The 245,409-nt window shown below is 38.3% G+C and overlaps 13 protein-coding genes across 25 annotated transcripts; 5 read left to right on the top strand and 8 right to left on the bottom strand.

Annotated features, from left to right (window-relative positions):
- The first annotated feature begins 183 nt into the window (after positions 1 to 183).
- LOC308679692 (uncharacterized protein) lies at positions 184 to 11,080 on the top strand. 2 transcript variants are annotated; one of them, XM_081347309.1, is made up of 18 exons: positions 184 to 2,690; positions 3,050 to 3,167; positions 3,439 to 3,531; positions 3,663 to 3,873; positions 4,208 to 4,377; positions 4,473 to 4,571; positions 4,943 to 5,175; positions 5,263 to 5,441; positions 5,529 to 5,622; positions 5,768 to 6,112; positions 6,326 to 6,443; positions 6,519 to 6,610; positions 6,713 to 6,830; positions 7,108 to 7,224; positions 7,837 to 8,028; positions 8,254 to 8,406; positions 9,087 to 9,283; positions 9,432 to 11,080. In XM_081347309.1, the coding sequence occupies exons 1-17, from the start codon at positions 2,589 to 2,591 to the stop codon at positions 9,281 to 9,283; spliced, it is 2,631 nt and encodes an 876-aa protein (XP_081203435.1). In that variant the 5' UTR covers positions 184 to 2,588; the 3' UTR covers positions 9,432 to 11,080. The 2 variants fall into 2 exon arrangements, with proteins under 2 accessions (XP_081203435.1, XP_081203434.1); XM_081347308.1 differs by having other exon boundaries at positions 9,081 to 9,283.
- A 4,245-nt stretch (positions 11,081 to 15,325) lies between these two features.
- Positions 15,326 to 23,924, bottom strand: LOC308707594 (uncharacterized protein). Of its 2 annotated transcripts, XM_081394188.1 has the most exons (9): positions 23,240 to 23,924; positions 22,233 to 22,712; positions 21,155 to 21,320; positions 19,915 to 20,397; positions 18,992 to 19,036; positions 17,065 to 17,106; positions 16,092 to 16,159; positions 15,770 to 15,813; positions 15,326 to 15,514 (listed from the first exon to the last, which is right to left on the bottom strand). In XM_081394188.1, the coding sequence occupies exons 2-9, from the start codon at positions 22,443 to 22,445 to the stop codon at positions 15,451 to 15,453; spliced, it is 1,125 nt and encodes a 374-aa protein (XP_081250314.1). In that variant the 5' UTR covers positions 22,446 to 22,712; positions 23,240 to 23,924; the 3' UTR covers positions 15,326 to 15,450. The 2 variants fall into 2 exon arrangements, with proteins under 2 accessions (XP_081250314.1, XP_081250315.1); XM_081394189.1 differs by lacking the exon at positions 16,092 to 16,159 and having other exon boundaries at positions 15,432 to 15,514.
- Positions 23,925 to 27,737: 3,813 nt separating this feature from the next.
- On the bottom strand, positions 27,738 to 30,022 carry hmx2 (H6 family homeobox 2). Its single transcript, XM_081394254.1, has 2 exons — positions 29,403 to 30,022; positions 27,738 to 28,659 (listed from the first exon to the last, which is right to left on the bottom strand). The coding sequence occupies exons 1-2, from the start codon at positions 29,662 to 29,664 to the stop codon at positions 28,112 to 28,114; spliced, it is 810 nt and encodes a 269-aa protein (XP_081250380.1). The 5' UTR covers positions 29,665 to 30,022; the 3' UTR covers positions 27,738 to 28,111.
- A 5,668-nt stretch (positions 30,023 to 35,690) lies between these two features.
- hmx3a (H6 family homeobox 3a) lies at positions 35,691 to 55,125 on the bottom strand (the record flags this gene model as incomplete). Of its 6 annotated transcripts, XM_081394247.1 has the most annotated exons (9): positions 35,697 to 37,088; positions 37,535 to 37,667; positions 41,728 to 41,764; positions 42,028 to 42,198; positions 42,305 to 42,361; positions 42,481 to 42,625; positions 53,357 to 53,412; positions 54,714 to 54,774; positions 55,033 to 55,061. In XM_081394247.1, 4 exons carry the CDS (start codon positions 42,150 to 42,152, stop codon positions 36,481 to 36,483), a joined length of 903 nt encoding a protein of 300 aa, XP_081250373.1. In that variant the 3' UTR covers positions 35,697 to 36,480. The 6 variants fall into 6 exon arrangements, with proteins under 6 accessions (XP_081250378.1, XP_081250373.1, XP_081250377.1 ...); XM_081394252.1 differs by lacking the exons at positions 41,728 to 41,764; positions 42,028 to 42,198; positions 42,305 to 42,361; positions 42,481 to 42,625 and having other exon boundaries at positions 35,691 to 37,085; positions 53,357 to 53,437; positions 55,046 to 55,125; XM_081394251.1 differs by lacking the exons at positions 41,728 to 41,764; positions 42,028 to 42,198; positions 42,305 to 42,361; positions 42,481 to 42,625 and having other exon boundaries at positions 53,357 to 53,437; positions 55,046 to 55,125.
- On the top strand, positions 55,082 to 60,287 carry ikzf5 (IKAROS family zinc finger 5). Of its 4 annotated transcripts, none has more exons than XM_081394244.1 (5): positions 55,082 to 55,281; positions 55,432 to 55,498; positions 55,872 to 56,054; positions 58,086 to 58,259; positions 58,363 to 60,287. In XM_081394244.1, exons 3-5 carry the CDS (start codon positions 55,922 to 55,924, stop codon positions 59,310 to 59,312), a joined length of 1,257 nt encoding a protein of 418 aa, XP_081250370.1. In that variant the 5' UTR covers positions 55,082 to 55,281; positions 55,432 to 55,498; positions 55,872 to 55,921; the 3' UTR covers positions 59,313 to 60,287. The 4 variants fall into 4 exon arrangements, with proteins under 4 accessions (XP_081250370.1, XP_081250369.1, XP_081250371.1 ...); XM_081394245.1 differs by having other exon boundaries at positions 55,155 to 55,281; positions 55,886 to 56,054; XM_081394243.1 differs by having other exon boundaries at positions 55,084 to 55,498.
- A 29,505-nt stretch (positions 60,288 to 89,792) lies between these two features.
- On the bottom strand, positions 89,793 to 97,518 carry LOC308707439 (CUB and zona pellucida-like domain-containing protein 1). Its single transcript, XM_081393952.1, has 8 exons — positions 97,374 to 97,518; positions 97,030 to 97,214; positions 93,971 to 94,121; positions 93,405 to 93,616; positions 93,076 to 93,251; positions 90,445 to 90,836; positions 90,038 to 90,286; positions 89,793 to 89,948 (listed from the first exon to the last, which is right to left on the bottom strand). Exons 1-8 carry the CDS (start codon positions 97,487 to 97,489, stop codon positions 89,939 to 89,941), a joined length of 1,491 nt encoding a protein of 496 aa, XP_081250078.1. The 5' UTR covers positions 97,490 to 97,518; the 3' UTR covers positions 89,793 to 89,938.
- Positions 97,519 to 123,723: 26,205 nt separating this feature from the next.
- Positions 123,724 to 145,001, top strand: plekha1a (pleckstrin homology domain containing, family A (phosphoinositide binding specific) member 1a). Of its 3 annotated transcripts, XM_081393871.1 has the most exons (13): positions 123,724 to 123,836; positions 130,581 to 130,773; positions 130,857 to 130,913; positions 131,000 to 131,045; positions 134,009 to 134,106; positions 135,717 to 135,839; positions 136,446 to 136,589; positions 137,125 to 137,193; positions 137,786 to 137,850; positions 139,858 to 139,921; positions 140,167 to 140,256; positions 141,193 to 141,263; positions 143,662 to 145,001. In XM_081393871.1, exons 2-13 carry the CDS (start codon positions 130,633 to 130,635, stop codon positions 143,864 to 143,866), a joined length of 1,173 nt encoding a protein of 390 aa, XP_081249997.1. In that variant the 5' UTR covers positions 123,724 to 123,836; positions 130,581 to 130,632; the 3' UTR covers positions 143,867 to 145,001. The 3 variants fall into 3 exon arrangements, with proteins under 3 accessions (XP_081249997.1, XP_081249996.1, XP_081249995.1); XM_081393870.1 differs by lacking the exon at positions 141,193 to 141,263 and having other exon boundaries at positions 136,449 to 136,589; XM_081393869.1 differs by lacking the exon at positions 141,193 to 141,263.
- Positions 145,002 to 148,101: 3,100 nt separating this feature from the next.
- htra1a (HtrA serine peptidase 1a) lies at positions 148,102 to 185,759 on the top strand. Its single transcript, XM_081347255.1, has 9 exons — positions 148,102 to 148,708; positions 169,492 to 169,594; positions 169,721 to 169,925; positions 181,875 to 182,069; positions 182,274 to 182,306; positions 183,214 to 183,328; positions 183,409 to 183,466; positions 183,688 to 183,783; positions 185,140 to 185,759. Exons 1-9 carry the CDS (start codon positions 148,243 to 148,245, stop codon positions 185,306 to 185,308), a joined length of 1,440 nt encoding a protein of 479 aa, XP_081203381.1. The 5' UTR covers positions 148,102 to 148,242; the 3' UTR covers positions 185,309 to 185,759.
- A 4,009-nt stretch (positions 185,760 to 189,768) lies between these two features.
- Positions 189,769 to 207,270, top strand: crip3 (cysteine-rich protein 3). The gene is made up of 7 exons (XM_081394463.1): positions 189,769 to 190,079; positions 194,111 to 194,205; positions 197,805 to 197,862; positions 202,887 to 203,027; positions 205,132 to 205,206; positions 206,003 to 206,097; positions 206,369 to 207,270. The coding sequence occupies exons 1-7, from the start codon at positions 190,037 to 190,039 to the stop codon at positions 206,501 to 206,503; spliced, it is 642 nt and encodes a 213-aa protein (XP_081250589.1). The 5' UTR covers positions 189,769 to 190,036; the 3' UTR covers positions 206,504 to 207,270.
- On the bottom strand, positions 207,074 to 214,359 carry slc22a7b.3 (solute carrier family 22 member 7b, tandem duplicate 3; the record flags this gene model as incomplete). The annotated part of the gene is made up of 10 exons (XM_081347814.1): positions 207,074 to 207,152; positions 207,418 to 207,624; positions 208,419 to 208,527; positions 209,037 to 209,251; positions 211,003 to 211,109; positions 211,222 to 211,345; positions 211,852 to 212,020; positions 212,116 to 212,270; positions 212,385 to 212,488; positions 213,979 to 214,359. 10 exons carry the CDS (start codon positions 214,357 to 214,359, stop codon positions 207,074 to 207,076), a joined length of 1,650 nt encoding a protein of 549 aa, XP_081203940.1.
- Positions 214,360 to 221,737: 7,378 nt separating this feature from the next.
- Positions 221,738 to 227,276, bottom strand: LOC308679937 (solute carrier family 22 member 7; the record flags this gene model as incomplete). The annotated part of the gene is made up of 11 exons (XM_081347813.1): positions 221,738 to 221,815; positions 222,571 to 222,631; positions 222,721 to 222,927; positions 223,026 to 223,134; positions 223,238 to 223,452; positions 223,553 to 223,662; positions 225,559 to 225,682; positions 225,829 to 225,997; positions 226,139 to 226,293; positions 226,708 to 226,811; positions 226,896 to 227,276. 11 exons carry the CDS (start codon positions 227,274 to 227,276, stop codon positions 221,738 to 221,740), a joined length of 1,713 nt encoding a protein of 570 aa, XP_081203939.1.
- Positions 227,277 to 228,531: 1,255 nt separating this feature from the next.
- Positions 228,532 to 236,835, bottom strand: slc22a7b.1 (solute carrier family 22 member 7b, tandem duplicate 1; the record flags this gene model as incomplete). Its single annotated transcript, XM_081394030.1, has 10 exons — positions 228,532 to 228,598; positions 228,772 to 228,978; positions 231,043 to 231,151; positions 232,058 to 232,272; positions 232,398 to 232,510; positions 232,591 to 232,714; positions 232,781 to 232,949; positions 233,726 to 233,880; positions 235,935 to 236,038; positions 236,455 to 236,835. 10 exons carry the CDS (start codon positions 236,833 to 236,835, stop codon positions 228,532 to 228,534), a joined length of 1,644 nt encoding a protein of 547 aa, XP_081250156.1.
- Positions 236,836 to 239,677: 2,842 nt separating this feature from the next.
- Positions 239,678 to 243,624, bottom strand: slc22a7b.4 (solute carrier family 22 member 7b, tandem duplicate 4; the record flags this gene model as incomplete). Its single annotated transcript, XM_081394029.1, has 10 exons — positions 239,678 to 239,759; positions 239,854 to 240,060; positions 240,146 to 240,254; positions 241,076 to 241,290; positions 241,405 to 241,514; positions 241,614 to 241,737; positions 242,113 to 242,284; positions 242,712 to 242,866; positions 243,013 to 243,116; positions 243,214 to 243,624. The coding sequence occupies 10 exons, from the start codon at positions 243,622 to 243,624 to the stop codon at positions 239,678 to 239,680; spliced, it is 1,689 nt and encodes a 562-aa protein (XP_081250155.1).
- Between the last annotated feature and the right edge of the window lie 1,785 nt (positions 243,625 to 245,409).

Below are 245,409 nucleotides of genomic sequence, written 5' to 3'. Positions count from 1 at the left end.
GCAGACTTTAAGGGCTACATTACACAACATTTAATCAGGTGGTTTTAATCATCTCTGTATTGTATTCGGTAGGTTACTCAAAAACAAATTGATTCGTGTCTATGGGCACGAATTTCCTTCTTTTTTTCGTGTCACTCAGCACGACTTTCAATCTAATGTATTTCAATGGGGCGTATGCACCACGTCTTTCTTTCGAGAGCACACTATTGTTTTTTTCTCAAATGTTTGGCTATTCCTTTTGCAAACTTTAAGGGCTACATTACTCAACATTTAATCAGGAGATTTTAATCCTCGTTGTATTGTATTCGGTACGCTACTCAGCACAAATTGATTCGTGTCCATAGGCACGAATTTCCTTCCTTTTTTCGTGTCACTCAGCACGACTTTCAATCTAATGTATTTCAATGGGACATATTTTTCGTGCTTGCACCACGTTTTTCTTTCGAGAGCACAGTAGGCTATAGTTTTTTCTCAATTGTTATTAATTTTGCAGACTTTAAGGGCTACATTACACAACATTTAATCAGGTGATTTTAATTCTCGTTTTTATTACTTTATATTCGGTATAGGCTACTCAACATGAATCTATTGATTCGTGTCCCTAGGCACGAATTTCCTTCTTTTTTTCGTGTCACTCAGCACGACTTTCAATCTAATGTATTTCAAAGGGACGTATTTTTCGTGCCTGCACCACGTCTTTCTTTGCAACATGGTCTCACCCCTATTCGTCACATAGGCTCAGCATAGGCTATGCCGTTTGGTCATTTCCCCCTCACGTCCAAAGCCGACGTTGAGGGTACCCCCTATTCGTCACTTGACAACGGAGAGGGTCGTCCGATAGATTTGAGTGCAAATCACTCATCTTTGAATTTTGAACTTTTATTATTTTCCTAAACCTAACTCTTTTTCCTCTCTTTTTATATAATTTTGGGCTACATTAAAATTACATAATTACAAGACGGTATATTTTCTATTTGCTTAAAACATTCCTTCATTTAGGTGGGATATTTTATAATTTTCGATCACATATTGTGGTAATTTCCCCCTCACGTCCATAAGCCGACGTTGAGGGTAGCTAGCTGAAACCCTTTTCTAAATCGGTAATATCACGATTTTTCCTCTTTTTTATATTATTGTGGACTACATTAAAACGACATAATTGCAGGACTGCATATTTGCTGTAGGCTTAAAACATGCCTTAATTTATTGTGGGATATTTTATAATTGTCGATGTTATTTCAAATTGCAATGGCTTATAGTGAGCCTACTTTTCTTTTTTTTCTGCGCCCCAAAAAAGAAAAAAGAAAAAAAGAATAGCCTACTTTTATAGAACTTTCATCTCAATACTGTTTATGCAGTTGTAATAAATTAATTATATAGCCTACTGCAGAAATGTTTATATTACTTTATATGGACATATCCTTTCGCAAAGAGATGGATGTATTCTGGGAAGTGATATGTGTTTAAATGTAATGGCTACATACTCGTTTTTCCTTCACTTGGACATTTATGCTGACCCCTTTAAAATTGAGCACGGATATAAAATATTAAGACTGTACTTTTAATTATGATTGATATTTTGGCGCAATTTTGTGCAACACGTCACTGTGTGCGACCATCGCAGAAACCATTGCCCAGCGCGATTCCACCACGGTAAGTCGCTTACAACAGTCTAATAAGCAAGATGAATTCATAAGCATTATTTACACGTCCAAAATGAAGAAAATTACGAGTTAAAAAAAAAAAAAACATGTTCTAAGCCTAGATATATAGCTGTAGATGTATATATACAAAATAAAATTATGAGTAACGTTAGCCTATTTCCACATAAAAAAAACATGTTGTGATATATATATCATGTCCACATGATGTAGTCCACATATATTTTGGACGTGTAACTGCTTATTGAGAATTTATTGGGGGAATAGTAATTGGGGACATTTAGATGATGTGATTTTCTCTCGATCATCGTGGTTCACACTCAACGTCACTGTAATGTGTTAGTAATAACAATATTATCACTTGGTCTAACGTTATACTGCACATAACGCTGCCTTTATGGCGAACCCCAGGCACATGTTACGCGCCTTTAAAAAAAAATGTTAACTTACGCGACTTTTAACAGTAGCACAGGAAATAGAAACAACGTGAATCTGTATTTATTTATCCTAAGCATTTACAAGAAAATGGGAATCACTCACTATTAGGGTACACTTTTTAAATCTTATATCAACAACACTACATAATTAACATTTTCTGTTGTTCTCCATGCAGATCCTGTCAAACATATCACCTGTCGAACCTATCCGAACCTGATTTTCAAAACCCAAAGGCACTTTTAAGAGCCAACCTCTATCTCTTCATTATTTTCTATATCTTACATCCTCTCTTTCATCCTCAATCTTTATCTATCTCACAGTCTTTATCTATTGCTCTTTCTTTCCTCCCTGTCTGTCTTTGTCTAGCACTACTTGTCTGTCTTACCCATCTTTGTCAGTCTGTCTGTTTGTATCTGACTGTCTGTCTGTCTGTCTGTATCTGACTGTCTGTCTGTATCTGACTGTCTGTCTGTATCTGACTGCATTGCAATGGCCACCAAGCATAAACTTGATTCAAAGGATCCCCACTACCAAGAGGGGAGACGCATGGCTCTGGAGCTGAAACATGAACACATTCTAGCTGAAGCCAAGGTTAGAGTTTTTGTACACCTCAATCATTTTATAAAAACAAACATAAATTAAAGTAAAACGTGATGAGGAATATGTAAGAATGATGAGTGCAGAAGATTTTATACAGGTATATTGCATGATGCATCCTGCCATGTTCTGTGACGTGTTAATAAGGGAATATAATAATAATAATAGTAGTATATGCAGTTCCATCCCTCTGAGTTACAGAGACTTGGAGAATCTATTCCAAGGCTCATTTAAGCTGTTCAACACCTTACTAACACACTATGTTGTGTTTTCCTTTCACAAGTTACCTGCCTTTTGGTTACCGTACTTTTATCAACATCAGTCTTACAAGAAATATTCACTCCAATACACAGAGAGCAGCTGATGAGAGGAAACGTGTACGAGACCCTCCACACACCTCTAAAAGGGACTCTGTAGGACGTGGTAAGCCGAGGGGGAGGCGAGGAGGGCGACGCCATGCCTCCGCTACAGGTTATATCTGAATTATTTGACATTTGTAGGAGGAATTTACAATGATAATGTTGGACCAACTCAAATTAGAACACTGTAATTGTTTATTGAGAGTTTAAGATATTCAAATAACTAAAAAAACATTAGTGACACTATTGTAGAAGACACTACCAAGTACTTAACAAAAATATGTCTGATTTCATAAATTGTTTAGTATATAGTTTGAAAAGAAGAACAAGAATAGAGTGTGATAGCCTAACTTGTTCTTATTCTTCTATGTGCTGTTTTACAGCCACATACCCCACGGTTGAGGGCTCCCTGTCATCCAGTGTGGAGGTTCCACTTACTGCAATCTCAACAAAACTAAATCCTCAAGGGGAATTTGGTAATTCACAGTGATTAATTTAAGCTTGCACAGTATAAAAAAAGTGTTCATTCTAATACTGATCAGTTGACTTTTAATTGTTCCTTATCTAAATTATCCCTTACCGCTTTATTTTTGGATTTTCTTTACAGAAAAAAATATGGAGAGGCTCTCTGATATTTTGGCGTCATGTCCTTCTGCTGCTCAGCCTCAAAGTAGCTCTGCATCATCATGGTCTTTTCGGCAGCAGAAAGCCTCTGAGCGCTGGAAAGAAGCAAGACCATACCACCTAAAATGCCTTATTTCAATAGAGGCTGTTGGTCATCCCCTGTGTTGCCTTTGCAACGAGCCTGCTGTTATTAGGTTGGTTTTCATTAATATCAAACTTCAATTACCCAGGGTAGGTTTGCAGAGTGCCCTGCTTTATAGGCTAAGATGCATGTCTTTTGGGATGGGAGAAGACTTAGATACCCAGATGAAAAACACATTAATGAGAAAAGTACATCTAGGACCTTCTTGCTGTGAGGTGACAGTGCTAAACACTGAGGCACTATGCAATCCTATACAATAAAATCAAACCTAGTAAAAGGTAAATAGCTTAAATAGAGTGTACAGTACTTTATATGAGTTATTCATATAACATATAATAATGTATTATATTATAATATTAATTTTATATATATAATTTTCTCCTTAGGTGCAGGGAGTGTCTTCCTGAGGAGTGGTTCTGTGGGGACTGTGATGTATTGCATCACAAAAAACATCCACTCCACAACAGGGAATGCATGATTCGTGGTTTTTTTGAAGCCATTCCTCCGACCACATGCATCATTAAAGGGGAGGATGGATATTGCACCCATGAGCAAGGTACGTTCTCACGAAAGCTTTAATTTTGCTGTTCAATGTGTGTCTGCAGACAGTTACAGATAATCTAAATGATTGGTTTTCCTTCTTTTTGCCAGCTTGCATTTTGCCAACTGTGAAGGTGCCAGACTGCTCCTGTGGAGGCACAAACTTCACTGTGTTACCAGGCAAACCAGTGATTTTAATTACCATCAATGGTAAAAAAAATAAAATAAAAATATATATATATATATATATTGTAGATGTGATGTTTTTCACACTATTGTGCTGTGGCATTGTGCTTACAATTGCAGAAGTGACAGAAATATGGAATAGCACATGGTAATGTTATTAACTGAAACAAAGACAGATGTTTTTTTTTTTTTTTTTGTCCTAGCATCTTTCCAGCATGATGTCCAATCAACACAGCAGTGTGGAATTTAGTGAATTTGAAAATATAAATGTGGGATTATAGGAACTTGCGCAATGTCTCTTAACCATTCACAATGTGCATAATGAACTAAGTGTTGTAAAATTAAGTATGTGGTAAATGTGTATTATATTTTTAATTATTTTTTTTTGTTCCAAGGGCGTTTTGACTTGCATCAGCCATTGTATGAATGTCAAACATGCCAGCAGCAGTGGACCCCTGACTTTAAAGACCTCCTAAGAAGTGGATATTGGCCAGCCTCCGTCACCAATTCCACACTTTATACACTGGACCTCTTGAGCTCCTTTCAGGAACTCAAGATCATCTCTCCGGGATTCTCCAGACAAGCCTTCGCAAAGCTGCTGGAACATCGCACTAAGTGTGGAGGAAGAGTAAGTGTAAATGTTATTACCATTTTATAAAAAAAATTCCATAAGCAGACAATATCAAAATACTATTTCATTCTATATATTTTCCAGTCTGGATCTATCAACGGCGATGCACTGCAGCGTAGCTTCTTAGAGCTTTCGTATGCATCATTTGAGGAAGACCAGCTCTGCTGTAGTGCTCCTTTCACCTGCCCAGCCTGCACACCAGAAATGTTGGCTGTTTCAGCAGATGGAAACAGAAAGCTATATCGCTTTCGCCGAAACGGAAGGTGATCTTTCTTCCAGTCTTTTTATTGATTTATTTTCTTACTTCATATATTTCATGAATGGATTTTCTATTTTTCTTTCTTCCTCAGCTCTGATGATCCTGGCTTTTTTGAGGGGCTCTTTGTGGCTGAAGACAGCGCGGTGTCTAGATTTGTCGACACCATACAGAAAGCAGTGAAAAATGCAAGTTGACAAAATAGTTGTTACAATAATAAACGTAACCCCCACTTCAATTACTCCTGCATATCAATTACAAAATCAAAATGCCATATATTGAATGACACCATTGCTTTTATTTGATTTGTCGTGTTTGTTTTGTGTTTCATAGACACAGGGAAGAGGCACATGTGGGGACTCCCAGTGGACAGCAGCGAGGGAAACTTCAAGGAGGGCTTCAAAATTGGATGAAGAGGGGATGGAGGTTGCTGTGTGTCGCCATGGGTTCCTTTTGAAAGCCCTTAATATGTACAGGGGGGAGATATTTGCCTACCCTCTGTACCTTCAGAAGGAGCTCATGCCAGCCAAGGCACAATTCTTCGCAATGGACGTGGCATGCAAATACTGGCCATACCTGGAGAAAGTTGCTAGTGTCCTTCCTGCTCTTCAGGAACTGACCACTATGAAACCCTTTCTCAGTGTAATGCATGCTCGAGCCCATGCTACTAAGTGTGAGGTGTGTATAATATTTTGGCATCTTATGTACATTTGTAATATTTACAAGCACATTAATAATATTAAATATAAGTTAAGCTACACTATGTTATCTTGTGTTTTTGCATAACCATTTCTTGCATGGAATGTAATGCCCTTTGATGCAAATTGTGGTTTGTGATATTGGGCTATATAAATAAAATTAAATTGAATTTCTTCCACCCTTTACTAACAGATTAATTGGAGTGGCAGGAACCAGGAAGGAGCAGGGACTACCGCTGGTGAGGAGGTGGAGCAAGTGAACAGCTACCTCTCACGTTGTGCCCTGACGACCAAATATATGTCCAAAGCAGGTGACCGGAGTTTGCAATATTCTTGTAAAAAATTTTTAGATTGATCATCATAACCTCATTATTTGCTTTCAACAGCACGGGTGGACATGCTTACGTTGCATGCAATGGGGTGGAACGAGAAAAAAAATATCTCTTTACATCAGGCACTTTCCACAAGATATGTGAAGGTAAGTCTCATATTAATTGTTTTGTGTGTCCTTTTGTTGTGTTTACTTGGCCTGTTGTTAATCAAGTTTTAATCCTTATTATTGTATAACACTGTTCATCAGACTTGTCAGAGACTCCATGATGAGACTGCAAGGCTAGCTGACCTAAAAACAGAGCTAGATTGCACAGATGAAGTGGTGTCACAGTGGCTATCTGATGTAAAGGAATGGGCAGCTGGTGGTAAGCATGACCAGATAAAAGAAACAACAAACATCCCTTTCTACAATCTAAATTTTATGTTTGATATTAAAGAGCAGCAAAAAATAGTAGGTTGATCATCATCTAATGTGATGCCACATTTATGATGTCAGGTTTATTAGTATATTCCAGTTTCCTGCAGGAAGTGCACATACAAAGTTTAAATAAGTTTGATTAAAAGGTTTTACATGAAATTCAAGCAGAGAAACGGTTCTGTGTTGTTTTAACAGTGAATTTGCTTTCGTTATATCTTCTACAGAGACACCTGATACATCTCGTGCCAGTCAAGGCACCACACACAGAGGACTTCAGCAGTCAATTGAGGGGCTCTACCTTAGTGTGAGGCACCGGAAGCGAACCCTCTACCGTCAGAATGGTATAACTATATAATATAATATAATAGGTTGATAAGTTCAGGCTACTGTATGCATCCTACTCCACCAACATGGAATTAGCAAATAAGTGTAGTAGCACAGTTCAGCTCAATCGTTGAATTCTGTTCTTTAAATGACCAGTCTGTAGGATTTAGTGGTAGGAATTAGTGGCATCTATCAGTGAGGTTTGACGATTGCAACCAGCTTCCCTCACCTCTATCTTTCCAAGCTACGGTAGCCGACGAGAAAATGTGAGAGGTACTATCTAGTGTTTGTTTGTCCGTTGTGGGCTACTGTAGGAACATGGAGGTGCAACATAGAGGCCTCCGTGGAAGGGGAACGTATTTAGATAAAAAACTGCCAATTCTAAATTAATTAATGCACAATTATTATTTTCAGGCAATCATGAAAATCATGCAAATAGATTCCCCCCTAAATGTTACACCTTGGACAATTTGTTTCCCATGTCAGTCTACATTATAATTTTCACATACTGTATTTCATTATGTTTTCAATAACTGCAGCTTTGCTTTTCAATTTTTTGGTGCTATAATTTTTTTATTGTTGAAGAGTTCTGTCAAAAACCTCTGCCTCTGTACTTCATGTCTTTCTAGACAGCAGCAAGTTTCGCCATCGCCTTCGAAGGAAGCTGGCAGAAGACAAAAAACTCCTTCTTCAGGAGATACAGAAATACAATGATCTTGTACTAGAATCGGCAACAAACATTGACGTAGCTGTGGTGGAGCATTCCCTAACTGGAGAGAGTACTGTGTCTCAAATATGGCCGTGGGAGGTTCATGGCAGTGGTATGTCTGTTTGTAGATGCTTCACAGGAATTTATTTACAGTTCTGCTTTATAGAGTATACTGAACTAAGGCATGCATGTTACATATTGAGTGTTGTAATATTAATTTAGTTTAATGGTGTATTTTCAGTTTTCTTATGTATCGATTTGATTAAAAAAAAGTCAATGTTTGCAGTGATTATGCAAGATTGTCTCATGGATACATGTAACTGTTATTGATTCTTAGCAAATATTTCGATCAAGAAACGAGTGCACGACCAAGTGATGTTAACAAGGCGACTGCATGAGGAAACAAGCGTTTTGGTGTTGGAGATGGCACAACACTGCACGTGGTTGCAGAGCCTGGCAATGGTTCTCAAGAACAAGTTGGCTGAGGAGGGTAAGTTTAATTAAAACCCTGTCCATCTAATGTGTTTAAAAAAAACATACAAAAAAACACATCAGTCACAGAACTTGGATGGAGTAGAACGGTTATGGCTCTCTTTGCCGTGGTCCTTTGGGATATACATAAAATGGGGATTACAATTGTTACTGTAGCTATGGTAACAAGTCAGTAAGGTTGTAAAGATTGATGCTTGAAAGATGTGCAGATATGTTGTATTATGGCTGTTACTTGAAAGCGTAAATGAACAAAAGAATTTTGACCATTGTAATTTGTGTCCTGATATGTTACATGGGGTTAGCATAACATCAAGATTAATCTTATTATTATTTCCTCCAGTCAACATAGAAAACCTTGATGGTCAGGAACTAACACAATGTGTTACTTCAGCATAACTGTAGTGAAGAAGAAAACTGTTAACTTAAAACAGCTATCAGACATGGGCACAAAACGCTTATATGCTGCTTTGGGCCTCCCTCCATAAAGTCATCTCAGTGAGCCGTCATGTTGCCTCAAGTCGTTTTATACAGAAGCTAGCCTGGTCCCATGTCAGCGATACACATAAAAATGGCAACCATCCTGCTATGTAGATTTTAATAGGTTAGTTCTTTGGCCTTATTGAATAATCTTAACATAGTTTGTCTTTAATGTAATCTCTTTTGTATTTTGAGACGTAGACAAGGGAAATGAGGGACTTTGCTGTCTCTTAAGAAGAAGACTGTCAGAGGTGTCAGAAAGGTTCCAAGTGGTCCTCCAACAGTATAAGACTGCCTTAGGTCCTGAGGCCTCTGTCCTTCTACATGTTGAAGAGGAAGATCAAAGTGGCCTCAGTAGTCCAGACACCAGTGAGGATGAAGAGGAAAACACAATTTAGGTCATTTATTTATTTATTAATATGTATGTTTGTTAGTTTTTGGAATAACCCCCTAATACTGTTATTCTTAGTAATTTATTTGTGTATTTTATTTATGCTAAAACAGCTGAAATTCAGCCTCTTATTATTGTTTTCTGTATTTCCCCAGATGGAAGCTGAACGAAGGACTGTGTTGAAGGAAATGGACTTGCCCTATATCTGTGTATTATTAGTATGCTGATTTACCTCATCAAAATCTGTGTGCATTATATCTTGTTGAAAATTCAAACTGTAGGTGCGTCCCAATTCGCATACTATCCATCCTAAATAGCATTCGAAAATAGAATTAGTACGTCCCAAATCGTTGAAATGAGTGTTCCAAATATACCCGGATGGTCTACTATTTCCGGTCAGAATCCGAAGTGCAGATCGATGCACACTATAACGGCTAATATTGCCCACAACCCATCGCGCGTTGGACGAGGATTCGGTTAGAACTACAAACACGAGTGAAAAGTGTTAAAAAACTACAGACATGGAGGACGCGTGAATCCAGCGGTTATGTAGAGAGGTTTAGATAAAGGGGTTAGAGTGATTAATTATCAGTATCTAACCTGACGAAAATGTATTTATTCAGTGTTGTCTACATTATATTGCATCTGCAGATGCATTGTGGACTTTTGTAAAGATACGTTTTAGCCATTAACTTTTACATCATTATATTCAAATTGCAAACACATGAGGAGAGTCTCCGCATGAAAGACCCACGACTGGCAGATCAACGTGCAACTACATTTCTCTCCGAAACGGTAGAAAATAAAATTAGATTGAATGGAGAATTTTAACAAGATGATTGACAGGGCAGTTAACGGTGACATGATGCACGCGACAGATCTGTCCATTAAGATGACAAAGTAGTATGTCCCAAAGCTAGTATGTCCTAAATTTAGTAAGCACATTGCACAGTTCAATGAAGATGCACAAACCTACCAGTATAGGTGCACCAATCTTAGCCAAAAATGTCAACTTAGCATGTATGATATTACCAGATGTAATTACTGGGCTCACATGATATTTGGGTAGTGTATTCATACTCTTTTAAGAGAGACTCCCCTTGATTGTGGTGACCCTGTGACCTTTCCTTTTGCACCAACATCAGGCCAAACTTTTGACTTGCATACAACAAATGTTATGAACCAATTTTTGTATTTTGCTGAGCAATGAATCATGTCATTTTTGTTGACCTCATGACATTCCCTGTAGCACAACCATTAGACCAGAATGTAAAATTTGACATTGTATTTGATATTGTCTAATTGTGCAGATTGCCATGAAATCTTGTAAGCACATGATGACTTTGGTGACCTCATGACCATTCCTTTATCATCACATTTAGGCCATGATGTAAAAACTCATTCTTGATTACTTGCATTTCTCCACATTTACTTATTCTGCGGTGCAGCAGCAGTGTCTGTGTCTGTCTATGTCATTTTTTTTTTCAGAGGCTGCCTATGGATCGCTATTTGATTGAGTGTATTATACTGTAGGATATAACTGTTGTGTAATTTTATATTACTGCACAGATGCATTATAGTATGTAACAGAAAAATACACTGTTTTTTTGTTATGATTATTCTTTATTGTATATTATTACAGATGACTTGATTCTCTTTTCTGCTGGAGCTTTTCAAGTGAACTTAACCTCACAGTCCAGTGTTTTTTAAATACAGCCTTATGGCTTGTTTGACAAATATGCATTTGGTGTATTTTCAGTAGTATTGTTGTAAAAGACAAGAAATAAAGTATTTCCAAAGATGAGCATTTTATGTTTTTTTCTTTTTCATCCATTATTATTGAAAAATAAGATTTTATATTTTTATGGTTGATAAAAGTCAATAGCTGGAGAAAAAAAACATCACGTATTTATATGTGGAATTTTTTTTAATTTAACATCACACTGCATTATTAATTCATTACTTTAATGCATGTCTTTTTACTTATTTTCAAACCAACCTGGCTTGTAATTAAACAAGATCGATCTAGTATAATAAGTAATGTGTATCTAAGGTGTGTTAAGGCATGTTACAGTTTTACTCGATTGCTGAAACACTAACCCTAACCCTAAAATTTCAAAACCATAACACCATTCATCAAAAAGCACACCCTTTTCCCCAAACTATAAACACTATTCCCCAGTTTTGACACATGAGTAAGATTTCTTGAACTTTCACTGCAAAACTTTACACACATATCCCTTCATTTATCATTGCCGTACACAATGTTGTAATTTAGAAAGCACTAGCATTCAGCACAGCTTCAGCTCAATTAGCACACAATCACCCAGGAGGAAACACAAAGAGTCAAAACTGGTCACACAGCAATCGAGAACCTTCAATATATCGATGAAAGGGATAAGATGAGAGGGGGAGGAGAAGGGGGAGGGCAAAAAGACAAGCAGTCTCAGATGAGATTTGTGCCTTTTTAGTTGACCATGTTCTTGTCCATGGTAGGCTATGACTAAGGAGGCTGGGCGACGAGTACAGCCAAACTTGAGAGTCACTTCACCGTCGCTTCCATTACAGTTTTTCTCAATTGTTTACACACAAATACTGGTACTTGAGACACAATGAGCACAACATGTAACGCATTCACGAACCCCCTGAACCAATTCTGCGAAACTACAAGGACAATTCCTGCTTTACACTCAAATTGCAGTTCTAAAACCATTTTCAAAACACTACACACAATTCTCTGCTTATGGCACAATTTTCATGCAGAAAATCTCTTGTTTTCACAAGGAACACACTGCCATTCAAATATGCACACTGACTCTTCATATGGGCAAACACCCGTCACACAGTTTTACAATTAACAATCAGAGCTTTAGCATAAAAGAGCAACAGGTCAGCTCTTCAATGGGGCAATGGATGCCAACATTTTTTACTGTAAATGTACACAGGCAATTCTTCTGTTGTTTTGTATGTAGACAACTCTATGTACAACTTTTTAATTGGTTGGGATGTACACTGTGTACATTGTTTTTGTGGGAACAATAAAATGTATTTGTTACCGTGTATTTGTGTGTTCTGAGTATAAAAACAATATTCTCAGATATTTTACAACATTTATGTATGTACTGTCTGTAGTAAGTGTAACACTGAACAAGAAAATACCTAAGTCATTATGATGGATGGAGAAGAAGTGTTTTCCATTCATCATAGTGTTTTACACTGAACACATCAGTGTTCAACTGGTTCTTATAAATGTCTATTCATATGATGGTTTGTGTGTGTCATTTGAAAACAAAATACCATTTTGAGAAGAAATAACATTGTTTTGAATGTAAAGTTTCATTTTGCAGGAGAATTGAGGGGTTTTGCCCATTGTGTGTGTGTTTTTTGATTTGTGTGTAGAGTTCTGAGAATATGAGGCATGCTTTCAGAAAATGTGTGTAAACAATCAAGAAAAACTGTATCAGAAACTTCAGGGAGGAAAAAAGGTACAGTAGGGGTCAGACTGCTCTCTACTGTAACTTTTGAGTGCTGTACTCTGTGCTGTGACTACACATACTGTACATGTATGGTGGCTGTTGCACTATACTACTTTAATGAAAAGAAATGCATCAAATTGCCTCACATACAGATATATGCTTCCATTTTATAAAAAGGATGCATTATCAGTGCTTCTAATTTTGTAGGACACGATGGATTGGAAGAAGTCTGCCTGCACATTTCATTTCATGCGTCCCAGGGGATTTTACCCCCAATGACTGGTTAGGACCAAAGATGGGATGCTGGAGCAGAATCATCTTTATTGGTGTTATTTGGTGTATTGTTTTGTATTAAGGAATGAAAAAAAAAAAATTTTTGTTGTGTTTGAATTTTTGAATTTTTGAATTTTTGTTGTGTTCATCATGTGAAAACGTTTTTGAAGGAGAGAACCACAACCAACATCGCTTGCGTATTACCGCATTAGTTTTTGTAGTATTGGTTTGCATGTAGCCTATCTCACCAGTGTGTATTGTAGAGTGTGTTTGTTTTTGAGATTCTACATGGCTCCTAAAAAAACTACAGTTTGTGTATATAGTGATAGTAATGATCAAAATAAAAAAAAATCGCTAGGATCTCAGGTCATTAAGTATATTTAACTGATATTGTAGTTGTAGGACAACCATCAGGGCCATCTCCAATGTACGCTATTTATAAACTACAATTCCCACAAGAGACGCGCCATAGAACTTCTTACAAAGTGTACAAATCAGCCACCATACTTGTAGTTCTTCTGGTTTCCCGACCAGGGTTATAAAAATGTGTCTTTACTATTATATATATCAAGAAACATACATTATACAGCCAAAACATACATTATGCTGCATTTAGATGATCAGGGTGAAACAAAATCGCCAGGATTTAACATCTGTGGTTTTAGCTGGTAGGCTATAGGCTGTAGCCTACAGTAGAAATGAATTCGAGTTTGTCGGCGGGAGTTTAGTCCTTCAAAGAGCGACCTTTAATTTTTTATTATTATTATTTAATTATGGCCTCCACGTGTTTGTTTTGCCCCCTGCCCTGATGAATGTAATAAACTGCTGTGTATAAATATGTCAGCATTAGGAGACAAAATGTGCGATATACTGTCCAGATCAAGACCTTCACAATAAATCAATATTTGTCTTTTAACTAGTGACAAAAACTGTTCTATTCTAGAAGCTAAAATCATGGTGATCCATGTATCTTTATAATTAAATCAGTGTGTGTGTGTGTGTGTGAGAGAGAGAGAGAGAGAGAGAGAGAGAGAGAGAGAGAGAGAGAGAGAGAGAGAGAGAGAGAGAGATCACGTGTGTGAGAGAGATCAAAGTGTGACAGATGGAACTGGTACTTCAGCCAACAAGCGGCTCCGCACAGTTCTATGCTTTATCTTTTGAAATATATAAAACCATTTATTTTATTTGGATTAAATATGCATGTTTTTTTCATCAGATTTACCAATTGTTATAATTTGTTTGTGCTGGTCAATTATGAACAATAGATAAAACTGAACTGCAAGCAAAAACTTGGGGCCGAGGGGTCACTGTTTCAAATATTTGAGGGGCTCCTCCCCAAACAAATGTAACCTCACTCCAATTTTTTTATAAAACTTGAAGGCCCTGATTAAATTATATATAGGCTACATTTTCATTTAAAAAGAATCCACTTGTAAAGTTAAACAAATTCCACATATAAATATACTCAATGAAGGTTGTTTCTTTTGTCTCAACCACATCATCATATTGTTTTGAATTTGATGTATGGAAAAGTAAAAACAAAAATTATCATCTTTTGCAAGTGTTATCATAGTGTATTTGTGGTCTTTCACAAAAATATAAGTGAAAATACACCAAATGCTTATGTATTGCTTTATTACTCACAAGAGGCTTAAAGGGTGATCAAACAAATTTATTGACAAGGTGCATGACAAGTAGAAACTATATAGTCTTTGGCAATTGGAACACATCGAAACATCGTTCTTTTAAAGGTGTACTGTAGAGAAATGCATGATATGAAGAGGGATATCCCCTACATGGAGCCGACACTGGTGGTGGTGAAGGGGTGAGTAGCAATGCTGAGATCTGGATGAATGTGGAGCTCTTCTCCTGATGAGCACAGCGGAGGGACCTATGACACGATTGGCTCAAGAGGGTTGAGAAGAAAATACATTTGGTTTAAGACGTAAAACGCCCAGTCAGCTGATGAGTTTGGAGTAGAAGAGAGTGAGAGAGAATGTAAAAGATATAAAGTAATGAGTGAGTATAAAGAAGGTCAGTCTTATTTGTTGAACTTCATATTTAAGCTTCATGTCAAACAAGCCATAAGGCTGTATTTCTTAACAGTGCACAGTGAGGTTAAGTGAACTTTGAAAAGCACAGACAACAGAACATGAAATCAAGTTACGCGTCAACTGTAATAAAATAAAAGTGCAATGTATAATCATGAAATATGAAAACATGCTTTTGAATAACATCTGAAGAAGAAAATTCAGTTGGATTAAGTACATTTCTAGTACAGCCCTCTCGAGATTAAACTCCAGGTCACATTCTTGGAGATTTTCACCTTTTCATTACTACAGAAAGATGAGATACGACTTCAAATGCAAAACAGAAACAATTGAATAAATACGCTGAAACCAAAATGGAGTTCAAAACATACATTTTATTTATTTTCATTATTTCGGAGAGAATCCTTTGGCTGCCAGGACTGGGCCCACTGCTCACCACTAAAAACAGAAGGGAATTTTTAGGGAATAACAGTTTAATTTTCCATCTATGAAGGACCACCACCTTCATGCATGCATTAATGGTGGTGGTCCTTCATAGATGGAAAATGAAACTGTTATAGTTCTGTAATGATGTGTGCTTTACACTTGTTATAATGCTTGTTTAATCTGAAACAGAACGGATTAATAGAAAAAGTATTGTAGCCAACCCCCCTATCTCTAATTCATAAAGCAGAAGAACAGAGAAATACTTACCATACTGGACAGGGCTCCCAGTCAACCAACATTTCTGCTTTGCCCTATCAAGAAAAATAAATAAATAATTCCATTCTTAGCATAAGGCTATTATGTCTGGTTATAGGCACTGAGTTTCATTGATACAATGGGTCATTATTTTCAGTAGACACTCCTTTCTAAACTGTAATTCAAAAAAGACCAAACACATAAAAAGCATCTACCTAACAATTATGGTATGTATACTGTAATATGTATTTGCCAACTCACAAGGAAGTTTCTAAATCCTATATTGCACTCTGCATACTGCCTACACTCTGCAGTTCCTTTATGACTGTCTAACCTTTCTCACTCTTTCTCTTACTACACTCCTGATGGGGAAAGCCTCTAGGCGAGTGTGGTAGGAGCAATCTGTGAACAAAAACACGTTTCAAATACTTATTAGTTAGTTTAGGAACAAAATAAACACAACTATGAAGACTTACAACTATGAATCACTTTGTGATTTTCTAGGCTGATATGGCTAGGAACTATACTCTCATTCCTGCGTAATAATCAAGAAACTTTGCTGCCGTACCATGAGTCCAGCAGACGTAATGATATGACGCAGCGCCTGAAAATAGTCCCCAGCTCGGTAGACTAGGGTCGACCATTTTCAGGCGCTGCTACATATTACTGTATTTTGACTGTACAACTATGGGGGAGTTGTAAAATGAGCCTATTTCCAAAAAAAGTGGAGTATCCCTTTAAGTAGGGAGCAGACTTGCAAGGATGACAACAAGTGATGTTTATCACTAATCAAAACATGTACCATGGAACCAAATCACTAATTTCCAATGTGGTATGCTTGCTTGAATAACCATACTACTGCTAAGCCACAGCTCACAACTGAGAATACTCCACTGCTGCTGCTTCTACTACTACAATGCATTTTGGTCAAATTAGACTAATTAAGCCTGTTGGATTTTATAGGTTGTCAATTGTACTAATCTCACTATTACTATTATGTACTACTATTATTATTATTATTATTATTATTACTATTCTATATCTATTATGAATAATCATGGTTATGTGTGCTACGCTGGACTAGCTGGACTGGTCAAGACATTTACATATTGTTGCCCTGTTGCGGGTCGCTAAGTCGCTTTGGATAAAAGCTTTTGCTAAATGATTAAATAAATAAATAAAATTTTGACTAATTGTCTGTTTTAAGTAGTTAAAAAAAAGCAATGGAACTATAGCAAATAAACCGGGGTAAAAGTTGCAATGTATAGCAAAGTATCAATCATTGCATTTACATGCAATGCACTTACTCTTTTGTGACCTTTTCCTTTCCGGCATATGCCTTGGTCCCCCTGTGAGAAAAAACAAAAAACAAAAAAACACATTTACATTAATTAGACAAAATGCACTTTGTAATGTCTTTTCAACATAAATATGTGTCCCTGACTCCCTGGTGTGTCTAGAGAGTAGAGACCCCTGAAATATGGAAAAAGACCATCCTCTATTTCAGTTAATGTGTCTGCAAACACGCTGTTTATATTTGGCTCCACATTTTACATGACATGCAGGCTGAGGCTCATTAGAATAGTAATCATAGTAGGCTTATAGAATACTCCATCTAAAACGACTCGTTTCAGACAGGGTCTGCATAAAGGACCAGTTCAAGATAAATAAGGATTTTTTTTTAAGGATAATGCAAAGCTACTCTAGTGGACTATCAGAACAAAAATATAGAACTGGAAATTAGCATAATAGGTCCCCTTTAAATTCTATTTGCGTAATTCATTTATTTACTTAAAGGGTTAGTTCACCCAAATATGAAAATTCTGTCAGTAATTACTCACCCTCATGTTGTTCTTCCAACCCCGTAAGACCTTCGTTCATCTTCGGATCACAAATTAAGATATTTTTGATTAAATCTGAGAGCTGGATCACATTTCCATAGGCTACTAAGGGATTGAAACTTGCTGGCCCAGAAAATGTATTAAAGAGATTGTTAATATAGTCCAAGTGACTCCAGTTGCTCAATCTTAAAGGAGTCATAACCTGTAATTTTCACTTTTCCACGAGAATCAATGTATGTTATGATTGCCTAACGATTATACACTGGCCGGGAAGCCGATATTTAAAAGTGAAGCGTTTGTTTACCCCAGGATTCATCAACCAGCAAGCGTGCACGCGCACTCAAATACGAGATTTTAATTTCAGCCCCGACTTGACGTCATGACGGGGCAGGATATACCATATATGGACACCGCAGACCTATGCCGCGGGAAGCCTGCCCTGCCCCTTACCCCCTCATATTCAATTCAGTCGCGAAAGATGCAGAAACGTAGTGCACACGTGAGTTGCTCTGTTGTTGACTGCCAGAATCAACATGTAAATGTGTTTTCTCTACCAAGAACGGACCTAGCTATCAGGGACCAGTGGATTAAATTCATTTTTAATGACGCGGTTCCTACAACCCTTCCCACTGGCTTAACGTTTGGTGTCTGTGCTAACTAAACATTTTACGCCGGAATCCTTCACAAATTTGGGGCAATATCAGGCGAAGTTGGCATCGAAGCTCGGGAAAAAGGGGCCATTTTCAACAATCAGAGACTTGCCTGCAATTGAAACGGTAAAGGCCCGTTCACACCAAGCACGATAACTATAAAGATAACGATAAAGATAACTATATATGTGTCCACACCAGCGACCGATAACGGACTTTTTATTCTAAGCACGCGCGCGCCCGGATGATCCAGATCCATTTTAAATGCGCGAGACCTTTAAATTAGAATGGATTCTGATTGGCTGTCAGTGTTTTATCGTTCGACAGCTGGAAAAAAATCGTTCTGAAAGTGATCCCTATGATATCGTTCCTCATATCTTTATCGTTATAGTTGTGGTGTGAACTCTGTTATTCTTTAATATGGAGAACGATTTTTAGAATTATATCTTTATCGTTATCTTTATAGTTATCATCCTTGGTGTGAACGGGCCTTAAGACTGTGTTTTTATTGCTCTACTGTGTGTAACAAACAGCAGCTAACTGCTAATGTGGCTATTGTATGCTAGCGGGAGTATTAGCTTCGAGGTAAACATGAATGTTGGAACAACATGAGGGAGAGTAATTACTGACAGAATTTTCATTTTTGGGTGAACTAACCCTTTAAGAGAATCTGCTTGACTAATGAGCTATGGTAACAGTTATCAGAACCACCAATAATTACCCAACAAACATTATTTACATACCTGACTTTTTCTTTTTGCGACTTGCAACTGTGCCCCTGGCTGACCCTGTGAAGACAGCAATGGGTTTGGAGAAAGAAAATTACTCATATACCAAATAAATCTTTAACTTATTATTTAAAATACTGAAAGACCACAACGTCGCACAAGTGTGGCAGTACATGTATTAATAGGTGTAAAGTACATGTAGTCTTATTGCGATTGAATTAAGGTTGCTCCATTTACTCCACGTGTTTCACTTTCTCGCTTATGTCCATCCTGTTTGTGATAATCCTAATTTGTTTCAACAAGAGCTGATCCTTCGCTGACTTGATCAAGGAACGCAAGGGGTGGGAAAATGGTGGTGTGGTTGTGAGCATGAAATGTGCTCATCAAATTTCATAGCAATCTGATAAATTGAGATATGTTGCCTTCAAGTTTAGTGTGCATGGGACACTGACATTCCCAATTATTTTGAATATTCAAATTATCCTAATATCTTTAATCTTTAATTTTGGCCAAGTAATTTCAGCATTCGATTAGTAGCATTTTTTTTTACTTTTAGATTTATAATAGACTCACAAAATTCCTTCCAAAAGCCCTAGTACAGAATCGGATAGACCATCTAATTATGTAATATCAGATCAACTTTTCTAGCAGATTATCCATGGAAAATGAGAACCTTGTGAGTTTTAATTTATCAACCAGCAAAAAAGTTATAGCATGGTGTGTTTGAGTTCATTTCCCCTACTTGACATCATGCATCCTGCATTGTGACTATTTCACATGCACACATTGCAATGTCGATGCTGAAAAGAGCCCTAACCTGCATCAAGCTCTATGGGGGAAATAAACTGGAAGTCAAGTAAATTCAAGGTAACCCATTGGTCAAACACTTTAGGCCTTTACAAATATAAACTGTAACTCTTTAAATTTGTTCTAATTACCTTGCCCCTCCATTGGGCTCGTCTGCTCCACCTGCCCCTCCACAGGGCTCGTCTGCTCCACCTGCCCCTCCACAGGGCTCGTCTGCTCCACCTGCCCCTCCACAGGGCTCGTCTGCTCCACCTGCCCCTCCACAGGGCTCGTCTGCTCCACCTGCCCCTCCACGGGGCTCGTCTGCTCCACCTGCCCCTCCACGGGGCTCGCCTGCTCCACCTGCCCCTCCACGGGGCTCGCCTGCTCCACCTGCCCCTCCACGGGGCTCGCCTGCTCCACCTGCCCCTCCACGGGGCTCGCCTGCTCCACCTGCCCCTCCACGGGGCTCGCCTGCTCCACCTGCCCCTCCACGGGGCTCGCCTGATCCACCTGCCCCTCCACGGGGCTCGCCTGCTCACCTTCTTCCGGTTGCTTGTTCTCCAATGGGTCACAGGGTGTGAGATGCAGCGTAATCAGCTGATCATCATTGCCACTGGAATCCTGGGTCCAACCTGTGCAAGTTAAACAAGTGTTGTGTTTTGCTTATTTAAAACATAGAGGTTAACCATAAGCTTGATCTGTACCTGTTTTAAGTTTTAATCTGTTTGAATCATATAGGCCTAGTCCAAATTTTGCCCAACCAGATTTGAAGGCACTTTTGATTGCAGGAGAACTATTGAGTGTCAACTGGATGTATTAGATATCTGCAATATATTTGATTGATTTCCAATGACTATAACCAATACAATATATCTTTAAGTCGGGAAAATAAAACCCAAACTGCTCATAATATCTATTCAAAAAATGACAAGTATAATGTTTGTTTACAGTCTGGGTTATGCCTCAAAGTTAGTAGCAGTGTAAGTTTTTGGTGTATCCAGCCAACATTTGATTGTTTTCTTTTTCTTTGTGTTATTTCTGGTAATGCTCTACATTTTAGCGCCGTCCTTGATATTGTTTTATTGAATATATATATATATATATATATATATATATATATATATATATATATATATATATATATATATATATATATATATATATATATATATATATATATATATATATATATATATTATCATTTAATTCATTGACCCAGTAACCAAAACGTGTCTTTGCGAATTTCATGTGTTCAATTAGTATGTCCAGATTTTTGTGATTTACAAAAAATTAAGCTCAATGTTAAATCTCCTTTAAGATAATAAAATCTTTTGCGCTCTCAACACAAATTGTGAACTGTGACTTTAAGATACAGTGCATGCATCTCACCTTCACAAAGGTATTCATAAAATGAACCTATCTTCTGAAGGTAGTCCTGGGCATAGGCGGAGAGGGTGCAGCGAGGGGTTAATATTTCACACTTCATTTCTTTTTTTTTGGTCTCCTTTCCAAGAAGCAGAACTGGCTTGTATCCAATGGCATGGAGTTTCTCAAGCTGCAATGACAACATTGTGTATTTTTGCTGTTTAATGAAATAGAAAAACAACATAAAAAATAACTAGGAATATTAATTATTAAGAAAATATAACATTATTAATGACAGCATCCAGGTTACTGCCATTCAGGATTTTTAACCTAATAGTGAGTTTTGCTTTTGTAAAACCAAGTATGTGCAAACAGGAAGGCTCATACAGTAGAAGCAAAAAAAACAAATATATATAGAAAATAAGGTTAAAATATAACTTTTTGTAATATTAGGAGCTTGGGTTTTGCACCTACGTTGATAAGATTATGTAGCCATTGTGCAACTGGACAATGACAATCTAAAGATTTATTTTAAAAAGGCAGAACCTTAGTGATAACATGACCAAATGGGTGAATGCTGCACATATTTACAGTAGACACGTGCACATTGTTGTTTTGAGTAGTACAGTATGAATGCAGTTCATTTGTTATTTCTCATCCACTCGATAAGAAAGTTTGATTATTATATTGCAATTCTGTCACAATACATGCCTGTATTTGTTATGAACTCAAGAATTCCTGAGTATCAATTATATTTGCTGTGTGTTCAAATTTTGCTCTGGTAGATCATTAAGGTCTGTGATGTGTTATGGTGAAGATGTGTTTACTTTAGGGTATTAGCCTACCACTAAAATAAAAACTAAAAATCACAATTACATCTACCTTCAAATTTGATAGTTAAATTGTACTTTTAAATTAGTTCTGATGACACAGGGAGGACAAAGTATCATTAGAAAAAAATAATTTAACTTTATCTATATTGGCAAAAAATACTGTCTTTCTGACCTTGCGCTGGCATGCTCACTTAATAACAAATGGTACCACTGAATGTACTTCCTAGATGATCTGGAAAGTTTAATGTCATGTATGAAATTGTACGTACCAGGATATTGGCTTCATCCTTGATGGATGCAATGTTGTGGTTTTTCTTACGACCAACCACCCATTCATCTCGCTTCTCATCAAACCTCTGAAGCTTCTTCTTGAGGCGCTGCTTCTGAGGTTGCTCCTTTTTACAGTGTGAACAGACCTTTTGTGCACAAAATAAAATGCCCTGACAAAAAGGGCAGTTCTTTTTTGTAGACCCCCCCGGCATTATAACAGTCAGATACAGACAGACAGACAGACAGACAGACAGACAAAGATGGATAAGAGACAAGTAGACAAAGACAGACAGAGAGAAAAGAACGAGCAATAGATAAAGACTGTGAGATAGATGGAGAGAGAAATATAGATATTGAGAACAGAGAGAATGTGAGATATAGAAAATAAAGAAGAGATTGAGGTTGGCTCTTAAAAGTGCCTTTGGGTTTTGAAATCAGGTGTGGCTATAGGTTCGGACAGGTGATGTGTTTGACAGGATCTGCATGGAGAACAACAGAAAATGTTGATTATGTAGTGTTTATGTACCCTATTAATGACCCTAATAGTGAGTGATTCCCATTTTCTTATAAATACTTAAAATAAATAAATACAGATTCACGTTGCTCCTATTTCCTGTGCGCGTAATTTTTTTTTAAAGGCGCGCGCGCGTAACATGTGCCTGGGGTTCGACATCCCAGATTAAAAGGCAGCGTTATGTGCAGTATAAGTTTAGACCAAGTGATAATATTGTTATTACTGACACATTACAGTGACACTGTGGGTGAACCACGATGATCGAGAGAAAATTACATATTTTAGATAACTAACGTTAGAGTTAGCATGTTGAAGTTGGCTATCCATTTAGCAAGCCTAATTTCACAGGATTTTTTTCTGATAATGAGCAAACCTTGGACGGGCTTTAATTCGTTGCCCTAACGTGTAAATCATGTGAATCTAATATGGCAAATGCATCAATTATTTATAGCAAAACGTGATCGTTACGTACGAATGAGCCTAGCAACTTACCTGGAAAGTGGTTTGAGCGCAATGAGAAATCACTGAAGAAATCACCCAATTACAGGGCGGGCTGGCTCCGTCTCCATAGCAACGGAAGCTGATGATCATGGGTAATACTGGAAACAAATAAAACTGATGGCCATAACACATAGTATTGTTGAATTATCAAGCACACTTTCGCGTGTGTGTTGAAAAAAGATGAGGATATCATTAAAAGAGAATCGGTGGCGGGTCCTCAGTTTTATCTGTCGTCATCCATAGTAACGGTCGATAAGGCTCGTGGGAAATGTAGTTACTGTTAGATTTGACACGCCAAACCGATGGAAAACCGGTATTTTTCAGCAAAGAAACAGGAATATTTAGAAGCAATAGCCGTAACTCAACTTTGCACTCGCATTCAGGAATAATATACATATTTTTTTAATGTAAGGAAGCACTGACGATGGTTTACAATGTTGAGTAGCCTACCGATTATAATTTAAAAAGCAATAAAACAAGGATTAAAATCTCCTGATTAAATGATGGGCAAAGTAGCCCCTAAAGTTTTCTAAATGAATCACAAAAAAAAATAAAAATAACAATACTGTGTTTTGAAAGAAAAACGTGGTGCAGGCACGAAAAAGACGTCCCATTGAAATACATTAGATTGAAAGTCGTGCTGAGTGACACGAAAAAAGGAAGGAAATTCGTGCCCATGGACACGAATCAATTTGTGTTGAGTAGCCTATACCGAATATAAAGTAATAAAAACGAGGATTGAAATCACCTGATTAAATGTTGAGTAATGTAGCCCTTAAAGTCTGCAAAATTAATAACAATTGAGAAAAAACAATAGCCTACCGTGCTCTCGAAAAAAAACGTGGTGCAGGCACGAAAAATACGTCCCATTGAAATACATTAGATTGAAAGTCGTGCTGAGTGACACGAAAAAAAGAAGGAAATTCGTGCCTATGAACACGAATCAATAGATTCATGTTGAGTAGCCTATACCGAATATAAAGCAATAAAAACGAGGATTAAAATCACCTGATTAAATGTTGTGTAATGTAGCCCTTAAAGTCTGCAAAATTAATAACAATTGAGAAAAAACAATACGGTGCTCTCGAAAAAAAAACGTGGTGCAGGCACGAAAAATACGTCCCATTGAAATACATTGGATTGAAAGTCGTGCTGAATGACACGAAAAAAAGAAGAAAATTTGAGCCCATGGACACTAATAAATAGATTCATGTTGAGTAGCCTATACCGAATATAAAGCAATAAAAACAAGGATTAAAATCTCCTGATTAAATGTTGTGTAATGTAGCCCTTAAAGTTGGCAAAATGAATACCAATTGAGAAAAAACAACTCTCGAAAGAAAAACGTGGTGCAAGCACGAAAAATACGCCCCATTGAAATACATTAGATTGAAAGTCGTGCTGAGTGACACGAAAAAAATGAAATGCCTTTGGACACGAATAAATTCGTGTTGAGTAGCCTACCGAATAGGCTACAATACAACGAGGATTAAAATCTCCTGATTAAATGTTGAGCAATGTAGCCCTTAAATTTTGCAAAAGGAATAGCCAAACATTTGAGAAAAAAAATAGTGTGTTCTCGAAAGAAAGACGTGCAAGCACGAAAAATACGTCCCATTGAAATACATTGAATGTCGTGCTGAGTGACACGAAAAAAATAAGGATATTTGTGCCCTTGGACACGAATAAATAGATTAATGTTGAGTAGCCTACCGAATATAAAGCAATAAAAACGAGGATTAAAATCTATTGATTAAATATTGAGTAATGTAGCTCTTAAAGTTTGCAAAATGAATAACAATTGAGAAAAAAAACAATACTGTGCTCTCGAAAGAAAAACGTGGTGCAGGCACGAAAAATACGTCCCATTGAAATACATTAGATTGAAAGTCGTGCTGAGTGACACGAAAAAATGGGGAAAATCGTGTCCACGAACACGAATCAATAGATTAAATTTCGTGACTATGTCACGAACTGCCGTGAGACTGGGTTGGACTAAGATACTTATATACCATGATTATTGATTTTGCTCAATATAATGGACTTTCTTTCTACTTCCCAATGGAAGAAGGGATCAGCCTCGCTGGATTGAGGACATTAGGGAAGCCGGGTAGTTTTCATCATCGCTTGGGCAGAAATGATCACTTTTATTTTGTGATAAATATATATTTCTAAATCTATACATATTGTGTGTATTGTACTTTGCTGTGAATGATGCTCATTCTAAAACACTGCATCAATGAAATGTTAAACTCTGTCATATAACTGAAAGTTATCTCAGAGTGCATCTGGAAATTACTAAGTGGCTTTATATTTAGTTATTGTCTGGGGGGGATCTAAACATAATTTCCCTTCGGCTCCTCCATTAAGATTTGATATAAGCCAGAATCAGTTCAGACTCGAGCTCCTAATTTGAACCATTAGTCTGGTGGTACAGCCGCTCATGTGGGGAACATAAGTGATACACAGGCCAATCAGAAACTTGGTTACGTTTTTCTTAAATTCGTTTAGAGAAAAGCAGCTTCTGCAAGATGCTGTTTGTAGTGAGTGACAATTATGGCAAATGTCCATCCAAACCCGCAGCACTGCTTCATTATTGAGCGGTTAGACGTTCAGCTGCTGTTTCAACAAAACACAGACACATGCATGCTATGAAAACAGATCATCAGCTAATATATGGACACAGATATCAGTATTTTTTAAAAACACCTTTTATAGGTCTTTTGTCTAAGTTGGCACAGAGACATGAATGCATGGGAGCAATGTTGAAGGTTTTTTATTTTGATTTTTTTTTTTTTTTTGATTTAGCACTGCTTTTAAATTAATAGACCAATGTCAGTTGTGATATTAGAGGAATGGAAAAACATTTCCCTCCATCTCTCTCTCTCTGTGTATTTCTATTGCTCTCTAGCTCTCTTTCTCTCTCCCCACTTTATATATAGTGCCCATTACCTTGCTCATAAATTACATCCCAAACTGAATTACTCCTGCTTTTCGCTGTGCCAGGCAAGTTTGATGAATCCTGAGGCACAACACATCATCTCAACAAATCTGCTCCACACTGTCTTCCACCTCTTCAAACCACTTCAAATCATTTTCATTGCTGTGCTATTAAAATTTGTAATTCACACCTGCCATTTCACCTACAGATGGGTGTGTGAAGCAGTAAATGGAAGTGTACGCGCTTTCACTCAGTGAGAAAACACTGAAAACCCACAGGATGAAATTTACACGGAAGCCACATGAGTTTATGCTTGCATGTATGTCATGAGCAGTCTGACCTCTGGTCTGAGCTGTCAATCAAACAGACAGCAACAACAGTATTACCAGCAAGCTAGGAGCTTCTCTTTATCCTGCCTTTAGGGAAGTCACTGGTGTTTCAGTGTTTTAGTCATTTGCCATTTTAGGGTGAAGAAAAATAAAAAAATAAAATGATTTTTTTTTTTCATAATAATAATAATAATAATAATAATAAATTAATAGGCAAGCCTATAACCAACGAAATGAAACCTATACAATTTATTTATACAATTTTTTTATTTTTTTTATTCTCTATATTAAGACCATATCTGCCACCTGAAGAATGAATGATAGGATTAATTGATATGTTAAAAATGTATGTAGAATTTTATTTAAAATATATTAATTAATATTTAACCTATTTGTGCGCGATATCACATTTTTCTCCAGATCCTTTAAAAATTACGTTGTTTAATCTGCAATCGATCCAAAATAACACATTTGGAGATGGAATTCAAACTGTTGTCATAATGTCGGAAAAAAGTGTGCTTGTGTGCTGATAATGAACTTTCTCCGTGGCCGGAATAGAGAACATGGAATCAGTACAACACGACACCACTACACCCTTTGTAATTTGACAGCGGGTGAGTCTTATCAGATTGCACCGCGAGCACTGTCATTCTTGACTGCGGCTTCTCTGAGGCCCCGCTGCGCTTTTGACGTTCCGCTTGTCTCCGAGAATGTTTGAATGCGTGTTCGTGTGACAAGCAACATGTAATTATCCCTAATTGCGAAAGCATCAACTGGGGACACTTTACATGACCCAGTGTCACTGTAACAAAAATGTTTGTCTTGTGCTGATAAGCACACGAAAAAGAGAGCACTGTCATATATAGCCTAATATATATAGGCTCGGCCTAGGCTATATATATATATATATATATATATATATATATATATATATATATATATATATATATACACACATAGCTATATATATATACACACACACACTGAACCACTAAAGATGAATTCACTAAAATTCATGAAGGCCTTCTGCGATTCAAAATATTAGGAAAATGTGGTTGTTTAAAAGCAAAGGCATTGAATCAAAACGAGGCATTGCCGTTTTAAAGCTGGTAATTCATCGTGTATAGACCTCTCTTTAAAATAAAAATGAAATACAATATAATTTAATAAATAAAACATTATTATTATTATCATCATAATTGTTGTTGTTGTTATTAATGAGTGTTCTTTTCTAATCTCAGATGTTTTCATTTTAGAGACAGGAATCGAATGATTACACTTTTATTTCAATGTTTTCACTCCTCATAATGTGTAAAACGGGTTAATCGGGGGAGAAAAATGTAAATAAAAGTACAAAATAATCAGTATACACATGGTGTATTTTATAGGACATGTACAGAACCGTGTTGCTTTTGTGTTTTACACATAGACTCGTTTAATTGCTGCATATTAAGAAATATAATTTTTCACCAAATAAAGAGGTATAAATAGACATGAATTTCGTCAAACATAGTTAGATGTGTATTTGTACGTTTTAGTGTGTAATAGTGTAATAGTCATCCTTTAGCAAAGAATGTTCGTTGTGCGCAAAAGTTAATATTCAATCTTATTGTAAAGATTGTATAATGGTAAAGCTGGTAAATTACTTCCAGGGTAATAGAGTGGGGTTGGAAAAGCGATGGACCTCGGAACCGGCACCCGGAGCAACGAATTTTCTCTGAAAACGAGTGGCATCCCAACCAAAGTCTGCGCCGATGCGTGCGCCATGTTCGCAGCTTCCAGTTCCGCAGAGAGCTGCCGTTTCCATTTGTTCCGCCGGTTCTGAAACCACGTTTTCACTTGAGTCTCCGTTAACTGCAGGCTGGAGGCGAGACAGGCTCTCTCGGAGCTGCTCAAATAGCGTTTCATGTCGAATGTGGACTCGAGCTGATAAACCTGACTCCGAGAGAAAACGGTGCGCGTCTTCTTCTTGGCGGAACTGCTCTGTTTGTCCGGACCGTCACGGTGTCTCTCTTCAGAAACGGGAGACATTTGGCTACACGCTCGCTCCTGCTCCTCTTTGTAATCCGGTAGTATGGATGGTGTCAAATGCGGCCGGCGGTCGATCCCATCCTGCACAGGTAGAAGTCCCTTTGTGGCACCTGCAACAAACACAGCACAAAACTATCGTCTTATCAAATTGTGCTTGAAGAATAACAGCCATTGAGATAAAGCTTTCGTGCTTCAGTGGGAACAATATGCATGACTGATGTGTCCACATTAGTGAATTCAATAAATAGCCTAGTAGTTGAAAACACGTTGATATTTAATGAGGTATAAAAAGTGCTTTGAATATTCGTCCATCATCAAATTCACTGTTTTTCCCCCGTTAGGCTAAACATCGCCATTACTCGATACTTTACACAAGAGTTCATTAAATTTGAACTCTGACTGTTTGATCGACTGTTGAAAGGTTACAAGTGCCCTGTTAAATAAACAATACAATATGACTAGCACTGGTGCACGATATTAATTAAATCGTGTTACATTTAACGCTCAATTGACGAAACGCAGCGTTGCCTCTGAAAGCCGGCATAATCAATTAGCAGACTCGATTAAATTCGGTTAATTATTTGACCTTTCCCCTGTTCACCGAGGCGCGATAATATGTCGGATAAAAACACGACTGCAGTTTTATTCAGTGTTGGCAATGGGGACAACATTAGAAGACAGTCACCATGGTGACAACAAAAATAGGGTTTTATACTTAATGATTCTGAAGTGAGACGTTTTACAAAAGTGACTCTCTTAATAAACATCATGAAATCACAAATATATTTATATTGACCATGGTGGTAACGAGTGTCTATAGCACTAAAATGACACTGGTGGTATCGTGACTTACCGAGGCAGAAGTTGAGAGGCTGGTGCGGGTTGCAGGGCTCTGGTACACCGGACTCAGAGCAGTAACAGTCGCCCGAATCCTCTCCGGCACTACAGTCGTCCTCTGATGACACGGACAACGTCCGCTTCCTCGGCTGGGATTTGGGACTGTCCTTTCCAGCTGACCGGACTCCCTCGTTGGAGGTGCCCAAAATGGACTGGATCGTGAAGCTTGAAATGGGGGCAGGCGAGCACTTGCTTCCGCTGTCCTCCGAATTATTCATTCTCGCCTCATAACAGTTCAAAAAAATTCTAAAAATGATCAAATGTCAACGCAGCAATACGTTCCGCTACACATAGAGAGTGTTTTTCTTCAAATCTAAAAATGGTTTGTTAGAGCTGATGGGACGTTAAAAAAAACTTGTTTTTCGTGGGCTCAAAAGTGTTCGAATGCATTCCTCTCCACTTCCACGCGCTCTGGTCTCAAGGCGGGTGGAACGTGCCCTCATTTGCATGTAGGTAAGACCGGCGCTGGCCAATCACGCGCTCAAAGCGCGCCCGGAAATTTCAAATGTTATAATATTTGAGTTCCTCAATGGAGCGCTCGATGGAGATCAACTTGCTGCAAAACATTAGGCTACACTGCAAAAAGAAAAAATGTCAGTAATTTTAAAGGGGAAAAGAATGTAAAATGCAACAGTAGGCTAAGAACCTGTTATTTGGCCGTGAATAACCGTAAGGTAGGCCTATCTTTCCATACATGGTAAATATTATGTTTTATAGACAGCATTTTACTGTAAAATATTAAAAACAATATCAGTAAAAAGTGTGAATTACTTTTTAATTTACACATTTATATTCTATCTAGTAAGGCAATACCTTTAGCCTAGGCTACAATAGATTTTGTTTACAAATGTTTTAAAAAGTAAAAAGCACCTTATAATTTATGGGAAAAGGGGCAAAACATCACTTTTGTTTAGTTACTTTTATAATAAACCAGTTACTTTTTATGCTTTTTATCAGTCGTGAACATTAGAGTGTTTAATTTGGCATTTTATCTTGTTTAGTTTAAGCTTATTTAGTTAATTAATAATTAATGTGCATTGCTTTATTTTAGTGTCGTTTGTGTTTTATTGACCACAGTTGGGGAAGCCAAATTTGATTAACACAAAGTCATATGGCCTTCCATTGTTCCATCAAGAGTTATCAGTACATTTTGCAGTAACACATATTTAATATGAAGAGCTCAAATTATTAACATCATGGTTAACAATATATGCAATTTTTCTACTATAAATGTACCCAAAAATGCTTTACACTGTACATGTAACCGTTTAACTTGTATGGTCAACATTTGTCTTTTTCCTCCACAACTTAATAGCCGGACGTTTGCCTGTAACGAGAAATTACAACCAACATTTTAATAGCTTTCTGTGAACTACGTGATGGATAATTATTCATTGTCATGTACGTGCCTCTGGTTTCCCACTTTGATAAATTGTGATTATTATTGCTTCTAATTTCAGTAATTTTCTGCTCCCTTATATCGACATAATATGTTTCTGTTTACAGGATAACGAGTTTAAATTGAAATATTTATTTATCGATGTTCAGATTTTGACTTGCATTGGAAGCCCATGACGCAGGCCTCTGAGATATAATTAAAAATGCAACAAATCCATACGTTTTTTTGTTTGGTTCAAAAGACTTTAAAGATTGTCACAACATTTGACCGTGCAATTCAGAGATCCAGATCCAGAAGCACGTTTTAAACAGCTTTTACTGTAGACTGTGGTCATCACACAGACGAGCATGCTGCTGATCCACAGAGGTCCTCTTTGTTCATGAATGGAGTTCTAGGCATCTCAAGTACACGCCTAGAGTTCTCAAGTTCATGCGCACATCAATAACCAACAATAAACCAACATCATAATCACAAGTCATCTGAATACATGGTTTAGTTCAAAATCATATATCTTATTAAACAGTCGTTTTAAATTCCACTAGTCCTGTGCTATAAATGGCAAATTGGTCAAATAATCCAACACACAGTCTAGGAACTAATAATGGATCCTATCTCATTTTTCTTGAAAATAATAAACTCATTCCACGTCCATTATCTCCGTTTAAGAATTAATTTGATCATTATGGTGGGCTAATCTACTGCCTCTGCGGGCCGGCTAGAGCGGACAGGACCCTGTTTAATTGATTGACTAATTGATTGGGGGGTGTGCGCTCGCCCCACCCCTGACTCGTGTCTCGAGGGCAGCTGTGGCTCTGCCACATTAGCTCTCGTTAGCGTTTTCTAAAGGCTGGCGACACTTAACAAATGCTCTGGCTTTGTCGTGGTGACAGCGCGCGGACACCTAATGGAGCTGAGGGAGCCAGGGTTGAGCGATCCCGACTACAAATTTCAAAGGTCGGGAATAGTGCCCTGCACACATGGTCTCCCGACCACCATGGGCCATACCAGTAAAAAAAGAATCAAACCTGACCATTTTCTTTTTAATTAAAATATGAATTATTATAATTATTGTTATTATTGTTATTATTATATTTGATACGCCTCTTTATTTTTTTTATTAATATATAGCCTACTTAGCAATAAATAGCCTATATATTTTCAATGATCTGAAGTCTAATAATAACCTACAATCACGAACGTTTACAGTGAACCTGTGGCTACGAAAACATATCAGTGGGTGTTTGTTTGGTCTAGTAAGGCTCTGGAAGTATGAAACGTGCACTACTATACATGTAAGCCTACGCGATGATGGAAACGATGTGGTTGAACTGTCACAATCTGCAACTCTGTTTGGAACGGTTGTTAAAGAGACCTATTGTGAGCGGCCATATGCCCACATAGCCATTTAGTGCGTAAAATATGAGGGCCTAGTTCACAGCGGCCCAACGATTTATGGCGCATTCACATAAGGCGTGAAATCCGCAATGATCGTTAAAGAGCCGGTTTTATACGCTGCGCCTGTCAGCCGAGGCTGGATGGCTTAAAGGCCGTTTAGACATATTAAACAAAAACAATACACCAGAAATGTAGGCCCCATCACAGTATTATATTCTACGTGTTTGTTGAGAAGGGAGTGGTAGGCTATTATAAAAAAAAAAAAAAAATTATTATTATTATTTTTTTTTAACAAGAACATTTTTTTAAGATGTGCATAATGCCTTATTGTAAAAAAACTAAAAGTTGTGTTTCTACTATCAAACTGAAAACAGTGCTTGTTTCCCAAAAACCTAGACAGGTTTACCGTGATGAACACCCAGCGATTATGGGACAATCTGTCACGCGTTCACAAAGCTAAAGATCTTTCAAATCCGGCAGAACAGGCATTTTTTTGCACGCGCTGTCAGTGCATGCGGCAGACAGTAATGACCGAACATACACATCGAGCTCTGGCAAAAAATGCTTCCCGCTAGAAAGACGGATGAAGTCATGGGCGCCTTTGATCTGCAAATCAAGCTTCGATAAATATTAAACAATGGCCCCTTTACACGTGTGTATTATGATATATGGCATGTCCAACTTTAAGATAAGGAAATTACCAGAGAAAATGATATCAATAAATTTTCTAAGTATAAACGCTGATTATGTTTCGATTTTCATTCAAGATTCTGAGGCTGGTCTTTTATTTTTTCTCAAATGGTTTTGCAGAGAGAGAGAGAGAGAGAGAGAGAGAGAGAGAGAGAGAGAGAGAGAGAGAGCAGGCGGGAATCTCAAGCCCTGGAGGTGTACAATTTATGTAATCTACGGCTGGGAAATGAATTGGGTAATTTATTGGAAAACAGAAAGTCAAGAAGATTGGATCAGTATAGTTCAACCAAGGGCTTCTATTCATCAAGATCCAATTAACAACCTAACCATTGAGTCTTAATGGGTTTCCAATCTACTGCTCTGATATACTCATCAATCCCTGAGGGAGAAATTAAGCGAATCGACCGCCCCTCGGCGTTGTGGTGTCATTCCTCTCCGCAACTATATGTCAAATTAAAAACACAATTAAAATTTAAACTGTTTCAATCAGAGGCTGCCCCGCAACCTATGTTTCACTTAATAGAACTTTGATGAAAATCTGATGCTCGCTTTCAATCACAAAAGCAAATAGGAAAGGTGGGGCAAAAAAAAAGAAGATAGCCTATCCTTTTGCCTGAATAACTCCAAAACATTTCGAGAAAGTAGCCTAATAAGCAAATATAGGCCCGCTCCCTCTCAAGCGTTATACACGGGATTGAGTTCACGTTCTCGTCGTCTATTGTGGGTAAATGTGCTTTGCAGAGCGCTGAAAAACATTTTCCCCATACACAGCGAAAGATAATTTAATAGGGCAGATGATAGTCCATTTTGTCAGTCTCATATGACGCAGTGAGCTACTATCCCTTTCGCTCGAAAATGTGAGGTCGGCTAACTGAACGTATGTGTTTTATCGAAATTGTTAAAAATCACCTTTCAGTTTGAATAGCCCGAGCTTCGATAAGCTAACAAACCCCGCCAAATTCACAAAGAAAAACACTGTTGTGCAAATGGGAATAATCACATAGACAGAAAGAGATGACTTATGAGCACAAATTGGGAGGGGGTTGTTTAAATACCGGTTATGCATTTGTCCAAACTCTTCCATGTTATTCTAACTTGTCTTCTATGTTAATGCGCATAGAACATATTATCTGTTTATCCCCACCTCCCTTCTTTGCATAAAGACATGGTCAAATGGAAATTATCGAGTGAAAGCTATATATAATTTTTTTTTTTTTAGTTTATGACAGTGGATCAAGGTCATTGGGGGGGGGGGGGGTAACTGTTAACAATGCCCTTGATTTAAAACAATATTTTACAGACGTTATCCGATCAATACTCTACAGGCAATAATGCCTCTGCGATCTATTAATTCACCGTAATGGGCTCGTGCTGAGCTTGCATTATATTATACGTCAATATAGGAGTTATGATTATTAGGCGACGGTATTTGAATGTGCTCTTGGCTGAGTGCTCAGACCCAACGCAGAGAGTTGATTTCGACTTTATAGAGGAAGAGTGCAATAGGAAGACCAATGCTTGTCGATGAGCATGACTGACCCATATTAAAGTTCTCTCTATGGTCCCTGTTTATTCAATTTTTTAAGCCTTTAGTTTTGGTAACAGTAAGCTATATTCTTAATTTTCTTTACATATAGCCTATCTGAAAATAATGATAAGCCCTGAATCTGAAGCCTTTAATCTGAAGGTTTAAGATATCAAAGTAATTTTAGACGGACCGTTCTAAAGGGTTTATTATTATTATTATTATGATTAGGCTAATAATAATAATAATAATTGTATTATTATAATATACATATAATTATAACTATTATTAGTATTATGTTGTTGTCTAACCTATTCCACTGACATCAATAATAAATGAACAGTTTGAGGTTGGTAATGGGTTGCATGCATGCATTTTACAGCACTAGCAATAAACTCATTACTTTTTTCATACTTAAAATACAATGCATTGGAGTTCAGTTTTTTACTCTTCAGTATCTCTCTCTCTCTCTCTGTCACACACACACACACACACACACACACACACACACACACACATACACACACACACACACACACACACACACACACAAAGAGCGGGGAAACTCTTAATGCAATTCCGCCAGCTCTCACCGATAATTATACGGTCTTATTGACAACGCGATTTTGCAAAACACAGCTTGTAGAGTCCGCCAGATTTAAAGGTGCACCTGCTTGTAATTGAGATGGTAATGGGTATTTCAGCTTGTTGAGGCGTAAGTGAAACAATTCCGGTTTTGCTGCAAGCTTGGTTTAGCTCGTGGTATTTTATTTCATAAAATATGCTGTAACTCAATAAACAATAATAGAGATGATTTTTTGCATTATTTTTTTTTAATGTTTAGCAAGGCGCACTGACAAAATACATTATTAATTCATAAATAAACCAATTATCCCTGGTATTGATTTAATTAATAAATTATTTACATATTCATTTATTTATATCCCTTTTAAGTAAATTTTGTTGTTTTGAAATGTATAGAACTACTTCCATATAATTTTGAGACTACAGTGCTTCCCTCACACTGTAACTATGGGGTTGTGCAATCTCATGTCAGTTTTAACTCCCATGCTGATTTCTTAACTCATATGGCCTATATTATTTAGGCCAACTGAAATTCATGTTTTTATTTGTACTCGCTAGTGTATTAGCGAGCATGCCCATATTTATATGTAAACATTACTAAATTGTGAAACAATTTTTCGCTTCAACACAGCAGTCGTGCCACAACGTCAATCAAGACATGTAGACTTTAATAGTCTCCGTTTATTTCACAACAGAATACAATGTAAAAAAAAAACTTAGCTATTACTGTACAAATGACACCTTTCCTCATTTTGGTTCGTTATATCTGTACATGTACATATACTACATCTGTAAATAATATAGATAAAAGTAAAAGTTTTTATTATTCGTGTTTGCGTGTCTTCAGTTTAACTGTAATTTCTGTCCGATATAGCCTATGATTGTCCATTGAACGCGGGACCAGGGACACAAAATCGTTATCAGAACTGTTTGGTTAAGAAAATTTGTCTAAAATACGAGTTTCAAAAACAACATGTTGCCTAAATATATGGATCATACACAGTAGTTTTGCACATCCGTGTTCAGTGTGATTTTTCCCGGTGCTATATATATATAAAAAAAACTTAACCAGGTGTATTAACTCTTTTCTTTGACGTGTCAACAAGTTGACTTGTCATATTTATAGATAATAATAATAATGACAGTAAATTAACGAATCATTGTAATTCACCACCAACCAGCACCAACATCAGAAAATTCGCCTTATTTATGTGAAGTCGTATGGGTATATCTGTGAGTTGTAAAAAAAATATGTAGGGCTCAAATGCATGATAGTGCGTCTTTGTACATTTTCTTTTCTTTCGTTTTAAATTATTTTCTAAACAAAAATAGCTTTGTCTCTTGGTTTCATTTCCGTCTTTTCTCTTTTTCCCTCTTTTCGAGTCTCTGTAAAATTGTTTTAGTTACATAAGTTACATAAAAAAGGCATCTGTCGTCCTCTCAAACCGGTCTGAGCAGGGGCACGGAGGTGACGATGGGATGAGAGTAGTAAACCGGATGAGGGAAAGTGAGCAGCGGCTGGCTCACGGGCACGTTGCCCGCTGTGCTGGAGCTCTCAGAGGAAGAGTTCTCGTGATAAAGGATGGGTACTCTGACTATCCTTTGCGCTGCTGCGTGGCTCAAGTTGGCGGCCTCCAGCTCTGCGGCCAGCTGACGTTTCCATTTGTTTCTGCGGTTCTGAAACCAGATTTTGACTTGGGTCTCTGTGAGGTGAAGGGAGGCAGCAAGGCCGGCGCGCTCCGAGCTGCTGAGGTAACGTTTCATGTCGAAGGTGGACTCCAGCTGGAACACCTGACTCCGAGAAAACACCGTGCGAGTTTTCTTTTTCCGACAAGGCTTCTTGTCCGCGCCGTCGTCGTTCTTCTTCCAGTCGTCCACGCCGCCTTCTTTTTTACCATCTTCGATGTCGCTCTCCTCGAGGACAATCTCGTCTCCACTTTTGTTGTCGTCTTCATCGTCCTTTGCGTCCGGGTCTGATTTGAGCACGAGCTCAGGTGAGTCTCGGTCGGTGCCTGTGTTCGGCGACGAGTCTCTCACTTTCTGTGCTGCTATAGTAAAAGAGCTCAAATTAGCATTCGTTTTCTTTCAGAAATGTATTAATATCAAGTTTCACATGTCGCGTCACTTAGCCACATGACAGGTGCAAACCAGTGTGATTCGTACTGTCTTAAAAAATCTCAGCGTTTTTAAACGTAGTAAACATTGCATTTTAAAATAAAACTCAGTCACTTTCTTATTTAAAGAATGAAAACACATTTTATGATAATGAAAATAATGAAAACACAGCTTATGATAATTGCTACATGTAGCCTATGTTTATATGATTTGGGCTATAATCTGTCAGGAAACATTTCCCAAACTATGTTCTGAGCTGACTTGCTTCTCATTAACATAACGTATGCACCATTTGCTAGCAGAATCACGCTATTATTTCAGACGAATAACAAATCAATGCACACTACACAACAATCAGTTATGAGTTATCAAAACGTACCTTCTGTTCTGTGAAGATGCGCAGATGCACTGAGTGTGTACGGGTACCACCATGCCGAGGCACGCTCAAGGTAAGCCGGTAACGCAAAGCGCTGGGTCGGCAACTCAAAGCGAGGAAAGTTAAATTCCCCAACCTGAGAGAGCGAGAAGCTGGCATCAAGTCCTGCTTTAGTTGAAGCCAAAATAGGCTTAGGCTTTGACGGCTTGCTGTCAGAATTTAGAAGATTTTTAATGAAAAACGGAGAGTCTTTTGCCGAAGCACATGTATCCTGGGTTGTTTCGGGCATGTTGGCTGGAAATTCGGGGTTATAATATATTTGGAAAATTGCTTAAAAAAAAAAATCTTTTAACAGTTTGAAGGTCCTTGGTAAACTCTTCCAGTGTTGGGAACTTAAACGCGGTTGTTTACGGTCAGCACTGACGTTAAAACGAAAGACAATAACGCGGGGCGAGATAAACAATATTAATCTTGCTGATCATCTTCCGAGAGTTCCTTGGTGAAAATGATGCTCACCGCGTCCGTCTGGCGCCAGATGCTAATGATGAAATAAAAATGTCACCCGAGTTAAATGCAGAAAGTATACGGCGATTGGGCACGTACAATAGCAAATGGGATGAAGGGAGAGATGGGAAGTGGAGAGTCGGGAGAGAGGAGGGGCCTCCCAGACTCTTCGCGTTGGCTGCTGGGCTGAGAGTTCTCTCCTGTTATTGGTCTTATATAGTCCAATTAGGTGGCAAATGAGGACGGACCATTAACACAAAGGAACAAGGATTTAGCTCAAGCGGTGCGCCGATGAAGGCAATAGCGAAAAAGGTAGTTTAGGCCACATTGCAAAGTTAAAGTTGACTTTTTGAACAATGCATATCAATAAAATGTTACATACAGACTTTCTACATTTATATGGGCATATGACAAAGGTGTAAACTGCAGTTAGGGTCAGAGAGATAGAAATGCACTAATAGATATGAGGAAAAAATGTTGAAAGCAAAACTAGATTTTTTTTTTATTCTTCACATGATTAAATCTAATCTGTAGTTGCTGCTTTGAGAACATTTATTGGCTGGTAGCTCTAAAATGTTACATCATTTTAATATAATATTGTATTATACAACCCTACTGTAGGTTATATAATATGTAAACAATATGGAAAGCTATTTCTTTTTATCATTATTATTATTATTATTACTACTAAGCACATTGCGAGTGCAGTTTCAATATAAATCCCTTACAGATTTTTAAACGAATAGCTATTGCTAAAATCAGGCGTATTTTTTTCATTTAGCCTACCTTTGCACGCTCTTTTAAGTTTCCAAATAGAAAATAGATTAGTCGAAATCACTCTCTCTTTAAAGTCTTTTAACATTACTATTTTAAACTCAAATAGCCTATTTTCATAAGTGTTTATTGCAACTAATTAGTAAGTTCGATCTTTATATTTGTAACAAACTAATTGCCATCGGAGTTCTAAGTATGAATGAACTTTACTGCATTCGTCTTAGAATCAAGTATTACTTCACAGTTTAACACCACAAAAAAAAACACAAAAATCTTATAGATAGGTCATGAGGTCATATCATTTTTTAATGCCACTAAATGCTGAGTTTGGTTGGGAAGAGCACACATAAAATAAATACTACTACTAAAAATACGAAATAAATAAATAAATAAATAAATAAATAAATGAACCTGTGAACATGTGCATGGCCTATCATCAGGTTGCCAGCTTTGTCCATCTTTAATCAAACCCGTTCGTGTTAGTGTATTTTGTTTCTATAATTATTACAAGACTGAATTGGACGCCATAAGTCACTGATTGAACGAGATGAGAGCGTCCTCTACAGGTTATAAAGAATTACTGCACGCTTGAAAACAGCAAACCAATAAAAGCAATAAAAGCCAAGCTTGTTGCTGTAAAAAAATACGTAGGCCTAGGCTATATGAATTAAGCCCTTTGACAATAAGCTATAGCTAGATCGACAGAGCAATTTAGTCCTGGACATAAGTGATGTTATGATTACTATTATCATTATCAAAATTAATAGTAGGCCTATTAATAGCATATTTAAAAAGTAAAAGCAGGGGACAACTTGAATTACAACTTAATCAGAACGGCGCATTTGATTATGATATTAGGTTATTGATTGCTGTTCAAATTAAGCTTCATGTACGTGGTCCACAATTTTGCTTGTTTCACTGCATTTGGTGACAAAACAGAAAATGGTTTTCTAACTGTTAAATTTGATGTAAATAGGATTAAGTCTTAGTGTAATTTAAAAAAATTTAATTATATTATGGGATTGTGAAAACATTTTCCAAAGACAGTGAGTCGGAATAATTTGTATAATAGACCGAAATTAAAGTGTTGAACCTTACGCCACTACAAGTAAAATATACAATGCAACAGTTAAAACATATTTTGACCATGTATGTGTAGCCTACTTTTATTGCATTATTATCGTCAAAATATATAGGTTAGGTTCAAATAAGTCGTTCCCTAGCGCCATCGTGGTTAGACGGGGTTTAGTCAATGATGTTACTCGGGCAACTCCCCTCTTCAAAATAATTTTTTCGGCTATCAGTTTTAAACACAAGGCTTATTTCTAATACCTTAGGCTATAATAGTCTATAGATGTTTATATACAAAACTATAATGAGATGTAGGCTCATAGGCAGGCCTAATTCATTAATTCAGTGTAACAGCGCACAAATGGCTCACACTGAGTTTTATCCACGAGTGATGGACGCTACACACAACTATTAGAATCAGTGTTCGGTGCGTGCCTTTATTGGGGCTTGTGCCATGCAGGCTATGTGTAGATATTTCATATTAGTCTTCATCTCGGCTCTTTGTATCTCTCTGCCTGGTGGGAAGATATAATGTTCCCTGACTTTTAGATTATTTATTTCAGAGCGTGGAGTTATTGATTATTTCACCGGGAAAATGACGAATGGCGGGACGGAATGACACGGTCAGCAGGTTCTATTAAAGAAATGATAGTATTGCTCATGGTTTGTTAAAAGGTCCAGTTTAGATACTTTATAGGTTTACATCCATCATCGTCTAACGACCCCGGGAGATGAGAAAAGCGCGCCGCGCTGTGACAATGACCAGACGCCGCTAACTTCGCGCTGTAATTGCCCACGTATTATATATAGATTTTTGTTTTGATATCTTGTGAGTTTCTCTCGTCTGGTCGAAATTGTGATAAAAGACATGAGTATAATATCGAAAAGCACCACACAGTGAAAAATGGTCGCTATGATATCACTAAAAAACTATTAAAAGAACAATCACGGGAATTATGATTATTTTTCAAAGGTATATTTTGTTAATTGTGTGTAAATTTAGGGAATAAACTCCAAATTTATCATAGATAGATACAGATTGATTACACACACATATATAACCATATGACCATTATAAGATACTTCAATAATGCCAGACTAATAAAGTGTAGGCCTTGAATGCACTACAAGTTGCTTTAAATAAAAAATATATGCCAAATGCACAAGTATAAATAGACTAAGCTAAAAATGTTTTCTAAGCACCATGATTAGCACGCACAGTTTAAACCTTCACTTTAAAATATCCTGATCTGTTTAACCGACTTGTACAAAATGCTCTTTCTCAGTGCATTAATGTCCGGCACTATTGAAACGAGGCATTAAAAGCTTGAAGGTCAGGCGGCTCGTCCCACTGTAATACACACAATGGATTTAAACATGGCATTTAAGTTGTAAAGGACTGACTGTGGCCTGGCCCTGACCTGGCCCACCTTAATTGGGATGGTGAAGCTATTGATTGGCAGAGAGATAGTTAGAGGCTCTGAGTTACAGCGTGATTATAGCCAAGTATCAGTGAGCTGCTTTTATATGCTTATGGGGGGCGCAGAGAAAAGAGCAGAATTCAATGTCACTTTGAGGGTGAGAAGAGGCTCTCGCCAAGTGGGTTACAGGTCGGTCCATGTCCGAACACTGGATTAACAATAGGCCATCAGGACCAAGGTTGTCCATCTTGGCACATAATACACTATCCGCAGAAGTTGTTGTGGAAAGTGGAAAGAATTGAGTATAAATCTAATTCTAAAAACCCCAAAAGAAGAAACAGTGGTTTTTAACTAGCCCGTTGTCCAGGGCAGAGTCATGTTAAAGGGGTCGTTCATCTAAAAATGTGAATGTCATTATTTACTCACGCTCATTTCACTCCAAATCTGTTTGACTTTCTTTCTTCTGTGGAACATAAAGGAAAATATTTTGAAAAATGTCCCAGTTTCTATTTTTTTCATCCATACAATGAAAGCTGTTTTGGTCCCGTCTGACTTTCATTTTATGGATAAAACAATTCTTCAATTAAATGTTTTGTGAACTAGCCTTTAAAGGAACTTAAATACTTGTAGGGTTAAATATATGCTCAATGATGATATATTGTCTATGTAATCATTCTCATTGTGCTAAAGTTATGAGTATCAAGAATGTTTTGTCTGATGTACCACCTTGGGAAGCGTAAACGTTGCTTACAGGTACAGAGATGTTCAACAGGTTCCCTGACCCTCAGTGTCCGACATTGATGCAATGATCTGTGTCTTCCTTGTGCCAACCAAGAACTAAAAGACCCCATTCATTCTTTCTGACATGGCTGAATCTGTGGAATGGCTTTGCAGCACCTGTCCAGGTACACACACACACACACACACACACACACACACACACAGGTGATGGTTTCCGTAGAATATAGCCAGGTGTGAGCGTTCTTGGGCCAAGCGTTCTGACCGTGTGTCATTACAGCGCTGTAATCGGGTTGAGGCAGCAGTGGCTTCTCATCAGTGTCTGAAGGGAGATAGAGATATGGAGCCCGTTACAAATGGCCCAAATGCTCAGGCTCTGAGGAAGCCCATCAATAAAGCAATTTCTGGTGTCATAACAGCAGCGCTTTTGCTAAAGCTAACCTTTCAAAAAAACTTTTCCCTCTGCAAAGCACTGCAGCCCCGCCATTAGAGTCCTGCCTTGTGAATTTAATGGATTCCGTACAAATAATATTCCACCATAATGGAAAAGGTTGAGGTGGCTGAAGACGGATGAAGTCATAAACACCTATAATTGAGAATCAAAAACCGATAAATTTTAAACTGCTATCCATTTTCCTCTTTTTTTTTTTTTTTTTTTTACTCCAGATGATGATCTATGTCATTCTGGCTGCAGGAAAATGGAGGAGATTATGGGTGGAAATTATAACAATAAATTTTCTAAACATACACCTTGATTATGCTTCGATTTTTTGGGAAGAGAGAGAGAGAGAGAGAGAGAGAGAGAGAGAGAGAGAGAGAGAGAGAGAGAGAGAGAGAGAGAGAGAGAGAGAGAGACGGTTGGCCTGGTTGGCTGAAAGCTTGCTGGCTAAATGGCGCCATAAAATAGCTTCTGTGTGCTGTTTCGCCCGGAGAGGCCAGGCATGCCTGGAGGTGTCATTTTCTTCCCCTAAATGGGGGGAAATGAATTGTGTAATTTATTGCAAACTGAAGCACAGTGAGATTAGATCAGCATATCCCATCAAAGGCTCAACAATCAATCTGCTCTGCTTTAACAGCTTGAGACGCATAAACCAGGGCACCTAATGGCTTTCCAATCTAACAGATTGATAGACTTATCTGCTCCCAGGGGATGTATTAAGAAAATCGGCTACTTTCACACTCTTCCCCACCACTTCTGACAGAACCCACTTTTTCTCTCCCTTTCTTTCCCCACTCACAGCCTCGATTGTAGATATAGAGATATAAATACATTTGTATGAGATGTGGTTCAAAGGAGGGGGGACGGAGAGGAGAAAAAGACAGAACGGAGAGAGAGCCTGTTATTTGTTATTTAGATGAGCGTAGGGGAGGAGGGGAGGAGGGAAGCTCTTTAATGAGCTGATTATTGCTCGTTGTTTGGAGCCGAGATGGTGAGCAGTCACTCAGGGCCACTTATGAACACATATAAATGTGGCCATAGCAACCGACTTTTCCTGACTAAAGGAAACAGAGAGACGAGCTGTAATGGGGTGGATTAATCAAACAAACCGAGTACAGTAATTAATACAGGTCATTAATAGAAGCTTTAATTTCATTGTCATGTCCTCAGATATAAGCTTAAATACTTCAACATTATTCATTTTAGAAATTGTATCATTAGCTATTAAATATGCATTTTAATTAAAATGAGAACAAATGCAAATAGCAGCTGTCATGATCAGGAAAAGGGTCTTATGGTACCTGTCAAAAGTTTGGAAAGAAGTCTCTTAAAACAGTAATATTATTACAATTTAAAATAATTGTAATAAATTTAAAAATGTAATTTATTCCTGTGAAACTTTTTGGTGCTTAACGTTTTTTTTGTGGAAACAATGATACCAACATTCAGACAATTGTGGACAGATAAAAAAAAAAAAAAGAGAGAAATTAATATTTTTATATATATTCAATACGATTATATTATAAATATATTCAAAAAGAAAACAGTTATTTTATTTTGTAATAATATTTCCCAATATACAATTTTTTATAATTGCATGTATTAATTTAAATCTATTATATATTTTAATGAATTTCATATGAATTCATATATTTTATTATTATTTTTATATTCATTTATTATTTATATCATTTTATATTTATATAGGCTACATACATACATCTGTGTGTGTGTGTCTGTGTATAATATTAATTTATTTACAATTCTTGATTTAAATCTATGCATTTATTTAATATTTAAAATAAATGTATACCAGTACGGGTTCCCAGTGCAGGTGTAGGATGACTCCTATTTGTCAGCCAGCCTGTCAAGATAAAATCTAAACCTCAAACACTGAGAGTGAATGAGATGCTATCAGCATGGACACAGAGAATAAAGATCTCCTACCTCCCTACATAATTAAGCAGCTACTGCCACCGCTCAAAGAGAGCAATGAGAGGGGGCTGTCTTAAAGCAGAGAAAAAGAGAGAAATAAAAGACAGAGATAGACTTCTATGAAAAAGTACTCATGACTGACATTCACAGGGATCTTATTCTAAAAATTAAACTGGCTAAATAAAGCCTACCACACTTGTACGCCTTAATAGAAAAATCGAATAGAGAATAGATAATCCAGGAGAGAATAGAATTCATCTTGAATGAAAGATTAAAAGCCCTTGTTAGTGTCACCACACAAATCCATTTGAGATAAGACTCTTTTTATTCGCCTCACACCATCCGTTCTTCATGACGGCCATATTGGATCTCACATCTGATTTGTACCAGAGTCCTGGGAGCAGAGGGGCATTTTCTCCCCATAAATATCAGTCTAGCCCCACATGCACCACAAATCAATGGCAAACAAATTTAGATGCTGTTCTTTCCCCCTACTACACTACACCTATCACACACACACACACACACACACACACTGAAGAATGTGTTAACATTTTTATGAAAGACATGACATATAGGTTATGCAAAGTATGCAAGCTTAAAATTAGCAAATACTGAGTAGAGTGAGTGATTCTGATGCTACAGCCGTATGTGTATTAATCAGACACAGGCACTTATTTTAATTATCTTAAATTAGAATGGTAATAAATGACGACGATAGCCCTGATGGAGGTGGCGATAACAATGACTCGCTGGATGATGATGATGATGATGACAATGAGCATAGATGACTATGACGATAATGAATCTTTGTCATTGTGTATTTTCTTACAGTAAATTAAGTATTTCTGAAACAAAAACAACTCTATAGAAAGCAACATAATAAAACAATAAAGTGAATCCAGGCCATATTTCTGATATTTATCTTTTTGTATGTCAATTTCAAGCTGTCGGTGTCTCCAAATGAAAGTGTACTATACGAGGCACGATCTGTTGCGGTCAAAATGAAGCATTGATTATTTGTAAAAACATAAGTGCAAATCAAATCAGTGCTCCTAGGAAGAGATGTATGGCCACACACCTGCACACACATGAGAAGTGAGCCAATTATCGACCAATTGATTTTATGCACAGCACATATTTCCCCCTGCTTTAATTCTTTTTGTTCACTGTTAAGATCCTTTTTTTCTTTTCTATTTTCAACAGTGACTGTATCCTATGCTGCCATAAAGCCCTTATTCCCTGGTTACAAATGAAACCTTTCCCTCGACCTCTTATATATTTTGTTCTCTATTTCGCTTTAATAGCACTAAAATTGGTTACATATTCTTTTACAGTCCCCAGATGCCATTGCGCCCATGTTGTCATTCGATTATTTATAGAAAACTATTACATACATTAGCGGCTTACTTCCCCCATGCGGCCTACAACTTTTTTTTTTTTTTTTTTTTTAGAAAACCACAAAGACGATTCTTTAAAAGTCTACAGGCCTGCTATTGTAGTCTTTACTGGACCAAAGATCAAGGTGAATAAAAGTGCATGTGTGTCTGATAGCAGAAAGATGTAAAAAAGAAGCAGAGTTGTGAAAGTGTAAGAAGTGATAGGATCTAGAAAGAAACCCATGCAAAGAAAAGAAAAGAAGCCTCACAAGATACCAGAATAAAAAGAATAAGAGTAAAAGGGAGAAACAGAGAAAGATAGAGAAACAGAAAGAGTGAAAATAATTGACGCTTATAAATTGCCAACAAATCTGTAAAAAATTAAATGACACACACATTATACACAAAAGTTTGAAGTCAGTATAAGTAGGATTTTTTTTAAAGAAATTAATACTGTTATTCAGCAAGGATGCATTACATTGATCAAAAGTGACATTAATAATGTCAAATAAATGCAGTTATTTTGAACTTTTTATACAGCAAAGAATCCTGAAAAAGAAAATCCTGAAAATCCAGAAGAGTATTAAGCAGCACAACTGTTTTCAAAATTGATAGGAAGAAGAAATGTTGCTTGAGCACCACATCAACATATTAGAATGATTTCTGAAGGATCATGTGGCACTGAAGACTGGAGTAATGATGCTAAAAATTCAGCATTACCATTCAGAACTGCATACTTGCATACTTCTCTTACTAGAAAAATATGGGGAAAATAGTCAGAGTAGTATAATGCTAGTATGTGGTTCCGAATTCAGCACAAGTTCTGTCATGAAACTCTAGGTGGCACAGGCTGATGGATCCTTAACACAACCTGAAGTTATTTACATAATTTACTACATGGCACAAGCTGATTGGTTCCTGTCACATCTGCAGCCAATGAGCTTGCTGCTAAACATTTAAATAGATGATTAGACCCTCCACTTTCCCCAGCTCCACCTGTATAGGCCTATTGGGCCAAGATCAAATACATTAACATTAATCATTTATTTGTCATATCCATTACCATGCTAAAAATCTTTAGAGAGTAGGGGTGGGCGATATAGCCTCAAAATTATATCACGATATTTCAAGAATATTTGCGATAATGATATTTATGACGATATAAAAAAAAAATGTAGATTTTTTTTTTATTATTACATTTATCTCACCAAAATGTTTGCTCACTCATTGTGTTTTTACAATTTGGTAATTTTGTTTTTAAGAGTTTACACAACACAAGGAAGCTTGATTTCAATCTTTGAATTAAATTAAAAAAAGTAGCAAAAAATATAAACAAAATAATAAAGATACAAATAAAGATAAAAGTTTTTGAATAGGTCCGTCTAACACTATTCAGAAATACTACAGAAACTGAATAAGGTAATCAAATGTAAAATAACACTAGCCCTGAGTCCTGACTAAATTAAATACATAGGCTATTAATTCTGATTCCTTACAATGAAAGCTATCTTTTGTTGTTTTGACGACAACATTAATGACAGACACATATGGCTGCTGTCACTTTAAGAGCTAGTGCCCGGATCCATTAGTGTTATACTGTCTGTCACACGCGTTTTATGGTTATTTCAGACATAACCGACTGTTTACGAATACACTAACCATGACCGGAATTTTTACACAATTTTGCGTGTTTTTTCCCCCGTTAAAGCGATTTAATCCGCGAAACAGAACTATTGTTACTCGCGAGCTGTTTGTGAGACGGCTTTACTGTATGTATGCACGCAGAGTAAACATCTCTCAGAGAGCGCACGAGAGTAGTTTAAAATCGCAAATGTTTAAACTGATGAGACTTAAAAAGAAGTGAAAATGCTAAACTTTAGTTACAATGCAAGTGACAAAAGATTACGTCATGTCCTGACTGCTAAACACAAGAGTGTGGTATTGACGCTTGACTTGTGCAACCCATTTTGGAGCGAGAGAGAGAAGACGCGGCACCGCTGAACACTTGCGGTTGGTAAAATCAGTGTTTGCGGGGGAATTTCCCGCATTATAAGTGGTAGACCTGCGGGAATTATTAAAATACTTTTGAAGTAGCTCCTTTGTAGGTACTAAATCGTCATTGGAGGCTGACTTGCTGCTCTCGCGCTCAGACAGGTGTTGTTGTTGTGCGTGCTAGGGAACGTAATGCGGCATATCAGTGATATCGCGATATGACACTTTTTTATCATGAAAAAATTTATACCGGTATTATCGTGGACGGTATGATATGGCACACCCCTATTAGAGAGTTACATAAATATTTTTAAAACACACACACATATATATAATATATATATATTCAGATGCAAAAGCCTCTAAGTGCCATCTGAAATTTTCTTCTAGAATGATCATTTTTATCAAGCTCGTATAGGATAGGATATTTGACTTTGTATTGTGTTATTTAAATGAATACAATGGCTATAAATAATAACCCATTCAGATAGATAGATAGACTTATCTCAGATTTCATATAGTTCAGTAATTTCACTTAAATGGCAATGAAAATTGCCTATTAATTGTCATTTAAGTGAAATTACTGAACTTAAATATAAAAGCTTGATAAAAATGGCCTTTCTAGAAGAAATTTTCAGATGGCACTTAGAGGCTTTTGCATCTGAACTCTTCATATATATATATACACACACACACACACACACACACACACACACACACACATATATATATATATATACTATTAGAATATATATATATATATATATATATATTCTAAATATATTCTAAATATATATATATATATATATATATATATATATATATATATATATATATATATATATATATATATATATATATATATATATATATATATAATGTTAATATAAGAGGATGGTCAAATATTTGAGCATTTATTCACTCAAAATTAACAACACAATTGCTTAAACCAAACTGCTCTGATTAAGATAAGGATTGCAGTTGAGGTTATTCAGTACAATTCGTTATCTATTTATCACTTCATCAGCCTCCCAAAATTTCTAATCCCTGAAAAATCAGACAGACAGAAACATTGATTTATTGGGTTTTGTTTATCTACAGCTCTTTATCCATTCTCTTTCATTGCTTCTTTATGTGAGCCCCAAGTTTGTGTTCATAAACTCCCTGCTTCTCTGTGCTCTGGTTGGTTTGTCACTGATGTACAGGTAAAATGCATGTTATTAATGATCTCCCAAACAGCACGCTGGCATGGTACAGTGCGTGTCATGTTTAAATTCCTCCCCCTATGCATTGGAACAGGGACTCACAGAGGCCCAGCTGCACTAGGCCCAGAGATCGATAGGAGGTCAAGGAGGTCGTGGGTCATTCCTCCCTCCCATTATGACCTGGCCACTCACCTCATATGGTGACTAACGAGGCCTACTGGGTAAAGAGCAAGATAAGAGCAGTGTTCAGGGAAAGTGAATAATACTAGAGGGCCTATTCATTCAGAAACAGAATACAGAGGTAATGGAGTACTTCCTTGTTACAGCGTCAACTTCTGTGGAGTATAAATGAAACATACTAAGCACTGTGATGTGGAAAGCAAACTGGACATATGTTTAAAAATGAGAGACTGGGCTACAGAAAACACTGGGCGGAGGGTCATTGCTCAATGGTAAAATATCATGTGGTGCTATAGAAAACAGTTTCTAAAAGAGCAGTTACTGAAACCAAGAAGAATGGAAATGAACAGGTTTGGAGGTGCAGAACATCTGCTCTGCAATGAATAGTTATAGTCTGAAAAAGAGATAAGGAGTCAATTAGACATGATTATACCAATGATCAGCTGTTATCAATAATCAATACTCTATTGGATCTCTTTAACCTAAGATGTCCTCTGTGTCTGGATGCTACCTAATGTTTGTAATACAGACAGCAACCACACAAACAGCATGTCCATACAATAATACATTAAGAGAGCATGATTTTAGTTTTACTTCTGTTAAATCTTTTAGAAACTGTTTTTTCTATAGCACCACATGATATTAATGACCTGTATCAAGATATTTTGAAAAAAATGATTAGTGATTTATTTTGACAAATATTAAACTAATTAGGGTCTTAAAAGATTTTCTTTTGTGTTCTGCAGAAAAAAGTCATACAGGTTTGGAATGACACGAGGGTGAGTAAATGATGAACTGAGTGAACTGTTACTTTAATATAATGAGTTAATACAAACATCTACTACATCTAATACAAATTTCATGGAGAAAACCATCTTCACTGTGAACACATTTACATACACTTGCATATTTGTGCACAGGAAGACCAAACATTACCCAAATTCAGCATAAAATCAACTGATCCCCATACATACTCTACCTACTTTTTGAGAATTCAAAAGCCATTTCTAATGAATTTCCCTGGTTCAGTGCCCCAAAGTGGCAGGGAGGCGCAGGGGTGGTGCCGCTGGATGCACTCCACTGTATCGCTGGCTTGTGTAGAGCCATGTGTTTTAAAGATTTGACAGAAGATGCTCTAAATTATCTGCCTTCAGACAGTGCTATCCATTAGTTTCCCTCTCAGCGCCGAGCATGAAATGCGAGTATTGGGGCAACTGTGCGTTGGGAGATATCATTCAGGACTATGAGCTATTGCCAAGCGCTGACAGTCAGGATAAATGCCCCCACTTTTCAGGCTGTACAAATGGCATTTGGCCACAATAATTCAGCAAAGGACAGTTCATTCCCCATCCAGAGCGACTGGACCCAGTCAAAAGCTATTACAGCATCTTCTTTATTAGTGCCTATGGTTTTGGTGTAGAGATCCTCAGATAAATACAGCTAAAATGCCACTTCACTCAGAAATATTGGCCCATTCCTCTGTTGCCTGACTGGGCCCGAATGGCAGCCTGTTTCAGACATTATAAACCTTTCTAAAGTCACACATTGCTCCTGCCAGCCATCTGTCATGATGTAAGTACCATCATTTGCAGACCAATAGAAGTGATCAGTAGTTTTTCCCCCAGGCTCCAAGCGAGGCATCATAGTCAAAGGAATTGATTATCACTTTATCATTTAAGTATAGCTTGCTTTAAAGAATAATAACTCACATTTAAGGTGCCAAATGGCTTTGCATATAGCTCAAAACGCCAGCCATTTAAGAATAATTGTGTAATTCATCATTTGTGACGTTGCTTTATAGTTTTTTGCATCTCGGCGGGGCTAAAGAGCTCGACGGAATAGAAGCGTGCTGTCACCTGTGACGTTTGAAAATCTCTCCAGCGAAGCTTTAATACTTTGCCAGAGGGACGCGCGCGCGTTCAGACTTCATAAGGTGACAGCGGTTTTATCGTGCGTCGCCTCGTAAAGGCACGTCATCTGTAGGACGCGCCCGACACTTTTATTAAACAGCTATTCACCGCGTGCGCGCCGAGAGCTGTGCAAAGATAAATCCTCATGAATAACTGAACTGTCTGTTTGAGGATCGGTGTGTCATACAAAAGTTAGAACGTGATCCAAGTAGCACATATATAATGAGGTACAATAATAAGCTTTTTAGGATATTTGACTTTGTATTGTGTTATTTAAATGAATACAATGGCTATAAATAATAACCCATTCAGATAGATAAATAGATAGATAGATAGACTTTTCTCAGATTTAATATAGGCCTATGTAAATTAAGCTATAACAAAACAGCATCATATGAACAGGCTACTACTTACACTTTTCTTAAGGGAATAAATAAAGTTCATTTTACTCTTTGCTTTTGTATTCTGGCATTCCTTTTTATTCCCTTTAGGCCCCATTGCTTTGATTTCAATGCAATATTCCAATCAGCCAGATTGGCCCAGACTTTTAGAAAATGAGATCTGGCATTCGACTAAATGAGAATTTCCTGTACAGAGACATTCATTGGTTCACGCAGGAAATTAATGATAAAAAACGCCCATCTTTGTGTGTGGCGTGCGTATCGCTGCTAATCTGCGCCTTTGTGCAAATGTAACCAAGGCTGCTCTTTGGCAATCGAGCGCAACGCCACGGCTTTGAGAAAAACCACTTGTTCTGTCACATAATTAGAGATCTTATACCCGCTTTGTGAGGGGGGGAGAGAGAGAGGATGGAGGGGGCCTTGTTTGCCCATTTAAAGTGTGATTCAGATAATAGTGTTCTCATCAAAGGTAGCAATTACATTCATTACACAGGCGGCCGCGAGGAAATTAAGTGGCAGGAAAATGAAAAGCTTAATATGTACTTCCTTTATCCTATTTCTTTCCCTTTCTCTGCTTCTACACACGCCCCGTGTCGCACAAGGGTGGGGGGTGTAAGATAGGGTCTCTCCAGAAATAAATAGTCTTGGGGGCGTGAAGAATAAATCCAGCAGTGGTCCTCCTTCACCCTTTAGCAGTAATGATTTGGCGTTGGGGCAGCCATTTCTATAGCTGCGCTCTTCAGGCAGGATTAAAAGCCTTTCTTCGGGGGCTAATGTCCACGGCAGCCTTTAAATGACTCCAGCATATGATTGGAGTCTTAAAAAAGTGCTCAGGGGCCTTCTCCAAATTAATACCCAATTCCTTTTCAGGAGAAAATGAATTGTTTCGCGTTCTATAAAACCACAAACAGCACATAAATCAAGCGCTTTGGAGGGGAGAAGGGGGCCCGCTCATTCAAAGGCTTTTAAATGTGAATTAGGGTGCAACGGGGGAACTTGGTCTGACTTACCCCCGAGCAGGTGTCGATGGAGCGACACTCTGCAGATGCTAAATTAAAATGGCGAGTGCGAAGAGAGGAAACTAAGCCGGACAAACATTGAACTGATACTCATTTGTGACCGAGTTAGGCTACTTCAAGTCATGAAGTCTGTGCGGAGTTCGAATATAGAGGCCTATATAAAGGTGTAATCAAATATTTGGACACTATAAGTGGTTGTCTAAACCAAAAAGAAAGAAAGAAAGAAAGAAATGTCATTGGCATTTATAAAACATATTGCAACATCGTTAGATACTGAAACAATATTTTTCTAGATTTCCAGAATCTCTCAATCTATTTAACTGTTATCATCACAGCAACTATTTTTCGCATGTAGGCCTACTGTTGCTCCCCGGCTTTGAAAACAATAACGCTTCATGAAAAGAAGCACACTTGAAACCCCAATTAATCTTTTTCAACTGACAAATTACTGTCACCCTGCTTGAATTATTTAAGGAGAAGTGGCTTCACGGGAAACCTGAGCATAATTAAATTGCTATAAAATAACATTAGTGTGGACAGGCCATTAGGAAGTGTTGTAATTGACTGCTTCAGGGGTCGTAGTTCAACCCCACAAGGTCAGGCTGTCTTGCCTGCCTTTGGATCAGTTTACGGCGCTTTTCACTGAAACCCACAGACTGTAAATACTGCACCTCATAGTAACTGTCTAAAGTCTATTTATAATTCTCACTCAATAATGCTAATATAACAGTGCACTTTGAATCAAGACTTTTCAGCTTATTCATATGCAACAATCAAAATACTGACAACTCTCATTATGCTTTGTGCATAATAAAAAAAAAAAAAAAAAAAAATTATATTAAAACATACAGACCTACCTTATTTCCCATCATGGTCATCACAACTTGACATCCTGCGCCATCTAGTGTCCTAACTGTGAAATAAAGCTGGATTCAGCCCTATTTACAGTAAAGTATAGAATTAGACATACAACAGCAATGATATGCTTTTGGTAAGAAGAATTGTCTGTTTGAGATGCAGCGTCTGTGGAAAAGTCTAAAGGAAAACAGTGTAGAAAATAAATAAATACTAACTAACCAGCTAAATAATATATACATATATATATATATATATATATATATATATATATATGCACACACTAAGGCTATATGAATAGACAGTTTGTTAACATTTTAGCCTACGATGGGAGCAAGGCAAGTTGTTCTCTGGTCATCTGAACCATGATCACAGGGAATGAATTGCCGCATGTTACACTAGAACCCTCTCATTACAACTCTGAAGAGTGTCATAAGGATCCAAAGCTCTCGCTAACTGGTCATTTGTCACACCCTCTTCAATGGTTTTCCTACAACCCTGACACAAATGGGGCAATGCGATCTTCGGCTAACTTCCCCTCTTGTTAAATATTAAACGCTATGAAACATAAATGAGCCAATCCTGCTATTTAAAGTAATGCAATTGGCTCAAGTACTCATCAAATTGCCCATGACATTTGAATATGGAAATTATCCATGTATTTAGCTAATCTGGTAAAAGGTGATGAATCATCAATGCATTTGATGCAGAACTCTAAAAGTGTTTTCTTTTTTCTTTAATGGATCAACACTGTTTTGCAGTACCTTTTGGATATGAATATCAATTAATATGATTAAGATGTAATTCTTTAGACTGTCCCTCTATTGACAGCTACGCAACTGAAACTTGGCCTCTTCAAAAAGTTCATAAAGAAATTGTAAAAACTAATCCATATGAATTGAACGGGTTATTTCAAATTTCCAAAGTTGTCATTCGGTAGGTGCTAGTTTGAGACCAAATGTTGGTTTGTAGTTATTTATAAACTTTTAAAGTTATTTATTTATTTTAAGTATTTAAATATTTATTTATTATTTTTATTTAATTATTTATGTCTTCTTGTTCTAGCCACGCTGTAGGGATCCCAATGTTGTTACTTTTAAGAAAGTATTAAAAATACTAAAATGGTACACACCACTTTCAGAAATATGCTTTTAATTAAAACATAAAAAGAAAATTAACAGGGTGCCTAACACAAAATGGAAATAAAGAGCTAGTCATTGCTCAATGAGGGATTGAGAATGAGAGTTAAATTTAATATTTTAAATCTTTTTGAAATATTTATAATATCATACAGATTTATGTTGCTAATGACAGCATGTTTAATGTGACATCAAGTTAAACTCCACTGTAAATACTTACAAATACTTGTGCTGTTGTTTTCCACCAAAACGATGTCCTTTCGATGGCGTCAGAAACATGGCTTTTGTTATTTAAAATAAAGGAATATTACAGCATCGGGAAGCTTGAGTATCAACAATATTCAGAAGAAAACATGATTTGATTAGAAGAATGGAAAAGCTGAATACGTCTTAAATGTTTTAGCCTACAGTTTGTTATTTTAACAATTGTGGGCTACATATAGGCTAACAACTAAAGACATGGCAAAATAGCAACACCTGCTCAATTCAAGAAATGGAAATTATGTAAGTAAATACTGTATTCTGACATTTTAGGATACTGTGTTAGGATACATGATTTTTAAAAGTCTGGTTTGCTCTGCAAAAGTCCCGTATACTCACAATGACACACAGGAACTAAATGTTCCTTTATCGGAGTGAAGTCGGAATCATTTCAGCAGCGCACCTCCTGTTTGAACTTTCACCCCTTCGTTTTCTTTTGTTTTGATGTCGCAGAGCATCATTTAGGCCACCAAACACCAGTTTTTACTGTCTGTTTACCAATGACACAGTCCTAATGGACACACTGAGTATGTTTCAAATACGTCGATCTAACTGCTGGTCAAATGTAAAGCTCGTTTAAAATCTGTTTTCAACTGAATCAGTCGTGCTAACTCGTTGACGTTAGCTGTCCAACATGAAGCTTTATTTACTCCCATTTTTTTAATATCCCCTTAAAGAACGGGTCGACAGTCAATACATTCAACAGCTGAGTGTGGTTTTAATTCCTCTGACGTCTTTAAGAAGGTAACTGTTGTTAATTGATTGTTTTAAAGATAACGTAAATGTTGGGAATGCTTAGCAACGTCAACGTTCACTCGCTATCATAGCAACGCATGTTACCTTGTCAACTGGATAACAGCCAGACTAACAACTGATTAGTAACGTTACAATTGTCGCAAGCTCCACTATTACTTATGAGCTTAAGATATGCCATATGTTTACTGCACCCGTTGGTCTGTGGTTGCATGTCATTGTAGAAGAATCGACTGGATTCACACTTTACAAATTGCTTGTACATTTTTAATTTGTTTCTGTTGAAAGTCAGTATCATGTTAGGTATATACTTCGTTTATTAAATTTACATATGTAAGATTGTCTGGTTGTATTTTATTCACAGTCTGTTTGGTCTAGTTTAAGACAACAGAGGACGACGGTGTAGATCTTTCAATGGGCGAGGAGAAGCCAGAACCTCTGGATTTTGTGAAGGACTTTCAGGAGTACCTGAGTCAACAGACCCAACATGTCAACATGATATCTGGCTCTGTCATCGGAGGGAAAGACAGTGAGGATCTCCAAGGAGGTAATGCTTAGAGGGCCTTCCAGTGTGTTGTTTTAGACTTGACTAAATATGTTCCCAAAAAAAGAAAATTCTGTCATTACTCACCCTTATGTCTTTAGACTGTCCCTCTATTGACAGCTACGCAACTGAAACTTGGCCTCTTCAAAAAGTTCATAAAGAAATTGTAAAAACTAATCCATATGAATTGAACGGGTTATTTCAAATTTCCAAAGTTGTCATTCGGTAGGTGCTAGTTTGAGACCAAATGTTGGTTTGTAGTTATTTATAAACTTTTAAAGTTATTTATTTATTTTAAGTATTTAAATATTTATTTATTATTTTTATTTAATTATTTATGTCTTCTTGTTCTAGCCACGCTGTAGGGATCCCAATGTTGTTACTTTTTTGTTATTTTGGAATGAATTAAACTATAAATTAAAGGTACAGTATCTTTTTTGTTCGAAATTAACAAAATTGTAATCATTTGTCAATACATCATCAGTCCTTCTTCCAAAACGTGTTTTTGTCTTACTCTGATTCACTGTGGTAAGGGCAGGACGGTTTTCACGGGAAATTGCATACATACGTCACTCGCCGTGAGTGTCTAGTCATATCCGTAGATAGAGAAATGTTTCTCTAGCTACTTTGTACATGGTGTGGGAGAGGCATAGGTTAGTTTTCACAACGAGCGAGAAAGGATGACATGGGACAGGCTAAATCTCGAATCACCCCTTTACATAAAACGCAGAATAGAATCTGCTGACAGTTACTGATCTTGTATTAAAACAAGAATCCACATTGGCTTGGCTTTTTGGAGATGGCGAGAACTGAGGGATTTGAAATGTTGTAAATGTGATGTGGGGATGGTGTTTTTTTTTACTCAACAAGTAAGGCATTTTATTGAAGAGATAAATTGCCATGTATAGCTCTCTAAAAGAGTTCATTGTAAAGCATTATCTATTGTGAACAATTTGTTAAAATTAAAATAAATAAAAAAGTTACATATTTTACCTTTAGGTTATTTTATTATAGATTAACATGTCCAACATTTTTCTCAACATTTGGATTCATGCCTCTAATTCTTAAAAAAAGTGTACCTTATTTGTGGAAAGTGCATGCTGATTCTAGTGTGCTGAATGCAAAACTCTAATATAAGTTAATATATATCTTCATCTTAAAGGGATCGTTCACTTTGAAATTAAATTTTGGTATGTTTTAGCTTACCTCAAGGGCATCCAAGATGTAGGTGTCTTTGTTTCCGCAGTAGTTTCAATTTTGATATTTTTAGGTCAAACCGTTCTTGTCTGACAGTCATATCATGCAGGTCTATGGTCACCACCTCAAAGAGCATGCCCAGAGTCCAAATTAAAACAATTCCTCATCGTCCAAATTAAACAATTCCCCATCGTAAGTGCACATTGATGGCCTAAGACACGAAACGAGTGGTTTGTGTGAGAAAACAAACAGTATTTATATCGTTTTTACCTCTTGTACACAACCACATCCAAGTGATCTAAGGGCGCGCGCTTCCGGCGCGCGCTTCTTCTTGTTTTTTTTTTTACGGCAGATCGCAAACAAATATGTGCATTACCGCCACCTATCTCAGAAATGGACCATTGACACTTTCCTATACTTCTTTAACCTATCAACCGACATAAATTCCCCTTATTTACCCGCATAGAGGCTTCATAGAATTTCATCCGTGTACAAGAGGTAAAAACGATATAAATACTGTTCATTTTCTCACACAAACCGCTCGTTTCGTGTCTTAGGTCATCAGTGTGTACTTATGATGGGGAATTGTTTAATTTGGACTTCTCTGTGCATGCTCTTTGAGGGGGTGACCATAGACCTGCATTATATGACTGACAGACAAGGACGGTTTGACCTAAAAATATCAAAAATGAAACTACTGCGGAAACAAAGACATCTACATCTTGGATGCCCTTGAGGTAAGCTAAAACATACCAAAATTTAATTTCAAAGTGAACTATCCCTTTAATCATATGTCTTGATCTTAGTTATTTTCTGTTTTTGTTTTTTACCTTAAAGAACTTGGCCAGAATGGCCTGGAGCACCCAGCAGTGGACATGTCCTTAGAGGATAGTTCAGGGATGTTAGTGGATGGCTTTGAGAGAACATATGATGGCAAACTCAAGTGCCGCTATTGCAACTACGCCACTAGAGGCACTGCAAGGTTAATCGAACACATTCGCATCCACACAGGTAAGACTTGTCTTTAACTTTAGTTGCACTTATATAGATGCTCTTTGGTCTTTTCATCAGCTTACCAAGTACATGTTGAAATGTTCTCTATCTCTTCCTCCAGGTGAAAAACCCCATAGATGCCACTTGTGTCCTTTCGCCTCAGCGTACGAGCGCCACCTGGAGGCGCACATGCGCTCTCACACGGGTGAGAAGCCCTACAAATGTGAGCTGTGCTCTTTCCGCTGCAGCGATCGCAGTAACCTTTCTCATCACCGGCGTCGAAGACACAAACTCCTTCCCATGAAGGGCGCGCGCTCTGCTATCTCACACCGAAAAATGCTCAGTGTCCTCCAGAAGAGAGGAAACTCTCTGGGTTATGGTCGCCGGCTGCTCATCAACCTCAGCCCGCCATCCATGGTATTGCAAAAGCCCAACTCGGAGCAGCACCACTTGGGTGACTTCGGTCATGATCTGCCTCCTCACGCCCACCTCCATCAGGAGGCCTTTAACAGTCTAGGAAAGGATGCGCAAATTGGTGGAGCAATTGGAAGTGGCTCTAGGGAGGACCAGGACATGGTCTTGGACAACCCGCTGAACCAGCTTTCGACTTTGGCCGGTCAGCTTGCCAGCATCCCGTCTGAAGCCCAAGGTGCACCGGTATCTCCCGGAGCAGAATCTCTACCCGACGAAAAACCCACATTCCTCGTCCAGCAGCCTGTGATGGCACCCGCTGCCGTCTCTGTCAGCGCGGCTCAAGCTTCTTCTCCCATCACCCCCGAGCCCAGACCGGCGGCGCACAGTGGCTGTAGCCCAGGGGTGGGACCCTGCAGCGAGAGAACCAGCACTCCCAGCGGTACCAACAGCCAGCCAGGGACGCCCACACCAGTACAGGACCCCCAGATGCTCCACCACTGCCCCCACTGTCACATATATTTCCCCGACAACATCCTCTACACCATCCACATGGGTTGCCATGGTTACGAGAACCCTTTTCAGTGTAACATATGCGGACACAGATGCAGAAACAGCTATGACTTTGCCTGTCACTTTGCAAGAGGCCAGCACAAATAAGGACACATGGGTGTTACTATGCCCTGTTTTACATAATAATACAATTATAGTATCTGGAACATTCCAAAGACAAAATTGGGTGACTCTGCTTTGTAACTATTTTATTGGAACTGTTATTGGTATGTTATGAAGAAGTCAGTAAGCCACATTTAGAGTGTACATTTTTTGGTCTTTGAAAAGGCAAGAAATGTGGATGCTAATGGTGTTCTCACATCAAAAACTACCATCCCATTTTCCCAACTTTACAATCATTCAGAACACAGATTTTGCCTCAACTCTCTTTTATAAGTGCCAGAGTTCAGTAATCAGTGCCTACAGTTATTTTCTGAAAGTTGACACTTTACATTTTTTGTATTATTATTATTATAGTTTTTACATTTGGAATTCAGTGACATGAACGACAGTAAATGTTATGGCTATTCTTACGCTCTAGTTTAAATGTTGTAACTTGACATTGCCACATTTAATATTTCTTTCCTCTAATTTATGATAAATTATAACAAATTATTACTTGCTTATTGGTTGAGAGAGCTACTTTATTTAGGCTTAACTTAGATCAACAAGGTTGAGATTGAAAATGAAAATATATAGCACAGTAACCTGGCTGTTTAGCAGTGAGAAATAGTGTCCTGTAGGATTGTTGTTCAAATTGATCATTTTAGTGACCCGAGGTCTTCTTACTTAGCACCATAGCACATGGCTGTATACACTGGTTTTGTAAAGCAGTGTTAATGATTGTGTTTGAGCAGTGTGGGCACACTGTTCTCTCTTTCATTCTCTCGCCCTCATCGCTACCACCTGTGCCATGCTGTAGATGTTATTTGTAATGTTTTTGGAAATGTCTGTGGTGCTACTATTTAAACATTTCATATCTGCATAATGAACTAAATTATCAGAAAAGTATTGAATAACATGTTTTGGTGGATTTGATGTTGAATGTCAATAAACCTGACTTATGCGACGTGTGCTTCAATGATTGTTCGTTCTGTCATTTCATTCTCAAAACCAAAAAGGTAGGCCTTGCATTTCTGTCTGGTCCACATCTGGGAAGTTACCGACATATCTTCCTGCTAATAAACTTTGAAAAGTCTCTTGACTCTTAGATCCACCAGAAAATTTAAAGAAATAGAAATTCTTTAACCATAGAGTAAATCTCTCATTTAAAAATGTGTATAAAGAAAAACGAATTATAAAAACTTACGTCTACAATGTATACAGTAAGGATGAAACAAGTTTCTCCTTCACATGAATTATGACTGATTAGCTGAAAGGTCCATTACATTGTCTTCAGCCATCTGTATAATTTGAGTTAATACCTGTAAAATTAGAATGTCCATGTCATCATTGGTTTCAATTTCCTAGTTCTTCACTGGAAAGATATGACACATGGAACGCCCACTGTAATACTGCACCATTCCATCTAAGAACAAATCATTTAGAAGGTCAAACTCAAATTTAAACTCAATGTGCAAGTCAGCAGCAGGATATGGAGCCTGGGGCTTATTTAAATATCATAGTTTACCTTTTCGCTGATATTTTTGCTGTAGAAGATCCTCCGTAAATTTGTTTTCACCAATGGACATGCTTGATCCACGTTTTTCATGACAATGACCAGGGGCAGTGCTGCAAAATCAAGTTTGTATATTCTGATTTATTTTATGTATTTCTTTTTGGCAAGGATTAGGCCTTAGTTCAATTAGGACATTTAAGTAGCTTTTATAAACGTAGGAGGAGAAAAAACACTTGTCACATGCATCTTGAGGCAAACCAATGGCACTGACGTTATAAGATATTTCAGTGCAAAATGATTTCAGTTAAACAGTTCAAACATATGCACTCTAGTTTGACAAGCTTAAGCCTTGTCTGTGAAACTTGGGGATAAAGTTTCATATTAATCTGCTTTCTAAAATGGAATTTCATTCCACGGTGCCTTTTTTGTCTTGTACAGTTTTAACATTATAAATGTGCTTAAGATGATCAAATTACCTCCAAGGAAATGAATTACCTGCAGCATCTTAAATGCTCAAGCAATAGGCTATGTTAAATGCATATGGCCTATAATGTAATTGTCTCTAAACTGCTAAAGCTGGTTTTATTTCAAGATGATGTTTGAATGAATGTATTACAGGTTCTCAAGTCTCACGCATTGGCCGTGAGACACACGCAATTCAACCAGTTCACACGCTCACACGCCACACCGTTATGGAACGCCGTTGGGGACAATACCTATTATATGCAACGCGTGAAATTTGGACGCATTAACACGCACAGTTTGTACGCGTCTTTTTGGTCCGTGTAAACGCGAACGTTTTGTACGTCTAAACGCGAAGTTTTTTGTCATGTTATTTAAAGACACGATCGTTTGTATCGCCTTAACGCAACATTTATGGCCGTGTATTTTTTTGTTACGTGTTTCTAGACGAAAGTTTTCGTCGTGTAAACATGACATTTTTGAACGTGTAATATTTCTGAGTCTTATTTGATGTGCGACATGAAAAAAGTTTTTATTTTTTACTTCAAATATTAGGCATAAAAAATATTGAGTTGTGTTGTACTGACTCTTGCATTTCCCACAATATATGTGGTCTTTTAGATTTTGTATTTGAAATTGGATTTATTCACCAATTTGTTGCATTCGTGCCTAAAATTGTCATATGGTGTGACATAAAAGTTATTCAATATAAAATGAAAATGGGATATACTCTCCCTAAGTAACTAACTTCAACATACATTTTTTCATTACTATCTTAAGATTTAACATTTCTTTTGTGCAGATTAATTAGATTTTGTATTGTTTTTCTAAATCATCATGCAAAGTAAGTCATCTCTCCTCAGCCTTTCCAGATATTTTAGATTAATTATGTTAAACCCGGTTATAAATCTATGAAAATGCTTGTGACTCTTGCTGATACTATTTCTCTTGTGTTCCGTTGACTTTTTTATGATTTATGATTAAAGTATTTTTACTGGCACAATTCTGAATGTCACACCAAATTATATAGTGTCACGCTATGATGAACTGCAACACTCCACGATTTGTCAATGTAAAAAACCTGTTTTTTATTTGCATTCATCATTCAATTAATTCAATTCAGTTAACTTTAATCAAAAAAACATACTAACATTCTTTTAAAACTTTTAAAATTATAATAAACTCATAAAAATGAGTAAATCAAACACCATATCACTTCAAGAACATTAAATTAAGTATAAAATTGAAAAGAAATAATTTAATTGTATAGGTAATTTAATGTTCACTATTAAACATTCACTATTATTATTGAATATGTTTTGAATAGTTATTTATTCTTCATTAAAAAAGGTGTATGTAATATTGTGTGACAAATATATCATATGGTGTGACTTAGAAAAACACTCACACCGTATGATACAGTGTCACACCATCTGACGTTTTGTTCAGTTAAGCTAATCTCTTGGTTAACTAAAAACAGCTTATACTTAGCATGTAAATTGCCACATGGCAGGAATGATTTTTAAGAATTAATAAGTTAAATTTGTATAAAAGTGTTTAATTTTTATGTAAATAATGTCACACCATAAGACACAAAACATTGACCACTAGTGAGCATATCAGATACAGAGCTTTTTAATTAAAAATGAAAATGCCAGAACTCAACTCTTGACCTTGCAAACCACTCCAGAGATGACACTGTAACTTCCTGGTTGAGTGTGGACCTCTTCATCATAATGATGTCCAAATTATTGCCCGTTAAAAATATAGATTGCAGTATCACACCATTTGACGCCTATTTTACGGACAAAATGTATTTGTCCAGAACTTGCTTTAAAATCATACACAGATATCAACACTTTCTGTGTCTGTTGAAATGGCCTAATTCTGTTACTTAAACTGTAAATCTATCAATTATTTATACTTTGCTGATATATATTGTCATATTAGTAAGGTCACACATATCCCGGACAGTCACACCACATGACAATTTTGATGTTTAGATAAAAATTTGAAGTAGAGGTCTTTATACACCTACTACAGCTATGGTATGCAGTAATAATATCTTGTCAGAGGAACAACATGATATATATTTTTAACAAATACCCATTTTTAATAGGTTATGACATCATGGACAGGTAGAATTGCATGTCATGTCTCCCACCCACAAACAATTTTTTCTGTTTTAGTTAAACTGGTGATAATTTAGAGTCAATGATTAAATACATTCAATGACTGCATGAATTAACATTATATTCTTTTGTAACGTTAAAGGAATTTGTCCTGTAGGTAAAGAAAACGACCATATTTCCCTTCTGGTTAATACATTCGAGGTGTCTATTTGGACCACTGCAAATAGCCTACTTGTTGGCAGAACTAATTACACTAGGCCAGTCTACCATATATGTGGAAAAAGTCACCTCTTTAGTCAGCGGTTGTGGCGTAACGTGTAAAGGGAGACCGGGGTTCTATTCCCACTGACAGCGCTTTTTTTTATATAACTTTACAGTTATTAAACGCATTTGTTTTCAATAAAAATGATTTGAATTAAAATTCATTTTAATTCATAAAAGTTACATTTAGGGTAAGGTTCGGGGTAGCTCTAGGTCTTTAATATCTCAATAAGTTGCCATGATTTTAATATTGTTTTATAAATCTAATGATCTACTGTCAGTTATATTGCAGGATGTTTAATGCACAACAATACTGATGAGCAAATAGTAACGTTATCTGTCACTATTTATAAGTAAATAGCATCTAAATGTCTACTGAATCCACAACTGTTGCCATTTACACTTGGACTTGGACTGGCTGCCCCACAGTTTACGTGGTCCGCCTGCTGTAGTGATTCTGTAATGTTTATGTGTCGTATGATTGTGTCTGTGTTTAAATGTTGAATAAAGATTTGTAAATTGTCATAGGCTATGGTGCTTTGTTTTCTGCTTTTGTATTTGCCTTATTGTTATAATATAATTGTTAAATTTGTGATTGTTACAATATATTGTTGTTATTAGATTTTTATCTGACATATACAGTATACATACAGTAGCCTATATGTGTATTAATTATTTCCAGTCAAACTGACATCCCGACTTCAAGGAGCATTCCAGAGTCTCTCATACCAGATTGATGCTGGCCCACTCGGAGATTACTCCAGTCATTTTGAAAAATCAATAGCCACAGTGTAGCGACTAAGTACCACTAAATGCTACTGGTTGATGACTGATAGCTTACTTTCTTACGTGAATTCAATAAGGCTCATGATCACACTCTCATTGTTAAAGTTGAACATTTATTCGTCTTCCTTTTAGACAAACGCCTGTCATTTGAACACAGTAAAAAACTGTTCGCCTCCTCAATCATCCCACACCTGAGTGACAAACAGTTGACCTTAAATAACCCCAGGCCACAGGCAGAACACCCAAACAATGAAAACACCACCCTCCAGTGGTTGGGGGAAAAACTAAAAGAAAAACATGGCTCCTACATGCCAGCCCCTAATTGCGTGTGGCAAAAGACATAGCAATTAACAAAACTTAACTTAAAAGGAGCCATAATAATGAAAGAAAATCAATATTCCAATACACAATCAGTGTAGTCAAAGTTTTTGCATGACATTCATCTCATATTACATCAAGATGTAGCTTCACATAATAAACATATTTTTGTAACAGGTCTTTCAATCACGTTTGTTTTGGTTTGGAGGCTAACCACTCGGACCAGACCCTTCTTATCCGGAAAGGTTTTCAAAATTCTGCCAAGCACCCAAGATCCTCTTGGTGTTGTGGAGTCCATAACAACAACAATGTCTCCAGGCATGAAACTCCTCTTCTCCTTGGTCCATTTCTGCCGTTCTTGTAGCAGTGGTAAGTACTCTCTGATCCATCGTTTCCAAAAGAGGTCAGAGATGTACTGAACTTGTTTCCATCTTTTCCTGGAATACAGATCCTTTTTGTCAAAAAGTCCTGGTGGGAGAACTGGTTTCCCTTTCAGGAGAAGTAAGTGGTTGGGTGTTAAAGCCTCAAGGTCGTTAGGATCCTCTGACAACTTTGTGATGGGGCGATCATTGAGTATTGCTTCAGCTTCACATAGTACAGTATGAAATCCCTCATCATCCAATGTTTGCTGCCGCAGCACAGAATGCAGAATCTTTCTGACCATGCGTATGAGGCGCTCCCAGACACCACCATGATGTGATCCAGATGGCGGGTTAAAACTCCACTTTATTTCTCTATGAGACATGGCTTTCTCAATCCGGTGATGGTTTAAAGCGGCTAAGGCTTCACGAAGCTCTCTTTCTGCTCCCACGAAATTGGTGCCATTATCTGATCTCATGTGTGACACTTGTCCTCTCCGAGAGATGAACCTCCGCAAAGCATTTATGCAAGAGTCAGTGTCCAAAGAGTAAGCCACTTCGAGGTGCACAGCCCTACTTGTCATGCAAGTAAACAACACTCCATATCGCTTCACTATGTTGCGCCCTCTTTTTATATCAATTGGCCCAAAATAATCTACGCCGACGTTGGTGAATGGCGGTAGATCAGGAACCACTCTTTCCTTGGGCAGGTCTGCCATCTTCTGTTCACTTGTCCTTCCTCCATGCAGCTTGCAGAATAGACATTTTGTTATGACCTTTTTCACAGCCGAAATGCCATTTGTGATCCAAAACTTTCTCCTTACAGAAGAAAGAACATGACTTCTGCCTCCATGACCAAGCTGCAAATGGTAATGCTGGAGGATAAGGTAGGCGATGTGTTGGTCTTTTGACAGAATGAGGGGATGTTTTATGCCCTCAGGAATAGCTGCTTTGCTCAGCCGGCCCCCAACACGCAGAAGTCCTCCCTCCAGCACAGGGTCCATTCTGTAGATGCTACTACTCCTGGGTATTACTGGATTCTTGGAGGTCAATGCAGCAATTTCATCTGGGAATCTTTCTTGCTGACAAAAGGCAACTATGGCTGTCTCGGCTTCTGCAAGATTTTTTAAAGACAACTTTTGATTTCCCAGTGAATCTTTGAAGGCTTGCATCTCTTTTGTCACATTCAGTACTTGTGTTCCATTAGCACTTGCAAGCTGAAGTTCCTTTCTCTTTTTACACAGTTTCGATAGAGCTCTTTTCAGCTGGAGGATCCAAGCAACCGCCACCTTTAATCTTTGCCAGTCTGAGAAAAAAGATATTAGTTGCGAAGTGGCATTTGTGTTGATGAGGGTTACGTTGATTATGGGATTCCTTTTTAACTCTGGGTCATCAACAGTCACACTTAAATCTAAAGGTGACTTTGGCCATTTTCCTTCAGGTTCCCAAAGAAATTCGGGGCATTCCATCCATCTTTGTTTCCAAAGACCATCTGCCTTTGTTCCCCGAGATGCATCATCTGCAGGGTTTAGAGTCGAAGGTACATATCTCCATTGTGAAACTTCAGAGCTACTCGTGATTGTAGCTACTCTATTTGCAATGAATGTTTGAAACCTCCTGTCCTCATTTTTTATGTACTTTAAAACTGATGTGCTGTCAGTCCAAAAGCAGGCTTTCATTAATGGCAGCTGGAGCTCTGTTTGAAGCATTTTGTCTACTCTCACTGCAACAACAGCAGCAGTGAGCTCTAGGCGAGGAATGGTAACAGGCTTAAGCGGAGCTACTCTTGCTTTGCCATACAAGAAAGAAACATGAATCCTTTTGTCCATGCTTTGCATTCTGATATATGTAGCTGTGCCGTAGCCCTTCTCACTAGCATCAGAGAAATGATGCAACTGGGCACAAGCCACCTTGCCAAATCCATCAGGCTTGATGCACCTATTGACCTGGAAATCTGCCAACTTTTCCAGATCTTTCAGCCACTTGTTCCACTTTTCTTGGAATGCTGAAGGTATAGGATCGTCCCAGTCACATTTCATCCGGCATAGTTCCTGTAACAGCAGTTTGGCTGGGAGTATGATAGGTGCTAGGAATCCTAGGGGATCATAGATGGAGCTGATTATTGATAGCATACCCCTTTTGGTAGAAGGCTTCTCCTTGACTTTGACTTTAAACTTGAAACTGTCCGTCTCGATGCACCACTGCAAGCCTAAAGCCCTGTCCACAGGCAGCTCATCTCTGGCTAAGTCCAGCTCCTTCAGAGTTTGAGACCTTAACTCTCCTGGAATACTTTGAAGTACCTCTCGGCTGTTGCTGATCCATTGGGTTAGAGTGAATCCCCCTCCACTGCAAATGGTTATGAGGTCCTTAACCATGGCGACAGCATCCTCCTCGGAAGGCAGGCTCTTTAGAAGGTCGTCCACGTAGAAATTTCTGGTGACTGTTTCAATCACGTCTAGTGAAAAGTTGGTCTTGTTATCCTCAGCAGTCTTTCTGAGTGCAAAGCAAGCGCAGCTTGGGGAGGAAACTGCTCCAAATAAATGCACAGTCATGCGATATTCTTTCAGGTCTTGTTCCAGATTACCTTCAGGCCACCACAAAAAACGCAAAAAATCCACATGTTCCTCAGTTACCTGTACTTGATGGAACATGGCCTTTATGTCAGCCATTAAGGCCACGTGTTCTTGTCTGAATCGCATCAGGACCCCTACCAACGAGCTTGTTAGGTTGGGAACTTGCAAAAGTTGACTGTTGAGTGAAACCCCTTTATATGCAGCTCCACAATCAAACACAACTCGTAGCTTATGTTTCCTTGGGTGGTATACACCATGGTGTGGTATGTACCACACTTTGCCTTTTATCGCCAGTAACTGATGCTGCGGTACCTGTTCAGCATAGCCATTATTGATGGCATCAGTGATGAAGTTTGTGTATTCTTCATGAAAGCTTGTATTTCTTTGCAGTTTCCTTTTTAAACCAAGGATGCGTTGCAAGGCAACAGAGATGTTGTTTGGCATTGTGACATCTTCCCTTCTAAAGGGCAGTTGTAATTTGTAGTGTCCAATTTCAAGTTTGGCAGAGCGTTCCATTATGTCTAGGAACCTTTTTTCCTCTCTTGACATTTCCTCTTGCTCTGTAGCAGACCTTTCGTTGAAGTCATAGTTATACTGGCTGGTTAACAGCTCCTCAATTCTGTCAACTACAGTCCTGTTAACGTGAACTGATGGGCAGCCAGTCTCACTATCATTGCAACCTTGTACCGAGCCATTTATGACCCATCCTAGCAAAGTTTTGACTGCGTAGGGCCCATCAGCCTGGCTGTTAACTACCTCCCACGGTTCCATCAGCTTGGATGCATTGGTGCCAACAAGAAGATCCACATCAGCATTTATATGTGGAACTTTAATGTCTTTCAAATAAGGCCATTTAGCTAGCTCCTTTTCACTGATGATGTTGTCTGTGGAGACGGGCATCCCTTCTTGAGTGAACACACAAGGAAGTTGATAGAAATGTTTGCCAGATAATCCTGAAATCTCCAGGCCTTTAATGATGGACGTTGTCACGGTTTTGTTATGACCCATGGTGCGAAGATGAATCTGAGCATTTCGTCCTTGAATGTTTAACTTATTAAGAAGCTTTTGTGAGCAGAAAGTGTCTGTACTCCCTGCATCTAGAAAAGCATATGTTTTAATAACTGTAGTTCCCTTTGAACTCTTCACTTGAACAGGCAAGATGGGAAGAATACCATTATGGTGCCCAGCCCCTGTATGACCACAGGTGGAGGAGGGTTTGCAGCTTACAGAAGATCTCTTGAGGTAATCCATATCCTTCTGATTACTTCTTTCCTTTTGTCCAATATGCAGAATACTAGGGTGCATTTGACTGCAGTGTTTGCAAGTGATGCGCTTATCACAACTCTTACTCATGTGTCCTGTGTTTAAGCAGCCGAAGCATAGACCTTTCTCCTTTAGAAAGTCTAATTTTTCCCGGTGTGCACTTTTTCCTAGTTGATGGCAGTGTTCCAATACATGACCATCCTGTGCACAGTACAAGCAAGAAAGGTTTATTTTGGTGGAATCCTCTTTATCTTTGTAAGCAACCATTTTGTATCCATCCTTAACAGAAACATGAGTGGCAAAGATGTTTCTTTTCAACTGTGATTTCATTTGAGGATTGCTTGGTTTCATTATTCCTTTAACAGGTGGAGTGTCCTGAATGACTCCAAAAACTGGGTCTGAAGTAATCCTGATCTGCTGCTCAATGAAGTCAACAATGTGTGGGAAACGTGCCCTTTGACCAGTTCGTTCCAAGATTTCATTTGCCTTTGCCCTCCACTTTTCTCTGAGTTTGTAGGGAAACTTTTGAATCAGAATCTTCATGTTAGCTGACATGCTTAATTCCTCCAAGTATCGTAACTCCTCCATAGCATTGCAGCACTCACGAAGGAAAAGTCCATATGCTTTTAGTGCTTTAACATCCTCACTTTTGATAATTGGCCAGCTGGTGACCTTTTCCATATAAGCTGCAGTTATGTTGAATTCATTTCCAAAATGTTCCTTGAGCAACTGTTTGGCTACAGCATATCCCTTTTCTGCTGTCATGTGAAGACAACTGCGTACCATGTCTCTTGGTTGTCCTCTGGTGTACTGCTCAAGGTAGTACAGACAGTCTCCTTTACAGCTGGTCTTTGCCTCCACACAGTGCTCAAAGGCTTTCATAAATGAATTAAATTGAAGTGGATCTCCATCATAGGTAGGGATTTCCCTGTGTGGCAGTAACTGGGCTGTTTGCATTTGAACGAGAAGAGCTGTTATGTCATTCTGTTGTTTCAACACACTGTAGAGGTCTCCTGTTGGTTTGTTTTGACTTTGTAGAGGTGAGGTATCTTGAGTGTCAGTTGAGTTTGTAGGCAATGTAAAAGAAGGGGGTACAGGACTTGTGACATAAGATGACCTTGTTTGTGATACAAGAGGCTTTGATACAGTGTCACCTTTACAAGCTGGGCCGTGACGGTTATAGGCTGCACTTGGATCAGCTGCAACTTCTTTAACCACCAAAGGCTCAGCATGTTTCTCCGGCGGCTGAACAGATGCGTGCTGCTGTGAAGCCTTGTAAGCAAATGGTGGTGCATGAGGATTGAGCAGAGTAGGCTTGACTTTGGGCTTGGCCCCCTTTCTGACATAAGACTCCATTCCATCAGAGTGCTTGGAAGCCATGCTGCCTCTGCTACTACTGCCTCTGCTACTACTGCCCTGAAGCACCGCTAACTTCGCATTAGCAACAGATATTTTAGTTTCCAGCTCGAGTTGTTCTTTTTTCCTCTTTAACAGATATTCCTGGTCTTCCAGAGCATGCTTTTCCTTTAAAGCAGCAGCACGCGCCAAGAGTGCAGCTCTTTCTACCTCTGCTCGGATGCGTTCAGAAGCTGTGGATGATTTGCTACTAGAAGAGGAATTTGTAATTGAGGAACCCATTAGATGCTGTGATTTCACAGAAGTTCTTAAAGAAACATTTGAGATGCTGTCTTGAGGTTCAATTTGAGGCTCTTTTTCTTCCGTACCATCACCTGCATCTTTATATTGAACTTCATTGCCAATTCCGATGTTACTGTCTGTTTCCTTAGCAGGAGCGGCAGAAGCTTCTGCATTCTCAAAGTCATTTCCAGTAACAGGTTCACCTTGAAGTTGTACCACATTCAGCATCAAATAAAACAGCTGTGCAACCTTGAGATTCAACCAACCATTTCTGAGTATCAGCAACAAAATCATGTACATTTAACATTTTAGCTTGATACCATATTTCATGTTTTTGTGCTTCATCAACAGGCAATAAATCCAACAACACTTTGTGTACCTGGTGTGATTCTTCAGACAAACACAGAAACCTTTTAAATTAATTTTGAACCTCGTTTACACACTCTTTATTTCCTTTTAATGCAGTAATGCTTTGCCTTAATTTAGAAAGTTTATTTATTTTGGTCTTTCTTTCATGTTCTAAATGACTTATTTTCTCCAAGAAAGCCTTGGCTGTTAATTTAACCTCTCTTTTTTTCTCTGTCCCACCATGTACCTTTGAAGCATTTTCACGCTCATTAAAGTTCAGTTCACTCGCCAAAGTCTTATCAGTTCTCTTTTCTTCTGCCATATTGGCCAAAAGTCAATTGTTTGTTTATAAACGCACGACACGGATACTTTGTATCAACGCAGACGTCACGTATCGACGTGACACATTTTACGGCGATCGCAAGACTGCTACCAATGCATTGGTTTTACGCTTGTACGTGTGCACACAATAAATCGAATGGCCATTCATAAACAGCGCTGAACCACATACCACAATGGTGCGTTGGCCGGCATTTGATCCTCCGATGTCCGCTGCTGGAAATCCCGGTTGCTCCAATAGCTCGATCCGGTGTCATCCCGTGCAGCCTCCGGACACCTGTTGCTGCGATGTCTCCAGTGTAACTCAGATCCTGCTGCGTGCCACTGCAGGTATTTCCATTAGCTCCTTTAGCTTGTTCCTGTGAAGCCTCCTTCCTGACGCTTGTTGCTGCGATTAATCCAGGTGGCTCCAATAGCCCTTGGTTCGGCGTCTCGCAGTGCAAACGAGTCTGGACTTCTTCCTACCGAGGCAGTTTTTTACCTAATGTAGCGACTAAGTACCACTAAATGCTACTGGTTGATGACTGATAGCTTACTTTCTTACGTGAATTCAATAAGGCTCATGATCACACTCTCATTGTTAAAGTTGAACATTTATTCGTCTTCCTTTTAGACAAACGCCTGTCATTTGAACACAGTAAAAAACTGTTCGCCTCCTCAATCATCCCACACCTGAGTGACAAACAGTTGACCTTAAATAACCCCAGGCCACAGGCAGAACACCCAAACAATGAAAACACCACCCTCCAGTGGTTGGGGGAAAAACTAAAAGAAAAACATGGCTCCTACACACAGTATTTAGTATTTAGCCTTTGCTAACTTTATTATTCATTGTATTTATTAAAGTTGAATGATTTATGGCATTTATTGGCACTATTATGTATAATTATTGACACCCCACCGTGGACCTCACTAATTATTAAACCCTGACTATGGCCATATCCAGTGTTGTATGTTGTATATGTTAACATATGTTATACATGTAGCCTGTTATAAGAGGATGCCAACTGAACGCAGTCTGTAAAAGTTCTTTGACAGTTAAATAAAAAAATTCTAAGAGCCATCGTAGAGAGTCAAGTCAAGTCAAGTCAAGTATATTTATATAGCGCTTTTCACAATACAGACTGCATCAAAGCAGCTTCACAGCATAAACCAAAATAACACAACAAGGTTTGTTTCTAGTGTAAATTTATTGATTGATAAAATTAAATTAAATATTCCCAAAATATCCCCAACTGAGCAAGCCAAAGGCAACAGTGGCAAGGAACCGAAAACTCCATCAGCAATCCACTTTTCCACGTTACCGGAGACAAAAAACCTGCATGAGTACAAACGGGATGAGATGCCACAGCATGACACAGCACTGACATCACAACCAACGTATAAATGCATCATTGACTCTAAAGTTTTACGCTTGCCTATGTACATGCCAACGTAAAATTACGATCTCATTCACGAACAAATGTTACGTGTGACGTTTGCATAGGTATTTGCTTACCTAACAGCACATCATCCCTCACGGAAAGAAATGTCGTCTGATGTTTATGTATGTATACAGCAACGTGCCATCGCATCACAAATGCAAATGCAATCCTAAATAGAGCAACGCTATAGAGAGCCTAAGTCCCGCCCCTCCGCTTCCGGCTCATGGGACCTTACTTCGGAAAAAATATGTATGGAAGTCAATGGCGAGAGATAACTTATCTTTTTATTCCGTCTGAACTGTGCCCTGAACTACACATATGATGTTTGTCAATTTAAAAGGTAATTATGAAAGTCAAGAAAGTCGCAGTTTGTCATAAAACAGAAGAGTAACGTTTAGTTTTATGTGAAAATCGCTCAATGAACTACATCTCTCGTCTCGCACTATGTACGTCACAAGATCCGTTGCTCGTATGTGTGTATTCTGGCTCAAAACACTCAGGCATGACGGCGTAACGTTACGATTATAATGTAAGACTATAGAATAAAATGACAGACGTTAGCTTCAGTAAAGTTAGCTTCATTCATTGAGAGAAAAGGTATGACGTCGCATGTGCGCCTTCTGGGTTTGTAGTCTTTGTAATTACGTATTTTCACAGTCTTATACCTCAGCAGTTTTACATCAAGCTGCGACTTTCTTGACTTTAAAATGTATCTTTTAAATTGACAAACATCATATGTGTAAATCAGGGCACAATTCAAACGAGATCAAAATATTTGTTGTCTCTCGCCATTGACTACCATACAATATTTTTCCGAAATAAGGTCCCATGGTGGTCGACCGGAAGGGGAGGGACTTAGGCTCTCTATTGGCTGTTGTGCGGTCTGACGCGACACCCGAACATATACTTCGTATTTACGCGTACAAACTGTGCGTGTTAATGCGTACAAATTTCACGCGTTGCATATAATAAGTATTGTCCCCAACGGCGTTCCATACACCGTGTATTTCTCACGCTGAAAAGACAATGCCAAACAAGTTGTCCTACAAGCTTTATATATAACGTTGTATATGAGGCGCGGGCACACAAAGTGAAGTTTCCTGCCGCCAGCACGTATCTCGGCCAGGGGTGCGTTTCCCGAAAGCATCGTTGGCCAACTATGGTCGCAAGTTCATCGCAATGTCCATTGAACTCTATTGGTAACGACGGAACTTGCGACCATGGTTGGCCAACGATGCTTTCGGGAAACGCACCCCAGATTACGTTCGTTAATAGGCAACACAGATGCGCGAACACACGGAAGTTGACGGAACATTCTCGGCCACCGTACGTTCGTTACTAGGTAACCAACAACATCGCGTGAACACACGTCGTGATGATGGAGAAGGTAAGTTGGAAGAAAGCTCGTCTAACATTTTAAGGCTAGAACATTTAATATATAGCCAGGCCCGGAGTGGGTAATCGGGAGAATCGGGAGTATTCCCGGTGGGCCGCTTCACTTTTGGGCCGGTCGAGGATTTTTTATTTATTTTATTTTTACATTTCAATGTCACATTAGTTACATTAGGATACACACGTTCCGCATTCTGCCACCACAGCGCGCAACTCAGCATGGGTTGTACCATGTGAGGGCTTTCTCCCCTCCCCTCCTATAGAAATGGTTGGGTCCATAGCCCGTCTTTTCAAAACGTTTTCTCAGGGAGGCTACCGCGGCTCCGCCGGCGCCTACTGATAGCTGGGCCGGCCGTAACGGTACGCGTCAGGGAGGATGGATGGGAGGAAGAGGCCAGGAGGTAGGCTATGGAAGCTTTGTTTCCGCCACAGAATAAAACATTTTAAAAGATAATTGCGACTTTTTATCTCGAGTTTACATCTCGCAATTCTGACTTTTTTTCTCAGAATTGCGAGATATAAAGTCAGAATTGCCTGAAATAAAGTCGCAATTGCGTGTTAAAAAGTCAGAATTGTGAGATATAAAGTCAGAATTGCCTGAAATAAAGTTGCAATTGCGTGTTATAAAGAATTGTGGGATATAGAGTCAGAATTGCGTGATATAAAGTCAGAATTGCAAGATATAAAATCAGAACTGCCTGAAATAAAGTCGCAATTGCTTATAAAGTCAGAAGTTAACTGCAAGATATAGAGTCAGAATTGTGTGATATAAAGTCATAAAACGTGTTATAAAGTCACAATTGCGAAATATAAAGTCAGAATTGTGTGATATAAAGTCGCAATTGCTTATAAAGTCAGAACTGCCAGATATAGAGTCAGAATTGTGAGATATAAAATCATAAAACGTGTTATAAAGTCAGAATTGCAAATTATAAAGTCAGAATTGTGTGAAATAAAGTCGCAATTGCTTATAAAGTCAGAACTGCAAGATATAAAGTCAGAATTGTGTGATATAAAGTAGCAATTGCGTGTTATAAAGTCAGAATTGCGAAATATAAAGTCAGAATTGCGAAATATAACGTCAGAATTGTGTGAAAAAGTTGCAATTGCTTCTTATGCTTCTTATAAAGTCTAAGTGAATTATTATTTAACCTTTACATTATTTGTTAACCCATGGTATTAATACTAACTACACAATAGTACGAGCTGAACTGTTGCTTCATTTATCCAATTTTAAAAAAGTGCTAATTTGGAATTCCACCATGGAAAAAGTGGGCCGGTCTTGGGCCTGAAACTCCCGGGCTGAAAAGTGGCCCCACTCCGGCCCTGTATATAGCCCATCGTATACATTATTATTGATATGCAGTCAAAAACTCTACAACTACTTTGCAACCAGGCCAGAAGCTTTGGCTCAGTTAAGGCTAGCTTACGTTACGTTATCTGAAACTAAGGGAAATGTTAGTGGGTATGGGAAGGAATGAAGATGTATTTCTTCATTTTATTTTAAATACATTTAAATGTATTTATTTTATTTTAAATGATATTATATTATACTGTATTAATAGTATTTCTAGTTACATTAAGGCTACATACGTATTAAAGCAGAGTGTTCTGGGTAATATTTTATATCCTGTCAAAACATAACGTTACTTTAATCATTGATTGCCATTGCATTTGTATTTTTCAAACACTTGCAACACAAAACACATTTCATAAGCTGGAGTGTGTACTCTTGTGTACACACACACAAACACACACACATACCTTAATAATACTCTAATATGTCATTTGTTCTCAATGTCCCACCACACAATAAATCATTAGGGCCTATACAATTTCGACTAGACACATTCAAAATGCAAAAATATTTGCTTTTCCAAACTGTTTGGAGCAATGTGTTATATTTTTGTAATTTTTGTAACTTAATTGTAATTTTGAAATATAACATTAAAGAGTATATTTGATGTGATTAATTGCTCTGTCATTTATCAGATTTACCAATTGTTATAATTTCAATTTGTGATGGTTAATTATGAACAATGGGTAAAATTGGGGGGCGGGGACATGTGGGGGCGGGGCTCCATTAGGGCTCCTCCCCCAACCGCATGCGATCTCACTCCAAGATTTTGATAAAACTTGAGAACCCTGGTCACTGGTAAATTTGCTTTTGATGTAAGTCTTTAGACTGTTGATGAAAGAGCAACCAAAGTCTTAGACTTTTGACTTTCTAACAAATCTTTTCCCAAAACACTTTCATCTGTGAGTTGGATTCTATTAGCTGCTAAAATGTACAATATACAGTAGACCTTATCAGAGAGTGTTGGCTCCTTAATGTAGCATGTATCATCTGAGGATAATGGTTTTGTTTTTGTAAAGCTATTTTCAAAAAATGCACAGGGATTATGTTATAAATAAAATTGCAAAATAAATATTTAGCTAGTCTTCTCTAATCACACCGTAACTAAAACATACAATGGAAATGGGATGTGAACTTTGACACTTTTACCACCACTTTCTGTCACTCATACCACCAGTTCTGTCACTCTTCACTGCTTGTTATCCATCATTTGAAGGCATTGTTAACAGTTTATGAAACTTGATTTTCTTGAGCCATTTGGACCAACAACCAAGACCCTCAAGCAATTCATATCTTTTTGGCATGGATTGATTGTTTTAATGTCTTGTATTAAAAAGTCTTTTGAAGAGTATATTTGCACTCTTCATTAGCTTACCAAGTTCATGAGGTGTTCTCTATCTATTCTTACAGGTAAAAAACTCATAGATGCCACTTGTGTCCATTCGCACATGCGCTCTCACACTGATGAGAATAACCTGCCTCCGCAACTGCAGTAACCTTTCATTAAGCCACATTTGAAGTGTAAAGATTGGACTTTGACAATGATAGAAATGCAGATGCAATTTGTAACGGAGGTCAGCGTGTGAAGGCCAAGTAGGCCAATCTTTTCTTCCAATCTTTTTTTTAATCCAGTTGAACTTAAAATGTTTAACTGTAATTTCTAAAAACTAAAACTTTTTGGTCAGCTGAGATAAGAAGCTGAAGAGGTGCTTATATATGGTGAGGATCTATGCTTGTTCAGACGGTATGAAGTCAACAGTCTGAAGAAGAAATTCAGAGGAATTGACATTAAATCAAATTGTAAAATAGTATTTTTATATTAAAAAATATTTTACCTCTTTCAATAACTGAAAGTGATATCAAAGAAGAAAGGGTCTTGTTGCCATTTTGTAACACGCGTTGTGTCCTATTGGACAATGCTGTTAAAATCCTGTTCTTGTAATGGAAAAATTATATCCACAAATCCCTTTGCTCTGAGTTAAATAATTTTACTGATTCCTTGTCTAAATTACAAACAAAATATCATGTTTAGTTAGTATTCATTTAATTTTCATTGACTTTTAATTTGTTTCTCTTCAGTTTCCTGTTTCCTTTGTTCTATAGTTTCCAGCCACTATCAGTTGTCATAGATATTAATTGAAAGGGGTGGTTGATTATGATTTCACTTTTCTAACTTTAGTGTGTAATGTTGCTGTTTGCGCATAAACAACATCTGCAAAGTTACAACGCTCAAAGTTCAAAGCAAAGGAAGATATTTGCTTTTAAAGAAATCGTTTTTTAAGGACTACAACAAATGGCTGGTAGGGACTACACGACATTCCTCCCGGGTTAGTGACATCAACAACTCTAAAATTTACATAAACCCCGCCCCGGGAACAGCAGTCCATGTTGAGAAGAGGAAGAGTTGTTGTAGTTGAGCGCATTTGTGAGTCTGCTCAAACTGTCGCATCCGTCTTTTCACATCCAATACATACTGTATTGGATGTGAAAAGTACAAATGCAATAGCCTGTCACTCTGTATGTTTCTTACAACAGTTCCCACACAAGCGATTTTATAGATTATCATGACAGAATATCCTAATCAATGACTTGAAGATAGTTAACTCCACATCAGCTACATAAATTCATCAACTAACCATTCAGAAAAGTCCCAGAAACACACACACACACACACACACACACACACACACACACACACACACACACACACACACACACACACACACACACACACACACACACACACACACACACACACACACAGGAGCTGTTGAAGCTCCGCCCTCTGTTCCGGGAGCAGCAGCTCATTTGCATTTAAAGGGACACACACAAAATAACGCTTTTTTTACTGACCCTCAAAAAGGGACAACTTTAACATGCTGTACAAAATGATCTGTGGGGTATTTTGAGCTAAAACTTCACATACACACTCTGGGAATTACAGAGACTTATTTTCCATATTGAAAAATAGGGCATTATACCACCCCTTTAACGAAAACACCTGTTTGTAATTAAGTTTGTAACCTTGTGTATTTAAGTTCCTCTCTGTTTCTCACGGTCATTGTCCGGTATTGTTTGTACATGGCGCACTGCTTTGTTTGCGTTCTTGTTATTGCATTGTCTAAGTTTTCCATGTAAATAAATCAAGTTATATGTATGAGTCTACTTTGCCCACCTTCTTCACCCCTGGGATAAAACATGACACAAACAAAAAAATAAATCCATTAAATTTAGATAAAAGATATGATTATGGTGTCCATTATGAATATAGCCAGTATTTTGGTTTAGTTTTTGTTTCTCTGTACCTTTAAGTCATCCCTGCATCCATTTCACCATATTATTTTCCATATTATTTTTTAATGCAATGCAAAATGTTTTGCGTTGATTAATAGTTATGAAATAAATAGTTATGAATTTAATGAATTAAAGAAAATTGCATTCAAATCAATTTGCTTAGGAAGGATAATATGATTTGATTAATGTTACAGATGAGAAATAGAAATGCTGATGATGATCAAATCACTCTTCTGCCTCAATCTTCTCACGTTGTTTCTGCCCTGCACAGTAAAGTAGAATACTAATAATTCAAACTTGGACAGTAAGAGATGTACAGGAAATTATCCAAATGTACTAGCTCAACATTTTAATAACATTTAAAATATTGAATGGAAACTGTAAATATTAATTAAAACGTTTAAAAAAAAAATATATATATATATATTTTTTTTAATTAACATTATTTTAAATAAGCAGTTTTAAAATACAGTTAAATGGATAGCTGACAATTCTGACTTTATTCACTCTACTTATGTTGTTTATCCTCAAGTTGTTCCTAAGATTCTTCAGAATTTTCCTTTTGTGCTCCACGTAGAAAGTAACAGAACATGGGTTCGGAAAAACATGATGGTGAGTAAATAATGACAGAATTGTCACTTTTGGGTGAATTATTGCTTTAAATCTGTGAGACTCAGAGAGACCTCTGACCTTTGAGTTTGATTGGCCCCAGCGTCACAGTATTGGTGTGGTAGGTACTGTCAAGGGATCTCTTGCGACGGAAGCGGCAACCTTGGCGGCAGCGAGAGTTGTAATCGTTATCGGGGCAGATGATCACTTTACACTGCAGGTGCACGAAGGCATGAGTCCGGAGGAACTTGAAAGCTTGGAATCTGAACCGAGCATAATAGTACTGACCGCTGGTGTAGGAATAATATGTGTTGTCTCTGGGACATCTACAACCGAGGAAGGGAAATTGAGATAAAAAAATTAATTCGGAAAATAAATGAAGTACAGTCACACACTGAGTTGGTTTCACTATTACATCAAATGAGTACAAGAATATATTTAAACTAAAAGCAACAGAATTATTATTTCTGATCTCAATTAATTCCACAATTAATTCCATTCTGCAGGGCGTCACATTTAAAAATGAAAAGGTCTCACCCGTTACGCAGCAGGTCATAGGAATGATCCTTGAAGTTATTGGGATCTGGAGATGCTACACAGGTGTCCAGGAAGAGATCCAGGCTGCTGTCAGGCCTGTTTAGCTTGACTTGAACATACAGAAGCTGGTTCAGGTCCACTTGATATGTAGAGTCATAAATTTGTTGGTAGAAACTGCTGGAGGTGTAGAAGGCTATGCTGGCATTGAAGCGTCCCGTTCCTGTGATGTTGGCAGTGATGTTCTCCTTGGCCTTGTAGAATATCTGGACCATAGTGTCCGGCTCCATTCGGCAGCCCACATGTAGTAGGTAATGTGACTGACGAGTGATCTCACCCGACTGAGACTGAGATGCCCGCACATTGTTGGTGTAGGACACATAACCGTTCATCATCTAGGAGAGAGAGACAGAGGGAAGGTGATGTTGTGTGGTAAACATGCTCCTCAATTATGCTAACTAATCCGACACAGCAAATTCAAGCATTAAATGCTGGATCTGACACTCATGTAGATCATACCTCTTTGGCAGTTCCACATGTGTTGAGAGAGAAGCTGAACACAACCTCAGTACTGGTAATACTGGGTCTGCAAAGATGATCATCCACATAAAGATCATTTCCACTGTATCCAAGTGAGTTCAGGTAAGACCGTTGAATGACAATGACCATATTGTCTGAGGAGCAATCCACACGACCTGCAAAGCAAAGAGTTTCATCCCCTCAATGTAATTTTGCACTTTTAAATTATATTTAAATTCATGAAAGACAAATGTGCTGCATGTTTTAACTGGCTTGTGTATATTTGTTTTAAAAGCACATTTAATTTTATGAAGAGAAAACTCTAATATGGTCAGAGAAGGGATGGAATGCATGTGACAGCTATTCAACCTTTATCTGCAGTCAGAGAGCTCGTGAAATGTGCCTTGAAACCATGGCTGACACCAGAGTAGTCACTCCTGAAGACAACAGTCAGGTATCGTGAAGAAGAGTGAAACACCTGGTGGGTGGTGTCATTGAAGCAGACCTTTCCCAGCTGTGAATGGCCAGTGGAAGAGCCGTCATGTATAGAGATGTAGTCACAGTTACAGCAGCGCTCCAATCTGGAAGAATCAGAAACAGACTAAATGTCACCCCAACCAGAAAAGAGGAACCCTATTAAACAATGCCGTTCACCATCTGCCCATCGGACGACAACACCACCCTACTCCAGACCCAGAGCCCAGTCGCGGACAATGAGCCAGTAGAACCATCTGAGCCTTACCCCGCCCCGAAGCCTGAGCCCAGCGATACATCTGAACAGGTGCGCGAGTCAGCAACATTGCCTTTCCCCAAGATCATACTCGTGGAGTATGAGGGCATGTAATGGAGCCCCGCCACTGATGTGAGCTGCTACTGGCCTCTAACTGTGAATTGGAGGTATCTGAAAAGGTGATACCCCTTTTTCCCCTGCCCCCGCTGGTCCCTCCTAGCTTAGAACTTCCTGTGTCCCTAGAGTTCCCTTCCAACCTCCTTAGCCTAAGCCAGCCTGTTCCCCAGCCCAGCCACCGCTGGTTCCTGTCAGTCCCTCGGTGCATCCTCAGTTGATTCCATCCAGTGGTGTGGATCTGCCTCAGACCAGCTCTGCCTCGGCGTGAGGATCCCCTGTCTCCGCCTCCTGCCACTGAGCCCCAAACTCCACCTCAGCACTTCTCTGCCTTGGCTCCATGCTCAGTCATCTCATCGTGGCCCGTCATACTACCAGCTCACCCTGGTTCCGCCACAGGATTTCTGGCTTATAGCTGCACCTCTGCCCTCCATCCCTTTGGCTCCACCAGGCTCTGCCTTCCCTCCACCTCAGCAGTTGTCCTTGGTTGCCCTGGCTCCACCACAATCTTCCGGGTCGCCGCCTGTGCCTCGCTCCCATGAGCCGTTAGCTCCACCTTGGCCCTCCAGACCTGTAGTGTCACCTTGGATCTGTGTCTCCACCACGACCGGCTTCGTCGCAAGAGAGTGCATATACCTGGTCCCTCCTCCCAGGCCTCCACCATGGTTCCCTCCAGCGAATTTTCCTTGGATCATCGTACTGACTGTGGCCTGGGTCCCTGCCTGACTACTCCTGCTCCTTGCTCCCCCCACACTCCACTTCACACAATTTTTGAGATGTACTTTGGAATCAGTAACCGACTACAATTTATAAGTAATCTACCCAACATAGAAAGATAGATTGATGTCTAGATAGATAAATAGATAGATGTCTCTCACTTACTGCACATCAACAAATGACAGGAAGATCCTCTGTCCTGGCTGAGCAGAGAGATACCACACACAGTAGGCATTGTCATGGTAATAGTTTGGGTAGTTTGCGCTGGAAAACAGCCCAGAACCATACAGGTGTCCTCCACACTGAGGGTGAGAAACTGGTAATCATAAAGAAACAAAATGTGTTCAATTTTACAGGTTACAAACAAGTTTCATATGAATCAGATTATAATGTTATCTGAATTTAGCCTCAGGCATTACAAAAACTAGTGATAGTAGTACCTGTTGTTGAGTCTCTCCATGTTGTATACGATGGGCAATACCCTGATTAAAGGAAGGAAGATAAAACTGAATGAGTATGAACCAGAAGTATCATGTTTGAGTCTTCAAGAAGTGGTTTAGACTAAAATGAAGCCCATGGCCACAGAATGCTTTCAAAAAATAAAAAAAAGCAGTGTGGACATTCTTCAAAACATCATTTGTATAACAAGCTGTGAATAAGAGTTTCCTTTATTATTTCTGTGGTTTATGTTATGTGGTGATAATAGAATCATTTAATACCACATTTCTATAAACTTTTATATTTCATACTACAACTCTAGACAGAAATGTGGGTTCTTTTTCTTTTCATTTATCATATTGGAATAAATACCATATTCTGACACATTTGTGTTATTCAACAATAGATGCTTCAACTCCACGGCAAGTTTTAACAGATCTTTCATCTGGTTTTGAGGAACTTACAGTGAAAGTCATGGCAACAGTTGCCATAGTACTGACAGTCGTGGCTGCATGAGCAGCTGCTGAAGTTGTATCCACAGTTATACATGCAGGAGACATATTCTGTATCAAAGGGAGGAACAGATTTTACTCATAATAACATCAATATCTGTGTGTGATTACACATTATTGGGTCACATATTGGTGTGTATATTTAGTTAAGTTTTAGAAAAGCAAAACTCATTACTGCCTTTAAGTAAACTGTTGTACATTCAACTACTCCATTTCATGTCATTAATCTCATCAGTGTCCCTTAAATTCAACTAAATGGCAGAAGCACCTGTTGTATCTGGCCAGTGAGGTGTTTCTGTTGTTGGTCCTGTTGTTGAGCACAAGCCTGTTTAAAGAGAATAGATAAAACTGAAAAGGCAAGAAATAACACTACGAGTCTCCTTTGATTTAGCAAAATCCATTTTGTCACAAGAAATACACTGACCCATGTGCTCACTACAGGAAAGATTGTTAATTTTGTTTACAGTATTTTATCTTTAAGTGTCTGTCAGATCCATAGACTGTAAAAAATAGGTCAGATCAAGGGGAACTCACTGTCGTAGTCAGGGCAACAGTTGCCATAGTACTGACAGTTGTAGGTGCATGAACAGCTGCCGAGGTTGTATCCACAGTTATACCTGCAGGAGGGAGCTAGAGAGAGGAACAGAGTTTACTCATGATGTCATCAATGTGTGATTAATGTAACTGAATGGCAGCAGCACCTGTTGTATCTGGCCAGTTAGTTGTTTCTGTTGTTGTTGCTGTTGTTGAGCACAAGCCTGTTTAAAGAGAATAGATAAAACTGAAAAGGCAAGAAATAACACTACAAGTCTCCTTTGATTTAGCCAAATCCATTTTGTCACAAGAAATACACTGACCCATGTGCTCACTACAGGAAAGATTGTTAATTTTGTTTACAGTATTTTATCTTTAAGTGTCTGTCAGATCAAGGGGAACTCACTGTCGTAGTCAGGGCAACAGTTGCCATAGTACTGACAGTTGTAGGTGCATGAACAGCTGCCGAGGTTGTATCCACAGTTATACCTGCAGGAGGGAGCTAGAGAGAGGAACAGAGTTTACTCATGATGTCATCAATGTATGATTAATGTAACTGAATGGCAGCAGCACCTGTTGTATCTGGCCAGTTAGTTGTTTCTGTAGTTGTTGCTGTTGTTGAGCAGTAGACTGTGAAAAGAGAAGCGACAAAACTGAATAAAAAAAGTAATTCTACATTGCCTCATTTGGTTTACCAAAGTCCATTTCATCATAGTAGGCTAAATACAATGAATCATGTGATCATTGCAGGAAAGGTTTGTGTTTTTGTTTATCGTAGGCTATTTAAAATGAAATTGTCCTGATCAAAAGGAACTCACTGTCGTAGTCAGGGCAACAGTTGCCATAATGTTGACAGCGGTCGTCACATCCACAGAGAGGAAAACTTTGGCCACAGTTATTCTCACAGGAGTATTCATCTGTTGTTGAATGTACTGAAATATGTTTTTGAGAAATTATTGCACTTTTCAGATGATCATCTATTGGCATTATAATATATTATAAACTAAAGTTACTAAAGTTACTACAGTTATTACTTCGCCAAACCATTACAGTTATTTCAAAGGTCCTTACAGCCAACAACAGCAAAATAACCAAAACCCACAACAACACTGACCAAGCAAATAAATATAGTAAACAATAGGATAAAAATGGGACAAACGATTTGCATGCTTTTTGCCACTGTCTTTCTCCTGCTCTCTCTTCCATTCAAACGCACACACATACAGTACAGGCACACTCGCACAGAAAGGTGTAGTCAACTCCTGCTCTCAAATCACGTTTTGGAATTAGCAATGGAGTCTTGTTTAGTTGCGTAAGAAATTAGTCCCGAACACAATTGCGCTTTAAGGACAAAAACCTGTCAAATGTCTCGAAAATTCGAAATACATAATCTGAACATGTTTTGAGGTGTGGTAACCGTAGTATAAACTGAGTAATAGACTCCAGGCCATTACATTTTTTGAAAATTAACGCACAATGTAGGCCTAATTTGCATTACCATCTTCGGGTACGTGCATTATTTTTCTAATAATTCAAAGGCCTGTCGTCAAATATTCCTTAGCCTACATAATGTCTGGTTGACTGAGCAAGTAGAGAAAGGAATTATCAAATAAGAGAGTCATTGGTGTACCTTCTGTAGGTGGCCATGTAGTTGGCACAGAGCAGTAGTCTAAAGGGAAAAAATTTGAAAATCAATTTAATATCTGGAAATACACTGCATTGCCATATTTTCAAACCGTATACTCAATACTAGAGGGATTTGTGTATAGTATTTGTAACTGGTCAAGAGGAACTCACTGTCATAGTCAGGGCAACAGTTGCCATAGTACTGACAGTTGTAGGTGCATGAGCAGCTGCCGATGTTGTCTCCACAATTATACCTGCAGGAGGGGAAATCTAGCAAAGAGAGAGAAACAGATATTATGCATGAAGCCCTTAATAAATGTATGACTACAATAGCCATTAAAATGTGTGTGATGTTTGACTACAGGAACATCAGTCTCTCTCAACCCAGGAAACCAGTAAAAGGTTTGAATCTGATAGACAGATAAGATGTAGGTGCACCTGTTGTAGTTGGCCAAGTTGTTGTCCGTGAGCAGTAGCCTGTATAAAGTAAAGTGATAGAGTTTTGTTGTACATTATAGCCTATTGTAAATTTAAAGTTACATATGAATGCATGGATACAAGAGAGATTTGTGAATACTGATTGATCTTTAGTGTCTGATCAGGAGGAACTCACTGTCGTAGTCATAACAACAGTTTCTATTGTCCTGGCAGGAATCATCACATGAACAAGTGCCATAGGAGTATCCACAGTTATGCCTGCATGAATTGGAATCTAACAAACAGAGAAGTAGATTTCAGCCATTAGATTATGAATGGGAATCGTAATGATTCAAAAGGTGTTTACACAGGCTTTTAATGACTTTAATGAAAAAATACAACTGACAATATTCATATTTAGCCTATACTGTCATATGAACCAGTCAGTAAGCACATTAATTTAAGCCTTAAATACATTTTAAGGTGTGCATCTGATTCAATAAATAGAAGCTGTTCGTAAGTCATTTGTTCAGGAATTACACCAGTTGCGCTGTATATTTCTGAATCATTGCACTAAATGTTTTTTATTCAGTCTGGCATTGTATTAAAAATGAAATTAGTTCTATTCATTTTATTTAATTGCTTACCTACAAAGACCCAGCTTGCATGAAATCCTCTTCTTGATACACTGTCATCACTGAAGAAAAGCACAGTCAGACCATTGCTGCTGGAGTTGTAGCGTTTGTTATTGTAGTCTCGTATTTCTTCCAGTAAGGGGTAGAGGGTGGAAGGACCATCAAATACTCTGATATAATCACAGCATGATTCCAAACTAGCAAATAGAGAGGAGAGAGAAAACGAACGCAAATTAATATATTGTCTCAGAGTATTTGAAAACATACATTTAGTGTTCACAAAATACTTCACAAAATCTTTATTTTGCTTGAGAAGATGAAGGCACACACTTCAGGTGTTCTTTTTCATCTCATAAATTAAGAAATGAAATTACACAAATTCCTTTGACAAAGATCAAGCGACAAAACGGAGAGAGATAATGGTAGATAACGAATGCTTCCTACAAAAGGTCGGTGAAGGTCAATTGCACAGTTGCCGCCCCTGTTCTATGAATGCTCCATGTGCATCGTGCGTTATCAGGGTAGTTATTAGGGTAACCGGGGCTGGAAAATTCACCCATCCAGTCTGTCATAGAGCCACCACATGGTCCTGAATACAAAGGGGGAAAACAGAGAATAATAATAATTTTACAAAATCACAAACTATAGATAGACAGACAGACAGATACCTGGAGAACCTTCAGTGGAATACAGCCAGTCATCTTTAAAAACAAAATAATATATCATGCAAATTGAAGTTTAAACATTGTATAAAAAATACATAAACACAAAAAAACATGTTATACACTATCTAATGTATAATGTTAATTGATTTACCTGTTGTCAATGAGCCAATGGTATTTGCTGTAATATGACATATAGACATAATGTTTAATGCAATGCTTATCTTTCTAATGTATATGTATGTATCAATACATGTTGATTACATGATGCATATGAACTAAGAAATTATACATAATTTAAGCTAAACTTAAGATGTTCAAGCAAGCAGATGATTTTCATATATTGTTCAATTTTCTCCAGTGAATAATAATCTTACCTTGATAGGCAGTGAGAAGCAGACAGAGAAGGAAATTCATAGCTTCCATCTTTCTCTTCTGATCAGGTTTGTCTTCAAACTTTCAATCATGACTTTTATAGTCAAAACCATCATAAGACGGATTTCCTTATGACACATCAATATCCTGGAGCCTGTGAAAAGTATAGCAGCATAATCATGGAAAAGACACAGCTGAATATTATGCAACTTTCATTATTACTCTTGACTGTGTGATTTTTTATAGATATTTCTGTTGACACAAAGTTTAACATTATGGAGTGATCATGTTAATGATGTTATATTGTATGCATACTTTTAGCCAAAGTTGTCTCAATTACATAAAAATATGTACAGTTTTACAAAATGTGAAATTAATGTAGCCTATGAAGCAAAAATGATCAAGTCTATATGGTGTGACACGAGAGACATGAAAGTAGCACCAGTTTCAGATAAACAGTCTGACATTCCCAGTTGCAATGAATGACAGAGAATATTAAGAAATATTAAATGCTTCATGTCTCTCCACACTGCTGACTCTCTCTCAGAAAATGTAGCCTATGGGTTCACACTCCCATCCTCTGTTCTGTGATGCAAATGCCAAAGAAATGAGAACATTATTTCAGAATAAGTAGAGGAGATTAGTAAAGGAGAAGATTTCAAAATATGTTTATTGATATAAAAACAAAAATGTGTTTTGAAGAAAAGTTGCATTGACACAGCACTATTTGAACAAAATAGTGTATTAAAAATGAATAGGCTATAACATTTATCTTTACTGCTGTCTCAGATCACACCACTATCACAAACGTTGTGTCTACAGATTTATCCATTGATAAACAACATCCAGCTGTGTCATTTCCACAGTTATAGCCTACGCAATCCTGGCTCCAGGATATTGATATGTCACAAGGATATCCTCCTCTAACTATTGCTTCTAACAATTAAAATCTTATGAAGTACAATATTTTGTATACGAATAGACACCTCTGCTCTAATTTTGTAATGCAATTAACAAATTACATTATTGGAAACTTATTGTATGGATCTATGTTTTCAAGTTAATAAATATTTTGGTAGGGCTTTGCCCTGCCTGCCTATGTACGACCCCACCTATAATCATTATTTCCATATTTACCATTAGTAAAAAGCTATTGTAATAATTAGTATATAAAACATTAGGGATTTTGTTGTTGTTGTTGTTGTTGTTTCTGAATTTTGACCCATGTACTGCTTCAAAGATGTTAGAAACATTGATATTACGCTGTTGCCTAACCATATTGCACCAGCGGTTTGGAAAATGGATGGATGATTCAGCTGCAGGCGCCATCTTCTGGCGAGACACGGGAATTAATTTGGTGCGACCCTCACAGTGCATTATGGGTATTCTCCAGCCGTTGTGTGTACGAAATACGGATGTTTGGATTATTTACTATGACAATTTCATCTAAGGTTGTATAAGTCAGTTGTAGTTGTTTTGTTTCTGCTCATCTCTTCTCTTTTCTTGTCTTGTTGTTCCTCTTATCTTCAGTGATTCTGCTTGTTAACTGCAGGTGTTCGTCACTGCTCAATCATCACTTGTAGAGTAAATCTACTTTATTTCACTTACTGCAACATTGCTTTGGTGTTACTTTTACTCTCTATAGATTGGGACCATATTAAAACTAAACAGTGTTTGTTTAACACTGAGGATTTTACTGTGTAGGCCTACCAGCAACATTGCGTTTTTCTTTATTAAATAATTGATTCAAATTAATTTGGAAAATTGACTTGGTCTGTAACTATGAACACCAACTAGGAAACGTTTTATGTAACACATAAGCAAGTTTTGTTGTGGTCTTGCATCATACCAGTACTCAAAAGACAACATATGCTGGTTCATCAGCACACCAGCATCCCAAGCTGGTCCCAGCATGCAAAACATACCTTATTCTGGTGATCAGCAATGCTGCAGGGAAGCGCAACCTTCCGTTTGAGAAGCACCCTACATGCAATCTCGGTATTGCGGTGCATTATGGGATTGAATATCTGTTCATGAGTATCTGAATCAGAGTTATTCTATAATGTCCACTATGTTTTCAGACACCACTACAAATGGCTGTTCTCCCAAATAGTGCTCTTTTTAGAGGGGGCGATTTTTTTTTTTTTTTATGGATGTTTTCACCTTATTTGGGATTGTTCATTCAAAAACGCACACTAATATAATTGTAATATTATTGGATAAAGGAACAGAATAGAGGTGGAGATCTACAATAAACAAATGGGAAAAATCTTTTTCAAATCTAGTTTAAAACACATTAATTTCTTAGAAATGTATCTTATGTGCTAATTGTGCATTGGTTTTGAACTTTTTATGTGGTTTTATACCATTTTAAAAAAGGCATAGAAATGAAGTAAGAATAACAGTTTTCAAATAGGCCTATTGATTAACAATGTAGTTTAGTTAAAAAAAAAAACACCTTGGGAGAGAAAGAAATAATTTAAAAGGTTAATGCTTAACTGTATTTTAATACAGAAATAATTTTTTTATTGTCTTTTGTACCTTGCATTATCTTGTTTAATTTCAGAGAGGCACAATGAATGCAGACAACAGTGACAAGAACAGCTGTTTAGAAATGCTTTATTGAATTGCAAAAATACAACTTGTCTTTAGATTAATTTGCTGATTGGTTAATAAAGATTGCTTGGTAATGTTTAAGGTGATGATCGAGAAGATGATCAGTTCATTCCTTTGACTTCTCAGACTCCTTCACACCAAGCTTTGAATGACAGTGACCGGACAGTCATTAGTAAAAGGCTCCATGTTAATACATCAAAAACTGGCAGGTAAATTAATTCGAAAACATACCTGCTACTGAGTTTGATTGGCCCCAGCGTCACAGTATTGGTGTGGTAGGTGCTGTCAATGGATCTCTTGCGACGGAAGCGGCAACCTTGGCGGCAGCGAGAGTTGTAATCGTTATCGGGGCAGATGATCACTTTACACTGCAGGTACACGTAGGCATGAGTCCGGAGGAACTTGAAAGCCTGGAATCTGAACTGAGCATAATAGTGCTGACCGCTGGTGTAGGAATAATATGTGTTGTCTCTGGGACAGCTACAAAAGATAAAATAAGAGAAATTACTTGGATTTGAAAGATAACTAAATTTGGACTATAGTCAAACTCAATCACATTGAGTTAGTTTCACTATTAATGCAAATGAGTACAAGAACTACAGTACGTAGCAACATAATTCTTACTAATACTGTCTTACCCGTTACGCAGCAGGTCATAGGAACGATTTTTGAAGTCATTGGGATTTGGAGATGCTACACAGGTGTCCAGGAAGAGATCCAGGCTGCTGTCAGGCCTGTTTAGCTTGACTTGAACATACAGAAGCTGGTTCAGGTTCACTTCATATGGAGAGTCATAAATTTGTTGGTAGAAACTGCTGGAGGTGTAGAAGGCTATGCTGGCATTGAAGCGTCCCGTTCCTGTGATGTTGGCAGTGATGATCTCCCTGGCCTTGTAGAATATCTGGACCATAGTGTCAGGCTCCATTCGGCAGCCCACATGTAGTAGGAAATGTGACTGACGAGTGATCTCACCCGACTGAGACTGAGATGCCCGCACATTGTTGGTGTAGGACACATAACCGTTCATCATCTAGGAGAGAGAGACAGAGGGAAGGTGATGTTGTGTGGTAAACATGCTCCTCAATTATGCTAACTAATCCGACACAGCAAATTCAAGCATTAAATGCTGGATCTGACACTCATGTAGATCATACCTCTTTGGCGGTTCCACATGTGTTGAGAGAGAAGCCTGGGAACTTACTTAGCCTGGGAAAACCCAGACAACTTCCAGCAAATTTAGATTTGCTCTGCAAGTAAGTCTGGCAAAGAGCTCATTCAAGTCCATTTCCCCATGCCGAGAAATCAAGGCACCAATCAGAAACGTTGAGGCGGGCTTTACACATGACGATCGCTCTGATTGGTTTTAGGTCTAGCCCAGGGGTCGGCAACCCAAAATGTTGAAAGAGCCATATTGGACCAAAAAAAAAAAAAAAAATCTGTCTGGAGCCGCAAAAAATTAAAAGCCTTAAATAAGCCTTATAATGAAGGCAACACATGCTGTAAGTGTCTATATTAGCTTTATTAGCCCCCTAGTATCAAAATGATAAGTAGGCTACAAATACATAATGAGCATTCATGATTAACGTTAAATGTTTATTTTACCTGCAGCGCATCCTGGAGAGAATGAAGCACCACGTGACTACTCTGCTGTACAATGGTGCTGTTAATTTAATTTCCATTATAATTTTAATGTATTATGTTTCGTTTTATTTATTCGTGTATTATTTTTACAACGTTGAAAAACTTTAACCCAAAAGCGACCGTTTTTCAAGGCGACCGTTATTTAGAATGTGTCACTTTATGGTTTCCATGGTGACGCGTCATTGCGTGTCACGTGACACACCGCAGCAACAGCAGAGCTGAATGAATGATGATCTGCTTTTATGTCATTTTTCCTTTTTTATTCAAAATATTAACAAATTTTTTAGATATGGCATGAAATATCTGATATTCCAATTGTCAAATATATGCAAGTGGAAGTGTTTTGTTGTTTAAACACCTTTATAACGATCGCGTTAGTTGAGCTGTATGCGCGATGGGCGCCGCCATCTTAGTTTGTGCCGCAGATGCAGTTCAGAGAATCGGATCTGTTGGATTTACAACACGTGAATTCATCCACTTCTCCCGAAATACATAAAAGTAAGTGGCTGGTGAACTGGGAGAAGAATAGAGTAAACTTTAAAGTTACTTACACAATGTGTATCTGATATGAATAAAACGTATATAATGGAAATGATTATTATTGCCTCTTCCTTTAACATCATTGTATATTTTACAAACTCTAAATGTATTGTTTTTTTAGTACTTATATGTCTAAAACCTAACATAAACATGTGGTTGAAAACACGGAGAAGTTGTGTTATATGACAGGTCTGAGCGCGCCTGTCTCTGGCTCAGCGCCAGCCAACGCGCAAGAGCACATTTGAATTTAGCAATTGATCACGTCATGCACTGACCGTTCTAATCACACGATGTGATCGTACGTGCGAAAGGGTTATGAATGTTTGTCATGTTTTTCCTCCTACAGAAATTATATTAAAACAAAAAATATTTTTTCCATTTTCATATTTTTGAAAAAGCTCCAGGGAGCCACAAGGGCGGCGCTTAAGAGCCGCGGGTTGCCGACCCCTGGTCTAGCCTATCCAGAGGCATTTGAGCGACGTCCACTCCGACGTCCGTTGGTGAAGCACACCAACTTTTAAATGCATTATTATATTCAAATTGCAAACACATGAGGATGAACGTGCTACTACATTTCTCTCTCCGAAACGGTAGGGAATTAAATTAGATTTAATAGAGGATTTTAACTGTGACAAGATGATTGACAGGGCAGTTTACATGACGGGATGCACGCGACAGATCCGTCCGATAAAGATGACGAAGTAGTATGTCCCAAAGTTGCCTACTTTTTTGCTACACATTCAAAAGTAAATACATTTTCTTCACAAAAAGAGTACATATGGCGTAGTGTAACCATAGACTGTAAAATAAAATAGAGTGTAACATAGGCGAATTGGGACGCAGCATATGGCTTTACACATGACGATCTCTGATTGGTTTTAGGAGTTTTAGGTCTATCCAATTGTGCCCAGAGGCATTTGAGCGACATCCGTTGGTGACACCCCTTTGGAAATGAGTTATTAAAGGAGCTTTGCCAGACCATATCTCAGTTACTACTGAGAATGGTCTGGTTTTAACCAGGCTAATGCTTACTAGCCCAACACATCAAATTCAAGCATTAAAAGCTGGATCTGACACACATATCATACCTCTTTGGCGGTTCCACATGTGTCGAGAGGGAAGCTGAACACAACCTCAGTACTGTTAATAGTGGGTCTGCAAAGATTATCATCCACATAAAGGTCATTTCCACTTAACCCAAGTGAGCTCAAGTAAGTCCTTTGAATGACAATGACCATGTTGTCTGAGGAACAATTCACATGACCTGCAATACAAATAATTTCATCCCCTCAATCTAATGTTTGTGCAAGAATATATTTTAAATCCAGGAAAGACAAAAGTGTTGAATGTTTTATAATAGTTATAGCTGTTTAGCATCTAAAAGTTGTTATATTTTAGTTATTTAACATGGTATTACCTTCATCTGCAGTCAGAGAGCTTGTGAAATGTGCCTTGAAACCATGGCTGACACCAGAGTAGTCACTCCTGAAGACAACAGTCAGGTATCGTGAAGAAGAGAGAAACAGCTGGTTGGTGGTGTCATTGAAGCAGACCTTTCCCAGCTGTGGATGACCAGTGGAAGAGCCGTCATGTATAGAGATGTAGTCACAGTTACAGCAGCGCTCCAATCTGGAAGAATCAGAAAAAGATCTTTAAAGACATTTAACCTCATTTGAATTAAACAAGCCATATAACTGGTCCCACCTGCAGGTCATTAGTGGTACTGCACAAACTCTAATAAACCCCAAATAATAACACTGGTCATAACAGTAAACAATAATTTATTAATTATATATTAAATTATATGCTAAAAGAAAATTTTATTATTATATATGTAAAATATGGTAATAAATATGATGTTTTCATCAATCAAATGTTATGTTTGCTTGTAGATGCAAACATAAGTACCACTAGTAGTTCCACCAAACTTAAGATCCATTGTTCCACCAAAATTCAATCAATCACAGCTGAACTCTCACTTACTGCACATCAGCAAATGACAGGAAGATCCTCTGTCCTTGCTGAGCAGAGATATACCACACACAGTAGGCATTGTCATGGTAATAGTTTGGGTAGTTTGGACTGGAAAACACCCCAGATTCATACAGGTGTCCTCCACACTGAGGTTGAGAAACTGGATCATAATACCCCAAAATACATGGCATAGCAGTAATCAGCAGTGTCAAGGCATGTAGGAAAAGAGGAGAAAAACATCACAATTGGTAAATTTTGCACAATAGATGCTGTGGAGAGAGTTGTTGATCAACTTTGAAAGGTTTTGTGTAGCCAATTCTCACAAAAAGATGCCTTGCACATATATTTTGAAAACCATATTTGTTAATTGTCCAGGTGATATTTTACGAAATTTAACAAATCTGTTCTACAATAAATATGTAATAGCTCAGTGACACTATCCATTCCAAATTATCTATGGCACTTCACAGGTGACAATTAAAGATACTCTGCATGTGACACATTTCACACACACTTTTCACCCATAATCTTTACCTAAAGGCACAAACACACTCATATACCTATTCAATGCTATGTTCTACTCATACATATATTAAGGTCACATTATAAACATTTACCTGCACAGTAAACCAAATAACAGCTACTTGGCCCAACAAACTAGCATTCACGAGTTCGCACACAATCAGATTAGTGAAGACATCGGTGAGGGTCAATGACACGGTCCTGTTCCCTGTGCTATGAATGGTCCACATGCATTATTAATGTAGTTATTAGGGAATTAGGGGCTGAAAAATTCACCCATCCAATCTGTCAGATAGCCACCACATGATTCTTCCCATAGAGATGGAAAACTGTCACAACTGTAATTATGAAATATGAAATTTGACATACTGTAGCAAAAAAGGAGATGTTGAAATTCATAATATCATAATATAGTTCAAGTTCTTGTCAGTATTTTGCTTGTGTATGTTTTGGCCTCTAGAGGTCCTCATTGTGCTCTCGTGCCCAGATTACTCAACTTTTAATTAGTGTTAGTATTTTCACATGTGTCAGCTGTGTTTCACATTCAGCTGTGTGCATTTAAGTGATTCTGTCTCCTAATTTCTTTGCTTGGAGTTTAGTTGTTCTGAAGCCAGTTGCCTGAGTAAGTGTTCTTAGCCAGGACATTGATGGACTTATGTCTTGCTAAGAGTCTCCAGATCCCCACTGACTCACTCGCTGCCCCTTTGACAGTTACTGCACTGGATGGAAGACCTCTGGGTCCTGGGAAGGTAACCCTTCTTACCTCTGTCCTTCACCTCTCTATTCACCAACACCACGAGGAGTTGTGTTTCCACATGATACCAGAGTTCTCTGTTATCCATGGTCACCCATGGCTTCTTCACCATAACCCTCATCTTGACTTGTCCACTGGCACTATCCTCAATTAGGGTGCCACTTGTCATGTCACCTATTTGATCCAGAGTTCCCCTGACCCTATTCCCGAGTCTCAAGAACCCCAACACCTATCTCAAGTACCCACTCAGTACCTCCTCTGATAAATGATATCCTTAGAGACATGCTCATGTCAAACCTGAGAAGTGTGAATTCCATGTGACCCAAGTACAGTTCCTGGGATTCATCATTAAGCCTGGCCATATTCATATGGATCCCGGAAAGTTAAAGCAGTCATGGATTGGCCCGTCTGTGAAGGAGGTGCAGTGATTTCTTGGTTTTGACAACTTTTATTGAAAATTAATTCTGAACTTCAGCTCTGTGGTGGCTCCCCTATCAGCTCTCAATAAACAATGCTGGGTTTTGCCTGAAGCAGAGTCTGCCTTCAGTGAATTCAAACTCCACTTTACTTTACAGCACCCATTCTTACTCTCCTAGACCCAGACAAACTCTTCGTTGTGGAGGTGGATGCTTCGGATGTGGGTGTTTGGAGCAGTCCTTTCCCAGAAGGGGGTGGATAACAGACTTCATCCATGTGTATTCCTTTCATACTGCCTTACACCAACAGAGAGGAATTACCATGTGGGAGTTACTGGCTGTTAAACTGGTGCTGGAAGAATGGAGACATTGGCTTGAGGGGGCCAAACACCCATTTCAAGTACTCACTGACCACATTAATCTAGAGTACATTCAGCAGGTCAATCGACTCCACCCTCATCAGGCACGCCGATCTCTATTCTTCAACCAGTTTGTTTATTTTGGCTCCAAAAATATTAAACCTAATCCACTGTTTTGAGTATACGCAAGCAGTAACCAAGAAGATCCTATCTTACCCATTATCCCGAGCTGGCCGCTGTATGATGGGAACTTGAAAATACAGTAAGACAAGCCCAGGCCCGGGAACCAGACAAGCCAGCCAACCTGCTTGTGTGTCCCTAAAGCTGTTCCAGGCACTACTCGCACCCTTGAATTCCTCCAGGGACGGTTTTGGTGGCTGAACATCAAGGAGGATACCAAAATCTTTGTAAGTGTCTGTCCCACATGCAATCAGGGGAAGGTCTCTCATCGCTCATCTCAGGGGTTGCTCCATCCTCTCTCTATACCTAAAAGACCCTGGTCACACTTCTCTATGGATTTCGTGTCTTATTCAGCTGTGTGTATTTAAGTGACTCTGTCTCCTAGTTTCTTTGCTTGGTGTTTAGTTGTTCTGAAGTCAGTTGCCTGAGTAAGTGTTCTCTTACATTTGATACATTTTATTATCTCTTGCCTTTGGATTATACCTTTCTCTGTTTATTTTTTGTGGACTTTCTCTGGATTTTATTTACTCTAAGATCTTTTAAATTTTGAAATATTTTTTGTGGAATGCCCTTTTTGGACTGGTTTTGTTATTTGAGAATTACATTTAGCTGTTTTGTTGTTGTTGTTGTTGTTTTGTTCCAGCTATGGATTTTTTATGCTTGAACTATTACACAAATTTACAAAATTTACAATTTATGCATCTCAACTTCTTCTAAGTGTATCTTACTAATGGGTTCACCATTCTCCAGTGGCTCAGGGATTGAGAGTCTGACTCTCATGGCGGAGACCCGAGTTAAAGTCCCGGCTATGATAGTTCTATTCTTTTAATCACATACCTACAAAGACCCAGTTTGCATGAAATCCTCTTCTTGTTACACTTGCATCACTGTAGAATAGCACAGTCAGATCATTGTTGCTTGATTTGAAAGACTGGTTCCTGTACTCTCGTATTTCGTCCAGTAAAGGGTGGAGGGTAGAAGGACCATCATATACTCTGATGTAATCACAGCACTTCTCTAAACTAGCAGGCGGAAAAGAGAGAAACACATGCGAATGTAATTATGGTTTGTCCACCATATTAGTATTGTGTAGCAATGTTTTCTTTGACAAAGGAAATCTGAAAGTTGCACATTTTTAGTATTCTCAGTTCCAAAATTAAGAAAATCAAATAGTGTCCTACTCAACGTCGGTGAAGGTCAGTGACACAGTCCTGTTCCCTGTGCTATGAATGGTCCACGTGCATCGTGCATTATTAACGTAGTTATTAGGGTATCGGGGGCTGAAAAATTCACCCATCGAATCTGTCAGATAGCCACCACATGATTCTTCACCTAGAGATGGAAAACAGGATAAAAAGATAGTCACAACTGTATGAGAGAATGACTAGAAATTTCAAATCGCAAACTAGGAGAGGCTGAAATTCATGGTACAGTATATCATAGATCAAGTTCTGTTCATTTCTTTTAATCACTTACCCAAAAAGATCCAGTTTGCATGAAATCCTCTCTTTGTTACATTTGCATCACTGTAGAAAAGCACAGTCAGATCATTGTTGCTTGATTTGAAAGACTGGTTCCTGTACTCTCGTATTTCGTCCAGTAAAGGGTGGAGGGTAGAAGGACCATCATATACTCTGATGTAATCACAGCACTTTTCTAAACTAGCAGGCGGAAAAGAGAGAAACACATGCAAATGTAATTATGGTTTGTCCACCATATTAGTATTGTGTAGCAATGTTTTCTTTGACAAAGGAATTCTGAAAGTTGCACATTTTCAGTATTCTCAGTTTCAATATCAGAGAATTCAAATGTCCTACTCAACATCGGTGAAGGTCAGTGACACAGTCCTGTTCCCTGTGCTATGAATGGTCCACGTGCATTGTGAATGATCAGGGTAGTTATTGGGGTACCGGGGGCTAAAAAATTCACCCATCGAATCTGACAGATTGCCACCACATGATTCTTCAGATGTAAAACAGGATAAAAAGATAGCCACGACTGTTATTATAAGAGAATGACTTGGAATATAGCAAACTAGGAAAGATTGAAATTAAGGTTTCACTTTATTTTGATGGTCCCTTTAACACATTCTGTTGACTATAAGAAATGTTGCACCTAGAGTATATGTCTATACTCTCATTAGAGTGTCAGTAGAGTATTAGTAGACTGGTAGGGTTAGGGTTAAAATAAGTTTACATGTAGTTGCAAAGTTACTTATAGTCAGTAGAATGTCTGTTGGAGGTTCATCACAATACAGAGTTGGCAGATATTAAGCAGACAGTCTACTAATACTCCAATGAGAGTTAGTTGACATGTAGTTGCAAAGTTACTTATAGTCAACAGAATGTTCAAAAGGGACCATCAAAATAAAGTGTTACTGAAATATCATTGATCAAGTTCTGTTGATCTCTTTGAATCACATACCTACAAAGATCCAGTTTGCATGAAATCCTCTACTTGTTATACTGTGATCACTGTAGAAAAGCACAGTCAGATCATTGTAGCTGGATTTGAAAGACTGGTTCCTGTACTCTCGTATTTCTCCCAGTAAGGCGTGGAGGGTTGAAGGACCATCATACACTTTGATGTAATCACAGCACTTCTCTAAACTAGCAAGCAGAGAGAGGAAACACATGCAAATGTATTACTTTCTCCACCATATTTATATAGTGTAGCAATGTTTTCTTGAAAAAAAGGGAAATCTGAAAGTTACACATTTTTAGTATTCTCAGTTCCAAAATGAAGAAAATCAAATAGTGTCCTACTCAACGTCGGTGAAGGTCAATGACACAGTCCTGTTCCCTGTGCTATGAATGGTCCACGTGCATCGTGCATTATTAACGTAGTTATTAGGGTATCGAGGGCTGAAAAATTCACCCATCGAATCTGTCAGATAGCCACCACATGATTCTTCACCTAGAGATGGAAACCAGGATAAAAAGATAGTCACAACTGTATGAGAGAATGACTAGAAATTTCACATCGCAAACTAGGAGAGGCTGAAATTCATGGTACAGTATATCATAGATTAAGTTCTGTTCATTTCTTTTAATCACTTACCCAAAAAGACCCAGTTTGCATGAAATCCTCTATTTGTTACATTTGCATCACTGTAGAGAAGCACAGTCAGATCATTGTTGCTTGATTTGAAAGATTGGTTCCTGTACTCTCGTATTTCGTCCAGTAAAGGGTGGAGGGTAGAAGGACCATCATATACTCTGATGTAATCACAGCACTTTTCTAAACTAGTAGGCGGAAAAGAGAGAAAACACATGCAAATGTAATTATGGTTTGTCCACCATATTAGTATTTCACGAGTTCACACATACATGAAATCAGATGTAGTATTTTAAGCGTATTTGGCATGCTGTCCGGGGGAGGGCTCCGAGCTCGGAATCTGGCCCGAAACCCAGAGTACTCCCCCTTTTTACTGGGATAGAAACTAGCCGAGAGTGAGGTGATGGGGTGGTGGAGGGATGCTGTGAACCTTGACATGAGACAGAGGTGAGGAAAGGCTTTATTTATACCGGCTTCCTCTTGTGCTGATTGGTTGATTACTTGAACGTGCTCCTCCCGAACTTTGTTACATAAAACTTCATTTTGTAGCAATGTTTTCTTTGACAAAAGAAATCTGAAAGTTGCACATTTTTAGTATTCTCAGTTTCAATATCAGAGAATTCAAATGTCCTACTCAACATCGGTGAAGGTCAGTGACACAGTCTTGTTCCCTCTGCTATGAATGGTCCACGTGCATTGTGAATAATCAGGGTAGTTATTGGGGTACCTGGGGCTAAAAAATTCACCCATTGAATCTGTCAGATTGCCACCGCATGATTCTTCACCTATGTAAAACAGGATAAAAAGATAGTCACGACTGTTATTATAAGAATGACTCGAAATATGACATAGCAAACTAGGAAAGATTGAAATTCAGGTTTCTCTTTATTTTGATGGTCCCTTTAACACATTCTGTTGACTATAAGAAACGTTGCACCTACAGTACATGTCTATACTCTCATTAGAGTGTCAGTAGAGTATTAGTAGACTGGTAGGGTTAGGGTTAAAATAAGTTTACATGTAGTTGCAAAGTTTCTTATAGTCAGTAGAATGTCTGTTGGAGGATCATCACAATAAAGAGTTGGCAGATATTAAGCAGACAGTCTACTAATACTCTAATGAGAGTTAGTTGACATGTAGTTGCAAAGGTACTTATAGTCAACAGAATGTTCAAAAGGGACCATCAAAATAAAGTGTTACTGAAATTAATAATATCATTGATCAAGTTCTGTTGATCTCTTTGAATCACATACCTACAAAGACCCAGTTTGCATGAAATCCTCTACTTGTTATACTGTGATCACTGTAGAAAAGCACAGTCAGATCATTGTAGCTGGATTTGAAAGACTGGTTCCTGTACTCTCGTATTTCTCCCAGTAAGGCGTGGAGGGTAGAAGGACCATCATACACTTTGATGTAATCACAGCACTTCTCTAAACTAGCAAGCAGAGAGAGGAAACACATGCAAATGTATTACTTTCTCCACCATATTTATATAGTGTAGCAATGTTTTCTTGAAAAAAAGGGAAATCTGAAAGTTACACATTTTTAGTATTCTCAGTTCCAAAATGAAGAAAATCAAATAGTGTCCTACTCAACGTCGGTGAAGGTCAATGACACAGTCCTGTTCCCTGTGCTATGAATGGTCCACGTGCATCGTGCATTATTAACGTAGTTATTAGGGTATCGAGGGCTGAAAAATTCACCCATCCAATCTGTCAGATAGCCACCACATGATTCTTCACCTAGAGATGGAAAACAGGATAAAAAGAGCATAACTAGAAATTTCACATCACAAACTAGGAGAGGCTGAAATTTACGGTATATCATAGATCAAGTTCTATTCATTTCTTTTAACCACTTACCCAAAAAGACCCAGTTTGCATGAAATCCTCTACTTGATACACTTGCATCACTATAGAAAATCACAGTCAGATCATTGTTGCTTGATTTGAAGTAGCTTGATTTGTTCCTGTACTCTCGTATTTCTCCTAGTAAAGGGTGGAGGGTGGAAGGACCATCATATACTCTGATGTAATCACAGCACGTTTCCAAACTAGCAAGCAGATCCGAGAGAGAAACATGCAAATGTAATCTTTTTTTTTTTTTTTTTTTTTAAGAATATTTAAATGTTTACAAAATACTTCACAAAAACATTTTAAAAACATTCTGACACTAGCAATGACAAATAAGAAAAAGGGAAGAGTGATGTCCTACTCAACATCGGCAAAGGTCAATCCCACGGTCTTGTTCCCTGTGCTATGAATGGTCCATGTGCATTGTACATTATTAGAGTAATTATTTGGGTACCGGGGGCTAAAAAATTCACCCATCCAGTCTGTCAGATTGCCACCACATGGTTCTGAACATAAACATGGAAAACAAGAGAATAAAAGGACAGTCACAAATTAAAACATAAAATTATCTAGAAAAAAACCTAGACAGATACCAGGAGAACCTTCGGTGGAATACAGCCAGTCACCTAAAACAAAATAAAAATATAATTGATGTTTCAACATTGTATAAAAATATGCATAAGACAGCCATGTTCTACATAATATAATGTAAAATGACATTTACCTGTTGTCCATGACACAATGGTGGAAACAAATCAGACTGTCATTGCAAAAAGCTATTCTCTAAATAATCTTATTTCGAAGACGTGTCATTATTATAATTTGTACTATATGTTATATGATAGTACTCTGTTACCACACTCCTCCCAAATGTTTCTCAGATGACCTATTTAGATAGATAGATAGATAGATAGATAGATAGATAGATAGATAGATAGATAGATAGATAGATAGATAGATAGATAGATAGATAGATAGATAGATAGATAGATAGATAGATAGATAGATTTACCTGTTGTCCATGAACCAAACGTATCTGCTAGAATACGACATATAGACATAACAGTTAATGTAATGTAAAACTTGTCTTTTTTGCACAGTATGTGCAATGTATTACATGTAATCTCTGCAGAGCCAGCTCTACGAACTTAGAAATTATACATAATTTAAGCAAAACACATGATGTTCAAGCAGGCAGGCGTTTTCCATAAAAAGATTTGGTTACACTTTATTTTAAGGTGTCATTGTTACAGTTATATATTTAAGTACTTAGTAATATTAAGCAACTACATGCACTTACAATAGGGTTAGGGTAGGATTAGGATGTGGTTGAGAGTTAGTTGCATGTAATTATACATAATTCACTGTTATTACTATGGTAGTACATGTAACATGTAACAAGGACACTCTAAAATAAAGTGTTACCAAAGATTTTTCCAGTGATTTACCTTGATAGGCAGTTAGAAGCAGACAGAGAAGGAGAGTCAGCGCTTCCATCTTTCTCTTCTGATCAAGTTTGTCTTCAAAATGTCAGTCATGACTTTTATAGTCAAAACCATCATAAGGGGGATTTCCTTATGACACATTAATATCCTGGAGCCTGTGCTGCAATAATCTATAGAGCAGCAAAATCGTGGAAAAGAAACAGCTGAATATTATGTAACTTTCATTATTACTCTCGACTGTATTAATTTATGGATATTTCTGTTGACACAAAGTTCGAGATTATGGAGTGATCATGTTAAAGATATTGTAAACATACTTCCAGTCAAAGTTTTCATTACCTTACAAAAATATTTGACAAAAATAAGAATAAGGAGATAAGTAAAGAAGTAGATTTCAAAACATATTTCTAGATATAAAAAAATGTTTTGAACAGCTACGAACTGCCACAGCACTATTTGAAGTAAATGCAATTTTGAATTATCTATAAGGCCTATACTGCAATCTCTGATCACACCATTATCGCAAACTTTGTGTCAACAGATAGGCTATATCCATAAATTAATACAACTTTCAGCTGTGTCATTTCCACAATATGTAGTTTCAGGCTCCAGGATATTGATCTATCATAAAGATATTCTCCCATTACCAATTACAAATAGATACATAATAATTTTATTTTGCGCCTGTTGTCACCATTATTTTCAGTTAGTTTCAGTATCATGGACTTTTTCTTTTCATGTTCATCATGTGTTCCTTTGTTCAGTTTTCCCGCTCCTCATTATTAGTTCATATGTGTCAGCTGTGTTATATTAATAATCCTCAATTGTGTTTGCTATATAAGTTGGTCCCTCACATTTATTCTCTGTCCAATCACCGTTACCCTGTGTGTGTGTGTGTGTGTGTGTGTGTGTGTGTGTGTGTGTGTGTGTGTGTGTGTGTGTGTGTGTGTTTCCATGCCTATTAGCATGCCTTTTGGATATTTGTCATTAAACTTCATCTCGGACTTCTTCTTCTTCCTTCTTCTTCTTCTTTCTGCCTGAAACCATCCATGACTCCTGGATTCTGCTTGGCTCTCAAAAGTTGTGACTGCTGTTCATGAATGCAACGTGCGGAACGATTACCGGTGACCGGTATACGCGTAAAAACAAAGTATTCAGTATTTTTAGTTTATAGATCAATATTTTTAATGTCACATTTGTTTTACTTAGAGGAAGCTATATATAAGGGAAGGGTCTAGGACGAACCTTTTCGCTAGAATGAATCAGATCAATATTATGCAGCATCCAGCGCCATCACTGATCCACACAGATAATTTGTCCACATTAGAGTGATGATTTCTTCCACGGTAATAACAACATAGCCTTGAGATCTGTGGGTAAAGAGCTTCTAAAGAGCAGCGAGATTATTGACGAATATTAAAAAACGTGAACACATCACTCCGTCCTTGGTCTTTTTACATTGACTCCCTGTACAATATAGAATTGATTTCAAACTTATTTTATTGGTGTATAAATCTCTTCATGGCTTTACACCGACTTATTTATCAGATCGGTTAATGGAGTATCAGACAGGAAGAACTTTGAGATCATCAACTCAAAATTTGCTGAAAATTCCAAGGACCAAGTTAAGCCAGAAATGGGATCGTGCATTTGGGGTATAGCGCCAATACTTTGGAATAGCCAACCATTACGTGTTACTGTGCGTTCACACCGCCGCCGGCGAGAGCGGCAAAATTCGCTCTCGCCGCCCTGCAACCATAGACTGTAAAAAATAGCCTGCAACCGACGCCTAGAAAGAGTCGGGGACGCTCTGACGTAGATTAGAATGTGTGATGTTTTTAAAAACTTTATTTAAAGGGGCCGCAAAGCAAATAAGAACTATATTCAATATGTGACTGTAATGACATTTATCATTATTTTCTCCAGCTAAGCAATTTGTAGATAAATACCACAAGGGGAACAGGAATAGTACACTTTTGTTTTTTCCTTGCAGAATTATTTTTAATTAAAAAAAGGCAGAAGTGACTGCTTTCATTTTAAATATGTAAGAAATATGAAAGAAATATGTAAGAAATATGTTGTACTTCAAAATTAGATAACTATGATTATAACAGCTGATAATTACATCTAATGAAATTTGGCAGGCTAAAGTAGCTATTGTACAGCATCAGTAAATTGCCATATCACAGTTGCACATTTAATTATGTAGAGACAAAAACTGATCTTGTAAAAATCGTAAAATTAACTTTACTGACTGATTTGCATAAACAACTGTTTTGCGTGACATGGCGCTAAAGTTATCATGCAATTCCCGCTTTTTTCTAGAAAATATATAACGTTAATGCCCGTCAGCAACTCACCAGAAACACCAACAATTTCAGACACCTTGTTCCATGCGTCATTCTTTTTATTAATGTCCCTGTATGTAAACAGGGACAAGTCGTATAATAACGGGAAACCAGCAACAGAAATAATTAATTTTTCCTCCATTTTGCTTAGGAACTAATGTGGTCGGAACTAAAGTTTACAGGACTGCGTTCTCTTGTGTCCTCTCAGGCGGAGGACTTCGACATTCCGATTGGTTGCCGCCGAACCGCGTCATAGCTTATTACCATAAAGTTGACTTGATTTCAACTCTTCTCGCCGCTCTCGCCGTCCAAAACGCGCCGCGCCGCCCTCGCCGAAGCTCGCCGCCGGCTCTCATTGAAAATGAATGGCTTCCGGCCACTTTGACGCTCTCGCCGCCGGCGGTGTGAACGCACAGTTAAGGACGCTGACTCTGTACATGTCTTTAAAGTACAACTTAAAGGGATACTTCACCTCTGGGAAGATGAATGTGTATTTAAAAGGGGGGATTTAGAGATCGTCCAAAATGTCCGGGATTCGGCTTTTGCGTTCTACAGTCGCCATTCATCATGTTTACTGTGGCGAGCAGGACGAGGCTGACGGCCGCGGGAGAACAGCGCGAGGCCGGTAGCGTCATTACGCGCCGGTCTCTCACGGTCACGTCACGGAGGTGCGGGAATTTTTCTTAGCAATGGTAAAACGCACATCAACCGATCACTTGTTTAGCGTTCATGTAAACACTACATTCAAATTCACCAATCGGAATGAATTCAGTTAGATTGAAAGGTGTGCATGTAAACAATGAATGGCGACCGCAGAAAGCAAAAGCTGAATCCCGGACATTTTGAACGATCTCGCCCGCCGGTAAGGATGGCTGACGCGAAACAGTCGTTCCGAAGCTTTGCGAGATCCCGAAGAGCAGATGTGTCGAAACACTGATCCGAAGCGTGATTCGAAACACCCATGTCACGTGACTATGACCAAACGAAGCCTCGAAGTGTTTCACTAAGTGTTTCATCAGGTGTGGTCCGCCGAATCAGCGTTTGATTGACACGGTCGGGAGCAAACCACACAATCGCACATCTGTATAAAAGTGAAATAAACGCATTTTGACCTCGTGGGTTTTTGTGAGAGGAGTTTGACTTTGAGGTAGCGGATTTTTGGTGATATAGTGACAGTGCGATTTGATTAGTTATAGGCAATTTAGGCTTACATTTAAATTTACACAACACATTGACTGATGCTTGAGACAGACAGAGTATATAGTGACACATTAATATATACATAGATATACATATAGACAGATTAATAGATAGATACATATAGATAGATTACAGATACATATAAATACATATATTATAGATACATATATAGATAGATTATAGATACATATATAAATACATGTTATAGATAGATACATATATAGATACATAGATAGATACATAGATAGATTCATATAGATAGATAGATTGATTTGGATAGATAGATAAAATGGAGGCTCCCCAGAAGAGATGCCGTACATCTGTGGTGTGGGAGCATTTCCATTTAGAAACCCCAAATAAAGTGAGATGTGTGTATTGTGATCGGTATCTAGCCTACTGCAACAATACATCATCCATGATGCGCCATTTGAGGAGCACTCATCATGCCATTTTGCAGGGTGCAGAGGATGGCATTCCCCCTGTAGGCTATAGGCCTGCTACTGACACTGTTGGGCCATCTAAGCAATGTATGCATTGTTTGAAATATAATTATAATTGAAATATAATTACAACCTTTTGGGACACTGTTTATAAAGTCCATAGCCCAATGCCCTACAACCTAATGTCCCAATCACAACTGCCAATCATGTTAAAAATAGCTTCAATGTGAATATAATATAATATAATATTGTGTGAATATACATTTTATAGGTCTACATATGAGTACCCAATATACTGCAGCTGATGCCACAGTGGAAGTGAAAAAATACATCAACGATGCATATTTGCCCAGAACTTGCGATCCACTAACTTACTGGAAAGAGAGAGCAGTAATCTTTCCTCATTTGTATGTCCTTGCTAAAAAATATCTTTGTATGTCAGCAACAAGTGTCCCTTGTGAGAGGATTTTTTCAAAGGCTGGAGAAATTATCTGTAAAAAAAGAAGTAGGCTAAGTCCTTCCACAGAAGAGAAATTAATATTTTTTTAATAAAAATCTCTAAAAAAGCGAGACATTGTGGCTTGATTTATTTTATTAATATTCATTTTTCATGACCAAAATAACATTATGCACAGTGAGGAGCCTATAGGTTACAAGCTTCACATATTAGAAAATTATAATAATAAAAAAAAACACATTTTTTTAATGGCTCGTCAAGGTTGTTTCAGATCAACACCTGCAAGTGACCACTGTCACAGTTGAGACGGGTGTCGGATTGATTCGAAGCCTCGAAACAATATGGCACATTTGGTTCAACTGTTTCATTTGCTTCACGAGGCCTCGATCTGGCCATCACTACCCGCCGGACAAGTCCGGGAAAAGGAGGATGGTTACTTACTCAGCTTTCTACTACTATTCAGCTTTCTCCACAGAACAAGAGCCTGCTAGCTTAGCTTCCAAAGAAAGACGACTGACACTGTGTACATTCTGAGTGAGATCCCACCCTCTATGGGTTGAAAACATGCGGAACAACGCCTTCTACTGGCTGTAGTCTTTAGCCTCTGGCCAGAAAATCCTCCAATGACGCAAAATGACGATTTTTGTGTCATCGGAGGATTTTTTCCAGACAAAAAATACATAAATCTCTCGTCTCAGGGGGATATGAGGGTGGAAAGCATGGTAATTCGAAAATACTACAGGTTTTCTACTAATACAAAGCTAAATGCTAAATCCTGAAGTAACCCTTTAAGACACATTTGTTTGCCATGGCTTATTCATCCTTTTGATGATAATTTTTTATTCTTTTTATTCTATTACTATTGTACTATTTTGTCTATCTTACTGAGATGATGTAAAGCACATTGGTCAACATGTGTTGTTTTAATATTGCTATACGTGACATTGATTTTGACATTCTGCAAGATTCAGCTTGTGGTGTACAACACAAAACACTGTGATGGTGACACTCCAACCACATATAGATTTGAGAAGAGAAGCTTCTTTCAAAACTGTTTTTAACAAGCTACAAGCTACTGTTTGCAACGCTTAGTGTGTAGCGCAACGATCCTTGTTTTAAATGTAGGCTACTTTTGTGTTACTTTACTGTTTCTAAACAACCACACTGTCGGGTCTCGTCTCGTATGTAGCCATGGCAAGTAAGATTTATTTTTGTAAATCATCAGTTTGGTCTTCCTTCTCTCATTTGGAAAGTTTGATTCATCCTATAGGGGATCGGTTTGTTCTAAACTATCTCCGTGGCATTGAAAAGTCTGATTCATTCAAGCGAATCAGTTTATCCTACAATTTTTTGCAATTGCAAACATTCTTTTGTCCAATCTGTAGTCACATTTTCAAAACTCTAACAGAATTAAGCACAACATCCGCCTGTTGTGACTATAACATTGAAACAATTCATGTTTTTCACACAATATCAACAGTCAATTAACACGTTTCTAAAATGTTTAAATTTTGTTTAAGCTTACTCAGTACCAAAATCATGATCTTTCTTGCCTTATTTACAAATGCTTAAACACAGCATGCCAAAAATGAAGTCCCAATGTTCCAAGCCCTAAATATAGTAGTTTTCAACAACAGCAGCTCAAAAGTATTGAAAAATGTATATATATATATATATATATATGAAGAGTTCAGATGCAAAAGCCTCTAAGTGCCATCTGAAATTTTCTTCTAGAATGATAATTTTTATCAAACTTGTATATTTACGTTCAGTAATTTCACTTAAATGACAATTAATAGGTTATTTTCATTGCCATTTAAGTGAAATTGCTGAACTTAAATATACAAGCTTGATAAAAATGATCATTCTAGAAGGAAATTTCAGATGGCACTTAGAGGCTTTTGCATCTGAACTCTTCATATATATATGTGTGTGTGTGTGTGTGTGTGTGTGTGTGTATGTGAATTGCCCTAATGTGGGACATTTTTTGCACTTCAGACTTCTGTGACATATTGCGATGTGTAACCAAAACATTAAATCCACACCCAATACCATTTTAAAAAACCCTATTTTGGACAATTTTGATGTGTCCTAATCAAATCAAAAGAGAAAATTCAGATAACCCATTCATAAGAGAAATTATAGACATATTAGTGCTCTTATTGCAAGTCGTCTGCGACAATCTGCAGCTTCTTAATGTGGGACACTGAAAAATCTAAGACCAAAAATCACATTGATACATGTAGAATAGTAAAATTTTATTTTATTTTAGATTCTCTCTTAAATCTTAGTTAGTAATTCTCTTGGTTATGGATGGATGAAACATGGATAACTGAACATCATCAGACCGATAATACAATATTATCTAGTTCAGTTTACTTAACAAAATCATCATCCCATTATCAGACATCCTTAGGTGTGTGTTGTTGGGGGACCCAAAAAGCCAGTCTGCCCTTAGCCTCTTGCTTTTGAATAGGATGAGTGTTGGTCCTTACCCGCCAGCAGCGTTGATGCTGGCAAGACAGGTCGTAGTCTCGCCCTTTTCACTACTGGTTTCCTCAAAACAAGGCGACCCAACCTCAGCAACCACCCTAGTTGACAGGAAGTGGTCCTGGAGCCCTGTTTCGTCACAGTTCCATATGATCAGGAGAATTCTCCAACCCCAGACTCTCAATCGTATGCTTATATTTTTCAAACCAACCTTTCACCACAGTGGGGTTGAACCCTGCAGCTCTTGAGGCTGAGAGTGCCTCTGGTTTTCGGGTACTCAGGTTCTTGTTTCGTTTAAAAAAACCTTGAAACCATTTGTAGCCAGCCTTTCCTTTTTCTTTGCTGAATCCCCTAATTCCTTTTTTCTCTGCAAACTGGTATGCCAGTTTCTGTATGTCCGGCATTCTTAGGGGGAATCCGCGTTTTCCTAATGTGCATAACTTGCCCCAGTTCAGCTTCATTGTCCTTGTTAATCAGTGGTTTTCTTCCTATTGTATGGTGAAAGTGGCCAATGCCTTTTATCCTGAGCTGGACAGTAGATTTAGGGACATTCCATGCCCTGGCCAACAGTCTCAGCTGAGGGACACCACCATCCTCATTAATCTGCCTATACTCCTCTATTGCTCCTTTCATACTGTCCTGCCTCCACTGATTAAGTTTCTTTCTCTTATCCTTCCTCTGTTTCTGCCTCTCTTTCTGCGTCTGACAATCTGTCCCTGTCTTTCTCGCCTTTGCCATTGTGATCTGAAATACATTTCATTGAATTAATCAGATACTTAAAATAAAATGGAATGGCTTTATTGGTTTTCTACTGCGTTTTTAAATTCAGAGCTATTTTTCATTTTAAGTCAACTACATACCTTTTACACACACACACACACACACACACACACACACACACACACACACACAGACAGAGAGAGAGAGAGAGAGAGAGAGAGAGAGAGAGAGAGAGAGACGGACGTACGCATGCACACTCACACATACACACAAAAAAAGAGCCTTCAAACCGCCCTCCAAGAATACAAAAATTCACATGACTGTAAAAATCTGCATTAACAGTATTCTAATATTGCATTACAAGACTAAAACCATGTAAATAACCATGTTTGTCCCACCACACATTTTTGACTCATTGAAGTACTGCCCCACATTAGGCTGATCATGCTGTCCCGGATTTGGAAACCACATTTCCTAATGTGGGCACTTGGAAATTTGATAAAAATATAAAATATATAGGCTAGTTTATACACACAAAGTTACACTATTTTTTGATGGACAAACATTTCATGAGCATATTAGGCTAAAAAGTAGCAGGATTGCTTTGTTTAAAATGTATTTAACTCCTTAATATCAAATTTGTTCAAACTCTATGTCACTAACCTTCGGATGGTCTTCACACAAGGTGCCTCGTGTTTGATAATTGCACCACCCTCAAATATGATTGGACATTTGGTAGGTCATGTGATTTTGATCACATGACACCACAGCTTTGTTTAAGGTCTAACCCATAGTTTCACTGTCATTCATGTATTTATAGGGGACCTATACAAACACTAGACCTTAGGTGTCCCGCATTAGGCAGTGTCCCACATTAGGGCAATTCACCCTATATATATAAACTTTTCAATACTGTGCACACATTCAGACGACGAATACAGTCAGTCACAGGCGATCCACACAATCTGGCACACATTCTTCCTCCTCTGTCCTGATCCATCTACTCCTCTCCTTCCATCAACTACTCCTCTGCCTCCTCCATCTACTCCTCTCCCTCCATCAACTACTCCTCTCCCTATAGACTGCGCCATTGACCAACAAAAACCTGCTCTAAAGTCAATAGCGCAATATTTTTTTGTTATTTAATGAGCGCATTAGTAATGTGCGCCTATAGGCGGGTCCAACACGCGTACACTCTGCTTATTACATACACAGCAGGGCACATAATGGACACACAAACTAGCCAAATATTGTGCCATGGGCACACAAACTAGCCAAATATTAAAAATAAAAGAATTACAATGTAAAAGATTCATATTGTGTACAAAAAAATATGGTTGAATTCAGCTTGTCCCGTAGATGGTCTGCTTGCACGCTTTTACCTCGCGCATGAGCAGATCCATTTTGCTCTCTGGAGAAGCATTTAGTTTTTCCACTTGCAAATTCCGCCATGTAAATAGCGAATCCGCCATGGTGCAAGCAGGGGCGGACTTTACCATTAGCCAAAGGTCGGCAATTGCCTTGGGCCCCGAGCTACCTAGGGGCCCCCAAAATGCCCTATTAACTTATGCTTAAGTTTTTTTTTTTTTTTTTTCAAATTATATATTTCTAAAACTCCATTTGCGAAAAATGGCATCAATCATTAGTGTCGCAGACAGGAGGGGGCCCCCCCGCCTCACTACATTGGACTATTCCATTATCTCACTTTTACTGCACATCTGTGAAAGTGACAAGGCTGTGCCAAAAAAACTGACGGAGAAAAAGAAGTGATTGACAGACAGAGTGTACATAGTAGACAGAGTAAAAATGAAGCGAAGCTAGCTACCCAAGCGGTGCTGAAAAAAGGAGGAAGCGGGAGGAAAGCAAAAAGTCAGAAAAAGTGCGCGGCGCGAAAGATAAACAACACGCAGTAACAGGAGAACTGGGAAATAGAGCAATTGATCCCCAGAGCAAGACGAGTCTAAACGCGAAAATTTAAAGTTTCGAAGTTACCCAAGCGGCTCAAATAAAAGAAAAAAAGTGAAAAGATGCTGATAAGTATTTGGGAACGCTGCCAAAGATGACAAACTTTTTTACGGCTACTGTGGGGGATACAGATCAGGAACAACAACGTCCAACGCACAGAAAAATCGTGAAGCAAAGAAGATCGACAGAAAAAACTGAGCAGTTTATGAATCATGATATTTAAAAAAATCTCAGCTCTCAGATTCTGTCAATTCTATTACGAAATTCAAATAATACCGTTTTGCCGTTTTAATGTGATGTGACAGATTCCTATAGCGGCACGTGAACTGATCTAATTCTAAAAACTACCTAATAGTAAATAAACATGAATTAACAATGTTGAAAGATACCGTATAACTTACCGAAATGTATATTCCTTATTCATAATATCGATCAATAAGTGTTTTTCAACCGCGGAAAGAGGTAAAACAGCTGGAGAACAATCGTCACATAACATTTACCTCAGGAAAGCCATTTAATTGGCTAGAAAAAAGAGCTATAGAGAGTATTTGGCTAAATATGTGTACTATAGGCCTATTACTTATTTTAACCTTAAATTATACCAGCTGATAGTTTTTTTTTTTTTTTTTTTTATAAAAAGTAACGCCTGTCTTGTGAAACGTTACCTAATATTTATCCAAATGAGTCAATATTGAATCAAATCACAAGAATTGAATCGAAATGGTGAAATTTGCCAAGCAAAAAAAAAAAAAAAAAAAAAACATAGCTTACCAGAAATTGTACCATGTAAACATTGTAACATGTTTCTGTTTAGGAGTAAAGAAGTGTAGCCTATGCAGGGTTTAAAGGGGACGTTTTTTCTCCTCTCTAATCTTCACCTACCCGTAGATTAGCTTTACCTCCCTATCCACCATTCAGTCGGTACATATTTTTTTCTTTCTCTTTTAAAGATTGGATGGGTAGGGGCCCATAGCCTACCTTCGCCTTGGGCCCCCGATTTGCTAAATCCGCCACTGGGTGCAAGCACAACTGGCTTTAAAAGGGAATGGGAAATTACACTGAGTGATTTTTTGTACATTACACCCAGAACACACCCATGGGGAAAACCCTTTTAGACCATGCGCTGGTCGTGCGCCGACCATTTTTCCAGTCGTTAAACTAGCAAATGTGGATTCGGACACTCTAAGTGCACTTGAATTTTCGAATATTTGATCTGTAATTCTTATAACGAAAAATAAAATACTATTCGAATTTTACTACGTTGCTTTCCTGGCCGTAAATGCAGTCCATTATAAATCCCAAGCACTAACTCACAGTTATAATTAAATAAACTGGGTGGCGCTGTGGAGTGTGTTAACTATGGTGTTATTTTCCTGTCAAATGTCGAGAGCGCATTAGCGCGAAAGTACATTAATTTAATGCGCGAGTGCGAATCTCTCTGCTCGCGCGCGGAATATAATTTGCCGAACGTGAATCTCTCTGCTTCCCGCGCGCAGATACACGCTGCTCTTGTAAGAATTTTCTCTGGGCTCGCTCAGAGAATATGCCTGTGCTTAAAACGTGTTCAGTGCAATCGCGAATCTCTCCTCTTCGCTTAAAGTGTAAGTTGCAGGTTAACCACCACAACCAATTAATGTGTAAATTAAGTGCTCAATATGTATATATGTAAACATTTCTGTCTTAAAATGCGTTAAAATAACATTTATTGGGGTTTCTTCAAGGTAGCGCGTTTTTACAGCAACTGGGTGATGACGTCATAGAAGGAAGTTGCAACCATACTCCGCTATACTCCAAGTGTTTGTGGCTTGATTATGGAGAACGACTGGGAGACTGACTGGGGAGGTGGGAAACTAGCGTTGTCAAAGTACCGGTACTTCGGTACTGAAAATGTGACGTTACCAGCATTTCTGTAGTACCGGGTATATTCGGTTCCCAGTAATAGGCAGCTGCGTTAAGTCGCTTCCATGTTTATCTAAGCACGGGGCTCCAGACTAACTTTTATTACTATGATGAGCACTGTAGCCGATATATACCACAAGTGTCTGTGTATATTAAACTGCAGAAATACTATTTAAATATTAACATAGCATGTTCTTTGTCTCTGTGTGAATGAATGGCACAGACGCGCGGTGTCATTTACCTCACACGCACGTACACAAACACACTCAGGGATGCGCGCGCTGTTTTCAGTCTAGCTGCTGCCAGTCACGATATGATGACATGATGAAATTCATCTCCAGAGCCACTCTGAGTCATTTTACCGTTTCATTTGAGAAAAACTATTGTCATATCATACACACACAGGTCAACGGTCTTCACGGCAACCCGTCAAAATAAAAGTTCGGTTTAACTTTGCGTGCATGCTGCCTGAACCATAGACTGTAAAAAAAGATGGACGACGCCCCTTCGCTCTCTTCCATTGATGAGAACTGAAGCCGCCAGCGTCCCGATATGGCGCTGACATATTGGAACTTGAGTCTGCGCAGTAGCGATCTCGGGACCAGACCTGCGCAGTAGCGAGCAGGAAGTAAGGCCGCGAAATCAGCGCTCCGCCCTCACTCTCGCAGAATACACTCAGGGAGAGTGGATTCTGCACACTTTTTAAAAAATTGATTGCAGTACGACAAGAGGCTTGTTAAAATAAATTAAATACAATCTCAGTCCTCCGAAGATCCCGAAAAAAATGTCCGTTGGTGCTTCCGTGACTACTTTGCTCAGAGAACCTGTCAATCACAGCTGTCAATCATGACGTTACACCACCGCATCACGTAACTAACTAAAAAACAACTTATTTTTGAAACAGACACTTGAACTTACATCAGCGTGATAAAAACGACAGCAAATGAAAGAAACCGCATTTGGAAAAAAAGATATTTGAAGTGTAATTTAATTGTTTAGTTGGTCTCACGTCCCGTTGAATAACACGGGGAGGCGGGACTTATGACCTATACTAGGACCAGTCACTGGGGGGCGATCGAGAAGTTTTGGCTTCACTTTTCAGGGCTTGTGCGGCACGCTTGGCCTGAACCCGTTTGTTTAGTGAATAGCTTACTCTCATTTCAGGCAGGATCACGGTCCTCTTGAAGCCAGCACACACGATTATGTTTACAATTGAGTTATTTCAATATAACTGCTAGCCTACTTGCCATTAGACTACAGTAACTCTAGGCTTGGAGTTCCTCTTATGACGTCACGCCCAGCCTAGTGGAACGGAGAGGGAGTGCTTAAAACCACTAAAAAGCACCAACTTTTCATATTATATTCAGCATTTTGGTATGAAAAACATACAAAACAGTGGTGGGCGGTTCTTATCTTTATGTTTATTGCATTTTCTTCGTGAAAAATTGTACCTGCAACTTACACTTTAAAGTAAGCGTGTGCTTAGACTCTGTCACGTGCGTTCGCGCATGCCTAAGTAGCCTCTTGGCATAAACGCTGTCAAAACCATAGATATCATATAAAGGCCTTTCTATACATGTCTATGGTCAAAACGGCAACAACCAAGCAGAAATAGGCTTTAACGACTGACCAATGAAAACGCGACATCGTACATGCAATCTTATTGGTTGATATTGAACCGCGCATTATATTAATGTACTTTCGCGCTACAATAATGCGCTCTTGACATTTGACAGGAAAATAATGCCATAGTTAACAAGTTGTTTGTATTTGATCACATAATGTTGTCGTCTGCCTCGCGAAGTTTGGAATTAGGCTACTTGAATATATAGCTATAATAATATCATCACCACAATGAGAAATCACATGAAATCCAAACACCAGTCGAAGGAAAGACAGCTGTCCATCACTGCATTCACAGCTGCAGGTAAGTGCAGCTGGACCCTACGTGATCCGAGATGACAGCTTATGACTGATAGCAAAATGATTTTGAATAAACGTTTTGGTTAAACGTCATTTAAATAAACGAATATTCGATTTTTATGAGCCTGAATATTCGAATACAATATTTTTGAAAAATGCCCACTTTAGACCATGCGCTTAGATAGTTAAATCATGCTGTGTTTAAGCATTTGTAAATAAGACCAGAAAGATCCATGATTTTGGTATTGGGTAAGCTTGTGTGAAAATAAAATTGTAATATTTTACAAAAGTGTTAATTGACTGTGTATTTTGTGAAAACAACATGAATTGTGTTAATGGTACAGTTGTATGTTCACAACTGACGGATGTTGTGCTAATTCTGTTTAGAGTTTTGAAAACGTGACAACAGATTGGACAAAAGTATGTTAGCAATTGAAAAAACTGTCATTATTTAGTTGTGGCAGCAAGATAGGCTACTATGAAGGGCCCTTAGGTTTGCTATATCCCCAGTGCCCTTCCTTAATCCGGGCCTGACCTTTTATTATCTTTTTTTCATTTCAGAATGGAAAGTAAATAAACAATTGCAGACACCAGTGACAAAACCAACTGTTTATAATGCTTTAATTGAATTGCAAAAATACAATTTGTATTTTGAATAATTTGCTGGATGGTTACTAATGATTGATTGATTAATAGTAATGATTAATGGCGATGATTGAGAAGATGATCAGTTCATTCCTTTGACTTCTCAGGCTCCACATCATGCCCTCGACCTTTACAGGCAGAGAAATGAATGTCATTAGGAAAGGCTCAGTATTATTACATCAAAAACTGGAACAAATAATCATTAGAACAAAACCTGCTACTGGCCTCTGACCTTTGAGTTTGATTGGCCCCAGCGTCACAGTATTGGTGTGGTAGGTGCTGTCAAGGGATCTCTTGCGACGGAAGCGGCAACCTTGGCGGCAGCGAGAGTTGTAATCGTTATTGGGGCAGATGATCACTTTACACTGCAGGTACACGTAGGCATGAGTCCGGAGGAACTTGAAAGCCTGGAATCTGAACCGAGCATAATAGTACTGACCGCTGGTGTAGGAATAATATGTGTTGTCTCTGGGACATCTACAACCGAGGAAGGGAAATTGAGATAAAAAAATTAATTCGGAAAATAAACAGAGGACAGTCACACACTGAGTTGGTTTCACTATTACATCAAATGAGTACAAGAATATATTTAAACTAAAAGCAACAGAATTATTATTTCTGATCTCAAATGATCTCTGATCTCTGATCTTAATTCCATTCTGCAGGGCGTCACATTTAAAAATGAAAAGGTCTCACCCGTTACGCAGCAGGTCATAGGAACGATCTTTGAAGTTATTGGGATCTGGAGATGCTACACAGGTGTCCAGGAAGAGATTCAGGCTGCTGTCAGGCCTGTTTAGCTTGACTTGAACATACAGAAGCTGGTTAAGGTCCACTAGATATGTGGAGTCATAAATTTGTTGGTAGAAACTGCTGGAGGTGTAGAAGGCTATGCTGGCATTGAAGCGTCCCGTTCCTGTGATGTTGGCATTGATGATCTCGTTGGCCTTGTAGAATATCTGGACCATAGTGTCCGGCTCCATTCGGCAGCCCACATGTAGTAGGAAATGTGACTGACGAGTAATCTCACCCGACTGAGACTGAGATGCCCGCACATTGTTGGCATAGGACACATAACCGTTCATCATCTAGGACAGAGAGACAGAGGGAAGGTGATGTTGTGTGGTAAACATGCATCTCGATGCTTACTAGCTCTATACTATACTTAACATGCTCCTCAATTATGCTAACTAATCCGACACAGCACCTTCAAGCATTAAATGCTGGATCTGACACACATGTAGATCATACCTTTTTGGCGGTTCCACATGTGTTGAGAGAGAAGCTGAACACAACCTCAGTACTGGTAATACTGGGTCTGCAAAGATGATCATCCACATAAAGATCATTTCCACTGTATCCAAGTGAGTTCAGGTAAGACCGTTGAATGACAATGACCATATTGTCTGAGGAGCAATCCACACGACCTGCAAAGCAAAGAGTTTCATCCCCTCAATGTAATTTTGCACTTTTAAAGTATTTATTTAAATTCATGAAAGACAAATGTGCTGCATGTTTTAACTGGCTTGTGTATATTTGTTTTTAAAGCACATTTAATTTTATGAAGAGAAAACTCTAATATGGTCAGAGAAGGGATGGAATGCATGTGACAGCTATTCAACCTTTATCTGCAGTTAGAGAGCTTGTGAACTGGGCCTTGAAACCATGGCTGACACCAGAGTTGTCACTCCTGAAGACAACAGTCAGGTATCGTGAAGAAGAGTGAAACAGCTGGTTGGTGGTGTCATTGAAGCAGACCTTTCCCAGCTGTGAATGGCCAGTGGAAGAGCCGTCATGTATAGAGATGTAGTCACAGTTACAGCAGCGCTCCAATCTGGAAGAAACAGGGAGCTGATCTGAAAAAGGAACTTTTTAAACAACACTTAATTTAAAGGCGCCATTTGGAAATGGTTCCACCTGCAGGTTCTTAGTGGTTCTGCAGGAAAAAACAACAAAAATAAAAAAATTCACATACTTTTTTTGTAAACATTTTTGGAACAAAAATTGATCTAAATTACTTTAAATCTTTTCTAAAACTAAACAAGTTTTCATCTCCTTATATAGCAAACATCAAATTTCATCAGCACTGGATTTGTCACTGCTTGGTCTCTCACTTACTGCACATCAACAAATGACAGGAAGATCCTCTGTCCTGGCTGAGCAGAGAGATACCACACACAGTAGGCATTGTCATGGTAATAGTTTGGGTAGTTTGGGCTGGAAAACAGCCCAGAACCATACAGGTGTCCTCCACACTGAGGGTGAGAAACTGGATCTAAAGAAAGAAATGTGTCTTAAATCTTAAAAGTAACAAACAAGTGTAATTAATATCAGATAATTTAGCCTCAGGCATTACAAAAACTACAATACCTGTTACTATTTCTGGCCATGTTGTATAGGATGGGCAATACCCTGAATAGAAGGGAGAAGTTAAAACTATATGAGTATGAACCAGAAGTGCATTAATTTGAAGTGCATTATACTGACTATGCAAAGGAGCTCTGTGAATATTCTTCAAAACATAATTTGTACCTTTATTCATTATACATAATACTATCTTATCCTGAGCTGTGGTTGGGGGCTGATGCATCTGATTTTGGGGAACTTACAGTGAAAGTCATGGCAACAGTTGCCATAGTACTGACAGTCGTGGCTGCATGAGCAGCTGCTGAAGTTGTGTCCACAGTTATACATGCAGGAGACATATTCTGTATCAAAGGGAGGAACAGATTTTACTCATAATAACATCAATATCTGTGTGTGATTACACATTATTGGGTCACATATTGGTGTGTATATTTAGTTAGAAACTCATTACTGAAACTCATGCCTTTAAGTAAACTGTTGTACATTCAACTACTCCATTTCATGTCATTAATATCATCAGTGTCCCTTGAATTCAACTAAATGGCAGCAGCACCTGTTGTATCTGGCCAGTGAGGTGTTTCTGTTGTTGGTCCTGTTGTTGAGCACAAGCCTGTTTAAAGAGAATAGATAAAACTGAAAAGGCAAGAAATAACACTACGAGTCTCCTTTGATTTAGCAAAATCCATTTTGTCACAAGAAATACACTGACCCATGTGCTCACTACAGGAAAGATTGTTCATTTTGTTTACAGTATTTTATCTTTAAGTGTCTGTCAGATCAAGGGGAACTCACTGTCATAGTCAGGACAACAGTTGCCATAGTACTGACAGTTGTAGGTGCATGAACAGCTGCCGAGGTTGTATCCACAGTTATACCTGCAGGAGGGAGCTAGAGAGAGAGAAACATTATCCATAAAGCCATTAATACATGTATAAAAGAGCTATTAATATGGGTGTGATGTATGACTACAGGGACATCAGTCTCCCCCAACACCAAGGAAAAGAGAGAAAGTTTTGAATGCGACAGACAGACAAAAAAGTCGTAGGTGCACCTGTTGTAGTTGGCCAGTCAGTTGTCATAGAGCAGTAGTCTGTATAAAGGGAAGAAATAAAACTATGCTAAAAATTCAAGAGATCAATTTTATTTCTGGAATTACAAAGAATCAAAGGTTCTATAAATGAAGCACCTGACTGAACCCTTTAAGATGCTATACACAGAACTTTGTATTCTACAAGTGTATATCTATATCTTGAAGTGTCTGATCAAGAGGAACTCACTGTCGTAGTCAGGGCAACAGTTGCCATAGTACTGACAGTTGTGGGTGCATGAGCAGCTGCCGAGGTTGTATCCACAGTTATACCTGCAGGAGGGAAAACCTAGAAAAGAGAGAAACAGGGAGATCAGCCTTCGTCTACACTCAGGAAACCAGAAAATGGTCTGAATCTGACAGAAAGATACAAAAGATAGGTGCACCTGTTGTATCTGGCCAGGTAGTGGTCATTGAGCAGTAGTCTGTACAAAGGGAAGAGAAATAAACTTTAGTCCTGGAAATATGCTCACTACAAGAGAATTTTTTTTATTTTCTTTATTTTTTAATAGTATTTGATCTTGAAGATAAAGATAAACTTACTGTCATAGTCATAGCAGCAGTTTCTATTGTCCTGACATGAGTGTGTACATGAACACGTGCCAAAATGGGTTCCACAGTTATTCCAGCATGAATGGGCATCTAGAGAACAGAGAAAGAGGTGTTAGCCATGATGCCATAATAATATGCAGGGGTGGAAATTGTAATGATTTTAACAATTCTTTCCCTGGTTTCAATTCCTCTTAATGGTTCTCTTAATGATGAGTTAACATTTATTACTGTAATGCGATATAGACATGACATTTAATATGAGTGTCCAATGTACTAAAGGTTTTAATATATGTCAGCTTAGTGAACTCAGAAAATAAATATAATGTAATCATAGATAGATAGATAGATAGATAGATAGATAGATAGATAGATAGATAGATAGATAGATAGATAGATAGATAGATAGATAGATAGATAGATAGATACATGAAGGATCCTCCGTTGAATACAGCCAGTCATCTATTAAAAAAATACAATTAAAAAAATTAAAATGTATCATGTCAATTGCTGTTTCAACATTATATGAAAATATGCATAAACCCATGTCCCACAATAATGTTGAAGGATATTTACATGTTGTCCATGACCCAATAGTATTTGCTGTAAAGTGACAAACATACATGACATTTAATGTAATGCAATGTATTAGAAAGTCAGCTCTTTGAACTGTTAAATTATGTACGTAAATCTGAGTGAAACATCTGATGTTCAAACTAACAGTTTTCCATAAATTGTAAATTTCCCAAAGAATTTCCATTGCCAATTAATGATAGTCTTACCTTGATAGGCAATTAGAAACAGATAGAGAAGGAAATTCAGAGTTTCCATCTTTTTCTTCTGATCAGGTTTGTCTTCAAACTTTAAGTCGTCACTTATATAGTCAAAACCATCCTAAGGAGGATTTCCTTATGACACATCAATATCCTGGAGCCCGTGCTGGGAAAAAGCTTTAAAGCAGCTTAATTGTGGAAAAGACACAGGTGGATGTGTTTTATAACACTTTGTGTAAATGTATTGGTATATTTGTTGACACAGTTGTTTGAGAGGATCATAGATTGCAATAGAGCCTAATTAAACATTTGCACATACTTACTCTCATTACCATTCCTTGCTGCGGTATTTAGATTAGGGAATGGAAATATGAAAATGCTATGGTTAAGAGATTTTCCTCAACAAACCTGAGACGAGATAATGTGGCTTACTTTCCTATCATAACACAATTATGAAATTACACAAAGAGACATATGCAAATGTGCACATACAAAAAGAGAGATGAAAATACAGCTTTATTATAACGATAGGTGATTGATGGTCCAAGAATCCCAGCAGACATTCTCATGAACCTAGAAGTTCTTGAAAATGTGTATATTTCAGCAGTATCATATTTTGCTCACTAAGCATGGCCACTTACTGAATTACAACATTTGGTCTTATAATCAAATGAAATCTTTTTTTTTTTTCATACAGCAGGGGCACTACATGATTTCTAATGTCATAATTATAGTAAATATAACATAATTGTATAGCATCTTCAATAAAAGTCCATGTTTTTTTATGCACTCACTGGCACCTTATTAGGTATACCTTGATAGTAGGTTGGACCCCCTTTTGCTGCCTTAATTCTTCATATCATATTCAAAAGGTGCTGGAAACATTCCTCAGAGATTTTGGTACATCACTGAAAAAATTACAATGGGCAATATAATGACATGATAGCATCACGCAGTTGCTGCAGATTGCAACATTTGACAAGAACATAAATGTAAAAGCGTGGAAAAGACACAGCTGACTATGTTGTAAAATAGGCTCCTGTTCCTAATTGACACGTCAAATCTTTTGCAAATTTGCATAGATGATGTGGCTAAAGGACACAGCTGCACTTACCTGTGTGCCCAGATCAGTTCTATTTTTTTTGTGTTTACATTCAAACTATTTATGTTCCTAGATCTTAAGGTGATGATACACAGGGCAACTTTTTGAGCAATGTTGCTGGGCAATGTTGCCGTCAACGGGCAACCAGATGAGACACAGGGCCCACGACCCATCTAAATTATCCATATAAATATATTGCCCATTTTCAATGTGAAAGTGCCCAAGGAACAATTGGTCGGCAAGATTGCCCATCAGCATTGCTCAAAAAGTTGCTCTGTGTATCATCACCTTTAGATACAGATGTCAGAGTGCAAGAGTGTCAAAACAGATTACAAATGTTTTGATTAATTACTCATATTATACAGTTGGAAAACACAGTTTTCAGTTGTAAATGAAAAATGAAAAATTCTCTAAAATCAAATAGCAAGTACAAAAGAACGCTTATACTGTTCATAATCTGTCTCCAGCGAATTATGGTTTACCCGTAGATCTGTGTAATCACAGTTTTCCCCCTTAATTAGGCCCTAGCTTGCACACCATACAAAATGCCTATTGCATTGAATGCACCTGTAAACATGTTTAAAAATGTATCCAAAATAATTTGATACATAACCTTTTTTTCAGGTTTGCAGCCTGTTTTGTCTCATGTTTCAAAAATCAATAGCAGCACTCACATAACTAGATTTAGCTATATCTATAATTTCAATGTGGAGAACATTTAAAGCCAGAATTAAACATCAAAAGAAATAAACAGTGTTTTTTCCCTGTTTTTCCCTACTTTCCATATTTGTCAGGCTGAGGGAATTACCGGTAATAAACAGTGAGAAGCCATTAAAATAATAAAGTAGCCGTATTAGTAACTCAAGCAAACAAACAAACAAATAAATATTATCAGTCATTTATTTTTAATTACCGTGGCGTGGGGGCTAATATTCTATTAATGCTAAGTTCCCTTTAAAAATGTCCAGTTTTATTTGAAAGTAACTCCGCTATTTTGACGAAAACTATGGTTACCATGGGAATTTTTCGTAAGATAATTTTGTACCTAACGTTACTGATGAAAATATTTCAACGTCAGGAACATGACAAAAATATAAAGATTAATATTTAAAAAGTTCCTATATGAAAGAATGAAAATGAGAGAGAGAGAGAGAGAGAGAGAGAGAGAGAGAGAGAGAGAGAGAAGACACGTTGGTTTAACCTGACGCAGTGACGTATACAGCCACTTCCGCTCCTGCAGGAAAAACACTCGTGAAGTTTGTGAACGGGGACACGAGCTGGAGATGGGCTGAACCGAATCACTTCAGCGATAATAAACCGAGTGAGTAGTTTGAGAAATCAGCCGTTTTAGCACATCTGTCTCTATATGAGTGTGTTTATGGATATGGGGTTATGTTAAAATGTAAACACGCATCCTGCTGTTGGTTAATGGCAGGATTAAATGGAGACAGGGCGAGGTTGGGCTTTTCCGCGCTGTTGCTAACTGACAGACGTGGATTTTACCCTTGTAATACAATTACAATGTTTATCTAAATAAAGATAATATACCAAGAGCATCGTATAGAGTTCATAACTGTGTGTAACGTTACGCTTCCATCGCCATAATAATAATAATATCAGATCATAAACGTTAATCTCTTCAATCAAGGACACATTTGGTCTCGTAACTTAACGTTGTGTGTTGATGGGTTGATAATCAGTTGTACGTTAGTTCTTTCTTATCTGTCTGATTGTGTCTTTTGTGATTTATTTCATTTAAACTGTATGTTTACATTCATTTGAACATTTAAAGATGGCAGTTTATGTAAGAAATTAAGATATATTTTTTTTTGCTTGTATTGTATACATCTATTATGTAATATATTTGTATAAATTATAGGCTAATGTATGTCAGACATTTCATTGCTGTTTGTGACTACAGTCTCTGTTGAATATTTTACTAAAATCCTTATCCAGTAATCACAAACAACTGAAAATATGGTAAATGAGACCTCAACCACTGTGGCAACATCTTTGATGTTGTACCGAGTTATGGTTTTGTGTTATTCTAAGCATTCTGCTTTTGACTTGCCCTTACCGCAGGCCAACCAATGGACACCTGACCTAAAATGTGTTGAAATGTTGCGTAACAGCAGGTCATTGTGTTTGAGGACATCACTTTTTGTTGGTGTGTTTATAAACAGACGTGATGAGTGGATCGGTCAGCAAACATTAAATTGACTTTGGTTTACAGACAGTATGGTGAAGAGTGAAGACATCCAACAACATGACTTTCCATGATCATGCTATTTTATAGATAGAGATTATTAGACATGACTTGCAGATTTATTTGTTAGATGCATTAATTTTACATTCATACTGTAATGTGAGAAGAATTGTTGATTACAGTGTATTTTTACCACGGTACTCTAGTCTTCATTTGTTTCCATTATATTAACGTTTGGTTAGTTAACCAGATAAATCAGGGAAAGAACGAGAGATTATTTATCTTGTGCATTTCTTTGAGATATGTTTACTGTACAGATGAAATATGCACAGTCTGCATACATGTTGGTATGTTTATGCTTATTATGGTATACTCTAATTAAAAATTGTATATTCGTAAAGTGAAATAAAATCATGAATGGAAGCAACTAGAAAACTAAAATTGAACAAAACTACGAAGAAAAACGATTTTAGCTACCGTGTTAGTTCCTGATTCTTAATTGGTACAGCTATAACCAAAGCTTTAAGTATAAAAATGAAAATGAAATGTATCCATACCAAGAAATCTAAAATGTAATTGAAACTAACCAAAATGAAACTGAAATGTAAAGTCAGTTTTAAAACATTTTAAAACAACTCATCCTCATGTCATTCCAACCCATAAGATGTCCCATTCATCTTCGAAACACAAATGAAGAAATATTTAATAAAACCTTTGAGATTTCTGTCCATCCACTGAACGTCCATTCCACCAAAACATTGACACTTCAAAAAGTGCAAAATCATTTGAGCAATTTAATCAAAGTAATCTTTATGTTCTTTTTGAAGTCTCCAAGTTTTGGTGGAATGGACTTTATATGAGGCGTCTTTCAGGTTTCATTAAAATATCTATAATATAATATAATATAAATATAAATATCTATAATATAAATATCTATATAAATTTTTAGGTTAACTACATGAGGGTGAGTAACTGATAACAATTTTCCTTTTTGCATGAACTATCTCTTTAAAATAATCCAATTTGAAAATGTAAAACTATAATAACCTTAGTGTGTGTGTGTGTTTATGTGCATGTCTGCATTTGCTGAAACTAGCTCGAGGGCAAGAACTCGGTACAACCTCTCTGACAACTTTATCTGCCTCACAACAAATATTAGGTATGTGTGCTTGTCTTTTTTGCCTGAATTGCTATAATACGAGACTGAATTGCACGCAAACACACAGTCCGGGTTAAAGTGGTGTTTCATCTACCTTATCTATGACGTTCGTCTTTGTCAGTGAAACAGCAGATTTGTTTTCTAATCAGAGATTCAAAGAAGGATATGTGCATGCAAACCAACCAACTTAGTGTAGGTAAGTTTCTTCCTGCTTGTGTTAAATTTCATGAACAAATTAAGACCAAATTGTAGTTCTAACCTTGTTACAGACACATCTTAAGATCCAGAGATAAGGAGTTGTGCCTCGTGTGTGTGTGTGTGTGTGTGTGTGTGTGTGTGTGTGTTTGTTTTAATGCGGTTGGCCTAGTCTAGAACAAAATGAATCCTGTCTAGAACGTGACCAGACCTGTCTTGAAGATTATCTGCCCAATCTAAAATCAGGAGGAAGAGAGCAAGAATGAGGGATCGGAAGCTGTGTTTGCAGACTCTGATGAGCAGCAGATAGAAGCTCAGAATGTGATATCTGTGTGCTTTTGTTCAAACCTAAATGCTGTATAGGTCATGTTTTGCTTTATGACAGTACAGTCCTGCATACTCTAAGACTTAGAAGAACAGGGCTCCTCTAGAACCTATGAGCATTGCAGAACAGAAGGCTGATTCTGTGCTCTGGAACTCAGGGCGGGGCTGAACAGCGCTTCATGCTAATTGGTCAAGTGACTCATGGTCATTGTTGCCTCTGCTGGCCGATGACACAGCAGGCCTTGTCTTCCTTCACAGCCTTTGTCTGTTTATGATTTACAATCATGCCGTTAATGCCCCTGTCCTCAGTAGAAGAGGAGAATTGTGGATTTATTCTTGGTTTTGCCACTCCGGCACATTATGTCCCATATTCACGTGTTGACTCAGAATATTTCTGAATGTTATATAATACTGCTTGAGAGTGCATGCTTCAAAAAAATCCAAAAACCTATATATAGTAGTTATCTACACTACCAGTCAAAAGTCTCTTATGTTCACTAAGGCTTCATTTATTTGATCAAACACAGTAAAAACAGTAATATTGTGAAATATTATTGTTGTTAAATTTTTTTATTTTATTTTTTTCATGTGATGGTAAATCTGAATTGTCAGCATCATTACTCCAGTCTTCAGTGTCACATAATCCTTCAGAAATTATTCTAATGATGATTTGGTGCTCAAGTAGTGATGCACCGATATGAACATTTTGGCCGATACCGATAATTCTTTATATTTGAAAACCGATATATTGCAAGTTTTGTGAGCCTGATTACAAAAACAAGTCTCGCTATTAAAAGCCATGTCCTAAGTACACAATTATTTATTATGTCTCATTATAATTTTATGTTGCTTATATGACAGACTTGTTTGCACTTTACTGTATTTTCCTTTTTTGAAGTGATTCTAATCATATTTCAAGCAATTCAAAACCATCATGGCAAACAAAGCGCATCTGAAGTGTCTCAGCTGGAGGAAATAATCATTATTTAAAGAAATTTTTCCTATCTGACCGATAACGATAACATTAAAAATTAACATTATCGGCCGATATATCGTGCATCCCTATGCTCAAGAAACATTTCTTATCATCAATGTTGAAAACAGTTGTGCTGCATAATATTTTTGTGAAAAAACAAGATACATTATTTCTCAGGATTCTTTGATGAACAAAGTTTTTGATTGAAATCTAACATCTTTTGTTAGAATATAAATGTTTTTTGATCAGTTTAATGCAGCATCCCTGCTGAATAACATGTCATACTGACCCAGAACGTGTAAAGTAAAGTTGAATAATTAACTGAGGACAAAACTAATTGTTTTAAATATATAATAATTATAATACCACCAATAACAATTATATTTTTTAATGAATGTACTACTTAGATTAGATTTCTTAGATTTTTTATTGAATGCACTTTAGGGTTGTGCCGATAGACGATAGTATCGTGTATCGACGATAGACAGAGATATCGCCGATGGCAGATGCCTTTGACGATATCAATACGATAATTGGCTCGTTTTCCTATTAATGTATTAAATCATTATTATTATTATGAAGCTAGTATAGTTACAATTATATTTGCCTTGCCTAAATTCATAACGACATCACCACATAACCACACTTGCGACATCACACTAACCTCACATGCGACGTCACCGACGCGCGCGTATGAGGACTCCTCAAAGAAAATATTTTTAAAACAGACTAAAAAAAACTACATCCCACAACGAAATTTAATTGCAAGGTGATCCAGATTCACAAATTGCCAAGAGTGCTTGTTTTAACAGACGCATCATTCTTATACAGAGCCAAGATGAAGACGCGGCATCGTTGTTCGTCAGTATTTTGTTTCCATAGCACATTAACAAAATATTTAATGACAGTAAAAACACTAAAAACAGTACAATTACAAAATATTAATTATAATAATAATATCAATAAAATTATATAGGCCGCCTAGGCCTAATACAGTCTTTAGTAGGTTACACGAAGCATCTGTGGAACTCTGCCTGTGAAAATCACAAGCAACTTCAAACTTGTTTAACAAGAAATATTCTTCTATTTTTTTCACTGTCAATAATGTAAGTCCACAAGAGAAATATTAAGCCAGTAAATTAAGATGCTGTAGCCTACCGTTATATCCACCGTCGTCTCTGAGAGAACGCGCCGTTAATGCAGTGAAAGCGCAGTCCGTTTCTGCTTTCACTTTCAGGGAATGAGCGCGTTTACATGCACGTTATTAACTCGATTATGCTGAATAAACTGACAATGCATGTGGTCATGTAAACGGATTAACCCATTTTCCTTTATCAGAGTCAAGTAATAAGTAAGTACCGATCGACTTTTAGATTTTTGCCTCTGATTTCTCCCGGCATTTAAAACCCGCGTTATTTGGGCTTATTGAAGTGCGGTGCGCATAAGTGAAGTGCATCCAGACAGAGGAGGACATATCGCAGACTCCGACTCTTTCTTGACCCAATAAATTAAAACGTGTTTTCATGATCTCGTGCAGAAGCAGCCTACAGTCAAAATACTGCAGATCTGTAACGGCATGAGAGGATAATGTGTGTCCGTAAATTTCCCGCTGACATGTTGAAATATACAAGAATGGTCAGATACAAGAATGATTAGGATCTTTTTTTTTTACCTCACTATACCAGGAAATAACCTGATTTAGCCTATTAATAAACACTCCACCTTTGCTAGCAAAATAGAAAAAGATTCTCATTTAAAACGAAGTAATAAAACAAGCAAATTGATGAGTAAATAAGCAAGTTAATAATCAAATAAGTAAGCCCCGCCCCCCTCACGATAATATCGTGTATCGCCGATCTCACAGGCTGACGATATGAAAATGGAGCATATCGCGCAACCCTAATGCACTTCTTAGACTTAAAATTGTTTAGGTCATTTACCATAGATCGTTTTCTTTCATTGTTTGTTCTTCAACCTAATAAAAAATAGTAACACTACGATATTCCACTTTAGACATTCTAATAAATATAAGTAACTTTGCATGCATCTACCAGTCAGTAGAGTATTAGTAGACTAATATCTGTAATATCTGCTAGCATTGTATTTTGATGCCCCAACAGACATTCTATTTACTATAAGTACCTCATAAGTACCTTTGCCAGTACAGGTCAACTTTTACTCTACTAACCCTTACCCTAACCTAACAGTCTTCTAATGTTCTAAGAGTTTGGCTGGCCACACACTTGAGGATTTTAAGCCCGATTTTGGGGCCGATTTGCAACCCCCAACGATCTGGGGGGTGTGGCCCAATTCGAGGCTTCTCGCAACGGACTTTTTGTCCAAAAAAAATCCTTAATTGTTTGGTGTCGTTACGATTATTTTTCTGCTCCCGATCGCGTCACGATCCCAAATCTTGATTGTGCTGCCTCTGTCGGGATACCCGCGATAGCCAATGAGAGCTAGCAAGCTTCACTAGTCACAAACATGCCACGAAAGTGGAGTATTGAGAAAGATCATCCATATTATTTTTTTTCCCTTTGTTTTTATACCTCTAAAACAAAACTCATGCCAGGAGAACCAGCTGACAACATCGATTGTCCTCCATTTGTTTTTTTTTCTCAAGTCCCGTTTGATCTTGCGAGTCTCCGTGAGATCTCGTCTCACTCTGTAAATGTTACTACAATCGACAGGTGTGTGGTGTCATGGTCCGGACGAATCTTCTAGTGTGTGCATTCGGAGGATTATAATGCTAAAAATCAGTTGAAACTGCACTTTAGTCTGTGGTCTCCCAGTTTTAAAATCGATTAAGATTTGAAAATCGTCTAATGTATCCCAGGCCTTAGTTGACATTTAGTTGCAAATTAATGATAGTTAGTTGACGTAGTTGCAAAGTAAAAAAAAAAAAGAAAAAAAAGAAAGAAAAGTTTTGTCAGTTACTAATGCAGGGAAGCGTGGTGATTCAGATCCTGTTCAGAAAACTTAGACATCAGAGAAAGAAAAATAGTTTTCAGCTGAAAGGGCACAAGAAAAGAAAGCGTGAGGGGTCATCAAGGACAGAGGGGGGATTTTTACAACCACAAAACAGCATCAGCTCATTTACTGTTAGTCTGACTAACCCCTGTCTCTCTCTCTCTCTCTCTCTCTCTCTTAAATCTTTGTATCCTATCCCATGCTCCTCCCTTTCTATATTTGTCTCTGTCCATAGAAGCTTCTGATATCAGAGAGAAGGGGAATGAGTTGTGTGAAGAGAGGGGGACATGCCTTACGTGGACCGGCAGAACCGCATATGCGGTTTCCTGGATATCGAAGATGTGGAGAACAGTGGCAAGTTCCTGAGACGGTATTTCATCCTGGACACGCAACAGGGTAATCTGGTCTGGTACATGGACAACCCTCAGGTAGCATCTAAAGTGCAAATGCTTTCTGTGTAATGTAGTTCTGATAAGCTATCTCAGTGTGATATTGTTTCTTGGTCTCATAGAATCTGCCTGTAGGTGCCAAACATGTGGGTTCCCTCAGTCTCACCTACATATCCAAAGTAAGCTCCCACCTTTTCACATGTTCTGCTATTTCTGCATCATTGCCTTTTGAGAAGTTACTACAAAGCCACCACTCTTGTTTTAGGTCAGTGATGCCACCAAACAGAGGCCAAAGGCTGAGTACTGCTTTGGTAAGACTTTTTCACATCTACACACACTATCAGTTCACAATCATTTTGATACAAAGTTGTCAGATTTCTGATTACAGAATAAATTACCGTCTTTTGTAGTGTCACAATGAGTTAGATGTAGTTTAGCTAATTTTTCTGTCCTTTTTGTCTCAGTGTAAAGCCTGATATTTTTGGATTTATTTTTTGTCTATACTAACTAAAAAAAAAAAAAAACCTAAATATTTTTTGCTTAGAATTTGTGAAAAGCTTTCTGAGGAGGAAAATAATGGAAAATTTACAGAAAATTGTTTAATATTTTATTTATATAACACTCACTTCATGTTATTTTGTACATATCACGTAGTGTAAACAGTACTTAAAGGGATAGTTCACCCAAAGATGAAAATTCTGTCATTTAATCACTCCCAAGTTGCTCCAAACCTGTATGAATTTCTTTCTTTTGCTGAACACACAGATATTTTTAAGAAAATGAGTAAATTATGACAGAATTTTCATTTGAGTAAACTATCCCTTTAAAGGAATAGCTCAAGCCTCAATTGTTGACTAAAAGGTTTGCGGTTTGAATCCTGGCTGGCCGCTATATAGAAAGCTTATAAGTTTGGTTTTAGGTCATGTTTTTGCTTTAGGCACTGCTTTTGTACTTCTGTGAATGGATTGTAATAGTATGTTGATGCAGTAAAAAGCAAAAAAGTATTTACATTACTTCTTTTTCAAGTACATTTTGAGATTATTTGACTCGTTCTTACAGCTTAAACACACACACTCTTGTGTTGCTTTGCATGTACTGTTACTGCACTGCACTGCACATGGTAACCTTCTGCACAACTTGAGTGGAAACAGGAAACGGTGGTCTGGTCACTTGATAGATGAGTGTTAGTGAGTTGGTGTGCGTGCTTTTTGCAGGATGCTTCTGTAGAAATCTGAAATCTGAACTTCATTTTGAAGTGTTTTTGAAATCCTGTTCATGTTTTTTTTTTTTTTTATCTTCAAAAATAACAACCAGTGCTTCTTGGCAAACTTTTTTCATTGCTTTTCATGCTTTTATCCAGATATAGGTTAAAGATTAGTTCACACATTATTTACTATTTAGGAGTTATTTATTTGCTCTCTTGTTAAAGGAGAACTCCGGTCAATTTTAACATTGAGCTCATTTTTTTGTAAATTTGGAGTGCTGTCAATACAGAGAACAACGACAAAAATCGGTGTTACCTACACCGTGTTATCCTCTTTTTAAAATTTGCACCCTGTTGACTTCAATGGGGCAAGTTTTAAACCAGCTTTTAGCCTCTTAACATCCTTGATGTGTCATTACAAGTGCACAGCTAATGTGAGTGATTCCTTCAGAGTGATCGCGGGTGAATCTGACTGCAGTAGATGTGAAAGATATGAATAAAAATGATGTTATTTCAGCCAGCGCACATACCTGTATTTACATCCTGTTTTCGGTCGAAGTCCATAGTAATCGACTGCCGAGTTCACGCGCGTGATCATAGGTAACTAAACCTATGCGTGTGAACTCGACAATCGATTACTATGGACTTCGACCGAAAACAGGATGTAAATACAGGTATGTGCGCTGGCTGAAATAACATCATTTTTATTCATATCTTTCACATCTACTGCAGTCAGATTCACCCGCGATCACTCTGAAGGAATCACTCACATGACCTGTGCACTTGTAATGACACATCAAGGATGTTAAGAGGCTAAAAGCTGGTTTAAAACTTGCCCCATTGAAGGTGCAAATTTTAAAAAGAGGATAACACGGTGTAGGCAACACCGATTTTTGTCGTTGTTCTCTGTATTGACAGCACTCCAAATTTACAAAAAAATTAGCTCAATGTTAAAACTGACCGGAGTTCTCCTTTAAAGTTACCTATATAATGAGATAAAGAAAACAAAAAGTAAAAACTTGCCACTCTGGGGCTGTCAAAGCTCCAAAATGATAAAAATGCCTCATCAGTGAAAGTAATTTATTTTGGGTCAGACAACATCCTGAACACAAAACCAGTCTGATCTGGTTTTCAGGTTCAACTCTGTTATCCATTGGAAACATTTAACAACTGGAGGTAAAGATATTTAGTGAACAATGACTTATATTTTGTTTTGAGTCGCAAAACACACACACACACACACACACACACACACACACACACACACACACACACACACACACACACACACACACACACACACACACACACACACACACACACACACACACACACACACACACACACACACAAAGTAATAATTTTCAAATTCTGATTGTTAGGAAAAAATTACATAAACACCCAGAAATATTTTAAATATAGTTTTAAAAATGTTAACCCCGAGGTGTTCAGTCTGGTTCTTGGAGGGCCACTGTCCTGCAGAGTTTAGCTCCTATCCCAATTAAACACAACTAGGCATACTAGAAAGTTCCAGGCAGGTGTGTTAAGGCAAGTTTGAGCTAAACTCTGTAGGACAGTGGCCCTCCAGGACCCAGACCTCTTGGACACCCCTGGTTTAACCATACGAGGATACAATGCAACTTAGATGAGTGAGAACTATTGGTGGAAGGCAGACCATTTCAGTACAACTGCACATAATGAACATCGCACATGCACAATGGAGTTTATTGTGATGCAGTGATTTCTAGCATTCATCTTTTCATTCCAGATAACAGCCACTGAATTAACCGACATTGCGGGAAAAATTGAGTCAAGCTCCGTTTTGCTGTAGCTTTTTAGTCTGAAATTGATTTTGCACTGCCTTATTGACTTCAAGAGCTGAGTATGGTAATCCATAAAGTCTACTAGGCTCAAATCAAGGCTATCTGTGTGCTTTTGGGATTAATGGGCATTTTTAAAATACACTGACACATTCCTTCTGATAAACTGATAGTTCTCAGAATTACTCCGCAAAATTGCCATTGAATTATGGGAAATGGGGTTAAGCTCGTTCTCTCTGTCTGTGTGCAGTCATCAATGCAGGAATGAGGAAATACTTTCTGCAGGCTAATGATCAGCAGGATCTTGTGGAATGGGTCAACGCGCTCAACAATGCAACCAAAATCACAGTGAGTACACATGCAAAAATGCAAGTGTGAATGTGCTGTATGCAGGCATCTATATCCATTGAACCCCCATACACAATTTTACCATTGTAACTCCCCCAAATTTCATGGATTTGGATGTTTTACTTCTCAGGTTTTTTTTTTTTTTTTTTGCGTGTGCGTGTGCGTGTGCGTGTGCGTGTGTGTGTGTGTGTAATTCCCATCTTTCTCAAAGGTGTTTCTCATTAGTGCGACACAGTATATTGTAACCAGTCAGCTTGTTTTAGGTAAAACAAAATAAATGTATGATTATAATATATTTATAAATATATTTATCTGAATTGTTAATCATCATGATTATAGTATCAAAAAATATTTAAATTATGATTTGATATAATTTTGCTGCCCTAATTCTAATGAATTTAATAACAGATTTTTTCGATATTGCAGTATAAATGTACTGTAATATAACAGTACATTTAATTATATCAGAATAAATAAACAGTACAAAAAATCCGACCATGATGTTTGAATACTTATTGATGCTACATTTTAAGTACAATATTAGACTTTATTTTTCTTTATGCAAAATGTAATTTTCTCCTGTTGATTTTGGGGTGAAAAAGTTTAAGGTTGGTAAGATTTTTTAAAAGATTTTTAAAAGAAGTTTCTCATTTCTCACCAAGACATCCTTTTTTTAGGATCCTGGATTGTTTGCATTAGTTATCTAGCTATTAAACAAGCTCACATGCTAATCTGATATCCCAGACTACTGCATACAGGAACAGTTAAAGAAACAATGAAAGCATTCAATGAGTTCATTCAGTCAGTGTCAGTGGTTCTGTCAACACTACAGATTAGTTCACTGGAAGATAAATTATTGTTAGTGTTCTCTGCGAGTTTAACTATTGAAAGTAACCCAAATTACAAAGTACAAGCAGTTTAGAAGCAATTAACCATAAGCAAATACACCCGCACAAAAAAGTCCGTTTCCTTATTGGAGTTGCAGTCTTCGTCCCCTCTCTGAGTACATGTGCAGTCAAGCACATACAAACATACGCACGGGAAGTTGAAAGTTTCTCAAAAAAAATCCTGTCCTGTTTAAGCCGTGTGTTCCTCTTCCTGATGGCTTTTTCCTTGTGCGAGTCACTTGGCTGACTAATGGGAAGTTGTATTGTTTGAACGACCTTCACCTCTGAGTCATCGGCGATTCAGAATGCCTTCACACACATCATATCACATCACATGCACATGTACAAACACACACACACGTACCCTAGAATGTCTCTATCTCTCTTCTACTCTTTTTCACTCTCCCTGTATCACTAATATATCACACTTCCACATGCAATGGCAGGAAGTGCTCTGTCTATAGGCCAGACACTCTTGGAGCGTGGGCTGATGAATTTGAAGGGCTACACAATAAGCCGTTGTTGAGTTATCCTGTGAGTCTCACAATCGATGATTAATTCATCTCTGCCTCATTCACTTTTTTTTCCCCTCTGTCTTTTCATTACTTTGCATTTTCAATGTTTTGCTGCTGCCCCAATTTTGTCTCTGAAAAACCCCCTCTCGGTCTTTCCTGGTCATTACTTTCTCTCTCTTTTTTTTGTCTCTCCCTTTCTCTCTCACAGGTTCCAAAGTCCTCTGATACCGTTCACTCTGAGAGTCAGAGGTTGGCTTCAAATGGCAACAAGAAACAGGTCCCATACAAGACCGAGATCATTGCAGGAGTGGCTGTCGTCACACAGACACAGGTATTAGGTGCTACAAATGTTTTCTTCACGCTGCGCATCAACAGAAAACCACACACCAAACGATTTTAGATTCAAGAAACCATATCATTACTGATAAAATTGAAAAATGAATATTGTAAATCCAGAGCTAGTATCAACAAAGCTGACGCGTTTAACTGTTGAAGCTTATCCACATTGTGTGCACAAAATAGACACGGAACACAGTCAAAACGTGCCATCGGAAAATCACTAATTAGATGTTTTGGTCACTGATTTCGTCCCGAAATTCGGTACCCGAAATTTCAGTACATCCCTTAAATATGGAATAACTGTGTTATATCATTTTAATACAGTTTCTGCAACTGATATGCTAATAGTAATGTGTGTGTGTGTGTGTGTGTGTGTGTGTGTGTATATATATATAATATATATATATATATATATATATATATATATATATATATATATATATATATATATATATATATATATATATATATATATATAGCCTCCCAATATTTCTCAATTAAGCAATGTTGTATTAAGAACAAATTAAACATTCTGTCTAGTTTTTAATTTGCAGAGCTCTTTTTTTTCTGCATGTTCTTCTATGTCTGATTTATTTAGCAGGATGGAGAGGTGGCACACAGTGTTGGAGGAGAGAAGGTGGGCTTGAGGAAGGCTCAGAACAATCCGCCATATTTGCACACTAGAGCAGGGCTGGATCAGACCGTTATTAAAGCAGGATACTGCGTCAAACAAGGGGCGCTGGTGAGTCTGAGAGGCTGTTTTTAGCATGGGTCTTTTGTAACCCTGGTCAGGGTTCCCACGGGTCCTTGAAAGTTTGTGAATCTGAAAAAAAGATTTCAAGGCCCTGGAAAGTTTTTGAAAATAAACATACACAGATGCAGGTCCTTGAAAGTGTTTGAATTTATTTTGTGCAAGAAGTTTAGGTAAGTTACGCGCATTTACGCGTTACGTGTTTCCTGCGTGAGGTACTTTGTGTTGTACGTTGCCATGACGTTCACACGGGCAAAACTGTAACAATGTATCTTACAAGGTGACACGATGTAACCATGCTCTCACTTGAAATGTGTCCCCACATTAAGTCCATTAAAATTTTAGGGTATTGGACTGGAAAGTCCTTGAAAGGTCCTTGAATTTGAAGTTAACCAGTGTGTAGGAACCCTGCCTGGTTGTGCGTACAAAAATATTATATTTAAAATCTAAATTGTAAAAATGTATGAAGCTTTGTGTGACTACTGGAGATAATTAATTACATGTTACCGTTTTCCTTTTATATCAGATGAAGAACTGGAAACGGAGATATTTTGTTCTGGAGCAGAACTCGATGAGTTACTTCAAGTCTGATCTGGTATGTTGTATGTTAATTTGCCACTTATGCAGGAGTGATTTGTATTAAATGCACACATCATCCCTGGTCAGTGGACAATTCTGAGACAAAGATTAAGGTGCCCAATAAATCATGTTGAAAATGTAGGTTGAATGGTTGCATTCACTGAATTGTCTGGATTGTACTAGCAGATTTATTTATTGGAGGAAAATATGGCTTTTTTAATGCCAGATGACCTTAGGCTTAGACTGATATTTTTTAGAAGAAAGAATATGAATTGAAAGGTTAATCTCTTTTGCATTAAAGGTTTTCTTTTTTTTAAATCCGAACAAAAGATAAAGCAAATACCAGCGGTCTGTCTCAACATGAACGGCACTATACCTGTGAAATTCCAGGCGGCTGCCAGTTGTGTGTGATTCTTTTGCATATGTACATGTGTGTCTGCTTGTTAGAGAGTGAAACATTATGTAAATCACTGCTCTTAAAAAGCATTTAAGATTTCTGTCCAGTCCAGGCCTGAATAAGATCCAAAGTGGACCGCACTCCATACCAAAAGATCTGGCTCTGTGAGACTACCAACTAATCTCTCTCTCTCCTTTCACTTCACTTTCAGGAGAAGGAGCCTTTGAAGATTATTCTTCTGAAGGAAGTCCATAAGGTGCAGGAGTGCAAACACGGGTACAACAAACAGAATGTCTACTAATCATATGCTTTGAATTCTTGACTGAAAATTCCTATAAATAAGAATAATTCTATACTTTTTGTTTTCAATAAGAAATGATTACATTGTGCATTCACAATAGCGTTCAAAAGTTTGGGGTTGGTAAGTTTTTAAAAGAAATTTCTTATGCTCACCAAGGCTGGTTTATTTGTTCAAAAATACAGTTAAAACATAGCCTGGTTAAAACCAGACCCTTCTCAGTTGAAACTGAGTGTAGGGTCTGGAGAAGCTATGTAGACAAATCATTTCCAAAGGGGCGTCACCAACCGATGTAGCTCAAATTCCGACCCTTCGCAGGGAGCTTGATTGACAGGTGATCTGACCAATCATACTTCGCCATCTGCCATTTTGTCCGACAAAGCAGTCAGGAGAGTAGATTAACATAGTAGGATTTGAACTTGAAAAACGGAGTGTACTGACGCCTTTCCGTGGTTAAAACAACATTCCTTCTTATGTTTGTTCATGTTTATTTGAGGCTATAAATTAACTAGAAGGAAGAGATGATCGGTTCACAAGAACAGCTTTAAATGATGCTCTACAGCGATCTGTCACGGCACATTAAAGAGCAACAAAACGGTATTTATTGTTTAAATTTCTTTTAAAAAATTACCAAATTTGAAAGCTGAGACTTTGTTCATATGTTTAATATCAAACGTAACCGAAAAGTAGCCTGCTCTGTCCTGTCTGCCAGCGTGTTGTCAGTCTCCTCTCTGCTCCGCAATGTATTTTTCACTGCGTGAGAACTCCTTCAGCGTCGCTGCGCTGTCGTCATCATGTAAATCCCTCCCCAAACGTTTCTGATTGGTGCCGTGATTTCGGCGGCACAGAAATGAGTTTGAATGGGCTCTTCTCCAGACTATCCTGGAGAGAGAATTAAAATTCGCCGGAAGTAGTCTGGGTTTTCCCAGGCTAGTTAAAACAGTAATATTGTGAAATATGATTACAATTCATAATAACTGTTTAATTTTTTTATATATTTTAAAATGTAATTTATTCATGTGTTTGCAAAGCTGAATTTTCAGCATCATTACTCCAGTCTTCAGTGTCACATGACCCTTCGCTGCTCAAAAAAAACATTTCTTGGTAGCATCAATGTTGAAAACTTTTGTTACTTAATTTTTTTTATGGAAACTGTGATGCATTTTTTCTCAGGATTCTGTAATTAATGAAAAATTTGAAGGAACAGCATTTATAGCCAGCAGCCATATCACCCTGTAGCCCAAGACTGGTTGCCCACTGAAGCTAAGCAGGGTTGAGCCTGGTTAGTACCTGGATGGGAGACCTCCTGGGAAAACTAGGTTGCTGCTGGTTAGTGAGGCCAGCAGGGGGTGCTCACCCTGTGGTCTGTGTGTGTCCTATCGCCCCAGTATAGTGATGGTTACACTATACTGTCAAAGAGGACCGTCCTTCGGATGAGACGTTAAACCGAAGTCCTGACTCTCTGTGATCATTAAAAATCCCAGGATGTCCTTCGGAAAAAGAGTAGGAATGTAACCCCGGCATCCTGGCCAAATTTGCCCCTTGGCCTCTGTCCATCATGGCCTCCTAATCATCCCCATATACTGATTGGCTTCATCACGCTGTCTCCTCTCCACCAGTAAGCTGGTGTGTGGTGGGCGTTCTGGTGCAATATGGCTGCCGTCGCATCATCCAGGTGGATGCTGCTCATTGGTGGTGGTTGAGGAGATTCCCCCTTCCATGTAAAGCGCTTTGTGTGCCGAGAAAAGCACTACATAAATGTAACGTATTATTATTATTATTATTTGAAATAGAAATTTGTGTAAAATTATAAATGTCTTTTCTGTTACCTTTGTCCTTTTTGAATAAAAGTATTATTTTGTTTTAAAAAAAAAATCATATTGACCCCAAACTTTTGAACGGTTACGTATCTTTAGATTTGTAGTGGTGCATTTATAGTTATTGATATAAATTACAAGTTATTCTCTTCCCGGTTTCACTTTCAGTGAAATAATGATGCGAGACAACCTCTTTGAAGTCGTCACAACCTCCAGAACATTCTATATCCAGGTGAGAGGACCTGCCATGCATCAACATGCACTTCTAATGTGGCCCCACAGTCCAAAAATCCAAAATAGTGGTTGAAAATATTAGTGTATTATATGTGAGTTCTTAGGCTACACTGTATCTCAGATCTATCTAGATGTCCATAGGCTCAGTTCGTGTGCATTTATTACCTTTGAAGCATTTTATCTCTTTATGTTTCTCTTAGAATATGTAAAAACTTTCCATTTCTTTCAACCATTCTGTTCCAGGCTGATAGTCCAGAGGAGATGCACAGCTGGATCAAGGCTATTTCAGGAGCCATTGTGGCTCAGAGGGGCCCGGGCCGGTCCGCAGCTTCTGTATGTACGCACACGCACACATGCATTCAAAAGCAGGTATTCACTCCTCTGAGCAAAACAGTGGAGCATGAATTCTCAGCCTCAGGAAACACCTCAGGAGTTTATCTGCTCACATATATCCAATCATGTGCCTTTCTTTCTCTCTCTCTCTCTCTCTCGCAAAAGATGAGTGAACAATAATATGACTGCAGTGGTTTGGGTTTAAGATTGCTAATAGTTCAGAAGCGTTAAAGCACTCTGGAATCAAGAGTGCACTCATTTAAATGTGGGCAGCAGTCTGTTCGTTTCATACTCTTTCTCCCACTCCCAATGAACCTAGTGACCCCAAAAAGGATTTGGACACTTTATTTGCACTTAATGTATGGACGTCATTGCATTTGATGACAAATATCAAGTTAAGTAGCGTTTATTTAAGATGGAAGAAGTCTAGATTTAAGGGAAGTAGTGACAGACCTTTTCTTTGGTATTGAGACGTACAGTACATCTGAGTAAAACAGATTATCGAAGAAGAAAATAGAGCAGGGGCTTAGTTCTATTCATTGGTTGTTGATTAGATGTGAATTCGAGTTTGCAGTCGATTGTAAGACAGAAGCGGGTTTAAGCGTACTGAATGATTGAAGAAGTCTATGCACATCACCATTTCACTGAAAGATGGAGTTATGACAGTTTGATTAACATATACATGAATTAATGATTTACAATAAGATCAATTATATGTATTTTTCATGCCGACTTTAAAATAATAAAACAATATATTGTAAGACTATGTATGTTAGTGGATTTTTATTTTTTTTACTGAAGCTGTTTGGTTTGATATTTTGTTATATATATGTAAATGAAATGACATTCATATATTAAGTGTCCAAATACTTTTCGGGGCTCCTGTATCCCTCTCTCCCTTTCTTCCTCTAATGTAGCTTTGCACTGTTGTTTCAGATGCGTCAGGCCAGAAGGCATTCAAGCCCCTGTATTCAGAGATATACACCACGTGTCACTCAAGGCAGCACGTATGTGATCTCCGCCCCCTTTGACCCGCCCATTGTTTCCTCTTCCTCGCTTCGCTTTAGAGTCGCTAACGCAAATACGCACACAAACGTACTTACCTAGCTTGATCTTTTCCATTTCGCTTTTCCAGAATAACTTCACACACAAATGCACACCTAACAGTTCAGATTCAAATGCAGAAAATAACGTAATCAACAGTTCATTAACGAGATGCATTCAGTTTTCCGCTGACCTGATGTTTTCCCGCTAATTCTCTCATCTGTTTCTTCTCAACACTGTGGCTCCCTCATTTAATGGGTAATATTGATGCACTTCTCCATTTCTAATGCTTCTGCCTCTCTGCCAGCCCACTGCAGTCTCCTGCTACACACCCAAAAACGCATGTTTCACATGTTTCAATTTGCTCATCTGTATTTAATTATTCTTTATTGTTGTGTGTAGCATGGTTCATACAAGTCTTTTTGTTTTACCATCCTAAATGACGCAAACTAGTAATTTTTGATTTAAAATAAACTCAAAATATTGCCCATAGTCAGCCCATTTTGCTTGTCTTGAAAAAGGATATTTATTGATATAGAAGTTTAGAATAGAACTTTATCTTACCCTTTGGAGATTGATTGTATAAAAATAAAAGATTTTGATTATGTAATAAAGCAATGTTATTTTTCCAGCATGTTAATTGCTTTATTTACACATTTTCAAACCGTGTGCGTACATACGTACATATGTACTTGGATAGTTGTCTTTGTGAGGACCAGGGGTGCGTTTCCCGAAAGCATCGTTGGCCAACTATGGTCGCAAGTTCCGTCGTTACCAATAGAGTTCAATGGACATTGCGATGAACTTGCGACCATAGTTGGCCAACGATGCTTTCGGGAAACGCACCCCAGTTTGAGTTTTAGACCATTGGAGTGAGGACCTTTTGGCCGGTCCTCACTTTCTGACACCCCTTTAACAGACTGTTAGAGGGTTAAGACTTGGTAGCCATACAAACATGTTTGTGTCAGTTCTTATGATGAGGTTACACATGCTTTAATGTTTGAGAGTTGCATTGTTATGCCTGTGTTTTAAACGTTATCCACATTTCCCAGTACTGACTTGCAGTAAGGTTTTTGTTTTGTGAGGTGAACCCTCGAGTCTCCGACATCAGGTTCTCAATCACTGCTGTAATTAGATTAGACATGTCTGTGCTTTCTCGCATGATTGTTAGGTAAAATGTTGTGGACATTCTGGAGCAGTGATTAAAATGTTTATTTTTTTATTTTTTCTCGGTTTTATTGCAGTTCTCAAACTAACGATAATATATTTTTAGATTTGTGTAAATTTGTAACTAAACACAGAATGCAGTTCTAACTGTCACAATATTTGTCATCTCTCCCTTACATTCATTCTGTCGTTCAATATTCTCTCTCCACTCTTTTCTTTCATTATTTTGTTCTTTGTCTCCCATCTTCTACCTAGGGCTGGGCGATGTAGCTTAATAATAATGCTTCAGTATTTATAAGGCTTTAACTTGATTTACTGGTAATAATATGCATCTTTTTTTTTTGTATTTCCTCTCAAATAGTTTAAGGGTCATTTAATTTTTTTAAGTGATTGTTTATTTAAAATCAGAGCAATGGTATTCCTGTGATGGCAAAGCTGAATTGTCAACAGCCATTACTTCAGCGTCACATGATCCTTACTGAAAATCTTCCTGACACCAAACCTTACTTTTGACTAGAAGTGCAAGTTTACTACAACATTATATGTAAAATACCATATTCTTGATTTTTTTTTTTAATGATAAATCTTTGATTCATGTTTTTTTAATTGATTAATTTATGAACCAGTTGAACTGATTCATGGAAATTAATAAGACAAGCAATTCAAATTTTGTTACTGAAGATTCAATTTAGAGATGCTATTAATGCATCTTTGAACATGTTCACATACTCAAGAATTATGACAATGGCATGTGTCAAAATTTGCTTGATGATACTGTCTTTCAGAAACTTATCAGACAAATGAAAAGCATTTCCTCAGGGTTTTTTTTTTTTTTTTTTTTTTTAGCTAAATATAAAATGAATATTTGATGTATCGTCCAGGCCTGCTTCTACCTCTCTCTCCTTCTCACGTTCTCTCTCATGTTGTGTTTTCCAGTGAGGGGAATAGCTGGGCTCTCTGAGTACTAACACTTCTGATCTGGTGCTCTGCTGGCTCTGGTTTCTGGTACTTCTCATCTTCTACTGCTAAGCTCATCCAAAAAACCTGTTTCTCGGATGTTCTTACTCACAGCTGAGACTGCTCTCAATCTTTACCGCACTGCATCAGTCTTAACGCTTTCCTGAAAAAACGCTTTATTCAGACCAGAACTTTAAACATCGTTAAACTTTCTCTCCCGTCTTTCTTCCCATTTAGGAGCACATTGTTGGCAGCTCCTGTTTCTACCGCCAGCTCACGGGTCACGCCGTCCCCTGGACGCCCAGCCCTGCCGTGTCAGCCTACCCAGAATGCCGTGGTCCCACGAGGTCTGGCTTGGGACAGCGAGCACTTCATGAGCCTGCTGCCCCTGCCCCGCCCACATGCCCGCCTGTCACTGCAAGAGACCCGCCTCTCCAAGTGACTCACGAATCGCCTTGGCGGCGGCGCAGCAGCTTTGGAATGTGCGACCCTCCTTTGCCCCAACTTGATCTAGAGAGTGCAGATCTTCCTGTTAGTGAAGTCTGACTGTTTTACATTAAACTTTTACCTCTGATCCAGAAATATTAAGATGGGTATGCAGAGTTTAGGGGATGGAAGGATCTTTGGAGGAAAGATAACCTGGGCGTTCGGATCCAAACTGATTCGACCCGACCTGTCAACCAAATTTTGAACTTTAAAAGAGCTTCAGTCACGTTCATCTAGATCAGAAACTCTACTATGATTCCAAAGAATCTCCTAACCTTCTAACCTTTGAGCTTTTACCGAAAAGTGCAGAAAGAAACTCATGGAATATGGATTCAATGTTACCTAAACTCAAGTGGTTTCTGGGACTGTGTTGGAGGATGGAAAGTTTCGCACTAACTCACGGACTGGCGTTGGAAAGGCTGTTCGAGTGCTTGCGAGAAGTGATTCCTTTTTTAATATCCAAAAATCCCCTTACACTGAGCATTATAGAACATACTTCATTTGTGTTTCTTTCTGTGCAGTTTCCTATTTTTAAAAGTTTTCTATGTGCTGGTAATGTGACTAATTGATCCTGTGGACTAAGCTGGGGGTTATTTTGACTGACAGTTAATTTTCATCTTTTATCCGCATGTATACATATGGGTGAAATCTTGTTGCTGTAATACTGTTTTTTGTCTATTGCTCCACTAAATGACTGATCAAATCCACAGCTTAATCACTCAATGGTTTGGATACAGTAAAATTGAGCAGACTGTTGCTGTATAATCTGCCTACATCCCTGTCATTTTCTGGCATTCTGGGTATTACTGTATATGTCTGGTCATAAGTGAGAGTTTGTTGAATTGTTCCTTTTTTCAGCTGTTGGGATTTGTGAATGACTACTATGAAATGCATTTCAGTGTGTTTGTTTTTACACGGATTCATTTTTGCCCTATGTCTAAAAAAGCGCCTGCATCCTTTTCTTTTAAAGGTCCGGCAGTTTTAACCCTCAGTTGTTATGGTTTTTTGGTGTCATTTTGTGCTGTAACCATTTTAATCTTGTTTGTTTATATTATTTATTATAAGAAAAAGCAATAAACCAAGTCTGAATTTATGCTGTTGATTGAATATCACATTTTGGCTTTCCCATACAAGCTAGAAAATTATTTGGGATATATCAAATGTTTTGGGATTGTTTTTTTGCTGGACCATCAGTTACCATCAGAAAGCAGAGGCTTTATTGCCCTCTGTTGGACATTTGAACTGATAAATAGATGTTTTGCTCATTGCAGCTCTGAAAACACATGCTAAACTGATATAAATATCTGAACACATGACTCACTAATTGTAATACTATTCAAACACATTAGGTAATTCACCCAATATGTAAAAACAGTTAATCTTGGCTCTATAATATGTCCAGTTGTCAAAATACATCCATGGTTTTGCATGTTCTCTGTGTTTTGTCTCATGTAAATTTTCACTGACCTCACTGAGACTGTCATATTAAGGATGTGATGTCTCCAACTATTAGATCATGACATCAGCTGGGATAATGCTGGCGGACATTTTGTCACAATTTCACAAGACCTTTGGGAAAGGGAGTTTTTAAAGTAGAGCAGCAGTCCAAATAACGGTTAAAAGGACTGTTCACACAAAAATTACAATTCCGTCATTATTTACACATGTCGTTCCAAACCGTCTCCTGTAATCTTCTCTGAAACTTTCTTCAGTAAACTATCACTTTAAGACATAATCATTGGCCTGAATTTGTCATGTAAATGTAAATTGACAAATGAGAAGGTGTATTGAGTTATGGAAAGTCTTTTTTTATGACATCATGCTTTATGCTCTTTAATTCTTTGTATTATTTTTGCAGGAACAAAACTGCATCAGAAAACCAGAAACCAAGCTAGTTATTGACAGTGAAATTTCATTTTTTTTTACAGATTTGATGCTGTTTGTTGTCACTGTTTAAATTAATTTGCATGAGGTATAGCTTTTTGGAACATCTCAAAAATATTAAAAGCTCTTTTGGTAGTTCCAGTGTTGTTATTGTTATCTAAAACTATTATATTTTGAAATAATTTAGTAAAAAAATGAGATAAATATTAGATAAACTTACAATAAACCTTCAAATTAGAACAATTGCCTGACCAAAAAATAAGTCGTAAAATTACTAAAACTGAAATGAAACTAAATAGAAGTATAAAAAAGCTATGATATAAATTATAAAAGCACCAAATTACTAAAACGTAAAATAAAAATTTGGAAAATCAAAAGCTAATTCAAAATATTAATAAAGAGTATAAAAATAATAGAAGAATAACACTGGATGATTTAAGCACTTTATGTTGTAACGAGTTTGTTCAAGCTAGTATAGCGCTGACCTAACATTTTGTTTTTGTCATTGAAATTGAAAGGATAACTAAACCATTAGTCAGACCTGTCAAACTTAAAAGGTTTTGTTAATGAAGATAGGCTACCATAAAATCACCCACTTTGAGTTTCTCAGTTCCATTTAACCACAATAACAACCCAGCCCTAGTCCTCAGGCCTCACCCCTCATAAAGACGCTATAGCACTAAAACAGCCCAACAGTCTGGTCAGTCAAATAATTTAGAGTCAGTATTTAGTCTTATTATTTTTATTTTTTTAATTAATTTTTTTGCATGCAGCATCATAAATATATAGACCTACCACTAACATCTCAGACATGTAGTCTGTGTGCGAACAAGCTCTGTGAGACACATTATAGGCCTGTTAAATTCCTGGACTCACTCTCATCCGTGAACGCTGCAGTCCATGTGTTACCACAAAAATGTTCATCAGGCTTAATTCAAGCGCCTGTAAATTATGGCAGGAAGCTGAAGCTCAGCACGGCCACAATTAAGTGACTGTTTGCTGCATGGTTTAATTATGGGTTCAATTAATTTGCTATTTGGATCGTCGGGTCTGTTTACCATCAGATTCATAAATGTGACAGTTTTCCATAACAATGGAAATACATAGAAAGAGGCCCAGATACACATTCTTACTGTGTGTATGTGCTGCTGGTAATAGTTTATTTGTCTTCCTGTGGGTTTTTATACACATTTAAATATAGTGACACTTTAAATGTTGAATCAGTTGTCTCCTTTGACACATTTTTCAATACAATTGGCAATATAAGCAACTCTAAATAACAGCATCATAAGTAGCAAATACTAGCCTGAGTTGGACAAAGTACACAACTTCCTTACTTGAGTGAAATAGATACTACTGGTCAAATAATACTCCATTATAAGTAAAAGTTGTTAAGACCAATTTTTACTTAAGTAAAAGTACAGAAGTATGCGTTTTTAAAAGTACTTAACTATCAAAAGTAAAAAGTAAATGGCAATGCATTGTTTTATTATTGTTGCATTGTTGTATGTAATACTTACAGTACATTATGCCTCTGAAGCAACCTAGAATACACCTACCAGTTAGTAGTATCTGTGGAATTAAGAGCTTTTAGAATGTTATAAAACCTTTTTTTAACACTTCTACCACCCCAACAAAATAAGTACACGTTTATGTAGTGGAGTAAAAAGTACAATATTTGTCTTTCAAATGCAGTGATGTTAAAGTAAAAAGTTTCCAGAAAAAAATAATAGGCTACTCAAGTAAAGTACAGATACTCAAAAAGTGTACTTAAGTACAGTACTCAAGTAAATGTACTTTGTTACTGTCCACCTCTGATTCTAGCTAATATTAATATCACTGTTCTCTAATAGTGAACTTACAGGTATCCTATTGAAACTGTTACAGCATTCCCCGGCCTCCTGAGTGCATGTTATTGCATCATAAAACGTCTCATTTGTTTAAAACATATAGCATGGTAATAGTACTTTCCCATGTCGTTAAAACTGTGGCTAATTAGTAGACTTATTAGACATCACAGCAGGCTAGTCAAAAAATGCAATTACAACAATTACAGAAACATCCTAAAACATCCCATTATAATGTTAACACAGGCTACTGTCCGTTTTTGTTTGTTTTGTTTTGAGGTAGCCAAGGGTTTCACTACAATTTCAAGATCTGAATCTGAGAGATATCAGTCTGAGAGAGTTTTCCCACATCCAGACCAATCGCAGCGCTTGTTGTCATTGTGGTGAAGTGTGCGCGTGGAATCCAGAGCGCTTTTATAAACGCTGCGCCAGCAGAAACTCAAGAGACGCGCATTGTGCTCGCTCCCGCGGCGCACCAAATTTACACAGCTCGGTCCAAAGATTATTCCCGCCAGGAGGCAGCCCTGTTAGTTTTAGAAGGAGACATTTAAAGCCGCACAATTCTCAATTTACATTCCTTATTTATTTAACGTTGACAAATATGATTTGGGTAACTTTGTTCTGCATCTGCGTCTTGGTTACAACGTTGCAAGCCGATGCGCGCCTCAGTAAATCCTATGTGGTCGGCGGATGTCCGAGTCACTGTGATAAGTCCATGTGTCCGTCAATGCCGAAGGACTGTACAACAGGGCAGGTGATGGATCACTGTAACTGCTGCCTGGTGTGCGCATCCGGAGAGGGAGAGGCGTGCGGCGGGGTGGGTAAGCTGGGGGACCCGGTGTGTGGAGAGAGTTTGGAGTGCTCCGTTACCGGAGGAGTGGGCATCTCCGCTACCGTCAGGAGGAGAGGGAAACACGGCATCTGCGTGTGTAAAAGTAGCGACCCGGTGTGCGGCAGTGATGGAGTCTCCTATCAGAACATCTGCGAACTGAAGCGGGTCAGTAACCGAGCGCAGAGCCTGCAGCAGCCGCCGGTGCTCTTCATACAGCGGGGAGGGTGTGGGGCGGGTGAGTACATCACCAAAACTAACTGTACATGTTTGTTTAAACTCTTTACATAGGTACATCATTTAAATGAGCAATGTCCACCTTAATATGTAGTTAATTTGACTTAGACAAAGATAGATTGTCCAGATGCTGTCTGTATCAGCAGTTGCAGATCTTTGCTGGATGGTATATTCATCATCGTCTGCAAAACTATGCACCCCATTTTTATGATCTTGTTCCTTTGTAAACCCTCTTGGTTGAGGATGTTGCTTTCTTTTCATGCAATTTTACGGCAGACAGACTTTAAAATGTTAATGCCATGTTTCTATTGATGAACAAACAAATTAGGCTACTGTATGTGTTTGAGTCATGCGTGGGTTTATTGGGCTAATTATTAAACTGAGTGTAAAGTGATCAATGATAGAACAGCCCAAGCCATGCATCTTATGTGTTGCTTAAGTCTCTGCACTCAGTCGCAATTAGTCATTTTAATGCATTTTGACCATCATGTGCAGTTTAGTCATAGCACTTGCTCATAAACAAACACAGTCTGACCGCATTAAGACCATTGTGAATGGAGAAAAACCAGAGCAGCTTGGGTGCTCTTTTTTGCATACAGAATGTGTGTGTGTGCTGTCAGAATACAGTTACACCTCTTAAAATTAAACCCCTCGCATCTTTGTGTTTGTGCATATCTGTTTTTAGAGTTGAATTTGAGCAGGTTGTAAGGGGTCTGCTTTTATGAGATAGCTCTTTTATGAAAAAGTTCCTATTGTTTTAAGTTGAAATGTGGTCTCTCTTTATCTTTTTCCTTGCTTCTTCATTATTCCTACTGAAAGAGCCTCAATGTATTCATTTTGGCACACACTGAAACTTAAATTGTGGCTGAAAGTGGATAGTTGCCTTGGTCCGGATAGTGGATTTGTGATAGTGAATCCTCACACACTTTTTGGCTCACAAACACTCGTTGCGTCAGCTGTTGAGTATCAGCACTCTTTAGAAGCTGAAATATTAAGGATATGTTTGGCGTAACCATTGACATGCACTGTAAAAAAAAAAACTGTAAAAAAACGGTATTATTCCGGCAGCTGGGGCGCCAGAAAATTACCGTAAAATAACGGAAAAAAACAATCTCGTTAAAATACAGTAATTTTCCATAATGAAATAACAGATTATATCTTTAATATTACATTAAATCTTATGTAATTATTGGGATTTTTAATGTTTTAAAAAGTCATATACACCTTTAAAACAATTAAATACTGTAAATTTAAGGTTTTATAAAATTATTTTATATAATAATGCTGTCTATCTACAGTAATTTTCTTTTAATATAGTTTTTATGTGTAAAATAACAATGAAATTATGTATAAAAATGCACACAAGTACATAAATTCAAATACAAATGTTTGTAAATTTACAGTTTTAATTTTTATTTGTACAGATCCAATTTCACAACATCTCTAATTAAGTTCTTAATAATAGCAAATGTACAGTCAATTTCTTTTAAATTAACTAAATGTATGAGTACAAATTACCTGCATATTTACAGTATTAGTAATTGAACAAACACTAAACATCAAGATAAGTGATTGATAGGAAATAGAAGCTTAGTATATAATTTAGAACATGTAAAAATATCCACAATAAAAAGCAATTACCATATACCTTTACAGTATAACTTATTTTAGCATTTACAATTACATTTTATCCAAAGTGACTAACCAATTAAGATAATAATTAAAGATAATAAAAAGCAACAAGTGCAGTGACAAGTCCCAGTTAGTCTAGCACAGTACACATAGAAAGGTGTTTTTTTTTTTTAACAAAGATTTAGTATTATTGGGTGAAGTGTTTATGAAAAGATGGATCTTTAGCAGTTTCTTGAAAATGTGTTGCGTTGCGCCGGTCATTCCACCACCAGGAAACAGTCCAGGTAAATGTCAGTGAAAGTGGTTTTGTGTCTCTTAGGGATGATGGCACCACAAGGCACCGTTCACTTGCAGAACACATGCTTCTGGAGGACACGTAGATCTGAAGCAGTGAGTTTAGGCATAGGGCTACCTTTAAAGACAACTCTTGCTGCAGCATCTGGATCAGTTGCAGAGGTTTGACTGATGCTGGAAGAGCTGCCAGGAGAGCATTACAATAGCCCAGTCTGGATAGAACAAGAGAGTTGTGTAGCTCCGATAGGAAGGGCCTGATCCTCCTAATGATAAGGCAAATCAGCAGGATCACAGCAAGTATGTTTTGGCTGAGAGCTGAACCATAAGCAGTTCTGTCTTGGCAAGGCTGATTTAAAGGTGAAGGTCATTCATCCAGCAAGAATTTTCCATCAGGTAGGCTGAGATGCGAGCAGCAACCGTCAGATCATCTAGCTGGATTAAAAGATATGTGTCATTAAGATAGTAGTGATAGGAAAAGTCATGTTTCTAAATGACAGAGCCCCACTAAGCAAAGTGATGTCCGAAAGACGTCTTTTCAATGTCTTTGTTACAAAAATCAAAGGTTGAAATGCCGTCCACTGAGGAGCCTGAATGAAAGTTATGACGTCTTTTTTTGACGTGTTCTGCACGTCCGATATAGACGTTCATCGAACCTTCGTACAAGGTTAAAACTAGTTAAAATGTGGCCATTGTGGACATATTTCAACATCATTTATGGTCTCATTTAGACATAATTACTTTGATTATTGCTGTCAGATGATCTTAGTGAGAATTAGGGCTGTCACTTTACGTTCGAAAATCGATTGCACAATCGATCGGACCAACCAACGCAAGTTTCGAAAACGAAAATAGGGAATCGATTTTAACGGTCTTTTCTCGGAGCGCGTCCAGCTCGTCATGTTATGCCCGCAGCGAACACGCGTCATTTGCAACTGCCAGCTCTGACAAACACGCACAACAGCAATGATCCTTCTGCATAATGTGCCTCTTTTTACTACAAAACTGTGAATTTTCCCGGTATTCAGACAGTCTATCGCCTACATAGGCGAAATTTGTTTGGCATTTCTAATCGTAAACACAGCCATGTTGAAGAATGAGGTAATGTTTTTCATATGCTGCGTGCTATGGCAGTCCACTATGCTTATTGCTTTTCGAGAATGTTGCACTAGTCATTGTGCGCGAAACTTCACGCCAATAAATCATCAGAAAAATTGCTGACTTGTGCGCGTCAGGCGCGGCGCGCCCTTTTTACGTTCGTCCTAATGCCTGTTAGTTGTCCGTGGATTTGCCCATATATGGGGTTTTATTTTTCAATTTTCGATTTTACAATCGATTCAATGAACACTTATGTCTCAAAAATCGAACAGGATTTTTTCATAAAAGTGACAGCCCTAGTGAGAATGAATAGAGGTTTAGATGTTGATATTCGTTTAATTTGAAGTGTCACCATTGTGGCGATCCGTGTTTGCTTTAGTTGGGCTCTTGGTCCCCGTTCCTTTTATTTTAACATTTATTGGGCTGCAGTAACAGTGTGTTTGTGTAACACAATTGTTGTGGCAGAGAAAGCCTAGAAAAAGTTTGAGGTGTTATCAGCTCAATGTTGATGACTCCATAATCATCACAAAATGGGCCTTTAATATTGTGTTTAAAGTTTTGTGTTTATATTTGCCATTAATAACCAACAACCTTGTGGAACTGCATTATTGGTGCCAAAAACATTAAAATGATCACTTATTTGAAGGTGTGTAAAAAGCATGTGCACATGATGTTTTGAGCAAGAGTATCATACAGTCACACACAGACATCAAGATTGTGCATATGATTTCCAACAATGATGACAATTTAAAAAAAAAGCTTCATGCTGCAATGCATGATGGGTAGCTTTCATAGTACAAAACTCATCCTTAATTCCCAAGCTTTTTTTGGTTGTCACCGTTGTTGTGATTCATATCCAAAATCTTGATGTCTGTGTGTGACTGTATGATACTCTTGCTCAAAACATCATGTGCACATGCTTTTTATACACCTTCAAATAAATACACCTTCACCAATAATGCAGTTCCACAAGGTTGTTGGTTATTAACGGCAAATATAAACACAAAACTTTAAACACAATATTAAAGGCCCATTTTTGTGATGATTATGGAGTCATCAACATTGAACTGATAACACCTCATACTTTTTCTAGGCTTTCTCTGCCACAACAATTGTGTTACACAAACACACTGTTACAGCAGCCAAAGAAAAGTTAAAGTAAAAGGAACGGGGACCAAGAGCCCAACTAAAGCAAACACGGATCGCCACAATGGTGACACTTCAAATTAAACGAATATCAACATCTAAACCTCTGTTCATTCTCACTAAGATCATACGACAGCAATAGTCAAAGTAATTATGTCTAAATGAGACCATAAATGATGTTGAAATATGTCCACAATGGCCACATCTGAACTAGTTTTAACCTTGTACGAAGGTTCGATGAACGTCTATATCGGACGTGCAGAACACGTCAAAAAAAGACGTCATAACTTTCATTCTGGCTCCTCAGTGGACGGCATTTCAACGTCTGATTTTTGTAACAAAGACATTGAAAAGAAGTCTTTCGGACATCATTTTGCTTAGTGGGTAGTTAAAAAAAATGAAAAAAAGAAAGAAAGATGGGTGGAATCTAACACAATCGTAATCTTGCTGTAGCAACTCCAAACCTTGTGCATACTTTTAGTGCAATCATATGGAATCAGAAGACTGTTATGAACATATGGAATCAGAACCGTTATGATTTTTATGTTTTAGTGAATTCTTCCCATACCTTGCCATGATCATCTGCTTTCCACGTGACCTGAAATCACACACACACACACACACACACACACACACACACACACACACACACACGCACACACACACACACACACAAACAAGTTATTTTAAAACTCAGTATTAGATTTACACATGTCAGAATATGTTCCATTGGGACAATGCAAAAACTCAAATGACTATGATCTTGAAGCTGAGCTGGAAAGGCTAACAGTAATATTTTGAGCTGCCATGTGATTTTAGCTAAGTTACATTTATAGAAAGTAATGTTAACCCTCTACTGCATAGCGTTGCCCTCAGGCAACGGAAAGTTTTCTTAAGCCCTGTGTTCAGTACATTTTTCTTTAAATGATTGCAACCAATTAGGCTAGAATGTTTGAAAAAGTATCAAAGAACAGTCCAATAAGGTTTGGAAGTCACTATCAAGCACCATTTGAAGGCGGGACGTCCTTTTCTGACACATGGTCACAGGAGCACATGGTGTGAGATGAAAGCAAGATTATTTGCTTTAGTAATCATATTTAAAATGACATGAACTGTACATAAAAAATATGTGTGTGTGTATGAAGGTGTAGAGAAGCCTTTTGGCAGGTTTTGTGAATTTTTTTTTATTTTGCATGTTCACAAATTCAGTTTTTCTTTTTGTTGCCTCAGGGCAACGTTATGCCATAAGGGGTACTTTTCAAGGATGTCTTGGACAATACCTCACAATGGCAAATAATGTGTTACAAGTAGGGAAGATGTAGGGTTCCTGGGTGCACAGGAATGACCAAAGTCACCAAAGTGACACTAATGTGCAGCATCCACAGTCATTTTAGAACAGAAAGGGGCCATCTACAAACTGTTCCCACAAAGTTGGGAGCATGAAATTGTCCAAATTGTCTTGGTATGCTAAAGCATTAGGAGTTCCTTTCACTGGACCTAAGGGGCAAAGCCCAACCCCTGAAAAACAACCCCACACCATAATCCCCCCTCCACCAAACAACCCCACACCATAATCCCCTCTCCACCAAACAACCCCACACCATAATCCCCCCTCTACAAAACTTTACACGTGGCACAATGCAGTCAGGCAAGTACCGTTTTCCTGCCAAACCCAGACTCGTCCATTGGATTGCCAGTCAGAGAAGCATGATTGGTCACTCCAGAGTCCAGTGGCGGCGTGCTTTACACCACTGCATCCCACACTTTACATTGCACTTGGTGATGTAAGGCTTGGAAGCAGCTGCTCAGCCATGGAAACCCATTCCATGAAGCTCTCTACAAAGTTTGGAGGTCTGTAGCTATTGACTCTGCAGAAAGTTGGCGACTTCTGTGCGCCTCAGCATGTACTGACCCCACTCTGTGGGCTAGTTGCTGTTGTTCCCAATTGCTTCCACTTTGTTATAATACCACTAACAGTTGACCGTGGAATATTTTGTAGTGAGGAAATATCACGAATGGACTTATTGCACAGGTGGCAACCTATCACCGCGCTTGAATTGACTGAGCTCCTGAGAGTGTTTGTTGAAGCATCTGTATGCCTAGGTTCTTGATTTTAAACAACTGTGGCCATGGAAGTGATTGGAACACCTGAATTCAATGATTTGGAGGGGTCCCAATACTTTTGTCATTATACAGTAGTGTATATGGGGTTGATTAGGATACATGAAGTACATGATATGACATGACGCACTACATGATACAAACCTATGTCTGTATCAAATCAAGTATATTGATGTGTTTCAAGTGTTTTTCCCTTTTTACTTAAAAAAATAATAAAAAAATGTCAAGAAATCATTTATTTTTGTATTGCTCTCTGAGAATTGTATAATGATCATTTTCTCTATGATTCTTTACCATTGTTGCATAACGTTGCCCTCAGGCAACAAAAAAATATTTTGGGTTGGGGGGGTTGGGGGAGGGACATTTTTCAATAAATCAATAAAATGTTCCCAAATGAGCCAGGAAATGATGTGAAATAATTTTTATCATGTGTCATCAAAATTCATGCAGTAGAGGGTTAAATGAATATGATTTACTGTGACCTAGCTGCACACCTAGGTCCTAGGGGTTCATCATGTTGTATTCATATTCTAGTCTTCCTGTTCTAGGCTTTCCTGTATCATCAACAAGTACGTTAAGTTACAGTATTTCGATTTCTTAACGGTCTTAATAAAGTTAGTCATGTTAACTATTACGAAATAAACAAAAGAAACACAAAACTGTGGCTATTACAATGGTAAAAAATCAGCTAAAAACGTGTTTACTACAATTTTATTATAATAAAATAAAGTATGTTTTTTAAGAGAAAAGTTTTCAGCTTCCAGACAGTGTTTCAAAATATCCCGCCATTTATTGGTTTAATGTTACTGACTATCATAACGAAGATTTTATACACAATTATGGACTTTAATATGAATAACAAGTCTACAAAAGATTGTTTTAGGTCTTTAAGTTAACAAGTAGAGATGTGGGTTGGGTTCAACTGATCTTTCTTAACACAGATCGATAATTAAAAAACGCATGCTGCATTTTCAGTGTTTTGCCCTGACCCAGTTAACAGTTATAACTGAACATCATTTAAGAATGCTAACGTTAGCATGGAAACTGTCTAACCAATTAACACAAATGTAATATAAAATATCGTACACACATGTAGTATGAGACTCTTACCTCAGCCGTTGATCGGTCGGGATGAGGTCCGCTGTGACGACGAACCAGGCTCACTGAAAAAGGGCGCGTTATTTCTGGACTGACACCCAGACTACAAACAACTAATATGTGTTCAGCGCTCCTGCTCACGGCTGGCTGCTTCTGTCGAATACGATTATAGCTTTGAACCACTGTGATCACAATCCACGACTACTTCACAAATCTCCCGCTTGCCCTTGACACAGATCGACGACAGAGACAGACCTGTAGCTAACTGTTGTGGGCGGGACTAGCAGCAACGAAACGTAATGGTGGATAATTTGAATCTGCGCGCGCGCGGGCACACACACACACACACACACACACACACACACATACAAACGCGCACAAAGCCACGCAGATTTGGAAAAACGATTCATAAAAGACATAAAATATAGGCCTAAATGAAATTTACGGGCAAATACAAATGATGATCAAAATGAACATCTATTTGCAAGACAAAATTAAAAGACTATAAATAATTAAATAGGCTTCCCTAATGTGTGTACAAATCTTAAAACTCACTTTAACCCCCACACGCTTAATAATCTTTAAGGAAAACATGTTAAGTGACTGCTGATTTCTGCAGTTATACCTTATTTTCTTTGTTTTCTAATTCCACAGAAATAATCTGTAAAATATTACTTAATTTTTTATGTAAAATTACACATAACCATATAAAATTACAGAGAATTTCCTTTAAAAAACGTAAAATTAATGTAAAACCAAAATAAAAGCAATTACCTGTAAATTTAATAGTGGACCTTTAAATTACAACAAATATCTGTAAAATAACAGGTATTCACTGTATAATGACAAAACGGGAAAATTCTGTAAAAAAATACAGACCGTTTCCTGTAAATTTACAGTTTTTTTTTTCAGTGTGTGTCTTGTCTCTGCATATTGGACTAATAAAGGCTCTAAGCAAAGTGCCAAGCTGTGAGAGGTCTGTGGCTTCCAAGTCCTGGCCTCACCTAAAGAAAACACACTGTGCTGCAGAGCTCATGATGTCATTTGCATCTGGACTGAAGGCCTGCCTGCATCTCTGCACACTTTTCCTTCGCTGGCTGCAGATTTAGGTCATATTGTGAGTCTTATGCATTCAACAGGAAACATATTTTTACTGAAGCAGAAAGAAAGTCATCTAGACCCTCCTGCAAGACTAGATGTTTTAGCCTGTTTTGGGTTTTTAATAATTGTGATTGAAGGAAATGACCTGCACACGGTTAACCCAAGGAGGGGAATGGGAGCTACGCCACCAAATGCTTTCTTGACTCACATTGCACCTTGAGCTATTATATTAGCACTGTTCTAAAACACTGTTCTGAAATGATTTGAAACGCTCTGCAGAGGCAGCAACTCGACTCATGAATACTTTAATAATCATTAAAATACACATACAGTGAGGAAAATAAGTATTTGAACACCCTGCTATTTTGCAAGTTCTCCCACTTGGAAATCATGGAGGGGTCTGAAATTGTCATCGTAGGTGCATGTCCACTGTGAGAGACATAATCTAAAAAAAAAAAATCCAGAAATCACAATATATGATTTTTTAACTATTTATTTGTATGATACAGCTGCAAATAAGTATTTGAACACCTGTCTATCAGCTAGAATTCTGACCCTCAAAGACCTGTTAGTCTGCCTTTAAAATGTCCACCTCCACTCCATTTATTATCCTAAATTAGCTGCATAAAGACACCTGTCCACCCCATACAATCAGTAAGAATCCAACTACTAACATGGCCAAGACCAAAGAGCTGTCCAAAGACACTAGAGACAAAATTGTACACCTCCACAAGGCTGGAAAGGGCTACGGGGAAATTGCCAAGCAGCTTGGTGAAAAAAGGTCCACTGTTGGAGCAATCATTAGAAAATGGAAGAAGCTAAACATGACTGTCAATCTCCCTCGGACTGGGGCTCCATGCAAGATCTCACCTCGTGGGGTCTCAATGATCCTAAGAAAGGTGAGAAATCAGCCCAGAACTACACGGGAGGAGCTGGTCAATGACCTGAAAAGAGCTGGGACCACCATTTCCAAGGTTACTGTTGGTAATACACTAAGACGTCATGGTTTGAAATCATGCATGGCACGGAAGTTTCCCCTGCTTAAACCAGCACATGTCAAGGCCTGTCTTAAGTTTGCCAGTGACCATTTGGATGATCCAGAGGAGTCATGGGAGAAAGTCATGTGGTCATATGAGACCAAAATAGAACTTTTTGGTCATAATTCCACTAAAAGTGTTTGGAGGAAGAAGAATGATGAGTACCAGCCCAAGAACACCATCCCTACTGTGAAGCATGGGGGTGGTAGCATCATGCTTTGGGGGTGTTTTTCTGCACATGGGACAGGGCGACTGCACTGTATTAAGGAGAGGATGACCGGGGCCATGTATTGCGAGATTTTGGGGAACAACTCCCTTTCCTCAGTTAGAGCATTGAAGATGGGTCGAGGCTGGGTCTTCCAACATGACAATGACCCGAAGCACACAGCCAGGATAACCAAGGAGCGGCTCTGTAAGAAGCATATCAAGGTTCTGGCGTGGCCTAGCCAGTCTCCAGACCTAAACCCAATAGAGAATATTTGGAGGGAACTCAAACTCCGTGTTTCTCAGCGACAGCCCAGAAACCTGACTGATCTAGAGAAGATCTGTGTGGAGGAGTGGGCCAAAATCCCTCCTTCAGTGTGTGCAAACCTGGTGAAAAACTACAGGAAACGTTTGACCTCTGTAATTGCAAACAAAGGCTACTGTACCAAATATTAACATTGATTTTCTCAGGTGTTCAAATACTTATTTGCAGCTGTATCATACAAATAAATATATTTTTTTTTGATTATGTCTCTCACAGTGGACATGCACCTACGATGACAATTTCAGACCCCTCCATGATTTCTAAGTGGGAGAACTTGCAAAATAGCAGGGTGTTCAAATACTTATTTTCCTCACTGTACATATTGGGTAAAATAGTACTTTTTCTTTTTTTTATCTAGTCTAATGTGAATTGAATAGAATGTTTAATTGACATTTCTCATGCTTTTTCTTCTTAGTTTATTTGTTTGCCGCAATGTATTTAACAAATGACCTCACCTACCTCACTGCAAAGGATATATGCTGCTTTAGACTTTGTCTGAAATTAGGCATCTTAAAACATAGCATAATTAAGTTTTGTAGGCAGATCACTAGGTTTTGGAACATTTTATATAAGGAGTGAGAAAAAGGAGTTAGTGTAAGAGGAAACGTGTTTGTAAATGTGTGTTTTTGTGAGTAGTTTATTAATACTGGATCTTTGGGATCAGCTATGAAATCTCTATACGGGCCCTGAGCTGGAAAGACTAGTGGGCAGTGTGTGTGTGTGTGTTTAAGTTTATGTCAGTGTTCTCTGTTCTTCTTTTGCATGGTTTTCATTAAGGATTTAAGTATTTCAGGCTTGTTTCCCGGAGTGTTTTGTATGTTGTGTCTTGTGCGTTGTTTGTTTTCTGCTGGCAATTTTACATGTGTGTTTTGTCTTTGTTCTTACTCACGCCAGTTTATTTGTGTGTATGAAGATTCAAGAATCACAGTTCTTTATGTATAACCAGAGCATTAAAATTCTCTCAGGATACACACACTCAGCATATCAGGCTTTTAATTGCTCTCTGTAGTATATCTGTGCAGTGATTAAAGTGCTTTTATCGGTTTTTATATGTTGTGTGTGTTTGTTCGGTGGTTTTCATTGGCACTCAGAGGTTTTTCCTGTCCAGACTTCTGCAGATTTGTTCAGTAGCCTTACAGATGCTGATGAGGCACATATTTCTCCAGTCTCTGACTTTCTCTTTCTCTTTCTCAAATCACATTTCACTGTAAAATAAAAATAAAATAAAATTTAAAAAGCTTATAGTAATGGGAATTTGACTTAATTTACATCAGTCTCTACTGTTTTATATTCCACTGTCACTGTCTCCACCAGTCTGATTTATGTTCACCCATTCCTATGTATATTTTTGGACTCTTTCCCTCACATCCTCCTGCTAACTGCAAAATGCTAATGAATCACATTCTCTCAAATCCTTTACTGGTGACCTTTTCTCCAAAACTCTAAACAGCAGTGATGGTATGCATGTTGAGGTAAAAGATCTCATCCTTTATTTGCCTCATTGTTCCACTAATGTGTATTGTTTAAATTCTGAGTAAGGTTTTGTTCTTTGTATTTATGTATGTGTGCTCTGTTTGTGCAGAAGCGGTCTTTGTTTAACTCTCTCTTTAATTAGCATGTTATAAAGGGCATGTTTGTTTATGAGTGCAGTCAAGTGCTTGAAATCTTTTTACTGATACTAACACAAAAACGTCTACGTGTGGATGTTCAGTCTAAGAATTAGCATATCTGAGAACAAGAACAGACAGGCACGTAAGTGTGAATGAATTCTGTTATGAACAAGAAGGGACTCATTATTAATGTTTCATGATTCGTCATATTAAGTGATGTCTTTCTCACTGCCCTGGAGCTTATAGCTTCTCCTTTTTCTTAAAATCCTGCCATCTCCTGCAAATACATTTTCTCCAGCCATCTTTCTCCAACAGCCACCTCTCCTATAATCTCTGTGCGTCTGTAGTGTAATAGGCCAGTAGGACTTTCCCACAATAAGGACTCGTTTCCTTCTCTCTGCTCACCTACATAGGCCTCGACTGAACTCAAATAAACACACTTCTCGAGTCTGAAGCCTTCACAAACCCCGCAGAGAGGCCTCAGACAGAGCTTACACAACTGTAACTGGACACCATAACTAAAATTTAGAGCCACAGGCATGACCTGTTCATCTTCACAAGGTTTCAATCCCTAACCAGTTCTACCAGTTCTATAGAATAGAATAGAATAGAATAGAATAGAATAGAATAGAATAGAATAGAATAGAATAGAATAGAATAGAATAGAATAGAATAGAATAGAATAGAATAGAATAGAATAGAATAGAATAGAATCAGGGCCGGTGTCCTGACATTTCATCCTATCCGTTAGATTATCCTACCAGGGCTTACTGCATACATCAATATTTAATATTTATTTTTAAAACATTTGCATTGTTTTAATGGTAGGTTTAGGGTTGAGGTATGTATGGATGTTCATAAAGCCTCAAACCACATGAATATGATGCTGGTAGCACAATCTGATAGGTAACATTTTTCGTTGTCGAATTGAGGTACTTACTGTTTTAATGGGAGGTAGCAAAATCTGACAAGGTAGGACAAATCGGTAGCCTGGGAAAACCCAGACAACTTCCGGCAAATTTAGATTTGCTCTGCAAGTAAGTCTGGCAAAGAGCTCATTCAAGTCCATTTCCCCATGCCGAGAAATCGCGGCACCAATCAGAAACGTTGAGGCGGGCTTTACACATGACGATCGCTCTGATTGGTTTTAGGTCTAGCCTATCGCGCCCAGAGGCATTTGAGCGACGTCCACTCCGTTGGTGAAGCACACCAACTTTTAAATGCATTATTATATTCAAATTGCAAACACATGAGGACAGTCTCCATGAAAGACCCACTGGCAGATGAACGTGCTACTACATTTCTGTCCGAAACGGTAGGAAATTAAATTAGATTTAATAGTGGATTTTAACTGTGACAAGATGATTGACAGGGCAGTTTACATGACGGGATGCACGCGACAGATCCGTCCGATAAAGATGACGAAGTAGTATGTCCCAAAGTTGCCTAGTTTTTTTGCTACACATTCAAAAGTAAATACATTTTCTTCACAAAAAGAGTACATATGGCGTAGTGTAACATAGGCGAATTGGGACGCAGCATATGGCTTTACACATGACGATCTCTGATTGGTTTTAGGTCTATCCAATTGTGCCCAGAGGCATTTGAGCGACGTCTGTTGGTGACGCCCCTTTGGAAATGAGTTATTAAAGGAGCTTTGCCAAACCATAACTCAGTTACTACTGACAATGGTCTGGCTAACAAATCGGCAGAACACCGGATTTACCTCATGTTGTGACGTAGGGCCCAAAATATTTTTTTGGGCCCCCCAATACCGTCCCATATTGTTGCTGTTGAGCGGAGACCTCAAATGCCCAAAACCGCTACTTTTTAGGACATGAAAAAAAAATACTGTATTTTTTAAATAATAAAACACTTTGTTTAATTATTTTTGACCAGAGAATGTTGGACATAGTACATGTTTTATCCTCCATTGAAATTAATGCTCCAAGGCAGTAAGTGCATCGCATTACGTTTTCATCAACTTACAGGTTATAGTTTATTGTAGCTATGTGGCCGCTCAGTCTTAAATTTGCCCAAAATCTTATGTTATAAAAGATGAAGTGCTACGCACAGGCTATTAAAAACAGTATTGACAATGACTCAAAACGCTAGACTTGCTAGACTTCTCTGCTCCTCAAATACAAAAAATATTAGCCTTTATATACAGAGAGAGTTGCTTGAATAAAGAAAACGCTGTACGTATTCAAACAACTAGTTCTTTTTACCCAATGCAAATGAGCTGAGACTTCATTCATGATTTGAGGTGGGTGAAGTAATGAGGTTTGACTGACAGTTTGAGGATCCAGTTTAGTTACGAAGTTTAGCCACAAGCTCTTTATAATACATTTCATTGGTTAAATATTTGCAAAACCAACAGACAGATGTAAAGGGTGACCAATAGTAATGATTCGAAATTAATGGGAAAAAATAAGGAAATGTTGAAATGTTCTGCTTGATATTTTACATTTTGTTTATAGAATAGAAAAATTTCCACTTAGGCCTACACTACCATTCAAAAGTTTGGGTTGGTAAGTTTTTTTATGTTTTTGAAAGAAGTCTCTTAGATCACCAAGGCATTTATTTGATCAAAAATGCAGTAAAAACAGTAATATTGTGAAATGTCAAATTTAAAAATAACTGTTTTCAATGATTATATTAAATAATTATATATTATATTAATATATTTTAAAATGTAATTTATTCATGTGATGCAAAGCTAAATTTTCAGCATCATTACTCCAGTCTTTAGTGTCACATGATCCTTCAGAAATCAGTCTAATATGCTGATTTGGTCCTCAAGAACCATTTATTATTGTTGTTATCAATGTTGAAAACATATTAATATTTTTATGAAAACAGTGATAAATAGATTTTTTTTCATGAATAGAAAATAGAAATAGAAATCATTTATAGCATAATGAATTACTTTACTGTCACTTTTAATCATTTTAATGAATAAAAGTATTTTGCTGAATAAAATAATTAAGTTATTAAAAAAAAAAATTATGACCACAAACTTTTTAACCATACTGTTTACACAATCCATTGTGAACACAAATTGTGTTGCAATACTCTCTTGATATATTTAATGCAAACTCTTTGAACATATGGGTTAAATAATTATGCTCTTAGATTAGAGTCTTCCAAATTCAGATAAAGCTATTGGAACATTATCAATAAAGTCAAACTTTTCACTGAACACTCTTAGATGGCATTTAATCCGTGTCCAAATGTCTTGCTATTTCTTTTTAAGTATGGAATATGAAGAGTTTTATGTATACGCTAAATTTCAAGATGACTTATTCTGAAAACAAGTTGAAAAGTGGTGCTATATGGTGTAACCTGCTTTCTTGAGTCTGTATGTCTCTGGAGAGACACCCAGGATCTCTAGGACAAATGTAATTTCATTCACTCAGACCATATGCTGTAATCTGGCAGCGGTTCAGTAAAAACACAAAGGCCTCATATTTCTGAAGACTAAACGTAGACTTTGATGTATTTAGGTCAGAGCTTAGCAAATTCTTGGCAGGTTTGGATACCAGCCCAATAGTTTGTAAAACTGTAACTTTACTGATATTTTACTAAAGAAATTAGCCAGGTTGTGCATTACAATGATTGTACCACAGGTAAGGTGTGTAAGCATGTGGCTTTTTTAAATAAATGTTAAATAAATATAAACATAAATAGTTACATTTATTATTGACAAAAATAAGGACAAACAATATTGTTCTGTCATGTAATATAGTTCATTAGCCTAATTGCACTATGTTTATGTTTGCATGAAATGGAAGTTGCCATTAGTCTCGGGTAGCCTGACCTTCAGACTGACGGCAGAAGGTCTGGACTCTATCGCAGCTTTTCTTGGCTAAGGACCACCCAAGAGGACGTTTGACTGACATGTAACGCAACCAATCACAGTTCGTTTCGTTCATGTTTAGGGGTGTGACAATATAATGTCGATGTCCCTAAAATAACAGACCGGTGTGCATCTAATAAATTATTCATTCAAGAATGTTATGCAAGTTTACTGCAACAATGGAGCCGCAAACTTCACAAACTTCTGAAAATCCAGCGTTTAGTTGAGCCTGGTAAGCGCTCATTGTCACAGTTGTAAACACAACGGCTTTCTTCTTCCAGGAGGGGTTTTGGCGTCACGGCATTTGTTTCCCGGAGGACCGTTAAAGCACGTGACACACACGTCTCCCGGACATCCTGTAGAATTCAACTAATCAGATCGCGACTTTGAAACTCCTGAAGTGTTTCCAGTAAAGTGTGCCATATCAAAATTGTCTCTGGCCATATGCATCAGACGTTCAGCCAACGGTCCGTGGGCGTGACGTCTGAGGCTGAGATTAAGTTGCCATAATCAGTTCTTTCCTATTGTGACACATATCTAGGGTAAACGTACCTATTAAGCTCAAGTACCCATTAAGCACACTACCATCTTGGAGCTCAGATTATAAAAAGAAACAGCAATGTATTATCCTATTTGATGTATTAACCAATTGATGTGTTTGTTACTATATACCTCCTGTAATTTTAAACCAATCAGACCATTGCACACTGAGATATGTGTGTCCATGTGTTCACACTGTCTGGCGGCTATTTTCAAAGCTGTCTGAAAACTTTCACCAGAAGAGGAGCCCCTCAAATGTGCAGTTTTTATATGTTTAAGCCTTTATTTTGAAGAAGTACATCATCTTATTGCAAAATTAAGAGATTAATGTTTAGACTTTTGCATATTATAACCTGGAACCTGGATGTGGGAAATAATTACAGTTAGATCTAAAAGATAGTTTTAGCAACATAGCCCAGATGCTACGAACATAGCTAGCTTACTAGCTGTATAAGATTGTGTGCTACATTAATATATTACTTCACAGGAATTAATGGCTTGTACTTTTAAATCCATAATATTATAATTTTACATTTTATTGATAGTCTGTGGTTTTAAACTGCTGTAATTTTTAAAGAATTCATATTATTGTTAGGTGAGCTTAAAGGGTGCACTACTATGACAATCACACAGCTTCAGTGTGACATCAATTAGAAAAAGCATAATTTCATAGATATTGTCTATAATAGTTGTTCATATTAAAATTGGTATAAACTTAATACATTACCTAGATTATTAATTTAGCTAAATATTTTCCTTTAAATTTTAATTTAATATTTATTAATTAAAAAATGTTTTTGCTCCAATTAAGCACAGTGTGTGCTCCCTTTAAGCTCACCCACATTAAACGTCTATGTAAATACTTAATAATCAGAATTTAAATATTAACTGATGGTTGTCACTATGTTAATCTTCAAAAAAATGATTAATAAACTTATTTTCACAGTCTTAAGATGACAAAAGCTAGACGAAACTATAGTGTATGCCCAAAGATGAAAGAGGCATGTCATACAAAGAAGGAGCCATCAGAAACCTGTCGTATCTGTCCAAGAAGTTTGGAGTAGACAGGAAAGCTCTGACCCAGAGAGTTAAAGGGATACTCCACTTTTTTTGGAAATAAGCTCATTTTAAATCTCCCCCAGAGTTAAACAGTTGAGTTTTACCGTTTTCGAATCCATTCAGCCTATCTCCGGGTCTGGCGGTACCACTTTTAGCATAGCTTAGCATAATGAATTGAACCGGACAAGACCATTAGCATCTCTCTCAAAAAAATGACCAAAGAGTTTCGATATTTTTCCTATTTAAAACTCGACTCTTCTGTAGTTACATCGTGTACTAAGACCGACGGAAAATGAAAAGGTGCGATTTTGAGAGTATAGTTCCTAGCCATATCAGCCTAGAAAATTGAAACTTTACATTTTCCGTCGGTCTTATTACACAATGTAACTACAGAAGAGTCGAGTTTTAAATAGGAAAAATATCGAAACTCTTTGGTCATTTTTTTGAGAGAGATGCTAATGGTCTTGTCCGGTTCAATTCATTATGCTAAGCTATGCTAAAAGTGGGACCCCCAGACCCGGAGATCGGCTGAAAGGATTCGAAAACGGTAAAACTCAACTGTTTAACTCTGGGGGAGTTGTAAAATGAGCCTATTTCCAAAAAAAGTGGAGTATCCCTTTAAGGAGCACATTGGTTTGTTTTGTTATTTGATTTTTCAATATGGGTTACACATAGCTGAACGTGGACTAGTCTAGATGTTGCAATGAGTTTGAATGACACGTCACTATGAATAGGATAGGCTACCTGATCAAATTGAATGCCTTGTTGCTTGATTTTAGTGTTCTGTTTTTTTGTGATTGACTCTGTACCTTCAAATAAAACTTTTTTCAATTATTCCTTAAAAAGGTTGTTTAAAATAAACAAGAATTTTTAATAAAACTTGTTGTGAGCTTATTGGGAACAGGGGTGTGCTTAAAGGGTACAAAACGTACCCATTAAGCACAGCCAGACTTTTTATATTTAATGATGTACATCTTAATTGAAATACTTTTGTCATTTAAAATAAAATGAAATATTATAGTGTGAGAGATTAATATTTTATTTTAAAATAACTTCTTGTACTAAAACCAATATCTTGTGCACTAAAAATGTCTCAATGTAGATTTTGGTGAGCTTAATAGGTACGTTTACCCTATGTGAAACCGATTCTCAAACAAGAAAAAATTTAGGATGGGACTTGATTCTGTTCATCGGGAATTGATTGGATCGGTGAATTATTGTGGTTTGCGATTGGTTTGCAATAGTTATTTTGATTATGACGACAAATAAATTGAAATGAAAAAAAAATTGTGCACGGATAAATAATTTATAATAAATACCTCCATATTCCATAAAAAACGTGAATTGCCCGTTTTGATTTCATGGTGACTTTAAAGTCTGCGTAAACCGGAAGTTGCAAACGACTTTTCTCCAGTGTTGTGACGTATTTCCTAGTGAAACGGAATATTGAACAGAGGGCAGGGTTTTACTCTAGCGCTCCTCCTCTCCATCTCTCACTCATAGCAGACTAACGGTTTGAGGGGAGTGGGTAAGCGTTTCCCAAACCAAGCCGTCAAACCTACGTCATCAGCCATTCCAGACCGGAAGTAACTTTTCAGACTTTGATTAAGGATTACGACGGCAAACAATTTTTTTCTGTGTATTAACTTGCACTGATTAATTTTTCACCACAAGACTAGTAATATGCGCAAACAAAGTAAATAGGGTCAATTTTGATTTCAGTTGGACTTTAAACAAATAGCTCGTCAGAACTCTGAACTCTCCATTTTATAATAAGGTGTTTTGCATTATTGGATTACTGATCCATCTTTTTATATTGGCAACGTGACAAGCATCTTCATGTGAAAGGTATACTTTGTCCATCTTGACCATGAGCTTTTTTTTATTTTGTTTTATTTTGTTTTGAGCTTTTCTCAAAACATGTGATTTTAGATTGAATGCTATCCCTTGTTTAATGATGGTCTGGAGATGGTCAGTCTCACCACACTGGATATTCTGCCGCCATAAAATAAACTTTTGTTTCCTTTTCCTCTTGGTCTGAAGAGGATGGTTAGTTGTGATGGTTTGAATTTTGTGCTCAGAACTGTGTGTTCAAGCGTATCATCAGATGAAAAGTCAGCAAATGCACAAAACCATGCAGGTGTGAATGTCAACAGTGATTTTGGTTCTGTCAGGGTTGGTGATGTGATTAACTGTCAGAAGTTTCAGTCTTACAGCACTGTAAGCAAAGGTTATGGAGTCTTAAACCATAAATGCATCAATAGTAGCACTGGTTAAATCATTTGGAAGGTTATAGTAGAATTGTGGCCAGAATACACACTAATAATTCATAAAATGTCCAGAAATGCCCTTTTGTTCTGTCAAAGATAAGAGGTTATGGATTTGTTTAAATCTTTGTGATCCTCTTGGGTTTCAGGACCTGAGCTTGGGCCAAGATGAGTCAAGCATGTCTGATTCTATTGTCTCTGCCAGTGTGTTTGACCTAATCATAGGTCTGTCTTTCAAAGAGGAAAAAAGGGAGGATTTGTTAAGAATTCTTTGGCCTTTAACTTCCCAGAGTAAATTTCCAGTCCAGTCAGACTGATATTCTGTAAATGTAAGATAAATTTAGACAGTCAATGACAGAAGAGTTTATTTGCAATAGCAGAATAGCAGAATATCCCTGACAAATATAATGTAATAAAAAATGTATCAAATAAACACAGCGTTGTTGAGCATAACAAATTCTTTCAAATTCATTAAAAAGATTACAGACTCTTTTGAATGGTGTTTTTATACATATATATTTATTTGAGGAAAGTGATCCGGAACATTGTCATTGTCGCAAAACTGAGAAGACTTGGTGTTAAAACTATAATTAGGTTGAATTTCTCAGGTCAGAATGCACACAAGCGCCACGCTGGATGTGACTTTAATTACACTTGAGCAAACATCATAACTGTTCATAAACCACTCCACTCTTTAATTTAAATGTCCCCTTACTTAGCACAAATTTATCTGGCCTCAGACACATTTATCTTTTGAACTTACATGCTTTCCAACTGCCAGGTCTTCTTGGGGTCCCTGTGATCCTGTATAATTAAAAGGACTAGTCCATCATTGCAGCGACTGTCTTACTGATTTGATCAAATGACAATTGCTATCGTCTGTGCCTTTGTGTCTGTGATGCTAAACAGTCTGACCCTGAGGGCGATGGAACGAAAGAATGTAGAAAATTAAAAGAGCAATTTTCATACACTTTGTGTATGTTTATTATGAGCTTTTTAAGTGCTGATAATAAACTCTTTTGGTTGAAATGGAAAAGAATATCTCTCACTTCTTTTCCCTTCATGTTGAAATTACAGAGGACGAGAGTCAACATTTCCAGACATGTCCTCCAAGAGACTCCTCAGATCTTGCTCTTTACGTGTGTGTGTGTGTGTGTGTGTGTGTGTGTGTGTGAGTGTGATGCTGACTTACGTAAGCAACAGAAGTCCCATATATATATTTACACAGAAAAATCCCACCACTTGTCTTTTTTTAGTTAACGACTAGTCTCATATTCCTTTCCGTGTCAGTGATGTCATTTGATATTTTTAGATGTTTGTCCTCTACTGTCCATTTCTTCCATTATACATTCTTATTACATCTCATTTTCTGTGTTTTTTTTTTTCTTTTTTCCAGCTATCCATGATAACCCGAACAGCCTGAGATACAAGTACAATTTCATTGCAGACGTTGTAGAGAAGATCGCCCCTGCTGTGGTTCATATTGAACTCTACCGCAAGTAAGGTTCTCACATAAGCTTTCATTAGTCTGTAAGTTCGACAGAGGAACATTTGACCAAATGTATTTTTCTTTACCTCCGTTTCCATCTCTCTTTCTCTTTCATGCCCTTTGCTTCTTTTTTTAGGATGGTGTACTCAAAGCGTGAGATGGCAGTGGCAAGCGGGTCAGGGTTTGTGGTGTCTGATGATGGCCTCATTGTGACAAACGCCCACGTGGTAGCCAATAAAAACCGTGTGAAGGTGGAGCTTAAAAACGGAGTCTCTTATGATGCTAAGATCAAAGATGTTGATGAAAAAGCAGACATCGCCCTTATAAAGATTGATCCACCGGTAAGAGGAATCAACACAACACTGCTTTTAAGTCACCATAATTTTGCCCAGTAAGACATGTTCCTGGATCAACATATTTTGTTGTTCCTGGAACAGCATTCCTGTCCAAAAATGTAGTACTAACCCTATCCCTACCCTTAAATCTAACCCTATACCCATAACAATCAGAAGGAAATGATTGGTGAATAAGAATGGTGCAGAAGCCTTAACTCTTGTTGTAAGCCTAAACTTGACATAAAGTATAAATGTGTCTCTCAGATCTGATTGATTGATTGGAATGTTATTTACAGGCACTTTACAGTACACATTGCTTTTTTAGCAGTAGAATGAGTATTAGAAGCACAAATCCCATGTTTGTTGTTGTTTTTGTTGTGAAAACTATTGTCAGGCATGAAAACTCCTCACCTTTCGGCGAAATTCGCCGTTTTAAAACCTAAAAGGGTCACCTACGTGATTTGTGCAGATCCGATGAGAAAATATTTTAGGGGGGGGGGGGGGGGGGGTGTTCGAGGTCGAGGCCAGCATTTATCCCCTATAAAGTTACCATAAACTTCGCAGCTTTAAAAAACAATCATCATTCCGAATGCCGAAACATAACAGCCAATACGAGTCAGAGTAACGTTAGGGCAGAAATGTTAATGTTTTCAAAGTCTTTTACACCGCGAGTCTGACAACTGGACACACTGCCGGACAAAGAACCGCACGTCGGAAAGCAAGCCTGCATGTGGTAAAAGTTAGCTTACAATGTTAACTGTCCTGTCAGATACAGACAGCGATGTTGCCAATGTCATTATTTTTTATTTTGACATAGAAGTGGGCGAGATAATATCGCGAGCGGGCGCGGGCGCCGTGAGCGCTGAGCGAGCAGGAACAATTAACAGTAATTTAAACAGTGTTAAACAGTGTTATTCATTGCGCGGCTCGCGAGCTCATATGCGGCTCGCCAAGCTTTAATTTGTGGCTCGCAGTTGCATGGCGGTAAATAATACGGTGATATGATAATGCATTCACTAGAGATATTTCATAAAAACATTAATAACAAGTAGGGCTTTAACATAACCCGTTAAAAACTCAAAGTGTCAGCTCTATTACAAATTATTTCGATCGGATTGAAAGGGGTGGTTTATCGAGAGAACGTGAAAAAACTTGATCGATTGAAACCCGAAACTGAAAGGACGACGTATGACGCGCTGAACAAGCTGTTCTCCTGATTAATAAAGTGTCATATAAATGAATATCCTTTCATTCTATAATTCTCCTTTCACTCAGCATCTGTGAAGTGAAGCAGGACAACGGCTCACCAGTGCTTGTTTCAGATTATCATACAGACGACTAGTTTGGGGCATTTTTAATGCGTGATAAATAGTAGTAGTAAATATTTTTTTTTTCTCTGAGACCCCATGAAACGCGTAGATCAGCGTCCCATTGGTTCTTTTCTTGATTGACACTGGGCTAGCCCAATCACATCTTTAATGTGAAGTATAGAAATATACTCTTTCAAGTATAGAAATTAGTACAAAACTAATTATGAAAGTTTCCTTTATTTTTCAGTGCATTTGTTTTACAATATATGGCTATTACTATCATGGGATTAATATTGTAACTATTATTGTAGTAGTAATGTAGACAGACACTGTAACTAAAAGAGTTTTGAAATTGTCTTTGTTTAATTTGCACCAGATTGATGAATTTCACATTAAAAAGCACAAAATTTTCTTACGGGGGAGCATGCCCCCGAACCCCCCTAGAGTGGCAGAGGTCCACTCTTCACAGTGATCCAAAAATCATGGGAGAAACACTGGTAGCCTACTACAATGCCAATGCAGTTTACATGTTGTTTTTTTGTTGTTGTTTCTATTTTTTTTGGGGGGGGGGGGGGGGGGGGGTTTATATGCCGCATCCTTCTCACGTTTTTTACCCCTGACCTGTTTTCATGCCTGATTGTATATAACCTACTGTTTTTGTGCATTTTGAAATCTATTGAGTTAATATTAATTTAGACTAATATTTCACCCCTTATCCTTGCAACCCTGTTACACATTCTCATGGAATAAGTTGTTTATGTGTTTAATATTTATTGCTAGTATTGCTTAGCCTAGAAATCTAGACGCACCCTAGCGGCAGCAAAATGTATTTTGCAGCCAGGGTAGTCTAGCAACTCTCCATTGACTTTCGTGCTGGAAAAACCTAAATTGGGTCAGGCCAATCACGTTGTGTATAGAGTAGGCGGGGCGGGCTTAACATAATGACGACAGAGTTGCGATTGTTCCCTGCTACTTGAAAACAAAGAATGGCTGCTGCTGCTGGCGAACAGTCTTTCGAATCGGCTTTGGCCGCGACTCTGGAGGACTTGGAGTAAAGAACGGCACTTAAGTCATTCTTAAAAAAGGGAGATGTGTTCGTAGTTTTGCCGGTCAGATTCAAAAGTTGAATCTATCAGCTCCGCTGTTGGGAAAACGCTCTGGTTGGTTGAAGCGATGTCCTATTGCGTGCAGAGTGAATTTGAAAGACAGCCGTTTATCCCGCCCCTCGGATTGAGCCGTGTCTATGGTGAGTTGCCAGACCTAACATCTTGATGTAGGTCTGGCTTGCCAGGCTAAGTATTGCTAATATTTAATAATTATATAATATTAATTTATTTATTTTTAAATACCTACTGGTGATGACAATCAATGTTTTCTGAAAGTTCAGCATCTCTTTTCCCATACAAAAAGGAAAGAATTTCAGATCTTATTTTGTACTCTATTCATGGAAAGTGCCATATATCCTTCTACAACAAATCCAAGCCTCTTACTGGCAACATTAATGGCAACATTCAGGTTGACTTCCCTTCAATAGCATCCTTTAGCTGTTCTCCCATTTTAGGTTGACCAGAGGAAAGGGTAAATGAGGTTGAGGAAGGTTGACTTACAGAGAGAGGAAAAGTTTACTAGGCCTCAGGAACAGATGTTTACCCTCTTCATTAGGCATAAAAGTGTTTTTGAGCACATACACATTCACACAGAGACTCGAATGCTAAAGAATTGCTCCAGAAAGCATGTTGACTGTTTTAATGACCATTATTCTCTCAGCAGGCACTTAGCATGTTTAGCCTACCACAGACCAAACATCGGTGTGGTTTGTGTACTGAGGTGGACAGATTGAACAGTTTTATTATGTCTTTTTAACACAGGAAGCCACCTCACCGTGGTTTATAAATGGAAGCGAAGGTTTTATTTTTGATCCTGATTGTTTATACTGAAAAAGTTTCAAGAATGACTACGTACTGCGATGCAGCAAATATGCCAGGCTCTGTTTTAGAATATAGTTACTATTAGTGCAACATCAAAAACCAAGTTCATTACATTTGAAACATGTTTCTGTTTCATTAACAGAAGAAGAAAAAAAACAGATAGGCTAACTAAAGATTGCAGGAATTCAAACTTGACTATATTTCAGCAATTACCACATTCACATAACCTATTAATATTTGGAATGGAGACTTTTCATGCAACCAAAATAGGAACATTACTGACCCCATAAATACAGAATGACCAATGCAATCCTTATAAGGCGTCTTAGGCGAAAATGTTCTATTACCCACAACCCCCTGCTCACTCAGGTCAGTGCAGTGCACAGTGCAGACTCTTATAATATATGTCAATGCGAGCTGATAGACACCAGGCAGCATGTTTGGATGACAATCCTAACCTCACAATCACTCAGGCTCTTAAACATATGTTCTCCAGAGAAATAAAAGCACACGCAAACCCAGACTGCAAGTTTAATCTGATCCGGTGTTCCCAAAGAATGCATACTGCTCCAAGATCAGATTCCTCGACTGCTTCTTATCCTGATCCCTGTAGTCAAAACGTATCCCATGGCAGTACCTACAGTCTGAGATGTGTTATGTAGATCTCTCTCTCTCTCTCTCTCAGCTGGTGTTTCGGATGCTGCTGGATTGAATCAGTGACTCTATAATGGCCAGCTGCTAAAGAGTTTGCCCCAGTTTGAGTGAGTGATCTTGAATGACATCATGACCATGTGTGTATGTGTGAGCTACAGTGAAAGAGTTTAATAGAGACAGTTCAGACTTGTCTCTGATATAAGACTAGCCTCTAACTTACAGGACATTGGGAAAAATAAAAAGTGGATCAAAAAAGGGCATTGGCTTGAATGGCACAACAAGTAAGTGAGAGTTCATGCTCGGTAAAAGGATCAGGCACTGCAAAGACCCTGGGGAGACTGAGTTTATGTGTGTGTGTGTGTGTGTGTGTGTGTGTGTGTGTGTGTGTGTGTGTGTGTGTGTGTGTGTGTGTGTGTGTGTGTGTGTGTGTGTGTGTGTGTGTGTGTGTGTGTGTGTTGAGAGAACTTGTGTGTGCCTGCATCCCTGTAAGCAATTACTGCAATTTCTTCCCTTTTTCTGATGCATGTTGTGAGGTTTTAAGTAGGTCAGCACTTTCAGTAAGTACGCTTGCACATATGCTGTTATAATCGAGTTTTTGAGTAGTCCAGCTACAGACTGAGCCGCCTATGTCTGATTAACATGTATACATGTTGTATAAAGCTGAGCTATATCTAATGAGCTAAATCTCAAACCTTTTACCCTGTTACAGTTTACCTCTCTTAATGTAAATGAAGTTGCTCCTGTTGTAACAACTGTGGTCAGTATGTTAATGAAGTTCTGACACCTCACTGTCTGAGATGGTTCTCTGTATCCCACACCCATTCCCATTCTACAATTGATGATGACCATTTGCTCAGGATGTGATCAACCCAAATGGTTAAGAAACAATATAACTTGACTTTCTTCTGTATGATAATTAAGCCATTTTAGGGATGAGCTCATTCTAAAATATAATTTGGAGTGGAATCTGAGTCGAGGCAAACTACAATTTCTTACATCTGACTTAAAAAATCTTTTTACATTTTTTTACAAAATATAAATTACTGCTTAAGTCCAACTGAAATCAAACTTTTGTAAAGTATTTTACACCGTTTTTCAGTTCATGCATTCTTTGGGAATTGAACTCTTGACCTTGGTGTTGCTATCCCATGCTATATTATTTGAGCTACAGGAATGCTAGTTGGAAGTAGCAAACTACCTATCCTTTTGAAAAATACAACTACAAAAACTGAACAATTCGAATGAACTGATTCACAAATATAAACCAGAACACATGTAATTCATTGAATCGAGCCAAACAAACTGAGATTTGAGAGTTTGTATGAGTGAGAAAACAGAGAGTGTTGATTATTCCTCAGCTTGCTTGGCTACAGCTAGGCAAAAAAAAAAAAAAAACAGTGATGTAACATTCTGTCATGCTAGTCCAATATTTGTTGTAGTTGTTGTTAAAAATGTTAGTTCTATCACACATTTTTGTTATTTACTACCCAACACTGCAAACTTCAGAGTCTAAACTAACATTCACTAACATAAAGTATGCTCATGCCTTGACTTGATGAGAAAAAAAGAGCTTATATATCACACAACACAGTTTCACTTATGCAGAAAATGGGCAGCACATGGTGGATGAACTGAGAGGGGAGTCATAAAGCAGATTATTTATTTTCTTCCCAATCTTTTGTCCTCCACATAGTCTTTCTTCCTCCTTCTCTCTCCCTTTATTGGTGGCTGTCTGTCTCTTGGGAAATCATTACTCTGACTGCAGAAGCCAGACTTCAGAAACAGAAAAGAGGGGAAAGTTTCCCTCTCAGAGAGAGAGAATGTGGTTAGGGACTGAAAATGAGTGTGTGTGTGTGTGGGCACAAATTTAACCCACATTCAGGGCGATGCTGTACGGATGAGGAGCTCTGAAGGGTCCAACCTCCACGCTCAGTTGAACTTCCCATCATTCCTGTTCCCAAACTCAGAAGCTCCAGGAAAATGAATCATTTTCATATCTCAGCCCATCACACATTCATAATCAACTCATTTGTAAATCTCCCATTTGTCTTCCTTTCCATTCCTCTGCTCTGGTCGTGAGCCAAAGCAAAGAGAAAGTTTCCCGTTTAGCATAAGATCATTAAGGCTAATACATGCTGTGCTTGCGCACACACACAGTTTTCTTTGGATTATCGATGTTCCAGTGGCCTAAATGGCAGTCCAGACTACTATAATGTGGCTGACTGCTGGTTGGGCCAATTGAGTCATTTAATATTACTGGGTAAGATGTGAATCACACGTGGGAAAAGAGCAGTAGTTTTGGTCAGAGTGGAAGTATGGAAAGGCATAGAGGATATACATGGTATAATCTACAGTGTGTGACAGCAACGTGGAAATAGAATGTCATTAAATCCCCTTTACCACCCCCCTCCCCCCAAACACACACTCAGAAACTCACAAGTCTGAACTCGTCTCAGGTTTGCAGTATACGGTATCCCATGGTCCCAGGCTGATATTTCCAGCTGCTCTGTGATTGAATACGCCAAAAACACATTGGAAGGAAGGAAAATCATATATTTTAATATTGCAATTGTTAAATGCAATGAGAGCAGCAAAATAAGCAAATAAGTCTCCAACTTCTCAGTTGGAGAAAAGGCCAATTTAAGCGTATATGTCTCCTCTAGAGTTTTAAATAGTATGTTTTTTGCATATAAGAGACAGTCTTCATTTGTCTGAGTATACATGAGACAATGCATAAGGCTTTAAGCATTAATACATAATGCATGTCTCCTGTCTTTCATCACACAATTCAGTGTGTGTGGCCAGTTGTAGTTTGTGTAAGTGATAGCATACACAGAGAGTGGATTAATGTGAAGAGAGGGGTGCACAAACCCTATCTGAGCCGGCCTCTCGCGTGTCCCCAACGCGGCCTTGTCTTGAGGAGACGAAATGCTCGCGGAAGACAACCCACAGAGCAGTGGGGGCAGCAGTCATAGTTGATGGCAGACTGCACTCGCCATGTCGAGGAGTATCATTGGCATAAATGGAGTTTTTGCAGCGGATCTAGTGATGCCACTCATCTAGTCCCTCCATACCTGATAGACCTCCGCTGTTGGTCCACGGCTACTTATTCGACTGGGAACCACCGCACGGAGCCCCCAGCTTATTTTGTAGCTTACCTTTATATCTGAAGGGTTGTCCATTATCCACCACCTATGGACGTGGTTGGTAGCAGTCAGCTCTGCCCCAAGTCTTTGTCTTTGATCTTTGTCCTGCTTCAAGTGTAGGAGAAGACCAGAGAACAGAACAAAGACCTGTTCATTGCCTTCATTGACCTGGCAAAGGCTTTTGACACCATTGACCGCCAAGTCCTTTGGGTCATTCTGGAGAAGTTTGGGGTGCCACCAAGGTTTCTGGACATCCTACAACAGTTTCACGTTGGCATGCAGGCTTGTGTTATTGTGGGTACATCTCAATCCCCCTCCTTTCCTGTGCAGGCAGGAGTGAAACAAGGGTGTGTACAGGCTCCAGTGATCTTCAACCTTTTCCTGGCAGCAGTCACCCTCCTCTCCCACAAATCCCTCAGCCCCAACGACGAGGGTGTTTGTCTACAGTTTCGTCTGGACGGGAACCTCTTTAGCCGCCTGCAAGCCATCACTAAGACCATCACAATTCATGAACTGCAATACGCTGATGACTGTGCCCTGCTATCCCACAGCCCTACCGCAATGCAGCACACACTGGATGTTGTATGCGCAGTCTACCAAGCTTGTGGCCTACAAGTCAACATCCAGACCACGGTCCCCACCCCCACACCCCCTGAATTCTACACCCATGGCACACCAGTAACAGTTGTTCAGCACTTATTGCAAAAGACTTATTGTTTTAGTCTGACACTTTGTGTGCATGAAAATAAGCTTAATGTTACTGATGCTGTATCTCAAACATGAGCACAGTTTAAGAAAATTTGCCATTTCCAATTTAACAAAATCAATTTGATTTCTCATCATATTCTACCAAGACCAAGTTGAGTGAGTGAGCCAATAAAAGGGAAGCTATAAGCAATTTTTTTTATAGCTCTATACTCTTACTGTATGTCAGTAATTGTCTTATCTGTGCCTACTTTTATTACTCATAGGGACTTTTTGGAGAAATCTCAAAGACAAAGAGTGTGCTATACTTACATGAAACATAATTGAGAACTCTATTAAGTCTACTGAGCTTTGATGGAGTAACCTCTGAGGTTTCCTCTGGGAAGAACCTTCAATAGCTCACTCACTGAAAATATCTTCCAGCCACATCCAACACAAACCCACCAAGTGGAGAATCCGGTGCTTGCAATTAAACTGGCGCTTATCTTCTAAAGTCACTCACAACGCAGTAATTAGAGGCACAACGTGGGACGAGGTGCCTACTGAAGGGCACAATGATGATAGAGCGGGACGGTGATCTCAGTAACTATGGTTCCTAGTCAGTTTTTACTACACGAGTCTAATGGTGTCTTTTGAATGCTTCTTTTTCTGCATTTGTTCAGAATGTGACTAACTGAAAACTGATGTTTAAAAGCAGACACTCATTTTTAGTAGTGCATGGGAATGTAAACCTGTGGAAACTCTGTCACTCTAATAATGAACTAAACCTTCGTCAGACTGTTACCCATTTTGCACCTGCATAAGTGCTTGTTAAAGTGTAGCTACTGGAATGGTTTTTACAGATGTGGGCAGTGGAAATGCGGTTTGATTGAAATTAACTCAAAAGGAAATTAAAATCACCTCAAGAAATAAAATATACTCTATCACTACCAATTTTATAGGTGAGGAAATTGACTATCATTCATTGTTTTTTGTTCACATCCTCCATATCATTATATAAATGTTTGAGAGGCGTCCTTACCCTTTACAGAAAATCAAGTGGTATTTGTTTTCATTATTGTTTTTGTGTTGTTCTCTGTCTGACATGAGTCCGGTTGGTATATCTCTACTGAAAGTAGATCATTCTTGTTTAGCTTTTTTTCTTTGCCTTTCTTGTGACACATGTCTTCTATCTCTGTTTGGAGATCTCTATCACCTTATCTTGGAGGTCTTATGGGGACAACAAAGTCTTCTTTTTCAAAATTCTTCTAGTGTTTCATTGGCATTGGGTGAGGGTGAGACTGTTTTTACATGTCCCAGATTGACTGGTATTTTCAGACTGTGGTATCATTAACAAAGACACCTGGGTAACTGGGTGCTTTTATAGGCCAGGTGGATGCAGGTGTTTCTGCTGGTAAATGTTTATAAGGAACTGCTGACCTGTAGTCGCACATACCTGTAGCAGAGCTTCATTAGAGTTCATGACCTGTTATGGTAACCTCACAACCTGCTGAAATGACCATTGTAACTGGTCACCATCATACAGTATGTTGTATGTCAGAGTAGCTTGTCATATACACAAAATTATATAGGCTACATGTCCTATATATACACGTTTCATCTATGGAATCAGCTGACCGTTAGTGACTTTTACGTACCATGCGCCTCAGCACTTGGTAATCACGCTCTGTGACTTTAAGTGGTCTTCGGTTCCGCTTCGTGGCCGAGTTGCTGCTGTTCCTAAATGCTTCTCCTTTCCAATAATGGCACTTACAGAAGACCATGGAATATCTAGTAGGTATGAAATTTCACAAACTGACTTATTACAAAGGTGCCATCCTATCACATCTTGAATTCACTGAGCTCTTCAGAACAACCCATTTTATCACAAATGTTTGTAAATCCAGACTGCATGGCTAGGTGCTTGATTTTCTACTCTGGTGGAAATGGGTCTCTCAATTAAGAGATGTCTCTCAATACACCTCCATATAGGTATATATAGATAAGTACAATATATACAAGTGTATAAACACTTAATTAGGCAATTTATGTAATAATAATAATGTAGACAAAATTTAATTTATAAATATATGATACATACATACAAGCTTAAATGTGTATATGCAGTGTATGTATATAATTTGTGTAATTTTTTATAGTTTTTTTATGTTTTTTTATTTGTTTGTTTGCAGCTGTGCCTAGTGCATATAGACACACACACACATTAATTGCAAAGCTTTTTTAGCTCTCGCACCATTTTTTATATCCTGCCAATGTATAATCACTGCTCTAATATACTGATAATAGCCTAGTTTGAGTTCGGACATGAACACTGAGTCATCTTTGTGGTGAGGAGAAAGAGTGAATAATAAAGAGGGAAGCTTTCATGGTGGTTGTGTCCTGTAGATGTTAAATGGAAACTATAATTTCACACACACACACACAAAATGGATGACCAAAATGCCACATTGACTCAAAATGGCTGACTTAGCTTCATTGTGGCTAATAAGTGGTGTAAGTTCTAATGTGACCTTTGTGTCTGAAGCATGATCTCATCTTTTTGCAATGGTAACCCAATAGAGCTCTGATGTTCTGACAAGAGCATGGGCAGTGTTCGGCTGATCTTTGATTCCGGCACACGCACATATACGGATATAAAATTTGCCATTCTTCATTAGGGCGGTATACACACAATGTTGATTAAGATTGCTTTTTAATTTAAACTGTGCAATAAGTGCAATAAACAATAATAAACTACATTTAAGTGTTCAAATTTCAAGTAAAACAGGATCACATTGTCATGACATTAATTTAGCCCATTGCTGTGCATCATTTTGGCCTCTAGGGAGGAGGGAGTAATACATTTCTTTGTCTTGTTTGCCAGTCATCATCATCTTTATCCTCTTCTATTTTTAAAACCTCGGTAGCGCAGGTCGAGTTCGCTGAGAGTTCACCTCGTGATAAATGCTCAGGATCAGTTTACTACTCTGGACTTACAGTTTCCTTCCTCTCCATCAGGTAGATGCAGCCTGAGTAGAAACTGTGCAGTAACAAGGCAACCATTTTGTTTCTTGTTTAAGGTGTTAGTTCAGATATACCAACAAAGATTCTTCCAGCCTAACATTTTATGGTAGGATAAAGTGGTTATATTGTGAAACATCTTCCTGTAATTTCCAAATCAGGCCAATAAGGCCTTATTAAGGCCAATTCACACCAAGAACGATAACTATAAAGATAACGATAATGATATAGTGATAAAATGATAAAAGAATTGCAGAGTCCACACCACAGCTATAATGATATAGAGGAACGAAATCGTTGGGATCACTTTCAGAACGTGTTTTTTTTCAGCGGTTGAACGATAAAACACTGACAGCCAATCATAATCCATTCAGATTTAAGGGCTTGAGCATTTAAAATGGCAGACGACATTGAGGATGTCATGGGTTAGCTGTGATGAATGAATCGCACGCCGACAGGAATTAAATTACAACAAGCTTTAATATAACACGCAGGAAAACTCAGAAGAATAAGGGTACACAGCAATTATAAAAAGCCGCAATTCATAAAAAGCCCATATATGCGAGGCAAAATGAGAATGCGTGTGCATATCAAGTTCAGCGTGTCTGTTATCCACTCTCTGACTCTATTTTTACTGTCAGTAAACAAACTAGACACCAGTGCAGCAGCTAAACATGCATATTCTGTTGTCACGTTGATCGTCCTAGTCAAGCCCCTGTGATGAGAGGGGAGATTCCGTAAATGATTCCCCACAGGAAGGGCAAAACAGCATTCTGATTTGTCCCGTCCTGTCCTAAGTGCCTATTTTTCCATGATGTCATAAAGGTTGCCTGGCGATAAGGTTTCAGAGGTCTGAATTTAAAATCCAAACTCCTGTTTAGCAGACACTTGATAGTGGACGCACAGAGGTGTTAGAATAGGACTGTTTGTATACCAGTTCTGGGCAGTTCAGGAAACTGAAGGGTAGAATTATGGAACGCCTGCATTAGCATTTATCACATGACTGACTTTGCAATGTCATAAAGTTGCTAGAATGTCAAAAACAGCTGTGTTGGGTGGCCTCTATTGGATATCAATTAAAGTTCTTTTATAAACTTTTGCAGGCTTTAAGATTGTGAAAGTTTGGTTTATTCTTGTCTTGTGGACAGATATTGAAATAAAGGCTACATTTCCAATGTAATAGTTTTTTTTCCTTCTCTTTCTGGCCAACAGAGTAAGCTTCCTGTGCTTCTGCTCGGCCGATCGGCTGACCTCAGACCAGGAGAATTCGTGGTTGCCATCGGCAGCCCATTTTCCCTCCAGAATACGGTTACCACAGGGATAGTAAGCACCACGCAGAGAGGCGGGAAAGAGCTGGGTCTACGAAACTCAGATATGGATTACATTCAGACTGACGCCATCATTAATGTGAGTGAATAATTGCACTCTTTCTAACTACAAATTTTATTTATTGCTTTATTTTTAATTTAAGTAATTTATTACTTTTTTAATTATTTTGATGTCTGTCTTTCCATCTGATGTTCTTACCATGAGGCTCACACATCATATGCACGCACAAATCAAGACACATAACCCAAGCATGTCCTAACACATGAAATGTCTCTTTTACAGTATGGCAACTCAGGAGGACCATTGGTCAATCTGGTGAGCATTTTCTCATTCTTCAATAAAATCCCATATACTGTATGAATATACACTATGTATTTGCACAGAGCATGGCTGTGTGGTAATCATCAGGACCCATTTTCATGAATGTGTCTGGTGTTACAGTAATGTTACCCAGTGAGATCCAGTGTAATTTGACATTACCCTACATCTAACCCTCAGTCAAATGTGTAAAAGGGCATCTTTTTTAAGTTCATGTCCCAAGGATTACAGTAAATAGTGAATATGTAAGGGATAATGTACATTATCGAAAGATAAACCCTGATAAGGTGATCAGGACCTGCAGTGGAGGGGTCTTATATCATCCCAAAGGTGTTTTTGTGATAATGACCATTTAATCCTTACATAATCCGATTAAATGGCTTACCAAATAAATAAATAATTATACATGAAATACTTATTTGAGTCATAGTTACTTAAGTATTATTTATGTACTATTATACTATTTATTAGTACTTTCTTTTGGCTTTTATTTTCAGATTTAATTTAAATTTTGAGCAATTATGTTATGTGCTTTTGTGTGTAATTATATGATTACAAATTATAAGGCATCATTTCTAATTTTCATTAGTTTCAGGTAGTTTCAACAATTTTAATTTTATTTTATTTCAGCTAAATTTAAATTACAGAAAATCATTTTGAATAGTTTTGGTTAAAATAACAATACTGTTTTGGGTTAAAATGATCACAAACTATTTTAGAATCTAATATAATATGAGAGTCGTGTTCTTGATTGGTTTCCAGGGGCAACTTGACTTGAAGTTTATTTAGATGTTACTTACTACATGATGTACATTTCCTACGTTTTTGGACATGAAAAGTCATTTTTAAAGTATGTCAGCAGCAGGATAATCATGTGCATATCTGATCATTCTTTTTCCTGTAGGATGGTGAAGTGATAGGGATCAACACATTGAAGGTGACAGCCGGAATCTCCTTTGCTATTCCTTCAGACAAGATACGTCAGTTTCTTGCTGAGTCGTATGACAGACTGGCCAGAGGTACGACATATCCAGAACTGATATATGACATAGAGTAGTGGTGTGTTACTTTATTCTTTATACTAACTTACGTTTTACAGGTAGAGGAGCGACCAAAAAAAGATACATCGGTGTTCGTATGATGACCCTCACTCCTGCGTGAGTACATAACCACTTCCATGCATCAAACTAATGAATACCCAAGGTTAATGTCATGATCATGAAAGATTTTACATGATTATGTAATCCTATGAGGTCTCTGTTTTTATACTCTGCATGATTTATAGTACCATATTACACAGAGAGTGTTAGTTTTAATATTTTCTTTAATTCTTTGATGGCAACAGATCTGATGTAATTGTATTCATTCCCGCTCGCAGACTGTCCAAAGAGCTGAAAGGTCGACTGCGAGACTTCCCTGACATCACTTCAGGAGCCTATGTGACTGAGGTCATCTCCAAAACCCCAGCTGCAGCGTGAGTCACCAAAACTTCAAGTCCCATAATGCCAAGCAGGTCAAGAGCACAGGTCAACTCGTCTGGCAGCACTCGCATGCTGTTTTTACTGGCCACATGCTCTCTGCCGTCATGCTTGGAGGGATATTGCCTTTGGCTCCATCTGTCTCCACATGTTTTAAATTTATGTTAGAGCCCCATCAAAACACACTCGCACAAAAACCTGCTGATGTTCATCATCTCAGCCCGACATGTTTATTGACTCTCATAAAAAACCTCTTATTCTGTTGTGAAAAGCATTATGTGCGTAAGAGCGAGAGAGGCATCTAAAGTGCTGAAAATGCATACAAATTAAAGGGATAGTTCACCTAAAAATTCAAACTCATGTCGTTCCAAACTTGTATGACTTTCCTTCTTTTTTTTCGGTGAAACTTTCATTGGACAGAAAAAAAACAGCAAAAATATTCCTACAGAACCAAAAAAAAAAAAGAGAAAATGTCATGGAGCAACATGAGGGTGAGTAAATGATGACAGATTTTTATTTTCGTGTGGATAATTCCTTTAAATTCGACTAACAACTTCCAGTTACTCACCCAAATCATGTGACTCAGGTCCTGTCAGTGCCACATCACATCAATACATGCCTGTTAAAAACAAAAGCAAACACATACTCAAAGGCAAAGTTATGGTTTGCAGGTTCGTGTGATGAAATTCTTTGTGCATGAAACACTGTTTTGTTATAATTCCCCAACCACAGTCCAATCCACTGCCCACCACATCCTGATCCAGGACATTTTTAGTTTTCCTGAAAGCTTGGACATGTTAAGAACAAGCTCAGATGGCACCCAGACACACAAACAACTGCTTCTTTCCTCTCGGTGCAACATCATACGGTTATGATTCACAATTGAGTAACAGATGATCACCAAATGTCACACTTGCAGTCCAACAAACAGGAAGTACTTGTGAAGTCTAGTATATAACCTAGGCGGTTACTCTGTCAGAGCATGTGGACACAATCTCAGCGTGTTTTGTTTGACCTAATATAGATGTAGGAGTATATATCTGAAATATGGCTTAAAAAGCCATTTGAAGTGATAAGGTCTGAATTATAGAGCCATTACGCTTTTGAATGTTGATGTTTTGATGAAGCATACAGTTTTAAAAATACATTACGTACAGCCTTCAGCGTTGGTTTTGGAATCTATTTTGGAGTAATTCTGGGAAATCCAGCAATATTAGATTTGTACTGGAGAGGTTTCAGTCTTTGTGATGTAAATTCTCTAAAGATGAAGAAACCTTCATCAAAATTCATTTTCTAGTCCTCTTTAGTCCTCCTCCTCATGCTTTCCCCCTCTTTTCTTGTTTCTTCTGCAGAGGTGGACTTAAGGAACACGACGTCATTATTTCCATCAATGGTCAGCGCATCTCTACAGCAACGGATGTGAGCGCGGCCATCAAAAAGGACACCAGTTTACGCGTGGTGGTTCGACGTGGCAACGAGGACGTCATCCTCACTATCATTCCCATGGAGATCGACCCTTGAGCTGGTGCTCATCGGCCCCACCAATGAACTTACCGGGTGTGTCCTCTGTCCCGCCCCAACGAGGGACGTCTGGCCAATTGTCCGTGATCTTGAAATGACGGGCAAGGCGAAAGCTCATCCTGAGATTTTAGACTGTACAGAGCACATTGATGTAGACTCACATTTATTAATGTTTTTACTTTAATCATAATGAATGATTTAGGATGCTACTACTGTTTATTGTTCGACATAAGCCATTGGATAGGATTAGATTTTCCAGAATACACATTTTCTCTTCCATTACCCAACAATTTAGTGCACAGCAGCTTAAAGGTTGTTTTTTTGGACTTGTTTGGAATTTTTGTAATATAAATTGAAATTTTTGTTGTTTAAAAGATTAAAAACTTTTTGATATTGCGCTTTTCGAGAGCAAAAATGTTTCAATTTTTTTTTAATAAAAGTTTTACTGGATAATTTGAAGACTACAATTGCACCTGAAAAAAAAAATGTACATGACAGAACATGGTGGTGTATTAACAAGACATTAATGGCAGTTACTGGTACTTTTGACCTCTACATCTCAATATTAGATTCTGTTGAAGTCTATATTACCGTTTGGGGTTGGCAAGATCAAAATAATAATAATTATTATTATATTCAGCAAGGATGCATTCAACTGATCAGAAATGACAGTAGATATTTATAATGATTCTGAAGATTTCAGTTTCAAATAAGTAAAGTTCTTTTGAACTTTGTATTCATCAAAGAATCCTGAAAGAAAAATGTATCACGGTTTCCACAAAAATATTAACCAGTATAACTATTTTTAACTTTGACAATAATATGAAATGTTTCTTGAGCAATAAATCAGCGTATCAGGATCACGTGACACTGAAGACTGAATAATGGAAGTTCAGCTTTGCTGTCACAGGAATAAATGACATGTTAACTATATTCAAAAAGAAAACAGTTGTTTTTAAATTGTAATAATATTTCACAATATTACTGTTTTACTGTATTTTTGATCAAATAAATACAACCTTAGTGAGCAGAAGTGACTTCTTACAAAAAATTTTAAAATCTCAAAAACTTTAGAACAGTTGTGTACATGAAAACACAAAGTCATTCTTTGTCCAGACAATAAAACGATTCTGTCAATTTTTTTTTTACTGTTTACCAGTTGTTTAGCCAAGCTCAAACTGTTAACGTGAAGAAAAACAAAATCAAATCAAATACGATCATGTTCTTTTTTTTTTTTTTTTTTTTTTTTTTGCTGTACACTTTACAGAACTGGCCAAAATCACGAACTTTCAGTGTATGTCATGCATGGCACACAGCTTTCAGCTGGCACTAACAGGTGCCAAAAAAAAAAGTCTGGAATAACAAGGCCAGAACCCAAGCCAATACTTCCAGATTGTTCTCTCTACAGCATGAGAAAATAATTGAAAGGTTTGATTAAGCTACAGTTTGTTTAATAACAACCACTCATAAATTAACCAGCACTATTCTAAGTTATTACGGCAGTGTTGTGAAAACTGAAATCACTGATTTTGTATACACAAAATATAATATATGCAGTGAATGGAAATTTACCATTACATTAAAAAGAGGTGAGAACCACTGGCAAACCTCAGCTTTCCCCCCCATGAATTAAATGAACCAGCGACCTTTTGACCTTATAGTCCTGTGTTCAGTAAACTCCAGTGAACACACGCCATCTGGTGGTGATAGTGTGTAACAACACACATAAACAACAGGCAGAAACAACGACATATTAAAAGTGAACTTCATGTGAATTTAATAATGATGTTGATGAGAGTTTTTGTGTGATAATCAGACAAAATAGTGTGCTCTTTATTATTCCAACCTCAAAATTATATAAAAAATACCAAGATGAATAAGGAAAAGGGTAAAACTAAGACAAGTAAGGTCAAAGGTACCCCCCCCAAAAAAAATAAAATAAAAATAAATAAATAAATAAAAATAAAATAAAAAATAAAAAACAAGACACACACACACACACACACACACACACACACACACACACACACACACACACACACACACACACACACACACACACACACACACACACACACACACACGCACACTTCCTATACGTATTTCACGCAAGTAGAGGGCGCTATCATACAGTGAGAGCAGACAACGCTCATTAACTATTTTAACCAAGACTGTTCTTGGTTAAAAAATGTATCACCACTTTCACAAAAAATAGATATTAGGCAGTACAACGGTATTCAACACTGATAATAATAATAAATGTTTCTTGAGCAGCAAATCAGCATGATTTCTGAAGGATCATGAGACACTGAAGACTGGAGTAATGATGCTGAAAATTCAGCTTTGCATCACAGGAATAAATTACATTTCAAAAAAAATAATTGTAAATTGTAATAATATTTCTGTCACAATACTAAAAGTCCAAAGACAAAGACGAGTTAAGAGATTCAAAAACAAATTAATAAGAAAAATAAACCAAATCCACATCTAAGCGCAACCGCTAACACAAACAATAACCAACAGTGAACTGAGAACAGATAATGAACAGAATACTAACAGGTGTGATCAGATTAATCAGTAACCATAGTAACAAAGGAAAACTGAACAAAGGACACAGGAAACAACGCTGAGCAAACTAAAAGTCCATGAAAATGAAATCTAAGACAAGATAACTGAATAAGTGTGACATTTTTACAATATTACCTTGGTGACTATAAGAGACCCCAAACTTTTGTGCAGTGTGTAGATACAACAAACGACAAAGTGTATCCGTATTTCACTATAGCGCCATCCTTTTTTTTAAATATATAAATAAAGGAGGGGGGAACAGAAATGAATACACAGATAAAATATAAAACAAGCAAAAATAGGGAGACAAATTATACAATATAATATTTGTGGATAAACTGGAGCTATTTAATCAATCCATTTTGTCCAATATTCTTCAGGTTTAGTTATTATTATTTTTTAATTTTCTCCACAAATATAGGCTAATGTATAAATTCTTGCGTAGGTGTTTTGGGCTGTTTTTATTGTTGTTGATTTTTGCAGTAAACATGATTCCGAATAGATACTGAAGTAATTTAACACATATTTGAGGGTATAAAGCCCATGGACAGTGAGACACAGTTATGTAATAGACCATGTGAGATTTAGTTGTATCGTAAACAGTTGGTACCATGGCTGTCTCTCATGGGGTGACCTATGACCCCATCTAAGGACGTGTGTGTGAGATCATCTATTATCTCAGTGGTGATGCCAGTGATTGCAAGTGCATTTACTGAGGCCTCCATCATTCACTGCCATCTGTTTAGACTGTACTAATTACAATATCTTTACTGTAAACAGTCAGAAGAATGAACGAGAGCACTGGAAAGGCTCTCTGCTCCAGTAAACAACAAAGTTTGGATTCAACAGAGTCCATCCATAAATTAAAATTCAGTCATTATTTATTTATCCTTGTGATGTTCCAAACACATATGTCTTTGTTTGTTCGGTGGAACACAAAAGGAGATGTTAGGTGGAACGACAGCCTTTGACAGAATGGCATTCATTGTATGAAAAAAAAAAAAGATGCAATGAAAGTGAATACTGCCCGAGGCTGTCGGCCCATAACATTTTGCCTAATATCTCCTTTTGTATTCCATATAGAAGAGAGAAATACACACATGTTTGGAACAATGTGTGTTTTATTGTGGTTCATTTTAAAAAGAACCTCATAACGTATCAAGACAGCACAGGTGAATAGGGTAAAGTAAACATTTGAATAGATATTACCATACTTCCCCAGTTGGTTAATCACATTTCATTAAAACAAATGCTTTATTTTATTGTTTTATGAAATGTTATGTTTAAATGATGCACTATCTAATTAAATATGCACTATTTTGCATACATTTCCATAACAGAAATCTGACCAGAAGATAAAGCCAGGTTCAAAATCTTGTTTAAGTTTAAGTTGTTAAAAATCTTTTCAAATGAAAAGCTCTGCCAGTCCTATCAGTGCTGTTTTGATTTAAAACACCAGGAGGCAGTATGAAACCTAATCGAGATGATGAAAATAGAAATTTTAAAAACCACATTCCCTTAGAAATACACAGTTTAAGACCCTTTAAAGATTTTTTTTTCAAGAATATTTCGTTTTTCATTTTTTGAGACACAAAACTCTTCTGTTTTTAATGAAACCCCCAGCAATTCATGCGACAAAAAACCCAACAGACTTTTGATTTTTTGACAATAAACTAGTCGGGAATAAAAAAAAAAAACGGGAAGGTTTAATGTTGGGTAGCTTTGTACGTTTTTGTTTTGATTGACGAGTAAGAAACATTCCTCATTGGTCAAGCCGGAGGCGTGGCATAACGGTGCCACGCAGCTCTAGGCGAAACAACGGATCCTACTATGGCGAAGGTCATGAATATTAATGAGGTCAAGTTAAACGTTGCTTGGTAACCTTGGAGCGTTCAGTCACGTTTCCTAATTAATATTTACAAGTCTTCCTTCTCCATAGTAGGATTAGCTAACTTTCAGTCAATCAGTTTACTGGTCGAACGTCACGCAATGCATTCATTATTCATGAGACAAGCACGGAGGCTCTTTAAAGTTAAATAAACGCCGCGGCGCGACTTGTGTTGCAGTTGCACACAGTGTGCAGAGGCGCTGAGAGACAGACAGGCAACGAACCGAGACGAACAGACCCGAACCTGCGTGGCAGAAAGATTCTTCTAGAGAATGACGTCCATTTGTCCAAGATGCGATAAGACTGTGTTTTTCGGTGAGAGTTTTCCTCTAGAATTATCACTTAGCAGAAGTCTAAGCCAAGTTCATTTCATTGTTATCATATCATTGGATTGGACTAATTGACTCAAATTGCAGGGCAATTTCTTGGCAGAGTTAGGCTACATAACAAGTGTTTGGAAAGTGTATTTGTTGGTTTTGGAGTCATTGGGTTATAAGCAGTGGGAATTGAACACTTATGTTTTCTTTTGGGGATATTGAAGACCTCATATCCAGTTGAATAGTTCCAAATATTTCATGGTGTAGCATCGGATAGAAACTTTATGGTGGTTGTATGTTTAAATGCTTTATAACGAATTATGTTTTATAAGTAGCCTGCTTCATTATTGTCTGTTTGGGATTTACGTGAATAAATGCAATGTATTTCCATATACTAATATTATTACATTTAGCCTTCACATCAGTACTTCAGCCCCAAACAAAAGTGGTGTTCCTGTCCTTGAGAAACATTCTGAAAAGTAGGCTATGTGTCTGCTTTGTAAACGGTTAAATTAATCTGTCTAGCAGTTTTAACTGGGTCTGAGGAAAAGATGTAGGGTAAAATAATAGGTTAATTTCAAAATTGTTATTATGAATTTTCTCACATAAGGCATAGGGATATATGGGACCCCAAACTGTCAATCTCAAGAAGAAGAAGAAGTCTTATCTTGCAGCCTGTGCAGAACTAAGTATTTGTATTAATAGGTCAAGCACAAGTGACCCAGACGCTCCCACAACCGCATTGGAGGATGTTCTCTAGTCTGTCCTGTTTTTGTCACGTTATATGCTCCTGTTTAGTATTCTGTCCCGGAATCCAGTAGCCACAGGGTTAGTAAATGCTTTAGCCCATGAAAAGAGAATTGGGTGACAGTGTTACGTAAGAATTTGGCAAGGGACTCTTGGAACAAAGTGAGAGGATCTGTTGTGCTACTGTTGCAGGTTAGCGGATGGAGTAACGGTCTTTCTGGCTGTGCTGAAGAGGAGATGTTAGCTTGATGATTTGATATCCCCATTGAGCCTAGACTTCTGAAAATGTCTGACTCGGTGTGCTCTCTGTTTGACCTGACTAGTTTTGTGTGATGGAATGTGTGTGTGAGAAAGACAGACCTTAGGAATGTTGGCTGGTTAGTGTGTGAGGTTCTGGGATGGTGGGTTTAGTCCCCCATATGCACAATGCACAGTGTCAACCTGGCAAATGTTTTTTGTACCATATTATAGCTCTTTCGCTTGGTATTTTATCACTACAATCTTAAAAATGACAGAGGTTTTCGCAGCAATACCATAGAAGAACCATTTTTGTTTCCCCAAATAACCTTTCAGTCAACAGTTCCTAAAAAACGTTTTTCTTAGTGTGAAGAACATTCTAAATCTTAAAGGTATAGGGTAGGCTGCAGCAGTCATGTGGTACAAGTCAGAGCTTTGAAGTCGTTTACGTTCATTATTATTGTAATGTTATGTGCTTTGAGAGATGGGGTAATTTAACGCCATCTCTCATGACACTTTCCAGACTCTGCTCTGGCTATTCGCATTCATGTGTTATGGAGAAGTAAAGCATTTTCTGTAAAGCTGCTTTGAAACGATACGTGTTGTTAAAAGCACTCTACAAATTAATGTGAAATGAATTGAAGGGAGGGTGGGATCTTATGCATTCAAAGCTAGCTTGCTATTGCTAGCCTCTCTGAAATTGCCTACCCTTCCTCAAAGAACCTTTTTCCACTGTAAATAAACTTTTGTGGAATTGAGAGGCTCAGTGGATGTTAAAGGTTCTTCATTGAACCATCAATGCCAATATAGAACCTATATTGAATTTTTTTTAAGAGTGAAAATCTAAAAGTACTTTTGTTTATTTCATTTTTTGTGTGGAATGTTGACGTGTGTCGTTCTCTAAATCACTTGTATTTCTCATTCCTGTGCTCCAAAGTCCATAGTTGTTTACTGTGTATTTGCTCATAGCAAACTATTGATTTTACCCCCCCGTAGTTATGTTAAATTCAGGAGCTGATAGACAAATGAGAGAACACAGGCAAGCAGTTTTGTGCAATGGAAGTTGTAAAACATTACTAAAGAAGGCTGAAAATCAGCATACACTACCATTCAGAAGTTTGGGGTCCTTAAGAGGCTGCATTTATATAATCAAAAATACAGTAAAAACAGTAATATTGTGAAATAATACTACAATTTAAAATAACTGTTTCAATTGGAATACTTTTTAAAATATTATTTATTCCTCTGATGGCAATGCTGAATTTTCATCAGCCACTTCTCCAGTCACATGATCCTTCAAAAATCATTCTAATATGCTGATTTTGCTGCTCAAGAAACATTATTACTATGAATGTTGAAATAGCTGTGCTGCTTAATATTTTTGTGAAACCATTTTTTAAAGATTAATTAATAAATAGAAAGTTTTAAAGAACATTTATCTTACTGACCCCAAACTTTTAAATGGTAGTGTTTCTACTTTTCTCATTGCTTAGTTTCTTTTGAAATATCAGTGAAATGCTTGTTGAGTTGATTATGCACAATAACTGCTTGTGAAGATCAGAAGGTCAGAGATAAGATGCACTTTTCAACATCCTCTTGATAGGAGCAGATCTGACTCAGCAGGGTTTGCGTTGTAACAGGATCTCCCTTTGGAGCTTTTCTTCAGATGGTCCAGTTTGTTCTTCCTCTCCTTTGATGCTGCATTGTTCAGCTGCAAACACACACACACACACACATACAGACCCCACCCATTAGAATTAGTATTTTGTGTGGAAAGTCTTTCTCAGAGCTCTTGTAAGTACTGTTTATAGATATCTCAACAGATATAAATGCACAAACACACACACAATTGTAGTTGCTGTGTTAAGCTGTATTTCAGCATTTGCCGAGCTGGGCACACCTGAAAAGAACTATGAATTTACAGTAACAGTAATTATAAAAGTTATATAAATAAAGATTTAAAAGTCCCGCTTTAGTCAATAATTGTATCCTTTAAAACTCACCTTTGATCACCAAAATGAAAAAAAAAACCAATCCGTCATTCCTTAAATGTAGCTCTACACACTTGCCTCGTTTAGTATACGTGGTTCTATGATTATGCAAATTAGCCCCACCTCCACTCACTCTCACCAGCTCAGAGATCCACTCGTTGACATGATTGGTTACAGTTTGTGACATCAGAAACACCAGCGATTTCAAACCGCGTTTTTGAGTTTTAAGGAGAAAATACTCAGCAATGGTGATGACTTATGAATATGCACATGGTTTGTCTTAAAGCATATTAAAAACACCAGATTGACATATAAAAAACGTTAAAAGCTTGATTTTTACCACACCGGAACTTTAAGTACACTACCATTCAAAAGTTTGGGGTCAGAAGATATTTTTTATTTTATGTTTTTGAAAGATTTCTCTTATGCTCACTTGGGGGCTTTTATTTGATAAAAAATAGAGTAAATAGTTTAATTGTGAAATATTTGTACAATTTAAAAATAACTTTAATTTAATTATTTAATTAATCCCTTCTAATATGCTGATTTGGTGCTCGAGAAACATTTCTTATTATCAATGTTGTAAAAAGTTTCCACTTAATATATTTGCGGAAACCGTGATCAATTTATTTTTTAGATAAATAAAAGTTTTAGGCTATTTGAAATAAACTTTTCTGTCTTTACTGTCACTTTTGAATGCAATTTTGCTGAATTAACTTTTTTTTTTTTTCATTAAATCTTACTGACCCTAATCTTTTGAATTGTAGTGTATATGCCGTGTTTTTTTTTTTTTTAGGCTTTTGACTATTGACATATAGTCAGGTCCACTTAGCAGTGTTTTTGACCAAGAACCACTCACTTAGAAAGAACAATGTCATTTGACTGAGCTGTAATGTGGCCAAACATAGAAATGTATCACTACAGGATAATTGTGATCTTATTAATTGTGTGAATTTAGAGATACATCACTGCAGTTAAAGCTGTCACCCTCAGTTATATATACGGTATCACACACTGATCAGATAACGCATTACACTCTCTCTCCCTGTTCTAGCTGAGAAAGTGAGCTCTCTGGGGAAAAACTGGCACCGCTTCTGTCTGAAATGTGAACGATGTAGTAAGATTCTGTCTCCTGGAGGCCATGCGGAGGTAAGCAGAACTAAAGCTGATACTGCTGGCTGAGATGCCATTAAATGGTTAGCTCACCCAAAAATGAATATTCTGTCAGTACATTAATTACTCACCCTCATGTTGTTCCAACCTAAGACTTTTGTTGATCTTCGGAACACAAATTAAGATACTTTTTATGAAATCTGAGAGCTGTCCTACTCCTTCATAGATTTTTATGTAATTTCATTCTGCCGGCCCAGAAAAGTTAGTAAAAACATCATTAAAATAGTCCAAGTGTCTATAGTGGCTCAACCTTAAGTTTATCAAGCGACGAGAATACTTTTTGTGCGCGAAAACCCCCCAAAATAATGACTTTATTCAACTATTCATTTTCTTCTGTGTGGGCCTCTGACGTGAGTTCACGAGAGAGCCACGATGCATGCGTGAAAACTGAGAAGATGACGCACATGGGTCTCGATGTAGGGTTTAAAATGGTTCTAAAGTGAGCATTTCCTGGATGTCCGAATCGTGAGAAACCAAAGAGAAAGCGTAAAAGTGCCTTACCAATGCCGCAAAATGAATGGCTTACCTTTCACACTTTCCATCAAATGATCATGAGCGGCATCTTCTCAATTCTCGCGCATGCATCGTGGCGTTCACGTCAGAGGCCCACACGGAAGAAAATGAATATTTGAATAAAGTCGCTGCACACAAAAAGTATTCTCGTAGCTTGATAAACTTAAAACTGTAGCCACTTGGACTATTTTAACGATGTTTTACTAACTTTTCTTTCTTTCTTTCTTTCTTTCTTTCTTTCTTTCTTTCTTTCTTTCTTTCTTTCTTTCTTTCTTTCTTTCTTTCTTTCTTTCTTTCTTTCTTTCTTTCTTTCTTTCTTTCTTTCTTTTCTTCTTTCCTTCTCCTTTGATCAGACAGCACAGATATGATCCCTGATGACAGATAAATGGGATTCTGGATGTCCTACTTCTTGGTCTGTATGTATGTTGGTCTGTAGAGTTTCAGGCTTGCACATCCTCAATGTCATAGTTTAGCAGGAGATCACGCAACCGACTCTTAAACCTCAAGCCATTGGGTTGACACTGATTCTAGGTCATCCATGTCCTTGCCTATTTCAGTGCCCCTCACTGTACTTTCTTCTTCCTTTCTTCTTTTCTCTCTCCTTCTTATTGTCCTGACATGTTCGATGGTCTTGTCTGATACATTAGAAGACATTTTCTAGTTCAGTGATCTGAGTTGTCTTTTGTCCCTGTTTGGGTTAAATGATTGTTCATCCATCCCTCTGTAACACTCCACTCGTAGACTTGTCACTCATCAGGAGTAGAAGTTTATGGAGGAATTGAAAGTCCTACAATGACTTTAAGCACAGATAATCAGTATTTATAGTAACCTCATTGGATCTGTCTGGAATGCTCTCTGACTGTCAGGGAGAGATTACAATTACATTCACTATTAAAACTGAATGGAAAAAATGTAGTATGTTTGTTTTCTTGAAACGGTTACATAAAACCATTCCCATACTCATTTGAACCCTAAACATCAAAATAGCAAAGAACGAAAGGATAAGGTATAAATATCTTGGTACTCCTTACTAAAGCATTTGATTTTGCTTTATTCTGTCATTTTTTTACAGTATGAACAGAAAACAGTTTGACAGACACAGCAGGATGAAGAATGACTGACTGTGTTAACAGGAAGCGAAACAAATTCTTTTAGTTTTGGGCTTTACTACTACTTGCCTCTTACAGGAAATGTAAATCATAATATTCTTAACCGCAATGAAATTCATGGAGAAATGGCAGTAATCTGTCATTTTCAAATGCATGTTCAGTCCGGTACAGCTGCTACGTTTCAAATAACTTTACTGAACTTGTAGGTATCTGTAAGCCTATGCACTTTCTCTCCCACACAGTGTTACTGTGGGTTTTTACCAGAACTATTACAAGGACAATGTAGGGACAAAGATAGTGTTCATTCAAACCAGAAAACAATCGTCTGCTTTTCTGCTTCTCTTCCTTTCTTCCTTCTCCCTCCTTCTCTCTCTCATCACGCTCACGCTTGCACGCACTCAAACACAAGTCGCATACAGCTTTAGTTTAATTATAAGGTGAGTTTGGACTGAAGGAAGTTTTTCTTTTCTATTGCTTTTTCATTTGTGTTGATAAAAATGGATGGGCAAACAGCTCTTCATTGTCTCACTGAAAGATATATTTAGTCTCGTTTCTCTTCTATTAAAGTTACTGTTTCCCCTTCTTTTGAGAACTGTGTGCTCTTTTTTTGTTTCCCCTTCTTTTGAGAACTGTGTGCTCTTTTTTTGTTTCCCCTTCTTTTGAGAACTGTGTGTGCTCTTTTTGTCTTATTGTGTTCAAAACAGCAGGAGGTTGTGTTGTTGGTGTTCACTCTCTGCAGGTGTCGACTGCCTTTTTTTTCTAACTCTATTCTTTGGGAAATGGCTCTCAGTGGGAACGCAAACTGTATTTTTAGCTTGTCACAACAGTGACACTGAGTTAGATGTTGCTTTTAATATAATATATAAAATATATAAAAAAATTGGATTTAATGTTTTGAGCACACATGCACTAAAACGCTTGCACACTAAAATATAGGTGTGTGTGTGTGTGTATGTGTATGTGTATGTGTGTGTGTGTGTGTGTGTGTGTGTGTGTGTGCGTGCGTGCGTGCGTGTGTGTACTTGTACAACTATCTTTGTGAGGACCAGTTTGAGTTTTAGACCATTGGAATGAGAACAAAGAGAGTAAAGTGAGTACATTTTGGCCGGTCCTCACTTTCTGAGACCCCTTTAAAGGCCTGTTTGAGGGTCAAGACTTGGTTTTAGGGATAAGGTTATAATTAGGTTAAGGGTACACTAAAAAATGCTGGGTTGTTTTAACCCAATTTTGGGTCAAATATGGACAAACCCAAACGTTGGGTTTAAAAATTTAACCCAACGGCTGGTTTTGTCCATGTTTGACCCAAAGTTGGGTTGAAACAACCCAGCATTTTTTAGAGTGTAGGTTTAGGGTTCGGGTTAGGCACTTAGTTGTGATGGGTAAGGTTAGGGTAAGCGGCTAGAGATTGCATTGTGCCAATGAATGTCCTCATAAAGATAGATGTACAAGGGTGTGAGTGTGAGTGTGAGTGTGAGTGTGAGTGTGAGTGTGAGTGTGAGTAAGGAGGCTTGAATTTCACTCTGATTTGAGCCTGACTGGGTCTTTTTATGCAGTCTGGGAGGAGCAGGAAGGAACAGAAGGATAAACAATGACCTCTAATGAATCCAGCACGACACAAGCCTCTTTCTCTCTTTCATTCTGTCTTCCACACACACTTCTGAAAATATTACCTTGCTTGAAAATTTAGGTTTTAGTAGAAAAGTGTCTAGCACAAATTTTAATTTAATTTACAAATACATGTTTTTTATAGAAAAATATATATATATTATTGGTAGTGAACTAAATATGTGTAAGCACTCTGCAATTAGAATATTTTTCTCATTTTAGTTTTAGTATGGTTTATTGATGTGATTTAAAAAAAAACTATACATTTGCACAGTGGGAAATTTAGCAAATTAAGTAAAATAAAGTTAAAATGGACTAATAAAGATATTCTCTCTTTTTCTCTATCAGCACGATGGATTGCCTTACTGTCATAAACCCTGCTATGGAACTCTCTTTGGACCAAAAGGTATGTACAATAAATTGTATTTGGAGTTTGTAAGGTGTTTTGTGCATACGTGTAAAAATGTGAGACATTTAATTGGAAATATAGTGCATTTTCATCTTCATACAAAGCTATGTAAGAATTTACGTGCTAACAGGTATTTAATGGGTATTTGGATTTTTTGTTCTAGCTGCTCTCTGTATCCATGTACAGGAAATAAAGGTTTGAATCAGGGCTCATTTAGAGACATCTGACTCTCGGTGACTTTTTTAGAATAACCTTCCAACCAAAGACCATTCACTCACCACTAGAAACCTTATCGTTCGTGTGTGTGTGAGAGGGAGAAAGAGAACACAGAGAGAGAGAGAGAGAACAGAGGGGTCATTTTTTACCCTCATGTCACAGAGGTTGACCAGCTTTTTTGGTACTTTTTCTCCCTTTTGGAGCTGAACATCAAAAATATCAAAAAGTCTTACAGGTTTGCAACAACAGGAGTTAATGATGATTCAGTTTTTTTTTTTTTTTTTTTGGGTGAACTATCAAGTTTTTTGGCTTTTAGTATGAATAAGCTGTTGTCTATAAGCTAATGTGCTCCAAAACAATGACAAAATTAGCATTTAGTAGATATACAGTGGGGAGAACAAGTATTTGATACACTGCCGATTTTTGCAGGTTGCAGAAATCCAGAAAATCACATTGTATGATTTTTAAATAATTAATTTGCATTTTATTGCATGGCATAAGTATTCGAACACCTACCAACCAGTAAGAATTCCGGCTTTTTCTTTAAGAAGCTCTCCTGTTCTCCACTCATTACCTGTATTAACTGTACCTGTTTGAACTCGTTACCTGTATAAAAGACACCTGTCCACACTTCAGTGATCATGAGGAAGGTGAGGGATCAGCCCAGAACTACACGGCAGGACCTTGTCAATGACCTGAAGAGAGCTGGGACCACAGTCTCAAAGAAAACCATTAGTAACACACTACGCTGTCATGGATTAAAATCCTGCAGCGCACGCAAGGTTCCCCTGCTCAAGTCAGCGCATGTCCAGGCCCGTCTGAAGTTTGCCAATGACCATCTGGATGATCCAGAGGAGGAATGGGAGAAGGTCATGTGGTCTGATGAGACAAAAATAGAGCTTTTTGGTCTAAACTCCACTCGCCGTGTATGGAGGAAGAAGAAGGATGAGTCCAACCCCAAGAACACCATCCCAACCATGAAGCATGGAGGTGGAAACATTCTTTGGGGATGCTTTTCTGCAAAAGGGACAGGACAACTGCACCGTATTGAGGGGAGGATGGATGGGGCCATGTATCGTGAGATCATGGCCAACAACCTCCTTCCCTCAGTAAGAGCATTGAAGATGGGTCGTGGCTGGGTCTTCCAGCATGACAACCACCCGAAACACACAGACAGGGCAACTAAGGAGTGGCTCTGTAAGAAGCATCTCAAGTTCCTGGAGTGGCCTAGCCAGTCTCCAGACCTGAACCCAATAGAAAATCTTTGGAGGGAGCTGAAAGTCCGTATTGCCCAGCAACAGCCCCGAAACCTGAAGGACCTGGAGAAGGTCTGAATGGAGGAGTGGGCCAAAATCCTTGCTGCAGTGTGTGCAAACCTGGTCAAGAACTACAGGAAACGTATGATCTCTGTAATTGCAAACAAAGGTTTCTGTACCAAATATTTTGTTCTGCTTTTCTGATGTATCAAATACTTATGTCATGCAATAAAATGCAAATTAATTACTTAAAAATCATACAATGTGATTTTTCTGGATTTTTGTTTTAGATTCTGTCACTCACAGTTGGAGAGTACCTATGATAAAAATTACAGACTTCTACATGCTTTGTAAGTGGGAAAACCTGCAAAATCGGCAGTGTATCAAATACTTGTTCTCCCCACTGTAAACATTCAAAACTTACTGTCTCTCACTTCGTTATGTCCCACCCTGTCTTCCTATTTCAGTGGAAATTACATCAACACATTGTATAATGCTGCGCGTTCAGTGAGCCTTTCAAGGGGTCGTTTACACAACTCCATTTCAACTAAAAACTGAAAACTTTTTATGCATTTTGGCCGTTCATTTACACGACAATGGTGTTTTGGGCTTTTGAAAACGGGTTTCAAAGTGCAAGTTTTGAAAACAATCACCTCCATGTAAACTATAAATACGTGAATATGTGAAACGATGACGTCATGCGCATGCTTATTACGTGTTGAGTCTATATGCGCGTAATGTCTCTTTACAAAGTGACATCACCAACAACTGGCCTGTTTTTAGTCATTTTTGTGGATCCTTGTGAACGGGGATCATTTTGACTACGTTGTCACCTGTATGCAAAAATCGCATAGGAAAAACTTTTCTGTTTTTAGTACATCGCTGTCATGTAAACGTTCCCTTAATATCTGCTACTTTCTTGTTGATTGAAGCCAGATTAAAGCAGGTCTTCCAGGTTGGACCAGATCATATCCGTAGATGGCGAAAAGTTGCTCCTGCTACTTTGATGCATATATGGTGTGTGAGTGGCATAGGTTAGTTGTCCCAATGAGTGAGAAAGGTTGAGATGAAGCAACTAAATCTCGAACCTCCGGATAATCACCCATTTAAAAAAAAACCCGAACAGAGGACAGTCTGCTGGCAAAAAGAGAACGCTACCGAGCTCTTAATAAAACATCAATCAACATTGGCTTGGCTTTAGGAGATAGCGAGAACTGAGGGATTTGAAATGTTGTAAAAGTGATGTGAAGATTTTATTACTGAACAACTGAGTAAGGCATTTTATTGAATTAATACATTGCCATGTGTACAGTAACTCTCTAACAGAGTTCATTGTAAAGCATTATCTATTTTGAAGGGTAATTTCATTATGGTTGTTGTAGCGCTGTGTCAAGTCAAGTCATCTTTATCCAAATAGCCTAGCACTTTTTACAGTACAGATTGTTTTAAAACAGCTTTACAGTGATGACAGGAAAATAATCAACAGTTTATTTCAGTTTATAACAGTTGCAAGTAGCCCAAACTACATCAGGTGACAGAATGGATAAAAAAACCTTGGGAGAAACCAGGCTCAGTCGGGGGGGCAGTTCTCCTCTGGCCAACAAACGAACAGTGTATGAAGCTGTGCTGGAATTTATTTTCAAGGAAGTACCGTGTCTATTAATGGATGTAGCTACTGTAGCTACTTCAGCTAGTCAGCTTGAGATCCTTTCCATCCAAACTGGTTATATCTCTTAAGCTCAGTAGTGAATGTTTTATGAGAAGTTGAATAATCTCGCTCTCTCTCTTTTTAGAGAAAGAACCATATTCAGCTGTAGTCACACTTAGGGATGCAACGATTAACCGATTTCACTATTAACCGCGCTTTAATTCGTCACGGTTAATTAATCGTAAAGGCTCCACAACACCGCGTTTGTGTTTCACGGAACGGAAATGTTGCATCTTGCGCAAAATGAAAACATTATAAGAGCTTATGAGACACGGAGCACGGAACTAGTTCATATTTTGGGCGAACGTGAACTGAACGTACTGTATTACTGCCTGATGAACGTTACTGTGAACTCGTTCATTCTGGTCTGTGAACGCCACGCTCTCAGTTTAACTTCCTTCAATAGAGTGCCAGATTTCTAAAGAGCCTTCCAGGCGAAAACACAGCTAAAACACACCATAAACCGGCCTTAATATGTAGCGGGGAAAAAACACCCAATCTGGCAACACCAGCCACTACTGATTCTCTTGTTCGATCTCGTTCATCAAAATGAACAAATCTTTTTTCGAGTCATTTCGTTCATTTAAGGGGCTTTAAATGTTATACTATTAACTGCAAAATTCCCAGAACATATCCACCTCTGCAATCTTTATCATATTCTGAATTAAGAAATCATTATAATGCCGTCAAAAATCGTTTACAGGAAACATCAATAATTACTTTACCTTCAGAGTCTTTCGTTCATTTGTCACGTGACAGGCGCAATGAATGGATCGTTCATGAACGACTCATCACTTACGTTAAATCAAAACAAAAAGCAGCAAGGAGTCGTCGTATTTAAACCAGTTTTATGACAAGGTCGGTGAGGATGGGAAACAAACATCTGACGCATAGCTTCAGTGTTAAAACTGATAAAATAATTGTCTGTGGTTCAATATGGGCTGTGGCAATCATTTTGAAAAATGAAAAAAAAAGCATGGAAAAAAAAGAACTATGAACTAGTTCAAAAGGCTATTTTTATTTTTATTGTTATTTATTTTCAGTGTTAAAGTAAGTCAAAAATCTTTTTTTTTTCACTTTTCTTTAATTCCAAAGAGAGAAATGGACTTGTTTGTTTGTATTATTATTTTGTGGTGTATTATTTGGTTGCTGAGCAGCAATAAATAACACTTTAAAATATAAGGAGTTTTCGTGTGATTTTATAAACTAATAGTGTTGTGAAATTAATGAATGCAAAATAATCGTGATAACCGTGAAACCGTGATTATTCCTCAGACTATAATCGTACCAACAAAATCTATAATCGTTGCATCCCTAGTCACACTGAGCCAAAGCACAACCAAAACAGTGTTCTTCTGCAAAATGCATGCAGTTTTGTTTTTTAACGATAGAGGGCCAAAAGTTGCATATTGTACTTTTTGTGTGTGTGTGTGTGTGTGTGTGTGATTGGTAGGTTTAGGGGTCGGGTTAGTGTAAGGGGACAGAATATACAGTTTGGACAGTATAAAACCATTACATCTATGGGGAGTCCCCACAAAAAAAAGTGAACCTGCGTGTGCGTGCACATTCGGTAAGATGCTAGGTTTTATTTTTATAGCTTGTTAATGCACATCCAGACTTTAGAATATGCTTGTTTCAGTTTGTATTATAGCCTACTATCCAAGTGAGTGTGTAATTCGGAAGAGATACATTTTATCAGGACCTGAACAGGTTATTTTTGGCTTTTGGCAAATGCTATCTGCATTAGGAGAGTCTGAACACTTAGATATGAGCTTTATCAACCAAACACTCACTCACACAGTAATGGAATGGTACTCACTGCTCTGTCTTCTCTTTGGCAGGTGTAAATATCGGAGGGGCGGGGTCTTACATATATGACACGCCTCCTCAAACACCGGTTGACAAATCATTTAACAGCCCTCCAGACGGAGCACCCACCACACCTTGGACCAACTCACAGATCAACTATAATCAACCCAAAGGTAATTTAGACACTACTGTTCAAAAGTTTTAAGTCATTAATACATTATTATTATTTTATTTTTTTAATTAATACTTTTATTCCATAAGGATGCATTCAATTAATCAAATGTGCGGTAAATACATTTATAACGCTACAGAAAATATCTGTTTCAAATTAATACTCTTGTTTAGAAAATTGTATTCATCAAAGAATCCTGAACTGCGATCTCAATGGCCACGTACACACTGCAGCTAAATTTGGCTGTCAACTCACCTGTGAGTGCTTAATCCTCTTCTGTACACGCACAGTTCAGTATTTTACGGGAGTGACAGCCAACCGCATTCTACATTCAAATTAACTCCCAAAAAATGCAGGTAGTCACAAACTCAAAACTTCTACTCTGTGTGTACAGAACTGAACTGAACAACTAGTTGGTAATGACGTATTTTAACATGCAATGAATGTTTCTCTTTATGTGCAGTGCGAGAAATCACAGGGAAAGCAGTACGAGCCTTGACTTATTCATGTTACAGATCTAGAAAAACAGCAAAGAACAAGACAAAATAAATCCAAATCCAAATGCTAAAATTGAGACAGAATATTTAATAACTGTTTTGCTTATTTGCTTGGAAAGGCTGAGTGCTTAGTGTTGCCATTTCCACTTATTATAAGTGTTTTTAGGCTTACTGTTTAAGCTTGGCTCATAAAGTGATCAAGTTGACTCCTCCATCGACTGTGCTTTAGTTAAAATTGCTGAACATAACGATTCTTTAAGTAATGGCTGCTGCAAATTCAGCTTTTTTAAAAAAGCTGCATCACAAACACACTTTTAAGCAAAAATATTACAAAAAATGTATTGAAGTCTCTGAAAAAAGGTTAGAATAAAAGAGAAACATAAAAAAGTTATATTATGAAATTCACTTTGTGAGATCAATTGTGAAAAACAGTCGCTCTTTTAAATTTATATCTCATTGTCATTATTATATCTCACAAGTGTTGTTGTTTTATTATGTGTATCAATTTTGTAATTATTTATTCCTTGTTTCCCTATTGCAACTTTTATTTTTTATTATTTTACACTGAGGCTGAAATGGTTTCTATAATATACTGTCAAAAATTAAAACAAGTATTTTAACACTTTTCGGTTGTCAAACGTTAGTGTAATATGTCCTTAGTTAATGTGGCTACTCCGCTAGGACACCTGTTGAACTTGAGGGAAACTAATTTGTACATCTACTAAAATCTCTTGACATTAATTGGTTAAAAGTGAGGAAAAGTTATTTCTGAGAAAAGATTTAGCATAATTTGACTGTAAATGCCACTTGGTTTGATATGTTGTCTTGTAATGAAATGACATTCAGACATGGTTAAGTGTGATTTAAGTGTCCAAATGTGTCCATATGCTATTTTTAGCCAATTTATATATAGACACACTCTTCCAAGCTGCATTGTTCCACACATTCCTTTTATATATTAACACTTCCTCAGCACTTTTTAACAACACACACACACACACACACACACACACACACACACACACACACACACACACACACACACACACACACACACACAGAGATTCCCACACTGAGTTGGAGATAGAAATACTTAAATGTGTGTGTTGTAATGGAGGGGTGGGAGGATTGTTTTCTGAAGTGACCCCCTTGGGATTTTATGCAGTGGAATTTTAATGGCTTTAGTTGATTGGCTCCTTTCCTGAAATATTTCCCCTTAATAGGTGTTTTCCGACAGGCGGGACGTTGCAGGAATGTAAGGGGAGGGTTTTAAGGACTGCTGTGGAAACGTCTGGAGAAATGTCTCAGAATGTAACGTGTTTCCTGTGAGCCAATCGCCATGGGTTCACTTTGTTAAATATAACACAGGAGAAGACATTAGGATCTAAAACTGGTAACAGTCTGTCATCTTTGATGTGAGACAGAAGTGTTGATTTAAAGATCCTTATCCTTATCAAAGCTAGATCATACAGAACAGATTTGGATCTGGCTTTCAAAAGCAACAAACCAGTCCTCCAAAGAAAAATGTTGACATACACACAGATACGAAAATAAAAGTTTAAACAAGTATGTATACAGAATCATAAAGTGTTTGCTTTTCGTTTGTAGCTTCCAATGCTCCTACACGCATGTTTGCTGGAGAAACTTATTCGTGTCCCGGCTGTGGAAAGGCAGTTTATTTCGGTGAGTCCAGTGAATCAAAACTATGACTTTTCAGACATTTGAGAACTTTCAGGAATGTCTGTGGTGTGTGTGAGTGTTTGTGAGTGAGTGTGTACCTGGTACTGTATTCCCTACGTTACGGGGACCAAATGTCCCCACAAGAATAGTAATACCAGTACTTGTTGGTCCCCATGAGGAAAACAGCTTATAAATCATAATACGAAATTAAATATTCTAAAAATGTAAAAATTCTGTTTTCTGTGATAGGTAGGTTTAGGTTTAGCGTTAGGGTGTAGAATATACAGTTTTGCACAGTATGAAAATCAATGTCTAGGGAAAGTCTCCATAAAAGATGGAAACGTGTGTGTGTGTGTGTGTGTGTGTGTGTGTGGTTTTGTGCTTCTGTGGTAGATACTGTACGTGTGCAAGCATTCTGTCTGACCATTCTTTGGTCTTTTTTAAGATTTTAAGTCTATTTAAAAGGGAACAGCAAGAATTTTTGATTTATGGTGGTTACTTGTGCAACATTTGAACTTTGTGGTTCTTTCTAGCCATATATTTTTTGTCTCAAACACAAAATGACACTTACAAATTTTATTTAAAATGATATATTTTTTTTTATTACATATATTTTATATATCAAATTATATATTTGAAATAAATTAATGTATATTTAAAAATTACAAATTGTAAATATTTTTTTTATAAAATATACATATCTTATTTAGTTTTTAATGTATAATTATTAAAAACAGCGCTGTGATAGATTGATATGATGTCATTTGTGTTGTGTTGATTTCATGGTCTAATGCTGCAGCTGAGAAGGTGATGTCACTGGGTCGCAACTGGCACAGGCCTTGCCTTCGCTGTGTGAGGTGCAAGAAAACACTGACCCCTGGTGGTCATGCAGAGGTACTCATAAACGCATTGTTCAGCCTACTGCTTCTATTAAAAGTGTTTAAAGTTTATATTATTTCATAATTAATTCATATTCAAAATTAAAATAGTAGCTAACACTGGAATGTAACTCAAAGTTATGTGATTGATAGTTGAGTTCTTCTTTATATATAATGTTGATAAGTGAGATATTGTGTAATATTTGTAGAATATTTACCATAATGATTACTTTATCATTAATTCGGACTCCCTAATAATACTCTATTATTTTCTCTATTTTCTGCAGCATGAGGGCAGCCCGTACTGCCATGTGCCCTGCTATGGGTACCTTTTTGGACCAAAGGGTGTGAACATTGGAAAGGTGGGCTGTTACATATATGAGAAAGAAAATGCAGAGAATGAAATGCCAAGTGAGCATTAAGTCATAACGAAAAAGCTCTTTTTTAATTTGGTACTGAAGTGTTTTTTTTTTTTTTTTTTTTTGTTACATGAATAAAATTGTAAAGGGTAAAGGTTCATTTGATATATGCAAATGTCATTGCATATTCATGTATTCTAATTGATAATCAGAAATGGCCACTGGCATCTTAAAAATTAATTCATAGTGAAAAGTCCCCACTCAAACACACACACACTCTCTCTCTCTCTCTCTCTCTCTCTCTCTCTCTCTCTCTCTCTCTCTCTCTCTCTCTCTCTCTCTCTCTCTCTCTCTCTCTCTCTCTCTCTCTCTCTCTCTGTTTTTGTGTCAACACACATTCACAATTTCAGTGTATTCATTCACAACTCATTTAATCTCATTTAGGAAATCTCTAATTATTACATGGCACTGGAGAAATTTGTAAATCTTATAAAAAAAATTGTAACTAATAAAAACTATTTTAAAAGAACTTTAGAATTGTTCTTTCATTTTTTTTAATCTGAACATGACACTAAGCAACACAACATCAGTCTGTATTATAAATTTGGTAAAAGGATTGAAAGTACACACATCTCAGTGGTCTTCAGTGGGTTCATTCATTTTCATTTTCTCCACGTCTTCCTGCTTGCCACGATGTTTAATGAGATTTTTCCTATTCAATATGATAAAAACACATGATTAATTTGGTTAATGAACACAACTTCAACTTTCCTTGTATGTTTCCTTTTAGTGTGTTTTTAATAGAGATTAAATGTACCTATATTGATCCCAATATTCAAGCTAATTCTCTTCTAAGCTAAAATAATCTTAAAATAATTGAGTGGTTTGTGTTTTACATGCTTGACTCGACAGAGTTACTCAAATGTTCAGCAGTGTGTCTTCTATAGCTGCAAAACAAAATATAGGTTATGACTCACCCAGTACCCTCGACATCCTCTATAGTCTCAGGTAGACACCTGCCTCGTGTCTCAGGTAACTGCCAAGCCACCAGACAAGCGACGAATGCCACAGAACACAGGATGGTCTGAGAGAAGTGACCCCAGAAACTGTCCAATAGCAGGACTAGAGGAGCCACAGACACACCCAGACGGGCCAGGAACGAGTTATAGCCCATCCCATTTTGCCTATAGGACCCAATCAAATAAATTCTTTATTTATATACTATGCATTGACGAACATTTTGCACTTTGCGGTCAAAAGTTTGTTATAATATATATAAATATATATATATTTTTATGTTGTTTAAAGAAGTCTCTTATGCTCACCAAGGTTGCATTTATTTACTTAAAAATAAAAACAGTAATATTCTGAAATAGTATTAAAATTTTAAAGAACTTTTTATATTTTAATATATTTAAAAATACAATTTGTCCCAGTGTTGGCAAAGCTGATTGTTTTTTTGTTTTTTTAGCATCATTACTCCACTTTTCAGTGTCACATGATCCTTCAGATATTTTTGCTGCTCAAGAAACATTTCTTATTACTATCAATGTTGAAAACCGTTGTGCTGCTTAATATTGTTTTTATACAGTACCATGTAAAAGTTTGGGGTAAGAAAGATAAAAAAAAAAAACTCTACTTTTATTCAGTTCTGATCAAAAATGACAGTAAAGACATTTATAATGTTACAAAATTTCTATTTCAAATAAATACTGTTCTTTTAAGTTTTATTACAGAAATTAAGCAGCGAAAACTCTTTTCAACATTGTTAATAATAAGAACCATTATTAAAAGGTAAAAAGAGTATCAATATAAACAATGCAAAATAAAGTAGTGCAGTTATATTTATATCAAATAATGCAAATATAATTTAATTTTAGATAATAATAGCCTAATAATAATAGTAATATAACAATTAAGTAATTTAAAGATTTTAGTTTGAAGTGTAAAATACAAGTTTAATCATATGTTCTGTTACCTGAGAACAGTGGGGTAAAGCTCCGAGCTGTATAATACAATTGTAGAAAAAGCAGCAACCGCGAAACCTTTACCCAGTACTGCCACCACAGTACGACCAATCCACTGATCTGAGTGTGAAAGAGATGAAATTGAGCACAGTGTGTGTGACTGAATAAACAAATGTAATCCCTCTAGTGGCTAGTTTCCTTAATGAGTTCAAGTTGTCCAGCGCTTATGCCGTTTCTACAGTGTCCATTGAACAATTACAGTGTTTTCGTAGACTATACAGTTATCTAATCGACTGGACGCTGATTCGTCGGCACGATAGCCTCATGGGCAGCGCCGACATATAGCGTTGTTGCGCTTCAGGTGACCCGAGTTCAAATCCTGGCTCATGGACCTTTCCCGATACTTTGCAACGTTTTACTTTGGCTTTGTTTGGAACTGTTTTCGTTGGCGGAGCAAAAAACAAGGTAACTGTCAATATGGTGTCTAAAATGTAGGCCTAATGCAGACTTAACATCTTGTATATTCATCTGTTGCATAAAAGCAGTCGTGCTGTTTTAGATATGCGAGAACAACAGGACTCTTGCTCGTGTGATATTGTGCAAACATGGGTTGGTTTTGCTAGTCTCACCTTTGGGTATGAATATGTTGATCATAAGACTGATTCCAGCCAATAGATGAGCTCCTGCTTCAGTTTTACGTCTACCAATCTTCTCCAGCAGGTAATATACGATCAGTTTGGATGGAACCTCAATGGCTCCATACACAAACTGAGTGAGGTACATATTTAGTCCAAAGCCAGTGATGTTGAGGCTTATACCATAGGTTATAGTGGCAACACAAAACCTGCAAGAGGTGAAAAGTCATTAAAGATAATTTATTATTCAAACAATAAAGTCTGTCCATGTTCTATAATCTAGTGCGGCTGAAGGCTAATAGAGTTCAACAGCCAGGTTCCAGAAGTGAAAATCCCTTTAATTTTTTTATTTGAATTTTTTTTAAACAGATAAATGGATTTTAAACAACTACTTATCAACTGCTAAAGGGTTAGTTCACCCAAAAATGAAAAGTATCCCATAATTCACTCAGCCTCAAGCCATCCTAGGTGTATATGGCTTTCTTCTTTCAGCCAAACACAATCGGAGTTATATTAAAAAATATTCTGGCTCTTCCCAGCTTTATAATGGGAGTGAATGGTACCTTAGATTTTGAAGCCCAAAAAAAGCGCATCTATCCATCATAAAAGTAATCCATACAGTAGACGCCTCTTGCGGTTCAAACAGGCTGGGCAACAAATAAACTCAAAACTGAGCTCAAGCTCCTCTTCTCTTACATCGAAAACATTAATCGACATTTCATTCTAATTCATGACAGGTGTTTTGTTTTGCTCTATCCTCTGCGCTTCCGCGTTCATCAATACATCATGCGTCGGGTCAGAGGTCAATCTTCCGCCGGAACTAGACTCGCGTACAGTCGTTATCGAAAGCCAGTAATTATAGTTTATAAAGTTATAAATATTGATATTTTTCTTACAAAAACGCATCGCTTCGCTTCAGAAGGCCTTGATTAACCCCCTGGAGTCATATCGATTACTTTTATGATGGATGGATGTGCTTTTTTGGGCTTTAAAAATTAGGTAGGCCTACCATTCACTCCCATTATAAAGCATGGAAGAGCCAGGATATTTTTAATATGACTCTGAATGTGTTTGGCTGAAAGAATAAAGTCATATACAAGGATGGCTTGAGGATGAGTAAATTATGGGATAATTTTTGGGTGAACTATCCTATTAAAGACAGACTTTCTGTGAACAACCTGGTTGTTAATCGATGATATGCTTTCACTGAAGTCATCAACCCGCTTTATTTTAACTTACTTTATCTGGTGAGAAGGATCAAAAACTGTTATATTTCTCCATCATTTTTAATTGGATTATATAATTTGCAATGCTTCTTGCAATTATATTTTCCTCATTAAAGCCGTTAAGTACACTGTCTTGGACCTTTTTGTCCAATTTTCAAATACTTTTTTCCCGCTTAAAATCAATGTTTTTAATGTTGTGATTCACCTCTTGGCTGGTTGGTTTGGTACATGTCTTATACCTCTTTAATGAAAACGTAAAAAAAAAAAAAAAACTGTGGAAAAAATGAATGCGAAAAATACTTCCAGAACCAAGACTGATGAAAAAGTTTGCGGGCACTACTGCACTCTAAGTTAGCACATGCTCATTAGAGGATTCACTAGGCTTTATGTCGAACGTCACATGTGCAAATACAGGAAAACAAATCTCATCGCATCAGCTTGTCTGAGAAAGTGTTAACGGCAGATTCTATATAGGCTTTTAAGGTAATCAGCTATTTTCATTGTTGGTGTTTTCTTCAATTTCAATATCTGAATTTTAGTGAGAAGAAGAAATATATATATAGACCATTTAGATATCAATCTGCATATGGGATGGAAATCTGTTATGCACTCACTTATTTAAAGGCATTTTGAGTAAAACAGCTCTCTATATTTAATAAAGCACACAAACGAATGGAAGCGATGCAAACTGATTTACAGAATATGAAGTTTGTTGCGCAAAACCAGTTACACACCAAATGGTTCCTGTGAGCATAGCCAGTTTCCTCATGTTAGGGGTTCTGACAAGGTCCAGGTATGAATAATTTTTCTTTCCTTGATCTGTTATTATGATAGAGAGAGCCTGTAGAAGAAAGACAGAGCTGTAGTTAGCCTACTGACAGACAGTTGTTTTAAAGTGACTATTTGTCAATCCAGCATGTACTGTAAAATCGAAAATATATATTTTCTCTCACCTCAGGTTTGATTCTTGAGATAACTTCCTCCTTGCGATTCATGACAGCACATTTATGAAGATAAAAATGAGCTCTTTCTGACTTCCCATTGGCTATCAGCCACCGAGCCGACTCTGGAACCCACCTAGATAAGAAAAAATTGCTCTATAAAACATAGACAGACAGAATCCATTTTTGCATTACACTCCTCTGCTTTTTCATAGTTTTCTAAGTAAACATGCACTATACTAGACAGACGTGTTTGACACGGCATTCTAAAAACGTGGCACTCAAGTTAAATGTTCATCTTTTAAAAAACGATGCTGCGTCCGAAAGCGCAAACTAAGTAGGTACTACATTTGGTTTGAAATGTACTTAGCAACCGTTAAAAAAGTGTGTTCTATAGGATGAATGTGTGTAGTAGGAATGAAATAAAGATGTGAAATTCATGTGATCTACAGTATGGCGTAAGTTGCATTGCTTCACTGCCATTCACAAATCACCCCCGTGGCCTCAAGGGATTGTAAAGTCTCCAGTGGCATGCGCACTTCAGAATCTGGGTACTTGGACACAGGGCATGTCTTTAGACGTAGGCTGTACTGATTAATTTGTGCTTTAAATTAGACAGAAAGAATATGTAAGGCCCATTACCACCAGAGGACTGTGCACAGTAGTAAAGGTGAAGTGACGGCCACTGTCAGCCATCTCCAGTCTCTGATACAGTACGCAATAAGAGACAATGATGTGCTCCCAAAAGCCCATGCCATACTGTCAATTATACATACTAGTCTCCTGTGCTGAATGTCCACCCACTCCACATCTGGAGAAAGACACGTATATACGATAAGGCCCTTTTCCTTTGTTTTCTTTCAATCATAATCTGAGGCATTGAGACTGAGAGAGAGAGGTTCTTACTGAGTACGGATGAGACGATAACGATGCCAGTGATGGTGAATCCACTAAAGAATCTCAGCACTGCAAACATGATGAAGGAGGAAGAAAAGACGCTGGCCAATGCAAAAGCCATTCCTGATATATACGACACCAGCAGCATTGGCTTACGCCCAAATCTACATGCCAAACAGAGTATGTTTTTTATAGAGAACATTTCATGCTTTTGGCTGTGTTCATAAAATGTACATCATTTATTATAATACACAGTTCCGTTTTTAATGAAACATCACCTGTCACTCATGCCTCCATAAAAAGCTGCTCCAAACATCACTCCAATGAAGAAGATGGTGGCCACAGCTTTATTCAGACCTCTGTTATCACATACTAGATCCCACTGTGAAATGAAGAGAGATGGGAAATAACTTTTCTTAAACAGTAACTGTTGTGATGAACTGCTTCATGAACTAAAACACTTTCAAAACTAGATGTAGATGTCCATGAACCTGCAACCATTCATTTGTCACATTACCCCTCAAATTCCCCAACCAACAGATCAATTTATTTATTTATTGGTTGGATGTCAAGGGCAGGGGAAAAAACTTAAAGGTAAGAATGTGCAAATGACTGAAAACTATTGCCATTATTATTATTATGCACATGCAGAATTCCTAGCCAATAATTACCTACTACTGACTTGCTTGAGTTAATTTTGTTAAATTTTAAATGATTTTGCTCAATTTAGACACAATGCATTTGAATAGAGTTTATAGTGTCATTTAATAGTAAGATAATATCTCTCCCTTCACAGTATTCATTCAGTAAATATTGTTTTGTAAAGAATTAGCATACAGCATTTACAGGGTTTTTTTTATTTTTTATTCTTCCACACTAAAAGTGGTCACTCATATATACCTAATCTTCAGACCAAGTGCAAAACTGCTAGCACATTATATGGTTTACACTCGGTTTGCAATTGTAAATTAAATTTACATTTTTTTTTTGTTGTTGCAAAATGCTAAACACAGTTCTCTACATTAGACACATTATTCTAAACTATCAGCTCTTGTGTTTCATATGGAAAACACTGCCATTCATATGCCACATTCATATTCCTCATATTACACCTAATGATCATGTGTAAAAAAATAAATAATATATATATATATATATATATATATATACATACACATTATTTGTTTATTTGTAAAGAAATTATTTTTACCCCCCAGTAAGTTCATCAATTGTGCATGCATACTGTATATTCAGTGTATTTGTGCACATACATGTACGTGTAAGTGCCATGACAAACTCATGCACACTGAACAAGCAAAAGACACGAGAGTGGTGTTTTACATTTTTCACATCTGCGTAGTTTGCCGTGTATGTGGCAAATCATTTAATGGTTTGTGCAGAGTTACTACACACACAAAAAAAACATTTTTAAAAGAGTTAAAATAGTTATGTATTAATTGTTTGCTTCTGCAAGAGATGTGTAATGTTTTGCATGCTGTGTGTGTTTTGTGTGTAGAGTTTAGAGAAAAGGAGCCATAGTTTGAAAAATTATGTAAGCAATTTAAAAAAAACTGCATTAACATTTGTTAATGTTAGTAAAAATACAATAGTTCGTTGTTTGTTCATGTAACTTCACAGTGCATTAACTAATATTAACAGATACCAATTTCAAATGTTTAAATTAACATCAGGTTATTAATGCTGTGAAAGTATTGTTCATTGTTAGTTCATGTTAACTAATGTAGTTAACTCTAATGTAAACATTATAAAGTGTTACCCCTCAAATGATTTGAGTTAACTCGTTGGATTTGTCAGTATACAGGCACATCCTTGAGTTTGTGAAGTGCAGCACCTTCTTCATTGAAATCTCACCTGTGTGGCGAGAGTGCTGATGAATGTGCTGTTGTCATACTCCCATCCATTCTGACACTCCACTACAGGACGTTCTGCGCTGCTGGAGGAGTTTGCCAACAGATGGAACTGAGGATAAGAAAACATGAGACAAGAAGCAGGAGTCCCATCTTCCTGCGCTGGAATACTGGCAGCGAGTTTCTGCTCCCGACTCAAATTCCCAAAAATTCCCTCAGCATCCAGAGAGCTAATGTCACAATGGTGAGACGGGATGGCGGCGATAAAGTTGCTTAGTAGAAAGTGGCACGGTATAGTGAATCGTCCTACAAAACTGATGCAAATAATCATCTTCTGGAACCTGCCGAAGCCATTGATCTCCGCAATTAGATCATCAAACTTCATGCTTTTTATTGATGCACAGAATTCCCTCTGTGTTGTCTTACAAAATGCTTGGTTTATGTGCTGAGCTTTTAGGAGATATCAAAGGTTGGTAACTGGAAGTCAGATGCAGCTTGTACTTTGGTCATTAATAAAACTGCTGTGGTTGTATGTGTGTTGTGTGTGTCCATATCTTCATATGATCTTTCATCCATAGTAGCTTGTGGTAAATGATTTGTAAGTTGTTGTTAAAGAGTGTCTTGCCATGTGTGCAGTTCACTTGGTTAATGTGTGCAGACATTGACACCTTTCCTTACCAATGATAGCCTACTGTATCTTGTCAGCAACTGGCATTCACACTGGCACTGTTTGGCTAGTACACAATTTTGTTTTATGCATACATGAATCAATATGTCATAAACAATCTCAGTCTGTTTTTGATCAATTTCCTCTTTGTGGGAAATGGAGTTTGCAGAAAAAAGGCAAACTTTGTCTCTGATTGCAAGTCATAAAACACCATCTTCTCATGTTACCTTTGCTGTTATCCAACATGCTTATTGTGCAAAGAATGTGTGGTTCACAAAACTTCTGTATCAAGAGGATTAAATCAATGTTGCAGCCTTTGGACACTTAACACTGTGTGTACTTAAAGGAGAAAAAAAAAGACTCAAAGAAATAAATCACTTCTATTAAAGGGATAGTTCACTTTGAAATTAAATTTTGGTATGTTTTAGCTTACCTCAAGGGCATCCAAGATGTAGGTGTCTTTTTTTGTCCGCAGTAGTTTCAATTTTGATATTTTTAGGTCAAACCGTACTTGTCTGTCAGTCATTTAATGCAGGTATATGGTCAGTGTCTCAAAGAGCATGCACAGAGTCCAAATTAAAACAATTCCCCGTCGTCCAAATTAAACAATTCCCCATCGTAAGTACACATTGATGGCCTAAGACACGAAACGAGCGGTTTGTGTGAGAAAACGAACAGTATTTATATCGTTGTTACCTCTTGAACACAACCACGTCCAAGTGATCTGAGGGCGCGTGCGGGTATAGATATATACACTAGATGTCGCCTTGGCTACGGTTTCGTTCCAATGAACTGCAGTAGTCAAGGCGTGTATATATCTAGTGTGTATATATCTATACCAATGTGTACTTACGATGGGGAATTGTTTAATTTGGACGACGGGGAATTGTTTTAATTTGGACTCTGTGCATGCTCTTTGAGACAGTAACCATAGACCTGCATTTTATGACTGACAGACAAGAACTGTTTGACCTAAAAATATCAAAATTGAAACTACTGCGGAAAAAAGACACCTACATCTTGGTTGCCCTTGAGGTAAGCTAAAACATACCAAAATTTAATTTCAAAGTGAACTTTCCCTTTAATATTCTTCTCTATAGATAAACACTAATATTCTGCATTTTATAAACACTTATTGATAAGCACTAGGGCAGCATTCCAGATTACTGGTTAACAAACAGTAAACTCAAGCTTCAAGTTGTGTAACATGTCTTCCGCAATCAAGCATTTTGATAAACGATACTCGGTTACTCACGTAACCTCGGTTCTCTCTAGAGAGGGAACGAGTATTGCGTAAGCTTGCTTACGCTGCGGGAAAGTCTTCTTTTCTCGAGATACTGAAGCCAAAAATTATCCTTAATTTCATTTTTTGTCAACGCAGTGCAGCTGCGGGCAGCTGAGCTAGAGCGGCATACTGCGCGCTCATTGGCTGCCGCGCGGCAACTGCTTAAGCCTACCAGTGAGCCTGGCGTGACGTCACGCCCAATGAGGGCGCGCGCGCCCTAGCGCGTCACAGCCCGCCAGAATGGGCGGCGTCAGAGCATATATAAGGAAGGCTCGTAGGCTATATTCTCTGTTTTCTGTCGAATGAAGCGACACGAGCTACAGGCTTCAAGCACGGCAGGGAACGCAATACTCGTTCCCTCTCTAGAGAGAACCGAGGTTACGTGAGTAACCGAGTATCGTTCTCTTACGAGAGGTTCTCTCGTATTGCGTAAGCTTGCTTACGCTGCGGGAACCCCTTGTCCACGCCGTGCGAGCCTAACAATCACATATGACTCTATGAAGAGCATAGAGGTGAAAAACAGGTGGCCAGCGGTGCGGGCCAACACATGTTCATAAGCACATCTAGGGAACGCAAGAACGGCAAGGCCGGTCTATGTATACTGACCCTGAGCGTGCAGCTCAACAGACAAGCTAGTCAATAGTACAACCTGCGCATATGGGCAGGACATGAACACGACTAGACTGACAGAAGTTTCGCCTGCAGAGCGGGAACTTCCAGGTTATAAAACCTAACAAAAGTGGAGGGGGACGCCCAGCCCGCCGCCATACAAATGTCATGAATGGAAATCCCGCTGGACCATGCCCACGATGAGGCCATGCCTCTGGTGGAATGAGCCCGTATGCCCAACGGACATTGCAGGTCTTTTGACGCATATGCTGCCGCAATAGCGTCCACTATCCATCTGGATAGCGTCTGTTTCGAGGCGGCGCGACCCTTAGCGCGCCCTCCAAACGAAACGAAAAGCTGCTCTGAGAGCCTGAAGGCTGCAGAGCGCGTGACATAACACCTTAACGCCCTGACCGGGCAAAGGCGGTTGACACCCTCCTCACTGCCGGATGACGGCAGGGCCGATAGGGTAATGACTTGAGCCCTAAAGGGAGTACCTAACACTTTGGGGACATAGCCGTGCTTCGGTTTGAGAATGGCTAACGAGTCGTTAGGTCCAAACTCGAGGCACGACGCGCTGACAGACAGCGCATGCAAATCGCCCACTCGTTTGACTGAAGCCAGAGCTAGCAGAAAAACGGTTTTAAGCGTCAAGTATTTCAACTCCACAGAGTCCAAAGGCTCGAACGGATGCACTTTCAGGGACTCTAGGACCAGGGACAGGTCCCAAATAGGGACTGACGGGGGCCGGGGAGGGTTCATCCTCCTGGCCCCTCGCAGGAAACGGGTGATGAGTTCATCCCTGCCCAGTGAGCGGCCGCGCGCCGAATCGGCGAACGCTGCTATGGCCGCGACGTAAACCTTGAGCGTGGAGGGGGACCTGCCCGCGTCCAACATCTCTTGGAGAAAGTTCAATACCTGTGGGACTCCACAGGACTGAGCATTAGAACCCATTTCCACACACCATTTGTTAAACACTGACCATTTAGACGCATAGAGCCGCCTCGTCGAGGGGGCTCTGGACTGCGTGATCGTGTTAATTACCCCTTCTGGCAGATCAACGAATATCCGTTGATTTCCCACGCATGCAGAGACCAGTGCTCTGGATGGGGATGCAGAATCGATCCTCGAGCTTGAGAGAGAAGATCTCTCCTCACCGGGATCGGCCATGGGGCTGTGTCTGTCAGCCTCATCAGCTCGGAAAACCATGGTTGGTTTTCCCAGCGCGGGGCTATGAGGAGCGCTGCGCAGTTCGTCTCCCTGATCCTCGCTAGCACTTGAGGCAGCATCGAGATCGGGGGGAACGCATACAGCGGAACGCTGGGCCATGTCTGGGCCAGCGCGTCCTCGTGTTTCGAGAAAAACCTCTGGCACTGAGCGTTCTCGCTCGCGGCGAAGAGGTCGATCTCCGCTTTGCCAAAGCGATGCCAAAGCGCTTGGACCGTCTGGCGGTGTAGAGACCATTCCCCTGGGGGAACGTTGTCCCTGGACAGTCTGTCCGGGCCGTCGTTGAAGCGACCGGGTACATGAGCTGCCCTTAGGGAGCGCAGCGGGCCCTGAGCCCAGGATAGGAGGCGCTCTGTGAGAGCGCGCAGGGCTCTGGATCTGATTCCGCCCTGGCGGTTCACGTAAGACACTACTGACATGTTGTCCGAGCGGACTAGCACATGGTGTCCCCGTAGGAGTGGTAGAAAGTGCTTCAGCGCTTTCTCGACCGCCAGCATCTCTAGACAGTTTATGTGAAGGCTTTTCTCCGTATTCGACCACCGGCCGCAAATCGGACTGCCCTCGTGAGTCGCTCCCCAACCCATGTTGGACGCATCTGTCGAGACCACTTTGCGGTGTGCGATGACCCCCATCGACACTCCCCGCTGAAACCATTCGGCCGCCAGCCAGGGCTGCAGGGCTGAGACGCAGCGCTGAGTCACTCTGACTGGTGCACGGCCCGAAATCCATGCTTTGCGGGACACTTCCGACTTTAGCCAGCACTGAAGCGGGCGCATTCGAAGTAAACCCAGCTGCAGGACCGCTGCGGCTGACGCCATATGGCCCAAAAGCCTCTGAAAGGTTTTTAGGGGAAAAACTTTTCCCACCTGAACGGAAGCGGCGAGGTGTCGAACACGGCGCGCGCGCTGTGTTGACAGTCTGGCCGTCATCGCCGCCGAATCCAGATCTATACCCAGGAAAGTGATAGACTGGCTGGGGGTTAGAGAGCTCTTGTCCCAGTTCACGGAAAGACCCAGGCTTTCCAAATGACCGAGAAGCGCTTTCTTGTGAGAAACTAGTTCCTCTGTTGACTGCGCTATAATGAGCCAATCGTCCAGATAGTTCAGAATTCGCATCCCTTTCGATCTCAGGGGTGCGAGGGCCGCGTCCATGCACTTCGTAAAAGTACGGGGTGCCAGGGACAAGCCGAACGGCAGGACGGTGTACTGATATGCCTGACCGTCGAAGGCGAATCTCAAGAATGGCCTGTGACGGGGAATAATCTGAATCTGAAAATACGCGTCTTTCAGATCGAGAGAGATGAACCAGTCCCCCGGGCGAATCTGCGCGAGGATTTGACCGGTCGTGAGCATTTTGAACGGTCGTTTCACGAGCGCTTTGTTCAAATATCTCAGATCTAGTATAGGTCTGAGCGCTCCGCCCTTCTTGGGTACGAGGAAATAGCGGCTGTATAAGCCTGCCTCGGCAGCCAGAGGGTGAACCCGTTCTATGGCACCTTTGTGCAGTAAATTCGCTATCTCTGTGTGAAGCAGATGGGCTGCATCTGCTTTCACTTGTGTCTCGACCCGGGCGCGAAAACGCGGGGGGCGGCGAGCGAATTGAAGCGAATAGCCCTTTATCACTGTGTTTAATACCCATTCCGACATTCCCGGAATAGCTTTCCATGCATTCGCACTCATAGCTAGGGGTCGGATAGCCTCCGGGTCCCGCCCGCCGCACAGCGCGGGACGGGGAGCCTGTGGCGGTATGTGCGCGAGTCGCGCAGTGACAGTGAGGGGAGACGGGGGCTCGCTGATAGCGGCAGCCGGCTGAATGACGCTGTGAGAGAGCGTTTTGAGCAACGGCTCGCGGCGCGGAAGCGGGGCGGGCTCGTGAGTGTGTACATGAGAGCGTGCGTGCTGTATAGCGGGCACAGGACTCTTTATTAACGCACAGCCGGCGGTGGAGTGCTTTCGTCCCCGAATGTGTGAGGCAGAGCGGGCACTGTGTAGGTGTGAGCACTGGGTTGTGGGCACGTGACCTACAGCTAACACTCGAGCGGCCGTAGCGCGCTTTATGTGAGTGCACTCTGTGGGGTACACAGGGGGGATTGTGCTTGTGTGTAGTGATGAGCACTGGGGTGTGGGCATGTTTACTACACTCATAGCACTGACGGCGTGAGCCGGATGACCAGATTTTACACTCTTTATTCGATTTATCTGGGTCGCCGTAAAAACGGCGTTTGTGTGCAGGCGAGAGAGTTGAGAAACTGGCTCGTTGGCTGCGGTGGACACTACTGCAGTAGCCTTTATCAAGGGGACTGGCAGAGGGATACAGGTTAGCTTCGACGGCGGTCCGGCCGCGGCGGGACTCAACCGTCTTTTCCTCCTTGCGAGTGCTAGGAGGATTTCGCAGGCTCGGTTTTCAGCGAAACTCTAGGCCGGGGACCCCGCGGGGGTGGCGGCCTGTGTTGGCTGGTGGAGCGGGACCTGGGTCGGCCGCGCTGACGCTGCTGCGATGCTGGAGGTCGGGAGGGGCGCCGCGTGGGACTGCGTGCAGGAGGCTGAGTTTTAGAGCGGCCTGCAGCGGAGCTCGAGCGCCGGGGCAGGAAGAGGTTCATGGCCTGTGACGCCTTCTGAACTTCCGAGAAGCTGTCCACGAGGCCACTTACCGCGGGGCCGAAGAGGCCGGCGGGTGAGAGCGGGGCGTTGAGAAAAACGGACCGCTCTTGCTCTCCCATGTCGGCTAGCGTTAGCCAGAGGTGGCGCTCAATGACAGTCAGCGCAGCCATAGATCGTCCGATCGCTTGGGCTGCTGTTTTCGTCGTGCGAAGAGAGAGATCCGTCGCACTGCGCAGGTCGGTCAAAGCAGATTTATCAAGTTTTCCCTCGTCGAGCTGGCTGAGGAGGTCGGCTTGAAAAACTTGTAAAACCGCCATTGTGTGCAGGGCTGAGGCGGCTTGCCCAGCAGCGGAGAAAGCGCGGCTGGCAAACGCCGAAGTAGTCCTGCAGGCCTTGGACGGGAGGGCAGTCTTTGAGCGCCATCTCGCGGATGGGGGGCAAAGATGCGCTGCAACCGCTGGTTCGACCGGTGGGATCCGGTCATACCCTTTCTCCTTGGCTCCGTCTACGCGAGAGAGAGTAGATGAGGCCGGAGAACGGAGTCTGGCCGAAACTGGAGCGTCCCAGGATTTGGTAAGCTCCTCGTGAAGCTCCGGCAGAAAAGGCGCTGGCCTGGACACTGGAGCTCGTCGACTGGCGGGCAGAAAGCACCCGTCGAGTCTGTTGGGTGGAGTCACCGCTGGCGGGGACCATTCGAGGCCCAGGTGTTCGACTGCTGCCGTGAGGAGGCGGAGAAGCTCGGCGTCCACACTGGCGTGAGTCCTGCTGGACGCTCTGGTGGAGGAGGCGGAGCGGACAGAACCGGACCATTCCTCGCTGTCCGACGCCATTAGTGAGCACGTGTCCAGTAGCGCGTCATCATCCGCTTCATCCCCTGAGGCGACGGCATCGAGGGCGTGAGCCGTCGGCTGCGCGTCGGGAAGCGGGGGCGGAGAAGGAGAGAGCGAGGCTCGCGGGAGAGGCTCCGGCGAGGCCTTGGCTCGAGTCTCGGGCTCCGGTGGTCGCTGCGAGCGGCGTTTCTTCTTACGCGGCCCGAGGACAGTTGGAGCAGATTCCGCGAAGAGGGCGAGTCGAGCCCGCAGGGTCGACATCGGCAGCTCTTCACAGAAAGCGCAGCCGCCCGTGGAAAGCGCGACGGCTGCGTGGTCCTGGCCCAGGCAGAGAGCGCAGAGAAGATGGCGGTCTCCGTCGCTGAGCGCGGAGCGGCATGAGCCGCACGTGGTGCGAGGCATTTGAAACAACGCCTCTGCTCTTTTAGAAAGTGCTGCGGAAGCAAGAACACACACAAAAGAGCTTGCAAAGGATATTCGCCGGATAGCTGAGCTGGCACGGCAGGCTGAAGGCGGCGAAGATCGTCCGGCTTCCTCAGGCTGACCTAAGCTGGCTCGTTAGCTGGGCCTTGAAGGACAACGGCGACGGCTTCCTCTCCGAGATCAGCGATGCGAGTGCTTCGCTGAAAAGACAGAAATCAGAGAATATAGCCTACGAGCCTTCCTTATATATGCTCTGACGCCGCCCATTCTGGCGGGCTGTGACGCGCTAGGGCGCGCGCGCCCTCATTGGGCGTGACGTCACGCCAGGCTCACTGGTAGGCTTAAGCAGTTGCCGCGCGGCAGCCAATGAGCGCGCAGTATGCCGCTCTAGCTCAGCTGCCCGCAGCTGCACTGCGTTGACAAAAAATGAAATTAAGGATAATTTTTGGCTTCAGTATCTCGAGAAAAGAAGACTTTCCCGCAGCGTAAGCAAGCTTACGCAATACGAGAGAACCTCTCGTAAGAGAACTGTACTTATGAAGTTAGTAAACCAGTGCCAAGCCTTGATTTTATAAACCATGTTTCTATAGGCACCAATTATTTGTTGTCCTGTAGAAATTTACTAGGGGTAAAATTTTATTTATCCTGGAATAAGTTCTCGCTTTGTGAAACCTATTTTTGCTTTAAAGCAAATTATATGTTGATGAATTCATTTATCAAAATGAAGGTGTGAGAATGACAGAGTGATGATTCTATGATATTCCCATATATGTGGAATAATGAGTCCACACAATTCTGACTAAAACAATAAACAGAAAACATGCAACACCTCCCTTCACATTTATTTTAAAATTGTTTAATTAAATGATACAGTAACACATAAATAGGAAATGTTATGGATCAATGGATGCTATAGTTATGTGTTCTACAAAATTAAATCATTTTTCCATTTCACCCGACTGTCTTCTTTTTCCTCCATTTTTTTATCTTGTAGTGGTGAGCCATCAGTGCCCTTCCTGAGATGAGAAGCAGATGTTAAATCTTAAGGGTTCTGTTTCATGGAAACACAATACATAGACTAAATAGTTTTTCCACATAACCTTACCTGATTCCCTCAATATCCTCTATAGTCTCCGGCAGACACCTGCCTCGTGTCTCTGGGAGCTGATAAGCAACGAAAGTAGCAGAGAGTGCAATAGAACACAAGATGACTTGAGAGAAATGGCTCCATATATCATCCGATAGCAAGATCAGAGGAGCGACAGACACACCGAGACGTGCCACGAAGGAATTATAGCCCATCCCATTTTGCCTACGGGCAGCGCAACATTTCAATAAATACATAACTAGTTGCTGATGTTGGATATAGTTTTACTTGCGTACAACTGAGCATGAAGTTAGTTTTCCTACCTTAAAACAGTGGGGTAAAGCTCAGAACTGTATAAAATAACTGTACCAAAAGACGTGGCAGAGCAGCCTTTTCCCAGCACGGCTATTACCGTACGAACCACTGTCTTATCTGAATAGCAAGAGAAATCATTGTTGCACTGGATCTTTTCATCAAACCTACATTGTCATTTCATTCTTCATGTCAAAAAGTCAATAAGTTGTAAGTCTCTCACCTTTGGGTATGAATATGTTAATCATGAGGCTGATTCCAACCAATAGCAAGGATCCAGCTTGAGTTATGTGTCTTCCAAACTTATCTAGCAGATAATAGATGCTCGATTTGGCAGGAATCTCAATTGCACCATACACAAACTGAGTGAGGTACATATTTAGTCCAAAGCTTGAAATGTTGAAACTAATTCCATAGGCAACAGTGGCGACAGAAAACCTGGCAGTTAGAAAGCAGAAGGAACGTCCAAAATTAGATTAATCTGAACACCCTTTTACTGATGCCACTGTGGTGTGTTTGTGATTGTGATTTGACACACCAGGTGATTCCTGTGAGTAAAGCCAGTCTCCTCATCTTAGGAGTCTTAATCAGATCCAGGTATGAATACTTCCTGTTTCCTCTTCCAGTAACTATGATTTTAGCCAACTCCTAGACAGAGAGAGAAAAACAAAGATGTTCAGATTCTATGTAAGCAAACTATGCTAAAGTAAAAGCAAGAAAAAAAACACAGACCCTATTAACACCATTGTAAACAATGTGTTATTTTATTTTTTAGATTTTTTATTTCACAAGCTTAAACCTGCGACTTTCGACTGCAAGCTCGCATTCAGATCTGCCTCCATCTAATCAACAACCTACTCTACATTTTTTCCTTTTTCAATGTTCTGTTTCACTGCTTTAAAGACAAACATAAATAGTGATGAAAGCCAAAATATTAAATGTCACAGATATTTACTAAGTAAGAACAAACATTATGTTCAGATATTCCATTTTAAAAGAAAAAAGTATCAGCTGTATGGAAAGTAACCCACGTTTGGTTTTTGACCACTGAAAGTGTGTACAATTTACCAATTTACTCATGAAACCGCATTAAGATCTCCATATCTCTGGGATTGAACCATTGGGGGCCTTTAAAATGAAGACACCAAAAGGAAAGTTCGTTAAAGGGGTCATTTAATGCCATTTTTGTACAAGCTAATATGATTCTTTAGGGTCTAAATTAAAAGTTTGTAATATACTTTAATTAAAAATTCTCATTAGTATTGTAAGAAAACACTCATTTTACCTGGTCAAAAACAGCTCTGTTTTCAGCACGCCGTTTAAGTGCATACGTCTTTAAATGATAATGAGCTTTGCTCACCCCACCCTCTGTGTGTACACCGTTTCTAACACAATAACACAATAACCATAACACATTGATCATTATAAACGTGGGATTATGAATTATATTGAGATCGTCGTACATAGAAAACATGGCGTAATGTAACGTTACCCTTGAGTGTAAACAGCCGCATTCATCGTGAAGCGTGCAGCAAGCGATACGCAAAGATGAATATAAATATTAATATTAATATAAAGGTTAATAAAACGTTACACTCACTTAAGTTCTTCTGGAGGTGCAGCAGGAACAGAATAGTTGGTACGGATCCTATTTTCAGGAACAGCTTCTTAGCAAAAACCAGCTTTACTGGCCCTCGTTGGTACGTTAACGCAGTCTGGTGTGAAATGACTCCGCGAGGGAACCCCCGCGTCAATGCTTTGGGAATATTCCATCAAAAACATCAAAATGACTGCTGTGTTCCTTATTAGGCTACACCCAAGAACAATGGCTTAGACGCCATTCTTCTCCAGCATATCAATGCACTATGATGACAGACAGCTCGCTCACGAGACGGCGGGTCTGTGTTGAAACGCTGCTGTCAATCACAATCGTGGGAGGGGCGTCGATTTTGTGACGTCACAAAATCGAACGGCTTGATTTCAGAGAGTGTCAAACATATAAGGAGATTAAAAAAAAACACTGGATGGATTTTTATCATTTTATGATGGTTGTGTACAGGCACTGTCAATACATTTTTCAGTACAATCAACTTGTAAAAGTGCATGTACCATTATATGACCCCTTTAAGAACCAGAATCTAAAAGAAAATTTAGAAGCGCTTTTTGCCATTTTTTAACTGTCACTGTTGGCCTATAACGCAACAAAGCTTTCTAAAGTCAACAGATTTTACTAATAGACCTACCAATCGCTGTGTAAAAATAAAATGATGATGCTGCCATCTTTCTAAAGTCATTTTTACCCCCCTCTAATTTGGCTCCAAATCTCAGGTGAAAATTGTCATTTTGACCCCCTTCAACAAAATAGTGGATTACTCAGTACATCTGTGACTTTTAATATTTTGGCTTTCATCACTATTTATGTTGGTCTTTTTGAGAAATTTGGTTGCTTTGACACGGAATGACCCTATACACCATCCATTGCTAGCAAAAATATGTTGCTGATATTTCTACTGACATTTTAGATTTCTTTCTGGAATCTCTCACCTCAGGTTTTATCCTAGCAGTGGCTTCTTTTTTACGATTCATGACAGCACATTTATGAAGATAATTATAAGCTTTATCTGCCTTCCCATTAGCAATCAGCCACCGAGCCGACTCTGGAATCCACCTATAACATTATTCACATTTATGATTATTTCATATTGAGAATGTACTGCTTTTATTTTGATCTGCAAGAGACTTTCTTGGAAAAGGCATATTTCATGTACAAGATATTTGAAGACATCTACTTAGTATTGGTTTATTTATACTCACCACCAAGTGATTATAGCAATAATGGTGGGCAATGAGATGGAAACTGTCAGCCATCTCCAGTCTCGAATAAAGTATGCAATCAGTGAAATGCTCATGAAGGCAAATGTCCAAGACAGGCTGTCAATCACCCCTACAAGCTTTCTGTGCTCAATGCTCACCCACTCCACATCTGATAAAGAATGAATGAACAAAAGAACCAACACACACACTCATCACATAAAATGACGTCTTCATTTTAGAAACACTACTGTGTGCTGTTTTAAAACCACAACAAAAACAAAACAATTTAAAATAGAAAGGTTCTCCTCACTGAGTACAGTGGAGATGATGACAGTGCCAGTGATGGTGAATCCAGTGAAGAATCTCAGCACTGCAAACATGGTGAAGGAGGAAGAAAAAGCACTACACAATCCAAAACCCATTCCTGATATATGCGACACCAGCAACATCGGCTTACGCCCATACCTGTGTAGAATAAGACATGTATCCATTTAGAAACACTCCAGTGCTAGTGCAAACACATTATTTGTGTTTCTAATGCAACTGGAAATTAAAGGGTCACCAAAATGCACCCAAAAATGTCAGCATTTACTGTCAGAATCTACTCACCATGTCGTTTCCCAACCTGTATGACTTTCTTATTTGGAACTTTTGGAATATTTTTGTGGATTTTATTTTTGACCAAATAATGGAAATGAATGGTAACCAGAACTGTTTGTGTTCCACAGAAAAAACTCATATAGGTTTGGAGCGTCATAAGTAAATTATGACAGAATTTTCATTTTATGGTGAACTATGCCTTTAAGAAATGTATTGAGCTAATTTTGAGATGGTAAAATCACCCATATCAATGTTTATATCCAGTTTAGTTGCACTAACATTGCACTCAGGCTCCCGTAAGCAGCTGCTCCAAACATGACCCCAATGAAGAAGATGGTGGTTGTCAATCTGCTCAGTGCTCTGTTGTCACACACTAAATCCCACTGAACAGAAAGAGAGAGAGAGAAAGAGGCCACAGCTAGAATAGAGTACAATAAATCAGCCATACATAAAAAGCAAGAGACTACCTGAGTGGCGAGAGTGCTGATGAATGTGCTGTTGTCATACTCCCATCCATTCTGACACTCCACTACAGGAAGTGCTGTGCTGTTGGAGGAGTTCATCAGCAGGTGGAACTGAGGATACGAGAACATGTGACAGGAAGCAGGAGTCCCATCCTCCTGTGCAGGAATACTGACAGTCAGTCTCTCTTCTCGACTCAGATTCCCAAGGATCCCGTCAGCATCCAGAGAGCCGATATCGCAGTGATGAGACGGGATGACAGCAATGAAGTTGCCTAACAGGAAATGACACGCGAGACTGAATCGACCAAAGAAGTTGATGATCAGGACCATCTTCTGAAACCTTCCGAATCCATTAATTTCTGAGAGAAGATCTTCAAACTTCATCTTTGTGCTCTGTTGTGCTTGACCTGGTTGTGGATCTGTCTCACCTGTACATTGAGTTCATACCTCAAAATCATGACACTCTAAGGGAAGAAAATGGTTAACAGGGGGGATGTCTAAAACTTTGTGGAACATTTGTAAAAATTAAACCCTTTGGTTGAAACTTTGCATTATGGTAATTTTATAAAAGAAGTTAATTCTTGCTTTGTCATTCTGAGCTCATGCTAACTTTGTACTCAGACACATTAACTGCTTCTTTCAAATTATTTGGCAGCCATAGTCTGTTCACTTTGATTCTCTAAACTGACAAATTGTTTAGCAAGAATTTTGTAATGAATTTTATACAGCAATAATGCATTAAATTGATCAAAAGGCATTTATCTTACAGGGCATTTAGGCAGTTGGATTTCTATTCCAAATAAATGCTGTTCTTTCCACAAAATCTTAATATAATAACAGCACAACTGTTTTCAACATTTATAAGAAATATTGAGCACCAAAATAGTATTTTAGAACATTTTCTGAAGGATCATGTGACTGGAGTGGGGAATAAATTATATTTAAAAATTGACTAAAATAAAAAAGTTATTTTGAATTTTTAATATTTACTAATATGTGACCCTGGACCACAAAAGTAGTCACATGAGTCAATTTTTTTAAATTGAGATTTGTACATCTTATGGAAGCTGAATAAATAGACTTTTCATTGATGTATTGTTTGTGTAGGATAGGACAATATTTGGCCGAGATACAGCCCTTTGAAAATCTGGAATCTGAGGGTGCAAAAAAAAAATGCCTTTAAAGTTGTCCATTTATGTTCGCGGATGTGCTGCATTCACTCACAAAAATAAATGTTTTATATTTTTATTGTTAGGTCATCATTAGGTCATCATGTTCCATGAAGCTATTTTGTATTTCCCTGTAGCACTGTCTTAAGCGTCTTACATCACGGACATTGCAGTTTATTGCTCTGGCTACATCTGCAGTCCTCATGCTTTCTGTTTTTTCATGGAATAAGCATAAAAACATTGTTTAAACCCTTTTAAAAAACTTATAAACTTATATTTACAAAATCATCTTTATCCTGTATCCTGTCCTTTATCCTGTAACTGTATCCTGAAAAAGGGAAAATTCTTTTTTTGCTGAGTTTATTTACAGGAAAAGGCTTTGTAGATTGTCGGAAGAGTAGTTAAGAGTAAGTTAAGACCAAGAGATTCAGTGATGAATTTGATTTTTATTAGATTCATCTTCTCTAGATTCATTTTGTCTCCTTGTAGAGCTCATTTCCAAGCTGATATTCAAGTTGTGAACACACTGATCTTTTCCTGAGGAAAAAAAAAATAGTGCTTTAAGTTAATTAAACAAAAATATTTTTATATCAAGTTCCTTTTGAACACAGTGAGATATTTTAAGTATCATGAAAACTTTATTATGAGAATCATTTTTATTATATTTCATTCTAGTAGTATTAGTAGTATAATATAAAATGATCAATCACCTAGTTTTCTCAATGTCCTCAATAGTCTCAGGAAGCCGCACATTGTGGGTCTCAGGGAGGAGCAGCGCTACGAAGCCTGCAATGACGGCTACGGAGCAAAACAGGACCTGTGGCAGAGGGAGCCACACCTCGTCCAGGAGGCTCACAAGAGGTGCTAAAGAGACACCAACACGACCAACAAATGAACTATAGCCTAATCCATTCTGCCTATGGTCAAAAGAGAAAGAGTGTTAATAACCCATTTCTATAATCAACAAATTTGAGCTTAAAGTGTAAGTTGTAGGTTAACCACCACAGCCAATTAATGTGTAAATTAAAGTGCTCTATATGTATATATTTAATTATTTCTGTCTTAAAATGCGTTAAAATAACATTTATTGGGGTTTCTTCAAAGGTAGCGTGTTTTTTCAGTAACTGGTGATGACGTCACAAGAGGAACTCGCAACCCATACTCTGCTAGATTCCTACTGTATTATGGCTATTTGGAGAACGACTGAGGATGTGGGAAACCATCAAATTCTTTATGGACCACAGCCCTACAATTTTTAACCGGTCAGGCGTGAGAGAGGGGAGCCATGGTTATTAATGCTTGGTGTGAGGAGAATGAGTGGAGGGTTAGCCAGGTGTCCCGGTGAGTAACGTTAGCTACGTTAGAGCTAGTGCAACCAGGTGCAAACTTAACCCGGATAATATAACAGAACAAGCAAGTCTTTTCAAAATATTGCCGTCATGTAGAATAGCAAGGAGGGACAACGACTGAAGACAATATTTACTTACAGTAAGTCAGTCCAAATCAGAGCTGCACGTTAGAGATGCACGTCAGGCGCAATCGCTTGTCTCATCGCCGCCTCAAACGTCATGTAATACCCTTCCTCAATCCACGCGTTATCAATTTCTCACGATTTATTAGCGATGTTTATTGTCAGAAAGAAAAAGAGAGATCGATGTCCCCATCACTGTGTGTGTGTGGGCTATCAGCAGTGGAGAGTGTGTGCTGCCGTGAGGTGAACGCGGTTTGTTTAGTGGAACAGCTCGACCCGCGACCGGCTGATCTGACGTGCCTGAACCCGTTTGTTTAGCGAATAGCTTATTCTCATTTCAGGCATGATCACGGTCCCCTTGAAGTCAGCACACACGAGCATGTTTACAATGGAGTTATTTTATCCATAATTTTTTAATCAAATAAAACATACAACCAACTTTTCTGCAGTTATGTAAGGCATCTATAGCTGCTAGCGTACGGTAACTCTTCTAGTGAGTTCCTCTTGTGACGTCACGCCCCATCTAGTGGAAGGGAGCGGGAGCGGTTAAAACCACTGTTAAAAGTGCCAACTTTTCATATTATATCAGCATTTTGGTATAAAAAACAATGGTGGGCAGTTCTTATCTTTATGTTTAATAAACACATTGCATTATCTTCGTGAAAAATTTAACCTGCAACTTACACTTTAAAGGGTTAGTTCACCCAAAAATGAAAATGATGTCATTAATGACTCACCCTCATGTCATTCCAAGCCCGTAAGACCTCCGTTCATCTTCGGAACACAGTTTAAGATATTTTAGATTTAGTCCGAGAGCTTTCTGTTCCTCCATTAAAGTCAATGGACGTGTCACTGTTCACGTCCAGAAAGGCAATACAGACATCATCAAAGTAGTCCATGTGACATCAGTGGCTCAATCTTAAGTTTATCAAGCGTCGAGAATACTTTTTGTGCGCAAAAACAAACAAAAATAACGACTTTATTCCACTATTCATTTCCTTCTCTCTGGGCCTCGTAGTGTTTTTGCGCAGTGTTGCACGTCATCACGCATCACACATGACCAGCGTCGGCCAATAGTGAGCTTACGTGGTGACGTGCAACACAGACACGCTGCGCAAAAACACTACGAGGCCCAGAGAGAAGGAAATGAATAGTGGAATAAAGTCGTTATTTTTGTTTGTTTTTGCGCACAAAAAGTATTCTCGACGCTTGATAAACTTAAGATTGAGCCACTGATGTTACATGGACTACTTTGATGATGTCTGTATTGCCTTTCTGGACGTGAACAGTGACACGTCCATTGACTTTAATGGAGGAACAGAAAGCTCTCGGACTAAATCTAAAATATCTTAAACTGTGTTCCGAAGATGAACGGAGGTCTTACAGGCTTGGAACGACATGAGGGTGAGTCATTAATAATGACATCATTTTCATTTTTGGGTGAACTAACCCTTTAAATCACATTTTATTATGCACAAACATCAAGAGCATTTGCAAATGATAAACTGACCGTAACACAGTCGGATACAGCTCAGTGGTATAGAGGAAAACACATGTGAAGGACGCCTCTGAGAATCCTTTACCCAGCACAGCAATCACTGTACGAGCCAGCAACAAATCTAGAGACAGACACAGAGACAGCTGGAGAATTTGACTCTTATATAGGTGAAGTTCAGTGTGAAATGTCTGTGCCATCTCCTGAGCCATTCACCGTAAATTACATAACTGAAATGTTTAACTAAAATGTAACTAATATTTTGAGAGCCACAGGAAAATGCATTTTATTAAATACGTAGCTACTTGGCATAAATTGGAGAAAAATGCCTTTTGTGGCCAGGTGGTGTAATTACATCTGCATAATAACCTGCAAAACCTTTTTAGTACACTTAAATAAGAAAAGCAATGTTTTGATTTTGTTGTACATTGTGTGGAAATCAGCCCATAAATGGCTCAATTATATTTGCCTTTGCAAATTAAACTGGGATAAGATAAAGCATTTTAACACTAGAAAAAATTCATCAACATTAACTTTGAATTTGACATCAAAAAGCCTTTTAAAGTTACCATGAAATCAAAATGGACAATTTCCTTTTTTTTTAAGAAAATAGCAGGATGTATTTTAACTGATTTTTCATTATTTAAAAAATCATGTGCCCTAGATTAATCAAAATAACTTCCCCTCCCTCTTGCAGCGACATCTCTTCTCTTCTCCAATGATGTTTTTACTCGCATGAGATTACAGTAATAGCAAACCACAAAATTCCAATCAATTCCTGGTGGACAAAATCAAGCCCCGCCCTACATTTTTTCTTGTTCAAAAAGCCGTTTTACTCGAATATACATTTTTTAAATGATTGACATGCTGAACACATGACTGTGATATCACAATGGATGACTTTTAGTCTTTTATGACTGTGACATTGCAATATATTGTTGTTCTGTAACTAAATAAACTAAATAAAACAAACATTCACAGTCACACATGATTGTGGAATCCTAATAAATGATTGTTCTCTATCCTTTACCTCTGGGAATAAGGACAGTGATTCCAGTGCAGACCCCTGTTGTAATCAACGTTCCCACCTGACTGTACCTGCGGCCTAGTTTATCAAGACACACATAGGCCACCAGTTTTGATGGCATCTCTATGGCACCATAAATAAACTGGGTGAGGTACAGGTTCAGCCCAAAGCCACTGATGTTCAAACTGATACCGTAGTAAGTGAATGCCACTCCAAACCTGCAAAAAACAATTTACCTCAATATCTTCTCTTAGTAAACCAGGTTGTTCAGATTTATTAATTTAAAGAGCAAACCATAATTTTAGCCATCATAAAGTCTATAACCTAGGTAAAACATTCCCACCAAGTGATTCCTGTAAGCAGAGCCAGTTTCCTCATCTTAGAAGACCTCACAAGATCCAGATACGAGTACTTCTTGTCACCTCTGTCCTCAGCAATTATAACATTAGCAAGGGTCTGAAAGTCATGTTCTCAAAAGCATTAGGAAGATGCCGAAAAAATTGGATCTTTCTCAATGTCACATATTAAAAGGTTACCTCTGGTTTGATATCTCTGAGGTTGTGTTGCCTGTTATTAGCTGAGGCACATTTGCTCAGATAAAGATGGGCCTCTTCCAGTCGTCCATTGGCTATGAGCCATCGTGCTGACTCTGGGATCCACCTAGCAAACAAGAATTATGTGATTTGGGACAAGTGGACATGAGAATCAATCATAGTAACATCTTACCTCCATGTGATCAATGCCAGTCCGAGGGGAGCTGTTACCGTGATGATCAGACTCCTCCAGTCATTGACGAGATAAGCAATTCCAGGCAATATCATAGTGCTGACAGACCAATCAAGACTGATTACAACACCAGCAATCGTCCTGTGTGCAATATCAGCCCATTCTACACCTAATGAACAATAACAATAATGTTTTATTATTTAAAATAGACTGTCTGTTAGATATGACATTAGAGATGAAGATATTTAAGTGACTTTCAAAGTTACATCTTTAGACCAAGTGCCTTTTTTATGAGTGAGCCATTCAATCATTCAATCGACTCAAAACACTGATTCATACAGGAACGAAATGAGTCATTGAATCATTTATTCAATCAATTTGTTCAAAAACGCTGCTTCATTCAGATATTAAACAAGTGTCATGCTGTCTGAAATTGCATACTGTCTAGTTGGTACAACATTTAGTTTGAAACTTACTTTTGAAACTTTCCTTACAACTCCTTCATGGCCGCATGGAATACAGTAGTAAAGTGTCCATCAAATGCAAACTCCAGAATCTCAGCAAGAGTATTAAGTCATCCGCGTAATTTTGCCAACTGATTTTTAAATTCGGACATACTACTCTCTTTTGCCGGACTGTATTCACACATACTATACAGTATGATATTAAGCATATTTGGACACAGTGACTGTCTTTATGAGCGAGTCATTGAATCGTTTATTCATTGATTAATTGATTAATTAATTCATACAACTGACTTTTTGAAAAATGTTGATTCATAAGGAGCATTAAGAAAAAGCAAATTAGAAACAAAGACAGAGCCACTGTATAATGGTGAAGAAATCTGGTAATTGTGATTTTGAATAAATTTACCAAAATAAACATATTAATTATAAAATACATAATTTAATTAGTCGCCCAAGTCCGGGCATCTAGAGCACTCACACAGGACAATGGAGATTATGCTGATGCCTGTAAGGCCCATTCCAGTGAAGAATCTCATTATAGCAAACATGATGAAGGACTGAGAGAATGCACTGGCCACTCCAAATGAAATGGATATTAAGTAAGACATCATCAGCATTCGTTTCCTACCGTACCTGGAATTAGGTAAACAGAACATCTTGGTTACTGATATAACCCTTGTTCACTGGTGGAGGGAACAGAAACGTTATGTCGACTGACAAATGGGGTCTCACTTGGAAGCCCCAATCACCTATAAATTTGAACAAAAATGGCCAATGGAATTGGTGAGTGGAATTTGCATGCTGAGCCACTCCCCTGCACATAAGGGTATATAAAATGGCAGCATGCATCCACTCATTCAGGTTTATGCTGAGGAGCAGAGACAAAGGCACCGGCCTTATGGGGTCTATATGGAAAACACCACAACCACCGAACTTTGTTACAAGTGATGGAAATGCAAATGCTGGCAAGCTGTAGCGTGCCCTTTTAGCAAATACTCCCGTTGAGTCGTAACCTACTCTGTACCCCACGTAAGCCCAGAATATTAGTCCTCCATGCCTATGGGATTGAAGGGACAGGGCTTACCATGAAGACAGTCGTTGCTGCTGTTCCTTTTACATTTTATGTCATGGGAAGAGTACTTCGGGGGCTCAATTCCTTTTTTTCAGCCATGTCCAGTGTTATTAGCACTGGGGAGTCCAATGGAGAGGGACACTATGGATGCCCCATCCTACCCGTAGAGAGGAACATGTGGAAATACACATGGACTGACCCATGAGGCAGTGCTACAAATGGAAAAGGCCTCTGCGGTAGGTCCTGCCTAGACAGGGATTGAACTGATACAGATGCAGAGATGGAGCATGGTAAATCTGCCCAGGGAAAGACAAGGGTTTACAGAGAGGGAAACTGTAACGTGGAAGAATACACATATGGGATTACCAAGGGGTAATCACAACACATGAGGCATCTAGTCCAGTACAGGGGCTGAATGAGCGGGTATGCACTCGAGTACTGGACCTGGTGCTGGACATCTTCTCCGCGTCTGACTGCCGAAGGATGCTCTGAGGAAACTGAATCCAGGGTTTGCCAAGCACGGAACTCAGCTGGAGAGCCAAGAGGGGACAGGCGCTGCAAGTGAGACACAGAGCCAGCCTTCCTACACATTACCTGTTTGTACCTAACACACAGGAAGAAACCAGCTCCATCCGGAGATTGTAGAATCTTGCAAAGGTATTAGGTGTCGCCCAGCCCACAGCTCAGCAGATGTCTGCCAAAAGGGCACTGCGTGCCAATGCCTAGGAGAAGACTAGACTTCGAGTGTCCACGTAAACGCACAGGGCGCGTAAACGCAACGTATCTGGGCCGGGGAACTCAAGGCATGATTCACTGACCGAAAATACCTGTAGTTCCCCCACCCTCTTGATGGAAGTGAGTGCGGTCAGGAGTGCTGTCTTTAGAGACAGGCTCTTAAGCTCAACTGACTACTCAAAGGGAGCTCTCTGCAGACCAGAAAGGACCACAGAGAGATCCCAGGAGGGGATGGGCTTGACAACCTCACGACCAGTTTATGCTTTCCTAGTGACTTACCATCAACTGCAACGTGATGTGTAGCAATGACGATGGCAGTGCAGAGGCAGCATGCTGGGCAACAGCAGAGGGGACTCCAGTCTTCATGAGGAAAGAGAGTCGCAACCACAGTGTCGACATGGTCATGCCCTCACAGGTAGCCATCCATGAATGCTGCCTCAGCATGCTCTCATCAGATGAAGACAGGAAACAACCGCATCCAGAAACACAAGGACAGAAAGATATTTAAAAAGACGCTCACCAAACATAATTGCTCTTTTAGGAAAATCAGCTCTTTGCTCTGAAGTGTCCAAGGGGATTTCGTTGCACTTAACTGTGCACTGCTCTTTTAGAAACGGCAAAACCCACTGAATGCCCCCTCTCCACCAGCGTAGAATGATCTCCGTAACACACTCATTGCATGGTCACTGGAAAAGTGATCACTGTGAAACCACTCGGTTCCGAAGCAAATTCCACTCACCAATTCCATTGGCCATTTTCCTAAATCTCAGAGGTGATTGGGGCTCCCAAGTGAGACCCCATTTGTCAGTCGACAAAACGTTGTAGTGACTGACATATGTGGAACCCATGAGATATACTTAAATAGCCTCTAAGGTCTCACCTGTCACTCAGCCAGCCAAAAATAGCTGCTCCAACCATCACACCAACAAAAAAGATAGTGGCTGTGGCTTTATTCAGACCTTTCCTGTCGCACACCAATTCAAACTGAAAGAGGGACACACAAAGTATCAGAGAGATATCATTTTCCTTTTGATCAGTGAAATAATTCTGCTTAATGTCTAATTCAGATGTTCAACTCTTCTTTATTCAAAACTTGCATTTGTCATGTTTTTTAAAAGCTGATGTAATTGCACTGCTATCATCACCAAACAGAATTTAAACACCCCTCATCTGCCATTGGCCAGAGAAAAAAAAAAGTCCTGCCCCAAACTCATGCCATTTGTTGAGCCAATGTTTTAGGGAAACCCCAAAAATGGCTTACTTAAAACAAACATACACTCCAACTTTAGCATTTATTTAGGCCGAGAATGGCTGTAAAAACAATATTTATCAATCATAAAATTAAAGTATACTGTATAGTTATAAAATGCATTTGAATAAAAACATATGAAGTGAATTACCTCAGTAGCCAAGGCTGATTTAAATGTGCTGTTGTCATACTCCCATCCATTCTGACACTCCACTACAGGAAGTGCTGTGCTGTTGGAGGAGTTCATCAGCAGGTGGAACTGAGGATACGAGAACATGTGACAGGAAGCAGGAGTCCCATCCTCCTGTGCAGGAATACTGACAGTCAGTCTCTCTTCTCGACTCAGATTCCCAAGGATCCCGTCAGCTTCCAGAGAGCTGATGTCACAGTGATGAGATGGGATAGCAGCGATAAAGTTGTTTAACAGAAAGTGAAACGGCAGTGTGACTCTCGGAATCACCAAAAGGGCGATGATACTGATCTGGTATTTTCCAAACCCCCCAACCTCAGCCAAAAGGTTCTCAAACTTCATCTTTGCTGATCTAAACTTCTGATGTGGCTCAAAAGAAGCAGTGAGGGTAAAATGGACTTGAGATTGTCCAAGTCTACTTACACATTCACTGATTTGACGTAGATCATTAAGCATGTAGATCATTTGCATTTTCCTTTAGTAAATTAACATCTAACACAGACAGTGTTTGGTGGAACTTAAGGCCTGACCTCATTTGGATGGACTGCCTGCTTAATAAATGACAACAGTGTTGAACAATACATAGACAAACTGGGGGAAAAGGCAGATATTATATCATATTATATTATACTATATTATTACAGTTCAAATGTTAAATTACATTTCTTAGTGAAATATGCTGTTATTGTTTATATGCTAAACAAACAAAAGAAACAATACACTGCCGTTGTCACAACCACCACCTGGAGTGCTCATGATCTTCACCAGAGGACACTCCTTCCATCTGCTTTATCTCACCATGAACTACATTTCCCATAACCCATTGCCTGGACTAATCATGTTCTGAGATCACTTCTACCTGTCTGTTATTATCTTGTTTACTCTTGCCTTTGTAAGCTCTGTGTATATGCGCTCTTTGATGAAGTCTTGTATGTTCCTAGATGATCCTAGATATAATGCTATTTCTTTTTTCAAATGTAGTTTTTACAGTTAAAAATATTACGCTGCTGAATTACATAACTGGTCAGCGGCAGGTGTTATAAACAGCGGCAGCTGGCTGAAAAAGTCCCTGGCTGCTGGAGATGCCGCCGGAAGTGCCGCTGCAAGCGTCATCTGGCACGCCCATTTATGCTCGACACGAGCTCCGACGTATCGGTTAAAATTTCACATATCTACCATGCGTTTGACCTTTTGTTCATTATATGGATTATTCTGGATTGTCCCAATAAAGCTGCATTTGGATTTTCAACCCAAGTCGCGGACTTTGCAAAATGTTATAAGTCTCTTATGCTCATCAAATATAGCCTACAGTAAAACCAGCAATTCTTTATGAAATATTATTTCAATTTAAAATAACTGGTTTCCATTTGAAAATAAATGTAACATATTCCTGTGATGGCAAAGCTGAATTTTCAGCATCATTACTCCAGTCTTCAGTGTCACATGATCCTTCAGAAATCATTCTAATATGCTGACTTGCTGGTCAAGAAACATTTCATATTATTATTGTCAATGTTGAAAATGTTAATATTTTTGCTGCTTAATAATTTTGTGGAAACCGTGATAATTTTCTAAAATTCGAAAGAACAGCATTCATTTGAAATAGAAATCTTTTATAAAATATATGAGATTCTTTACTGTCACTTTTAATCAATTTAAAGCATAAATAAAAGTATGAATTTCTTTCAAATAATACTACTACTTTTGAACAGTAGCCTATAGTGCACATTATACAGTTCTTGCCTATTATGATCTCTTTTGACAGCACTGTAAGCCACATGTAAAGAATGATTTCTCTTTCTCTGTCACTACTGCCATCTAGAGGTTCTGTGACCGTACCAGTATTAGAAGGACTGAACATGTAGCAACAGAAACTCACATAAATTATGTTCAGGTCCAGCAAAGCTTCATCAAAGTTTTTCAAATGCAGAAAGCTATAAGTGTGAAAAACACAATATCCGCTCTCACTCCCTGCCAGGAACATTAGAATTGAATACAATATATTAAACAACTGTGAATGACTGCATACAGTTGGGTGCATGTTTGGCCTGTCTGCTTGCATTCAGGTCTTTTCTCTATAATTTCATGTTTATAGCAGTATCACTTGTTATAAAGTTTAGATAACGAGCAAACATTTGTTTTTTTTGTTTGCTTGTTTTTTTAATGACAGGTGTGACACCATTTTATGAAGAAGACTGAATGATACACAGTATGTTTTTTCTAATGATAAACATGGATACATGAGCTGTGTTGACTCTGTATAATAACTTATGAAGAGAATATGTGTGATGTACTGTTTTTTGGTGGCAATTGTCAATTACATGAGAGTGTTGCCACTTCCACGTACAGCTCATTAACTAACAGAAGTCAGACTCTGGAAAACATGGAGCTGTCCAGGGTGCTGTTTGTCACACAGAGTCCAGATACTAATCCTGGTCTGAGTGGGTGCTGTCCATGGTGCTGGTTCAAAAAACACATTATTCTTCACATATTTTACATTGTTGCAGCACCTGGTTTTCCAGTCTGTCTGTATTGCTCTCTTTAGTTCATATCTCTATGAAACCCTCTAAAGTTTTTTTCTGAAAAGCGTAATGTGCTCTGATTGGTCAGCTGGACCAGTGTGTTGTGATTGGTCAACCGCTTCAGCTATTTCAGAAATGCCACACCCCTTACTATAACAGCAAGTTTCAACACACTAACACAACTCAACCAGGCCTCCCCTTTTTTGCATATGACTTGGGCAGGAATTATTTAAATGAGGGATACTGTGACGTGTATGTTTCTGGAAGAAAACTCTGGAAGAAAGACTACAACAAAGCATTTAAGAGAGTTCAGAAACAATGCTTCCTGATATAGAGATTAGCTCCCTAGCGGACTTTGTACTTTGTAACTTTGACCTTTTTCCTGCTCAAACAGGAACATTATACACTAAAGAAAGCTGAAAATGTAAAATAAAACATAATAGGTCCTCTTTAAAAAGAAAGAGATTAACTAAATATGTATATAAAGATAGGTAATGCATGGGCAAAAAAGACTGAATCTAGATTTCTCAATTCCTAGAGGTAAGTAAAACAGTATACCATGACTCAAGTTTTATTAGTTATATACAAAAGGTGGGATATGATATCAAGTACAGCTTATGAGACTTGTTACTATGATTTGTGCTTCTGAAGTGATTTGCATATCATTGCGTAGTGTCTGTAGAGATGGGCAACTTTAAAGGAATGTTACTCTGATCCTCTGTTGTGAAATAGACAGGTTTCTTTCTGCAATAATAAAGCAAATGATTGTGAATTTAAAAATGAGAAAAACAAACAATACAATACAACAAACGAAAGCTGTCATTTCGTTTTCTTATACCTCATCTCTTCAATATCTTCTATTGTTTCTGGCAATCTTGCGTTGTTTGTTTCAGGGAGAAGCCAAGCGATGAGACCAGAAAAGATGGCCAATGTGCAGAAAACGACCTCTGGGAGGAGCGTCCACTTGTCTTCTAAGAGCATGATGAGAGGAGAAATGGATGCACCCAAACGTGCCATAAAACTAGTGTAGCCAAGCCCATTCTGCCTATAGACGTGAAAGGGAGATAACAGAAGCATTTTCAAAAACGAGAGTGCTTAATAATTCGAAAAGGGACATGGTAGATTCTAACCTCATGACTGTAGGATAGAGCTCAGTGGTGTAAAGGAACACAGTTGTGAACGAAGCTTCTGAAAGTCCTTTACCCAACACTGCAATCACAGTCCGAAAAGTCCAGAATTCTAAACCCACGGACATTCACACAGAAGAGGTCATAGAAAATCATCAGGCAACCAAATCACGTCATACTATGCCATTCATAAAAGATGGGCAAAACTGTTTTGGGCAAAGCAGTGGTTCTTTAAGACTAGATTTTATGATAGATCCACAGTGCGACTCAAAACAGTATCAAAATTTGTCCTTAAAAAGAAAATGTCCTTGAAATTAAGCATTTCAATTTATTAATATACCTGCAATATCTTAAGATATGCATTTCAGTGGTTTAGAAGGCAAATAATTCACCATACAAAAAGAACTGTTGTCATGATAAACTATGTCTGTCCTTGTTGTGAGTGTACCTGTGTTTAAAGGTGCAGTATGTAGATTGACAGCTAGGGGTTGAAATGGGTACTGCAGACCAAATTCAAAATATTGGAGAGTGATGTTTCCCCCGCCCCCTCCTCCTCAGATCCGACGCTCACGCGGGTTGCCAGTTTGAGGACATGCAACAGGAGCGAGCGCAATTGACAATGTATTAGCATAATTTTGTTCATGATTTTCAAGGATGGATAATCATTCCATGTTGGCATCTGCAGATTTGGCCAGTTTCTATGATTTGTATCAAAATTAATAGTTTGACTTCTGTATGGCTTTTGACATCATCATCAAGTGTTTTTTCACCGCTTTTAAAAGCGTATGTATTGAGAAATTAAAATTAATAGCACGTATTGTGGTATCCCAACTTTGGTATCCTAACCTTAACCCTATTGGAACCATAGTCGTGAAACTATTTTTTGATGAGAACCACTGATTTAAAGTGTACTTGCAACTAAAGGTGTTCAACCTGTAGGTGTGATGATGTTGATGAGTATGCAAAATCCTGTGAGCACCAGTGTCCCGCTCTGAGTGACTCTACGGCCGACCTTGTTGAGACTTAAGTAGATGAGGATTTTTGCCGGCACCTCTATGGCTGCATAAATGAAGTGCGTCAGGTAAAAATCAAGCCCAAAGCTGGTGATGTTTAAGCTGATGCCGTAGTACGTAGAAGAAACTCCATACCTACAAAAAGGGCAGATAAACGTAGGCTTGTTGCTTCGATATATTCACTAAAAAGAGGCACTTTCATCAAATCTAAAATAAAATACTTAAATTAGTACACACACAAAAACCTACCACACTATTCCAGTAAAGAGTGTGAGTCTCCTCAGCTGTGGGGTTTTGACTAAGTCTAAGTAAGTGTAACTGTGACCCTGTTGATCCATAGTTGCTACAGTGGACAGAGACTGAGATAGAAACAGAAATAATGGTGTTACTGTTGAAATAAGTTCTTTGCAAATATCTAAATGATGGCAAACATAGATGGCAAATGAGACCATGTTTACCTCTGGCTTGACACTAGAACTGAAGTCCCGTCTTTTGTTAAAATTTGCACACTTTTGCAGATACTTGTATGCTGTTTCTGCCTTTCCATTGGCTATTAGCCATCGTGCTGATTCAGGGATCCACCTGTTAAAGTATTAACCAATCTCTCTAAAGTAATAACCAATATACATATATATATATATACACATATATATACATATATGTGTGTGTGTGTATATATATATATATATGTGTGTGTGTGTGTGTGTGTGTGTGTGTGTGCAGTACCTGTCAAAACATTTTTTTTATGTTTTTGAAAGAAATGCATTAAATTGATCAAAAGTGACAGTGAAGACATTTTGTTCATGAATTTAATTACATTTAATTAAAAATAATTTAATGAAAAAATTAAATTCATGAAAAACAGACAAATCTTTCCAGCTGAGGAAAACCATGTCATGACCTTACAAACAGGCCCTGACTGTGAGGAAGACTCGGGATATAATGGTGTTCCCCTACCACCAGGTTGCTGTTGCAAGAAGAAGAAGAGGAGAAGAGACAGTAATAATCAGCATCCTCCAATCAGTGACCAGATAGGCAAAACCGGCCAGCAGCATGTTGCCTAAACTCCAGGAAATACTGCCGAACACCCCGATAAATGTACGGTGCTCAGTGTCCACCCACTCAATACCTGCAGAACAGATCAAATGTAATCATTAACTCTTTCCTCGCCGTTTACGAAACTTTTCGTCATTTATGAGACAACGCTTCCACTGTTATAGGGTAGAGGGCGCTATTACGCATCTTCAGACAGAGTAGATAATCTCCGTTACATATATTCAATACAGATAGTTTTAAAGCAGCTTCACGACAAATTTGATTCAGCTATAAAGCAGATCTACAGAAGTGTCATTATCCAGCTCAATTCACTTATCCAATAATGTCAGTGCAGTCAAATGATTGACCTTGTTAAGATTGGACCCTTTTCATTTTGGACCCTAAAGTGTTCAGACTGGACAAACGGCTTAATGTCTCTGAGTCCTAGGAAGGGATACAATGGAGAGGAAAAACACAGTGCAAAGAAGAATTAAGTCATTTGGGTTTCAGAGAAGACCTACTGAGCCCAACAGATATGTTGACGATTCCCGACAATGCCAATCCAGTCAGGAAGCGGAAGGCAGCAAACATGATGTAGGTGCTTGAGAAAGCACTAGCAACACTGAACACTATAGATAACACATAGGACACCAGCAACATGCTCCTACGGCCATACCTGAAAACAACACATACATGAGCAATGATGACCCTTCAGAGCATTAATACTGCATTCATAATATGAAATGTTTCATTAAACTATATCTCTCTGTGTTATTATATCACACTGCAGAAAGATTCTTAAAGGAGGATATTGTTTTTTACTTATCACAGAGCACTCCAAAGAACACAGCTCCAGCCATGACGCCCAAAAAAAATATGGTGACTGATGTTTTGGCCAGTCCCCTCTTGTCACAAACTAAATCAAACTGATTGAGAAATTAAAGAGAGAGAAACAGGAAAAAAAACTGTGAGTGGTGAGAGGGCAGAGAAGGATCTATGGTATACACCGTCATGAGACTTTACCTGGGTGGCGAGAGTGCTGATGAATGTGCTGTTGTCATACTCCCATCCATTCTGACACTCCACTACAAGAAGTGCTGTGCTGTTGGAGGAGTTCATCAGCAGGTGGAACTGAGGATACGAGAACATGTGACAGGAAGCAGGAGTCCCATCCTCCTGTGCAGGAATACTGACAGTCAGTCTTTCTTCTCGACTCAGATTCCCAAGGATCCCGTCAGCATCCAGAGAGCTGATGTTGCAGTGATGAGACGGGATGGCGGCTATAAAATTGTTCAGCAGGAAGTGACATGGGATAGTAATGCGAGGTATGAACAGCAGCAAGGCCAGTGCAATCTGGTAACGGCCAAACCCATCTGCCTTGTCCAGAATGCTGTCAAACTTCATTGTCACCTGGAACCTCAGACAATTAAACATTAATATGATATAACTGAATAAAGGTTCAGTGAGATACATAATAATAATAATAATAATTTTATATAATAATTTTTTTAAGTGACAGTAAAGGCACTTAAATGATACAAAAGATTTCAGTTGCAAATAAATGCTGCTCTATTGGAATTTCTAGAATCATGAAAAAAATGTATTGTGGTTTCTACAAAAATATTAGGCAGCACAATGTTTTCAACACTGATAAAAACAACATGTTTCTTGAGCAGCAAATCAGCATATATGATTTCTGAAAGATCATGTGACACTGAACACTGGAGCAATGATGCTGAAAATTCAGCTTTGCCATCACAGGAATATATTACATTAACTTACATCTTTAAAATAAAATAGTTATAGAGACATTTTACAAAAACATAATAATTCACCAACCCAAAACGTTTGAACTATATTTATATAAACGAAGACTTCAGATGCAAAAACCTCTAAGTGCCATCGGATATTTTCTTCTAGAATTATAATTTTTATCAAGCTTATATGTTTATGTTCAGTTATTTCACTTTAATGGCAATGCAAATGACCTATTAATTGTCATTAAAGTGAAATTACTGAACCTAAATATACGAGCTTGATAAAAATGCTCATTTTAGAAGAAATTTTCAGATGGCACTTAGAGGCTTTTGCATCTGAACTCTTCATACATTTATATGTGTGTAATAATTACAATAACTTTTTTAACCCTTAAAAACATGAATGTTTTGCCAATCATCATTACATATTTGGGTCTTTATCGACCCGGATCTATATTCAATCATGGGAAAATCTCTACCTGTCACGATGATATTAAACTCTCCTATAAAATAAAGCATATTTTGTTACCTTTTGGATCTTGGAAAGGTTCAGTTTGAGCCGATGTTTTATACCATCACCACTGTCCTCATCAGAGCTCATTTCCCAGTACATTCAGCATCTGTCTCACATTCTTAAAACTAACATCTTCAAAATCAATATTTTGATCACTGACAGCATCTTTACCAGATCCACCATCAAGTGACAGTGACACATATTTGATTGCGTTCAGTACTTGCTCTACAGTAAATCTCTGAGCCATTTTTTCAAGTTTTGCAGATGACACTTCCTATTCTTTTGTTTTCTGCCTGCGGTAACTATGAGTGAAACGTCACTTCATCATTGTGCATCAGACATTGCCACCTTGTGGAATAAAAGTGAATTGCACTTATTCAGTCATCAAATATTAAATTATTGTTTTGCAGAAAAAATAATACTTACACTGTTACACACCTCGGGTCGTTAGAAAACAGGCATCCTTTTTTAATTTTATATATTTTTTTCTTGTTATATTGTTTATAATGAATTGATTAAAGAATACTAAGAAGGTTGATGTCTATCTTTAAAAAGATGAATGAGGGGGAGGGCAGTGAATTACGTCCCGGGTCATTAAAGACCCAAGGTATGCATTTAAGGGTTAAAATAATATTTATTAATAGATATTTGTTAGAACAATTCAGACCAAGGATCATTGTTAGATGCATTCTTAAAACATCCCCCTCTAATCCCAAATATAGGTTACATCATTGACTATATAGAGAGATAGAGAGACAAACAATTTTATTATAAATCAATTAGTAAATCGTTGAGACTGTTTGTGATACAACTTCATCACAGACCATTTCAATTATTCTGTAATAAACTAATGGGTTGTTGGGCTCTGTGAAGCATGAACTCTTTTGAAGTCCATTCCTTCACCCTACATTAGCCTCATAGCAGGCAATGGACCGCAGGGGGTACAGA

This window comes from Scardinius erythrophthalmus (assembly GCF_964197995.2).
Source record: "Scardinius erythrophthalmus genome assembly, chromosome: 19".
In the NCBI taxonomy this organism is placed as follows: Eukaryota; Metazoa; Chordata; class Actinopteri; order Cypriniformes; family Leuciscidae; genus Scardinius; species Scardinius erythrophthalmus.
The sequence above is the reverse complement of the archived record's forward strand: the minus strand, read 5'-3'. Positions and strand labels throughout refer to the sequence as shown.

What these genes read in the sequence shown, in the direction of transcription:
- LOC308679692 (XM_081347308.1), top strand. Translation starts at nt 2,589, where the DNA reads ATGGCCACCAAGCATAAACTTGATTCAAAGGATCCCCACTACCAAGAG. An exon ending in GCACTAAGTGTGGAGGAAGA is followed by an intron (nt 5,176 to 5,262) that starts GTAAGTGTAAAT and finishes TATATTTTCCAG; the next exon opens with TCTGGATCTATCAACGGCGA. An exon ending in CGCTTTCGCCGAAACGGAAG is followed by an intron (nt 5,442 to 5,528) that starts GTGATCTTTCTT and finishes TTTCTTCCTCAG; the next exon opens with CTCTGATGATCCTGGCTTTT.
- LOC308707594 (XM_081394188.1), bottom strand. Translation starts at nt 22,445, where the DNA reads ATGCCGGGGGGGTCTACAAAAAAGAACTGCCCTTTTTGTCAGGGCATT. An exon ending in AAGGAAAAGGTCACAAAAGA is followed by an intron (nt 16,160 to 17,064) that starts GTAAGTGCATTG and finishes TTTTGTTCACAG; the next exon opens with ATTGCTCCTACCACACTCGC. An exon ending in TGGGAGCCCTGTCCAGTATG is followed by an intron (nt 15,515 to 15,769) that starts GTAAGTATTTCT and finishes TTCTGTTTTTAG; the next exon opens with TGGTGAGCAGTGGGCCCAGT.
- hmx2 (XM_081394254.1), bottom strand. Translation starts at nt 29,664, where the DNA reads ATGAATAATTCGGAGGACAGCGGAAGCAAGTGCTCGCCTGCCCCCATT. An exon ending in GCCTCTCAACTTCTGCCTCG is followed by an intron (nt 28,660 to 29,402) that starts GTAAGTCACGAT and finishes TGTTTGTTGCAG; the next exon opens with GTGCCACAAAGGGACTTCTA.
- ikzf5 (XM_081394244.1), top strand. Translation starts at nt 55,922, where the DNA reads ATGGGCGAGGAGAAGCCAGAACCTCTGGATTTTGTGAAGGACTTTCAG. An exon ending in CAGTGAGGATCTCCAAGGAG is followed by an intron (nt 56,055 to 58,085) that starts GTAATGCTTAGA and finishes TTTACCTTAAAG; the next exon opens with AACTTGGCCAGAATGGCCTG. An exon ending in ACACATTCGCATCCACACAG is followed by an intron (nt 58,260 to 58,362) that starts GTAAGACTTGTC and finishes CTCTTCCTCCAG; the next exon opens with GTGAAAAACCCCATAGATGC.
- LOC308707439 (XM_081393952.1), bottom strand. Translation starts at nt 97,489, where the DNA reads ATGGGTGAATTTTTCAGCCCCCGATACCCTAATAACTACGTTAATAAT. An exon ending in CTGTCATTTGCTGATGTGCA is followed by an intron (nt 93,617 to 93,970) that starts GTAAGTGAGAGT and finishes TGATTCTTCCAG; the next exon opens with ATTGGAGCGCTGCTGTAACT. An exon ending in CTCTCTGACTGCAGATGAAG is followed by an intron (nt 93,252 to 93,404) that starts GTAATACCATGT and finishes TTTGTATTGCAG; the next exon opens with GTCATGTGAATTGTTCCTCA.
- plekha1a (XM_081393869.1), top strand. Translation starts at nt 130,633, where the DNA reads ATGCCTTACGTGGACCGGCAGAACCGCATATGCGGTTTCCTGGATATC. An exon ending in GCGTCAAACAAGGGGCGCTG is followed by an intron (nt 136,590 to 137,124) that starts GTGAGTCTGAGA and finishes CTTTTATATCAG; the next exon opens with ATGAAGAACTGGAAACGGAG. An exon ending in CCAGAACATTCTATATCCAG is followed by an intron (nt 139,922 to 140,166) that starts GTGAGAGGACCT and finishes ATTCTGTTCCAG; the next exon opens with GCTGATAGTCCAGAGGAGAT.
- htra1a (XM_081347255.1), top strand. Translation starts at nt 148,243, where the DNA reads ATGATTTGGGTAACTTTGTTCTGCATCTGCGTCTTGGTTACAACGTTG. An exon ending in CATATTGAACTCTACCGCAA is followed by an intron (nt 169,595 to 169,720) that starts GTAAGGTTCTCA and finishes TTCTTTTTTTAG; the next exon opens with GATGGTGTACTCAAAGCGTG. An exon ending in GAGGACCATTGGTCAATCTG is followed by an intron (nt 182,307 to 183,213) that starts GTGAGCATTTTC and finishes TTTTTCCTGTAG; the next exon opens with GATGGTGAAGTGATAGGGAT.
- crip3 (XM_081394463.1), top strand. Translation starts at nt 190,037, where the DNA reads ATGACGTCCATTTGTCCAAGATGCGATAAGACTGTGTTTTTCG. An exon ending in CAACTATAATCAACCCAAAG is followed by an intron (nt 203,028 to 205,131) that starts GTAATTTAGACA and finishes TTTCGTTTGTAG; the next exon opens with CTTCCAATGCTCCTACACGC. An exon ending in CCCCTGGTGGTCATGCAGAG is followed by an intron (nt 206,098 to 206,368) that starts GTACTCATAAAC and finishes TATTTTCTGCAG; the next exon opens with CATGAGGGCAGCCCGTACTG.